The sequence below is a fragment of the Calypte anna genome, chromosome 8 (assembly GCF_003957555.1).
Source record: "Calypte anna isolate BGI_N300 chromosome 8, bCalAnn1_v1.p, whole genome shotgun sequence".
Classification (NCBI taxonomy): Eukaryota; Metazoa; Chordata; class Aves; order Apodiformes; family Trochilidae; genus Calypte; species Calypte anna.
Window position 1 is genome coordinate 29,220,792 of NC_044254.1, and position 235,766 is coordinate 29,456,557.

The 235,766-nt window shown below is 44.1% G+C and overlaps 4 protein-coding genes across 11 annotated transcripts; 3 read left to right on the plus strand and 1 right to left on the minus strand.

Moving 5' to 3' along the window:
* Nucleotides 1–52,586: 52,586 nt before the first annotated feature.
* CACHD1 (cache domain containing 1) lies at nucleotides 52,587–140,532 on the plus strand. 3 transcript variants are annotated; one of them, XM_030455555.1, is made up of 27 exons: nucleotides 52,587–52,796; nucleotides 80,035–80,097; nucleotides 87,966–88,114; nucleotides 99,448–99,554; nucleotides 108,069–108,195; nucleotides 110,828–110,972; nucleotides 112,479–112,695; nucleotides 114,927–115,076; nucleotides 116,132–116,365; nucleotides 117,570–117,719; nucleotides 118,230–118,353; nucleotides 119,116–119,233; nucleotides 120,860–121,028; nucleotides 122,917–123,059; nucleotides 123,884–124,065; nucleotides 125,682–125,792; nucleotides 128,738–128,860; nucleotides 130,821–130,920; nucleotides 131,032–131,148; nucleotides 132,439–132,599; nucleotides 133,288–133,374; nucleotides 133,622–133,738; nucleotides 134,408–134,559; nucleotides 134,842–135,003; nucleotides 135,774–135,851; nucleotides 136,815–136,916; nucleotides 138,825–140,532. In XM_030455555.1, the coding sequence occupies exons 1-27, from the start codon at nucleotides 52,587–52,589 to the stop codon at nucleotides 139,061–139,063; spliced, it is 3,837 nt and encodes a 1,278-aa protein (XP_030311415.1). In that variant the 3' UTR covers nucleotides 139,064–140,532. The 3 variants fall into 3 exon arrangements, with proteins under 3 accessions (XP_030311415.1, XP_030311416.1, XP_030311417.1); XM_030455556.1 differs by having other exon boundaries at nucleotides 52,679–52,796; nucleotides 108,153–108,195; XM_030455557.1 differs by lacking the exon at nucleotides 117,570–117,719 and having other exon boundaries at nucleotides 52,679–52,796.
* LOC115598639 (keratin-associated protein 4-3-like) lies at nucleotides 118,548–119,043 on the plus strand (the record flags this gene model as incomplete). The annotated part of the gene is made up of 2 exons (XM_030454819.1): nucleotides 118,548–118,902; nucleotides 118,970–119,043. Coding segments are annotated over 2 exons (429 nt in total), but the record flags the coding sequence as incomplete, so codon positions are not given.
* A 10,222-nt stretch (nucleotides 140,533–150,754) lies between the features above and the next one.
* RAVER2 (ribonucleoprotein, PTB binding 2) lies at nucleotides 150,755–181,581 on the plus strand. Its single transcript, XM_030455748.1, has 14 exons — nucleotides 150,755–150,928; nucleotides 161,765–161,831; nucleotides 163,182–163,651; nucleotides 167,170–167,361; nucleotides 168,224–168,350; nucleotides 169,208–169,293; nucleotides 172,563–172,667; nucleotides 173,288–173,399; nucleotides 174,730–174,983; nucleotides 176,647–176,758; nucleotides 177,051–177,196; nucleotides 178,874–178,963; nucleotides 179,594–179,722; nucleotides 181,329–181,581. The coding sequence occupies exons 1-14, from the start codon at nucleotides 150,755–150,757 to the stop codon at nucleotides 181,473–181,475; spliced, it is 2,211 nt and encodes a 736-aa protein (XP_030311608.1). The 3' UTR covers nucleotides 181,476–181,581.
* Nucleotides 181,582–183,367: 1,786 nt separating this feature from the next.
* Nucleotides 183,368–231,878, minus strand: JAK1 (Janus kinase 1). Of its 6 annotated transcripts, none has more exons than XM_030455575.1 (26): nucleotides 231,611–231,812; nucleotides 210,104–210,410; nucleotides 206,855–206,934; nucleotides 205,433–205,628; nucleotides 203,441–203,564; nucleotides 200,141–200,294; nucleotides 199,593–199,756; nucleotides 199,046–199,388; nucleotides 198,111–198,290; nucleotides 197,207–197,364; nucleotides 196,357–196,480; nucleotides 195,181–195,370; nucleotides 193,751–193,857; nucleotides 192,390–192,536; nucleotides 191,449–191,536; nucleotides 190,839–190,966; nucleotides 190,270–190,405; nucleotides 189,733–189,884; nucleotides 188,396–188,546; nucleotides 188,168–188,262; nucleotides 187,754–187,946; nucleotides 187,133–187,257; nucleotides 186,681–186,853; nucleotides 186,146–186,263; nucleotides 185,737–185,847; nucleotides 183,368–184,989 (listed from the first exon to the last, which is right to left on the minus strand). In XM_030455575.1, exons 3-26 carry the CDS (start codon nucleotides 206,858–206,860, stop codon nucleotides 184,888–184,890), a joined length of 3,465 nt encoding a protein of 1,154 aa, XP_030311435.1. In that variant the 5' UTR covers nucleotides 206,861–206,934; nucleotides 210,104–210,410; nucleotides 231,611–231,812; the 3' UTR covers nucleotides 183,368–184,887. The 6 variants fall into 6 exon arrangements, with proteins under 6 accessions (XP_030311435.1, XP_030311434.1, XP_030311436.1 ...); XM_030455574.1 differs by lacking the exon at nucleotides 210,104–210,410 and adding an exon at nucleotides 220,444–220,548; XM_030455576.1 differs by lacking the exon at nucleotides 210,104–210,410 and having other exon boundaries at nucleotides 195,181–195,367; nucleotides 231,611–231,878.
* Nucleotides 231,879–235,766: the final 3,888 nt, after the last annotated feature.

Sequence of the window (235,766 nt, forward strand, 5' to 3'; positions counted from 1 at the left end):
ACCAAAGTCATCTGCTACTGGCTGCTAAAGATGGCTGGAGTTCTAAGAAATTGCCTTAAAGGAAATGAAATTAAAGTGCTTTAATTTCAGAGCCTGAATCAACTTATTCCAAGATAGCATTTCATAATCTAGTAGTTAAAAAAGCAGGAATTTTATATCCTTTTGTTGCTATGCAACTGTTTAATGGAAAGGCTCCAAACCACCATTTTATATATGACAATCAGTTTTCCTAGGAATATTTATTGTGTCAGATCAGTGTGTCATTTCAGTGACCCTGATGACTCCAGTGACCCTGAAAAAAAAAGGGAACCTCACATTCCATCAGGCAGCAAACCCCTTGATAGCAATGTTGTCTATCAGTTCTAATAATGTGAATTAGTGCTAACTTTTGACTTAGGAATATGACATTTAGAGAATTATTAAAAAAATTCATTCAGGTGTAAGCAACCTAGATGATTCATTTTTGAAACCACTTTAATGAGTTACAAAAAGTGCTGTATACATGAAACAGTTTTCCACAGACTCTTTTTTTTGTACTAATAGTATTTTTATTGTACACGGAACAAAACCAATCTTTTGCTCAGTTGACAATGTTGTATAATATGACTTTATTTTTATCCTTTTTGCACAAAAGTGTGATAATGTTTTTGTACAGCAGAAGTGAAAATACATCTCTGCATTTTATATCTTGGTCTGTTTCTTTTTTATTTTTAACCTGATGTAGATGTTCTTGAAATATATTATGGTGATATTCAGCCACTACCTTATACAAATATTTTTCTTTTGTTTTCACTGCATGCGTTTAATCACTGTATTACTTGATGATTGATTTTATTAATTATGGGCATTTCAATTAGGCAAGCATGAAAATGTAATAACAAAGGCTATTTTATAATTAAGATATGTGCATTTTTGTATTTCACATGCCAGAGATGATATTAAACACTGATTATTTTATGCTGCTGTTTATTAAAACATTGTTTTAACATAAACATATCAGTATTTCCTCCCTCTTGGTGTAAGATATTTGGAAAGCTTTGTATTTGGCAGAGAGCCAGAATGTCCTCTCTGCTCTGGGAGTTGGCTGAAATTTCTTTTTAATGAGATAGGAGTTTTGCAAACGGATTGCTAAGGGGGGGAGGGTAAGATACAGGGGCTTAAATTAATAATTTGATTGTGCAAATAGTTGCAGAGCATGCAAGAGAAGCAGGAGGGCCTGAGTACCCTGTGAGAATGGTGCAGTCTTGGCTGTCATCTCCTCAGTGCTGTTCAGTTCCATCCCAAGGGTCAGCATCACTCTCAGCCCTCCCCTGAGTTCTGTGTCCTGTTGGATCATAGGAGCTTTCAGGGGCTGTTGTGTTGCTGCAGCATCCCAGAGCCACCAGGCTTCCTCCTCTGCACAGGTGTGTAACTCTTACTCGTTGGTTAAGAACAATTAGTAACCCTATAGTAAGGGACTTCTGTGACTTTTGAAGTCCTTTATGTCAGCATCCCTGTGGATTGAATTAACATCTGGCTGTGGCATGGAAATATGTTACCTGTTAGCTAAAATTTAGCTTTGACTGAAGCCTCAGCCCATGGTTACATCTTAGGAACTTTGCTGTCAATTTTTCATCCTTTGCTTTAATCACCCTGATAGGGAAGAGGTAGCCAAAGACTTCATGGAGCAGCAACAGGACTCCTAAAATAATCCCTCACGTGCTTTGTGGTTTTATGGTAAAAACCCAGGAGCCCCAGTGCAAGCCCCACTCACAGCTCCGTTTAGGGTAAGTAAGCTGGGTTCTGAAGGTTAAAATATTTTTAGGCTCACAGATGTAAACCAGCCCTGAACAACACACCTGAAAACTTTTGCAGAAACCTCTTCCTGCCTTTCCCTCCCTCTCTCAAGTGGGTGAAGTTTGTGAGCTGTGAGACTGAAATCACAAAGTCTGGCTCACAACTGATGCTTTGGGACCAAATGCAGAGAGGCAGGGATCCATCAGGGAGAGATTAGAGGGGAAAGATTAAAAAAAAAAAAAGAAAAAAGAAAAAAAAAATCTTCTAAAAACCAGTTAGATAGCGTGGAAAATAAAGGTTGCCAGAAATGAGGGAATTGCTCCTCAGGTGGGAATGCAGGCATCCAGATGAAAGGTATTTTTGTGGTATTTTTATAATGTTACATGCTAGAATCATCATCCCTTCTTCCTTCAAAGAGATGGGCCTGTTGGAAATGCACTAATGGATTGAGAAGCTCTAGGGGTTTGGAAATAAAACTCGGAATAAGCACTGGGTAGTAAGCTTTCAATCTGGAGAATCTCATTTGCTCCAGGTTAGCTCAGAGTTCTGTAAAAAGAGAGTAAATATTTGCTGGTTTAAAGACCAAAATGCAGGGTCTGCAACAGAGCTCTGTATCCTTTGTTCCCACAGAGGAGGGATTAGAGTGGGTTTCTGGATTGAAAGCAGAAGGTAGAGCTGAGAATTACTTGTGCAGAAATTTGGGCTGGAAAACTCTGAAATACCAGCACGTGTTGACCCAGAGCATAAGAAATTGTCAGAAAGGAATCTCTTGTTTGCTTTGTGTGAATAAGGCTTTCCAAGAGGGGCTGCAGGTTTGGAACTGCTGAGTTCCATGTGGTTGCTGTGCCAGGACTGGGCTGTAACCTGTGTTCACCAGGAGGACCTGGAAATGTCTCCCTAACTCAAAGCAAAGCAGGCAGCACAAAACCAGCTCAAGTACAAACAGATGCTGCTCTCTCTGCACCCAGGTCTGTTGGAATGAGCACCTTCAGCATCTCCTGGCCACAGTTACTGCATTTCTTTTTTTATTATTATTATTTTTATCTTCTTTGTTTTTACGATTATTTATTTTTATTTCTTGTAGTTCCTGCAGAAGGGAATTTGGCTTGGTGGCAGGATTCACTCTTCTCAGGATGAGCAGTTGTGGCCTCCTCAACCAAATCGAGTTGTTTGGCTGAAGGATCCCAGTTTTCCTCTCTTTCCCACCATTAGGCCTGCCTTGAGCTTGGGCAGGGAACAGCTCAGGTTAAGAGAGGAGCTGGGCAGCCAGGACTGGTTTTTAGGATGCTGGTGGGAAGAACGGGATAGATGAAGCCACCCTCCATCCTTGCACCCCCTGTCCCACTGGATTTGATTTGATTGGATTGCATCAAAGCACTCAGTGTGCTGTGACTTTATCATCCACCTTCCCCAGGCAAGCATGAGGTGCAATAAACTGGTTATAAATTGGATGAGTTGATTAGAAATTCATGATGCTGCAGGTAAGGAGAGGGCTGTTCCGTGAGGCAAAGGTGGCCTCCTGGTAGGATATCATGAAAAGAAATTTATCTGACTGCTCCTGGTGCCTTGGCATGAAGCCCACTGCATCCACAGGAGTCTTTGCCTTGATTTTAGGTGTGTCTGAGCCATGACTCTCTACCTTCTGGAGAGGCCTGAGGAGTTTTAATGAGCTTGATGGAACCCTGAACCTTCAGTCTATACCTGTGAGAAATCTGATCTTGCAGCATCAGCTCAGAAATGGTTCTGCTGCTTGCACAGGGTGTTAGAAAGGAGGTTTCCAAGCCAGCAAAAAGAGGTGTTCATGTGTTTGTTCAAAGGAAAAAGAAGAGTACAAAACCTGACTTTTATTCCAAAGCACTACAGTAAGCAAAGAAAAGGTCATTATTTTTTATTTGCAGAAAAAAACCCCAGCATCTTTACTGTCTGTCACAGTATTTTAACCAGGATTTCTTCAGTGTATGAATTCATCACCATTCTGTGGTCAGGAATTCAGCAACGTTGAGCTGAATTTCACCACCTTTGGCTCTGCTGGAGAACATCAGTGGCAAAATGAGGCAACTGGGCTTCTGCCTGGGTTAAACTACTGGAGATCAAATGCCTTTGGGGGATGGAAGCACTAAGTACACTCTGAAAGATCCCTTCCTTTTGTGCCCACCAGATTCCTCAATCCCTCTCCCCATATATCACAAGGTTTGTAACCTTGCACCTTTGTCCCAGCTGTTTCTTTTCCTTGAGACAGAGCCAGCACATTTATTCCAGTGGGAAGACAGCAGCCAAATGATTCTTGGCTGTTGGACTGGCTAAACCCAGGAGGTCTGAGGGTGCTGGGACCAATCTTAAAGCATGTAGTCACCCAAACTACACCTTTTGGGTTGCATTTTCAATAACAATGGGGTTTTTGTGGCCCCCAAGTCTTGCTCTCTCTATGGGCCTGAAGATGTGATGCTCAGGGAATCCAAGGAGCAATTTTGCTCTTGCTGTGGGCTATCTTTTATGGAGGGAGAGAATATTGCCCCCAAGTCAGTCAGTCTCTATCCCATCATATTTTGTCCTGTTTGATCTCTCAAAGATTAAAGTTCAGTATATTTCAGGACAGTTATATTGCTGAGGTAATATAAAATTATTAAAAACAGAGAGAGAGACAATATTGGGACTACACATCAAAAGCCCTTTAAGACAAAGGAGGGAAAATTGACTTGAAACCGGAATTATTAGAAGCATCTGTGGCATCCTTTATTTTCCACTTAGGAGTGCAACACATTTTGGAATGGTGTCTCACTGGTTTGAACTGGCAACCTGGTTCTGCCTTTATTTTCTGATTTGTCCCCTCCAGGCTGTGGTTTAGCTGCTCCTGCAGAAGGGAACAGCAGCAGTAAGTTGATGACTTTTGACTTCAAGACACAGAGGAACATTTGCCAGCATTGCAACCTGCATGGAGAAGAAGTAAGGCTATTTTTTTTTTTGCTCATCTGAGGAATTTAAATCAAAACAGAAGTATCTGTTTGATTTGTAAGAAGCAGGAGTTTATAAACCACAGCTGGTGCCTGGAGTACAACGTGTGCATGTTGCTTCATATATATTGTGGGGCTGTGTGTCCCGAGACACCCAAATGCTTTTCCATAGGTATTGCCATAGTTGAAAAAAGAAGATTTTTGAAGCAGTGAGGAGCAGGAACTCAGAGTTATTTCCAGTCACCCTCAGTGTAAACACAAGTGAGGTCATTTGGGTGGAGCTGTGGAAGGCACAAGTGCTGCCTTAATGGTGTGGTCTGTGGCTGATGGGTGCTGTGGCTGAAGGCTGCCCGTGTTGGGTGCCATGGCTGTGGCTGATGGGTACTGTGACTGTTGGGTGCCCATGGCTGTGGCTGATGGGTGCTGTGGCTGATGGGTGCCATGGATGTGGCTGATGGGTGCCCATGGTTGTTGGGTGCCATGGCTGTAACTCCTTGGTGTCCATGGCTGTTGGGTGCCATGGATGTGGCTGATGGGTGCCATGGCTGTGGCTTATGGGTGCCTTGCCTGATAGGTTCCATGGCTGTGGCTGGTGGGTCCCTGTGGAAGGAGCAGTGTCAGGTCCCTGGGATTTGGGTCCTCACTCTGCAGGACGATGAAGCCACCGAGCAGAGCAAATCATCTCCCCCTTGTTATAAATCCCCTGTCCTGTCAGCTCAGCTGCCTTCACCCTCCTCTTCCTCCATTTTAAGGCCAGCCAAGGCAGAAAAGGACAAGTGCCAACACTTGGACATGATTTAGCCCTCCTGACACAGGTGATCCCTGAGGTATCTTTTATCTGTCTCTGTGCCAAGGTAGGAGTGACCTCGCAGTGTCCCCTCAGTGTCCCCTTCCTCGCCATTAGGTGGGGATGGAGTGGCCACCATCACACTCCCTGGGGATATGGGTGTGTATGGGGATGGGTCCTGCAGGGAATGGATGGATGGAAGGAGGGAGGAAGGGAGGGAGGGAGGGAGGGAGAGAGGGAGGGAGGGAGGGAGGGAGGGATAAGTTGGGTGAAGTCTGGATGTGGGGAAACAAAATGGCCGCCTGAGGGAAGCAGAGCTGAAAGGGGCCAGGTGAGGTGGTGAGGGCTGAGGTGAGAGTGGGGAGGGAGGTGAGGAAGATGGGAGGGTGGAAGGTTGGACATAGCAGCATGAGGGGATGTGAGGGGATTGGAAAGGAAGGTGGGGAAGCTCCACAAGCTGGGAGGAGAGGGAGGAGTCCCCATTACAGAGGGAACCTGCTGGGCCGGGGGACAAGAAAATGGCCGCCATGTTACCTCAGCGTTACCTCAGGAAGGCCGCGGCACTGATCTGCCCCACGGAGCCCTTCCCCAGGACTCAAGAATGTGACATTTATAGAATTTTTTAAAAATTCATTCAGGTATAACAATATGACAGTAAGTTGAGGGGGAGTGTGGATCAGGTGGAAGGCAGGAGGGCTCTGCAGAGGGAGCTGGGCAGACTGGAGAGTTGGGCTGATCCCAAGGGGATGAGGTTCAACACAACAACCCCATGGGGAGCTCCAGGCTGGGCATGGAGTGGGAGAAAAGGACATGGGAGTCTGGATTGCCAGGAAGCTGAACATGAGCCCAGGTAGCCAAGAAGGGCAAGGACACCCTGGGCTGTGTCAGGAACTGTGTGGCCAGCAGGTCCAGGGAAGGGATTGACACAGCTTGAGTCCTGTGTCCAGTTCTGGGCTCCTCAGCTCAGGAAGGAGATGGAGGTGCTGGAGCAGGTCCAGAGAAAAGTAAAGAGGCTGTGAAGGGATTGGAATGGGCTGCCCAGGAAGGGGGTGGATTCTCCATCCCTGGAGGTTTTTAAGAAGAGACTAAATGTGGCACTGAGTGCCATGGGCTGGGAACCACGGGGGGAGCCCCCCCAGATAAACAGATGGTCTGGACAGTCTCTTATGGCATAGCAGGAAGCAGCATCAGAAATAGGATAATTATTCCAAACTTGATTCACAGAGGCTTTATTCATAGATAGGTGGCGTCAAAAGGATTGGAGGTTTGATTAGAAAGTTATAATGACTTTTTTTAGGTGGGCATAACTTAGTTTATACTGAAAAAAATCTCCATTCCTAAGGAAGTGAGCCTTCTGAAGTAGCCAAGCCATGAGGATTGCACAAGAAGCCATAAATCTGGCCTTTCCTCATTTCTGAGTGCTCAGCATTGCAGCATAAATAACAGGCCTTTCAAACATTGCTTTGCAGGCAATTCCTTTACAGTAAAATTTATGTATTTCTTTTCTTATCTGGTAGTTAGTCTCGGTCCTGAAAATATGCAGACCACTTAACAGAGCAGGACCAAGCCTTAACACTAATATTGGTTTGTATCCCAGAAAAGCTACTGCCCTGCATGGTCCAGGGTGGAAATGCTGGATTGTTCCCTGCTGGTGCAGAAAGAAGGGTTGTGTGGTGTTGATCCAATGTTCTCCACTGCAGCAGCTGATGGGAGATCCTGGGTGGGTTTTTTTTTTCCATCTTGCTGATGCAGTTGTGTTTATTCACTGCTATTCCCAGAGGAGGGTGGTAGGAACCCAGCACCCAGCTCCTGGCTTCATCCTGTACTGCTTCAAAACATCAACATGTGGATGGTTTCACCCAGAACCTCAGTGAGGAATGTGAAAAATCATAAGGAACAGAGGAGAAGGTTCCAGGTAGGACTTGCTGCATACCACTGTTCATTTTATCAGTGCAGGGCTGAAATAAAACAGGCTGGTAAGAACTATTGAGCTGTTGTTCTATCCTGGCTATTAAATATCCAGAAGTCCTGGGCAAATATATACATTATACATTTTAACAGTTTTGGCCAGCACAGATTTATTCCTCTCTCTCTCTTTTTTTTTTTTTTTTCCTGTGTAGAAAAATGGGAATACATCTGGGAAACCATGCACATAGTCCCATAGGCAGGAAGTGTGTGGATAGGATTTTGAGTAATTTTAAAAGACAAGATATGCAGGGCAAACAGCAATGATCTCTGGTTCCCTTAGTGCCTGGCAACAAGAGCTGCCCTGTCTTAAAGTTATGCAACATCTGAATGTTCTCCCTACAATCAGTGGATCCCTACTTCATGTATAGATTTCCTTGACAACTCTGAGGAGTGGAGAGGTAAGGTAACCATAAATAACATTTTATTTGCTATCTGGGTAAAGAAAAAGGTAGAGGTTTACATGTCTTCTCTGTCAGCAAACGTTAAACATGCTTTATTTAGTGGCTGTGAATTTAAAAATAGAAACTCCCAGATGACTCCTGAGCTGGGGTAAATGGGATCTGTTGCCTGTTCTTCTCTGCAAAGGGGAATAATTTCTGTTCACTTCTGCACTTCTTCACCAGTGGCTCTTTTGGCAGCTCCTAAACTCTGCTGAAAACAGATGATGAAACCAGTGACTATCACTGGAGTTGTTACCAGTGCTAATTTTTAGATAGCCCAGGCTAACTGGTTCCTTTGATCTTTAGGATTTACACACTTTTATCTTCTGTAAGTCAACTGCTCAAGAGGTCTGTGCCTTCCCAGCTCTCTGCACTTCAGAAAAATGCTATGAGGGGCTGATAATTTTACTTTTAAATTTTCTGGTGTTGTCCATCTTGATAGAAAGTGTTGGGAGGAGTCTTAAGATGAGTGTTAAAGTCCTGCTTCTTTTTGCCACGTGGGCCTCTATGTTTCAGGCTTACTGCCCCTTCTGGTTTTGTGGTTTGTTTTGGTTTGGTTTGGTTTTTAAGGACAAATCAATCCTGATTTTTTTTTCATGGAGCACTCTTTTCCCTTCTTTATATATTCCTTTCCAGCCTCACTCACTGCCTGCCATCCCTTTAAATAATACTGGGATCTCCTCTCCTAAGTCTCCCAGGTGTGTGCAGGATTTTTCCAGACAGCTTTATATTGATTATGAGTAAAAGAAATGACAAAGTCATGTGTCATTTACACGTCTGCTGGGATTTAGGAAAGAATGAAGGGGAAAACTGAAAAGAAGCAAGAATATGGTGTCCTTTTTTTTTTTTTTTTTCCCAAAATACCAAAATTAAAAGGTTACTGTGATTATTCTGCCCACTGAGCAAATAGTTTGGGCAGAGCTGTGTAATTTTACTAATTCAGTATGAAATCAGAGGAGAGAGGGGGGAGTATCTTATGGTTTAGAGACATGTGTGTGTTAGGTGATGCTTTCAAAGCCAGAAACAGAAAATGCAGAGAACATGGATGCAGCAAAAGTGGTGAAACTCAGTTATTATTTTTATATATGGCAAATGGTTTTGCAGTGTGTCAGAGCCTCCAGCCAGAAGGTAACACTCTCTTTTTTGTTGTTGTTGTTATTATTAACAAATGTTTTAAAAACTCTTTAAACAATTGTAAAACCTGCTTAACAAGGAAATTTGAATGCTGATTTCATTTGAATGCACCAGAAGAAGAGTTTTGAAAGCAAAGATGTGTTCCTGGTCTCACAAAGAGTGATGAAATAGTGGTGAATGAGACTCAGCACAATTCATGCTTTCTGGTGAGCACAGCTGAGATAAAACAGGGAGAGGGGAAATGCTGATGGTTTCTCTCTGACACACCAGCTGGTTTCTCTACCCTCTGGTCTAAGCACAGCCCAGCCTCTCATCAAATATTGGCTGTATTTCAAGGAAAGAAACAGAAAACAATACTCTGTCCATTCAAACCAGCCAGCAAAAGCAGCCAGAAACCCTCATTCAAGTCTCTGTCTCCTCCCCTACTCAAATATTTCTGGAATGGAGAGAAAAAAAAAAACCAACAACAAACCTTCTTTCCCAAAGGAAGGTCCCTACAAGTCCTCCACCTCCAGAGAAGCCCATTTCTACATTTCCTTCCTGGCTGCTCCTTAAGTAAGGCCCTTTAGCCAGGAATCCTCCTCCTCAGTGATTCCCAGCAAACTCTTCTCCAGGATTTTTCAAGGGTGGGTGTGGGTTATCAAGCCCAGTGCTCCTTTTTTCCAGGGATCAGCTGCCAGATCTGGAGGGTAAGACTTGGGACAGAGCTTCTCTCAGTTTGCTCAGCAAGTGCTCCCAGGCAGAGGGGAGGGAGCAGCCATGGATCCTCGAAGTTTTTTCTTTTTAATTTTATTTTTTTACAGTGTTACAAAGTGTCTCAAGTCTGGTGACCATAAGGAAGCTGCCATTAGTGTGAAGGCAGGGAAGCTGTGCTTGCAGAAAGCCAGCAGGATCACAAGTCAGCTGCCTCTCCATGTTCCTTCACCTTTAGGGACTAAAAGCTCCACTGCATGGAAAGGACACTTGAGGCCAGGCTCTCCCAAATGCCCATTCTTGCTGATGGAGCTGTTAAAGAGAGAGGTGGAAGTTAAGTTCCTCCTCTGTTACACACCTAGCAGAGAATCCACTGAACAGAATCAGTTCATAGCAGGAGGGTCCAGAGGAAAAATGGTTTAAAAGAAAATTTTTTATTGTAGAACGTGGTGGTAGTGAGAAGCTTTGTGTTTCCTCCCTGAAGCTTTCTCAGCCAGCTGAAGGCTCTTCAGGTAACAAACTGGGATGGACATCCTGCTTTCACTGCTACTCTTTCAGAAAAAGCAATTTAAGTCCAGGATATTTGGGCCTGTATGCTAAAGAGAGCAATTATTTTCTTTTTTTTTTTCCTGTTAGTGAATATTCTCAATTATTTAATTTCCTATGAAGGCTTTTGGCAAGCAGCTTCCTTCCCAGCTACTGCCAGCAACTCTTGTTCCTAAATGAAACAAGTTCTTGGCCTACAGGAGCAAAGCCAGGAAATTTGTCACTGTTAGACCAAGTGATAGTTTTATTTGAGCTAATCAATGGTATTTAATTCAAGTCATACATATTTTTAAGGTCATTTGTTATAGTGCTAAATAGAATAAGGAAACCAGTGAAGAAAAAAATGACCAAACAATAAAGCAAACCACAAATCAGGATCATTTTTAGGATGTATTTCTTTTTCTACTGCTGGGATGGTAAATGGCATCACTGCTAAATTATTCCTGAAGCTAACTTTTGGGCTAGCAAAAGGAGCCAGATTCTTTTTCTCTCTTCAGGTGCCTTTGCTTCCCTCCAGAATTTGGCACTACTTGGCCTGCTGAGAGTTTTCTTTAGGGCAAGAACTTCTCAGCCCCAGTGCAGGGGATTCCTCACTCATTCTGTTTCCAGACCCTAGCAGTGGGGATGTGTCTGGGACATGAAGGCTGAAATGTTGGCCCTGCTGAGGGTAAATTCTAGATCACAGTAGCACTGTAGAATTTTTGTAGGGTTTTTGTTCAGATCAGTTGCAAGCCCCAACCAAATAATCTTCAGTGTGTGGCTTCCAAGGTGATCTTTGTGTCTTTGAGACTCAGCTTCCATTGGTTTCCTTGCATGCTGCAAGTGTGGAATGGAAGGAAATCAGATCTGTAATGGAATTGGTTCCTTTTATGGTCACAGCTTTAAATATTGCTAAAAGCAAAAGGCCTCTGGCAAGCAGCTTTTGACATTTCCCAGGGCTGCAGTGCAAAGGAGGTTGGAAGGATATCAAAGAGACAAAAATAATGGTGATCACTCAGCTCCAGACTCTATGCTTGTTCAGAACTGGTGTTTTCCTCTCACTTCCACTGTGACTTCCTGGAAGATAATAAACTGTAGTGGGATCACAGGGGATTTCATTACTCAGACAGTGGGTGATTCAGTGCTTTGTTGTGTATAAAGCTGCATTGGCCCAACATGTTTTGTTTACCATTTCATCTGCCCTCCCCCATCACTTATTTTTATAGAGGCAGGAGGAATAATGCTGAGATAATGCAGAGCTTTAAGAGGGCACTGAGGCAGATGATGCTGGCAAGCCACAAGCTAGAGACAAGAGTCTCATGTGAGTTTGCCAGGTTTCTAGTGGAGCCCAGGAAAGGGGATGTAATTTTTAATTTTCTTCCTTCCCCTAAAAACATTTAACTGAAGAAATGTTCAGTATTCTGAGCAGCTTCAGAAGTGTCCTGAGATGGGATTTGGGAAAGTGTTCTTGACAGTTTTCTGGTGATGGAGCAAGAGCCTTCAGCCAGACCCACTGATGTGTAAGTTCTCCAAGCAGTGTAGGAGGAAAAGTGTTTCCTGTGCTCTCCTGGGCACCTTGGGCCTCAGGAACTTCTTTCTTGCCTTGCTCTGGAGGAGACACACACCTCATCAAAAACCTCAGCTCAGGAAGGCAGTGGTGAAACCACCATGAAACCCCAGAGGGCTGGGGAGGTGGCAAGGAAGGGTGGGATGAGATGAGCCAGTGTGACTTCTGCCAAAAAGGAGAAGGCTCCTTCCCATTCCTGGATACCAACCACAGCTGCTGCTTGGTCACCATCCCATCCCGAACCCCAGAGAAGGGAGTTCCCTGCTTTGCCTGTGGACAAATGAGCTGACAGGAAGATTCTATGGATGCCAGAACTGGTCCTGAGGGGAATGGGAATGTGCTGCTGGAGACTTTCTGATTAAAGATGACTTTCCATGGCAGTTTAAACCTCTTGGAAGTGGCTGTGGGCTGTGTCCCCTCCCTCAGCCCAGCACTGGTGCCTGCCTGACCCTGTGGTGTCACAGCTCAGGAAGCCAAACTAGGAGAAAATAATCTTTTTAAAAAAAATTTTATTGTATTGGTTTTTCTGATGGCTTCTCTCTCAAGTTCACAGCAGGATCAGATGAACCCTGGGGAGGGATTGGAATGTGTGGACAAAAGCCTGAGAGATGATGGGGTCATGGCAGCACCAGCTTGGGCTCTTTTCAGCTGTCATAGAATGCAAGTTGCTTTATCTGGAGGTTTCTCTCAGCTTAGTAAAAAGTAATGTAGGTACAGAGTAGAGTGTGAGTAGCCCAACATGAGGAACCATAAAGAAATCACATTTAAACAGGCACTTTGCTTCATTTATGTCCTAGGTTTGTGCACTTTGGAGCTAAGGCAGAGACTGAGTGCAAAAATTCAGACTGGATTTTACAAAAGGCTACCCAATAGCAATAGAATCTCTTCCCTGAGTGAGATTTACTTCACAAATGATTTTAAATTACTTTTTATTTTCCTTGGAGTAGAAAGGAAGGGTATCAAAAGAATCTTTGCTAGTGCTTTCAGCAGCAGTCCTGATTTCTTGGGGAAGTCATTCCTCTTGGGTGTTTTGCAGCCTTGTGCACCTATTCCTGGCTGCCATTTGTCAACCATGAACACAGTAAGGGCTTTAAATCCACACAATTCATTAAACTCTTTTGTGAAAGTTATACACGAGTGCTTGTGTGACCCAACAAATTCTGTGATTGCCAGCGACTCCTCCCTTGCTCTGTATTTATGTTTTCAGAGGGAATAGAAGCATTTGATTTGAAGATTATCCCAGGGCATGGTCTAGAAAACCTATCTTAAAAAGCAAGGGAGCATTTTTAAAGTCCATGTAAGATGTGCCTGGTTCTGCAACACTGATGCTGTGCCAGATGTATCCCAGTGTGGCTGGGGGAGTGCCTGGAGTCAGGCTGGTGAGGCCAGGGGGCCAAAACTTGTGGTGAAGATGATGTGAGGGCATGAGCTCATGTCTCTGGGGACAGCCAGGCCACCTTCTGGTGCCTTCAGAGTCTGGTTTAGAGTCAGGCAGTGTGCTTGGCATGGTACAAAGCAGCACAGGGGGTGATGTGGGTTTAGTGGGGACATGGTTTAGTGGTGGTGGTAACAGTTGGGCTTGATCTAAAAGGTCTTTTCCAACCCAAATGATTCTGTAATTTGGTGATCTGGTAGAGCTTGAGGGCCATGATTTCCTCTCCTGCTCTTTAGGAGCAGCAGAGAAGCCTTCACATGGAGCAGAGCCTGAGCTAAGGAGCACACACTGACTGCTCTGGCCAGCACCCAACAAGGACAGGGGTCTCTGAACATGTGGAATCATTTTTTGGCAACCCCAAGAATCAATTCCCAGGCAGAGGAGACTGAATGTGCTTCAACTGCATGTGTGCTGTTTTGTGCCCCCCTTCAGTGTAAGTGGCCAGATTCAATCCTAAATTATTCCAGAACATGTTGAGGTGATTCTAGGAAGCAACAGGGTGGTTTCAGTGGAGTTCCTTTGAATTTCCCACCCATGGCTGTGAGATCAGGGTCTGTAGTTACCAACAGTCCCCAGCTTCAGTTCTGAACCAGCCTCAGGAGAGGAAACTGAGAGGGACTCACAAGAAAATAAAACATGCACAAGAAGGTGTAATAAGGCCAGGATTTTATTATGAGCACCATGAATATGATATTGGGTAACATCCTATTTGCAGGTTATGGATATTTGTGTGTCCTTAGGCTATAGCAGTTCTCACCTTATCTTAAATTTCATTTTTTATCTTAAATTTCAACTCCTAAGACAAATGTTCCCTCAGAAGGTGCATCTGGGGAGGGGACAGGTTGAAGAGGGAACAGCACATGGCAGCTGGGAGAGTTCCAGACCAAACCAGCAGTTTCACTGCTCAGAAAGGAGAGTCTCCCTCCCCAGCACAGCTCTGACTTAATGGAACAAACTCCTTGTAGTAACTGGGAAGTTACACACACGTACAAGGTTCTTAAATTTTACTCTTGACTCCTCCTGTGGCTCAGGTAGTGGAGAAAATTCAGGGAAGCTGCAAAGCCAGGATGCTGCCTCGTGTCTCAGAGGTGACCAGAGCTTTTCTTCCTTCTTATTTCTTCTTTGGTAACTAAACCAGTTTTTAAAAATCCCTTTTCCCTTTGAATCCCATTTATTTTCAGCATCAGTTAGGAAGGAAAGGACTGTGCTTCAGTGACTTTGAAGGACAGCAAGCCCTGAATTCAGATGAAGTAATTTTATTTTTTTTTTACTTTCCCAAGAAGCCCTCAGAATATGGGGTTAATTCTCCTTTGACATGGCTTCCTTCTTTTTATGTCCTTAAACAGAACTCCTTTGTTTTATAGGTTAGATAATTGTTTCATTCTGCAGTGGCACACACCCTGCTACAAGACTGCCACCAACGCTGCCCTTGTCCCTTTTTGTGTCCCCACAGCTCAGCCAACCTGGCCTTGGTTTGGGGTTGGTGTCTTCAGTTCCCATGGCATTGATTTATTTCCCTCCCCCCTCCCCATTCAATTCTTGAGAACTAGAGAGGAAATTGCAAAGGTGAACTTTCTGATGGGGTTGGGGAGGCCCATTCCTGGGGATTGGGGAATTGGGGACATCTCGGTGCCACCTGGTGGCAGCAGGTAATGGGCTCGGGACGGATTTCTTCTTGCCTTTGAACTGCTGGGGCTGAGAGATCAAAGCCAGGTCCAAGTGTTCAACTGCAGGTTCAAACACAAGGTTGCCTCTCGTTTTGTATTGGTTTGGGTTTTTTTGTTTGTTTGTTTGTTTGTTTGTTTTTCTTTTTGAGGGTTTGGGGTTTTTTTGTGCTTTTTTTGGGTTGGTTTTTTTTTTACTTTCTCTTTCCTCCTCAATTGCAAACAGCTCCCAAAACATGCTTGTTTTTTAAAAGCTTGCAGCCTGTTCTTAACTCCTGGCATGGGATTAGAGAGGAAGGAGGCCCAAAATTTGCTGACATAAGTGCAGCAGCAGCAGCAATTGTAATATCAGTTAAATAATAATGCAGACATTCAGACCTAAATGTGTTTTCTTTGTAAAAAACTGCACCTCTACATTCAGTCACTTCTATAAAAGAGATTTGAAATGCAGCTTGGGTTTGGTCAGGTTACTGTGAGCAGTTTCCCCCACTGGGCTTTTCACATGGTCACTAATTACAGTGGCCCTGAGTCCTTTTTTACATCATTAAATCAGTGCAAGCCTTCAGGGAGCAGTGATTTGTGGAGCTGTAATGAGAAGTTTGGTGCACATCAACCTGAGGAAGAACTGAATGAATGTCCCTAAAGAAACCAGGGCAAAGCACAGGGAAAGGTGGAGCTGCAAGGTGTAAAAATGCAATTAAAATTTGGGGAGCTTTAGGAGTCCCAGGGCAAGCAGCAGAGTTTGCAGCAGCACTTAAGTAGAGGCTGATGGTAGAGGAGTGGTGTGTGGGATGAAAACAAACTCCACAAAATAAATAATGTGCACAGTACAAATTATACTGAGATTTATACTTAGATCTTTAAGGCTTTTTTTTTATTTCCCCCCTCTGATATCCCAGGCAGCCTCAGAACGCTCCTCAACCACCCCGTGCTCTCGACAAATCACTGCTGGGAAGAGAAGATGGCAAAGAAGAGAGGGACAGGGTTTGTAGGTGTGTTTTGTCCTGAAAACCCGAAGGTGCTGGGATTTCATTGCATGTTGCAAGCTAGTTTGCCATCTTGTGGCTGGCAAGCGAATGCCGTGAGCAGATGCTCTGGTTTGATGGTTCCTCGGTTTTGTTTCGTGAGAAATCAATCCAACATCTGATTAACAGCAGTTAATTAAGGACCGTTTTTCCCCCCACTACAAAAATAAATGTTCCAGAAAGTTATGAACATAACAAATATCCTCTAAAAGCCAAGATGAGAGTGTCACAGAGAGTGACAAGTTGGCTTATCATTTCAAGGATATTATTCTCTGATTCTTGTTTACTTCACAGCAGTTTTCTCTCCAGTTTTTGGCTTCATTTGGACAGAGCAGAGAAATCCTGAGAAGTCAAACTGCAGATCATTGCTTAACTCTGGGGGAATGAGAGTGGAGTGGTTTTTAAGAATTTTATTTAATCTCTCTCTTGTACTACTTCATCTCTAGTACCCCACTGCTTTTCAGAATTGTGGGGTTTTGGAGTTTTTTTCCTAAAAAATTTAAAATAGAAAGTGAGGTTTAATTTGCTGAAGCTGGAAGGGATGTAACAAGGCTGAGGACCATGTCATGATCAAATCAAGTTGTAGGTACAAATGTTATTGTATAATCTGTTAAAAAAAAAGCAAAAAAAAAGCAAAAGGTTAGGGTACAAATGAAATAGTACATTTTTGGTGGTTTTTCATTTTTCCCTTCCCCATTTCTTATCTTTTGGAGAACATAAGTTGTTTTGGGTCATTTCATATGCTTCTGAGACTCACTCTTGCAAGGTGTTCAGCAAGATGGTCATGAGCCAGCAAAGCTCTTCCCACATAATTATCTTTAAAACTGACAAGTTGGCAATTAACAGCAGGCTATTAACTTCCAAGGGCCTTAATAGTGCTTGGAGAGTTGGTTGTGTGATTAGTGCTTCCCTGAGCCTGGGTCAAAGCTCTCAGCATGTTACAGGATAAAACCTCTCCAGTCTGTGTGGGCTTCAGCTCTTTATATGCTGCAGCTGCTCAGCCAAGGGGTTTTGGCATCTTCCAGAGGTTTCTCATGGAAAAAAATCTTCTTGGGAAGAGAGCAGAGAAAGAGACCTGCACACAGCCCATGCTGCTGGCCTGGGAGAGAGGATCTGACAGGCTGGTTCTCTGCTTTAACTCAAACATAAGCTTTGGCTTTGAACTCCAAAGTGGGGAGAAAGCTGAGCTCAGATGGGGAAGGACATTTTTTGGTTAGACATCAACTGTTCAGATAGATCCAAGGTTGACATCCAAGGGATGTCAGCAGGAATGATACCCTGGTAAAAACCAGGGGGGATGTGTGTGTGTGTGTGTCAGCTGAAGTTTGGTTCATGAGTAAAGAGCAAAACCAAAAAAAAAACCATGTTTCTTTAGAAAATACCTGCCCCCCAAAGCTTCTTATGAGCAGTTGTTTGAAGCAGAGAGGAGCTGAAGTGGGCATTGTGCCTGTTCTGGAAAATTGTCATAACAAAGTGTGTGCCAACTTGATTTTCTTCTCCATCAAGTTGTATTTTTCCTTGCAGATGCAGTGGTAACATCTGTCTGCTCATCAGAAAGCAAAGGAAACAAAAAAGCTGGGTAGAAATGAGCAAAACAGAGACAGAAATTGCCCATCTCCAGGTAAAGAGTCAGTAGCAGATGAATTAATCTTTCCTTTGAATATGTATGACATGATTTTCCCCTCTTTCTTCCATCAGTGGAAGTCTGCCACAACTTCATTGCAATTTAATGCTGCTGGGAATCTTGAATCAAGTATTTGAGTGTTGTCATTTGTGGCTTTAAATGTGCTTCCACCCAGGGGGAAAAAATGTACTGGAAATTATGGACAGAGCCAGATGCTATGGAAGAAAAATCAGTGTCATACACGTGCAGATTTTCTTACTGAGAGTGAGGCCTAGAGGAGAACTTGAACACAGGAAGAGGAAAATCTTTGGGTTTTTCTACTGGAGCCAAGCAGACAGCAGAGCTGAGATAGAACTGGTGGGACTGGAGGGACTCCAGTGGCCACTGCAGAGCTGCTGACTCCACCCAAGGCTCCACTTTAGCTTCAGGGAGGGGCAGCCAGCTGTTGTCTGAGCTCCTGAAATACTTTAGTTTTTAACCAGGACCTTTTTTAACCAAAGGGACAACAAATCACTGCAGGCTTGAACCTTTCATGCTCAGCAGGAGAAGGAGCAGGACTGAAGGTTGGGCAGCCCAGCAGAGGGGTGAAGCTGCTGACTGAGAGCAGATGACTACCGAGTGGACTTTGCAGCTTGATTACACTGCTTTCCCACTCTTTTTTTTTTTCCTCTTAGCCTCTTTTTGTTACCAAGGACTTTTTGGAAAGAAAATAAGGTGACACATTGAAAATGATGGTTTTGTCTGTACCTTCCAGGGAAAACACCATACACTTTCTTCTTGAGTGGATGGGCTGTTGTTTCATGACCTGAAACATGTTTTGCATGTGAAAAATAGAAGTCTTCTAAGCTCTTCTTTATGTTTTGTCATTTTTGGAGGGGTTTTTGGTTGTTTTTTTTATACTAGTATACAAAGCAGAGCTCAGTGGTTTGGAGCATTGTGATTTTCTAACATTCAAAGTCCATGACATCACTAATTGGCTGCAAATTAGTCAGAAAAAAAAATGTTTATAAATAGCACCATTTTCTCAATAAATCTGTTCCTTGTTTGCATTAGAGGCATATGGGCTGACTTAACTGACAAAACCAAATTATAATATTGTTAACACAGCAGAGTCCTAAAGCTATAAAGGAGCAAATGGGAATCCTGCTGACAGAATTGTTAATTTTGATAATGCTGGGAGGGCTGGAAAGGATATTTCTCTCATCCAGAGCCTCAGGAAGAAACTTTGGCTTTGACAGGTTAAAAAGCAGTTGCCCAGAAGAGTTTCGAAGAATCCATAAAGCTGGAGTTTCAAGAGATTAGTGGCCAGATTTCAGGCAGAGCTGTCAGACAGATGAAGAATGGAGTTTGTTGTGTTATTCTGCAACTTGTTATCCAAATACTTCCCTATTTATAGTGCATGTGAACCCACACATCCCCAGCAGATGCAGTTTCATCTAGTAGGATAAATTTGGGCCTGACTTTAAAGTGAAAAATATGCTTTGCCTTGTTTGAGAAGCCTCCTTTCTACTCTTCCCTGCTGTGCTTTGTTTCCTTCAGTTATTACTGATCTTCCTTTTCTCAAACCATAGATTTGAGATCAGAGGAAGGCAAAGAGCTGATGAAGAGGGACATGGCAGCCAAGAGGAAGGAAAGGGAAGGAAATGGACAGTCTAGTGAGGCTAATTCTCTGACAGAAGATCACAGAATTAAATCAGGGAGACTTCATGTGCAGATAAATAAGTGCTTTATTACATTTTAGACAGTTTAAGGATTTTTGGACCATTCCTACCAGGTAACTCTTCAGGGCTTGCTTGGGGTTGGTTGGTTTTTCCAGCACTGTGTTGTCAGCCTCAGTTAGAGATGGAATAGGAATGGGATGAGGCTCTGGTTTGTGCATGCAGGCTTGGCTTTTTACCAGGATTTGGATCTTCCTCTTGGCCTTGGTGGTTTGTGGCTGTGTAATTTTTTTTGGATCTTACTGTCTAAATAGCTTGGTATTTATAGGCCTTCTGACCTCTGCTGGGTTTAGAGCAATGACAAGATGTAGGAAGTACCAGGAAGAAAAACATAGTTTAGCAAGTGAGAAGAGGCCATTGCTTATATCAAACTCAGACTATGGCTATATTCAGAATTTAAAACAAAACAACCCTAATTTGGGGCTCCAGATTTCCTGTGTTCTGGTCTTTACACTGGATATGAAATGTCTGAATGTGGCATATTGTACTTTTCCTGAAAGAGCTGTACATGGCTCTTTTCTCTTCCAGGCTTGTCAGTTGCAGCCATCCCTAAGTAATTTACAGTGAGACCTACAAAAAGGACAAATGAGACCCAGGCAGTGAGGAGAGTAAAGGTTCTTACAGCTTGGATCCAGGCTGGAGTTTCAAGAGCTGGAGTTTGAAGAGCCAGCCAGGTACTGTCATTAAATAAACAAGGGCTACACAGTTGCAAAGTCTGCAGAGTCACATTCAGAGAAGATCTCTGAGATTCCAAAAAAAACATGTTTTTTTCCATCTTCAAATCTCTAGCCCCTTAAGCATGTCTGTAGACTGCCCAAAAAGAGATGGAAGGGGCTTTTATACTGACACTTTCCTGCTACCTTACCCATAGGTGCAAGACAGAAGCACTTTGGTGTAGGGATCCTTCAGAAAAGGCAGTTGTGTCATAAAAGTTCAAAAAGATTTATTCTCTGAATACCTCGAGATAAAAGAGCTCTGAATGTTCCACCTCTGAAATCTGTTCCCTAAGTGATAGCAAACAGGAGCTGCCTTAAAGCAATCCTGCTCCATGGCTTTTTCTGTGGAAAAACTGGATGGAATTTCCTCTCAGTAAGAGGTATCTGGTGATTTCTGTGCCTCTTGGGATGGTCCTGCAAACACTGAACATCCATGCACAGCTGAGCTTGCAGTAATTGGGCTCTAAGACAAGAGGGCTGAAGGGTGGATAATCTGTCACCTCTTCATGGCTGGGCCACTGTGACATGACTGTGACCAGATGGGTATTTCATCTTTCTGAGCTTTCCTTCTCATTTGACCTGTGTCTTATCTGCAAGGGCTGTAAATTCAGGGACATCATTTGTTTGTGTGTTCATAGGCAGTCTGGTCAAGCTCTGAACCTCCTGTGATCACAGAAATAAATGATCTGAGTGTGAAAGGCCCTCTAGAGGTCATCTGGTTCCAACTCTTCACCTAAAGGGATAATGTTTCTGAACCAGGAGCCCTAGAACTTCCCAACAAACTCACTTTTCTAAGAAAATTCTCCCATTACCTTTGCAGTTTGTGGGACATTATAATCTGTTCTGTGTAGCACAATCTCTGAGTTCTGACATCTGCTGAAACTGGGTGAGGAACATAACTTTGGTCAACAAGGAATGATGCTGCATCCCATAGAAACCTATAAATGGCCATCTGGAAAAAACAATAAACATTCTGGGCCCAAAAGAGGGATTCATCATCTGCCAGCCCAGAACATGAGCAGGGGCTGAACAGGTCCTGGCTCTGTCCAGCAGGCAGCTGGAGGGCTGGGTGGGCACTGGACCGTGTCCTCCACGGTGCCTTTCTGGGAAGGGGTCAGAGCCAGAAATGCAAACAAGCTGGAGCTGAGGGAAACTGCAGTTTGTGCTTCAGCCTGGATGCTGCAGAACCATCTGGAAGGAGCTTGCAGCCTCCTGCCCACGGGTGGAAAATCAGCTCCCAGCTCCAAACGCCTCCTGCCTCTTCCGATGAAAATCCAGCTCCAGCTTTTCCTGTGGAACGGGGCAAGGGGACGCCCAGCTGCAGTCCTTTACATTTCACCTTACATTTCACACTTCTTGATGAGCCCTTAGCTGTCACCTTTGTTTGGTACAACGTGCTCCAGGCAGCAAGCAGCAGAGATTGCACGGGGGCTGCACCACGGGAGGGGTTTGTTCACTTTTTTTTTAACTGGGTACCTGTGGAAACACTGAACCCTCCCCAGATACCCTCCAGACCCCTTCCTGGTTTAGTCATAGGTGTGAGCTGGCTGAGGCTGCTGTAGAGGTTCACCAGGGCTGCTGCAGTGCACACCAAAGCAGCTGCAATACTCACCAGTGCTGCTGCAATGTTCACCAGTACTTGTGCAATGTGCACAACGCTGCTGTGTTGCACACCAAGGATGCTGCAGTGTCCACCAGTGCTGCTGCAATGGACTCCAGGATGCTGCAATACACTCAGGATGCAATGCACACCAGGATGCTGCAATACACTCTAGGATGCTGCAGTGCACACCAGGATGCTGCAATGCACACCAGGATGCTGCAATGCACACCAGGATGCTGCAGTGTACACCAGGATGCTGCAATGCACACCAGGATGCTGCAATGCACACCAGGATGGTGCAATACACTCCAGGATGCAATGCACACCAAGGCTGCCCAGAGCTGTTGCTGTCACTGAAGCTCCTTCTCCTCTAGATGGCCCCGTGTCCCCGCCTAGGACACGCCGGGAAGGAGCAGCTGCTGCTGCTGCTGCTGCTGCTGCTGCTGCTGCTGCTGCTGCCGCTGCCGCTGCCAGGAGCTGGTTGCTTGACTGTCAGCTGCCAGAAGGTGCAATCCTGCTTGGGATAGGCTGGGATGGGGAGAGGCTCACACGGAGCTGGAAGGGCTTTGGCTCCTGTCTGCTGTACTCTCTGTGGATTAGTTTGGGCTCTTCCCATTCTGAATAGTACTGCAAGTGGCAGGGTTAGGTGCAGAGGAAGGTGCAGCTTGCTCTGCCCTGCTGTATGGCAATGACATTTCAGAGTAAGGACAGGTGGAAAAATCAGTTTGGAGAGGATGAGTGTACCACAGAAAACCTTCCTCATGGGGAGACCCATGGAGTCAAAGAATAAATGGTTTGTTACCTCTGGTTCCACCCACCCCAGGCAGAGTATTTGTACATCACACTGCCTGTTTAGGTCTAGAAGATGTTTATAAGCAGCACATCCTCCTTTTTATAATTATGCTTCTCTTACCATGAAGAATGACCTCTCTCAGAGCCTTGGGTGACTTCAAAGTGGTGCCCCAGCTCAGCAGCAGCAAATCCTGATGGCAAGGGATTGCTGAAAGGCTCCCTCTGGATTCCCTCCTCACTCGGGGTGCCCTGGGGTTTCACATCCGACAAGCAGGTTGATCAAAGGTATCCAGTGAGCAACAACATGACTGGCTCAACCCAGGGGTGAGAGAATGGAAGTTGAAAGATCTCTTTTATCTCCAGCACGCTGTAAAATATGTTAATAATTTAGAGCATCCAAGGACAAAAAGATAGCACTTGAAAGGGAGGTGAGAGAATGGCAGGAGTTTATAAGGGTTGTTTGCAGAGCAGCTAAATCAAACAAATCTTTCCTTTGACTCCCAGAGTAAGAAAGAGGTGTGAACAAATTCTTAATGAGGTTGATGCCCAAGGCAAAGTGCTTTATGCTGAAGTTGGGCTGCTGCCCCTGCTGCTTCTGTGTGGTTTGGGTTTGTGCTTTTTTTTTTTTTTTAAAGAAAAAAAAAGAAAATTAGGAATGATCTTGAAATCTTGAGGCCAGGTCCTTGGGTTGGTGAATGGGTTGGTTGGTTGGTGGATTGGTTGGTTGGTTGGTGGGTTGATTGGTTGCTTGGTGGGTTGATTGGTTGGTTGGTTGGTTGGTGGATTGGTTGGTTGGTGGGTTGGTTGGTGTCTGAACAGCCCTCAAAGCTGCAAGCTTTGCCTTGAAGTAAAGCCCAGCTGTGGGGAAACTTCTGCTTTGCCCCTCACTCCCAGCTGCTCTTGGGGAGGGTTGGGTTGATTTGGGATGGAGTAACCACTCTCACCTGCTGCTTTTCAACACCATTGGGGCAGGGAGTTTGGAAACTCTTCATATATCTCTGAGGTAGCCAGCGAGTGTTTCTGGAAGCCTTGTGGGCTTTTTAGAGCTCAATGTCTGGGGATGTGACCAGTTAGGTAATAATAATAATGATAATAATAATAATAATGTTTCTCTTTGTTTTTTCTCCTGAGAATTGCATTCCATATTCTGATAGCAACACCTTACAAACAACCCCTGTGGCATTCTGAATTGTTTTTTTTAACCTTATCACCCCAAAATGCTTTCCCCAGGTCTGTCCCTTCTCCAGGAGATGTCTCCCCAGCTTTTAATCTGACCAGCTGAGCAGCTCCGAATAGGAAGCATGCTGAAGAGCTTTCCTTGGCAGTGCTTGCTAGCATGAAAAGCCCCTGTCTTTCTGCTTGATGAGTGAGTTGAGAACAACTTTACAACTTCTTTAACTTTTGTCTGTGTGGAATCATCCCCTGGTTACAGTTAGTGCTGCTGCTTCAGTGTGGTTGAGTCCAGGAGCTTGCACCCACCTGGATGCCTCCACTTCTCCTGCTTAATGAAAAAGTAGTTGGGCTCAGCAAATATCTGCTCAGCTTTTCTTGGGGTCAGGGCCTGAAAACAGCCCTGGTCCTGCATGGATTGAGGAGAGCAAAAAAGCAAACAGCTCCTAGCTGGGCAGATGAGCCTCCCAGAAGCCAAAGCTTTGAAAGCTTTCCAGCTCTTTATCCCCTCTCTGCTGGGTGTTGCTGATGGTTTCCTTGTGTCTGCAGAGCAAGGACAGCTGCAGCTGAAAATGATGGCACATTAATTGTGAAATTACAGCAGAGAGCCCAGGAAATGCATGTTAGTGCCACATTAAAGCCACATTAATTTATTGTGATTAATTGCACAAGGGCTATCAAATGAATTATTGATTGGTCTCTTCTTCCCCCAGCAGCTGTCTGTCATTACTCTGCTGGTGGGTTGTGATAACTATTACCCCTGTCATTTGCTGGCCTAAAACTCTGTGATGAATCACCAGCTACATTCCCACAACTGAGAGATGCCAATTTTCTGCCTTTCTGTGGTTGAGTAGGTATTAAAGTTTAGTGTAGACATAGACTAAATAATCTAGTAGTACTCAATGTGCTGCTAAGGACTGAATAATTAAATGGCCCTGGAAATACAACTGAGGAGGGGAGCAAACACCCCTAAATGTTGCTATAACAGCAGCTTTTGAAGAATAAAACTGCCAGGTTCTGCTCTTAGGGTCAGCTTTGCTTTTGACTGTGCTTGAGTTCACTGTTACTCAGCATGGATTGAGCCTGCAGGGTGAGGCATAGGTGAGGATATACTGATGAGATATTTGTTTGGGCTTACACCACTGCCTTCCCTCCAACTGGAATGAGGTGCAAGAGCTTCTCTCTCTCTCTGTGTACTTGCTGACAACCCATAGAATTATAGAGTGGGTAGGGCCAGGAGGGACCTTCAAGATCATCCAGTTCCAACTGGAGGGGTTGGAACATGGCAGGGACACCTCTCACCAGCTCAGGTTGCTCCAAGCCCCATCCAACTTGGCCTTCAACACTTCCAGGGAGGGAGAAGCCTCAGCTTCTCTGGGAAACCTGTTCCAGTGTCTTACCAACCCCACAGGAAAAAGTTTTTCCTCATGTCTAACCTAAATTTCCCCTTTTCAAGTCTGAAACCATTGCTCCTTTTCGTTACATGTCTTATAAGCCCCCTTCAGATATTGGAAAGAACACCCCTTGCCCAGCTCAGAGCAGGCAGGGGGTGGTTTTTTATCCTCCCTTGGAGACTTACAGCCCCCCCAAACCACACCACTACATTCTGAATTTTTTAACCCCAGGTTAATGTTAGACCCAGTTGTCTATTTCTGCTGCTCCCCAACCACTGCACCCGGGCAGTTGCTTCCTCAGGGTCCTTCTCTTCCTTGAGGTTCCTGAGCCAGCTTTGTTCCTGACACTATAGGAACGAGTTGGTGAGATGTGATATGTGAGGATTATAATGCACTGAGAGGGGGTGACTAATTGCAGTGACAGGGCAGAGCTGGTGGATTCATTGCAGAGAAATGAAATAGCACATTCCCCAGCACTGTCTGATCAGCTGTCAGTGAGGGAGGAAGGCACAGACAATGGGAAAGAGAGGGCCAGGCTCCAGAGGCAGCACCCTCATCCCCTCCTCAGCCCATCAGCCATTCAGCCTGGGAATTAGAGCAGTGCCTGGATGGCAGAGGAAGCCAAGCTGACATAATGGCCATTGGTGATTGATTAGTGAAATAAAAACATGGGAGCCAAGATGAGGAAAAGCATCTCCTCGGGGCAGGTATTTGTGCTGTGCTGAACTCAGCATGTCTTTGTCCTTGCCCACCATTCTAAATAGATTTTTTTTAAGTAAAACTCTCTTAATTCCTGCAAGTCTCAAGCCAAAGGGAAAGCTGCAATTCCTGATGGCAAGACACAGGAAAATGTTGTATGCTTTGCTAAGGAAAGCCTCATCCCCAAGGCTGAAGGTAGAAGAGGTGAATTCACTTACTTGTGGGCTCTGGAAGAAATAGAGACCATTACCTGGAGGGAAAGGCTGCAGCATCCACCAGCACTGCTGCTCCTCACACCCCAAACCCTATCACTGGAAAGCCTAAAGGAACCTTTCAGAGGCATAGAATTATTTCGAGCTTTTGCCTAGCAGAATTTGAGGGGTGACAGCTGTGACCCTAAACACAAAACAAATAAGATGCTGAGTAAATGAGACCAATTTGGCAGACATCTTCCCCTTTCTGCAAGGAGTACGTGTCTGGCAGTCAGAAGAGAGTTCTGTGTGGAGCTGCAGCAAGGGGATTACAGTTCGGGACTGAGCCCCACATACTTTGCAAACATTTAAAGTGTGCATGCTGTTACAGAAGATAGTTTTGCCTGCAGTGAGAGGCAAGGTGAAGGAAAACTCCAGTAGAACTAACTTGCTGAAAAGTGCAGTTTAAGATGAGCCCAAATTGTTAGTAAATCTGCATTGAATTCAGTGGCTGCAGTCACTGTTGTACTGCTGAGAGGTTACCCTATTCCAGTGAGTAGAAGGATGCAGATAAATGGAATAGGATCATCCTGCAGAAAAATATTCTATTTGTAAATCTAAAACTATTTGTAAATCTACCCCACCCTCACTGCCTTGTCTTTCTTCACCAAGCTCTGCTCACATAACATCCATGTTGAAGAGTAAGATAGGTGTAGAAAGTAGGGAAAACTTATTCCCTTCTATGTAAAGAACTGGCTTGGGGTTGGGAAGATGAAAACTCTTTTCTTGCCTCTGCTGGAGGCCAGGAGCATCATGCCAGGTGCCTTTCTCTGTTCTGAGTTTTCCCCAGACATAAGAAGGGGGACGATTGCTTTGACATCTCAGACACCTTTAGAAAAAAAAACACAACAAACTATGGCTGGAAATTTCAGCTCCAGGGTTCTGTATTGCTCTCCATGCCTCAGCATCTCTGGTTTGCCATGGGAATGCTCAGGAGATCCTCTGCAGCCTCCCTTTTCTTCTCCAGTAATTTAGCTGCAGAAATGAAGCTGAGCAGGGTTAAAGGTTGCAGGAAGGGAAGTGCTGGTACTGCAGGAGACCATGGGGAAGGGAGCCTGGGGTCATTCCCTGGGGCCACAGGCAGAAACCTGCCAGAAATACACTGTTGTACAAGTTGTTTGCTAGGCATTTAATTCAAAGAGTTTTGAATGAAGTCAATTTTAGATTTACTGTGCCAGCTTAAAGAGGAAAAATCTCAGTCTCCAAGTAACTTTTCCCTTCCTGTGTAAGACTAAAAATAGGAGGCAATTAAATATTTAAACCTCTCAGTCTCCTCTGCTGCTGTGCAATGATACTAACACATGCTTGACTCTACCTAATGGAATGAGAGTCTGCAAATGCATTGATGTCTAATGTTGCAGTAACCAGATCCTAATTGGTGTAAATGGATGGATTTGCATTAGCTGGATGGAGCAGTGCCAGCCCTGGCCCTCTGTTAGGAAAGCCACATCTCTGCCTCTTCAGGGAAGAACAAAGTCTCTTCCTGGGCTCAAACCTCAATGACAAAGCACAGACCTTTCCTTTTGGAAATCAGCAGCTGAATTCTGAGGGACTGAAGTGAGAGCCAGATTGTGCCCAGATGTGCACTGAGAGCTGGAAATGCAGAGGGTTTCTGTGGTCACCCTCCATGTGGTTACTGCCTGGCAGGGAGAAGTGTCCTGAAAATGTCACAGCAGAGCTTGCAGGGGCTCAGCTGATGGGGCCTCTTGGCCCCTTTATTTGAATCCTAGAATGTCAGCTTGGAAGGGACCTCCAGGATCATCTGGTCCCACCCTATTGTAGTTGGTGTGAGGTGTCTCCACCTCTTCCATGCATTGCTGAGGTTTGGGTTCAATATCTACAGATTTGGTGAAGTTTGCCACAGCCACCTTAGCCTCCTGATTAAATCCTGATGTTGCCAGCAGTCCTCTCCACCTCTCTCCTGAAACAGGGATTGGCAGAGCCAGCAAAGGAAGAATTTCCACTGGTTTCCACCTGTCTGGGACCCAGAGTCTTGAAAAGGAAACCCTTTGGCATGGTCTGCTGCTTCAGAGGCCTCCCAGATTTATCCAGCTACAGCTTCCAGGTCTGTAAGGATTTCAGGTTCTGAGCAGGGATTTATCATCTCCTGTGAAAACTGAGATGTGAGCTGTGTCTTTTCCTTATGTGAAACCCATGGAAATGCCAGGGAGCAGAGAAATTCCCATGCATCCTATCCTAGCTAACACTAATTAGAAATAGGTTTAATTAGCTATTCAGACTAATTATAAAGCAACATAGAGATAGGTGGAGTGGGGGGAACCACAAGCTTTCACCAAAAGTGGTAAGGGTCCAAGTTGGCGGCCGGTCACTAGTGGTGTCCCCCAAGGATCAGTGTTGGGCCCGGTTCTGTTTAATATCTTTATCGACGACTTAGACGAAGGGATTGAGTCCATCATCAGCAAATTCGCAGATGACACCAAGCTGGGAGGAAGGGTGGACCAACTCGAAGGCAGGAGGGCTCTGCAGAGGGACCTGGACAGACTGGAGAGCTGGGCCGATTCCAACGGGATGAGGTTCAACAAGGCCAAGTGCCGGGTCCTGCACTTTGGCCACAACAACCCCATGGGGAGCTCCAGGCTGGGGACAGAGTGGCTGGAGAGCAGCCAGGCAGAAAGGGACCTGGGAGTCTGCATTGACAAGAAACTGAACATGAGCCAGCAGTGTGCCCAGGTGGCCAAGAAGGCCAATGGCATCCTGGCCTGTATCAGAAACAGCATCACCAGCAGGTCCAGGGAGGTGATTCTGCCCCTGTACTCAGCCCTGGTGAGGCCACACCTCGAGTCCTGTGTCCAGTTCTGGGCCCCTCAGTTTAAGAAGGATGTAGAGGTCCTGGAACAGGTCCAAAGGAGGGCAACCAGGCTGGTGAAGGGACTCGAGCACAGGCCCTATGAGGAGAGGCTGAGAGAGCTGGGGCTGTTCAGCCTGAAGAAGAGGAGGCTCAGGGGAGACCTCATTGCTGTCTACAACTACCTGAAAGGAGGCTGTAGCGAGGTGGGAACTGGACTCTTTTCACAGACAACCATCAACAAGACAAGAGGACACAGTCTTAAGTTGTGCCAGGGGAGGTTTAGGTTAGATATTAGAAAGAATTTCTTCACGGAGAGGGTGATCAGGCTATGGAATGGACTGCCCGGTGAGGTGGTAGATTCTCCGTCCCTGGAGACATTTAAAAAAAGACTGGATGTGGCACTCAGTGCCATGGTCTAGCAACTGCTCCGGTGGTTCAAGGGTTGGACTAGATGATCTCTGAGGTCCCTTCCAACCCGGCTAATTCTATGATTCTATGATTCTATCCCTGTTGGCTGTGGCAAGTTTGCCTCAGTGTCCCAGCTGGCTGGTTTTCATGGAAACCAGGAGCTGGTTTTGGAGCTGGTCACCTCATGGGTGGCTTATCTGGCATCCTGTTCACTACTTCAGATGAACAGATATCATAGGTAGGTGCAGAGATATCAAAATATCCATCTGAGGGCAGTTTGCTGCTGCAGGAGCTGGAGCCTTGTGCAGGGCTTCCTGGTGGCATTGTCTCTTCCTGACAGCCCTGAGTGATATTAGGCACTAACAGGGAAAATAAAATGTGTGGAATGAAAAATGATGATTATGCTCTTGATCTGTAAAGTAGTTTAAATAGTATCATTCCAGGCTGAATATGTAATGTGGCATTAAAATCTCATAACAGGATTAGCCCATCACTCACAGACCCTGCAAGAATAATTTTTAAGGAAGTTATTTATATGGAGAAGCCAAGACACTTGGGCTTTTTACAGGCATATAATGGAGACTGGAGAATGATTTATGCCAAATGGAAACAATTCCTTATAATTGCATGAAGTACTTAATATTCCATCTCCACCCCCATTAACAGGAAACTGTCTGGCTTTCAATTTATGGTTAATTTGTAATAATCAGGTATTAAATCTATCATGTGTTCAGTTGCACTCTGGAGTACCATGAAGTCTTTTCCCCTGAGAGTTGTCTTCCAAAGCCTCATAACCTCTCAGTCAGTAGCACTGCTTCCTTCCCTTGCATCCTGTGCCTCTAATCAATCAGCCTCTGACTGCATTGCATCTTTAATTCCTCTAATATTTGGAAACAAACCCCATGCATTCCCATCTCTAGCAGAACAACAACTACAGAATATGCTACACACAGCCCAGGAGGGGAAAATACACTTCCTCTGTGTTGCAAGCTGGGATGTGGCAACAGGTATAGAGCAGGGCAGGGAGAGCTGTTCCCAGTATTCTCCACCAGCAGGATCAGAGGATGGTTGAGGTTGGAAGGGACATTAAAGATCATCTCTTCCAACTTCCTGCCATGGGCAGGGACACCTCTCATCCAGCCCAGGCTGCTCAAAGCCTCATCCAACCTGGGCTTGAACACCTCCAGGGAGGGTTCCAGAGTCTCACCGCCAACTTCTTCCTCAGATCCAGTCTAAACCTGGATCTCCTTCAGTTTAAATCCATTTCCCCTTGTCCTGTCACTGGACACTCTTCTGAAAAGTCCCTCTCCATCCTTCCTGGAGGTTCCCTTCAGGGATTGGGGGGCAGCTCTAAGGTCCCCCTGGAGTCTTCTCCAGACTGAACAATCCCAGCTCCTTCAGCCTCTCCTCATAGCAGGGATGCTCCAACCCCTGGATCATCTTTGTTTGGCTCCTCTGGACTCATTCCAACAGATCTGTGTCCTTCCTATGGTGGGGACACCAGACCTGGATGCAGGATTTGAGCTGGGGGTCTCCAAAGTGCAGAGCAGAGGGGGAAGAATCCCCTCTCTTGATCTGCTGCCTCCCTTCCTCTTGCTGCATCCTAGGACAGAGCTGGCTTTCTGAGCACACTGCTGGCTCATGTTGAGCTTCTCAGCCATCAATCCCACCCCCAAGTCCTCTTCAGAGCTACTCCCAACCCACCCAGTCCCCATCTTGTGACAGTTCTGGGGTTGGTCCTACCCAGGCCCTCATGCTTGGATCTCTTGAGGTGATTCTGTAATTGTGGCTGGATGGGGACAGAAAGTGCTGCACCCACCACCCAGCCCAGCCAGGGGCTCTTTCCAGGCACAGCTTCCCTGGAGATCAGTTGGGATATTTCATATCCAGCTTCAACATCAGAGGAATTTGCCTGGAAATGGGTTTCCATTACAGCAGAATGTTCATTTTCTGAAGCTTAAGGAGCTTGGCTTGAGCTCTGAATAAAAACCCACAAACTTTAATTTAGTGGGATGGCTTGAAATCAGTCCTCTGCCCTCCAGCAGACCTTGACATTAACCAGCTTCCCCACCAGCTCTTCTTACCAGTATAATTACAGCCTGAAATGCTGCCAGAAGCCCTGTGCCCAAGAGGGCAAGGAACTGATTTTGGAGGCTGCAGGAATGTAAATAGTGAGAAATATCAGAGCTGGAAATGCACGAGTGAGGTTGAGCAGCAGGAAACAAATGCCCAGGCTGGCAGTGGGGTCTGGGAGTTTCTCTGTGTCATTTCCAGAAGAAGTTTGGACAGAAAAAGAGTTCTGCATAAATAGGAATTTATAAAGGAATTTTATAGAACCCAGAGCATAATGACCAGAGTGTTTCGACCCACTGCAAAGAGCAAATATGCCAAGTCTCTCCTATATCTTGATTTTTTTTTTTTTCTGTGTCAAAGAAAGACAGCCTGAAATCTTAAAGGTCACTCCTGAACATTCCTAAGCAAAGCCAGATCCAGCAAATGTGCTCAGCCCCAGTCAGACAAGTGATTGGCTTTATCAATGAATTCTCTGAGCCCAAAGATACCCAAAATGTCTCTTTATAATGCCTCAGGGAATCTAACTAGGCTGAGAAATACTTTCATCTTTGGATTCTTCTCTAGAAAGACACTTTCCAGACACTGAGGCACTTTTTGAGGATGACAGCTCTGCAGTCCAGGAGGCTCTGCTAATTCTGAAGTGCTGTTTCTTTTTAGAAAATATCTGAAGGCACTGGCTCTCTAAAACCCAGAAAACCTTTTTCCTTTGTCTTGGAAGAATGGAATACCTGGAAAATAGCTTTGTGTTCCACCAGCCCAGCAGGCTGCTGCCTCTCAGCTTCCCCAGGCTTCCTCTGGGCTGTTTTCTCAGCACCAGGTGTCCTGCAGCCCAGCACTGGGATGGCACTTGGGGCAGGATGAGCATTTTCTGTTGGCATTGCAGAGGAATTAGCAGGAGCAAACATGTCATTAAGAGGCTTCTGCAAAGAGCCTGAGAGGTGCAGCTGAATTCAAGAGCTCCAGTTCCAAGTACATTCGTGTTGCCATTATATTCACCAGCAATCTGGGAGAAGGCTTCTCTCCAAGCCTGGGAAGAGAATGGCTTGAAAGAGAAGGCTGAGCATCAGGAATAAAGCACCTGTGTTTCCTGCAGACATCTCTCTTCTGTTCCTTCCAGCAACTCCTCTCCCCACCTCCCCAGAGACAGGCAAGTGCAATAGTGATGACATGGGACATGGGGCATCATTTGTAATGTCTGAACCCAGGAGGAATCCATCCCTATTGACACTAAAATGGCTCCTACTCCTGTTTTCATCTTTTCCTTCACTGTTGCCCTGGTGACTGCTCCTGCCAGGGCTGATCCAGGCTGCATCCATCTGCTAACACTGTTTCCAAAAGCAGCCTCTTGGCTACAGTTGTTCCTGGGGAGGGAACAGCTGACCAGGAGCCAGGAATACAGCTGTTATCAGCAGGCTCTGGGCAGGATGGATGAAAACTTAACTTTTCCCTATGCTCTCCCATCCTTTCCAGTCTCCCCATCCCCTCTCCTTTATGTTCATCCACCCTGCCAGCCTGTTGCTGGGATAAAGATGGTGCCTGTGGTCAGGAGAGCACCAATCTCCCTCAGCTTCCATAATGGATGGTGACAGGGAATTAAAGACAAAAGAAAGAGATTCAGCCCACAGCCAGGGCCTGAGCTGGAGGTTTAATGGTTCAAAGACATCAAGATGGGCTCTGCACAAGAGAAGCATCTGGAAGAAATAATAATTGGAGGTTGATGCAGCTGGTTGGCATGTTCTGAGCAGGTTGGACAGGACACGTGCAGAAGGGTAATGCTAAAATTGCTCTCTAGTTTTGAACTGCCCTTGTAGCTGCTAAAGAAGCTTGTTGGTCAGTGTGCCTCCTGAGCTGCTCAGACACCTGCTGGCAGGCTGTAGCTCCTTGGGAGGATGTAAGAGTGTAGCTTGGAACCAGAGGCAGTCCTACAATTTCTATTTTTTTCATGGTTTTTTCAAAACATGTGCAGATGCTAGAACAAAAGGCAGAATTTATAAATGATGAAAATTGAACTCCATAGGCACACATCTGTAGCTAATCATGCAATGCATTGCTTTTGTATTAGTGTCTTATGATATATGTTTTAGACTGGCACATCTCTACTTATGGAAAGCATGCATGTGCCTACACACACAGATTACATCTGGTTTAAAGATCCAAACCAGAACTGTAGAACCAAACCAGTTCCTCTAAGGCTGGGCCAGGCAGTGAGCAGACAACAAAGGATCCAGGAAGATGGGGCTCTTCAGCTCTGTGCCTCCCAGGCTCAGTCCCTGCAAAATAAAACCTCAGAATTGCCTGCACAGCCTCACCTTGCTCAGAAGGGCTGTTCTGAGACCTGGGAGCTTGCCCAGATCTCCAGGGCAGGAGGAACCTTTCCACCTTGCACCTTCAACAGGATGATGCTGGATGTGTGGATTACCATTAAATCCTCTGCTATTTTTTTTCCTCTTCAGAGTCCAGTTGTGCCCCAGTGCAGCTTTTGGCTCATATCCAGCAGGAACTAATATTTTTCTCCTTAATATTTTCCTCCTTAATATTTTTCTCCTTAGTATTTCTCTCCAGCAGAATTTGTGTGTCACTAAAACCAGTGGAAGTTGTTTGATTTGATCCCACAGGCACTGTCCTGCTGCTGATCATGGGCTGTTCTTCCCTTCTTAGGGGGAAAATCCTGTTTCCTCACTGATCCTTGCCCAGGATCCTGTCCCTCAGCCCCACTCTCTGGGCACAGGAAAACATCTGAGGGCTTTGTGCTGTGTTTCTTTTGCCCAGCTTCTCTGCAGATGCACCCAGCCCACAACATGGTCTCAATTCTTTTTGTCATCAGCCATGACAGCACTGATTCATCATCCAGTTTTATTTTCTTGCACATAATAACTTCTGTGGAGCAGAAATATACTTCAGCTGCACATCTGTCAGCAAACCAGGGCTCCTAATCCAAGTAAACAGAATAACTTCATTTATTCCTCCTAACAAAGACATTTTCTACAACGTGCTGTGAATATTCAGAGGGGGTTGTGTTGCTGTCTGATCTTTATGTGCCTCCCAAGCATTTCAACCCTTACAATCCATCCTGGATTGAGACACAAGCTCCATGTGCCATTAAAGGAGCAAATTACAGCATCAGAGCCCTTTGGGGATGTGCAGGGGGATTGCCTTCAGCACTCTTTACAAGTCAAACTGCTTTAGCTTGAGTAAAATTGCTATATCTGGACTCAGATGAATAACAACCATTTTAACACAGAAAGTTAACTAAGTCCAGTGTGTTACCTGGGCTGTTTCAGCTGAGCTGGTTGGCCAAGGCCATGGTTTTTCATCCCTTCCCTGCCTGCACTGAGGGCTCAGGACAGGCACAGCAACTCTGAGCAGCTTTTCTCTCCTCTGCCACATCTTAGAGGAAAAAACCCAACACCTTAAGAGTAACTGGAGTTAAACAGGATGATGTAGCAAGAAAGAATAAAGCATAAATATACAAAATACACTAAACCCTCTGCTTAGGCACTAACATAAATGTTATTTCTCTACATAACTGCCCTTGGCAGGTGGGTATTTCTATGTTCTGGGAACACCAGCCCCATGTTACAACAATGAGCAACATAACAAAGAGATTTTTTTCATTGCTTCTTTCTTTATTTTGCCACTTACACCCACCATGGCCCTCAGCAATCTGGTTATTTAACCATCAGTTGTCCACTGGTTTCATTCCAGGTTCCTAGAAAAGACATCCAGGGATCAGGCTGCAAGTTGTGTGCAATGTGAAGACTCCTTCACATGCTCAAGTGAGTGCTGGTGATGTCTGAGCTGAAATTTTATTCTTACTGAAATTAATTGTGGAGTTAAACAGCAGAGTGGGACTTCCAGAATGGTGTTTATCTCTTTCCTCCTACTGCACTTGGGAAAGGAAAATTGTCTAAAATATTTTCCAGTGGAAATTTGATGATTATTTGTGTACCTTTGCTTCAGCAGCAGCCCTTTGAAGGTGACTTGCTGCTGCTCTGGCCAGGCAGAGGACAAATGAAGCTTTGCAGATTGTAGCTGGGCATGGGGACAAGTGAGGAGCAGGTGGGGTTTTAACAGAGATGGAAGTGTTGGTTGGTGCAAGGCTGAAGGAAGAGGCAGAAGAGCCTGGTGTCACTTTGAAGCATGCAGAGGAGTTAATGACAAAGCCAGACAGGAAAATCCATGGGGAAAATCTTCCTTCTTATAGCAGAAAAGTGTTGATTTTGGAGATGCAAGTGTAGATTGGCAATAAGAATAAAGAAGAACAGAGTATTAAATGGCTTCTTGTTAAATGAGTGATAAAATAGGTAGTGGAGGAGTCACTGGTGTTTTGAGGAAAAAATAGAAATTATAGTGTCATGTAAGTGCCATCATCATGACCTCCAGCAGGGCTCAGCTGAGCTCACACCCAGCCTCAGTTTTAGCATTTCCTTCATTCTGAGTGTTTATTTTTACAATCTTAGTGTAATCCATGTCAAATGTATCTGGGATGTGCATCCATTCATATGTGCACAGGCATGGCTTATCTATGAATTCATATCCAGGTTAATTAGCTTTCTCATAGTGTCTGGCTTCTAGAAATTGGCCTAAAGCAGAGAGGGGAGTGAGTCAGTGTGTCTGGCCATTCTTTTTTCTTTAAAAAAAAGAAAAAAGTCATCTTTAATAGATGTCTGTCTCATCCACTCTCAAATACCCACAGTGGGATCCACAAGCTTCACATTAGCTGCTGCAGCACCTCACTTGTGTTGTGTTTGCTATGTTTTTTGTAAGTACCTTACAGGTTATCCCTCTTGCTGTGAAATGAGCTCATTTCTTCCAGTTTTATTCTTCCTAGTCATGGAAAAGAGCTGGTAATTGTCTTCTGTGAAATAACCAAGGAGGATTCTGACTTTTGCATAGGTTTTGGTTTGTTTGGTTTTTTCCCACAAAGCAAAATCAATAGTTGCCAACTTGCCTCATACATCTTATTTTAGAAATCTGTTCCCATTGCTCTGAACCTTTTTCCAGTTGATTGTGTGGGTGCAGAAGAACTGTCTCAATCCAGACATGACATTCCTCCTAATACTTGGCAGGCCAAGCTCTGCTGTAAATATTACAGCAATTCTCTGCTCGTGCCTGGCTCCAAAGCAGGACTGATGAGCAGCTGATGTCTCTTGCAAAGCTCCCTCCTCCTCTGCCAAGATCCTCAGAGTTCTGGTCTCTTCATCTGGCTTTTGCTTTTGGGGAAATATTTTGCATCTCAGAAGCAGCCCAGCAGAGGGGGTGCAGATCTCCTCTTGGAAATCAGGGGTAAGGGATGGGTTGCACTGAAAGTCAGTCAGGGCTTTTTGCTCTTGCACCACCCCAAGTTTCACTTGAGAAAAGAACACTGGTGGTTGCTGTCACCCCCTGTCACCCATGGGAATGCTGGCTGGAAGATTTGCTTTGCTGATACTTAGGGTCTGTGAGAGGAGCCAAGTCCCTCATCAATGTTTAATCAGTGCTTAATGGAGCAATATTCTCTGTGACCTCTGCTAGTGCTGCTTGAACAAGAGTTCCAAACCTCAGCCTTTGGAGAACAGGTTCTTATTTTGTTTCTTTGGGGCAGGTTCTTCCTCTGTGTCAGAGACATGCAGTTTCCAAAGCAGCTGAAAGCAGAGGTGAGCCTGAGGGACAGGAGGAGATGCTGAACCTTTCCCAAAAGACCAAGAAGTAATTTCAGGTTTTGGAGAAATTCCTCCCAGATAAATCCTTGCAGCAATAGAGTTCAGGCTCTCAAGTGAAACCCAAAACAACTGGAAAGAGTGCTCAGGGTTGCTGTTTTCCACTCACCAGCAGTGCTGGTGAGTCTGGCAGAAACTGATCTTGTATTAATAACAAGGCAAACACCCCCTGAATGGCAATAAAAAAAATGTTTGGTGGAGTTAAATTAGTTACTGTTGGAATATCATGAAACATCAACAGCCCTGGTTTGGCCTCTGAGTGTAGGATAAGAGGAAATGGGGTAAAGCTCCACCAGGGGAGGTTCAGGTGAGATATTAGGAAAAATTTCAGAGGAGTGGTGAGGCATGGAACAGGCTGCCCAGGGAGGTGGTGGGGGCACCATCCCTGGAGGGGTTCAGGAGATGAGGAAATGAAGAGCTACAGGGGATGGTTTAGTGGTTATGGGTTGTAGGGTGGGCAGTTGGATGGGATGATCTCAGAGGTCTTTTCCAACCTTGGTGATTCTCTGATTCTGTAGCCCAATATCTCAGGGAAGTTACCTACTGCAAATGAAACCAGACTTTGGATGATCAGATGAATCTGGAGTTGCCTACCCTGACAAAACCCTTTAAGTCCTTCAGATGCTTCCCAGTTTAGTGTGCAGGCTTTCTTTGAAGGTGTTGCCCCAGCTTACAAAACCCCAAATCACCACTTTGTAGCTCTCTGTAATAAGAAGGTCTGAAATACAGAGCACCAAACATAGCCAAAACAAACCAGAAATAAAATCCATGCTCCCCACCATAATCACAGGCTGCACCAAAACCCACCCAAGCCTCTGCTCTGCCCCTTTCCCTCCACACACATTTTATTTGACTTCCCCAAAGCACCCCACACCCCCCTGGGGCAGCACCCCCCACCTGTGCCCTCTGGTTGCCTTGTGGTGGGGGAAAACTTTTCATTTCTCCTTCCATTTGTTCCCAGGAGCATAGGAACAGAGGAGCAGGGGACAGGGAGGGACTCCTCAGCTCAGGGTGCCCCAGCTCCTGCTTTTGCAAGCCCCACATCATCCCAGCACCCCACGGAGTGAGGTTCTGTCCCACTATTTTTCCCTTTGTCTTGTCACCTGCTGGCTGGGGATGGGCTCATCTCCTCTCCAAATGTCTTTGGTGAGTTTTTGCCCTTTGTGCCTGCATTGTTCCCAAACACAAATAGCTCCTCTCTGTGGCTCCTGCTCCCTTCCTCGGGTGTCACCTTCCAGATGTTCTTCCTATTTTTATCTGTTGACCTTGTGCAAGTTGGAGCTGAGTATTTTCAGTGCACTTTTACAATACCTGCTCATGAGGTTCTGGAAACCTCTCTAGACTTTCCTGGAGAGGTCCTGCAACTTTGCTGTTTTGTGGCCAGAGCTCTGATGGTTACAGGCAACCTGGAGCAACACTTCTTCAAGCAGCATTCCATTTTTTTCCCTTTAGAATAAAAAGTTTGTGCTTCAGCCTGGTGTGAAAGCTCATCAGGGACAGCAACCCCCTGACTGCTGGGTTGTTGATGAGCACTGCAGAGCTCCCAGTGTCAGATTCTTGCTATGGAAGAAGCACAGAACCCCAGACTGGTTTGGGTTGGCAGGGACCTTAAAGCTCACCCAGTTCCAACCCCCTGCCATGGTCAGGGACACCTCCACCAGCCCAGGTTGCTCCAAGCCCCATCCAACCTTGGCTGAGACACTGCCAGGGATGTAGGTGTTCAGCTTCCTGCCTCTTTCCCAGCTCTCTGTGGAATTCCTTATGCTCCCCAGCCCTGCTCAGTGGCTCTTGGCAGTGACAGTGTGTGGCAGACAGGTAAGATGCCCATTGCCATCAGTGTGAGAGCCCCAAGTCCATCCCCATCCCTAATCCCTGCTCAGCTGCTGGCCCTTGCCTTGCTCATTCCCATGGCTCAGAATTATTCCCAACCAGTCTATTCTATCCCAGCCAGCCAGAAAGTTGAGGAAACTTCTGGAACCTGCAGCCACAGAGGCTCAGCTGCCCAGACTGGATGGTGGCTTCTGGGGGAGCTTTCCTGCCCAAGCTCAGAATGTACCTTTCAGTTTAATGACATTATTTTCTTTATAAAGCCTCTGTGCCACGTGCCTACAAATGCTCTGTCTTTACTCAGGTCTTCTAAATTAATTTCCTACCTTGTGCTGGAGCTTCCCCCAGCTCTTTGCTTCCAGATACCCAGGAGAGGGCAGGGTGAGGGATCCCCACGAGCTCCTCACCCCCAGCCCCTCTCCCTCCTGTCATATTTTCAGTCGCTTTAAATGAGCATCATCTGCAGCCCCCATCAGAAAAGTGGTCCTACCATCTCCATCTTTCCCTTCTCCATCTCCTTTGAACCACCTTGGGCAACCAATGAAGATTTCAATCATTTAAAACAAAACAAAACCCAACTGGGTCTCAGCTTAGCCCCAAAGCCTCGCTTTAAGTTGTCCCCAGCTGGCTGAGGTGACCTCTGTGGCCATGGCCAGGACCTCCAGCAAGGAGGAGGTTTGTGGGCCAATGTTTTCTGGGCTGGTGGCCTCTAGAGCTTCATAAAGCATAAAGCTTTTTAAAAAAGATTGAAAGAACCAAAACCCAGTAGGTGAGAGCCCAGCTGGGAAGTGTCCCTGCTCTCCTCATCCCGGGTAGCAGAAGTTTCCCAGCATGAGATTTCCCTGGGCTCTTTATCTGCATCAGTATTCCAGGCTGCTTTTTTTAATTTGCTCCAGATGGGCTACAACAGTTTCCTATCTTCCTTCTTTGGTCTTTTTTTTTTTATCTTTTATTTCAATCCAAACAATTTGTGTGCCTCTTGCCAAGCTGTATATTGTATCACATTCCTTCCTTCTTCAGACACAATATCCTCCTTGACCCAGGCTGGCAGGTTTCCACCTGCCCTGTTGTGTCTGTTCCTTCTGCAAGCTCTTAGGTCAACACCAAAAGCAAACCCAGAGGGATGCCAGAGCCTGTTGTCTATCAGCTCAGTTACATAAATTACCTCTTGGACATCAGGGGGACAAATTCCTGTCCCCAGAAACACTGCAGCCACCCAGGAAGGCAGGACCCAGACCATGGCTTTAGCACCAATTTTGGTACATTTGGTAAGAATTCACTTTTATGTGAATTATCTTGTTGTGTGTGTGCACCCAACCTCTCTGCCAGGCTGACTCCTGAACGTGCCAAAAAGTTAATTTTAAATTTTTAAAGTGTTTCCTCTTTGCAAGCCAGGACTGGGTTTGATTGTGTCTCTGCCTCCCAGCACCCTCTTTTTAGAGCAAGAATTATTTGGGGTTTTTTTTCCAGTTTTTCTTCAGTATCCATGGAAAAAAAAATAGTGAAAAATTTTGAATGTTTCTAGGGACATTTCCAATGCTGTCTCTGCATACTTCAGTCTTTTGAGGTAGAGCTCAGGGTAATCTGCATGTTGACACAAATCAAAGTTACTCTTGCTCATGATGAGTGTTTGAGGTGTGGATGGCACCATCATATTGGGATTTCTCAGCCCCTCCAAATACCAGGCTCTGGTCTCAAACAGAAAACCACTCACTTGGTTTAACAGATTACACTGGATTTGCTCTCTAGGCTTCAGTTTTCTGTTAGTTTTTAGAATTTCTTTTCCATGAACAATCCTAAAAAAAATTTAAAAATAAGCAAATTATTCTGATATCTCAAAAAAAAAAAAAAAAAAAAAAAAAGGCTGCTCTGCTGCTAAGTTCAAACTAATTTGACTAACAAGTAAAAACTAATTCAAGCAAATCGTAACACTGGGGTTATTTAGTCTAATTTCAAAGTGAGTGCAAAGGTATCTGTGAGTAGTTAATCTGGTTCACAGGCTTTTGGAGATTAATGATGTGCAAGGAGGAAGAACCTGATTAGACTCTTGATATCTATTAATATTGATGAGGTTGCACTGGCATAACTTGGGCAACTTAAAACAAATTTAATATTACTGTAGCAAATCCTTAATCCAAAGCCAGTTGCACCAGGTGAAGATGCAGCTGAACTGTCTTCTTTTGGGGGCATAATTGTTTAAAATACTTTGATTTTGCAGAAGATAAATTTTCTGCCCTAGGAGTGGGTTTTCAGGTGGGGTAATTTGGGTCTGTTTGTCATTAGGGGAAATATTTCAGTGTTGCTATCTGAGCAGCTGTGGCTCAGTGTTCTGATTTAACAGAGACTCTTCCTGTAAGAGAAGTGCAAGATGAACTTGGTTAATTGCTAAATAATACAGAAGTGACAGAAGTGATGTCTTTATTAGACTCAGACCCAAACAAGCTTGGGGTGAAGGATGGGCTCTTATCTGTGGCTTTGCTCTGATGCATCTGAGGCTGTTGGATCCACGGCCCCATCTTCATTTGTCATTCACAGTGCTAAAGGCTCTGCTGGGAGATCTTTTCATTGCTGCTGTTAAACAAAAAGGCCATTTTCTTGGCAAGCTGTTTGTCTCTGCCTTGTTTGTAACAGCAGGAGGGATGGCTGCACATGCCTATCATATTTTTAAAGGGCTGTTGGTGAGAAGATGATCAAAAGGATCCAACCAACCGTAGATCTCCAGTTTGACAAATGGATTCTGCTCCTTTGCTCTCATTTTCCATCTTCAGAGTCATTTCCAAGAAGGCTGTCAGGGATGAACACCTTCTGCAGAGTGTATCCAGTGGCTCTGCAGTGTTGTGGGGTGGAGAATTAATTGATAAGGCTATTTTGTAACTGATAAGGGTTCCTTTATCTTGGATCAATCAGCAGCAGCAAATTTCCAAGAGGCTTTGGGGAAAGTCCCCACCAATTTTCCCAGTGCAGCACCATTTGTTTCTGATTAATCTGTTAGTAGGTAGAGATGGCACCTGGAAAGGACTCACACTGAAGCAACTGGGAACCTTACACATTTCATTTTGCTTGGGGTAAAGCCCCATCTCCAGCAGTGCATGGAGAACCCTGGGTTATTTAACATCCATCAAACAGAAGGGCCAACCTGTCCATGCATGGCTGGAAGATCCCCTGTCATCTCATTATCCATAGCTGTCATTGCACCACATTCCCCTGAACTTCCTCCTGCTCCAGTGAAGACCTGGAAAAGCTTTGGATGAGTTTCAGTCACATCTCAACAAAGGTTTCATCACCAATGTTCAGGTTTCACCATAAGAGCATGGAAGGCTGTTGCATTTTACCAGGTTTTTGGTCTTTAATGGGGAACTCCCATCTTCTTCTTGAATAGGAGCTTGTTCAAGGCTTCCAAACACTTCCAGAGAGGGTAGGTTCTCTTGACCACACTCCCAAAACCTGCCAGCACAGGGGGAAACTATAAAACTGAGATAATTTGGGCTGTTTTGCCTTGAGAAAAGAAAGGTGAGGGGAGATCTTATGCATGATTATAAATATCTGAGGGGTGGGTGTGCAGAGGATGAGGCCAATCAATCTCTTCTCAGTGGTGCCCTGTGGTAGGAGAAGGAATAATGGGCTGAAGGTAGAACATAGGAAATTCCACCTCAACCTGAGGAGAAACTTCTGGAGTGTGAGGGTGAGGGAGCCCTGGCCCAGGCTGCCCAGAGAGGTTCTGGAGTCTCCTTCTCTGGAGCCTTTCCAACCCCCCTGGATGTGTTCTGTGTGCCCTGCCCTGGGGGATCCTGCTGGGGCAGAGGGGTTGGACTGGATCAGCACTAGAGGACCCTTCCAACCCTTAACATCCTAAATGAACCTTTTAAAATGTTTTTATCATTCTTGTCCACCCTCTGACCCTACTTTGGTCTCCACTCCAGAGAAGGACTGCAGATCATGTCCTGTAAGGTTTAAATGCAGTGCCCTAAGAAGAGCTGTTAGATATGTGTTAGATCCAACCATCCTGATGAAGGGCATGAGTAACTGGGAAAATAAAAGTCTGTTTCTGTACCACAGCTCAGCTGTTCATTGGGTGGTGGAGCTGAAATCCACGATAAGAATCATCAGGCAGAGCCAAACTGATAAGTTTGTAATCCTGTTGATGGAAGAAGAAAAAGAAAACCAGCTGGGATTTTTCACTTTTTGTTTCTTTAATTAAGTCTAGACCATACGTGTTGCAGAGCTTGGAAATACCTGGAAATGTTTCCCAAATCCTGAAGATGATGTCAGTAATCAACTGAAAAGAGTGAGAAAAGAAAAACCTGGGTTTCTTCAGCAAATCTCAGATCTATAGGCAAAAAAGCACCTGCAGAGCTTTATGATTTCTAGTCTGAGGTTCTAGTCTGTACACAATTTGAGTCAATCCTTACATATTTTCTTTGAAAATCCTGTCTTTAAGTAACTGCAGCTTCAAACCTCTAATGTCTTAAGTATTTGTCTACCTTTGGGTTAGAGCAGAATTTCAGATGAGTATCTGTGTACTCTAAACATAGGAAAATTGTGGCAGGATCTGAGCTTTCTGTTGGTACTTGCTAGCACAAAGAAGAAATAGCAACAGACAAAGAGGAAGCCAAATAAAAACCCAAAACAACCCTGTGGAGGCATGGAGGAATCTACACCATGCTCATCAGACAGGCAGAGATCATTCTTCCCTCTGCTTCTTTGTTAGCTGCAGAAATTAAAGCCTCAGCTGATCACAAGTGTTGAAGGAGCATGTCTGGAGGTACCATCTGTCATCAAAACTGACAGGGACATGGACAGCTTTTTCAAGAAAAAGCTTTTAAGAGCAGGTAAGGTATGAATCCTCAGGATTCATACCATGTTTTGATTGTTATTCCACCAGCCTGTGAATGAGCTGCTTAATTACCAGGTCAATTAATTAGTTTGTAATCTATAGTTTTATTCCAGATGCAGAATTAAAAACTGTTCTCTTCATAAATTATTTATTTATGTATTTATTTTCAGTTCAGGTGTACTTACTTAGTTTTGCCAGTCAAAAAAACATGTTAAGTCAAAAGTGAGCCTCTACCTGCTGTTTTCCATCAAACTGGAAAAATCTCTCCAAGAAGATGTCTTTTTCATCTGGTAACATTATAAAAATTATTGATTCCACCTTTTCTCTGGGCAGAGCTGTATTTCTCTCACTGTTACTGGTAGCAAAATTAATTACCAGGCTGAAGTGTGACCCCTGCTCTGAAGAGTTCACAGTCCTGTCTGCAGGATACTGGCAATGTGCAGTGACAACCCAGCTCTTAAGCTTTTGCAGGAATAAATTCTCCTAAGAAATGTAGATGTCAGATATAGCCACAGTGGTGCAGTAAATTATAGGGGGTAGTTCTTGGAAGGGTTGAAAGAAAAGAAATAGATGTTTTATTACAGATATTTTTATTATTCTCTATATTTTATCAAGAGGTAGCAATGCACTCTGAAAAAATAATGAAAAAAACCTGATTTGTTGATTTTCTTAATTTCTGTACTTGTTTACAGACTCACACTGATTCACGTTGCCCAGGAAGTGCAATTCCACCTTTTCATTCATATCTCACAAGATACTAACATTCCAATCACTATTTTTAGCTTTTAGAATATGGATTTCCTTTGCTTCTGTAGGTCCTGACGAGCTGCCAAATTCCAAACCATTGAGCTGGATCCACTGAAAACTTAACTACCTGCAGATGGTGACATTTAAACATTTATTTAGGTGCACATTAGGTATTCCTAAATATGTAATAAATGAAAATTCTACTTATTGACTGCCTAATTTCAGAGACCATAACCAGCTCAAGGTGTTCCCGGAGCACAGGCTGTGGTGAGGATCCTGTTGCAGCCCAGCTGCTAAAGGCTAAAAAATTCCAGATGTGCTGGGCCAGAAGAGGAGGACAAGGAATGAAGGACTCCAGGCACAGGGGAGAGTGTTCATTAGGCTGGAAAGAGCCCTGGATTTTGGCCTTTGCTCTTGGGATTGTATTTTAATTGATGGTTGTTGAATGTTAATGCAGAAGAGAGGAGCAGAGCTTGGAGACTTGGCTGCTGAGTGATGTGCCCAACAGACAAAGCTGTTGACTGAAGGGGACACCACTGAGCTGTCTCCTGAGAAGGTGATGAAACACCAGGGAGATGATTATCACCCACTGGGGAGCTCCACCCTGCTGGAACTTCAGGAAGGACTTCCCAGAAGAGCAGAAGATGGAGAAAGAGAGACCTGGGTCCTGCTGAACCTGCAATTCCAAATCGCTAGAATGCTCCTCAGAGGCCTCCCCCATGACTGGCTGCAGCCCTCATCCCCAAGGGCTGGTGAAACCTGTTAGACAGCACGTCCTCATCTGCTGCTCTCCTCCTCCTTGCTTCCATCTCTTTTCCAGCTTTGTTTACAAGCTGGAGTTGAGAGGTTTCCATTTGATGAGCATGGGGCTGCCACGTCAGCGGGCGGCTCGGGGTAAGGGGCCCAGGAGCACACCACATCCTTTGCCTCATCAGAGAGGGTATTGTTGGAGACAAAGATCTTGCCAGCCTCTTCACAAAGTGCCCCACAAACCTCTAGCAGGAGTTACTACTTCTTGATGTGCTCCACAAAGCCTGTCAGGAGGTCTAGCAGGAGTTACTACTTCTCCTCCCTAAGCCTTGCCTGGTGTGCGGCGGGGCCCTGGGTGACAGTGATATTAATAGCAGCCCAATACTGTGCTTAAAGTGTCTGCTCAGCCTTTGGAGGGAGGTGCAGACCTGAAGGAATCCCCATGCCAGGGACAGCTGAGATGTATACTGTTTCCCAAGAGGCAGGAGATGAGGTGGGTGGCTCTCAGGTTTTCCCTCTCACCACTGCAAATGCTTCCATCTGACTCGTCCTGCTGTGACAAAGTGACACTCTCTGGGTGCCGTGGGACATCATCCCTGTGCCCTTAAAAAAGTGCTCACTGCTGTGTTTAAGTTCAGAGGGCTGTGTTCAAGTCTGTGTTGTGACTTGTGTTCAAGTTCCCTGGCCATGGGAGAGGATGACTGCACCTCACCGTGAGACTGGAGTTCAGAAGGGTGTAGAAGATACACCACAGCTTTTGCTTTTTTTGGAAAATAATAAGAAGCTATTTTAATGTTGAGAATGAAGCTGAGGGGAACAGAAAAGGGAGAAAAAAAAAAAATCTGGTGCCATGAATTCCAGAGCATCAGCGTGGAGATAAAAGAAGAGATGCAGAAGGAAGATAAAGAGATTAGAGTATCAGAATGATTACAAATATTGCCCCTAGCAGTGCCTGTTCCCAAGGCTGCCTGCCATTTCTCAATGATAAGATCCAAGTTTTCAGGTTTGTTGGTTTTGTGTTGGTTCTGTTGTTTCTTTTTTTGTTGTTTTTCTATTTGTACTGGAAAGCTCCTAGCTATTTTTTGCTTCAGACTCCAAGATATTCATACTGAAGGGTTCAGCCATTTCTGTGATTGAGGTTATAGAAAACTACAAACAAAGTTGTTTTGCTGAGGAAAGAGAAAAGCTGGGGTTGTTTAAGTTCTGCCACCCTGGCCAAGGGTGTGCCCTTTGATACACCTATGAAAATCCAGCCAAATTTAGCCAAATTACAAGTTTCTGAAAAATTATGGCTTGGGTATAATCAGTGACTCTTCACAGCTCCAAGGGTGGAAGCACACTGTGAAAAGGCAGTGATTCTCCTAAGGCAGAAGCCTGCATTCCTCCTGTGATCAGGGTACTGTGATGATGATATTGAAATTAAAAACAAGTGTAAAAAAACCAGAGAGAAGGCATCTGGTGCTATTTTTAGAAAGTTTCCAGATTATCCTAAAGTTAGAGAAAAAGCAAAAGTGACACAATCTTTTGATTTTAGCAAAACTCTCACAAATAGGGTTTTTCTAACCATCTTTGCTCTTTCCATCAGCTAAAATATTCTAAACCCAGGAGGAGAACCATGGGAGAGTGAAGAGATGAAGAAGCATGACTTAGAAATGTGTATCCCTTGTTTCACAGCATGATGTCCTTTGAGCTGTAAGCATGAAAAATCCTTAATAATTCATACAGTCTTGATCCAGGAGAGAACCATGGATATGCAAAGAATTCCTTAAATGTGTTTTAAATGTAAATTTGCCTTTAATTCCCAAAGTGCAAGCTATAACACCCTGGGAATTGTTACTCCTTAGTGGAGCTCCCCTCTGAACTGGGTGCCATGCTGCTCATTGAGGTTATCCCACTACATCCAGAGGCAAAGGAGATGTGCCAAAGGGATGAGGTTGCTGGAGAAAGGAAAGCTCAGCAGCCTACAGGACCATAATTTCTGGAAGATGCTTCAGCACACATTCCTCCTGCCCAGAATTAGTGTGGGAAAGCACTGCAGAAACCTTGGTTAGAGCATGAAGAGGTTGAATGCTCTGACATCTGCTGTGGCTGGTGAGTTATTAGCACCCTGACAGGCTGGGGCTCTTAGAGGTAACTGTGTGATTTTGTAAAGGCCATGACAAAAAGCCATGGGCTGCTGGAAAACTGGTCAAAAAAAAAACTAAACCAAAACAACAAGCCATACCATCTTCTTTCATGGTTACATTAATCCCAAGCTGTTTGCCTGCAGCTTTCCTACACTGCCCTCACCCTCTTCTGCACTTGGATAATTCCTGCCTGTTGTTTTTCCTCTGTCATGAACTTCTGATGTACTGTGATGCTCCCACAGTGGTTTTGTTTCAGGAGAAACAAGAAGTGCTGAGATGTCCTTGTGCCCAGACCCACAGTAACTCTTTCTAGCAGAGGGTAAGAAAAGCCTGGAGTACCAGAAAGCTCTGCAGGGGATGTTCCTGGCTTTGTCTCCCATTTTCTGTCTCTGGGACCAGCAGGAGCACCAAACCAAGCCCCTTAGGCCATTCCACCAGTGTGCAGTACCCAACCCACCCCTTCCTCTGGCTGTCTCCCTCTCCCTCTGCCCAGCAGAGCTGCTCAGGTGGGCTCAGTTACCTCTACCTCCTGTTATTTACCCTCCATAGCCCTTCACCAGACTGATCTAGTTTCCTGCACTCCTGATGTGCCTTTTCAGGCATTTTTTACACTTGCCTAAAAATTCCAGCCTTGCAAAGATGACACTTTGAAGCCTACGAGTTGGTTTTCTTCCTGACCTCACCTGGTAGTTAGAATTTGGTATAAACTGAGATGAGAGCCCAGCAGTGATGCTGTGATCCAGCCCTGCTGCTAGCATCAGGCTTTTCCAGCCCTGAGCTGTGCAGCTGGGCACAATGCTCACTTTGAAATCCCACACCACACACGTGATGGCTTTCATTAAAAATATTATCTGGTGATGATGGTGCTATGGAAAGAACTCTCTCATAGGCAACACTTAGAGACCCAGGCTGGGGAGGGAGGAGACCAAGGCATTTTTTCCATTTTCATTACTGGTTGTAATCTCTAGGGGAATGACTGATTAGGTGGGCAGACAGTGCCCTGAGTAGGAGATAAAACTTGGAATCTAGAGCCTTAGAGGCACTGCCAGGTCAGACATGTGAAAAGGGGCATGTAAAAGGAGTTCAGATGTAAGAGCAGGGTTTCCCCACCAGGAATTCATGAATGATGTCCCAGAAAGAGGTACTGCTGAGGTAGAAGACTGTGTTTATTTCTCTGCACACAAGGAAACAGGGTCCAGAGAAGCATTAATCAATTGCTACTTTAAATATCCCATGTTAAAACAAAGAATAAGAGATGAGAATAAGACCCTTGGCTTAATCCTATCCTGTCAGTTTGTGCAACACAACTCCTGTGAGTGAAGAGAGAAAGGGAGAACTGTAGCCCAAGCTATCACAGGGATGTAACTTCCAGGGAAAACATTTAATCTATAATGAAAGGGATGGGAAACTCAACGTGAACACTGGCAGGGGGAAGTGAAGCCCTTCAGACACAGCCTGAGTGCAGCTTGCTGATGACCACAATCAAAATGAAGGCAAACAAAAAAAAAAGGAGTTAAAAACAAATCCCACAGATTGGGAGGTACCAGAGGAAGACTGCAGCAATGCAAACAGCAGGAGCCTCATGCAAATTTCTACCTTCTCTATTTTTAATCTGCATTTATACCAAAAGATTAAATTTAGTCTTTGCTTTGAGGGTAGGCATGAGAGCCACAAAGAGCTGCTCAGTTCCACTCTCAGTGAGGGGCTGAGGATCACTCTGCCTTCAAGGCTGTTACTGGGTGCCCAGTTTGCACACACCCAGTTAGCAAAAGGGCCACAGAGTGGGTGAGAGGATCAGGCAGCAATTAGGAGGCTGCCATATAAACATTCTCTCTGCCTTATTTTTTTTTTTTTGGAGCTCATATTGTGTTACTTGCAGGTGTGAAGATGAGGATAATAAAAGAAGTGGCATTTTCCAAAGGTCAGACCATGCTTTTTCAACCCCTGATGCTCCTGATTTGCTAGGAGAGGACAGGGACTGACTGCAAAGTGAAGAGGCACCACAGAAGAGACCTCTGAGTTCCTGGGATCTGCACATGTATGTACAGTTGGATTGCAGCTTTTAAAATATGAATTAAACATTTCTCTGGAAAGGAACGTTAGCAGGTGTATCAGTAATGCAATGATCTCAACAGAGGGGTATATGCAATGATAATATGCAATTAACAACCCTTGATTTAGCCCATGTTGACTCACAGGCTACAGAAATAGTGCTTTTCTTTGGTGCCATCCCATGTACAACTATTCTGGAGCCCCCTCACCCTCTCTGTTTCCCAGTGTTGCCATGTACTGACCTGTTTGGCATCTCTGTGTGCTGCTGTCATGTACTCCCACCATGCTGCTGGGATTCATATCACGTTCCTCTTCTTCCCATTCTCCAGATCCACTCCTTCTTTGCTCTTTTAAACAAAAAAAAGGGGTTTTATTTTTAGTGTGGCCTCATTTTTGCAAATCTTAATGGCTACATTATTTATTGCCTGGATGCTGTTGGCACAGCAGAAGCTTTGTATCCTCTGCATCTCCCTGGTTCTGGCCTGCAGCACAAATATACTCTGCTTCTGGGGTTGCAGAAACCCTAAAACCCCAAGGAAGGGCAAAGCCCCTCTTCTCCAAGGCTTATCCTAAAGCAAGAGGGGATGGATTTACTCCACAGCTGAATCTAAGTCAAAGACCTGCCTGTATAATTTTTGACTTATGTTTTGTGACTCCAGAGATCAAATAATCTGAATTTTTTTTTTTTTTTTAAGATTTCCTATAAGTTTTTCTCCCTGTGGCACTTTGGATGGGGGGATGTATTTTCCTTTACATATTTTGACTTGTGAAAGCAAGTGTGGGGCAACCAATTTAGAAACTGCAGCCCTGGTGGGTGCCTGGGTTGGAATTCTCCATCAGGAGAATCCACATCAGGAAGGAAGGGTGCTGGGAGAGGCAGCAGTGTGGGCACAGAGAACATGGGAACTCCAGGAGGAGTCCAGGTTTGCCTTGAGGGCTGTAGAATAAATGAATTTGGATTCTTCATGATAATGTTAAACCTGTTCAGTCAGTTCCCTCACCATAAGCAGGATCCTGGGGCTTTGGAACCAGGACAATTGCCTCATTTGTTTCCTGAGGTGAGTTTGTTAAAAAAAAAAAAAAAAAAAAAATTAAAAGGAAGAGTATTTGTAGCATTCACCTTGTGTAGCATTCATGAGTGTCTGAATTGTATCACTTGGATAGCTGGAAACTAAGAGGTGTTGCTAATGTATGACTTAGCTCCAGCCATGACCTTGGTTTGATAATTTTTTACAGATACAGAGTTTTCTTTTCAAACATGCAGCTAAGGTCAAAAATAAAATGTTTAAAATATGGGTAATTTAGCCAGGATATTTGAAAACCACTTGGCCTTTCAATATAATTTAAGACTTTTGCATCTTACACTAGTGAATCTAATAAAAAACCCATAAAATGTAATACAAAAATGGCCAGTGCTAAGAGTGCATTTGGCTCAGGTTTGCTTCTCTTTCTCTTGGGCCCAATGAAAATATTCCAACAGAAGACTAAAAGCTTCAACATGATGAAAAGAAAATTCCTTGTCTTTCAGGCAGCAAACGCTCCTTTAGCAATGGAAATACAAGATAATGATTATGGCAGCTTTGAGAGGTGTTGTTTTGGTTTAGATTGGGTTTGTTAAACCAGAAGTGTCCTCAGGAAAAAAAAAAACAAAACATTAAGTTGGACCCATAGCCACCTGAATGAGCTGATATGGCTTTTGCATAGTAAGAATTAAAATTAATTTACTAAAACCAAATGAAAGAGAGCTTTGCTGATGTCCCTGTCAGGTAAAAAGCTGACCCTGGGATAACCCTCCTGCATGGGTGAAGGTTTGGGTCTTACCCAGCTCCCACTCTCAGGATGGGGAATATCTCTGTTGGCACCCAGTGCCTGGGAGAAGTGAAAAAAAAAACACCTCTTAAAGCAGATAGAAACCACATTTCAGGAAAAGAGAATATGATGATAGTAAATAATACCTTGCTGTGTTAATTTTCAGATTGTTAACTTGTGGAATTCACTGCTGCAGGACATGAGTGACTCTGGAAGGACTGCTTAAATTATATAATTGAAATTAAGTAGTGAAGTGGGAATGGGAGCCATCTGTCCACTACAGGTCAGATTTATTTCAGTATTCTATACATTTGCAAGGGATTGATGTAAAGTCTTAATTAACAAAGAGTAAATGTAGAGGGGATGCATTTCATCCATGCCTATTTCTTGGCTTCTTGGGCTGCCTGATACTCCCTGCTTTCTTTTGGCAAATTTTACACATTTACCTCGTCTAACCTGCAAGGTTTGTTCCACAGAGGTGCAGATGAGGAGGGAAGGTGGAAGGTGTGAGTAAAGGCTTTCTCCTCATCCCCCCAGACTGGCTTTGTTCCCACTCCAGCTCTTCCTCACTCAAAGGGGATGTTTCGTGGCTTCTTCCTTCTTCTCCAGGCCGCTCTTCCCAGGAGGACAGCTGCCATCTGAGTGCCTCCAGGCTTTGGGTGCCTTCCTCTCCTTTATTTTCCAGCCCTGTCGCCCAATAACCATTTTCTGAAGCCTCCTGGATGGGCTGTGCTGCCCGGGGATGGCCGCCTCTGCCCTGCGAGAAGACAGGAACACTGCGCTCGAGTTTAAGAGAGATAAAAAGAGGTAAGAAGGAGGGAAACAGAGGATTTCAAAAGTTTAAGATGAAAAAAAAAAAAAAAAAAAAGGGACTTTTTAGTAAAAAAACCAACTTGCGGTGCTGGTTCTCCAGCCCCCCCATACCCCCTCCGCGGCCCCGCTCCCCCAGCCCGGCTCGGCGGGGGGCAGCTCGGCCTCCCCTCAGGCGGCGGGCGGGAGCGGGGCGGGATGGGACGGAATGGGATGGGATGGAAGGGGATGGGATGGGGCGGAAGGGGATGGGATGGGGCGGGATGGAAGGGGATGGGATGGGGCGGAATGGGATGGGATGGGGCGGAATGGGATGGAATGGGGCGGGATGGGATGGGCGGGAGAGGGGCGGGGGGCCCGGCCCGGCTCTGCCCCCGCCCGCAGCGCGGCGGCACCAGACGCCTCCTCCTCCCTTTCCCCGCCGCTCCCGCTCCTCCTCCGCTCCGCACTTTGCGTCTCTCCGCAGCCGCTCTCAGTCAGCGGCGGGGCCCGCGGCGCTCGGTGTCGCCGGAGCCGGGCGGGCAGCGCGGGGCGCAGCGGCCGCCCTCCCAGCTGCCGTCCCGCTGTATGGCGGCCGCCCCGCAGCCCTAGCCGGCCCCCGGGGCCCGGGGGAAGGCGGCTCGGGAGTCCGGGGCGGCGGCGGGGAGGGAGGGAGGGGGGGGTGGGAAGTTGGCCGGAGGCGGTGCCCGCGGCTCTCCCGCCGCGGCAGCATGGCGCGGGGCGGCGGGCAGCTGGAGGCCGCCGCCAGAGCCCGGGGCCGCCGCCCGAGGGGCCGGGGGCAGCTCGGCCTCCTCTGCCTGGCTCTGCTCTGCGGGCTGGGCGCCGCCGAGGCGGAGTTCTCCATCCTGGACGAGGCGCAAGTTCTGGCCACCCAGATGAGGAAACTCGCCACCGAGGAGCTGGGGGTCGTCACCATGCAGGTACGGCCCGGCCCGCGCCTCGCCTGGTTTTCCTTCCCTCCTTCCCTTCCTCCTCCACACGCTCTTCCCGATTCCTGTTTTGTCCTTTCTTTCTTCAGTCCTTTCTTTCTCTTCCCCCCCCCACCTCCCCTCCACGCCCTCCAGTTCTTTTCTTATTGGCAAACTTTTCCTCTCTATTGCGCGGGCCGCTTGGCTCCCCTCAGCCCCCGTCTCCCCTCAGCCCCCGTCTCCCCTCAGCCCCCGTCTCCCCTCAGCTCCTTTTCCCCTCAGCCCCGGCTGCTCCGAGGCGGGCTGAGGGGGGTAGGGAGAACGGAGAGAATTCCGTTTTCTTCCTAAATTACACAATGGAAGTGAGAAGAAAACGCTTCCCCCAAGTCTCCTGGGGCGGTTTTAGCAGCGGGGGCCGAGCTCGGCCTCGGGACTGAGCCCACCGCGCTCCGGGGCTGTTCTGGGGGCTTGTTCCTCCCGCCCGAGCATCCATCCGTCCATCCGTCCCTCCGCCCGCTGGCAGCGAGCTGCAAGGAGTCGAGTCCTGCCCGAATACGCTCACATCGGGGGGTAAATAAACCCTTCCCGGCCCGAGAGTGCGTTGGGACAAGTTTGGTCAGATTCTGTAATTCCTTTCGGGATTTTGGGGTGGTGAGGAGTTATTTGCATCGGGGCCATGGAGGCTGCGTCTGTGACGGGGGGGTTGTGTGGGGGCTGTTGGGGTGCGCTGGTACCTGCCCTGCGGCTATCGGCCACGGAGCCTCCTCCCTCAGGGGGGGAAAAGTGAAATCTGATCCCCAGCGGCTTCCAGGGGAAGGTGTGGTCAGTAGCAAACGCGGATTTAAAAGCCTCCCGAACTGAAAAGGAGACACTTTCATAGGATCAGCGGGGGTCTCTACCCAAATGGCCTTTTATCTTCTCTAAACTGGCTTCATTCTCTCACCTCTGAAACATCATTGTGTTGGTCGGCCTCCTAGGGCTGCGTTTTGTCTGGGGAAACACTGAGCTGTCTCTTGTCCTTGATGCTAAGACGACGTGGATTTAAAGGACTTCACTTAACAAGGTAGATTATTGATGTGTTGGATTTAAGGCAGCCACTTTTTCCGTATTCCTTGCATGCACATATATGTATTTCCCCTCAAAAGCTCCGAGCGTAATCCTCTAAATGGTGGAGTCTCTGGTTAATGCAAATGAAGTCAGTGTAATTGCATTGCTAAATCTGTTTCTGGTGTTAAAAAAAAAAAATCCAATACCATCATCTCAACCCATATTGTCTTTTAAAAAGCAGCTCATAAAAATATCCATGGTTACCTTGCTGCCGTGCTCTAGCTAAGTGTAGGATGAGCCAGGTTTTCTTTCCAAGAATTGTACAAACTCAGGAGCAATCTGGATGATGCAAATAGTGTTAAAAAACTGTGTTTACTACGAGTTGGATATTTAAGGCCCCCAAATAATTTAATGCAGTGAAACCAGTAGTTAAACTCTGAAAACCCTTTTCATACTGAGCTCTATTTTTACATGCCTAATATTTTGGCTGCCATAACTCCCATCAAGCTAACGTGCAGCCTGTCCTTTGCTCTCCCCTATAACATTATTACAGCTGTTTAAGATTAAAAGCCTGTGGGAGCAAACCTCCCCTGATTTTAGAAGCTTCTTAGCTGGCCTCCTGCAGTAGAACAAAAACATGTTATGACATCTGTCACTGCACCCCATGCTTCTTGCTTGAATTTTAGGGTAGAAATTTCCTAATTTCTGGGGCAGAATTATTCCTTTTTTTCCCCCCACTCATGCTGGGGTATTGGTGAGTGGTGGATGGCAGGGATGCTGAGGGTGATGCAGACAGGTGCTGAGTGTCTGGGCAGAGAGAAGGAGTGGAGGATCCTGGAAAAAAAGAAAGAAGAGTGAGAGCAGTTGAATTGGAGATAAATCTGGGGGTGTTGTGCTGGGTTTAGAGGAAGCAGGCCCCAAATTTGGACCTAGTGAGATGATGTTGTGGTAGCAAGAGGAAGGATGAATAACCCACAATTTTGGGAGCTGAGGTTTTACGTCGTTTCATAAATTGTAGAGGAGGAATTTGTAGAGGATTTAAAGCTTCCCTTGCACGTGTCCTTCAGGCTTTTGGTCCCTGCCAGTTGTGGCTCCTCCATCTGCAGCTCCTGGCAATAGGCAGGAGGTGGTCTCACCAGCCACGGGGTGGGACGTGGTTGTGGGAGAGGGATTTGGAGGAAGCATCCAATGAGTGATGGAGCAGGTGGAAATGTTTAGATAGAGGGAAGGTGAGAGGTTGGCTTGGGTGTGTTTGAGTCTGGAAAAGAGGAATCTGTAGACAGAGCCTCCATAAATACAGGAAAGGAGGGTGAGGTGGAGCCTCCAGATCGAGCATGAGAGGAGCAGTGAAGAGGTAAGAGGAGAACCATGAAATTTCTGAGCCTTAAATGCCTGTGTAATGAATCTGGAAGCTGTGAGATAGAAAATGAAGTTGGGATGGCTGGAGCAGCCATCGGTGCTGTGAAGGAGATCCATCTCCTCAGTGCAGTGCTGCCTTCCTGCAGTACATCTGGTTTCTACCAGGATTTCACATAATGAGGGCAACAGAAATAAGGACTTGGTGGGTTTTTTCTCAAATTGCATTACTTTGCAGTGCTGAGAGCAGTGAGGTGCATGTGTGTCTGCATTGTAACACACAAGAAGGGTGAGGATGGGAGAGATTTCTGAGGCCAGCATTCAGCTGACAATTATTTTTGACACACCACTGCTTTGCTATTTACAGATGCTTGCATGAGGGCAGTATCTGTCTGTTATCTTTGAGTAAAGTTTTGTTTTCTCACCTGTGTAACTGCTCTGATTTCATATATAAATTTATTCCTAGAATATCCAGCTGAGGATAATGCCCTGTAGGTGATAACTGGTGAGCTCCATCATTCACTGGCCATACTGGACAGCAGTTAGACAGTCTCTGAGTTAAGTTTCAAACCAGGAGGTGCACATTTGTACCATAGGAGGGATCTCACTTAGTGAGGACATGTTGTGTGCTGTGGTGCAGAAGGGTGCATGGGTTCCTGGGTGTCTGTGTTACCATGCTGGGTCCTGCTTCTCCAGGAGTGATTAAATACAGAAAATTCTTTGATTGTCTGACTTCCTCTGCCCCACTGATCAATTGTTTTGCTCAGTTTGACAGCTGTAGCAAACCCACACTTAATTGCTGGCTCTTTATATCACATACCTTTGCCAGGTTGGGGACTGTGGTGGTCTGTAAGTGCCCATGCTTGTGCCTTTTTTTTTTTTATGCCCTGAGTGATCAAGGTGAGCTGTTTATGGTTGTCCTCAAACTTTGTCAGTGCTTCTTCCAAATTCCCCTGCCAGCAGCAGGACACAGTTGCTGTCCCTACAGTCACCTGTGCCATTATCTTCTTTTTTTTTTTTTCTTTATTGACAGCATCCATATGATTCCAGGTTTTTTCCCTGCTTGGGAGCTGGCATGCAGTCACAGCTCTGCTTGTCAGGCCCAGCAGCCCTGTCACTTGTCATTTCTGGGCAGAGTCTGTATTAAATAGCCCTGTCTCTTAATTCCCAGAGGTCTGGAGCTTGGTGAATGAGCAGCTCGGGTGACAGTTCTGTAATACATTCATTCTCCTGGGAAGAGCTGACACTGGGTGGTAATTAAAAGCTAAGTGCTGTTTTATGCTAAAATTATAACTAAATTGGTGGTTGTGGCACGACCTGGTAGAGTTTCACCATCCCTGCTAACCTGGCTTCTCTGACCTGGTTGAAATTAGTTGAAACAACTTGGAATTCTTCTGTTGGGAGGCAGAGGCAGGAAAAGAATAAATCAGTATTTTTGTGGGCATTTTGTTTGATTTTTTGGCAAGGTTCAGTCCTCTGACTCTGCAAGGGGCATCCAAGGTGAGGACTATTTTTTGGTAGTGCAAGGTAACATCTCCACCTCCAAAATGGGGTTATAATACTTACAGTGAGAGTTGAAAGGATTAAGCAAAGCTTTGAAGATGAAAAGCACTGTTAAGTGTTTTTATAACTTTTAAAATGCGTGTTGATGTTTCTAGCCAGATAGTAACAAAAGTTACAGCCCCAGAGGGCCTTAAATATTTTTGAAGGCAGCTCTGCCATCTTAATCCTCCGTGAGGGAAGCACAGCCCTTTCTCATTGTCTGTTCCTGATCTTGGGGACTGGAAGAAAAAGAAAAAAAAGCATTTTGATTCTGAAAGCAGCAGTTTGCTGGTCATTTTCTTCCTGTATGTTCCCTCCCCCCCCCTCCCCTTTTATATTAATGCTTGCTCAGGTGATGTGGTGGTGTGTAAAATAATAGAAGAACATAGTACAACCTTCTCCAGATTGATTGGCAAGCCTACTGTTTGTTTATTTATTTTACTACTAATTTGTCTGGCCATATGTTTTTCAAGAAGAACAGATTGTGCAAGAGCAGGATGACACAGAGATGGAGAAGTGGCTGGGGGTTTATTTGGGGAGGATGCTCTGGCATTTGTGTTCTGAAAAATCCATGTTCTTTGAAGGTTGCTGAGTGATGGCAAAGAGTTACAGTCACCAGAACTGTCCCTTTATTTAATCTCTTTGAAAATGGACACTGATGGGATACAGGGTTATTTTTCTGATGGGATACAGGGTTGTTTTTCTAATGGGATGGTCTTGTGGATTTATGACTTAGAATCTGAGCTAAATCCCATTTTAAGCTGCACTGCAGACCAGCTGAAATGCCAGAACTGTGGTTCTCCTCTGAAATCAGGGGTTCCACACACTTCCCATCTCCTTTCTCTGGGTATTTACAGATGCATCTCTCACTGACTGAAGTACTTGTGCAGCAAGTGATGGGGAAAACATTGGGAATCCTCCAGGTTTGAAACCTGGATCTCTGTGCAAAATAAACCAAATGACAGCACAAAAATCCCTTCCCTTTTGTTTTTCCTTTTATTTTCGGGTTGTTTCCAGCTCTTAAAGCTGAAACACAATAGAAAAATGTAAGTAAAGGCTGATATGTAAGGAATTCTAATAATATTTTGACCATATATTAATTTTATTTTTTTTTTGCTATTACTTGGCAGTAACACTCAGTATTAATTACAGAGTAGAAACCAGTGGAGTAAAACCTCATCTGTTTTACATGATTATGTCTTGGTTTGAATCCAGCTACACAGCAGCCTTTTTCAAGGCTTTCTGAAAGACTGCAGCAGTTTTTCATCCTTTTCCACACGGATCCTTTTTATTTTTCTGCCATGAAAACATTTCAGACAGATAGCGAGAGGTCCTGGTGGCAGGGCAGGGAAGATGGCTCTGAGCAGGAAACCCCATCTGAATTTTTAATTAGGCTTTGAGTCCTTTCTTCAGAAGTGTGGGGAGGTGGTTGGGGATGTGAGTCCTTCCTGCATGAGCCAGGACTGCCATTCCACTTCAAACAGGGGGAATGCAGCTGTCCTGGGCAGATAAAAGTTGCAGCAAGGTGGGTTGGGAGATAATGAGCTGTCCCCAGCCCTGCTGCCACCAAGGATCCTGGCAGGGACTGGAGGGGTTATTAGCAAGAAATCCCAGAAGGTGAGGAAGTGATTGGGGATCTTCTCAGCTGTGGCAGTGCTGATAACACCTCTGTTAAGAAGGCAGAGGAGTAAATACAGCAGGTGTGAGCTGCCTGGTTTTCCTTGGCTTCATTCAGCAGAGGAGGAGGGAAGGTTAGGGACTGGAGATGCAAAGGGAGCAGAGGAGCTGCTCTGCTACAGGGAGCTTGGCCAGGCACTGCTGAGACAAAATGGAATGGTGGCTGCTAAATAAAATTGTGTGCTTCACCTTCTTCCAGGCAGAAAGGCAAAATATGTCTGAGAATGGGAGGAAGTGTGAAGTCCTAAGTGATACATGTACCACTGATCATTGTATGTGCATGGGTAAAAGGAAGGATTAACAGATTAGTTGTTGTTTGTTGGTTTTTTTACTGTTGCCTGTTAGTTTTGGTGAAAAACTGGCAAAAATGATTTATTTTTTTTTAAGTGCCCAGCTAAAAGGAATTACTCCAAATTTCTGTACAAGTGACATTTGTCAGGATGCTGCATGGTTTGAACAGACTTCAGTGAGGATTGGATAATATCCCCAGAGTGATTGATTTGTATGTATTTGAAGAGGAAAACACTAACTTTTGGTTGAGTTCTGTTTCTTTTTTTTCCACATACATCGATTATTTAGCTTAGAAATAGAAAATTAAGTAATTTGATATATCAAACATGGTTTTGGACATCAAGAATCCTGCTCAGCTCTTCCTCAACTCTTGCATTAAGTGTGTTCTTCCCTGGTACAGATTTCCATGGGATTCTGTCTGTCCAGTTTAGCAGAGAAAATCTGAGCTGACCTTTTTGAACCAACCCCAGTGCCACAAGTCAACAAGAAATCATTTCCAATTCCCTGAAAAAAGCTTCAATGGAGTCACTTTCACCCACTGAGGTCTCTTGTGGAGGCTCCCAAGTGATTTTGCAAAAGTATATTTGCACAATTAGAGTCATTAGTCAAAACAAACTGTTAGTTCTCCCTTTTCCAGGTCTCTGCCAGAAGCAGCTGATAAAAGCAGCTTTTTCACTGATGCTGCTTCCCTTCCCAGCACAGGGTTTTTGCTCAACTCTGAAGGTGTGCTCTGTGGTTTTGGCCATCCTCAGCAAGGACTCCTGCCCTGCAGTAGGAATTTTTGGCTTTACTTTTGGCTGGTCACAGGTGGGAATCAGGCCAGGGAAAAATTCTAGGTCTAAAATAGACACATCTGGAAAGGTTTCTAAAAGCTGAGTTGCCTGCAAGGGGAATTTCTCAGGTGTTTGCCCTGGTAGGGTTATATGAGTATAGTTCTACCATTTTTTGGTGGATTTTGGACAAAAAAAAAGCAGATTGCAGTGAAAAGGAGGCTTTCTGGTGTAGGCAGGAAGACAGGAATAAGCACTGAGGATGGCTCCTGTAGCCATCAGTGGGTCTGGTTTGAAACTGCAAATTTCCCACTCTTTGATCTGTTAGATTAAAATCAGAAAATGTTATTCCTGGATACACAGTCTCTTGTGCCTTGCTTGTAGGAGGTTATGGCTAAAAAAAAATTGGAAGAAAAAGTTAATATTCAAATACATTGCTGGAGGAGGATGAAAATTTCACACTTCTCAAACTTCTTTATCTTTAGATGAGCTGCAGCAATGCCCAGGTCCCAGATACAAAACTTGTGTCACTCAAGCAGCCAACCTTCTCTTGGGAGTTACTGCTCAGGAATGGGAGTGGGGGAAAACTGAAATCTTTTTTTTATTTTTTTTTAATGAAACCATCATTTTAAATCACAATATTCCAGCTCTTCCTTTTTAAAACCTGCTGCTGCTGCATTTTACACAGCCCTGGATGATTCTGGTAGCAGCTCTGAGGGACTGACTTGAAGGCCATGAGGTTATTGGACCCAGTGAGCTAAAGTTCTCCATGTTCTTGGTGAAGACACCTCTGCCATGTGGGATTTTCTTCTGAAAAAAGAAGTCTTTCTTCTTTTCTTCTGTGTTCAGTTTCTCACATTTTAGGGACTGACAGACTGATGATCCTGTATTGCCATGAAAACTCCTGGATGCAAAGCCAAAATTAAAATAGCTCCAGCATTACCATAAGAGCAGATAAGTAGCTCAGTAAGGAATGGCTGCTCATTTATTTCTCTCTGGTAAGAAATTGACTTTAGTGAATTTTTAAACTACTGATTCACCCTGAGATCACATAAATATAATTTTGCCTCCTCCTTCATCTTTATGTATTTATTCAGGAAGCTGTTGACTGTAAGTTGAGAAATACATTTAAAAATATATATATATATATTCTGGTAATTGCAACCTCAGCCTTTCACACACTGCTTTTTCATATGCCTCCAAGAACAGAAAGTCAGCCTCCAAAAGTAAATGAAACCCTCCATACATTGCCATGGTTTTCAGTGTTTGAAACAGAGGATTTCTCTTTGAGGAGCAGAGGTGCAGCAGCTATTTTGAGAAGGGGAGAAGAGCTGGAGTCAGGACAGAAGGAATGCAGACCTGCTTTGGGAAGGCTCCTTTGAAAAGTCAGACCTGCTGAGTGTGCTCTCTGCTTCAAGTGAGTCGCCTGGGTGATTTAGTGCAGCCTGAAAATCCAGGCTAGAGGAGAAGAGAAAAAAAATTAAGTAGCTAGAAAGGGATAATTCACTCATTAAAAATAGAGAAGTGCATTTTTTGGCTTTCTTTGGAATTGTAATGAAAGCTGTTGTCCCCTCTGAGCTGAGCTGAGAGCTGCTCTGCTGGATGTACATGTAGTATAGGTCAGGCTTAGTCTTTCCTGGTTTGTGTTAACCCACACCTGGGTGCAGCTTGGGTACAAAAAATGTTCTTGTGCATTCCAGGCCTTTGACCCCAAACCTTGACTCCTGGGGAAGCACAGGGAGTTCCCATCAAGTTGTACTTCAGCCCCTGAAGGTGCAGCAGTGTCTGCTGCCTTCCAGCATCCCTCTACCATATCCCAACCTCGTGTCTCTTTTTTTTTTTTTTTTTTTTTTTCTGTTCTCTGCCTCCTTAATCCCAGTCCCATCAGTGTGCTGGAAGCAATTCCCCTGCCTGTGGGCATGAGGTGGTCACTGAGCCCCTTCTCCAGGTGACCTGCATGGGGCTGGGGAGGTGGATTTGCAGCCCTGGTGATGCAGATGGACACAACCTCCCCCATCAGTCTGAGAAACAGCATAATTGCAACAGATCCCCTGAGGTTTTGGGCTTGGAGGATATTCCTAAAGGAGCTGGATGGAAGCCTGGGGCTGCAGACAGACCTGAAGATCTGCAGAGAACTCTGCATGACAAGACCCAGCAGTTTTGCAACCATCCCTTTGTCCTTTGTGTCAGCCAAGAAGAACTTGGCTTTTTTTTTTTTTAATTTTTTTTTGCCCCTGGTGCTAGGAGATGACATTTCCTTTGAACACTGCAGACAGATCCGTGGCCTTTTTGGAATTCTTGCTCTGAAATATGGTCAGAGCCAGTGTTAGCTTTGGGCCTGGTTCCTTGCCTGTCCAAAAATATATTTCAACTGTTAAAAACCTTGCTGTAGCAAGTCTGGGGGCTTTGCAGCTTCTGGAAAGGTTGGGATGTGAAGCTGGCACACAGCCATGCTGGGGAAGGTTGTCAACTTGTGGCCTTGTTTTGGTGCAGAAAGAGGAAAGATGGATTTATTTTTTTTTTGCCTTTTTGGTGGATAGAAAATAACTTTGCCTTTTCACAGGGCTGGGAGGGGTTTCTGTCTACCTGACTTAGTTACTCAGACTCCTGGGGGATGCTGAGTCCCTGCAGGCAAAGGAAAAGGAGGAGTAAGGTGTGGGAAGGAGTATAAGGGATAAAGTGGGTGTTTAGTGCTTTGGTTTTCAGGAGTGCAGGAGCAAATGATACCGTGGTGGAAGAGCAGGACCTGAGCCAGGTCTTATTTGTGACTTTTTTCCTTTTATTTTCTTTTTAACCCCCCTGTACCCAGCCCATCAGATGCTGCTGTCCTCTGGGCATCATGCCTGGGGCAGGTACCCTGTCAGGGCTGGAATAGCCCTTCTCGTTTCATCCCTCAGCTGTGCCAAGTACAGAGTGGTGATGGCCTGAGGTGCCTCTGTGTCACCAAATAAAGAAATTAAAAGCTGAACACAAAGCAGACCTTTGGCTGGCATTGCAGGTTCCAGACCCATTTGGAGTTACTACTGCAGAGGAGTTGGGAAGCATTCCCAGCTCCTGATTTTAAAATCTGCTTTTTTTTTTCCTCCTAGGAGCCTTAAATCTTTTAGTGGAGTTGAGCTGGTGCCTGAGTCTTCACTCGATAATCTCTGTAGAAAAACGTATGCAAATGGCAGGGCCGTGTTTACTAACCACAGTGCCTAGATGAAAGGAAGCTTTGTGGCAGGGGCCTTTTGTGCCTTCTTGGATCTCTCAGCAGTTCCTGCAGAGCTTCCCAAGTCTGCCTGACACCGAGTGGCAGAGGAAAAGCCCTTCTCCTCTTTCAGCTTCAGTGGAGAAGAATGGGGAAGGAGACTTGGGGAGGAGGAGGAGGAGTGGGCACTGACCAGCTGAGTGTTCAACACCTCCAGTTCCTCCTTACCCCCAGCTGGGGCTTTGCATCTGCAATCTGGGGCTGCCTCAACCAGAGCCCCCTGAAATGGAGACAAACTTCTCCCAGCCCAGGTTTCCTTCACAGGTTTCTCTTCTCACTCCCCAACATTTCTTTTCTGAGCTGAAGTTGAGATCTGATGTTATCAGTCATCTCTTTCTGTTCATCTTCTATTTAATTCCTTATTTTTTTTCTCCCTCTCTGTACTGCACCACAGGTTCTTGGTGACCAAAAGATTGGGTTTGGGTTTTTTTCCTCCAAAAAATAAGGCTGCGAGGTCACAGGTATGTGTGGTTTGACTGACATCCTCATCAGAACAGGAATCTAGTGGACATTAATTAAGTTTCCAGTAGCTAAAAGAACTGAACCAAACTTAAAATATCCTGAAGTTCTCTGATAAAGAGGAGTTGCTGCCAGTTCCCATGCTCTGTGGGGTTGGAAGCAGAGAGCTTCTCACTTTAATCCCACTCCAAAACCCCCTGAAAAATGCATTTCATTTGGAACCACCTGAATCACAGAGGACATTATCTAGGAGGAAAAAATAAAAATAAAGGAAAAAAAAGAAAAGAAAAAGAAAAAAAGAAAAAAAGGAAAAACCACCCCCCCAGCCCTAACAAACCAAAACCCAACAAACAAAAAAAAACCAACCAACCCCCCCCCCCTCCAAAGCAAACAAACAACAAAGTCACAAAATTAGGGCAAAAAGCTGGTTGAAATTTGTCATTTTTTGGGAATTTGGTGCCTTTGACAAGGTTCTTGTGGCTTTACCAGTCAAATGCAAATCTTGTAGCAGTGAAATTCAGCAAGCTTTGAACTGCTTTTTGCAGCAGTGAGAGGCAGAGCCTGTTTGTTTCCACAAGGAGGTGATTGGAATAGGTAAAGCACCTGAGCCCTCTGTGGTTGGACAGCCATTCTTTATATAATTATCTGATTTTTTAGATTTCTAGACTGCTTTCTTAATGAAATACTTAGGGAAACACACAGGGCATATGCTGCACAGTAGTGCTGTGAATCATAAAGTATGCAGGGTCTGAAAATGAGAGATGTGGGGTAATGATCTGGTTTTTTTGTTTATTTTTTCTTTGTTGTTGTGGCCTTTTTGTTTCGATTTGTTTGATTCATTTCCATGCATCTTTGACAGAGGTTTTGTGTTCTTGGCCCTTCAGTTTCATCAGGGGAGAGTTGGTTAAAAATTGAATTGAAAATCAGGATCTTAGTTTGTCAGATGGAAATGGCTCATGAAGAATAAATTAATTTTTTTTTTACATCCTTTGGAGGTTGGGAGAACAAGTATTCATTTTTTATCAGGGAAAAAAAAAAACCCCAAACAACCCATAGTATTATTGTTATTACTATTTTATTTTTGGTGACTAAAAACTGCAACAGGAAATGACCTGAGACACAGTTTCCATGACACCCTCTCACTTGAAGCCAGTTTTCAAGAAGATGAAAGGCCAGAGCAGTCTTTTGATAGTGAGCAGCTAATTGGGTGGCTGATAGAGGCAGGTTTTTCTATGCAGGAAAAATAAAGGAGAAAAGAAGTGGAACAGCTGTGTTTTGGTACATATGTATAATCCCAGATAAACCTCTCCAAGGACAAGGAAAAATAGCAGTGCCTTAGTGAAAAGGAAAATGAAGAATACTGGAATAAATGTGGATTTTGGGGGAGGAGGTCATCTTTGGAGTAAAAAATCAGCTGGGATGAATGTGTTAATAAATTTGTACAGTCAGAACAGAACCTCTGCCTCTGTCAGAATGTGGTGTTGGGTTTTGTATTCTCCTGTGTTTGGTTTTCCTTGGCTCTGGATGTTCTTCACCAGAAAGATGGGGATGTTAAAGCAGCCTGCAGTTCAGTCTGCTCAGCTGAGGGCAGCTCTTGGATTTTCTTAGCTCTGATCATTGTTTTTCCTCCTCTAAAAGCATGTGCTAAAAATGTCACCATGCCAAAGCAGAAGGTGGGAATGTGTCTTTCTGGAACAGGGGTTTAAATCTTCAGAAGTCACTCCTGGTGACAATGGGGATGCTGATCAGGGTGTCACATCCATGTAATCTCTGCAGTGGACATGGCAAGGATGATGATTAAATAATCAAAATAAAGTGAAATCTTTAGCACAATGCCTTTAAAAAATAGTTTTAATCTGGATAGTTGGATTCTCTGCAGTGGGCAGAACCTTCCAAGACATGGCAAAGATGATAAATAACCAAAATAAAGTGAAATCTTTAGCACAATGCCTTTAAAAAATAGTTTTAATCTGGATAGTTGGATGCTGTGCTTGGGGTACCTTTTTTTTTTTCCTTCCCTGTGAAGTTTTGAATAACTGGAAAGGAAAATTGTAGTGAGAACATTTTGAGGTTATTTGTCTTGAGACTTTGTGTTGTTTCCATGTGGTACCTGTTGGTCCTGGAAGTGTTTCCAGCTGGTTAGTGCTATTTCCATGCTTTCTCCTGAACTTCCAGTGCAGAATATGCCAGCTAGGTTGGCATGCTTCAAACTAGCTGCAGTGATCTGTTTTTTGTCTCCTGAGCATCAAAGGCAGCCTGGTTTCAATGCAGATGAGGATGTCCCCAGTGGAAGCTGTGCCAAGAGTTGCTCTTCTTCCACAAAGTGGTTCCTGAACATAAAAAATGTGCTGTGCACTGGTAAGCCACCAACAGGACTTGGAAATTCTGGTAGAATTTTACAGCAAGCAGCCAGAGCTGGGCCAGACCTTTTCTTACCCCTTTGTGTGCTCATAACTCCTGCAGTGGTTAAGGACTCACCTTGCTGAGTTGCTTCAACATAAATTAACAATTAAACTCATGTGCTAATTGTGCTCCTGGCAGGAGGAAGGCTGCTCTCTGCAATTTCAGGATGTGCTGGAATAATCAGGAATAATCCCAGACCTGCTCTCTCTGCTGACAGAGCCTTCGAGAGCGTGCTGAGAATTTTGGTGAGGGATTTTGTGGGGAATTTTGAGCAACAGGCATTCCCTGCCTTCAGAAATTGGAAATGTTGCTCCATTTCTAAACCCAGCCTGGCATTTGTGGCCCCTCCTGCCTGGCAGGGCAGTGCCAAGAGTGGCATTTCCCAGGAGCAGTGTCTGCTGCTGGCAGAAATTGCTTTGCACTTGGAAATTTTGCAGTCCAGTTTTGTGTGCCTGGAGCTTTCATGTGGCTTTATTTTTCTTCAAAGGCTGAAAATTTAAATAACTGATCCCAGAATATGTCCTCAGCTGTTTTCTTCAGAAAATTGACATTTTATGGGCATTGTGAGAGGCTGAGATAAGGTTGAGGTGCTGGTGGATGTAGGAGGCAGAGGGGAGGGTGTTCCCATGCAGCTGGGACAGTCCTCTGGGTCCTGCCACCCCAGGGATCATCCTGGATCCCTGTCTTGTATTAAATCTCTTTTATCTGTCAGGAAATGAAATCAGCCTGAAAATGGTAGCAAGATGTTCCAGAAGCAGCAGTTTAACCAGAATTTTGAACTTCAGTGCTTCAAGAAAACAAGTATTTCATAAGGATGCTGTTGCCAGAGCCCTGCTAAAATCTGCAATTATTACTAATAATTGATCTGGAAAATGCCCATTGGGAAATAGGGCATCTTTTTTGCACCTTGTTCTAACATTTATCTTCAGAACAGGCAGAACAAGTGCTTAATAAGGGTGTTTGTCTTCAATGCAGCTCTTCAGGAGCCTGTGGAACAAATAAATTGGAGACTAAGCAAACCAGGGAAGGTAAAGTTGAGAGGGGGGAAGGAAAAAAAAAAAGGGAAGCCAGATCTCAGTTCCACCAGTGCTGGTTTCTATCACTGGAATGGTGGAAGTGCCCCGAGGGGGTTGCAAATGTGATTTATTTACATTGGAAGGGTCTTGTGTGGCTTAGAGCAGAGTAAAGGAGGGGTAGGTTTTAAAACTGCCTGATGGGCTTTTTATTTCATCAGCTGCAGCAGTGTTTTTTAGCAGTCCTCTCCCTTGCAACGTGCCCTGTCATGATTGCCTGAATTTCTGCACGTCCAGCTGCATGATCCTGGTTCCTGGAAGTCAGATTGCACCATGCCACCCACCCCACCCCTGTGGCATGCCAGCTCCTTTCTCCAGCTAGTAAATTGGAGGTGGAACCTACTGAGTGGTTACTACTGAGTGTGCAGAAGTTGGGTCACTTGATGTCCCTTGGGCCAAGGTGGGTGTCTCTTGGGAGAGATTTGCTGCAGACATTTTGCTGGGCTGTTTGAGGGAGAAGAATTAATTGTGTTCTGTGTGCCAGACTCAAAGAATTTCTCCTGTCAGGCTGATTCTCATTTGCTGTGGTGTGAAAAGCAAGTTGCCAAGAGGTGTTTCCTTGCCCTGCCACTGCTGGGACAACTGGGATTTGGATTTATTTGGGCTGGTTGTACCAGAGTGAAGTGGCAAAACAGACCTAAAATTGCTGTTTAATGATTTGTGTTGACAAAATGTGCATCAGAGGGTTGGGTTATTAGCATCTAATACACAAAGAGAGATGTAAAAAGGCCCTTGAGCCTGATAACAGATTTCTTTGTGCTCAGAACCTGTGTTTCTAAAAAGTAGTCCTTAAATCTGATGGTGTGTTTTTATTAGCTCATGGAAACTTCACTTGGTGGATGGGAGTGGGAGCAGGCAGGGGGGGAGGGATGCTGCAAGGAGAGGGATGTCACCTGGAAGTGAAGGAAGCACAGATGTGAGTTGGTGGGGTTTACTTTGTACTTGGAAAGAGTGGTACAATTGCCACATGATAGTTTTTGTTTTTAAAAAATCAATATCTATTGAATGTGCAAGTGTGTGAATCCTCTACAGCTGCTGCTTATCACCTTTTGCTTCTCATTTGCAATGCAGGGAGAGCCAGGAGCACACCACATTCTTTTAGAACCCCTGATTTAATGTCCTGTGAGACACCAGGGAAGGGACTTTGCCTTCCCCAGGGATAGAGCTTTCAGAATTTTCAGAAGTTGTAATTTTTACTGAAGAAATTCAATATCCTGTGACTTGTTCCCAACCCATTGCTTGTCTGTGCTGTTCTTTACCATACCTGTTTTAGGATGGACATCACTTCTTGGTACCCTTTGAACCTGATTATTGCCTGATAATATTTTATATTGCTTTTGGTGTTGTCACCTTAGGCTCATGTTTGTATCCTTGTTATCTTTAAGAGTGAAAAGGCACAGAAAGAATTAAAGTCAAGCTGGGGAGGTGAGTCAGGGGTTTACAGTGTAGGTCTGATTGTCTAGAGAAAACATTTTATTTCTGCCATGGAAAGCTTTTGGAAATTATGTGCTGAAACATGGAGAAGTTAATTTGTACTTATCAGCAGTTTATTAATTTACTCAAGTTAAAATCTATTAATTAATTTCTTAGGTTAGATTATCAGTATCAGCATCTCCCTGTCCAAGAAATCTCTCTTTTCCCCTGTTTGCTGATTGCCAAATACCTCTGTAGTAATAACCATGTGTGACAACAGGAATATTTATTCCCTGAGTAACATTAATCTGCTTCAGTTCTGTGCTGTTAATGCCTTTATTTCTCCTTGGTGTCTGAACCTGCTAATCCTGATACCAAAGTGGATTACAGTGTCATTTCAGCATGTTCAGACAGATGTGCAACACAGAGATAATTACACAGCAAAGCAAAAGAAAGGGAAATTATTTTGGTTGCTGAGCAGGAGGTGGTCTCTACCCAGCCTTCTAAAGCTTTAATTCAATTTCAGGTTTGTCTGTCAGTCCTGTTGGGCTCCTGTGCTGGGTGAGGCTGAGTTTTTAGTGTTGGGAGCTCTGTTGCCAGCAGGGTGATATTTTGGTGCCACAATTCATCATGTATTCAGAAAAAGGATTTAATATCATGCTTTTAAAGACTTCCAGGTTTTAGTAAAATAGCTCTTGTTCTGGTACAGCAGCAGGAGCAAGTGCAGGCTTTTCATCAACATCTTGTATTTCTGAACTGGATAAAATTTCACAAGTGAAAGCTTGGGTGATCTACTGAAAATGAGAGAAAAACTATTTTTCAGAAAGGAGCTGATATTAAACATTTGGCTGATAAATATTTGATGTGCACTGAAGCATCCTCCCAAATTAAATATGAATGAAGGGCAGAAGCCCTCACAGTGCTGTGGAACACTGAGGTTTTTATAATTTCAAGTGCAAATGTCTGCCTAGGGAGTCTTGATTATTTTTAATTAAGATGACACTGCACACATGAGCAGCATGAGTGCTTCTTAAATAAGTGAGTTCATGTAAGTTGTGTCTTCTGAAGGAAATCACAGCAGAGATTTATCTGGAGTAAATGAACAGCCTTTTCTCCAGAGGCTCCAAAATATTTTATTTAGATCAAGTTAAACATGAAGTGAGATATGGAAAAAAAAAAGATTAAAAAAAAAATAATTCTCTTCTGTTTTGAAATGAAGTTGGTTTAATTGTGTTCATTTACCAGGAGCAGAGGAGCTGGCTTCAGATCTGGTAAATGTTTTGTGAAAAAGCAGCTTGTAATAATAATATTTACAGAAGGAATGAAAAATAGTAATTGGCTCTGTCATTGTTTTAATTTTAACAATGTGTCTGTGCCTGAGTCCTTTTGGATCTTTTTAATAGGTGCAGCCCATCTGGCAACGACTTGGTGTCTTAAAAGGAATTAACCTCTTAAAAACCCAACACAACAGCCTTTTTAAAGAACCAAAAAACCCCTGAAAACAAACAGCAGCCCACAAACCCTTTGCACCCTGCAGTATTCTTGGCCCTTTTCTCAACGTTTTCACAAAGAAATTGAGCTTGAGAAGCCCATAAGGGCATTTTCCAAGGGCCTGAAGGAGCACAGAGCCTGAATATTGCCAGACCTTGGAGATTAGAGGAGGAATTCAGAAAATGGAGACCAGGTAGTGCTGCTCAATCCACAATATATTCTGCACACTCAAAGATATAAATAAGATTTATACTTTTTTTTTTTTTTTTTTTCACAAGAAATACCTCACTTCTTAGTGAGTGAAAAGGAATCCCACTGAGAAATAGAATATTCCTGCTCAGTGTTACATGTGCTCAGCAAGTTCTAAACCTTCTTTATTGTGCAGGGAGAACATTTTGCAAAGGTTTCTTAAAAACAGCAGCTTGCAGAAGTTGGGTTTAGTGCAGCTGGAGCTGGAGTTGTGCATTTTTCTCTTGAAAACTCCAGGGTAAACAGTGGGAGACGTGGGACAAACCCCAGCAGCAAACTCCTCCTGCAATGGCTCTGAGGATCTCAGGCTTTAATGTGAAACCACAGGAATCTGCCCACATGGCAAGGAAATCCCATACATGAAATAGCTGCAAAAAGATCCCATGCCCGTGACTAAGGAAAAGGTACCTATGTGGAGACCAAAAAAAAATCCTTCATTGGAATCTCAGGGGTTGCTTTCAGCCAGGTGAAACACTTTAAATTTATTTTTTTTTAGGGGGAAGGATTCTTACCAGTTAGAGCAGCTGATTTGTAGCATGCATTTTCAAACAGAAACCATGTGAAGTTGTTCAGCTTGGCATTTTTAACCAGCAGCTCATCAGAAGACTCTGTACTCTGATTTTTAAATTGAGGTTGAGTCTAATGTTTTGCTCCCTGGTGTTTGGAAAAAAAAAATTCCAGTAAAACTACTTTTTAGAAGGCTGAAATAATTTTTAGTTAGGAAATACTGCTGGGTGGTCTGTACACTACGACTGACACTTGTTTTCATGGTGTGCATTTATTACATTTATTTAAGATAATAAGCACTGCTTTGCCACTATTAAAATAACCAGAACAACAGACTAGAAATTCTGTTTTGTGTTCTGAGCTTTTCCTAAACCTTTTATGCTCCAGAGTTTGCTTCTGCTGAGGTAGCAATAATGCTCAAGTTGCAGAGCCAAGGTTGTTTTGATGCTTTGAAGCCCTGGTTAAGTAATGACTCCTGGAATCATGACAGTGTTTTTCAGGTTGTCTTGAAGACCAGAATAGTATCTACAAACATTTTGACTTAAATCCTGGACTGTGTTTCACTGAAATAGTTGTGTGAAGAGTCCCTGCCTGAGTGCTTTTAGGTGCTCTGGAGCTGTCTGTGGGGTGTGGGATGTGGACACAGAGGTGATGGGTGGGATGGCCATGTGGGGACACCTGGTACAGAGGTGGGAAAAGGAGGTGGTGGTTATTATTATTATTATTATTATTATTATTATTATTATTATTATTACTATCTCTGTAAAAACAAGACCTCTAAAGAGCAAAACAATGAAATAAGGATATGTGCCCAGCACACCTCATCCTGGGGCAGGTCTCTCTGACCTGAAGCCTCTCCATCTCAGCAGCTGCCTTGGTGGAACCATCCCATCCCATCCCATCCCATCCCATCCCATCCCATCCCATCCCATCCCATCCCATCCCATCCCATCCCATCCCATCCCATCCCATCCCATCCCATCCCATCTTTTGAGCTCTGCAGTCCAGGACCCTGCAGCCTCCTCAGTTTGGGAGATGATGTGGGCAGAAGGGGAAGGACTCCTCTTTGCAATACATCTGATCATTTTTTATTTTTTTTTCTCCCCAAGGCTGTGTGTAGCAATTCTGGTGGGGTGGTTTGGCAGAGATGCTACAGAAAAGGCTGAGACAAGTTTTGCTGCTCTTCAGTGCCTTTCCTCATTAAATCTGGAGCTGTCTGTCCTGCTTCTGGGTTGGAATCTCCCCTGCCCTTGCTTACACTGGAGGTTTTGTTTGAGATTTTTGGTGTTGGTTGTTTTCTTTTGCCCTCCCCTCTTTCATTTAAGTGGTGTCTTGCCATTTTGCTTGGCTTTTTTTCTTTTTTAATTAGAAGAATAAATGCTGCCATTCATGTACACATTGCTTTGAAGTGCTGCAGGAATCTTAATCTTTAATTTTTATTTTTTATTTATTTTTCTGAACCCACTGATAAGATCTAATGGCTCTGCTCTTTCCAGCAGATTGCATTTGTTTTCTGGGGGTTGCTCTGCCTCCTTCTGTGTCCCAAGATAAGAAGTCAAACAGGAGGAAGAACAGTTAATTGTCTGGCTCCCCTGGAGCATTCCTGGCTTTTGTTTTGCAGAGGGGTGACTCAGGAAAAACAATCCTGGGGACTGAGTGACCTCTGCTGAGCAGGAACCAGCAGAAGTGGGGGTTCCTGGATGCATTTTTGTGTGCTCTGCTCCTCTGGTTCTTGTCCTGCAGAGCTTGGTCGAGCCTTAGAGATCCATCCAGAGGTCTTCTAGAGGTCATCCATCTTCTTGGCTTAGCTGGCCTGGCAATTATTGGCTGCTTTGCATCTGGATCTTACTTCTTGGAGTCCAGGCTGAAGCATTTCCTTCTGTTTTAGGTTTAATCCTGTTTGATAGTGGCTGGTGGCCTCTGAGTCACAAAACTCCCACTAATGGTTTAGTTCATGAGCATCCTTGTTCCTGGAGTTGGTTCCCACCCCTGTTTTAGAAGCAAGAGGAGAAATACCCTGTTTCCAGTGCTGCTTGGTGGGTGATTCTCTTTTCATTAACACCTAAGTATGGTAAAATGTTTCCTAAAGCTTGGGGGATTTCAAATTGCACAGTCAGAGTTGGAAGTCAGGAGTTGTTTTCCAGTAACTTCACATCCACGTTGGAGGCAGTGATAAAGCAAAGTGTTTGTCTTCTGGAGTTGCTTTTTTAACTTCTTTCAAAATGTAATGGAGAAATGAAACCTCTGAGGACACCAGGAGTGGGAAGAATTCCTGCAGCTCCCTTCTGCTTGGCAAAGGCAGGATGTGGGTTGTGTCACAGAGAACCAATGCACATGAGATGTGTCAACAGGTGACCTTAAAACTCTTTTATTCATCATTACAAATAATATCACTGTATGAGAGCACTCCTGGACTTTCTGCTGCAGCCACTGCCTCAGCCAGGCAGGTGCTTAGGGACAGACAGCATCTCTCAGGTTCTCACTCTTTATTTTTCTCTTGGAAAAATAAATAAATATGGGTGCCTTGGGTGGAAACAGCTGTGAACTGTGTTAGAATTTAAACCTTTGGTGTCTCTGAGTGCAGGCAGTGTTGTGTCAGCTAAGACACAGGGTTGCAGGGCAAGGCTCTTATCATGGTATTTATATCTGTCTGCTGATGGTTCTTGCTGAGAGATCCTGAAAAATGATGCTCTTGGACATGTAAAGAAAACAGTTTGGGACTTCCATTAACATCAGCCCATTTGTTTTCTGCACAGAAGTTCAGTGTTGTGATTTATGACCTGCAGATTTCTGTATTTAAGCTTCTTGGTCTTGGTTTGGTTTTTTTTTTTTAATAGATCTCTTTATTGCCTTGGTTGTTTCTGTGCTGCAGTGTTTCTCCAAACAAAACCCAGTCTCTGCCTTGATGGTGTTGAACAGCCCAGGAAACAAAATCAGTGGGTAGTGTGTGTCTGGCTGTCCCTTTGGGGTTTGGGTTTTTTGAGGTTTTTTCTGTTTTTTGGGGTTTTTTGGGGACTTTGCTGTAAAATGACCCAGTCTTAGCTGGAATGTTGCATGAGTTGATCTCTGTTTATTCTGTGTGATTGCTGGATATTGAATTTAGGTTTAATTTGGAGAAGGGCAGTAATTATACTAAAATGATACCCAGCTCTTTTGGCTCTCGAGTTGCATCATTTACATGGATTTAAGCATTTCCCCATTTTTAGGCAGGCATTCTGACATGAGCTTGAAAACAAACCAGGAAAATGAAACCCAGAGTTCTCCCAGTGGAATTAAATTTCAGGTCAATTTTGCTCCTGATAAACACTTCAATTTCTGCTCTCTTTAAAGAGGAGAAAACCAACAAAATGCAGTGAGTAGAAAAGTGCCCAGAAATCACAAAATTCTCAACCTGAAAAAACCACATCTACATATTTTAAAGTTTTGTATCCTAGAGGCTGGAATGAGGAATAAGTGGAGGGAGAAAAAAAAATCCAATTGTATAGAGAAGAGCCATCTGCTTTGTGTTTTGAGCTTGGGTAGCATGACTTTCCTCTTTCTGAAATCCTGCCATATACATTGTCACGAGCAGAATCTTAGTCAAGTTACACTGGCTAAATGAATAATCTTTTTTTAACATGTGGAACTAATTTTCTTAGAGTATTTTCACTCTTCTTTGCCTCCTCCTTCTCTGGGCCCTTGAAAAAGATGAAAAAAAAAAATAAATTAACCTGCTGGTTGTTGATTGCATTTTTGGCAGCTACTCAGTGTTCCTTGCAAGTTTCTCAAGACACCTTTAGAGGAATTGTGTTCTACTTTGATTCTTTTCAAGCAGTGTTTTAGTGACTTAGCATCTCCCCTTCTGGAAATGGTCCTGAAGGCTTCTACCTCCCCCAGGCTGGTGATGAGAGGTTAATGAGAAATGGTGACTGTGATGCTTTCTATGAAAAAGCTCAGTGAATATCTTTTAGGAAGATCAAACCTGTTCTTCTCTTAGTTTTTTGGGTTGCATAAAATGTTTTGTTCCAGTCTGGGGAGCAAAGATCATAGAATCACAGAGTTGGGTTGGAAGGAACCTTAAAGCTCCTCCATTCCCAGCTCCCTGCCATGACAGGGACACTTCCACCAGCCCAGGGTGCTCCAAGTCCCATTCCTTGGCCTTGGACTCTTCCAGGGATGGGGCATTGATCCATCCCTCCCATCCCAGATGCCATGGGCTGACTCAGCACAGGGCAGAAAATAATGGGAGCTTGATTCTCTGGTAAGCAACCTTCATTAAGGCAAACATCAGGCAGAGAAATGATGTTTTCTGGTTTAAAACCTTCTCAAAATAAATCCACCCACAAAGGTAGGGTATATATCCCAGATATATCTGCAGATATATCCCAGATAGGTGTCTGCAAACATGCACTTTATTTGTCTTGAATGCTGGGAGGTTCTGTGCTTATAGAAAAACTATGATAGTCCCAGCATTTACTTTTTTTTCCCCCAAATACCTCCTCATTCCAAATAATCCTGTGTAAATTCTAGACCTAAAATAACTAAAAGCATTTCAGTGAAGCTGCCAAAGGATGAGTCAAATGATGCTGTGGTTTCCCAACACTCCAGTGACAAATTGGGCACAGGCCAACATTTCCTATCAGTGACATAAATCACTCCTCCTACCAGATGTTGGTGGCAGGGGAATCACACAAGCTGGCTGAATCCTTGCATCTCCCCAGTTTTAATTCAAGGTGCTGCTTCTGGTGGTGTTTTCTCAGGAGGTGCTGCCCTGACCCCCCAAAAAACACCAACCTGAGCTCAGCTTCTGAGTCTGCACCACATTTCACTGCCTGGTAAAGGTACCAGCTGCTGCTTGACAAATAAAATAATGAAGAGAACCCAACCCAAACCATGAATTAGTTAAATACTTGTGGAAAATCTCTTATTCTGAAAGCCACAGAAAAACACTCCCAGTGTGATGTTGGGATTTTCCTTTTAGTCCCTGAATTTCCCTCTGAGCTGAGCAGAGTCTGGAGTTCTGAGCTGCTGCCCTCATTGCTCTGACCCAACTGGGTTTGCATTTTGCTGCCTTTTCCTCCAATTTACTTCTAACTTCTTCTATGTATACTGTAAATTCTTAGAGGAAAACACAGAGATGTCCTTGCTCTCCTGGGAACCCACTGTTTAATGTTTCTGGTGTGGAGGGAATGGTAATAAAACAGAATATGATAGGGCTTCAGACACTGCAAAAATAAACTTCAGGCAGAAGCCATAGGTTGCCCTCAAAGCTGCAAGTTCCATCAGAATAAAAGGATTTGCTATATATTTGTTTGCTCACCACTTTTTAAAACATTAACCTTTAAAATAAGAAACAGAGCCTGGTTAGTAGCTGCTCAAGGTTTTAAAAATATCCCAGCCCTGCTGGGTTAATGCTGCTTAGTTGTGACCCATGGATGTTTTGCTGCTGCTTCTTTCTGTGCTTTTTAAATATTGTTGAGGTTTTTTCATCCTTTCATTGCCCAGAAGTGACAGGGAACAGCAGCCTGCATCCTAAATTAGCTGAAAGTTATGGGGTTTTTTTCTTTTGCATGAAAAAAATTCTTTTTTTTTCTTTTTCTTTTTCCTTCCCTAAACCAACTTCAGTGTATTTTTCAGTGCACTCACAGCTCAGTGGCTATATTCCTAATTCTGTATGTGCTTTTCCTAGTTCTCTGTGTCTCTAAAAGTGTTGGTTTTGTCAGGAAGGAGATGGATTCCTGTCTCATCTGGCAAATCAAGTGATGTGCAAATGGTTGACTGCTCTCCAGAGCACTTGGCACTTGTTGGGTCCCCTTGGTTGGGGACCTTAGGGGCTTGGGGGGGGCTGGTGGTCTTTTTTTTGTTTTTTGTTTATTTTAATGAAGTGCTGACAATCAAACTGGAGGCTTTTGAAGTATTTTCTCACCAAGCTGCATTGCTGCTGACTTGATTTTAATTTCAAGCAACCGAGTGACCCAGCCCATGAATATTTGAGTCTCTAGGCTGAGCTTGGGTTTGGGATCATCTCCCACTTTTAAAACTTGAGTTGCTTTTGGCTTCAGATGTCAAAGCCTCCTAAACCTTGTTTTGCCAGACCATGAAGCTCACTCTGAGCTTACTCCTTATCTCTGTTCCTGGGAAACCTGACTCCATCCCAGCTGGAAGTGCTGGGCCCATTCATCACTGTCAGGAGGAGGCTTTAGAGATGGTGGTGGCCCAGATCTTCCCTATCCCAGCCCCCAGGACCCCTGCCCTTGGGTCCTCTCCCTGCTTCCATCTCACCAAATATTTCTCCTGGTGTTCAAAGCTCAAAGTGAGGCAGCCTGGGGGCACCCAGAAGCACTGGGCTGCAGTTTAAGACCTTGAAGTGGGAATCTGCAAGCCACAGGAGAAGGTTTTCTAGGAAGCTGCAAGTGTCTTCACCCAGATGAGGAGTTAAAGAGTTTCTGATGTGTTGAAAATGTGAATTTGTGGAACAAACCCCAGGTTTCTCAGGATTCCCTCCAGGCTGTGGTCATCCTCTGCATCTCTGTTGTGCTGCCTGGCTCAGAGCTGTCACAGACCTCCAGAAATCCCCCGTGGGCCCTGCAGATCCCAGGATTTTCTCTTCTCAGGCTTTGTTTGGGTAGCTAAACGTGATGCCTGTGTTTGGGAAGGGGAGGATAAGGAACAGGAGTGATGTGCCAGGGGTTGTGCTGCAGGATCCAGGTGTTGCCTGAGGCTTGGGGACCCTGGGGATGGTTCAGGGCTTTGTGCTCAGCTTCAGCTGCCCCACGGTGATGAAAAGTGAGTCTGAAGCAGGAGGTGATTGATCCAGCCAGGCAGCCAAGGGAGATTTCCCTCTGAGCAGCTCAAATATTGAAGTAATATGAAAAGAAATGGCACTTGGGCTGATACAGAGCTGGCTGAATCTGGAATTCCCGTCAGTTCCCAAGTTTGCTTTTGGAATAAAGTATGGGAAAGGCAGACACACTTCTGAGTTTTGGAGAAGTTGGGAGGTTTTTTTGTTCCTTAACACTCTTTTGGAAAACTGATGCTTTGTGGTGGAAATAGCTGGAGGGAGGGAGGGAATGAAGCAAGGTTTGCTTGCTGGGCTGGGTGAAATGGGAGTTGGGACAAAATGCTGATTTCTAAACCAAATCTTGAAATTCAATTCAGAGTTTGGTTTGGGGGGAGGGAAGGGAAGTTCCTTTAGTTTCCATTTATTTTTTTTTCAGGTGAAAAACTCCAACTTTGAGGCAGGGTGCTTGATGAACCCAAGCTGTTGAAGTGGTGTGCAGGTGTATGATGGCACATGTGGGGTTGGAGGGCAGTGAAGGGTTCTCAGCCCTTCAGGTGAGCAGTGGCCAGCACAGGGGGGGTAGTTTTGCCCTCTGCCCCAAAAGCTAAGCTCTTGTCTTTATTCAAGATGTCAGGTTTAAAAAAAAAATGGAGAATTTCCTGCAAAAACCCAAAATCTTCCTCACCTGGAGGTTCAGCAAGAACCTGGGGATTTATGGAAATGACAAGAAGCTGATGATAGTGAAAAAAGAGGGGGAGATGGAGAAAAATCCACCAAACTGCTGTTCCTGGGGTTGGGGAGGAGTTGGTGAGGAGGGGATGGGGGCAGCTGAACCACTGGGTGAGGACAAATACTCCTGGCTGAGCATCTCCTCAACCAGGGACATCAGAAGAGGGGAATTGTTCCTCCTGGGGCAAGGCAGCCTGCTGCCATCTGCCAGGCAGATTCAGTGAAAGGAGGAGGAATAAAGTACAGATGCTAATGTGCTGTGTAAACAACAAGGGGCTGAGTTCTCCTAAATATTTAGGCTGGGTTGCTCTTGGGGTCTGTGAAGTCCCATTAAGTTGCTGAGGATGGTTGCCAGTTTGCTCTGGTTTTCAGCTGAAAAGTTAGATGGGTTTTTGAAATTAGGGAATGAGCTGAAATACATCTGGGAGAGGTTTTTGGCTCTGGGTGAGCTTTGGTGTAGGAGTTGATGGAAAAAAGAGGAGGGATCTCCAGTGGTGGGATAGGACCCAGGTAGGGACTGAGCAGTTTCCATAGCCTGGGGTGTGCCTTGGGGGGGGGTTTCAGTCTTTATTTATTTTCAATCCTTATTTAGCTTTTCCTGACAGAGCTTTCCAGGCTCTCTGCTGTGCACAGAGTTTTTAATTTAAAAAAAAAAAAAAAAGAAAATAAAAGAAGGAAGCTTAAGAGAATAATATAAATCAAGGAAAAGTAGGTTAAAAACCTAATCCAGTGGGCAGCTAAATTCCTGCTGGCACTGTGACTTTTGTGTAACCATGTATAATGCTCTCTGGCATTATTTTGGAAGTTCATAAACGTGGCAGAGTGTAAAAGGGGTGGAGGGAGAGGTCAGCTTTGTGTTGAGGACAGAAAGCTCCATTCTCAGTAGCTGACAGGCTGTTTCCTTCTCCTCCCTTTTGATGCCTGGGGACGAAAAATTCAATCCATTTAAACCATTCTGCATCAAAATGACATGCTTTAATGTACTTCCTTCTGATGTTTAAATTATCTTTTCATCTTGGGGGGGGGAAGCCAACATGTTTGTAGTTAAAGTACCCAAGCAGAGCTTTAAACAAAGGTCTGGAAGCAAAGGAAGTCTGAATGGATTGGCTGCTTTTACGAGTAGATGCCTTTTTATTTTATTTTTTTCCCTCCCCCTCTTTGGCTCTCTGGGAGTTGTAAACCAAGGAGATTTATTGCTGCCCTGCCAAATGCTGCTTTCCAATTAAGAGTTCAAATTTCTGAGATTCCTGAAGTCCTCAGGAGGGAGAGGGGTAAGGGAAAGTGAGGATCCTAAGTGGAGCAGGACACACCAAAGGGTTTTCCAGGCTGGTTTGGCCAGTTGGAGCTGTAAACAGCTTTTCTGGAAGGAAATCAGGCTAAACATGCATCAGGAAAACTCTTGGAGTCTTCAGCCAAAGATTACATTGGATTTGGGTGAAATGCAGATTTCTTTAGTAATTGCAGGTCTTGCAAGCAATCTGGAGAGCTCTCTGGTTTCTTATGTTGCTCTGCACAGGACCCTTGGGAATTTCACAACTCTCATGTCATGGGAGGGTCCCTGTCCTTCACCAGATGTGCCTGTGTCTGCAGATGTTCATCCACTCCAGCAGTAAAATCCCAGCTCCTCTTGAGGCTGGGGGAGAAAAATCACCTTGGCTTGCTCATGTCCCCTCCTGGAGAGGGGAAGCTTTCCCAGGGAAGGACACAGCTCTCCCTCTCCTTTATTCTTTGATTTTTTTTTTCCTCCTTTATTCTTTTATTTTTTTATTTATTTATTTTGCCATTAGTGAGCTCAATCAGATTGTTTTAAAAAGTGGGTCTCATTTTGTCTTTTCCAGATAGGAAATAGGCCTAGATTCAGCTCACAGCTTCTTGTTAGTTGGAAGCAACAAATACTTTTAGGAGCATTTACACTGGATTAAATGCTTAGCACTAAAGAGCAGTCAGAGTTTGTGTGGGCAGCAGCTTTCAAATGTGAAATGGATGTTTTAGCATCTTAAGTCAGTTTGGTAAATTAGATAGTTTGAAAAAAAAACACACTTGTTTGCCCTAAAACCCAAACCCACAGAGATCCCAGAGCAGGGATATGGGCTTCCCCTTGGATATGCCTGGCAGGAAACTCCCCAGCTCCTTGCTTGACACGGATGTCCCCACCTGTGTGCCTTCTGGAGCTGCTTTACTGTCACCTGTGTGTCACAAGGTCTCTTACACACCCTTCTGCTTTTTCTTGCAGAGGATTTTCAACTCCTTTGTGTACACGGAGAAAACCTCGAATGGAGAAAGCGAAGTTCAGCAGGTGAGTCCCAGAGCCCCTTCCCACCTCCTCCTGCCCTTTGGAAGCACTCAGAGGCAGCTGAGTGGCTTTATCACACATCACACAACCCATACCCATTTCTGTTTGCCATCTACAGGGGGCTGATCCAAGAGTTTTGCATTGCCATGGGAAAGTTTTGCATCTGCTTTGTGTGGGTCCTTCCCTTAGAACCCAAAGAGCCAAGGCAGAGCTGGGGTCTTCATGTCATCTCCCCCATGAGTTGCCTGCTCTTCATGTTGGGAAGTGTCTCTTTTCAAATAGTTTTAATTGAAAGCAAACCCACTGTTTATCAATGTGGAAATGGGATCAGTTGCTTGGTGTGATGTTACAGCCTCCTGCATGCCTGTTGTGGCTAAGGTTTTGGGCAATACTGTGTGGGTTGTTTTGTTCTGTTTTATGGGAACACATTGGAACATGGAACTTTGCAATTAGCAGTGAGATAAAAGGGCTCAGCACGTGGGCTGGTTGCATTTCAATATGTGCACACGATTTGGAGAATGGATTTTTGATCAACTCTTTAAAAAAACAGGTCAAATAAGTCTTATTTGCACCTTGAAGTAATTAAGGCACCAATTCCCTCTGCCCAGAACTGCACCTTAGTGGTAAATGTGATGAATTTTGGTAGGCACCTGGGCATCCAAACAAAGAACTGGCTTTTCCTTGCAGTTTAAGCACAACCTTCAGTGAGTAACCTGACCTTCCTGGACCCCTAGCAAGCCAGTTTTTATGGTCAGTAAAAACAAAAGTGCCTCAGAGCAGAGCTCTCCCCAGGGAAAAGAGAATTTTTCTTCAGCCTTGCAGGTAGCCTCTGCTGTTCCCAGATGCATATCAGTGCTTTGTGTGCTGCTGTGCATTAAAGCTGCTCATGTAAGATAAAACATTTAACACTCTTTAAGTTGTCTTTCTGTAAATACTAACATTTCCAGATTTATTGAATTTATTTTTTCCCCAAGGAAACCATCAAAGCAGAGTTGGCTCAAATGGGGTTGTGAATCCCTGCACACTGTATTTAAACTTTTGGAGAGTTTGGATTGGAGAGCAGGGCTCAGCTCCCTTCCTATTTCAGAAGAAATATGGTGGCTTTGGATGGGATCATGGTCAATGGAGGAGCTAAAGTAGTTTCCAGAAAGTGGATTAGTTCAGGAAGATTTCCACTCATGCTGTGGTTCTGTTAAACCAAACCCAAGTCTTGGTTTAGGAGCCTTGCCCCATGCTGGCAGTAAACTGAAGTGGGTAAAAATGTTAACAGAAAACCTGGATAAACGTAAGAGCATGTGATTAATGATCTAGGGTATAAATATGACTCTTGGTTGACATCATGCATGTTTTAAGGTGAATTTCTTGTGCATGTTATCATAAAAGTGACAAGGTTTGTGTTCACACATAAAAAAAGCTCAGCTTTGGAACTGCTTGTGTCAGTGTTAGGTGTTGTTTGGTGAGACAGAGATGCATGGAAACCAAAGCAAGGCATTAATCCTAGAAAATTACCCTAATTCTGGTGTTAATGACTGCAGGAGCTGGAGGATGAGAGTGTCTCAGCCACGGTGTTGTGCTTCACAGGAAGGTTTCTCCTAGCTCTGGTTAGTGAGAAGTCATTCAGTGCAAGTGTTTTTCTGAAGCTTGATCATTTTACAGGGTTTTCAGTCATCACAGTTGAGATCATCACCTGTAAAGCAAGAGTGAAAAAATATGTGGAGGGGTAAATAACCAGGAGGACATTCCCTCTTCTGGTTTTGATCCCTCTGCCTGCCTTTGTTACACCAACTTTCCCCTTTGCTTCTCAAGAAAATTGTGCAAAACTTTCCATGCTTTTAATAATTATCTTTCCTCTCTGCTGGCTTGCTTTGACTTCTGCTTTATGGCTTTTTTTTCATTTTTTTTCTTCTATTTTTACTAAGCAGTCAAAGGTATGAATGTCATGACACAGGGGCAGCAGGTGTGCCATTGATCTTGTATTAGAAGCCTTCAATTTATTTTTTTTTAAACCTTCCAAGAAAGCTCCCAATTTTTTTTTCTTGGTCATAACCTCTAATTGAAGAACACTTAATTAAGAAGGGGTTATATGGAACAGAGTGCAGTGACACCCTGTGCTCTTCAGATAAGTAGTCTGGTTTTCCCCTGGAGGTCCAGATGTGTCCAGATTATTTTTGAGTATTTATTTGGTGTCATTCTTATGAATCTCCACACTTCTGTTGCGTGTCCCTCTCACTAATGTGGGCATAATTTTTTTTGCTGTTTGTTGAGGACTCAGCAAAATACTGGAAGTTCAAATTAAATCCAAAAAACCTGTCCAACTTGCAGTCCCATTGAAGAAATGGTTCAGTTGGTGGTGGTGGCTGGTTGGGGGTGCAGAAAGGGTGATGCTCAGGGATGCAGCCAGGGGCCACATTTCTGTGGCTTTGCCTTCCCTCTGAGCACACCCAGGTGGGTGCTTGGGTGCAGAGGGACCACGGAGGGGTAATTCTCACCCAAGTTTAAAAGCTGAAGCCCAAAACCATCCCTGCATCTTAAAACAAGGGTTCTCTGGCTTTGACATCACACTAGGGAAACGTGTTGGTTTTTTTTTTTTTTTCTCTTGGAGTATTTCTGGGTGGTCTGCTCACCACAGAAGGGCCATGTGGGCTGGATTATACGTATCAGATGGCTTTTGAAAGCCAGAAGTTTTTTTTTGGAAACCAAAAAGCTGGATTAAAACTTCTTTGAAGTCTTGACTATTGGTTCTCCACTTAGGAAAAGCTGCTGTGCTTGTTTCCCAGCCCCAGATGGATGTGTTCACCCTAAGCAGATAGAAAGAACTAAATACTGTAGGTAGAGTGATGAATTTGAAGCTGGAAAAAAAAAAAACACAAAAGGAAAAAAAAGGGAAAAAAGGGAAAAAAAAAAAAGAGGAAAAAAAACAAGAGGAAAAAAACCCCAAAAACCTGAGGCCTGGGTGAAGCATAATTACTGTGGTTAAAAGCTCACCAGTGAAGTGGATGGGAGAATCATTGAGCACTTGTGTTTCATTAACAAGCAGGTCTCTCAGCCCCAGTGAATCACAAGCAAGCTCCCTGAGCTTCATGAGGAAGAGCAAGCCCAAATGTAAAGCAAATAAATCCCTGTCACTCATTCTGCCTTTGTCATTCATTAGCATTTTCTTAGCAACTGATAGCCAAAGGCAACTCATTAGGGTTTGATGGCAGCTGGGATTTTTTTTTATATAGTTTTTTTTTCCCTGGCAGGCCACTGGCTTGTTGTGGGGGGTGTTTTTCTTATCCCAAACTGTGTAAATAATGACTTTGTGTTTGTTGAGAAAGTGACAAACTGCAGCTGTTGGCCTTCAGCCCTTCACTGTTTAATACCCTTGGCTTTCTGCATGCCACACAAGGAGGGCTTCACCTTGTTACACTTTTCAAGGTCTGCAGCCACAGAATTACTATTGTAGCTAACAGAGAAAACCCTTTTTTTTTTTTGTTTTGTTTTTTTTTGCTTTGAATAGGTTATTAAAAATAGGCTGGAGATTGCCAAAAATAACTCGGGTGCCTTTCCTGTGAGTTATTTCAATATCAGAGAACCCACGTGTGATATGAAACTTTAGTGGTGTGAACTAGTGCTATAAAGTGGCAAATGGTTGCTTTTATTAGGGGAAAAACTAGATTAGGCCTTTTGGAGGAAGCCAGCATGTGTTCAGGGTCCTGCAAGACATCTGTTTCTCTAGCAGAGAAGAAAATGAATCTGGGCTGCAAGGAGGAGAAGGGACCAGGACTCAGGTTTGAGCCAGGAGGGTATTTCCCAGCTCCACACAGGAAAATCTTGATGCTTTCAGCTGGGGCAGAGAAGGTGGAACACAGCAGCAGAGAGAAAATTCCTAATAATTTCTTTTGTTTCTGTCTGTCCATGGATCCTGGGGAAAGAAGCAGCAGCAAATATAAAGTCATGTAGTTAGTTGAGAGGGTAAATATCCACATGTCAGCTGAAAATCACCTTGGGTTTTGGGCTGGGCAAAGAGCTTTTAATCTTTTTTCAGAGATAATCCATCAACATGCTCAAAAATCTCCATTTTGCTGTTGAACCATGACATCTGCCTGGCTACAAAAAGTGATGCTTGCACAAAGTTAAATTTTATGTCAGTTTATTGTGAGCCTGGTGGTAAAAGGTGAGAGATATGGCATTAAATTTTTGTCCATTTGTAAATTTTTGACTTTCTGGAGTTGTGGCCCTCACTGGAGTTTTTGCTGTGCACTGTGTTCAACATCTTCATTGGCTTAAGCCTTGGGCAGCTTTGCCAGTGGAAAACCTCAAATGAGTGCTGGTCTCTTGGAAGAAATGCATGTTGGAAAGCAGTTTCCCCACTGAGTCTCTTTTCCATGTCCTCCAGAGCCAAAGGAATGATTCCAATCTGTTAAAGTGTGGCAAGAAGCTGGGGGTGATTCTGTTGTGCTTTCTCCAGCCATGTCCCTCCTATCCTCTGTGCTCATCTGGCTTTGTAGACAAGCAGTGGTTTCTACAAGACCCGAGCAGGTTAGGAATAAATATGTTAAAAATCATCTAAAACAGGAATCTGGCTGCACAGGGGAGTTGTGATAGAGCAGGAGGAGTGGCTGGTAGGGTGCTGGGGAGAGGGGCTTTAATTCCATGGTTCTGGATTACAGGGGGGATTTCAAACTAAAAATCCTAACCAGACTTCTGAAAGTCTGAACCATACTTTTTGAGAAGCCCAGCAGTGTTCAGCCCCCATTACAGCATCCCTGCCTCTCAACCTCCTTGCTACATATTTTATATCCAGTCTTGAAAAGATGAAAAGTACCTCAGCTTTCCAGATACAGAAATAAAACCTCACCTCAGAGCTCTGCTTTCCCTCTGAAAAGGGAAGAAACTTCAGAGCTGTGTAAGGAAGCTTTCCAAAAAAAAAAAGAATTAAAAAAGCTGGAGGGAAGGATGCAGATGAAGGAAATGTCTCAGGGAAAATGAGGGGAACTCAGTGGTGTTGTGATGAAAGGTTGTCAGTGGAGCTGGTGACAATTGAAGTGCATTCCCCATGGGTGCTGGGCTAATAGAAACAGGTGTTACCATCCAACCTGTCTGCAAACTGAAATGCTTTGGCTGCAAGCCAGCTGTCAAAAGAAACACATTAAAAAGAAATAAAATTAAAAAAAAAAAATAGAGCTGATGACTGCATTGTTTGGAGTGAGTGCTCATTTCTTACTGCTCAGCTCTTTAAAAAGAGAAAAATCTAGAAATCTGGGAAAAAACCCCAGAAGGTGTATGCCAAGGAAGGCTTCACCCCAATCCCTCCCAAAGGGTGTTTTTTAAAATGAGTTGAAGAGCACTTTGAGACTTGACCCAGGGATAATGGTGTTTTATGTCAGTCTCAAGGTATCCAGATTTCTTTTAGTCCCCATTAAAATGGGTGAATTGGAGCATTTCTGAGGGAGCAAGAGCTCTGTCGTGTTTGGTACCAAGGGTAGAGCTGAGTGTGGGGTATCAGCTACCTGCCCCTTTTGTCTGCTTGATTTGGGACAGAGTTTTCCATTTGCTTTACAATGTTTTAAACAATAATGTCAGGCTGGTTTCCTAGATCAGTGCTCTGCCAGTATCTGTTACCTCTCCTTTCATTTTTTGTCACCTTTTTCTTTCTGTACCTTCCAGGTTTTGTCACTAGCATGGTGTGGGTACACAGTGGGTATAAAATAATCATTTTTGGGTAAAGATGTTAGGTTTTTATTTAGAAAAAAAATGAGCAGCTGATCTAAGAAGGCCACAGCTTTTATTCTGACAGGCTTTTGCAGTGGGAGCATCACTTTGCAAACTGAATAATGTTTTCTGAGCTAATGATGTGAGGGTGCAGGCATGGGTGGTCAGGCAAGCAGAGATGAAGAGCTAGGGAGCATGTTTGGGTTCTTGCTGTTGTTTTAATCACTGGGAGCTGGAATTCCTGGTCACTGCCTCGGATTTTTGTGCTCCAGTGGAGCCCAACTATGAAAAAAAAAAGAAGTTAGTTTTGCTAGGCTGTATCTGGATTAGAATTTTCTATTTGATGATTTGGAACTGTTTGGTTTTAGTAGTTTTGCATCTGGTGGGTGTGTTACTCTGAGGTTCTCAACTTGGTTGATTTGTTGTAACCAGTTTTCTATGGGACATTGCTTAGGATCATCTCAGCATTGGTGACTTTTTGGAGTTGTTTTGGAAGTGTTTTTTCCTGCTGCAGGTATTCTCTTGGCACTGTTTTGAAGGTTCTTCAGATGAGACAAACTCAGTTCTTCCAACATGGGCAGGGAGTAGATATCCACATAGCTCTGGGAGGCTTCATGTCCCTTGTTGTTGACATGCACTTGACTCTGCCCTGCCAGCAGTGTTGGATCCCATTTAATAAAAGGAATGTAATGACTCTGAGCTGTTCAGAGGGGTTTTTTTTTAGATGGGAGCTGCAGTTTGGGTACTACACATTTGCTTTGTTATCAGCATCTGAGGTCTGGGCTCTTCTGCTTTGTCAGATCTTCAGGCTCCTCACAGCAGGGTAAAACTCAAAGGCTGTGGGGTGCTTTTATTGTTCAACCTGGAAGGTGAAAACTCATCAGCACTGAAACCTCATCTTGTGCAGCATTCATTTATCAAGCAGTGGTTGCAAAGGAGATTGCTTTGCTCTGATGCTTTGTGTTTTGTTCCTGCTAATGATGGTCGTGTGCTCCTTTCTTCAGCAAACTTCAGCTCTTTCCCCTTTTTGTGATTTGAGGCAGGGAAACCAGGAAAGAATTGGATAGGTTCAAGTGTCTGGGTATTTCATTTACCCAGGCTGAGAAAGGAACTTTGTGACTGTGGGATTTAAATGATTTGGCTTAGGAAATTTGGCTTGTGCTTATTTGGGACCCTCCAGAAGAACACGCTGCTCCCAGGCACAAATTGGAGTCATAAAGCTGGACAAAAAGAAAGTTTACTGGCAAAGAGAAAAGGAACCAGGCAGCAGCTTATTATCTAACAACTGGGAGCAATTTAATAGTGTTGGAAGCCTAACATGGAGGAGACCATTAGTAGTCCTCTGGTGCCTTGGCAATAAATCATTCTGCAAAACTAATTAGGTATCATTCTGCCAGCCCTTTAAGCAAGGTCCTGTTAAAACCTGTGCTCCTAGGAGACCTGTTGTTGGGCTGCAGCATTTGCTGGGAACAATGGAGGCAAAGGCATTGCTTGTGATCAGTGTTGGCCTTGTTATTTCTATAATGAAGTAAATCAGGATGAAATGGCTTGTAAATAATAGTGAGGAAAAATATTTGTCAGTCCAGGGAATCCGGAGCAGCCGACTGGGTCTCTCAGCACTCCCAGGCAGTGGTTCTGTTCAGTCATCCCAAGGAGTTGGGAGTGTGCAGGCAGCAGGAGAGATGAGTGCTGTAAATGAAGAAGGCAACCTCAGCTCTGAAAAAAGTGCAGAAATGCAGGATGTGATATTGTTGAGTGTATGACACTGTTGCTTAGAGGTGATTCCCTCTCCCTTAGGATCTGTCTGGCAGATGATGAAGGGTTGTAGATCCATTGGGATGAAAAGGATACTGAATTTTACCTGTACCTGATCCATTTAATGGATTTTTCATTTAGGATGAAAGTTCAGGAGCAAAACTTGATGTTCAAGTACCCATTGCTGAGTGGTGAATGTTTTTTATCTGACTCTATAGACTGCTTCCCATGGCCAATGTTATCAGTGACTTCACAGGGCTTAAACAACCAAGACAGAGGTACAATGGGTAAAGCAGCCCACTGCCATCCTAAACATGGAGTTTTTACTTTCCCCTTCCACTTGGATAGTGAGGAACATGGTCATACAGAGAAACTGCCTTCATTTTCATCTTTCTTGCTTGGTTTCTTGTTTGGTTTTCCAGTTGGCAAAAAAAATCCGTGAGAAATTCAACCGTTACTTGGACGTCGTGAACCGTAACAAGCAAGTAGTGGAAGCATCTTACACTGCTCACCTCACCTCCCCCTTGACTGCCATCCAGGACTGCTGTACCATTCCACCATCTATGATGGAGTAAGTGATAAATTTTGCTCTCCTATATGAAGAAAGAAAAGATGTTTTCTTTGCAAAGTAGCCTGCATTCATTTGCTGCTGCTTGTCTGGTAACTGAAATGAGGGGGGAAACTCTACTCTAGGGGTGCTCCTTACCTTGTCCTATTTTCTTTACATTTCTACTATGTGCAAGTTTAATAAAAGAAAGAAGTTGGTTCAACACTTAACTGCATGGAATAATCTTCTATAAAAAATTAGTCCATCCATATCCAATGATTTTTTGCACTGAGACTCTGGTTATCCTGAACAACTCTTCTGAAGCTGATCATGGGACTTAGGGATTTTTTTTTTTTCATTTGAAGAGCAGTAACCAAAGTCACGAGTTGGTCAGCACATCATGTGCTATAAAATATTGCTTTACAGTTTAATCAAGTTGACGTGGTGCTGTTTGAGGCACAGAGGGTTCCCAGCATTGAGTACATTGCTCAGAAATGGAATTGGTTCCTTTTCAGTTTGTTTTGTTTTTAAAGACAGGAGTTTTGAATAGTCTAAGCCCAGCCAGTTGGTTGTCTTTGGTCATGTTGTATTATGCTGTGTATCTGCATAAACTTCTTTGGGTTTCCTACTTGTAGGAAGGTGTGATAGGTCTGATTTTTCAAAAAAAAAGTGTAATAGTTTCTTTGAAATGCTCCAACATTTCAAACATTTACTTCCTTATACACTGGGAAAGAACAAGAGTAACTTTGATTTTATGCAAACCTTGATTCCAGAGTGTATTTTCATTATTTATATCTCAGTCTGATTTTAAAGCATTTTGGAGAGAGGAAGGAAATTTGTGTAAATAAATATTAGGAGCATCTTCTGTCATCTTCTCTGAAGCATGGCATTCACCTTGGTTTATATGAGGATTTAATATACTCATTGCCTTCAAGAAGGGGTGCCTTGCTGTTGGGGTGTGCATTGATTTGGTGGCCTGAGTGCAGTTCCTACTGGTGAAGGTGCCCCCATAAAATGCTGACACATCTGGGGCTCAGTGGCCAGGCTGTTGGCAGTGTAAGTAAAAAGCTCAAGAATTAGTTAAAGTTGAAAAACTTTCTGATCTTTCCTTGGAGGAATGACCAGCCAGCAATAACACCTTCCAAGCAAGGGGTGAAGAGAAGAAAGACTGAAAATTATAAGTGGTTTTTCATTAAAAAACAAATAATCTCTTAGACTGGAAACTTTCATTAATTTCTTTTTACTTTGTCCTCCAAAATTGCTCAGTTTCCAGGTGTGTTGGAAATTACCAGAAGCTCATGGGTTTTGTCCAAAGAGATGTGGAAACTGAGATTTTTTTTTGGACAGAAAATACTAGAAGATACCTTAATGAGAAGCACAAGTATCTGAGTGCTTGAACCTGGATTTTGGAATTAGTTGTGTCTGTGCTCTAAAAATACCTCCCACCTGGAGGCTGTGCTGCTGATTGACTCAAACTCATTTGGAGTCACTTGGTCCAGCTGTGAAGAGTGAAGTTAGGTTGGCTTCTCCTGGCAGAGACTTCTCCTTGATGTTTAAAAGCTGTGTTGGTGCTGGAGTCAGAGCAACAATAATGAGAATACTTTGCTTTAAAGCACTGATGAGCTGCTGCTGCTGTGGAAGAGGTCACATGGAAGCAGTCAGAGATGTGTCTGTGCTGTTTGGGGTTTCCAGGAGGTGCTTTGCTTTAGACTCCTACCTTTGGAATGCCACATGGCCTTGGGGCTATGTTGTTTTGAGGGTTTTTTTTTCAGGAGGGTTATGAAACTTTTGTCTTACAACTGCTTAACTCTGTTCTTTTTCTCAGGGCAGGGAGTTGTTCCTTCATGTGGCCTCTTGAGTAAACATCTGCTGCAAGAACACTGTCAGCAGCATCAGCTGGTCCTGCTCTGGCAGGGGGCTTGGACTTGATGATCTGCAGAGGTCCCTCCCAACCCCTGACATTCTGTCATTCTCTAGATTTTTAAGGTAGATTTCAAGGCTTCTCCTGCAAGGCTGGGAGACCACAAGGGCTTCACCACCAGGTTGCCCCCAGAAGCTGTGGCTGCCTCATCCCTGTCTCAGCTCAGGTTGGATGGGGCTTGGAGCACCCTGGGCTGGTGGGAGGTGTCCCTGACCATGCAGGGGGTTGGATCTTGATGATCTTTAAGGTCTCTTCCAACCCATCTGTGGTCCTCTGAAGATCTCAGGTTGTTACTCACATGGTGTTCAGCCTCTGAGTGCTCAGTGCCACTTGTAACTCTGGGGACACTTGGTGTGGTCAGGCAGTTGGTTCTTTTACATCACTCTCCAGTTTTGTGATGTTGCTTTAGGAGAACCAACTTTGGGTTGGTTTTTGAAGAATGACGTGGGAAGATGTTTGTACTTCCATGTAAAGTGGAGTTTATGAACTGCTTTGGAGGGAGAGGATTTATTTTGAGGGAGTTTTTAATGCCTTGGTGTCTTTATTCCTATTTATTGTTAGCAGTCACCAAATTATCAGTGTGTGGCCTTGTCCTTGCTCCTATCCTGAAAATCTGAGCATTGGCTTAGAGGACAGATAAACTGTGAGAATACCACACCTGGTGATTAGAAAGAAATGATAGAAAACAGGACAACCAAGAGACAAACTGAGATATAAAATGAACCTTTACATTGAAACTGCTCTTTTAGCTGAGCAGGGAGATAGGTCCACGAAAACAATATTTGTTTTATTTGGTTGCCCTTATGTGGCACTTCTACAGTGAGAGGCCCCAGTGAGTAAGTTTCTGTCTGAGTGATCCCAGTCTATAGTGACTACTTTTTAATTAAAATAAAGAGTCTGACTGTGCTTTCAGTGGCTGTGTGGTGCCCCACAGAGAGCAGCCAAACTCATTTGAAGCACAAGCAGTCAGGGATTTGTTCTCCCTACCAAGGTTTGTGCAATGGAACTGCTTTGTGTTGGGAAGTGGTGAAAAAAAGAAAGGAGAATCTGCAAGATGAAGTTGATGAGGCAGCATGAGGTGGTTATTGAGCAGCTTTGGCAAGGGATTTTTCCATGGGCTTTAATTCAGACATTTAATCAGATGCTTACACTCACCCTGTTTACCAGAGAGTTTAAGTGTGGGCTGGTACACATGGAAATTAATCATACAGTACTGTATATATACAAATATATACGTGCTGGACTACTGAATTTGAGCAGCAGAGTGGGGGCTAGCAGCTTTCCTTTACTTCTTGCTGTTCCTTGCTTCAGATTCAGCTGTTTCCTTTTTCAGCCCTGATTTATGGAGGCTGGGGAATGGAAAAATCAAGATGGCAATGGAGGGGGAGGCAGCAGCTGAGCAGAGCTTTAAGAGAAGCTTTTAGAGGTGGATGGTACAAAGTTTCTGCCCCTTTTTGTGTCCCTGAAGTCAGAGCCTGGAGCCTTGCTCCTTTTCCCAGGGCTTGTCACAGGGAGGAAGTGCCTGGAGCAGTGGAGAAGAGGCATTGCTCCAACCAGACAGACTTCATGTGGATCAAGTGCTCCAGGCTCTTAGCAGAGCAGATGGGTAGCCTGATGGCAGATAAGGAGGCTGGATGTCAAGTGACATGCACCTTCTAATCCCTGAAGAAATCCTTGCTGGAAAAATGAGGCTTTGTGTTTCCTCACTAACACAGGCTGCCAGAGAAGTCATGAGGAGGAGATGTCTGTGCTGTCTCCAGACATTCTCAATCAGATTAAAGCGGGTGGTTATTTACAAGACAATGCTTTAATTAAAGTATCTTCCTTCTTAAGAGGATAAATGCCTTTCTGTACAGGATGATGTCTCCTGTTTGTCATGCCTGAGGTGCTTTGCTCCTGAGAAAGCCCTCTGTAGGTTGTTAGGAAGTCATGAAGCTGAAATGGCCTCATGGTTGTGGGGTGCAGATGGGGCTATAGCAGAGTGACAGGCAAAGAATCAACAATATTTATTTATTAGAAGTTACCTGAAGCACCTGCAGCATCCCTGCACCTTCAGGGGGAACTTAAAGGATACGTGTTGGTTGGGAAGAGTCTATATAGGGACTGAGTTTTGGGAAACAGGTTTGGAAGCATGAGGTTTGCATGAAGTTGTAACTCTGGAAGTCTGTGGGTCAGGCCTGGGAATGACAAAGAGCTTTCTTCATGAAGATGGCAACATGGAGATCAAACAGGTGTTTTATATGGAATCTTTGCAGATTAAACTAAGTTGAAGTCTTTCCACACAAAAAGAAAGAGTAAGTCTGATGATGTTTGAGTATTCATCACATACCTAGTAGGCAGAATTTCAGGAGAAGCAGTGATGGATGCCAAGTGGCTCCTGTAGGAGCTTTTCAGCAGCAGCTTTACAGTTCTGCCAGGGAAGTCAAAGTTACTGCTGCCAGGGGTGGTCCCTGAGCCCCCCATAACCCTGCACCCACAAATGGGACAGGAGCACCCAAGTGTCCTGGTGGAAACACCCACACTTCTTCTTTGCTCCTCCCCTGGAGGACAGAAGTGAATTTCACTGCTGGTTTTTATGGGAAGTTGTTGTAGGGCTCCAAAATCATCTCTTTGGGGACAATCTGATACTCTGCTTGTGCTGCTGATATCAGTGCTTTGAGGTGACTGGCAATGTCTTTTTATTCTTTATTTAATGATGCTGATAAGAGCTTAGGGAATGCATATATGAAAATCTGTGAAAGGGGACTGAATGGAGAAATATTTGTTGGCAGAACACACTACTTGGCAGCTTTGGGTTGCCACATTCATAGAGCTGTTTGAATAAGCCAGTTTACAAACCTATTTTTGAAAATCATTTACTCCCTGACTGATAGTGCCTTCAGAAGTGGTCTGTTGGTTTTCCTTTTTTTTTTTTTTTTTTAAAAAAAAAAACCAACCCAGATGGTTAAATATTTGCTAATGCAGTTCAGTTTTATCACAGCTCTTTCTGTGTTTATCTTCCCTCTCCGGGAGAGGTTAAGTGGGAGATAACAGGAATCCCATTCACTTCCCACCATATCTGGAGAGCTGCACTTCCAAAGGAGAAGTGGGTGGGCCCCAGCACATGAAATTTAAGATATATTTGCTATTCTTGCAGAGTGGCAGACTCCAGTAATGCATCTGGGTCTCTAGAAATTGTAAGGAGCTTGCAGAGTGCTAGTCTTGGCTTGACCTTGCTTTGCCCATAAACTCTAGCCAGGGTTTAGGAAATTGCTCTCTTGGATTGGTGCTTTGTCTTCATAAATGGGGCTGAGTTTCTCATTAAAAAATAGGTTTTGGAAGAGTTTATGTTACTGGCTTGCAGTCTTTCTGCCAATAATACACTTTTTTTACATCTGAGAGCAAGGGTACTTTTGACTTCTTTCAATCAGGAGTTGAGCTGACTGGAACAACTTGGGTGCCTTGCCAGAAGGAACTGGTTTATGGAATTATCAGTATTTTTTTTTAATTATTTTTAATTGAACTTATTAATTAAAACATTGTTTTGGGACCCTGTATTTAGGCATTTATTTAAGTATGTAAAGCCCAGGTGGAAACCTTGCCTTACAATCAAGAAAACACCCCTGGCTGGGAATTTCAAAGGACCCACTGACTTTTCAGTGGACTTTGCATAGTAAAATCACACTTAAATTTGTATGAATGGCAAAGCAGGGAGAGAAATGATCTTAAACCAACACAACCCCCATGGTAGCTGCTCAAATGTCATTTTAATCCTCAGCTCCCTCGTTTTCCCCTAAACTGAAACTGTACAAAGGGTTGATTTATGCTGTAAATTCAGGCCGACCCGGCTCCAACTGGAGCTCACTTGAGCCCTGGTTTGATGCAAGATTCAAAGCTTCTGCACATTTAATTTATCTTCTCCACTTGCTGATCTCCTGCTTGTAAATCCCGCAGAAGGAGAATAAAAATGAGCAGAGCCTGATGGGAATTTCATCTCTGAAGTTCAAAGTGGTTTCGCACATCAGAGCAAACGTCAGTCAAGTGAAACATCTTGCAAAGCAAGCAGGGAGTGGGTTCCTCCGTGGGGAGGAGATCAAAGTGGGAGCCAGGGCTCTGTTTGCTCCCTCGGGATGCGGCGTCGATCGGTTGTGCATGAAAGGGAATCCAGAAGGAAGGGCTGGAAGAGAGGAAAGGGGGCTGGGGGTCAGGGGGGTTGTTTTGGAACTGAAATTTCAGCCAATGTCTTGTGGTCAGGTAAGGATGAAACCTAAACCAGCTGAGTTTTGGGGTGTTTCTCTGCTAAGGGTTTGGAAGGACCCTCAGATTGTCTGGGTCAAACCTCAGGTCTTGCTGTTCCTGACCACCTTGTACCAAGACAGTGGTAAAACTGAAATCTCCTTCATCCAGAGAAAGGGGGAGTGATTTTCTCTGCAGACTCTAAAATATTCAAGATTTGGGGGTTTTAACCTGTAAAGCAAGAGATGGGAAGCTTTATATGGTTTGATGGACCCTCAGATGGTCTGGGTCAAACCTCAGCTCCTGCTGTTCCTGACCACCTTGTACCAAGACAGTGGTAAAACTGAAATCTCCTTCATCCAGAGAAAGAGGGAGTGATCAGTGCTTCTCTGCAGACCCTAAATATTCAAGGTTTGGGGGTTTTAACTTCTAAAGCAAGAGATGGGAAGGTTTATATGGTTTGAAAAGGTGGGAGGTGTAAATAAATGCATGGTAGGAAAGGGAAAAGCAGTGGTTACAGCCAGGAGTAGAAGTGCTCACAGTGCCACATGGCAGCCTTGAGGTTTTGGTTTTAAATCTTGCTTTACTGGTAAAGATTGCCAAATAGTTGAATAGCACCTTCTTAACTGAAACAACACAAAGGCATCCCAAAGAAGCACATGGAAAATTCATCAGTTTAATGAAAATTAGGGCAAATACTGCAATTTTAGTGGGCTTGGGTTTTCTGAGGAGCTAGAGTTGTGATGGGAGCTGGGCTCTCCTCAGGGTCCTTGTGTCATGGAGCCAGGCAAGATTGAAAAATACACTCCAGTGCAAGGCACAAAAAAAAAATAATCATTTTTTAAGCCAACTGCACCTGGAAAAAGGTTGGAGGTGGACATCCCACATAGCTGAGTCTGCAGCATTCTGTGCTCCAGGGTGACAGGGCTGTCTGAGGGCTGCTCTTTAATTTATGGGCTTTAAACCAATTCTTGTACTGCATGTTTTCTTTATATCATTTTCCTATTAACTGTGTTCTCTTTTTGCTCCTTGGCTGGTCCAGCAAGAGAAAGGAGGGGTGAGCTGGCCTGGCCTGCAGAAATTTATTGCTTTCCTTTTCCAGCTCTGGTGGAAATTATTTAAGCATGTAAACCCTGATTTTCCTTATGGGGAACAAAACTTCCTTGCTGTGGAAGCTGAGGGACATTAATGTGCATGAATGTGCATTGCCATGCCCCAGTAACAATGGTAGTGAGGTGTTGTAGCTGGAAAACAGCTCCCTTTGGCCTGTGGTGATGGGTTTGGGGCTGCAGGAGCCCTCGTGGTGAGGGTGTTGACTTCATATTTGCCTTCCTGGAAGGCACCTGCTGTTCATCTGCCTGAAAAACCCCCATGTTGGTGTCTGTCATAACCAAGAGACCCAAAATTCAGCGTGGTGCCCATGGAGAAGTGGTGCAGCAAGGTGCTCAACACGTTGGATCAGGAGATGGACAACTTCTGGGTGATTCAGATCAAGTGGTTTGGGTGCACTTGGGGTGGTGGCTTCTGGCATCAGATCAAATCAAGAGGAAGATTTCAGGTGATTTGGAATGAAACTGCAGCATTTACTGCTGTGTTCTGAGGCTTGGGTAATGGGAGGTGCTCCCAAAGTATCCTGTTGCCATCACTAATTGATTTTGATGGGAGCAGAGGGACAATTTGCTCACATCCTGAAAAGTCATTATCTTTCCCTAGGACTTTGTTCTTCAGTATTCCTCGGAAATACTTCTTTAGGATGGAGATGTTTAATTTGCAGGCTCTAGCTTTTCTCCATCTGGTTTTGCCCAAAGATAAATGTGCTTTTTGTGAAACCCATCCTATATCAATCCACCTGAGTCTTGAAATTCTTTGGCCAACAAATTCAACAGGGGTTTTGCTTGCTGGGTAAGAAGCTGTAATTTTTGAAGTGGTTACATTTTAATCAGGGCAGGAAAAGCCCCATCCTTGATCTGAGAAGCCCTCAAGTCTTTCCCTTCATGGAGAGGACCTGGGGGAGTTTTCAGGGAGCAAGGTGCCAAAATTTCAACAAGCAACTCCCAGCAGAGTGGATGAACCCGTGCAGAGCTCCATGCTGACACAGTTGTGGTGCCTGCCATTCCATCCCATCTGGATCTTACAGCATGATGGTTCTGGTGAAGAAGATAAAGAAGAGAGGTTGTCCTTCTGTCTGTCTGTTTGTCTGTCCACTCCTCTCTCTTTTCCTTGCCATGAAGAGTGAGGATAATGCAGAACATCTTCAAAACCTTTGCCCTTGTGTGACTCTTGAAGCAGAACACCAGTGCCAGTGAAGTGTTGTTGATGATGCTTGTTTGGTGCTTTTTGGTATTTTACCCAAATATCTGCATCCACCAGGGAACCCAGGGTCCTTTTTGTAGAGCAAGGAGTTGCTGCCTGCTCTTGTTCCTGCTGCATCATTCTCATGGCTCATTGCTGAGTGGTTCTGATGTGTTCAGCAGCTGCCACATATAAAGATGTTTCTTCAGTGATGAGCAAGTTCATCATTATGTGTGTTAGGTGGGTAAAGGTTTGTGTTTGTGGATGGTCCCCAGCTGTGTCAGAGACTGAGGGATCTCAAATATTTGGGAAGAGGTGAGGGGAAGACTGTGCTGGGACTCCCTCGGGCACAACTTGCACTCCTGTGTATATTCACAGCTGAGTGGTAGAAGGTTTGCAACTTAATTCTTTTCCCCCTCTAGTATTTGTGTATGGACATGAAAAATACTGACCCAAAGTGACAGAGCTGTGTTCAAGCTGCATTTATTCTATGTCATTTTTCAAGTGGATGGAGGGCAGTTAATTATTCTGAAAGAAACATGATTCATTTTTTGGTTTTCTTTTTCCTTAAGGCTAGGTTTGAGAAGGGATCACAAAGTGTAGGTGCCTCAGTAACACTGAACTTCCCCAGGAGACACATTCATCTTTAGGAATAATGCAGATATTTGTAGAATGATTTGTGTAGATGATGTACAAGATGCATGGATATATATTAAGGTAGTATTAAAACATTGTTTTTATTGATATTTCTACATGGCAGTGAGAATATTAAGTGAAGCAGTTGGTAATCAATACCATTCAACTGTTCAGTTTGATTAAAGCCTCTACAAATACAGCCTCTGGTCTGATGAGCTTCTGGCTGTGTAAAATGAGGCTGCTTGTGACACTACAAGAATCCTGAGATCTGGTGTGATGTTAAGACCAAAGAAATCAGTGTCTGAGGTTTTTAATGCAGCTGCATAAAAGACTTATTCCTAATGCAGAAAATCAGCAAGGAGTTTAATGGTAAGTTCTGGGGAAATGACTTCTACACTCAAAGGGACAATTCCTGCACTTGTGGGAAGGCTCTGTTCTGCTCTTGACTCCTAGCAGAAGTTAAACTCTGCTTTTAGGGGAAAAAAAAAAAAAGTCAGCCCAAACTTAAGTGTAATTATACTGGAATGGATCAGGGATAAAAGAGAAACTCAGAGGCTGTGCATGCAACAGCAGAGCTGCTCCCATGAGCTCCAGCTGCTCCTCAGGGAAGCATTGGGCTGGTTTGGGAATGCTGAAATTTCTGGAAGTGGACCTGGTTACCTGCAGAAGTATTTTTCCTTTCCTTAGTGAGTTTTCACTGATCTCTTCCAAGTCAGAACAAGTTCTGTTTCAGGGTGTCCTAGATCCTCCATGCAGTGACCCCACAGGAGGTGGGAGCTCTCAGCACATCCTGCATCTGCCTGACCTGAGGCTGCTCCAGCTTCCTCCCCATGGAATCAAATTATTTTGAATGGGGCTGAAAGATAATATATTAGATTAAGAGAGGTTTGGCTTTAAAAAAAACCCTTTCTTCCTGTGGTCAGAACTTGAAATTTCCTTATGGTAACCAGTTCCCTCTGCCTGTGGGTTTTGTTGCTGCTAATTGTTGTTTTAAGGGCAGTGATTTGGAAGCACATTGTTTCATTCTTTGTGTCTGCCACCCCCAGCCCTTCCCACAAGCATTTTGTAAGGACACAACCAGAAAATCAGTCTCTCCCATTCCTACCAGGCACCAAATTCATTGAAGTAGTTGCAACCTACTGAGTTTTAGTTTCCTAATTAAAATCTTCAACCAGAACAGTGGTGCTGCTTGTCTGTAGCATTTTGCTTGTAGTGTTTTGGGCCTCCCCTGTGTGATAGCATTTACAGGTGAGTGTGTTTATGTGTGAATGTATACTGGTGTGTATGGAAAAAAAAATAATCCCTGTCCTGCCCAGTTTCTCTCCCAAGTCTTGTTTCTTACCTGCTTTTATGCCAGCAAGGCTCCTGAAGCTGTTTTTCCATGCTCGCCCAGCTTGCAGTTCATTGTAATTTCTCAGGAGTAGTGGAATGCTTTGCTAGGAATTAAATAACATTTGGAAGTCCTGGAGTAATCAGACCATAAGTCTAATGCCAGCAGTATGTTCAAGTTCACAAAAATGCTAACAAATCAAACTGGTCTGTTGAAAGGAATCAAAACTGCATTTAAGTCCTCAAAAGCTTCAGAAGAGTTTCCAGTTGTTTATAAACATTTTAAATCCTTTTTATTTAAATTTTGTTAAGGCATTGGTTTAATTATGTTTTATCATCATAGGAACTCTGCTCTGAAATACTTTTTGCATCAAAGTAAGGAATGCATTGGAATTATTTAACCAAAATGGAACAGAACTTCAGACTGCCAAGTTCCTTCCTCTGTTTGCAATGTCAATCCTGAAGTTTTGGTACAAAAAACAGATTTACAGTTGCTCTGTTAGTCCATAAAGAGGACATCCTCTTCATGCAAGACACTCAGGATAATTTTTTTCAAAGTGAAAACATTTCTAGCATGAAGAATTTGGGGTTCAGCAACAGGAGGAGAGACCTTCTGATGGCAGGCCTGGACTCTACACACGTTTCCCAGGCTGGAAGCTCTGCTGGTTAAAGCCAGATGAAAGAGCCCTCTCTCCTGTGATCTTCTCTTTCAAGGAAAATTGTGGGAGGGAAAATGCAGTGCATCATTCCAGGGAGCAGATGGAATCCAGCCAGGATGAGCTCATCCATCCCCCAACCCTACTTTGGGGTTTCAGAATTTTTCCTGGACCCTTAAAAACCTGTAGAATGTTGGAGTTTCCAAAACAATTCTTTTTCACTGAAGCTTCAGCAAGATGTGCTGCTGTTGGGGATGCTGAGGAGGTTTAACAGTGTCAGGGTGCTGATCCTGGTGTTGTCATTTCAGGTTTGATGGGAATTTTAACACCAATGTCTCTCGGACTATCAGCTGTGACAGACTGTCCACCACTGTCAACAGCAGAGCCTTCAATCCTGGACGGGACTTAAACTCTGGTAAGTACTCCACTTTTCTTCTGGTTGAGGTTGATTTTTTAATTTTTTTCCCCATTAGACTTGAACATTTCTTTGGCAGAGAGAATTAGCACTGACTGCCATAGCAACAGGGTTTTCTTTCCCCTTGAATCTGTGGTGCTGCTCTTAGTTTGGGATTTCATGATTGAAAGATGATATGCCCTTCTTGTACTTTATCACAATGTCATGAAGGTTTTATTCCAGCCTACCAAAGATCATTTTTGTAATGATCTTTGTAATGCCCTTCTAAGTACTTTATCACAATGTCATGAAGGTTTCATTCCATCCTACCAAAGATCATTTTGTTGTGGTTTATGTACTTTTTCTGTCTCTCTGAATTTTTTTCCCCAGGCCACTTTGCTGCCCTTGGCTTTCTGCTTTGGCTGGAGTGGTGTCAGCTGCAGAAGGGGCCATGCAAAGAACTTCCTCTCATCTTCTCAGCTGAGTTCAGCTGATCTGAGGCTGTGTTTGCAGTGATATGCAAAAAGCACAAAATATAAAAGATACACTAAAATACTTCCTTTCTTTGTCAGGGCAGTTCCATCTTGACAATCCATGCATTTGCCTGACACACTTCAAAGAGCTCTCAGAAGTATGCTCAGGACCAAAATACATCTGACTTATCCCTGAAAAAATTCCACTTTTGGACCTCCAGCACAGCACAAGTTTTCTTCTTCAGCATCCTGCTCTGCTTGATGGTTTTCAGGATTGGTTATTTTTTAATCTTAATTCTGTGTAGCTGTTCCCTCTACCTTCTCAACTTTCTAAAGATTCCCTAGTGATGTGAATTAGAGAATGCTCTAGATTGCAGTTCAGGATTTGGTGTAATAGAATTTTGAGGCTTTTTAGGAGGGGATTTTTTTGGATTGTGGATATTTATTTTGTTCTGACCAGTGCTGCAGACGTGAGAATGAAAAGAAAAAGTTCTCAAGTCTTTTGGAGCAAAGTCCTGATGTATTTAACTTGATGGATGAAGTGGCAGACCCACCATTCCATCCTCAGCATCCACAGAGCATTTGCATATCTTGCAATAAACAGGATGAATAAACCCCAGTCTCTGCTAGGCTCCCTTGCTGTCTCCTTTCGTCCAGCTTTGCATTGTTTCTGGCTGATTACTGCTTTAAAGAAGAAGTGAAAGAAGCCAAAGGAACAGTCCCCATAGGTTCCTTTCCATCCCATCCACACATCTTGAGTCCAGGTGCTGGCCAGACAAGCTCATTTCCTGACATGTGTCTCATCAGCAGCATTTGTATAGAGTTTCCCATCCCAAAGCCAGGCAGTGTTTGCTCACTCACTGTGGTTCACTGGGCTTTGTCTCACTCATCAGCTATCTCTTTATTTAAAAACTCAAGCAACTCATTGAAATCATGTTCAGAGTCACATGCAGTTATTGAGGAACCAAAATAATTCTTGAAGGAAGTTTTCAGCTTCTGTTAGAAATGGAAGTCATTGATTCAGTGCTTTTTATTTAAACAAAAAAACCTATTCTTTACTTTTTCTGCTGCAGAAGATGCATGTAAAAAATATTAAAGAAATATTCCTCCTTCCTGAGTGGTGGAAAACAAATAAGCTGTAGCTTCCCTTAAGCATTTTTTAAATTTCTGGTTTGAATTCTCACAGAAAGAATAAATGCATGCTCAAGCTTCTTGCTGTCCTGGCTCGACAGCCAGCCTTGAGTGCCTCCTCTTCCCTTGCCTCCAGCTTGAAAGCTTCCTGATAAAAGGAATATCTTCAAAAAGTGGCACTGGCAGGAAAGGGCAGCAGAAGAGAAGAGAGGATTGGAATGATATTAAGAGCAGGGAAGTGCTTCAGGATTTATTGACAGCTGATCCTCCTTCAGCTTTTCAGTTAGCAGCTCCTAGACACCCAGCCTTGGGGAGGGAGTGTTTTTATTAGTGAACAAAGGCCTGTAAGAGAGAACTGATAGGGAAAAACTGGATTGATGCAGAAAAATGAGGTGGAAAGAGGTTTGTGTGAGAAACAGGAGTTGATGCTGGGTACACACCTAGAGTAGTAAGAAGTTTCCTGTCTGCAAGCCACAAGGAATCCCTGAGTGCTCACCTCCTGCTGCCAAGGTGTTGGGAAGTTACTCCCATGTCTGTTCCCACCTTCTCCCAGTTGAGAACATCCAAACCATATGATCACCACCACCCTGGCCACATTGCAGGGGGCTGATGTGGCTTCAGGGAAGGGCTGAGCAGAATAATGCTGGTGTGGAGCTGGGCATCCCCCACATCCGCTGCAGCACCCCCTGTTTCACCACTAAAGTGTCTGGGGTTTGGACTAAATGTGGGATAAATGGATGTGGGAAGTCCTGGGGACAGGAGGCTGGGGGTTTGTTTTGTATTGGTGGTATCTGGAGCTCTCACTTCTGTAGTCATGGGCTGTGACAGTGCCAGAAAAGCTGTTTCTGCCCAAAGGAAATCATTTTCTAAGACAATAGTTGGTTTGGGACAGTCCAGGGATATAAGCAGACCAGGAAGCAGTTTTGGTCAGAAAGACAGAATGCATCTGTACAGCTGTGAAGTGTTGATAAAATGGTTCATAAAAGTACTTCTTGGTGTCATCTGTCCCTTGAAACTCAGTTTTTCTTTCTGCAGTGAGCTAGTTCAGTAAAACTGCTTACTGTAGAGAACATGTTTAGGAAGAGCACTCTGCATGGGAGCTGTTTCTGAATGAATCTCTGTGTATTTATCTCTCTAAACTAAAACCACCTTTGAAAGAGCACAAAGATCAAACAAGAAAAAAAAAGGTTTTCTAATCTCATATTTATTTCTAACTTCTAAGTGTCCTCACCCAGAGCTAACGAGCCCTACCTGTTGCACTTTGGAATCAGACTCAACCTCAGCCTGAATTACTGTCCTGCTCTGTAAAGTCAATACATTTGGGTGTTTTGATTGGTTTCCCTCTCCCCCCATTTAGACTTTAAGGTAAGATGGGATCCCACAACTTCCCATAAACCATCTTATATCAGCTTTTCCTCTGGGGCAGCGTGCTGGGGAGTGGACCCCGAGTGCATTGGCCTCATAGAGAAGGGTTTGAAATTCCTCTGCTCCTCCAGCCCAGATCCTCCTCTGCCCAGTTCCCAAAACCAGCCCAGCCTGCTCACCAACAAGCTGTCTTCCCAAATGGCTTGATCATTTCATCCTTTATGTAAAGAAAAAAAAAGAATTCCCATGAGGATCTCTTTTCCCACGTGGGTTGTGCACTTGAAGTAATCCAGCCTATAAAAAGCTCTCAGCAAAACATAAATTTAAACTCTGCTCTCTTTGGCCTCCATCTCAGTTCTTTAAATGTTAATCTTGGCCCACTCCGGGCAGAGGAGGAAAGTGGGATCAGAGTGGTGAAGTTGTAGGTGTTGGAAGGGAATGGAATTTGCACCACAGGCTCTGGGCAAGCCACAGGAGCAGAGTCTGGGAGAGCCCTCAGTGCAAACCCAACCTCAGAATAATGTGTTATGAAGGATAAGTGTGGCTCAGGAAACTTGCAGGAATGAAGAGAGTTGTTTTGGTTTGGCTTTTTTGCAGCCCATTACATTTTTTATAGCATAAAAAAAAAAAAAGCTTTAATCTTGGGGAAAGAAGAAAGAAATAAATGGATATCTCTCTTTGCTCAACTCTTCCATAATCATTTTGCCCCCTTTTTTTCTTGATTTCAGGTGTCTTTTTTTAGTGTCTTGATTGTGTGACTTTATTGTTGCATCTTGGCTTGAGTTTTCCACTTGGAATGCTGTCAGCCATTCTTACAAACTAGATAAGGAGAGTTTGTTCTTCAGATGGAATCACAGCCTTCAGTATGTTAGTTAGCTGTGGGAATTTGTGCTTATTGGTGTAATAGAACTTTATTTATTAGACAATAACTCTCACTCAGTGCTAGTGCACCATGCTATCAGATTCCTTTTTTCCTTTTTTTTTTTCTTTTCCACTAAACCAGGACCCAGTAAACTTCTTTCCTTCTCATCCTTCAGATGTCTCTTTGAAATCAGGCAGCTTTAGCAGAGTGCCCTTCTGCAGCCATGTGCAGAGATGGTACCAGGTTGGTCAATAATTAATGGCTGTGGCTAAACTGATGGCTCAGTTAAAATAATTGGGAAGTAATTGAGCAGATGAACTAAATCCTCCAAATCCTCTTTATCAAAGAAGCTGGGCTTGTTCCTTGAAATGAAAGGTGTTTCACTTCTTTGCCTTTCAGAGTCAAAATAGCTCCCAAGAAATGAGCTGGGCTCTGTTCTGGCTCACACCATCAGCAGAATTTTAATTGGGTTTGAGCTGCAGAGCCTTTTATTGCTGCTGAGCCCACGTGAGGCAGAGCACAATTTGCCTCAGAAAGTCCAGGATCAGATGGGGGGGTCTGGGAGGGAGAGGATTTCTGTCCCTGTGAAGTGAAGCCCTTTGCTTTCTGCTGCTGTGTCTGGGGAGCACTGAGCTCTCTTCTCACTGCTTATTTATTTTTCAGGGAGGTCCTTGTCAGAGAGGAACTGCAGTCTTGTCAGACACAAAGTCAGCTCTCTCCTGGCCCAAACCAGGACAAGTGTGCACAGTAAAATGAAACTTCTTTTATTTTTTTGCTGGGTGAGAACCGTGTGGTCTGCAGCTCCAGAAATGTAATGCTGAAGAAGGAGACTGGAAGAAACTCCTTCATAATGAGCAATTATGTACAGTAGTTCCTTTTTTTTTTTTTTTTTTTCTCCCACTGACTGTTTGTGCTGTCCTTTGAAGATGAATTAGTTAATGATTTGGCTGTGCTTTGAAGATGTAAAGTGGTATCTAGAAGTGCTAAGTGTTATCATATCCCATTCCCTTTGAAGCTGCATAAACTCTCACATAGGGCTTCCTTTCTGAGAGTCCTTTTTGCCTTGTGAAATAGTTCTAATTAGAGAGAACAATCATTCCAAATGCTCTCATGTTGATGCTTCCCAACTTTTCCCTGTCTGCAGCAGCTCATGGGGTCGGATGGGGCCACACTGGAAGTGAAGGGGCAATTCCAGCTGATGGGCAGCTCCCAGTTGGCTGTTTATATCCCCAATCTGCCTGGAATTTAGGGATATCACTAAGATTTCTGCAAGACTTGGACTCCTGGCTTCCTCCAGGTAGCTTGATATCAAGGCTGGGTCTTTATTTAGTGGCAATGTTCATTTTAGAGAAGAACAGGCTTTTCAGGTGCTCAGTAATGCCATGGACTTCCCTGGTAGAACAGGGAAACTTTTTCCCTTACAAAAATGACTTGAACCTGACCAGAAAATAAAAATTAAATTGCTTTTCACTTAAAATGGGAACTGTGAGTCCTCCTTGAGCATACAGGTCCCCAGAAAGAGAGTACTGGGGAGATGCCCTGAACACATCCCTGCTCGTGCTTCCAAGGGTGGAATTTTTAACCAAATTCACCCTTTAGCAATAAACTAGTCAGGTAGCTCATCTGACAGCATGGGGAGGGTTTTTTGGGGGGTTTTTTTTTGGAATCTTCTGATGGTGTAGCTTGTCCAGAACCTGACTTTTCCTGGAAGGAGGAGGTGAGAAGAAAGTACAGAGCAAGCAGCTGAGGAAGTGGAAAGTCTGGGGTAAGTGAGGTTAGGCTGAAAAAAAGCATAAAAAAGGGTGCCCTGGCAGGGACTGAGAAATGAGGAAATATCTGCAGGGCATTCTCACTGCTGTAGTGGATGGAAAAGAAAAGTACACTTCAGAAATAGGGCTTTTTCAGTCGTGGTTTATCTGCAGGGAGATTGTCTGCTGTGGTCACAGGGAAAAAAAGGGAAAAAAGCAAAGCAAAGAGTTAGGATAAAACTGGTAGTCTCAGGGGAAGGCATTATTGAACTGAAGTACTGGCTGAAGGAAAACATGAGCAGAACTTTGTGGAAAAGGAGGAACAGAAGTGACAGGCATTGAGGCTGGAAGGAGTTTGAGTTTCACAACCAATTGTTTTATAGGGAAAATGAGCACCTCAATCAGGATACTCTCCTGGGGAAATAAATACAAACCATGGCTTTGTGTGAGTTTATCTTTCAAATAGCAGTGATTAAAAAGAAAAGCCTTTCAGTTACCAGCTCCTTTGTTTTAATGCTGCTTGTGAAATTAAACTGGATAAGTTACTTCATCCAGGCTTTAACTGGGTGTTCATGTGTCTGATTTGAAAAGACATTTTTCAGGTTCTTTAACACAGAATATAAACTGAAATATCAGCAATTCTCTGTATGAAACAATTGCCACACTTCAGCCCAGGCCTATGAAATCCTGGTGGCTAGACAAAAAAGAATTTAAATTGCCAATACTCTCTTCTCTCTCCCTGCCTGCAACTTTTGATCACAAGAAACTTCCTTTGAATGTGCAAAAACTCCCAAGGAAGAGATTTTTTTCTCCCAAGAGATCACAAACCAGGTTGGTTTTACACAGGGGAGAGGGAAGGAGCAAATTTGGGATCTTTGTTGGGCTTGAATTGGTATTTTTTAGAGAAGGATGAGAAGGTGCTCAGTATGAGTGTAGTTCTGATCCTCTACTTGCTCATTAACACACAGAGAAAACCCTCGTCAGCCATTTCATCTCTTGGGTTTGTTTCTTTCTTGGTTCTCCTCCTCATCTCATCCATTCAGGCACCAAATATTTCAAAGCCACAGTTGTGCAAAGCTGCAGCTTTGTGCAGAGCAACCAGGATTTCCACTGGGACTTTGAGAAGCTGTGGAAATACAAACAACTGTGGCAAAAGGGAGGAAGGAGGGGGGAGGTTGTGCAAAAAAACCCCAAGATAGTGGCTTTTACAGGGTAATTATGCTGAGCTGAATGTGGAGTGAACATGGTGGCTGCAGCCAGGCTGGGAAACTTGAGAAAGTGCTAAACTGTTGAGGATGTTGAACTCAGACTGTGCTCTGCCTGGGTATTTTGTCCCTAATGTCTGGGTAAGGTCTGAGAGGTGCCTTGCAGTGATTTCCAACCCAAACACTGGGATTTGATAATGAGATGGGGATGAAACCCTCTGGGCCTCTCCTCAGTGTCAGCCCTAAGGGGGATGCCAGAAGTCAGTGCTCAGCCAAGGTGAAGCACTATAAACCAGAGCTCTGGCAAGTTTTAGAATCAAAGAATGTGAAGTGAGAAATGGCAACAAAATACTTAGGTTTGGGGTTTTTTTTCTTTACTTTTGAAAAGGCATTTGAAGCTGATGATGATCTGTTTTAGCTGTTAGGTCAAGGCAAAAGAGTTCAAATATTAGGTTGTCTTCTGCAAGCAGAGATGATGATTTGCCCCACTGGAGTATAATCCTGTTACTGATGAGCTCCCATGCCAACCTCTTGCCATTCCCTCTCTCCTGGGAGTGCTTTTCCTTAAAGATCATTTCAGTAGGGAAGCACCTGTGTTTGAAGAGTGGTTTTAAATGTGCTCTACAAAGTCCAGGAGGGTTTGAGATCCATAACCAGGGGTTGTATTCTGACCTTGGTTCCTGCTTGACTGCATAACTCAGGAACGTGGCATTTACCTTCTTTTTCTCTTCCCTTTTTTTGTCTATGTGATGATCTCCTGCTACAGAGGAGTTTGAGAGACTTAGAGGAAAAACGTGATAAAGCTGTTGGATCATTCTGTCTCAATTTTATTATCTTAAAAGCAGGAATCTGGTGGGTGATGCTCATGGGGAGGGGGTGGAACCAGCACAGAGCCACCACCCACTGGGAATAGCTTGGGTAGTGAGACCACTCTCAGCTTAACCCTTTGAGGGGCAGACATTGTATTTTCCCTGAAAAGTGTCTATTTCTCCTTAAAATCAACACATAACCAGCCCCCAGCCTTGCTCATTATGGCTCAGAGGTAAGGAGAAACTGGGATAAATTCCTGATTCCCAGGAATGGGAGCTGTACCTCCTTATCTTTACACAAACAGGAGAGCACTAAGGAAAGATTCTCCCTTTTTTCACCTTTTCAGCTCTCTCCATACATTGAGTTTCTCCTCGACTCACATTTGTGTGCAAAACTACTTTTCCTAGGTGTTCATGTTCACATTTTTAAATGTCAGCATAGGCAATGTTAACAGAGTGGGTTATGGAGCTATAAGCAGCAAATCTCTTTAATGTTCTGATGTTATTTCCATGTAAAGAACACAATTCTTTTAAAACTAAGATGGTTTTTTTTCAAATGAAAACTCCACGTGTCCAGTATGATGATCATTACAGCTATATATATATATATATATATATCCAAATTAGTTCTAATTGTCTTAACCTCTTCTTCCTTGCTACTGCCTTGGCTTCTTGGCCTCAGTCACACTTCAGAGATTCTGGAATTGTCATCACATGTTAAAAAACCAACTCTGTCAAGTCCAGTGTTAATTTTCCAAAAGCCTTTAACTGGTTGCAGGTCAGACATGAAGCTCTCTCTCTCCAGCTTGGAGTTGGTGTTGGCACCCAGGTTTTCCTTCTCCCAGCACACGTGAGAGGGGCCTTGAATAAAGCTGCCTCCAGGTTTGACCTCCCTATGTAACTCTACTTCATTTCTCATTTTTTCCCCTCTCCAACCTTCAGTTCTTGCTGATAATCTGAAGTCTAACACAGGAATTAAATGGCAGTATTTCAGCTCAGAAGAAGGAATTTTCACTGTTTTCCCAGCCCACAAGTTCCGGTGCAAAGGCAGCTACGAACATCGCAGCAGGTAGGGTTTGTCCTGTTTCATTTACCTCCTTATGGTTGATTTATCTCCTGGTATTTATCTCCTTGCAATTCTTTAGGCAAAACACTCAAATAGGATTCCTCAAGCATGGGTTTCATTCCACTATTCTACTTAGCCAAGACAACAACCATGAGTAGTTCTTAAGGGGGTCCCTTGGCTTTTCTTAGGTTTGGTTTTTACAGCACCAGTTTTCACTTTTAAGAAACTTTCAAAATAAATAAAATTACGTACAGGTTCCTCCCCTCTCCCAAATCAAATTAGCTGTAAACATCAGTAATTGTAGGCAAAATTAGTCTTGTGTTTATCCCACACTCGAGCCTCATTAATAAGGTACTGAAGATGTATCCTGATGGTGTGGGAGGTGCATTGCTCTGGGGAGAGGGGCAGAGGGATGGGAGACTGGAAGAGGTGAGATAGGTGGGAGCATTTTTCTGATCTCCACCCCAGCCTCAAGTGGCACGTTCAAGGGAAGTGGCAACAGTGCAAACTTTCTATTTCTACTGAGAAAAGTGTAGAAAAATGGCTCAAATAGTGAGGTGGTTATCCCACCCAGGGAAGTATTTCTTTTCAGTAGGCTGAAGCAGTTGCAGTGCAGGATTTTTTTTTTTTTTCCCTAAACTTCCCTGGCAATATTTTGTGACTGACCAAGAGTCAAGGGTAGAATCTGCTGAGGAAGTGCAGTGGCTTCAGTGTCTCTGGTCACCCCTGAGCTGATTGTAGCAGTTAATCCAGGTCCATTTCAACACAGCTGAGTGTACAGAGATGAAAAAGTGTTTTGGTTACCAATCTCTGTTGAGCAACCAGATGTTTAGAGATGTCATCTGGGTGTCATTGGAGCTGAAAGTGTCTGAGCTTGATGAAGTTTTCTGTGGTTTGAAGGTGTGAGAGCCAGGGGTGATCACACCCACTCCTGATCAGAAGTTTGTCCCTAAAACCATTGGTGATCTCATCCAGATCATTTTAGTCTTGGTCACAGTTTCTCTGTGACTAAATAGGGGATATCTTTTTGTTATTATTTACTTCAGAGGGTAGTTGGATGGATTAATTAGTTAATCCTTAAGTGCTTTGAAGATCAAAGGCCCCATTTAAGTTCTAGATAAAGCCAGTGTAGAGCTGTAGGCTGTTCTACAGTTCCGAACTGATTTGTGCCAGTTGTTTCTTGCAGTGCCATGTCTAAAATCTTCTGCATTTCCTTTACTCTTAGTAGGATTTCTGTGGCTGCCTTGAAAATCATAAAAGTTAGATTGAAAAATCACACTTGGCTCTAACTTCTTTGGGGTCTGGACTGAAGAGGGAAGAATCCTGGTTTCTTAAATTCATGTGGATGTGGCACTTGAGGACAAGGATTAGTTGGCATGGAGGTTTTTAGTTGGGTTGGAGGTTTTTTCCAGCCTTAATGATTCTTTGGTACTGGAGTGGAGCTGAGCACTGCTTCACTGCAAACAGGGGGGTCCAAAAAGCCAAAACCCAAAAGCCTTGCCCAGAGTTACCTGGGATTGAGCAACAGGTTTAAAATTGTGCAGACCCAAGGGATTGTGGAGCACAACCCACATGAAATCCATTCCAGGGCATCAAGAGAAAACCTTTTCTTGGCCAGGAGCCTTCCCTTATTGCACTCCACCAAACACCCTATGCTAATGTGACTCTGCACAGGTTCTCACTTGTCCTCTAACCACAGATCCCCACTGTTGCACTGAGTTTTAGGTGTGAGTAAGGTCCTCAGCACCCAAGGTTTCTTGTGAGGCATTCCTTGCTTGTCAACACTTAATCCAAAGCTTGGTGTGAGCTGCTGCTAGGAGGAAACCCAAACACTGCTGCTGCCTCAGCAGGATTCTTTATTTCTGGCTCAAAGTGGTTGTTGTGACAGGGGGAGAAAAGAAGATTTTGGTTTAAAAAATTCAGAAAGGGAATGAAGACAAGAGCCTTTCTGTTCAGACTTTCAGCTCACCTTATCTATTGCAATCATAAAATCATAAAACCACGGAATCATTGAGGTTGGAAAAGACCTCTGAGATCATAGAGTCCAACTGCCAGCCTAACAGCACCAACTAACCCATGTCCTGCAGTGCTATGTCCACATGTTTATCAACATTTCAGGGATGGTGACTCCACCCATTCCCTGGGCTGCCTCTTCCACTCTTTCCAGAAAGAAATTTTTCCTGATATCCAATCTGAACCTCCCCTGGTGCAACCTGAGTCCATTTCCTCTCCTCCTGTCACCAGTTACATAGGAGAAGAGACCACTCCCCACCTCACTACAACCTCCTCTCTACCCTCAGCCTCTTCTTCTCCAGACTGAAAAAACCACATTTGCCTCAGCCACTCCTCTTAAGAGTGCTCCAGACCCCTCACCAGCTTCATTGCTCTTCTCTGGACATGTTGCAGCATCTCAGTGTCCTCCTTGTAGTGATGCACCCAATATTGAACACAGGATTCAAGTAGAAGCTTTTCCTCAAGGCAAAAATTCACCATTTCTTCAAACAATTCACTGTTTCTTCCTGGGGTGTTTGGGTTTTTATTTATCTTGCTTTTACTTGCCAACTCTTTCCACTTGTAAACATTTCAGTGCCCGTTTCCAGATGGCTCACAGAGCAGGGGTTTTGTCCTCTTTCAGGCCTGTCTATGTCTCCACTGTTCGCCCTCAGTCCAAGCACATCGTGGTCATCGTGGACCACGGCGCTTCGGTCACCGAGACGCAGCTGCAGATTGCCAAGGATGCTGCTCAGGTCATCCTCAGCTCCATAGATGAGCACGATAAGGTGAGCTTCCCTCCAGCCCAACCAGCAGCTTTGCACGGGGTTTCATCACTCTTGGTGTTGGCAGTTTCTAACTTAGGGTCCAGGGATTCGTGGGGATCTGTGGTGCTGAAGGCTTGGACTCGTTTTTGGAAGCTCGTGGTGCTGCAGGGGGAATGTTTGGGGGGAAAAAAAAGAAGTGAAAACGAGTGATCTGAGGCAAAGTTTTGCTGAGTAATTCTGAAAGGTGATGGTGTGAAGTGTGAGTGCAGTTAGGAGAGCCATGCTCTGAGCCTCCGTACTCCTGAAGTACTCCATCACTTTGAGCTGCTCCTTCTGCCTCTGAGCCTCTCTTTGTTGCTTATGAAAATGAGAATGATTTCTGCCAGCAAGGGAAGGATGAGGCAGAGGGCTGAGGAAGGTGGATTGTGTTTCTTCCTCTGTCAGAGATACTCTGCTTGATCATGAAGAAGTTGCTTAACCTGTAATTTTTGAAGTAATGGATTACAAGCAGGGCCCATAAAGTGCTTCTGTAGGATGACAAGCAGCCCCATTTTGGTCTTTAGTTTCAATAATTCTGTGTTAGTAGTACCCTGCTTGCTTTTTTTTGGTTGGTTGGGTTTTTTTGTTTGTTTTAATAGGGAGTTCCAGTCAAACGAAGTTGAAGAACACTGATTATCATCTTTGCCTTAAAGTCTGCTCATTAATAGTGTGGGAAAAACACTTCAAACCTTTATTTCACAGTCCTAGTACTGTGTAATAATGCTTATAATTTAGCAGAATTAATAGCTCTTCAACTGAAGTGTCAAAGGTATTTGTTTTCATACAGACCTATAAAGATGAAAATACATTTAAGATGGGTATTACTTGGTCAGGAGCTGGGTGGTTACAAAACCTGTTCTAGGGGTGTGTAATTACTGCTTAATTCTGGGACTCTCTTGCATCAGTGTAATTTCTAATGAAGTGTGCCACTCATTTAATAAGACTGGCATGGTATGTGTGGGCTCATGCAAGTGTTACCACTAAATGCCTCAACCTATTTACAGGATAAAAACTGATGGGAGATTTGCCTTGCTTTGACTGAGATATTAAAGCAACCTAAAGCTTTGCCTGTGAAAAGCTCTTAAAAGGGTTGGGTTTATTGTTGGGTTTGGTTTTTTTCAGTTTCTTTGTGCATTCCACTTTTCCATAGGCACTCAGGGCTGTCCTGAAAATACTCCTTGCTGATTTTATTTTCATTTTTTTGTAGTTCACTTTACTTGACCAGCAGTCTATTAACCATTATGTACAAGCAGGGGGAAGCTGACTTCATCTGAGAAACAAAGCCTGCAGTCTCTTTTTCTGAAAACCACCAGAAGTCTAATCCTTTTCAAATTTGATGCATTTATGCCTCCAGCATTTATTTTTTGCAACAATTGCCTTTTAAACCCAGGGAATCTCTTCAGCTGGGCTTATCACTCTGCCTTCCATCTCGCTGCCTAAAGAACTCTCAGTGCTGAGGTAATCCAATCCACTTTCTTCTCTTTCAAGATCTCGGTGCTGACCGTGGCAGACACAGTCAGAACCTGCTCCTTGGATCAGTGCTACAAGACTTTCCTGTCCCCTGCCACCAGTGAGACCAAAAGGAAGATGTCCACCTTCGTCAGCAGCATCAAGTCCTCTGACAGCCCCACGCAGCACTCCCTGGGCTTCCAGAAGGCTTTCCAGCTGATCCGAAACACCAACAACGGGACAAAACTCCAAGGAAGTAAGTCCCTTGTTGGGCAATCCTGATTATTTCTGAGGCTTCCAAGGGTCTTCATCTTTTGAGAAGTGTTTCCTTCTTCTCAGTTTCTCACTTGGGCAAAGGCCGAAGGAGTGAAGTGTCCTGAATGATTTTTGTTAAGTTGTGTTTGCTTGATCTGGTATCTCCATGGCTGATTCCCATGTGGCCATTCCCTTTTAACTTCTCTCACTTTATTTTGAACTGTGGTATAAAATTGCAGGGTTGAATTGCCTGAATTATTTCCCAAATGTGTGCCAGGCCAGAGGTTTGTCCTTTTAATAAAAATTGCTGTTGCTGCTGCAGGTTCATGGACACGTTGCTAAAACACACATGGTATGGGTAATCCCCCAAACTGGAATTGTGTGGAAGTGGCTCTTGCTTCTCAGCGAAAAGGGGATTTTTTTTGAGAATACCAATTATAAGTTCTATTCTATGGAACTTGAGGTTGGCCTGACTAAAGTTTCTCTCATCCAAGAACATCCTCCTGAATTTTGGTGTATGAATGATGGGCTTTCTCCTTCCCATTCCAAAGACTTTGGGGGATTTGTGTGTGTTGTTTTGGGTTTTTTTGCCATGAGGATGTGGTAAAAGATGTGGAAAAGGTGGATGGCAACTGGAGTGGCAGATTTGCTTGCCAGGAAGGACTGGAAAGCAAATTCTTGAAGCTGTAACTCTGGGTGCTTGTTGGAATCAGGAAAGGTTGGGTGGAGAAGCAGAGTGATCTCTGTCACTGTCATTCATTTCTGCCCCTCAGATCCTGTAGCTGGGTCTTGTGCTGATTCACTGAGTGTAAATTTCCTCCTTGTCTTCAAACTCAGAACTGAAGAAAATGAAAAAGACAAGCTCAGGAATTAAGATGCTTCAGAAAGACTAAGGAAATGTGCTCCCACTTTATGTGCTTCCTTTGTGTGTTAGGATTAGAAGGTGTTGGCATATTCATGAATGGGAAAACACATAATTTTACAGAGTTTTATACCACACCATTATTTTGGGGCAAGTGCTCTGGATTTAGTGTAAAAGATTCTAAAAACTGAATGTATTTATAGCAAATTTCAGCACTGATAGGGTGAGCCGTAAGAGGTTTGAGAAGAGGATGTTTATAAAACACGTCTTATTTTCTTGGAAATAATCTTTTCATCTTTTTAAAAAAGAAAAATAAACCTAGAAAAGAAATAATAAGAAAAAAATCATTCATTTCACTGCTAATACTCTTAACATCCTGTTCCTGGAGAACAATGTGTGGGTGTGTCAGGGAAGCTGTCAAGACACAGCTCCCAAATTCACACTGGGAAAGTTAGAAGGGAGCTGTTGGTGTGAGATGGAAGAACTGGAACACATCTGGATTCCCTGCCTGTTGCAGTCCTGCTCAGCAGACCCTCATCCCAGAAGGGAAGAAACCACTCTGAGTCCTGGTGCTCCCTGAGACCAGTCCAGTTAAATAGGCAGGGTGTGTGTGTGTGTATTTAAAAATAGCAGTGTGTGTATATAAATATATATGTATATATTATACAGTATCAAAAAGAGTGAGATCATCAGGTATTAAACAAGCAGGATGCTTGTTTAGCTCCCTAAACCCTGACACAGACTTAGGAATATCATTTTGTTCCTGGTAACAAAGGTTTTGGGCTGAAGCATCATGCCTGGCTGCAGTTCAGAGTAGTTATTACAGGAAACACAGACATTATCAGTTTTCTTTAAGCTGCATTAACACTTGGCTTTGCTTTTTTTCCTAGCTTTAGCTTCTAACAAAAAAAAAACCAAGGTGAAAATTCCCCTTAAATTATCAGTTCCTCTTAACTTGTAGCCAGTTCTGGCCAAAATTCTTTCCAAGTCATGATGGCAAAGTGTGCAGGTCAGAAGCATTCGTGCTTGGTTTTTTTTAAAAAACACAAAAGAAACACAAACTCTGCTGAGACAGCAAAGTTGGTGCAGTACCAACTGACCTCTTGTGATTCCAGTTACGTGGTGGTGTGATCCCTCTGAGTTCTTCATGATATACATAAAATACTTCTAATAGAGATGAAACAGGGTGGTGTGGAAGCAACCACTTGAATTTACAGGTTGAAGGGGTAAATGCAGGGGCAGAGAAGGAAAAGTGGATGAAAAAGGTGTTGTGCAGGGATGGTAGGTGGTTTTCAGGCACTGAAACAAGCAGGTGTTTGTTCCAGGCTGTGCATGGAGGGCTAATCATGAATATCTGTAATTCTTTTTAGATACTGACATGGTCATCATCTATCTCTCAGCTGGGATTACATCAAAAGATTCCTCAGAAGATGACAAAAAAGCTACACTACGGGTCATCAATGAAGAAAACAGTTTCCTCAATAACTCAGTCATGATCCTCACCTATGCACTGATGAATGGTGAGAAATCCCTTTGTGTTCCCAGCCCCTGAAAATTCCCTTTTCATTGTACAGCCACTTCATTAAGCTCAGCCAAATTAATTCCACACCTTCCTGGGAGCAGTTTGGTAATGGGTTTGGCTGGTGGAACCCAGAGGCTGCCTCCAGATGTTACCACTTTGGCAGATTAAGCTCTGTGCCAGGATATAGGTGGTGCTGCAGGACAGAAATATTCTGATCCAAATTGTCTTGAGGCAACCAGATTGCATTCAGTTTGATCACTGTTGCAGGTAGAAACCTCCCTGGCACTGCCCGTGTTTCCTGCTGCAGCAAAACGAGAGCACAGGGGCTCCTATCTTGGTCATTAAGGAGCATGAACATAAATCCAGTGTAATCTGAAGTGCTCTGATTAGAGGGAAGTTAAATACAAAGAGGCACACACAGAAGTTGGGCATTCTGGGCTTTTTTCAAGCAAGTATTCTCAATAAGAAGGCTGCTGCATGTTGTGTTACTAAAAATTGCACACCAACTCCAGCCCAGGAAACCAGTGCTTAAGCTGCTGTATCATTTGACTAGAAATGTCAATCCTCATTTGAGACCTTACATCTACAAAACTCTTTGATTTGTCTGCAGGAACTGAGCCTGGGACTTAAAGTAGAATGTGAAACTACCATGTTTAAGCTAAAAACAAAGCCTGTTATCTCCAAGGGTGTATAATACACTCCTGGTCCTTTATGTGGAGAAACCACCAGTGGAGAACAAAGGGAAGTCCTGTGGGCTTATGGGTCACATCAGTCTTTGTTAAAAGATCTTTGTTTTCAGTGGTGATGTGAACAGCATGGGGAATTTTTGCACCATCAGAGCACAGTCTCACCAAGTTTTGTCCTAGCTGATTCCTTTCCCCAAAGCCATCCTAATCTTTCATCATTTTGCCTTATCACTTGAATAAACCTACCGTACATTCAGTCTGCAGTCTGTATCATTTTGCTTTTATTTCCAGTACTTTGGAGTAAGATACAGAGCTGCTGAATGCTGCTAAGCTGCTTCTTTCTCCTTCCTTCCCTTCTCACCTGCAGAGGGAGTGACAGGTTTGAAGGAATTGGCCTTCCTGAGGGACCTGGCAGAGCAGAACTCAGTCAAGTATGGGGTGCCAGACCGAACAGCCCTTCCTGTGGTCAAGGGGAGCATGATGGTCCTGAACCAGCTGAGCAACCTGGAAACCACTGTGGGCAGATTCTACACAAACCTGCCCAACAGAATGATCGATGAGGCAGTCTTCAGTCTGCCCTTCTCAGATGAAATGGGGGATGGTAAGTGCTTACACTCAGTTTAGTGTTTAAAACCTAACAGGTTAGGTTCCCTTTGCTTATATATTCCTAAATATACTGGAGTTTTATGGTATTTTTAGGTGTGTTCCAAAGGGAAATGTCAAATCAGCCTTGCAAGCCACTAGGTTTTGGTTTTTTTTTATCTGCAGAAGGTAATCCCTGGAAGTGTTCAAATCCAGGCTGGATGAACCTTGTGCAGCCTGGTGTAAAGTGTCCCTGCCCATGGAGGGGGGTTGGGTCTTGATGATCATTAAGGTCCCTTCCAACCCAACCCATTCTAGGAAGGTCTAGGTATGGAAAAAGTGGTGAGAAGATGTGGTGTAGATACAGGTTGAATTCAGAATGCTTCCTGCTTGTTGTGTTTTCTCACCCTGGTAGTTCAGCTCTATTCTTAAACTCTGACAAAACCCAACTCCTGGCATAATGGCAAATCTTGAGCAGCAGAAGGATGAGAAATGATGCAACAGGGAAGGTTGGTCTTCCATAATTACAAAGGGTACTTAAAAGCTTATCCATGCAAATGAATTTCATATTGGTTTGAAGGAGAAGAATCACTGAGTTTCCACACTCAGACTGAGAAGTGGAAGATGAGAAGTGAGGCATTACCACAAGTTCTGTCCTCAGGCACAGGCTGCCCCCCAAAGCTGTGTGTAGTTATGGGTATGGTTCCCTGTTCAGTGGCCATATTAGGATTTAATAAGGAGAAGAGGTTTAATATTCTGAATATGCAATGAGATGAGCAATAATTCATTGCCTTTGTTGCTTTACAAGTACAGATTCTTTTCCTGCTCCCCCTATTTTTTATGTTGCCTTAAATAATGTTAAAAGAACAAAATATTGTCTTTCCTTTTCATACCAGTGTGCTTCTCACCTGTAAGGCATCCACCTGTGGATGGACAAAACTCCCAAAACAGTGACTGTGATGGGAATTTTCAGCAATTTAGTACATGTCCTGTAGGTCACTAATAGAAAGATAAAAATTAATTAGGGAGAGTGGGTAACAGCAGCCAGGCCTGACAGCCACCCTGGAGCTGTGCCAGTGTCTGTCTGTATTCCTGCAGGAAGCACACTACAGAATCTCCAGGGCTTCTCATCTTCAAATGGTAAAATGCTTGCCTTCCTTCCTCTCAAAATAATTGAGTAGCTATTACTGCTGATGGTTTTCTGGTCTTTCTCTCATTCTAAGGTCTGATCATGACTGTAAGTAAACCCTGTTACTTTGGGAACCTGCTGCTAGGCATTGTTGGAGTGGATGTGAATCTTGCCTATATCCTGGAAGATGTCACCTATTACCAAGACTCTCTGGGTTCCTACACTTTCCTGATTGATAACAAAGGTAACTTTGGGGCTCAGTTACTCTCCTGTAGTCCCACTGAGGTCATTAACCATCAAAAGGAAGCTCTTAGTTCTCATCTTTCCAAATAGTCTGTTAGTAATGAATTACAATGCTTCCTAATTGCATGTTGTTTGGTGAGTGTTGCTTGAGAGTTGCTGCAGACTGTAGGTGGGTTCATGGTGTGAAATTCCTTTGGTGTTTTGATGTAGCTGTTGAGATTTTTCTGGATATGCAACATCCAGGTTTTCTTTATGTGTAGGAAAAAAGGCAAAACTTGTGTGTGTGTGTTCATCTCCTTTTGTCTGATCCTGATCTCTTGTTGCTTGGTTTTTATTTCATTTACAACTCACCAAGTTCTTAGTTTTTCAGCTCCTTTGGTAATATTGCTTGTGTACCTAAACTTGTGTAGCCTTTGTAAAGGCTGTGTGTAGTTACTGTGTCCTTGGGGTTTTTTTTCCCTGTAAGTGCTCATCCTGGGCATTCATTGTGCTGTGTGTCTGTGTTTTTCAGGCTACACACTGATGCACCCATCCCTTACCAGGCCCTACCTGCTGTCTGAGCCCCCCCTGCACACTGACATCATCCACTATGAGAACATTCCTAAGTTTGAGCTGGTGCGCCAGAACATCCTCAGGTAAGGAATCCAAGTTCAGACATCAGCAATCCCCAGGGTATTTCTGGAGAAGTTTTCAGTTCCTTTTCCTTTCTGGATACTCAGATTATTTTTTCCCCCAAATTCAGCACAACTCTGGTTTGGTTTTTCCTCCAGCTTTCTTAATTTTATATTTTGGTGTGCTCAGCAGCAGTGCCCACAGCTGAGCTGGGGGATGCTCTTCCTGTTGTCTCTCTTCCTGTTGTCTCTCTTCCTGTTGTCTCTCTTCCTGTTGTCTCTCTTCCTGTTGTCTCTCTTCCTGTTGTCTCTCTTGCTATTGTCACTCCTCCTGTTGTCTCTCCTCCTATTGTCTCTCCTCCTATTGTCTCTCCTCCTATTGTCTCTCCTCCTATTGTCTCTCTTCCTATTGTCACTCTGCCTATTGTCACTCTTGTCACTCTTCCTGTTGTCTCTCTTCCTGTTGTCTCTCTTCCTGTTGTCACTCCTCCTGTTGTCACTCCTCCTGTTGTCTCTCCTCCTGTTGTCTCTCCTCCTGTTGTCTCTCCTCCTGTTGTCTCTCTTCCATGTCAAGTAGGTTTTCCACTATTTGGACTGGGTTTTTCTTTAGCCTCTCTCTTGTCTAAGTGTTCTATCTCAGAATATGGCATTTCCAGCACACACGTGCTTTTTCTTCACCTAAGGCAGATAACAATTAATGTCTTCAAAGCTTAGAGTATTTTGGCTTTTGCCTAAGAGCTTTCTCAGTGTTTAATAAAATGCTGTATGTTACATTGGCCACCACAGCATTCCCCTGGGCAGCCAGATCATCACAGTTCCTGTGAACTCCTCTCTGTCTTGGCATGTAAATAAACTGAGAGAAACTGGAAAAGAAGCCTACAACGTCAGCTATGCCTGGAAAATGGTAAGGAGAGAAGTGACACTGTTGCAGGGGGGAAGAGAGTTAAGTTCCTATGTTGAAGAGCATGTTAATATGTTGAATATATTGAAGCTCCAGATTGATACAGAGGTTTCTGTCACAAGGAGGAAGGAATGAAATGGCCATTTCAGGTTTGTTCCTATGTCATCTTCAGGGCTGTGTCTGTCTGGATCTGTGTCTGCTCTCTTCATTTCATGAGGCAAGTGTCATGCACAGTCCCACAGAGATCATACTCATGCTTTCCCTCTGGAAACAAGTGTATCCTGGTCTGGATGTACATGCTGGCATGTACATACCTCCCAGAGACCACATCTGCATAGGGTGCTGAGGCAGTGTTTAGTATGAAGTCATTCTTTTGCTTAATCCTCTTGGTGTGTTTGGGGCAAAGCAGTAAAATCCATTAATTGGGAAAATATCAACTTCTCCTTCTGCTGCTACCTTGTTTCAGAGCTGTATCAGCAGCCAGTAATGATGTTTGCTGTCATTTAACACTTCTCTTACGTACATAAGTTACATTGAAACTGAGTCCTAATGTATCCAACACCTATTTTACCAGTTGGAAGAGCTTTAAGAGAGCTCCTAGCAGCTGTCTTGCTTCACTTGAATTTTTGAACGTATCTGAACTCTAATCTTGACCCTGGGATTAAAATGGAATGTAAAGTTCAATAGACTCCAGGTGAATTTTGCTGATGCCAGAAATAATTGGCTACTTTTTCTTGTGCCAGCAAACTCAAGAGGGTACTGGTGGATGGTTTCAGTGTATTGAGTTAAATCCAACCTAAAAAGATTAAGCTGAGCAGTTTTAAGAGATTAAATCTGTCATTATGTAACAGAAATTCACATAGGAGGGTGTCTGGAGCTCATTTGCTGATGTTGTAATGCTACATTAAATATCAAACACCCTTGCAGAGCAGCTGGGCAGCTCCGTGTTTGCCAGTTGGAGGTACTGTAGGTTATTTAATGCAAACCACTCTCACAACACACAATGAAGAGTGGTAATGAGAAAAGCTTATTCTTGAGAGTTAAATTGTCTAAATTCTTCATAAAGAGAATACCAGTGGGTTTTCATCAACTGTAAATGCAAAGCCTCTCCTCTGTTAATGACACTGCAAAACAGTGCTAGAAATGATTGCTAATTGAGCAACAATTCCTGAAATTCCCTGAAAGCTATTTTATTTTATTTTATTTTGGGCATAGACTATGGAAAAATGTTGTTGGTTTTGGGTTTTTTTTGAGGGGTACAGCTTAGTGGCTCTGATAGATACCAGATGGTTGCAGAGTGGAGAATGGCTGCTTGAGGGACTGACTTGCAGTAATCAGATCTCTGAAAAAAAGTGTCTCTGTCCTGCATGGAAACTGATACAGCTTGAAAACTTGGTCTGCACCATGCTTCCCTCTGGTTTTTGTGGGATCAAGTCCTTATTAGCTTCTTGACAGAGGGAGTGGGAACTGGGATTCTTGAGAGATGGGGATATGTGGTGCTGCCTTCCAGAACTGGATGAGCTGAGCAATTACAGCAAAGGGAATGAATGCTAAATAGGAAATAAATAAATAAGAAATCCCTTCTGTAACACCTCCCTTTTTGTTTCATGACTTGCCCATTTTTTTCAGGTCCAGGACACATCCTTTATCCTGTGTGTGGTGGTGATACAGCCAGAAATACCAGTTAAGCAGCTGAAGAACCTCAACACTGTCCCCAGCAGCAAACTCCTCTACCACCGCCTGGATCTGCTGGGCCAGCCCAGTGCCTGCCTGCACTTCAAGCAGCTGGCAACCTTAGGTACAGCTTCCTCATGCTTCTTCCTCACCAGCTCAGGCATGTTTGTGAGGACTGTGGCAGCAGAAAAGTCAAACTCTTCTCACAAAATGCTGGAAATAATCTCCTCTTGAAAGGCTTTTATTCCCAGAGGCTGATTTTCTAATTGGCTGTTACCTTCTTGGAGCTCTTTGTTGATTCTCACCAAGCTGGAAACTTAAGATCTCGTGGCTGTATTGACAAATAACATAAGTAGGATGGAAGTCCCAGCCAGACAAGCAGGACTACTTTTTGACTTGGGATTTATGCCAGATTTTCAGTGCCATAATCATTTAAGACCATTGATCCCTGTGAAGTCAGAAGTTAAGTCTTTTAGGGGAAACTGAGAACTCCTGGGGTTGTGATGGTTTCCAGTCCCTCCTGACCTGCTTAAAAAAATTCTCAGGTCACTGATGCATTCCTGGTTTTGATAAGCTAAACTGATCCTGTTCTGCCTGATTAATTTCAGGCTCAAACATACTGGAAAGAGGGAATCTCTGGCAGAGTGTCTAGAAAGGATTGAGAACTTGAAAAACATAATATATCCTAAGAACAGAGAGTTTTCTTTATATCATAAAAGTTGCAAGCTTTCATGTTTAAGTATTAATCTCGGGGTGGGGGGGATGTTTGTTAAAACCTGTGCTGAATTATAAGAAGTTCTGAATGAAGTGCTTTTGTTTGTAGCAAGGTTTGAAGGTCTCTTGGTGGATTAGCAGCTCAGTTGTGATATTTGCACAGTTATATTGCGGTGTCACAAATAGCTAAGTGAGATTAGACCTGGAGGAGTTACGGAGGCACTTGACAAACCCAGGGAAATTGCTTTCCCAGTTGTTTAAAATACAGAGGTTTTTTTTTTTCTTTCTTTAATGTGTTTCCTAGTCTTGATTCTCCTTTGTCCAGAAAGACAAGATATACATGGGAAATATCCAGATAATGCAGTACTGAGCTGACAAGTGGAAAAACTTAATGCAAAGCAAAATGCAGTCACATCACAGTATCAGGTGTGGGAAGCAGATGAAGCACTGCAGTAGAAGTTCCTAAGTGATGGCTGCAGCACACGTGGTTGTTAGATGTATGGTGATGTATTTTAGAGGAATGTGAATGAAAGCAGAAGACATATTCCAGTGATTTTTTTCCTCTGCAGGCCATTACACACGGGGAAATCAGGTTCCCTGGGTCAGGTATTCAGAAAAGGTGTTACTCTCAACATTCAGCCCTTGCACCATTAGAATAGCTTTTCTTTTTAAAAGAACAAGCTGTTTGGTGTTGCAGTTTCTGCACAAGGAAGGTTTACTTCTCTTGTGAGAGATCACCTCAGACAGCAGCACATTTATTGGTAGCTCCCCCTCTGCACTTGTAATTCTCCATTTTTTCATTACCTGTAACTGAAAGTGCTCCTTTCTGTTTCCCTCTGCTTTATCCAACCTAAACATGGATAATCAATTTCTTCTTCATTAGCAGAGTCTCTTTTCTTACAGGAAAAGAGCCTCTGTAATCTTTCCCAAAAGTATAATAATTCAGAAGCTGTTTGGTCTGTGAGGGGAAGGGCACTGAACAGATGACCCGTGCAGATCAGTTAGGTGGTAACTTTGTGACTTCCATCTTCTGAAGCAAGAGAGGTAGAGACAGAGGTTCTGCCAGTGCTTGGGGAGGTGAGCTGAGCTGTGCTGGTAAGCTGCTCAGGTTTGGGTGGAAAACTTCATGTTCTGGGCCCTCTCAGAGTCCACCCATGGCCTGAAGGAGCTGTGCAGAGTCAGAGAGGGGAGGGGACCTGTTTGTGGGACAAACGTTTTTAGTGGGAAATACATGCAATTCGTTGCCTTCAGCTTTCTCCTGTTTTGCTGTTAATTTTCTCCTGTTTTGCTGTTTTCAGAAAGCCCTACAGTCATGCTGTCTGCAGGCAGCTTCTCCTCTCCCTATGAACACCTCAGCCAGCCCGAGACAAAGAGGGTGGTGGAGCACTACACCGCCTACCTCAGCGACAACACCCGCCTGATCGCCAATCCTGGCCTCAAGGTATGGATTGGCCTCCTCAGCCCCCTTCCTACTGTCCCATACCTTCATCCAGGAGGGAAGTACCTAAAACATGGATCTCCTGGTCCTCAGGGGGTTCTGAAGTGGTGGTTTGGAGGGGTGGCCCTAGGCTTCAAGGCCCGGAAGAGTGGAGATAGGAGGGTGAGGGCTTCCTCACCAAGAAGAGCAAAAAAAGGTGATAATCAGCTGTTGAAATAAGCTCTAGAAAATTTAAACTAGCAATAGGATGAGAGGAAATGGGTTTAAGCTGTGCCAGGGGAGGTTTAGGTTGGATACTAGGAAAAATTTCTTTCCTAGAAGAATGGTGAGGCATTTGAACGGGCTGCCCAGGGAGGTGGTGGAGTCACCATCCCTGGAGGTGTTGAGGAAGAGTTCAGATGTGGCACTTCAGGAGATGGTTCTGGGGTTGTGGGAGTTGGGTTACGGTTGGACTCAATCATCCTGAAGGTCTTTTCCAACCTGAATAATTCCATGAGAAATCCTTAGCAGAAATACCTTCATGTTCTTAGGCCTCTAAATGAGACATTTCTGTTGGGTGTGCAAGCAGAGCAGTATTTATATTTATGTGAAGTAAAAAAAAAAGCCAAAACTCTTGAAAGCCACAGAGATAACGACGACAATATTTCATTATAATCAGCTTTCCCTTTGCTCAGAATGTGCCAGATCCCTCTGATGTGAGGAGACTTTCAACGAGTAATTGAGTTTAGATGATCTCGGATCGCTCTTTAGGAAACCCCGCCAAGCAGCTTATTATCTTTTCATGCAAGTCTTAGAGGAACCCTGCCAGGCCTGCCTTTGTTTTGCAGTTCTCTGTCAGGAATGAAGTAATGGCTACCAGTCACGTCACAGATGAATGGATGACACAGATGGAAATGAGCAGCCTCAACAGTTACATTGTGCGCCGTTACATAGCAACCCCCAATGGGGTGCTCCGAATTTACCCCGGCTCCCTCATGGACAAAGCATTTGATCCCACCAGGAGACAATGGTGAGGGGTTTGGGTTTTGGTTTTTTTTAGGGTTCCGTTATCAAAGCTTTCTGGAGGGTGAGAAGGAAAATATTTGGTGTGGATTACGTAGCCTGGGGTGTTCTGTTTGGGGTTGTTTTTTCTCGCTGTTTGTTTCGTTTTGGGTTTTTTCGTCACAAACTGGGGAAATGTTTTCATCGTGGGTCACAGGCTCAGTGCCTGAATGCAGCCAGGTAACACCTTGATTCCCTCTGATTTCAGCCCTATTTATTTTAAGTGATGGTTTCTGTTTCATATCCCTGCTCTGGCAGATGGGAATATAAATATTCAGCAAACGAGCATCCCCTTTAGGGATTAACTAATTCGGGAGGGTTTGGTTTTTTTTTTCCAACTCCCTCTGCTGGTTTTGGTTGTTAATCTTTAAGTCTTTTTGTTTGTTTGTTTACAGCAGATTTCCTCTCCCTAATTTAGAGGAGGGATTTGCTGGCTCGACTGCACACTATTAATTATGCACTAGCAGCTGATTTGGGAAAATATTTGTATACTTTACAAATGAGAGCCTGAGACACCAGAGAGCTCTGGAGGGGGTTTGGATGTGAGTGAGGAGCCAGCCAGGTGCTGCCACACATCCACACTGGGAAAGGCAGGAGCAGGCACTGTGTCCCAACCCTCTGGCTGTGTGGAAAAGGCTCTGATTTGCTCCTGGGTTTGGCCATGCTGTAGCTCTACCCATTTCCCCTGAAAAAAATCATTACTGTAGCTACCAATTAGCTTTTCTTCTTCCTTTTTGTTGGTATTTATGTGTTTGCTGAGAGGTAAGACAGTTAAGTGGAATTTTGCTCTTTTTTTTTTTTGTAGTGAGTTATAATTATTTGGTTATTGTTTTGGGGAGGTTTTCTCTCTTTTTTTTTTTTTTTTCTTTCACATTATATTAAAAAAAAAAGCCTCCACATACACCATGCCCCACAGTGTCTTGGTGGTGACAGAAAGCTCAAAAGTGTTTTGGAAAGAAGATGGAAGCAGAGCAGTGGTAATAAAGCAGAATTCAGTCCCTTCCACAGTGCCTCCCAGGCTGGTGGGTCAGGATGCTGGAAAGCACAGTAATAGCTTTTCCATGCACAACAGTGTTTCCAACAGTTGGAATGTTTTTCTAAACTTTCTGACAACAGTAAGAAGGTATTTGACTTAATTGTGGCTCCGTTTATGTTGACAGTAAGTTTTAGAAGAGTAATTTGTAATCACTTTCTGACACCTTCCCAGCTGTGAATTCTGTGTGAATTCTGCCTATGGGGTGTCCTTGCAACATCATCATTTTGTGGTAGTGATTGCTTGGAGTTTGAGACTCTGCTGGCACAAAGTCTTACATTGTTCTGGGGAGAATTGTCTGCACTGACATAAGATGTGTTCTGTACAGACATAAATTCAGCTTTTGTAAAATGCAGTACTGAGGAACCATTAATGGAGTAAGTCTGGTTTAGGTCTAGGTCTGCTCATATTTAGGGACTTACTTGATATAAATAAGGACTGATTTATTCAGCAGCACATTGTTCACAGCATGCAGAAATCAGTGTTTGTGTTTCTGCCAAGTCCAAGCTCCTGAAGTTCACAGTACCCATTTTCCATGTTTCTGCCCTTAGGTACCTGCATGCAGTGGCCAACCCAGGGCTGATCACCTTCACTGGTCCCTACCTGGATGTTGGAGGGGCAGGCTATGTCGTGACAATCAGTCACACAGTCCATTCTTCCAGGTAAAGGGTGTTTTGAAGTTGGTGTCAAGCAGGAATACTCTTAATGAACAACTCCTACATGCTGCAAAACTGGAGACCAAAACTGTTCTAAAATGCTTTTGATAGAAATGTCATGGAACCTTCTGGAGGTTTGGTCCAATCATATATTGAAACCCTGTGTAAGCCCCATGTTGTGTGAATAGGTTTGTGTTCTGTAGCTTTGTTGATAAATGAACCACAAAACCCTACATGGAGCTGCAGGATCATCACAACCTGGTGTAAACATCTCCACCAGGAGAAATGGAGTCATTTTCCCTGTGAACCTCTTGGCAGTGCTGGGATGAGCCTTTCCTCAAGGACCTATTTGCTTCAGCTCCTTGGGCAGGCTGAGGTTTGGTGTGAGATCTGGGCTCTTTCAGGAAGGTTACAGAATATTCACAAAACCTTTCAAGCAGAAGCTCTCCCAAGATTCAGAGATGGCAAAGTCTTTTCCAAGACTTTCCCTGAGCATGTGGCTTCTGCACACTCTCCATCCGAGACCCCACAGAGCTTGGGACACTCTTTTTTCTCCTCCTCTTAGAGACATCTCAGCTTTGTTTGGGATTTCCCACCACAGGACATCTGCCTCTCCTTTTTGGCAGGAGTATTATCAGGGCCTAATGCCTGCGTGGTGCTTCTCACAAAGGAATTTACTGAAGGGAAATGAGCACTTCTGTAAGAAGAGAAGTGCAATTAATCAAAATTCTGATTTTTATCTAGCAAGCAATTGTTCAGTTAGCTTTAAGAACTTACAGCTCATGTGGGTTTTTAGAACATGATTAAAGAAGGGTTAAACAAAGTTTGGCAGATGGGAGTGTGATTCCTGGGTAAACATGACCTCTAAAGCTTGCAGTCATGTGCAGTTATAATCCCCAAAGAGGTCTTGGTTTAAAAAAAAACAGAGGAGTGGGGAAGGAGTCAGTAGAGTTAAACAGACATCCTTGCATTAGGAGCTGCTGTGTGGGTTCAGATAACAACCCTGGTTTATCTGGAACTGATGCTTAGCTCTCATTTCCATTCCATTTGTATTTGCTTTGTTTTTTGGCTGGGAATAAAATAGAGCTTGTGTCAGGGAACCAGGATTTAATGCTTAAAAATGAAGCTAAAATATTTACAGGATTCCTAATGGCTTTTTGTTTGTTAGGACAGAGCAGTAACTTCATAGCTTGGTGCCTAGTCACACCAAGTGAAATGTATCTGTGCTGCTTCACTGTCATCCTTTTTCCCATTCCTTCTTCATGAAATGGAGTAATGTTACAAATAAATGAACTGCAGGTTTTTAGAATCTACCTCTATAAATCCACAAATCAGGTCTGACTACAGCCTCACCTCTTTTAAAGTAAACAAACTTCAGTTAACAGAATTGGTTTTATATGGCTGGGGGCTGCCAGCAGCCTCCTGGATAGTCCAGCTGTGGCCTTCAGTTACCTTCTTTTTTCTAAACATTTTTATTCCTGTCTTCAGAGGTAAAATGATACAGAAATTTTACAAAGTGGCAAGTCAAAGGTGTCTCCTTTGTCATCAACAAGAGGCCCACAGAGGTGCAAAATAGCTCTCCCTGCAGTTTGGGGGGTGAGCTGCTCATCCTCTGGCCTTCAGGGAGAGGATGGCCATGCCAGCTCAGTGCTGCAGGACACAAAGGTTGAGAATTTGGGTGCTAGAAATGTAAGAGTGACAGGGATTGCTCAGTACCCTTAGGCTGCTGCAGACCACCACATGATACAATCATTTTAATGACCTGCTGTAATTAAGATTTTATTTTCCTCTTACTATTGTTTCCTCTTAGTGTTTCAGAAGGCTTCTGTTGTAGAACCTCACTGCTCTGATGCCCAGTGGGGACCTGGACCTTAGTTCAGGTGTATTGATTCAAGAGGTCTTGACTATCTGGATGTTCCTTTTGAGGGGAAGTTGGGAATTTGCTAGGAAAAGAAGTTTTGGAAAAATAACATGATAAATAGAACTTACTTTTTGTTGGGAGCTGTCAGCATCCAGATGGTCTCAGCCAAATGTCAAGACTTGGTTCTTGCTTCTTGCTTCTTGCAGTTGCTTCACTGGTGGATAGGAAAGTTGAAATATTACAACTGAGCAAAAGTATTTGCACTTTTTAATATTTTATTATAGAGCTGTAAGAAAATACACTGCTGTAGATCATCCTGAGACTGTTTTGTTGGTCTTTGGTGGAGCAGATGCCAAGGCAACTGGGTATATTCCCAAACTGGTGTGTGAAAATAGGAAAACACAAGAGGATTTTCAGTGTGGGCAAAATACTGCACTTCCCAGCAGGTCCTGCTGCCAGTGCTGGTGACCAGGTTGCAGGTTCTGCCCTTTCCCTGAGTGTTTATTTTATTAAACTGGGGGCAAATACCAAATGGGAGTGTTTGCTAAGTGACATGGGTTTGAATCACCAGGCAGGGAGAGGCAGGGCCAGGTTAACATGAATTAATTACTCCTGTCTAATTCCAGGATTGGTAGTAGGATGGGATTGGAGGCATTCAACCCATTGCTCATTAACCAGATCCTACATACCCACCCAGTTACCTGGGAATTTTGAATCCTAAATTTATGTGGCTAAACATGAAACATCTGAAGGTGGTCGAGGTGTAGGAGCTAAGGCAGACCACTCTGCAGGAAGACTGGGTCAGTTCTTGGTTCTGATCCAGTCCTTCCTTGCCTGTCTCCTCCTTGTTTGGGGGGTATGAGGTGCAGTTTCACTGCAGGGATTTGGGATTTGCAGGAATGCTTCTCTCTGCCAGAACTGGTTGTTCAAACAGGAACAGGTGAACCAAGCTGGAGGTGTGGATTGGAGCTGGTCCTTTTTCTGCCAGGGAAACCAAGTCCCCTTTTCAAGTAGGGAACTGAGGAGTTAAAATATTAATTATTAATACAGCTATCAAAGACTTCTCCTTCTTCCCCTCCCCTCTTTGCAGCACACAGATGTCTTCAGGACATTCAGTGGCAGTCATGGGCATTGACTTCACCCTGAGGTACTTCTACAAAGTTCTCATGGACCTGCTGCCAGTTTGTAACCAGGATGGAGGAAACAAAATCAGGTAAATTGTTCCTTCCAGGCAAGAAATAGCTGAAGCCTTCTGCTTTTCCTTGACCCAGATGTCCCAGAGGTACTTTCCAGCTTAGGATTCTGTTACTTTCAGTTCACACTGATTTTCACTGAAATTGGTGTTTATTCTTCTCACACAGATTGTGTGGACTTCTGTGTTATTCAAGATCAAACTGTCATCAGCTAAGTAAACAGCCAGCAGGAGTACAAAAACAGAAGTTAGCTGATTATTTTTTTGTTATATTTAGACTTCACTGAAATCCTGGATGAAAAACCCCCAGAAACATTCCTTATTAAATGAACACACTTCTCCTCTTCTGTTTGTTTTCATTCTAATGATTTAGTTACTGTGAGCATGTAATAATGATGTTTTATCTCTAGTTATCTTAACTGTGATTATTAAAATATACTTTTGCTATGTTTTTCTCAGCAATACATAGCAGAGCACTAGTCAGAAGCCTGATTTCATCTGGAGTATCTAATTCATTTAGACCTATGTGGATCTTAATTGTTCCTCCTTACCCTTATTGTAGAAAAGTCACATGAGGTTGCAGGAGTAGATTCTAGTTTGGATCTGGAGTAACTTGATAACGTGGTTTGGGCATTGTTGTTGTTTCTTTATTTGTTTTTTAAACCTTAAATTTAGAAAGGGAAGTGGTTTTCTGCCATCCTCACAATTTTCTGGTTGGTTTGGGGTTTTTTTAATATATATTTTACAGTGTAGAAAATAAAATACCAGGATTTCTGGTTTGGCTTTCCTTCTCCCCTGGTTAAAAACTATTAATAATCAACAAGATCAGATGCTTCATTCTTTTTCTCCAGTCCCTAGATGAGGAATTTCAGTCTTTGCTTGCCCATAGAGGCTGGTTGTAACACTTCCAGCCCCTCTGGAATGGAGATGACTGTTCTTAACAACCTGGCAGGAATCTGGGATTTTTTAATGTATATCTACTAAGCTTTTTCTCTCTGTAGTCATTCTGGGGCAGTCACTCCTCATTCTCTTGTTTCCTGTAAACATCTTTCAGGAAAAAGAAAAACCAAAACAGAAAATCCCAATGTGTGTTCCTAAAACAAACAAAAAGAATCCAACGAAAAGTTTTCATGACTCTTGAGTCTACCTAAAGTCCCATCTGTTCTGGGACTGCTTAAATTATCAACCTATCTATCTGTACATCTGCTCTCTCCCTCTGTGAGCTGCTGTAGGTTGCAGCCTGCCATGGGAATCATGGACTTTAAAGCCCCCGATGGCTGCTGCCCCGCTGAGCTCTGGGGGGGTATGGAGTGGCTGCCTTGACCTCCTCCCATCTCCCTTCTGTGGTCACCCATTCTCTGGATGGAGGCTGATGGTGGCTATGGAAACGGGAGCTGCCCAAAAGAGTGGGGCTGAAAACCTCCCAGCACTCAGGGGGTTTCTAAAGAGGGGCACAGGTCCTGCAGCGTTGCCCTGGGATCGCAGCTGAAAAGGGAGAGGGAAGGTTGGGAAGGCTGCAGATGAGACAGGAGTGATTTATCTCCCTGGTAAAATTGGATTCGAAGGCAGGAGGTCATTAAAGGAGAGAGGGAAGTCTCTTGTTTAATTAGTAACATGGAAGATTAATAAACTGTTAAAGCTTTCCCAGTTCATTATGTTTCATTTATTTCTGGATCTTCCCCGATCAGACAAGGCAATGATAACTTTCCCTGACTGTCTCTAATCAGTTCCATTTTCAAGTTTTTGATGGTCCAGGCTTGCTGGAACAGCAACAGATTTAAAAGCTTCAGGGAAATACCCAATATAAATTTTAAAGACGTTTTGCAGTGAATTTGTTTAACAGCCCTGTTATTTTAATAAACAGAAGCCTTTTAAAATGCTTCCCCTAGCTGTAAATTTAAGATGGTGTTTTATTTCACTGTATTTCTCTCAAGCCCCAGGCTGTCTCACGGGCAGCTCTGTGCTCTGTGTGTTATGGCAGGTGCTTCATCATGGAGGACAGAGGGTACCTCGTGGCACACCCCACTCTCATCGATCCCAAAGGACACGCACCAGTGGAGCAGCAGCACATCACGCACAAGGTCTGGCCCCTTCTGCCTTTGTTTATTCCTGCTTTTTTCTAATTCCTCAGCTGGAGAAGCTGCTGTTTGTGTATGCTTTCCAAGGCATAAACCCCTCTGTTTCTCACTTAGGAGCCTTTGGTAGCAAATGACATTCTGAACCACCCAAACTTCGTCAAGAAAAACCTCTGCAACAGCTTCAGCGACAGAACGGTTCAGCGGTTTTATAAATTTAATACCAGCTTAGTGGTAAGTGTGTTTTTCTATTTTATCTTGCTTTTGGATGTACTTGGGTCAGGTTGGGTTTCTTTTGGTGGAAAAGGATCAGCAGAGGAGGCTGGAAGCCAGCCTTCTGTGGGGACTGGTCTCCCTTCACCCTCTCCAAACACAAAATCAGCGAGCTGGGTTGCACTAACTGGACTCCCCCAAGGAGTCAGTTGAGATACAAAGGATTGTGGATGTGGTCGCTGCCCAGCTGTGGTTGATGTCTGCAAAGTCTCTTCTGGCATCATGAAAATAAGTTTTGGGTTTCTGGGTGAGGAGTTCCCAGTAGTAGTTAGGATTTTTTCTGTCTTTGGATCCTGACCTCTGGCTTCCAACTGTGACCAATGTCACATCCGCCTGCGACATGAGTTGGAAATGTCTCTGAAAACTTATCTTGTAGCTAGGTGACCAAATAAATGCATTTTTAGATGCAGATTCCATGAGCATTTGCAGAGTATCATTTGTCAGAACACATCTTCCTCTGGAGCTGAGGGGTCTAAGCTGGAGGCTGTTGTCTCTTGCTGCACCGTGAATGCCGATAGCGGTGCCGTGGAGCCGCCCTCGCAAGATCAGTGCTGAATTATTCACAAGGTGTTAAGCTCTGTGGGAGAAGCTGCTCTTTCAATGCTTTTCAGTTATAACTGGGAGGAGAAGGTTGGAAATGAATGTCAGAAATACTGTTTTGACTTAAAAGGCATTTTTCCCTACACTTGAAATGCAGAAGAGAAAGTGCATCAGTGTAAAGGAAATCGGGTAGGACAGAGCAAAAACTTTGGATTGTGCCATGCAAAGAGGAACCAGGAATGAGCCTGCCAAAGAGATCACAGCTCAGCAGTTCTCTGGTGTATTTTTCTTAGAGTAGAAGTGCCAAGAAGTTTTCAGCAAGTGGTGATGGTGCCTCCTTGTCAGAGCAGAGCCCCTGTGCAGAGGTCAGCAGTGGCTGGCACAGCAGGGATGGGGTGGTGAGCGATGCAGTGGAGCCAAATGTCACCTGCTGTCAGCTTGATATCCAGCTCAATGCTGCTGCCATGCTTATTAATGTTTACAAGCAAAGTGTATTTGTTTCTGTCTTCAGAAAAAGTCTTTCCACCCAGCAGCAGCTTGGAAGCAAAACTCAACAAGCTGATGAATTTTTTAAATCTCTTCCCTTGTGAAGGCGGCGCTCCCGTGCAGTCATGTTCCCTCAGCTCTGTAGGTTGCCTTGGCAGGAGAAAAGTCTCCCAAAAAAGCAGGTTTCTTGCTACACCATTAACACTGTTTGTTGTTTCTGCCTAGGGTGATCTGACAAACCTGGTGCATGGCAGCCACTGCTCCAAGTACAGGCTGACAAGAATTCCAGGCACCAATGCCTTCGTGGGGATCGTCAACGAGACCTGTGATTCCCTTGCCTTCTGTGCCTGCAGCATGGTGGACAGGCTCTGCCTCAACTGCCACAGGTGAGCAGGAGATGGAATGTGCTCCTCCAGGCATTTACTTCTTCCCTCTGTGATCCTGATTCCTTCTTGATTCAAGGTTTGGAGTGAAAACAAAATCATTGCTTTCCCTGTGCTGTTGGGAAGGTGTGTGGTGACTTAGCACGCCCTCAGTTTTGCCCAGAGAAGCTGTGGCTGCCCCATCCCTGGAAGTGTTGAAGATCAGGTTGGATGGAGCTTGGAGCCACCTGGTCTGATGGGAGGTGTCCCTGCCCATGGCAGCTTTCAGATCCTTTCCAACCCAAACCATTCTAATCCTTTGCCATAATGTCAGCATATTACAACACGGGGTAGTTTGTTTAATTTGGATAGATAATGTTAAATAAAGACCATTTTCTCAGGGCAGTTAGATCAAGCCTGCATATTAATACTTACAATTTTATGTGGATTGGTATAGTTTTTCACCAAGGGGCTCCTCTTTCTTGTTTTGCCTGCACCAGCATCACTTGGGTCTGGGACTGGTCCAGGGGTTGTTTCAAGAAGTGGGTAAGAGATGAGAGAGACTCCATGAATACGTTGTCCAGAAGAGAAGGAATCTTGCTGTTCCTGGGGGAAAGAGAAAGGTTATTGAGCAGCCTCCTCCCTGGACTGCTGTGACACCAGAGTGGAAATCTCTGATGAGGTTTTTTTTGTGTGTTTTGTGTCCCTGAAGGATGGAACAGAACGAGTGCGAGTGCCCTTGTGAGTGCCCTCTGGAGGTAAACGAATGTACAGGCAACCTCACCAACGCCGAGAGCAGGTGAGAACCACCCTCCTCTAACACACAGCATGTGGCAGAAGTTAGTTAACCAAATTGTTTGTTAATTGCTTGTTTGTTAATTGCTAACTTACAGCATAAAATAGTATTTTTCGTATATCTAAACATACACTATGTAATAAGAACAAATGATGGTGTTTGATTATATGATTATATATAAGATATATATAAGATTATATGCCTTGACTGCATCTTACAACATAAGGCTTTACTCTCTGCCTCAATGTAGGAATCCAAGTTGTGAAGTTCACCAGGAGCCCATGACTTTCACAGCCATTGATCCAAGCCTCCAGGATGGTCTCCCACAGTGCATCAACACACAGTGCAACCAGAGAACAGAGAGCGGGTAAAGTGCCCTTCACCCTCCCTCAAAACAGACTCTGTTCTTGAAAGAATTCAGTGAAAATAGGTCTTCACACACAGCATCCACAGTGCTTTCACAGAGGTGACTGTAGAGCATGTTTGAGGTGGTGGCTGCCTCTCAGCTCCTAGTTTCCTGCTTCTCTGTTCTGTTCCAGGCATTCCATGGGGAAGCGTTGAGGGCTTATTTATTTTTCACTCCTTGTGTGTGGTTTCCAGGGAACTGAGGCTGCTAGAACATACCATGCTCTGAGCAGACTTTACAAATCCTTACTTCTGTCTTCCAAAGGATTGCACAAAAAGGGTGGAACCGTAGTCAAGACTTCATCATGCTGAGAAATGTCATTTTTTTTCTCCAGTACTGGAGCAGTTACATGTTGGAAGTTCTTCCTGTGCTCAGGCTGAGCGCTGGAGGAGAAAACCAAAGCAAACAGACTTGGAAGGTGCATGCTGAGGGTGCAGCTTTCCTGCATACCTTTCCTTGTGCTACGTGAGCTTTTTAATGAGAAGGTTTGGGGGGCCAAACCCTCTGTGTGTGAAGATTTACAGATGATTTTGGCCTCCTCTCTGTCTCACAGTTCTAAACCAGACACAGCTATTCCAAATGAGAAGCACTGAACTTGAAAGTAAATATAATCTCATTTTTAATTTTCAGGGATTGCTTTGGTGTGTTGGACTGTGAGTGGTGTATGGTAGACAGTGATGGGAAGACCCATCTGGATAAATCCTACTGTGCCCCTCAGAAGGAATGCTTTGGTGGCATTGTGGGAGCAAAGAGCCCCTACGTGGATGACTTGGGAGCAATAGGTAAGTCGTTGTAAATTGGTGTAAATACTGTTGTGGCCATTTTATTTTAGAAAATATTAATGTGTAGCTGAGTGTAGCTGAGTGTAGCTACACATTCCTCTCCTTAAGAAGTACCCTCTCTGGAATTCTTCTCCTATTTACAGGGTGCTGTCCTGCCTGTGCACAGTAAAGCACCCGGAAAGCCTTCATGATCTTCTCTAACCTTCAGAGACGTTGATTTAAAAATTCCTGCAGAGTATTAATGTTGGGTATTTTGCCCTCTGTGTTGTCCTTTTTGTTTAGGAGACGAGGTGATCACTCTGAACATGATCAAAAGTGCACCAGTTGGCCCAGTGGCTGGAGGCATCATGGGGTGCATTATGGTGCTTGTCCTGGCCGTGTACGCCTATCGCCACCAGATCCACCGGAGGAGTCACCAGCACATGTCCCCTCTGGCTGCCCAGGGTGAGCTGAGACCTCTTGAGAAAAACAAAGGGGTGGGGGATTAAGAACAAACCAAAACAAACCTACAAAACCAACCGAAAAACAAGATCCAAACCCTCTTTTCCTTGGCTTTGTTTCATTTGGTTTTCTTTTTGCCAACCCTACTGAAAGTCGGGTCTTGGGCCAGGGTGCTTGTGTACTGCTGCCCTCTCCTGGGTGCAGCCAGCCCTGCTGCTGCCCAGGGAGAGAGTGCCCAAAATCCTTGACATGTAAAGGATGAGCCCAACTTCCAGCCTTCTGGATCATGTCAGACCACACGTTTGCTTCTGCAGTGCTGCAGTTTTCACACCCTTTCTGCTCGGGCTGTTTGGGCCGTGTCTTTTTTTACTCGTGTTCCCTGCTTCTGCTCCACTTGATGTTCACAGGGTATTTACACACAGTCAAAGCAACTCAACTCTTGAGAGACAAAACTGGCTTTTTTTTGAGAAAGGCAGAAAGACACAGAGGTGAGAAGTGTGATCAGGGCTCATTACCTCTATATTTTATTATATCCCAGCTCTACTTGGAATCAGTTTCTTCACAACTTTAAGTCCTGTTCCAGTCAGGGATGTGGGGTTTGTTTCCCTGCTATCCTGAGCCCCATTTCTCTTGGAAAAGGAGCCCACTGAGCTCAGACTCCTTTTCTTGACACAAAGTGCTTCCGCTGTGTTGCCGGGGTGACAGCCCTTAGTAAGATGATCCAAAATTTTTCTCTTTAACAGTTGCATTTTTCTGTTTGTAATGGTGTGTAGAAATGTCAGTGCGTATGTCGAACCTGGAAAATGATAGGGACGAGAGAGACGATGACAGCCATGAAGACAGAGGGATCAGTAAGTACCAAACCACTTCATAAAAAAAAAAAAAAAATCGACTTTGTAAGAAAATCTTAAGAGTAACTGAGCTGTCTGTTTCCTTAATATGCTAGAATTAAAAATATCTGAGGGAGCCCTGTGCTGATGAGCCTTAAAAAAGCAGAACGTTGTTTTAACTTCAGCAGCAAGTTCTGGTGTGCCATTAATCTCATGCTGAAAAGTTACATTTTCTACTTCCAAAAGACAAATCTTGATTATGTGTGGAGGAGGTTTGCCCCTTACGTCCCCACATCATGACCACTTCCAGAAATAGCTCTGATGAGCTTCAAAATTGTAATTCTGACAGTACAGGGTATGGAAAACTTCCTTTGTTGAGACTTGGGAAGGAGAGGCTAAGTCTGGCAGTTGTATCTGCCAAATGTGGCAGCAAATCCTGCTTGCATTGATGTGGGATGCTTGTACTTCTTCAGTTGAGGAAAAATGGGCCTTTGCACCTGATCCTGCTCTGCTGTAAGATGAGCAGCTAAACTCTGGGAGAGCTCTGGACTCAGACCAGATCCCTGTCTCTGGGCCCTCACTAAAACAATACTTGAGATTTGAAACTGTGTCAACACTTGAAGATGAAAAATAAGTGTATCTGAATTTCATGGCTTGCATCTACTGCTTCTCCCAAGTCCTTTTCAGTTTCGGTTTGAGCTGGCTTTCAGTGTTGCCACAGGTTCTTTAGCATTGACACAGTAGTTCTCTAATTTCTGTTAATCCAAGCAGATTAAGTGAGTGAGTTTGAGTGGATCTTGATCCGTTTTACATTTCAACACCACCTCTTTACTCTGTCACTTGACAGTCATCCTAAAAGAAGTAGTACTTGAGAAGAATTACTTTGCAGAAAACCCATTCCCCTCTGCCTGACCTGTACCACTGATTTAGTTGAGTCAAAGCCCTTTCTTTAAAACCTGTTGTGTCTCTTTTTCCCCCTGGCAGTCAGCAACACCCGGTTCATCGCGGCGGTGATCGAGCGGCACGCGCACAGCCCCGAGCGCAGACGTCGGTACTGGGGACGGTCGGGCACGGAGAGTGACCACGGTGAGACCTTGAATCACTGCCCTCCCCCCAGGTTAATGGTTGTGTTTAATGGGTTTCCTTCAGATGCCTGGAACCTCGCAGATTAGGCTGCCAAAACCAAACCAAACAAAAAAAACCTGCTCCTTGTTGCTTCACGGTTAAACGGTTTGACACCCTTGAGGAGATGACAGTGTCTGGTGAGGTGTTGTCAGAGCAGCAGATAAGTGCCATGCTCTGCATGGCTGGCTCTGGGTCTGCCAGCTTCCCTGTTTTTCCACCACCATCCTTAACAATCTAGACGTTCAGTTGAGATCATGGAATTCTCCTTCTGGAAGACAGGAAGTCCCATGCAATGAGGTCAGCATCTCTACTGCTCTTCACCGTGACGTGCACATCTTCCATGGGAGTTGTAGCAACATGTGCTGCACACTTGCATTTGGTGGGGTGAAGTAAGCTTGGATTTAGAGACCAGTGAGTCAGGGGCATCCTTAGCCTTGCTCTTGCAGGTTTGAGTCCATACCATCACCACAGAGGACATTTTAGGTCACCCTGAGGCAAATAACCATCGATAACTGCACAAACGTGGAGCAGCAAAGGGGATTCAGCCACGTGAGTTTGCCCACACACACACACTTGAACCCTGTTTAGATTCAGGGAGTTCTGAAACGTCTCTCATGCCCTGAGACTAAAGTCTTCTTAAATCTTGAAAGCTGTGTGAAGGGTGTCAGGCTGTTGACTCATGAAGAAGCTTAATATAAACTAAGAGGAGGGTTAGACAGAGCAGCCTGCCACAGATGTCAGCTCTGGAGCTGCCTGTTGCAGAGCCTGGGTATGTTACAGACCTGTTCAATTATTCAGACAGTGGTTGCACTAATGGAATTGCTGAGGGACAAGACATCTAAAGGCCAAAGCCCTCCTTGGAACAGATGTCCAAGGGACAATCTTGCTCTAGGAGGAATTACCCTGGATTTGGGGTCGGATTACCTGTGCCAAGGCAGATTTTCTTGCCTAATGCTCCTTTTGCTCCATTTCTTGCACTCCTGGCAAATCCTTCCTGTCTTTCAATTCAACACACCAGGGTGAGCAAGGGAGCTGTCTCCTTGTTTCTGAAAAGTAGGTGTCTATTTTTAGTTTCTGTAATTCCATCTTCTTCAAAGGGCTGCCCAGTCGTCTTCCCCAATTCCTCCCTGCCAGTTAGAAACTGTGACTCAGAGCATGGGAAATGAGAAGGAGCTTTGGGTGATATTTTTAACACACTTGTTTTAGGTGTCTCAGGCTGCAAACCTGACCGTGATGCTCAGAAGCATTAGTGGGTTTTCAGCTCTTAGCCAAAGGTTTCAGATAAGGATTATTTTTCTAATTAAAACAAGATATTTTTTTTTTCTTTTTCAATTTTGTGGTTTTTGCATTTAGAAATCCTGAGGTGGCTTCGTTTGTTCTGCTGCTTTTAGATTATACAAGATGATCTGAAGAAGTATTGCTGCTTAAAGAGACAATAGTTGGCCACTCTTACTAGGAAGGATGGAGTAGAGAAGTGGTGTAGAGGATTCCATTTGTTTCTTGGTTTGCAAAAATCCAAGTAAGAGCTGAAAAGATGCCATTCCCCCCAAAAAATCCTGCCATGTTTTGTTTTAAAATCAGCAGTTCTGCTGTACCAGACTACTCAGTGTGTGATTGTGACTGGGGTGGTACAGACCAGAGGTCCCCAAAGTTTATAAACAAGGACAGGGATAGGGAAAGTGATCCATTATGAACTGACAGGAGAGGATGGTTTTGTTTGTTGGGTTTTTTTTGCCTTTTCTGTTGGTTAAAGAAAAGAAATTGATTTATTTGCTCTAAAGCACTACCTGAGTCTGAATCCATGATGGGTACAGCAGTCAGTGCTGGGGAACTTTAACTTCTCATCTTGCTTTTCTGATTGATTTTTAGGCTACAGCACTATGAGTCCTCAGGAAGACAGTGAGAACCCTCCCTGCAACAACGACCCCTTGTCTGCTGGCGTTGATGTTGGGAACCACGATGAAGACTTAGACCTGGACACACCACCTCAGACAGCTGCCCTCTTGAGTCACAAGTTTCACCACTACCGGTTGCACCACCCAACCCTTCACCACAGCCACCATTTACAGGCTGCAGTCACAGTACACACTGTGGATGCAGAATGTTAATGAACAACAACACAATTAACGTCACTTGTGAACAACGATCCACGTGGCGAGGAGCAGTTTGGTTTCCATGCTTTTCCCCAAGAATTATTTCAAGTGTTAAGCCTAAAAGCTTTACATTTTTCTAAATGTAAGGTTGGCTCTGGAGTGGAAGGGAAACGTGCTTGATGAATGGACCTGCCATAACATTTAATAAAATGGAGCAGGAGGCACGTTAGTCCTCCAGGAGCAGGGACGCAAGTTTATACAGCAGCTGAAGCTTTGGAAGCTCCGTGAGGCTGAGCCAAGAGGAGAAAGAGATCTTAAAAGAGCCAGAGATGATTTGGTTTCCTTAACTGGAAGAGCAGAAATGTGCAGCTGAAGACTGAAAAAGTGCCAGGCAGGAGCCAGGAGGGGAGGGAAAGCTGTTGGGTTCTCAGTGGTTTGTTTCGCACGTAGAGAGTTCACTGCTCCGAGCGATTGCTGTGTGGAGGCTGGGACAATGCATCTCAAGATTTTTAAGTAAAGGATTATTTTTCTACTATTTATTGAACTTTGACACTCTGGGGGGAGGGAAGGGAGAAAATATGTTAGCAATTCTCAACGACTACCACGTATATTCTGTGATGCTGAAGTGGTTCTTCTGAGGAAGACATCTGTTTTTTATTAGCTGATACTCATCCACTGCCCTGCTCTGCAAAAGGGAAAATGAAGAAGTCTTTTCTGATGTGTTTACATTCTGAATACTTTCTTTTCCACAATTGTTTTCTGTAAATATCATAAACCTGATTTAGATCACAGTATTTTTCTTCCTATTTGCAGAGGAGAAATTCTGTACTCGGCTACTAAAAAGATGAGAATTCTGCCCATAAACATCTCCAGCTTTACCTCTTTGATCACCCTTAAAGGTTTCCTGTGTGGAAGTAATAAATACAGAATTTATTTAGCATTAGTTACCAGGTAATTCCAAATGGGATCTGTGCCATTCTCCTGTTTCCAAAGGACAGAAGTAGGGATAAACCAGTGTTTTGTAAAACTTGGGTTACTGTGGAAGGTGATCTTCCTGAAGTCATGATTTTAAGCTGCTGCTGTTTGTCTGGCATTTAACATTACTTGGTAATTCAAACCAAGATTAATCAATCTGTCTACAACCCAGGGGATCAGAATGATAAAATAGTTTGAAATCACAGTGTTGTATTTTAGATTCACATCTTGTGATTATTACAATGATACGAAACCATTCTTGCACTGTGCGTATGATAAACATCCATTTATATGTAGGCTTTTAAAAAAAATAATTTGTTTTAATTAATATGGTACTTAATACTGTATTATGTAAAAAATTGGTTTTAAACAGTACAGTAAAATAACTATATGTGTGATACCAGGATACCCCTTTATACTATGTATAAAATTGAAAGCTCTAGTGAAATAAACTGTATATAAAGTATAGTTCTGTGGATAACTGGCTAGGTTGGAATTAGTCTGTCTCAGTTCCCTTTAATTTTCTGGCTGAATGAGTGCTGTAATGGGAATGAAACCTTGGATCAGGTTCTTGTTTGTACCAACAATTCTGAAAGATCTAAACTTTACACATTAATGACAGGATGGACAAATGTTTTTAAAGCTGCCTTTTTTGGTTTGTTTTGTTTTTTAAATTAACATTTCTGGAAGTGGTCAGCCACTGTGTAGACTCCCCGGAGTCAATAATTATGTTTTTTTTCCTTATGTGTTACACTGGGTTTGCTGTTCTGCTGTGTTTGTGTAGGGATTGGGTTGTGGCTTTTTGCTGACCAGATGTCAGTAGAGATGTATTAAGTGCTGCTTCATGCTCTCAGAGGCACGAATCTGATGCCCTGCAACAGTTAGTGTGTCAATCTGTAGAACTAACTTGCTAAAACTTCTAATTTGATACCTAAACTCATGCTGGTTGTTGAGTAATGGACAAACTGGCTCTTTCAGATTTGCTGCATTATATTCCTGCTCGACCACAGAACAACGTACCCAGCCCAAAGCAGGATGTTTAAAGCCTGAAGGGAAGATATTTCTCAGTGTGGAAACTGTTCAGCTGTATGTAAGTTTCAGTCACAGTTTGTGGGAGACATCAGACAAGATGCTGAGTTGATATCCAAGTCCTGTAGAACTCACACAGGTGGTGTCACTAAAATTCAGAGGTAAATGAGATTGGCAGTTCCAGCCAGGACTTTATTTGTGCAAACCTGGGCATGTAACATAACAGCTTGTGGCTGAACTCCAGCTTCTACCACTTGACAGAAGTCTCTGGAAGTCACTGACTTGTAAAGCAGAATTTAAATTGGATTTTACATTTTACTGTCTACATAGAGATGAAGGAATCTGGCTCAGCAGCAGAAGGTCTTGAACTTGAGTAGTTAACTCCCCAGTTGTAGTTTGTTATGTCAAGCAACATTAGAATAGTTGCCTTGGATATCAAATAAGTAGAATAAAGCAGAGCACACCTTTGGCTTGATCTGCACTTGCCTGCCTGCTCTGGCCCTGATGTTAATTTACACCAGATAAGGTTGTGGAGCACATCTGTAGTGAGAAACACCTCATGCAGTCCAGCTCAAATTAAATTGCAGTGTTAACCACAGGTTGTATGTATATGCTTATTAACCCAATGGGGTTAATAACTATACTAATAAGTTAATGCATATTCTGGACACATTTTTCTATACTAGGAGAAACAACTTCTGTTCAAAATACATCAGAAAGCAATGCACATAAACACACTGTGAAATTCATAATACTATTTTCTTAACTATAATAACATTTCAGGAGAGAGATTTTTTTTTTTTGGTTGTTCATCATATTAAGTGCCAGGCAGAAACTGCTCCCAGTGTTCTGTGTTGCAGCCCTGCCAGAAAGATATCTGAGTGTTGCAGAACACTTTCCTTTGGACAGCTATCAAAAAGTGGCAGCAATCAACTCCCCTTGCTTTTACCTTTAAAAGCTTTTGTAGAGCTGCACCTCACTGCAACTTCATCACTGTTGTTCTGGGACACACAAACTGCTCCTGATTCCTGGGGTCTGGACAAGCTTGCTTCTGCTGGAAGAGAGAAAACCCAAAGTTGTTACTATTAAGGAATAATTAAGGGGAAAATACAGATCCAGAGTTGACCCAAATCACAGCTTCAGATGCTGACAGCTAACCTTGTCCCAGCAGGAGTCAGTGCCCTGCTGGTAAAGATACTATAGTTTGTTTCAAACAAAACCTGATACCTAGAGGAGGGAACATGGATGTAATCAAGATTTCTAAGAAGCTGTGTGATAGCTCTTCCATTTTTATTGCCCTTGTTGCAGCCATGACCTTCCCTTCCCATTACTATTCTACTGTTGACTGAGGAGCAGGATCATAAAATGAGCAGTTAGCTGCTTGACTTAGACTCACACCCTGTATCCTTTTTACTTATACCTGGTAGGTTTTATGGCCATTTGTTTTCCACTTGTTTCATTTTTGAAACTTGTTTGTATTCATTTCCTGTAGGTTTTCTTTCATTCTTCCAGAATAAGCTCTTCTGAAATGAAATTGAGCATAGCCTCTGGTTTGTGTTCACTCAGACTGACTTCATGCCTTCAGTATCTGAGAACTGTGAGGAGTATTGAGTTTTCCTAGATGTGACAAGCAAGTTCTTCATCCAAGTAACCCAGCTGGCCTGCCCAGAGATAAAAGCTGTTCACATGTACAGAATATATTGCTTGAAAATTAACTGAGATGATTTTTTTTTATTTGTTTACATTATTGCCTTGATAAAAGATGTGATTTGGAAAGAAGAGTATGTTACCATTTGTCCATGAACATTTTATAAGGCCACTTAAGCCATGAAATATTATCTTTAACCTTGCCCTTGGCAATGAGAGAGAAGACAGATGAGGATTCATGAGATGTTCACATGTGCAGCAGTAGTTGTGACTATAACTGGTCAAAATGAGGTCTCTGGCTTTCAAAGGCTTTATTCTGTTAAGTGACCCAGAAATGGTGATGAGGATAGAAAGTAGATTTGTCAGAATACAAATGTAATCTGGCAGCAAATATGGAAAAGGGAAGGGAAAAAAATAGGATGCATAAGCCCTGGATCACATTATGAAAGTACAGGTAATCCAAAAGGCTGCATGCAAGTGCAAAGATTAATTGGCAGTGTTCATAGCTCTTAGCTACCCATTTCATTTGTTCTTAAAAGAGAATCCCAGCTATGCCTGGGATTTTCAAAGGAGCCTGCACTAAGCTTTCAGTGATGGTTGGAATATTAATTCCTCTAGCAGCTAATTGGGTAACTGTTGAATTGTTTTGCTGTACAATCCTCCCCCCCTTTGCCACAGACCCTAACTATTTAAAAGTAATATTAAATGCCACAGAATATCTGGTGTTACTTCATTTGCAGCGCTTCTGCGTGACGAGAGGTAATTATTTTACTCTGCTTTTATGTGCTCTGAACTGAGGCACGGAAGGACCTTGGCCCAGAAGGGTTTGCATTTCCAAAGCCAAGGCTGCAGTGGAATTTAGACACTCAAGTCCAGGAGTGAAGTCCTCCCAGCCCTGCCTGGTTAGTGAAGTGCCAAACATCGCTGGTACGTTTGCCAGAGCTGCTCCTGGTTTTATCTGATGCTTCCCAGCCCTTGGATTGGGATTTTTTTTGAGGTTGGGGTAGACAGTTGTTCTGCCTGGGAACCCAAAGGAGCCTGATCTGGCAGAAATTCAGAAGAAATCTGATGGGGTGTGTGAAGAGGAGTTTCCAAAGTGGCTTTATGACTCTGCGTGGCAGCCTGCAGATCAGGCACTCAGTGGTTGACTGCAGCACTCCAGGCAAAGGCTGAATCGTGTCCCTCTCTTCTGCAAACTTCCAGTGGGATTTTCAGGAAGCAGCTGATGTGCCCCATATAGAATCCTGAAATGTTAGCAACAGCAATGCCTGAAAAGGAGCTCGGATTTGATGGTAGAAGTGGAACATTTTATAATATCTTGCAGTCTCACCTTCAGCTCACAGATGAACCAGAGTAGCCTCATCTAAATTCTGTGGAATTAAAAATTCCCTGTTGTTATCCCTGGAATGGTTTCGTTAGGGGTAGCAGTGGATGGAACTCCTCTCAGAAGCTGGGAGCCAGCAGGAACAATTATGTTTTGTTCTGGTTTATTCTATGTTTTTATAGCTGACAGTGGCAAAACCACCAGCTTGTTGGAGCACTGCCTGGACAAGTGTTCTCTGCTGTTATTGCCACTAATGGAACAGAAAAAGGGTGACAGCAAGGAAGGGAAAACATTGGCCAAAAAGCACAGTGCAGGAACATTTTTACCCCACCCTCCACCTGGCAACAAAAGGCAAGGGTGTGAGTACAGCAGCTACTCCATGGATAAAGGGAACAACCTCAGCCTCTGAGGATTGTCCAGCCAGCACTTTTTATGAGCAGAAAAAGTGAAAAAAATGCATGAAAAAATGTGCAGAAAGAGGTGGTGCCATGCCACGGCCTCATTCTTCTAAAACTGAGAGTCTCTCCTCTTTAAACCCAGGCTCTCTGACACCTGTTGAATGATGGGCCAGCTTTAGATTAGATTGCCAAATACTGGCAGTCTGGTCAACACTGATGGGGTTTTCTAATTTTAAAACTCTTCTCCTGTACCTAGGGGTAAGGAAATTAGAGCAATGCTGGGAAACATTGGCACTGAGAACTGCAGGAAACTGGGAATGTGGTCAAATACTTTTGGTACACTTATTTTCAGTTTTCCATCTTTTCTCTCACTTCAGCAACAGTTTGCTCCCAGTTATCAGTTCTCTTGGAGTAACGTATGCAAATCACATGCAAGTGGGAGAAAGAGATCAAAAGCTGATTAGTTAAACTATGTAATCTAATTCCTGCAAAATAACCTCATGAAGTGTGTTTATTTCCAGTGCTGCTTAGCCAAGGAAATCTCTATAAACAAACCAAAATGTGTTACTGCTGGAACCTCAGCCAGAGAGCGTGGATGACAGGAAGGGGATGGGCTTTTTCTGCTCCCCCTGAAAAACCAGCATCACCAGGGAGCAGTTTGACACTTCAGTAAGTGTGTTTGTAGCAAAAAGGCAGGTTGCACACCAGTTACTATGGCAACACTTTTATGACTGAATGGCAGAATGTCTGAATGTCTCATAAATTTTGTTTTAAGAATGCACTGGCAAAGTTCAGTTTGTGTTACATCCTTTGTGCTGCTTTCCTGTATTTAAGGAGTTGGGAGTGGTTTTGAGGATAAAAGTATTGTGGGGGTGTTTCAAATTCCAACCTTTGCTGGCAGGGATAAATCACTGACGAGTTTATCATATCAAAACAAATTGCTGGTAAGATGCCTGCTCACTCCCAGTATGTATTAGCTAGTCAGTTAATCAAAGATTTTCTTCAGGTTTATAATTAGCCAGCTCTGTAAGGGCTGTAAATCAGACAGTCATGGAGATGGAGCCATCTGGCCTTGTGGGTGCTTTAACTCAGCAGTGTGAGTTCCCATTTTTCCTCTGAACTATCAATACCACCTCCCAATTCCCAAAAAAAGAGGCCCTCACAGAGAATCTGAGACAGAAAGATTGGAAACTACAATTGCCAGCATGTGAACAGGTCAGCCAGTAAAAATACTCCTTGTAGGAATGTGGGGTTGTACCTCCTTTGGCTGGAAAACCAAGGAATGTTTTGGTGAGGTTTTTTGGGGATTTTTTTAGTACTAAAGTTGCCAAAATGTACTTGCTACCAAGAAGTTATGACTGAATTTGAAGATGACTGAAAATGAGGAAAAATAAAGGCCATGGGGGGAAGAGCAGGGATTGAAAGCAGGGAGGGCATTGTTGTAGGAGCAGGTATTGCTCAAGTTCCCCTGTGAATAATTTTGGCCTTTAGGGCCATTACTTGCAGAGGACTGTACTTGTCAACTGTTGTTTCATTTTATTTTCTTTTGTTCCCAGTTATTATTCAAGAAGCTGTTACTTGTTTTGTGGTGGTTTGTTTTGAGATTTTTTTTTTTTTCCCTGTCTTTGAATATAACCTTCACATGGATTTGCTAATTATATGCAATTAGGCAACAAAGGTTCTAAATTCTACTGCAAGGACCACGATTCCCAAAATAGACCATTACATTATGTTTCACTGTAATGATTTCCTCAGAATAATTACTTGCTTTATAAGCTACAGCTCTTAGCTCTTGTATCTTTTTACTGTTTATTTGCAGATCACTGTGTTACAGAATGGGAACTGAGGAAAAATTGCTACCCAGTTACTGAGGTAATCCATCATTCCCAACACTCTTAGGAGCAGCCTTAACACCAAGTTTAATAGCTATCAGGTTTCACTCAAAAAGAAAATGTTTGGCTGTGGGTAAAGTGTGTTTGTGCCTCTGTGGGGGAATGTTTCAGGAGTGAAGGAACATCCCTTTTTTGGTCACTCAGAGCAGTACCTGACACATCCCAGTGAGTGTGAGCCATGCAGAGGACTTATAAGGCTCCCACAAAGTGAATATAACTCTCTGCTTGTTGGCAGTGCAGCTCTGAATGAAGTGTGTGGCTGCTGGGGGCTCTGAGGAAATCTGGTGCCCATCTGGCAGCTGAAGTCTGATCCTATAGAACTGCAGTCCCTAAGTGCTTGGGGAATGAAACAGTAATCAAAAGATCTGGGGTGTTAAAACGAGCTTAGCACTTAGTTGGGAGGACTTAGACATCACAATACCTTTCTCAACAAAAGTGCAGTCTAGACAGGCTGAATTATTCTTGTGGTTAATTAGGGAATTGTAACCCTGCAGAATGAGCCAAGCCCAAGACTGTGCTGTAGTTCCAGGGAGGGGTTACCAAGTTTTTGCTCTGTGAGAACACTGAGGGGATCAGTTGCTCACTGTGCTCTTCCAGGCTGGTAATTTGATATGAAATTCATTTTCCCACTGTTCCTGCACTACAAAATGTTACCCTGAGCATGCCAAAGGGATTTAAATTTGTCAGGGAAATGGTGAAAGGAACTTCTTTTTGGCACCACCTCTGGAATGTTTTTGTAGATCTGTGGTATGTGAGCTGACTATTGACTGAGCACCTAGATGATCATCACTGAACTAATTAATACTGCTGATAATTGAAACTACATCTTTGGGATTCAGATTTTGTTTCTTAACAAAACCATGGGGAGCAGTTGTAGCTTGAAACAGTGGATAGAATAATAGATTGAAGAGAATGGTATTGTCTGTACCCTGCTCACATTAAGTGGAACCAGCAATCCAGGATTTTAAGAAAGATTTGAACTTGGAGCAACTGTTGGGATTCCCCACCCTCACTGCAGGAAAAATACTCATGCCACTGGTTCAGGTTCTAGTAAATTGTTAAGATTTCTTTTTAACTTAACAAGTCCCTTACCAGAAGAGCTCACAGATAACACTCCTGGTATCTTGGATACCTGGTGTTTACTGGTCTTTGAGATGCAGCAAACATTCTGAATGTTGGCTTTTATTTTATTGGCACAGATCTGAATTTGTTTGTACTTTTGAACATGGGCATCCTTAATCTAAATGTTTGTGACACAATTAGCTTTGAACACTCTTATCCCATGAAAATGAAGAAACAGATAGGGCTTGTATTTCTTCCAAGCTGTGGAAGCGTGGCTAAATTAATCTTCAGCTTAGAAGCAAAAGCAACTGCTGTAGATGGGTACATTACTCTTAATTAACAAGGAATTTAGTGCACTAAATTAAATTACAGCCAAGTGGCTTATCTGTATAATAACATCAAGTCAGCAATGTGACCAGAGTTACACTTGCAGATCATTATACTTTTCTGCTATTTTTAAAAAGGGCTTTTTGCAGCAAATTAGGAGTGCATTAGAAAACTGAGGAATGTTTAGGGGCAGAGCTTTGTTTTGAAAGCAACAAAGTGACTTAGCAGTGTACCCCTAAGTCATGTGCATACAGTGTCTGTGTAGAGAAGAATGGTCTGTAATCAACAAGATGAAATTAATTAAGGAAAATACATACCTGCTTGGAGCACTGTCCTCCTCTTCCTCCTCCCCTGGGTACAGCTGGCTGGACACTGTTACCACTTAGGTTTCATCCTGAGTGGCACCATCCCAGCTTCTTCCTGAAGATGTTTCCCACTCCTGCAGATGCAACAGGGTTTTGTGAGAGAGTTCCCAACCCTGTGTCAGCTCTCACAGCATGGGTTAGCAAAGACTTGAGGCTAAAAGGGTTTATTTTTACTGTTACAAAGCAGCTGAGGGGGAATGGCTGAGCTGAAGGAGCCTTGGCCAGAACCAGGACAGAGGACAGTGACCTGTGCTACCAGCTTTGGGTTTTGGTACTTCTGGCTGAAACTCTGTGGTAAAATAGGCAAAATATTCACTTGTCAAATGAGAGGACTGTGCAGCTGATGCCCTGATGCCCCTGTGGAGGCTCAGAGGAGGTTGGATTGTTGGGTTGTGCCGTTTCCGTGCTTTATTGGTGCCTCATTTTGGTTGCTCTCTTCTTTCAAACTATTCTCATTCTCCAGGTGGGTGCAACGGAGTTCAAAACAGGAATGACATTGGGCTGATATTGGTTATTGCTGCTGGTGCTGATTTGGCTGATTTTGGTTGTCAAATGAGGGAATGTGAGGTGCTTACCTCCTTGTTCATCTCCATGGGCTGTGGCAGTCATTCTGATCTCTCCTGCTCTTCTCTCAGCACTTTGTAGTTGCCTTTTAGCTGACTTTTCCTTAGTCTCCCAGTGCCCTGCCAGTTACCTGTTCACAGAATAAAATCTGAGGAGGAGAGGAATACTTTTAGCTATAAAATACAATTTTCCCTCTATATAAAAACCTCCACACCATAAAAATACTTAGATTTCTCCACAACTATTTAGAACTAATACTGGAAGTTGGGTTTTTTTGTTTGGTTGGGTTTTTTTGCCATCAACTACAGTCTACTGTGAAGCTTGTGCTGGAAGAGTTATTTAAATGGCTTTAAAATGCAAATCTTCATCTGAAATTTGAAAAACATCCTTATTTTTCAGTCACATTTCTCTAAGAATGGTGCCCTGTCGAAATCTTGATTTTCTAACAATATGAGATTTGCCTTAGATCAGATCTCACACTAATAGTTTGTTCTAATAATTGTTCCTCTTTCTTAAATAATTTAAGTATGAAGGCTAAGCTAATATTGTTCATGACAAGCTGAATCTGGCAGTTATCAAATTCTCCTGTCACAAATACATGAATGATTTACAAATGCCCTTCATACCTCTTAATTCCAAAAATTCATTAGTACTAAAGGAGGAAGAATACTATTAAAAAAAAATAGGGAAAAGGCAGCCCTTGAACAGAAGCTTGCCAATCCTTACAATTTTTAATAAGTACACCAAAAAGAACTTGGATTATCCCTTGCTCAGCAGTTTCAAAATTAATTTTAGAAGTAGTGAAGGTCCCAAGGTTCCTTGTAGTCTTGCTTGCTTTGGATTGGACCAAAGCAATTTATAAAAACACTGTCATGTGGTGGGTTTTTTTGCTGTTAACTGGTAATCCTGTCTCTAGAATGGCACTTTAAAGCTAGTTAAGATTTATCATCCAAAATTAGATTTTCTTCAGAAGAACTTAACTCATATCAACCAGATATAACTCAAAGTGTGCTTCCAATTTCCTTTTTAAGCCTACTATTTTTTAAGATTTGGGTTCTTTTCTCTTTGTGGTCAGCTTCATATCTAAAAATGGATACAAATATTTAAGTTATTCTTCACTCATTTATAGCAAAGATGACTACTGAGCTAAACTCACTGCGCTGCAAATGGCATTGCGAGTAACTGTGCTGAGGCAAAGTGAATTTTAGAAGAGGAAAAACAGGGTTTTTTTTAAAAAAGGATTGACTGACACAGCGAAACATTTTAAAGTAGAGGAGTTTAAAAGGTTTTATAGTGACTTTTTGAAATATTTCTCTTCTACTGGGGCCTTTCTCTCCGTTCCTCCCCATGGCGGTCACCTGCCTGTCCGCCATGACGTGGTCTTTGCCACCAGAGCGTGACTTCTGCTGCAAGTGCAGCCCTCAAGGGTCGTTTCACTCATTTGGAAGCTTTGTAATTTGCTTGGTATGTTTCTGAGGAAGAATAAAAGGCGAAATGAGATCATCTTGGGCCCCCGTGGCTGCTGACCTCTGAGGCAGCACTTGGGTTCACTCGAACTGCAGCCTTGGGGCGAGTGGCGATGGATTCCCTCAGAACACAGCCCCGGACTCTCAGGAGTGTTCAAGCTTGCCCTGAAATCTTGACTCGAAATCCGTTATTGCGGAGGTGAATTTCACTCTCTCATCCCTCTTTATCCCCACACACCCAAAAAAACCCACCAAAAACAGAGTTCGCAGCCCGAGGCCGTTCCGTTCTCCTCTCGAGTTCTCTCCGCTCCCCTTTCTCTTCTCAGAGGATTCGCGCTCTTTCCCAACGCCTCGTGAGGCACCGGCCCGGGCTCGCGGCGCCTCTTTCGGGGCTGGCAGCGAGACCGAGCCCCCTCACCAAGCCCAGCGGCTTTCAGCCTCCCCCGAAAGGGAACTGGGAGAGGGCGGCGGGCGCGGCCACTCCGCGGGGCGGGCCGGGGGCGGGGAGTGCAGCGGGGCCTTGGCGGTGCTGCCGGTGGCCCGAGCCGTACCGTGCCCCGCGGCTTCTCCGCCGCCCGCCTCCCCCCTTCCTCCCTCTCTCCCGCCCACCGCCGCGGCTCCCCCCGCACCGTCCCGCTCGCTCGGGTGCTCTGCAAGATGGCGGCAGCAGCCGAGCGCGGCGCGGAGCTGCCCGCGGAGCCGTCGCGGGGGGTTCGGCTGCCGCCGCTGGACCCCGAGGAGGTGACCAGGCGCCTGGCGAGCACTCGCCGGGAGCTAAGCAACAGGCGCAAGATCCTGCTGAGGAACCTACCCTCCGAGAGCAGCAGCCAGGTACGGCCGCCGCCTCCTCCTCCCCTCAGCCGTCCGGCGGCGTGGCCGTGCTCCCGCTTCGGGCGGGCCGTGCCCGGGGGTGCGGGACCCGTCCCGGGCTGAGGGAGCGGCTGAAACGGGGCTGGCTCCCCAGGGCGGTGCGGGGTTTGCCCTTGTTCCCGGAGGAGCTGGGAGGCTGCAGTTTCCCTTTCTCCTCCACCCCTTCTTGGGCTTCTCTCTGCGCTCGCTTTGGCCGCCGGCTTTGTTACCGCCGGGAGCCGCGGTGCCTGCCCGGAGCCGCTCCAGTTTGTCCTCCCCGAGGCGGGAACCGCCGCCCTCATCCTCGGGGGGTGACTCCGCGCTGAGAGGAACGGGGCTCACCGGTAGCTTTGCGGTCACCTGCCCGCCCTCCTATGGGGACCGGGCCCGGAGCGGACCCGGGTGCGGGATGGGGCTGTCTGCAGCCAGGTGTGCTAATGAGCAAGGTTAATGAGCGCGTTAATTGCGCCGCGTCCTGAGGAGAAGGAGCGGCCCTGAGCGCAGCTCCAGAGGCGGCGCCTCAGGCAGGTGCGGGGCGGCTCCGCTTCGCCGTCGCTTTCTCTGGAAAAGGAATGCTTAAAAAAAAAAACAAAAAAAGGTTCAAACACGCGGTTGCTTCGGGGTTTTGATTCCTGAGGTGAGCGGTGGGTAGTCGGGGGAAGTGGTTTTTTCCGCAATCTCTTGGCGGTTTCGGAAAATTCCTCTCAAATTACTGCAGTCCCTAGGAGAAGATGGGTGAACTCTTAAACCTAATGCACGTGAGTCAGATTTTGGAGTGATTTAGCTGCACAGTCACTCACCAGATCTGTACCAACTCCAGATATTCAGCTTGATGAGTGAGTGTTAAAAAAAATGCAATTACAGCTTTTGTTGTAAAACACTTCTGGTGCCTCCTGAAACACAAGCAGTTCACTGCCTGCGGGTAAGAGCAGCATGTGAGGGTTCATCATTTTCTCCATAATTTCAACAGAAAGGGACCATTCATTGCAGAGAGAATCCTTCAGCAATCGCTGTAATTTGATCAGAATGCCAAGCTTGCCTTCTGGTGCCTTTCCTTGTGTTTTACTCTCAGCTACATGGTGCCCTTCCTTCTGTTTGGCCTTGCCCTGGTGTGATGGGAGGGAATCCCAGTCTGAGAAGTGACAGTTTTGCTATGATCCTGCCTGATGATTTACACACCGAGCCTCACCTCTATTTATAGCAGCCTAATGACCTAATCAATAGCCAACTTGCAGCTTGGAAAACCCTGCTAATCTTCATCATCTCTTCAAGAAGCCATCACGCATGACTGTTGACAGAAAGGGCTTTCTGATCTATCACAAGATGCTTGCTGAGGATAGCTGGGACGGGATCACTTTGTCCAACACTTGTCTTACCCTCTCCTGTTGCTCACAATGGGTACTTCATGATTTTCACAGGTGGGCTGGTTAAAAAGCACAGCTCACCTCTGTGGAAACCATCAAGTTGGGCATTGCTTAGTCAAAAAATTCTGTAGGGAAATACTAGCACAAAGGTTGACTTTGGCAGCCACACAGGTATTTGGGAAGTTTGCCATTTTGTTTTGATGACTTGAAAGTAGCACTTAGATTCCTTTTTCTCCATCTGTAAGGGTCTGGTTTGCACCTGTTACTAGGCCTTAACAGTACCATTATGTACAGATCCTGAAATACAGTTTCAAAAGATGTAATTTTGATTGTTAACTTAGTTGAGCTACTGGTGTTGGCATGTAAAGGCAGAGTAGTTCTGTATAGAGAAAGTTTCTGTCCTGGAGCAGTTTTGGAAGGGGGAAATATGTCTGTGGGCAAGCATGTTCAGTATACCTGTGTATTTGGCTGTGATGCATTTCCAAAAATTACCACCAAAATTAACATATCTAATTTCAAATGAACACCCTTGGTAAACACTGTGCAGAGGTGTTTTGCCTGCTGTTTTCTTTTTGAAATGATTGGTTAGCCCAGTGAAATCAGATAACAGTATTGCTAACCTGGCCAATTTATGTACCATCAAGAAAGAGATGAATGTGGTTAAAATGCAACAAAGTCTTCCAGAATAGGTATTCATACATGTAATTATTTATCTCTGATCAGGGAGAGCTGGGTTTGCTGTCATTCATTGTTGCTATGTAGAGAGTGAGGCTAAGATTTACCAAAATAGTTTTCAAACAAGAAATGGCTCTTCTGCTGACACAGATTGGTGGGGATGTTCAGTTTTGTCACAATGTTCATCGTGGTCAAAATTAGAACAAAACTCCATTTTTTCTTCAGGTGAAATTAGGTCCCTGTTATAGCTACATATTAACTTTTAAAATTTATTGCTGCGCTTGTAACCTTGGAAGCTCCACCTGGGTTAAACTGAATTTTTAAAAAAAGTAATAATAATGATTACTCTTGAGGCAATGAATTGAAAGAATGTACCTTAACCATGACATTTCTGACCCAGAAACCAAAGTACCACAGGTTTGTAGTCTTAGAAACCAACCAAACAAATACTGAAGCCTTCAGCACGTTGGGTGCTGGGTGGCTGTTGTTAAGGGGCAAAGGTTGCCCAAGTCTGAATCTTGGCAAGTGGGATTTCTTTCTGAATGCTTTTGGCAACATCTGTGTTCCTACAGAAATCCAGAGCCTGTTTTCAGGAGGAAGGACAGCTTGAAGGAAGCACTTTGCAGTCTGTCACACCAAATGAGTCTGCATTCCCTTACCAGCTTTTTTTCATTGAGGGTCGGTAGGAAACAAATCCAAAGGGGAACAAATGAAGTCAAAATTATGTCAAGAAGGTTCATTTTTGCATTGGAGTTTGTAGCTCAAGCTGTAGAGAGAGTAAGTGCAGTAGACTAATGTGTCTTGGAGCAGTTCTGTCATTACAGCCAGGGAGAAGAGGATCTTTGTGACAGATCTGCAGTGAACATTTTTATTAGTGCTCTCTCTGCTCCTGAAGGCAAAGTCTCCATTTACTGTTTAGTTGGCAGGTCGACCTATTTACTACTGATCTGTTGTGGTGAAATTTTTCAGAGTTTCCAGTCAGCTCCCCATATTCCTTCTTGTCTGATGCCTCCAGCATGGTACCTGCACTCTGCATATTATTAAATGTGTGATTTGATGACCTAAGAATGGACATAGGCTCTTGCTGTGACCTCTCTAAACGTGGAGATGAAATCTGTGGATTTTTTTTTTACTTTTCAGATGCTGAACCTATAAAATTAGATAGAAATGCACTTGTTACTGCTCTGCTTCTTCTTAGTTGGGTCACTCTTGTGAGTAAAACAGCTTACCAGATCAGCTCCTGTTTTAACTAATGTGCTTTCCCTCCCTCAGTCCCATGTTTTTCTATCGTTGTAGCTATATGTGAACTCTGTTAAAAGTATTTTGTTCTACTTCAGGGGTGTTCCTTATCCTCTCAGGCTGATCTTCTTGCTGCACCCAAGCTGTGGGAGAGGTGTGGTCTGGTTGCACAGAGATTATGGTGTCCCTGGGTATTATTCTCATTGTACTTTAGATTTTGACATAATGCTGCTGCTCTCTTGAAAAGATAATTGAGTACCCAGTGTGGACCAGGCTTCTGCTTCTTCCTGGAGCTTCCCTGCTTGCATCTGTCTCATCATACAGGTTTCCCATGCAGGATGTGCTCTCCAGAGCAGCTATCCTCTCTCCTCCCTGCAGCCTTCACACAACAAACAGCTCAAACTTGCAAATCTTGTGAGAGTGAGGCAGTACTTTTACCAGAGAAATCATTTTATGGCTTCATTAGGAGCCAAGAAATCCTGGTGGTATGTGATGCCCTCCAGTAAGACAGGCAGGATCATCCCATTGGTTGTGGTCTTTTTGAAAAATGTCAGGTAGTGGGTTTGTTCTTGTCAGGATCAGTATCTGGTGCGGTGTTGAGGCTGCTGTTTGTATCAAGAATGGTTACAAAGAGACTTAAGGAAAAGCTTGGTTGTAGTCTCTCATTCTGGTCAGCACTTGGCAAGGAATTAGCAGTGTCTTGGTTGCATTTCTCTTGTGATTGCCTTGTTGTGTGTGCATGTCCAAGAGTCCTTATCTCTGCTGAGTCAGCTAATCCATTTCAGTAGCAAGAAACAGTTGAATTTGATGTTGTAAGTGCGATGTTAAAGGGATGTCTTGCAAATTGAAGGCCCTTGAGCTATCATTAAATGGCTCTGAGGATCCTGGGAGGCAGGAGGACTGCTCTGGGCAGAGGAAGGGAAGGAAACAATAACTCCTCTCCTTTATTGGTAAGGAGATGCCAAGAACATAAAGATAATCAGAGTGTAAGTGAAATTGTACTTCACTAAATGAGAAGTTTTATTTGCTGGAGTACTGTATGGCAAGTCAGTCTCTATTTGGTTTGGTTTTTGTAATGACCCCAGTGGATTGGAATTATTTTTGTTTTCCCCCAAGTCATTGCTTTTTCACTGTTAGTGATTCCTTATTTATGTCTGATAAGTGCCAGAAGCTCATAACTGTGACATAACCATCAGTCTTGTACCCCTGGCATACCAGTTTGGATCCCATGGAACTGCTGTTAGCAAGAACAGACCTTGATCTGTCTGTCTTGCAAATCATTACTGAGATTTGTAGCAAAATCTCCAGTCTTCACCACTAAAATTAGCAGTCCAAGGAGGGCTCTTCCCTTTTTGATGACCCTTTGCAGTGCTGTGGGAGATGCTCTTGCTTTCAACCATTTTTTAAAGTGTGCTTAATTCTCTTTAAATGCCACCATATTACATTTCTGCTCTTCTCCTTTAACATCTGAGGCCAGAAGATAAATGTTATAGAGGGGTTGTTCTACTTTAATATAGGACATGAAGTAAAGTAGGGCTGAATAATTATTTCAGTACCCTGTGGTTCTTCTTTGGCATGAGAGAATCTAAAGCAAGGTGAAACATTTAGGTGTGGGTAAGAAAGTGGTGCAGTCCATCTGGGATGAGGGTTTATTTTGTGCTTTGGGACATGATGTTCCCATCCAGATTTTTTTTCACTAGTGTCTGTTCCTGATCAAAAGACAGATCACAGCTTAGCACAATTCTACTTCTAGTGGGCTGGTTTGGTTTGGGTTTTGTGTTTTTTTTTTTTTCTTTCTCCTGGAATTAGCCACAATTTTTATTCATTCTTTTTTTGATTGAAAGCCTTTAATGAGCTGTGATCATTTGAGGAAGTGCTTTCTCCCAGCCTGCTGTATGCCAACATTTAAGTAGAAGAGGCTTTTGTGTTTTAGTTAGTCCTCTGTCACACTGACTGGACATGAAAGGCATACTTGCTGGGCACTGAGGAGCCCTCATGCCTTAGGATGTACATGCTTTTTGATTTTCTTTATAACTTTTCATTTAATTTCTGCTCTTGTTCTCTCAAGTTAGCTCTTCTATGGCTTTTTCACCTTTCATGGAGCTTGCATACCACCCCATGTACCCAAAATGCTGACATTAAGTTCCATTCCCATTGTGTTCCTCTTACCAACTCACTGATGTGTCTCTGGAAGATGAGAGAAAAACATTTTTTATTCCATGTCCATGAGAAGTTTATTGAGAAACTGTTGTTCTTCAGTCTTAACATTTTCTCATACTACTTTACTGCAGATCTTTGGAGAGCATGATCTTACAAAAGAGAGAGTCAAGTCTCAAACAAAAAGGTTCATCCCAAGGGCAGTTTATAGCCTTGAACTCCAGCTTGGTTTTATTTCAGATTTCATAGTTTGTGGATGTGAAGAAGGGAATGTGCTGAGCACAAGCTTCAGGGCATGCCTCAGTGCTCGTGATTCTTGGATGCCTGGGCAGGTAGACATTTGCTAAACATCTTGGAGTTGATCCTCATCCAAGAAATTCCTTTAATGCAACATTGGAAAAAAAAAACCCCAACAACTTGAAAATTTGTCACAGAATAGAACATCCTCTATGGTGTGGGGAGCCTAATCTATGTCTGAAATTTTGTCAGGAGCAAGGGAGAGTTTATCTGGCAGTGGATGTCCAGTTGGTGAAAATTTGAGGCTCTCCTACTTCTGTGGCCATTAATGTGCAGGAGAGGTTTTAAATGGAATTTTGCCTCCCTCCTTGTGCTTTGTTCTCTAACCTTCTTGTTGGTGCCATGGACTCTGCTTCTTACTCTTCAACAGAGTCTCTGGGATTTTCTCTCTGTAAGAGATTATTATTTTAAACTGTGTTGATGTTCCCTTGTCATATTTTTTTTTTCACAGCAGACTTTTTTTTTAATATCTGCAACAAAATCCATGTGTCATGCCAGGGACCAGAAGACTTAGAAGACTAAAATTCAAATTAAATGAACATCTGTTATATCATTTGTAAAGTTTTTTTTCCTGGGAAGTCCTTTTTTTTTTTTTTTTTCCTGCACAAATGAAAACAAAGCCATTTTTAGTTTTGAGAGGATTGAAAATGTCTTTGGTTAGCCAAACATGTTATTTAGCTCAACTACTTAAAACATAATTGATTCCCATTCCAAGAATATTGGTTTGAAGTTCAGGCCTTCAGCTACTCACTGAGAGCCAAGTTATAGACCAGACTTGTACAGTGTTTATATTGGAAACACCACTGAAACTTACTGTGGAAATCTGGCCCAGCACCTTTATAATTGTGAAATATTTTTGTCTCTGGAATAACACAATTCAGTATGACACCTAGGGAGAAAAATACTTGGATTTAGGGTGCTGGAGGTATTATATACTTGGTATATATTGATCCAGGTGATAACTGAATATTTCTTGCCTATTCCTTTGCTTGCACTGGGTATGAAAAGCTGGTTTTATTTGAAATAATCAATTGAGCTTTACAGATTTGATGAGCAGGGCAAATGTGGCTGTTAATGACTGCCTGCCTTGTTTGCACTGAAAACCAAGCAGCTAATCCAGCAGCAAGGCAGATCCTCTCCAAGGATGTCCCACTGGAGAGATGCACATTTCAAATTGATGAAATGTAAAAACACATCTTCAGTTTTTCTACCCAAGACAAGACAAGGTAGGACAGACCAAGGGCTGAAGTATTTCAATACCACATTTCTTACAGTAGTAAAGAATACATTGTTTAAAATAGCTTCATCCTTCAACTGCCTTTTATATATTTGGGTTTGCTTTTTCTGTTGATTGAGTAGGGACTGAATATTTTCTAGTTGGGATTTTAATTTTTACTGATGATAAGTTTAACTACCTCTTCAAGTTTGCTTTTAAGAGCTTCCAAGGTTTAAGGGGCTGTGTGTAGCTAAGCACTATTGATCACATTTCTGCTCCAAGCTGTTCAGTGAGAGCTGCTGGCATGGCCCACGAGGTTGTGCAACTGCTGGGACTCTGAGCAAGCTCCTTCCTCTGTTTTCTCTCCTCCTCTCAGTTTCTGCTCCACGTACCATCCTTGCTTTGGCTTTTAGCTTACAGTATTACTTGTCAAAATACTCCACCCTGATGCTCCTGGCAGCAGGACCTTCTGCATCTTAAAGGATGTTCCCATTTTGTTTAGACTTAACATGGTGGTTACTGTGTAGCTGTAGTCCTCTGTCACACTGACTGGACATGAAAGGCATACTTGCCTTTTTAAAAACCAGTAGATTAATCTTTTAAGAGGAATGTTTGGTTGTTTTTTTTTTAACCATAAGTGGACCAAACACTAGGGGTGGCCAGGCCTGGTCAACAGTTTGTGTGTGGATATTGTGAATGTGGGCAGAGTGGTGGCACCTGGGGGTGACAGCCACAGCTTGCCTGTAGTACCACCTCTGGGTATCTTACTACTGCATTGCTAAACCTGGTGTGATAAATCATAGAATGGTTTGGGTTGGAAGGGACCTAAAAGCTCCCCCAGTGCCACCCCTGCCATGGTCAGGGACACCTCCCCCAGACCAGGGTGCTCCAAGCCCCATCCAACCTTCAACACTGCCAGGGATGGGGCAGCCACAGCTTCTGGGGGAAACCAGGGTCCCACCCCCCTCACAGCAATTAATTTCTTCCTAAGATCTCCTCTCAGCCTCCTCTCTTTCCTTGTCCTGCCCAAGTCTGCCTCCTCGGGCAGCTTCTCACCCTCCCTTTTTGGGGTGTTGGTTGGATCCCAGTTTGGGTTGTTGGTTTGGATCCACAGTGTGACTGCTCTCACCTTCCAGAGCAGTGTAACATTCTTCTGCCTCCTTGCCCCATCTTCAGGAATAATTCTCCAAAATTCAGGGCCCTGCAAGGGAGCTGCAAAATCACAGAGGTTGGAAAGAACAGTGTCACACCCCAGTCTGGAACGGGGCAGCCCATGCATGTGCTCAGCAAGCCACAGCTTCTGGGTGCAACCTGGGCATCCAGGGGCTCAGCAGTCAGGGCTCTCTGCCTGGTGAGCTCCCAGCATGGCCAGGCTGACCCAGGGAGGGTGAAAGGTTTTCCTGACATGTCCTTGATGGGGGCAGCAGGTCCTGGTGGGACTGGGCTGGGGAAGAGGGGACTGAGCTCCCTGGATTCATCCAGCAGAAGGGGGAAGGAACTGCAAGCTGTTTGTTTCTGCTGTGCCCAGGGGAACAGCCCTCTGCTTACATTCCATGGAAGTTAATAGGGTCACACCAGAGAATGAATATACCTGACTTGGATGACACTTCTCTCCTCCTGGAGAGAGTAAACTCTCTCTCCTGGCCCAAATTCTGCTTCCACCAAAGGGCCCAGCTCTGTGGTGCTGGTGGTGCCCAGCTAAACCCAGTTATGTGCAGAACCCAGAAGTGTTCTTGTTGCTTTCCCTCTGAGCTCTCAGGGATAGAAGCTGTTGACATTAAAATGGTAGCAGTGTTTTGTTCTTTTCTGGCAGACCCAAGTTCTGGGAGGTGTTGAAGGTAAAGTTTAGAGAAGTGCCCAGAGTTCCAAAGCTGGCTCTGTAATTTTAAAAACATTATGAAGAGTCTTATTCTACTGTACACATCTACATACCTGTTGGATTTGATGGAGTACACGTTTGCTTAAGATTTGACATAGTGTTTTATTTTTGTATCTTGTCACTGTCTTGATGTGAAAAATGATTTCTCTGAGGTTCAACACAAACACCATTCCTCAGCCCTGCCACGGGGCCATGAAAGCACAAGAACAAGCAGCACCCTTGCACAAACTATTGAAAAAACTGTGGGAATTGGTGTTAAAATCTTTACAACAATGACTTTGCTTAAATTATGTTTTCATTTTCAACCTTCTTGATGGTCTCACCAGTTTTTACATGATGATTTTTTATCCCATGTTCACTGCAGGCTGTTTTTCTTCCTGATCAAAGTTTCAGTGACTGGGAAATCATGTGGAATCATCTGATCCACAGACAACATTCAAAAGAGCATTCAGAGCTGCTTGAGATAATATCTCCTGCTACTCAATCCTGTAAACATTTTTGGTATTACTTTTGTAAAATAGCATAGGAAATAGAAAAGGTAAATATGTTCCTCTTTTTCTGAGAGGGGACAGGAGTCACTTTGGTGCCACAGTACAGCTGAGCAAAACTGTGCAGAAAGTCTCTCCTGACTGAGAATGAATTATTGTCCCAGTCCCATCCCCTGCCTGACTTGAATCTTTGTGGTGTCCCTTGCTGCACGTTGCTTTTCAGAAACCACATCCTATCACAGCTGATGAGAGGGCTGCTGGTAGCTGGAGAAAAGCTGCCATATTTTATTAATGTAGTATTTGACAGCTGTTAGCTGGTGAAACTAGAGATTGCTCTTTGCTGGGCTAAAAGGTATGCACCTGATACCACTCAGGGAGAACCCAATTAACCCCTAACTCTCTATATATTGAATTAGAAAACTGGCAAGTAGGCTGGACTGCTGCAAATTGCCTGCAGCTGGACTTCCAGACCAAGCTGATTGATTATTTTCTTCACTCAGGTGGAATTCTTGCTATTTTTTGTGGAATTTCTGCAACTATATATGGACATATATGAGATATATGCATATATCCACATTGCTACTCATAGTTTCTTCTTGGGGGTGATTAATGTTCATCAGTGCATTCATGCCACTGAACTGAGCGTAGTTTGTGGGGTTTGTAATTCCTCTTGTTGGGAAATACCTATGGAAAACTGGCACACACCTCTTAGGCTTGCTCCTTGATCCCATCCCTGCTCTCTCCCCATTAATTATTGGGAGCAAATAATGCTCTTGGGATGGATTCTTCATTGAGCATCTGTGCAGTAATTGATAGAGGATACTTTCCAGGGGGTAACCTGGGCACAGTTATCTGCTGATTGAAAGAATATTCATTATTAAAAGAGCAAAAAAATTCTGTTAAAGTGAACTGGAGCACTTAGAGGAAACTGAAGCAACTGATGAATTTTAGGAGAGCATTGCCAGCTCTCAGTACATGGTGTGATGTGATGCTGCCAGTATTTCTTGTCTGGGTGGTATTTTAACTATGCTGGCTGCACTTGGGGGAAATGGAGGGGGGTTTGCTGGTAGAGGAACTGGGATGTTATTTGTCTTTATCAAAAGATTAAGTCCAATAAAGAGAGCCAAACAGAACACCCTGTTGTGCTTATGTGACTTTATATTGTGAAAAATAAGTGAACCCCATTCAGCAAGCTGGTGTTTATATGAGATAAAAACATTGCTGCAGTAGTAGAACCAGCTTCTTTAAAAACAAATATTTGATGCTGTTTCTATGGTGAGATTTTTTGTTTATTGGGAAAGCTTTTCATTTTGGTTTGTGGTTTTTTGTTGTTTTTTTTTTAATGAAGATGAATTCATACACTTATTTGGCCTAGTGAATTATTTATCTGATGTCAGAAGAAAACTTTCACTTCACCTTCTTTTGGCTACTGGCTTGGAGTTCCTTTGTTTACCTTTTCAGTGTCCCTCCTTCCCTGATGTCACTTGTACTTCTCTCTTTCAGGAAATCCATGACTTATTTAAAGATTTTGAAATCAAGTATTGCTATGTGGACAGGAATAAAAGAACAGGTAAGGATTCAGAGTCTTCAGTGTCATAAGTTTCCATTCTGTGAGGAAAGCAGTGAGGAACTTCATCTGTCATGTATGAAGCCATCAGTTTCTGTGCCATCACATAGCTTCATTGTCCCTCAGTCCCTTTTTTGGCTGTGGAGTTTGTCCCTTTCTACAGAAGTCACTGGAGAGCTGGAAACTTCACTGGTGCCACCCAGAAGTAGAGTGACCCACTGCAGTAACTCTTAGGTGTGTCCTTAGTGAGTGTCTCTTTGGGACATAGGTGACCTCAGCTGTCTGATTTCCTTTGAAAAATCAGTCCTGGGCCCTCTCTGAGGACAAACCACATGTGACATGTTCAGAGGAAAACACACCCAGCTCCAGGTGCATTTGTGTTAGGTAATACAAGCCAGGAGCAATATATTAAAGGAATACTGAAGTCTTTGAGGAAAATGTTGTCCTGAGTAAAATCCTGAATTATTTAAGTCTGTTCTTTGTTTTACAAATTACATTTCTGTAGTGAAATGAGGCAACCAGGTGCCACTAGTTGCCAGGGAGTGAGCATGAGCTTGTGTCAAGCCCACCTGTGCCTAATTGGGGCCTTTTATTGGCCCCCTGGTCCTGCTCATGCACAGTGGGGGCCTGCCCTAATCAGGCACAGGTGGGCTTGACACAAGCTCATGCTCACTCCCTGGCAATTAGTGGCACCTGGTTGCCTCATTTCACTACACATTTCTGAGTAGAGGATTCATGGATTTTTAGTGCTTGTGAGGTGCAGAGATGGACAAATATTTCTCTACAGATTCCTGTCCTTCCAAACCACCACAGGTCCCCCAGCCTGGGCAAGGTGACCTCCAGAGGTCCCTCATCCAGTCTGGGATTCTGTGAAACACTTTACAAAGAAAATACCCCAGCAAGATCCAGTAACCCCAAAGTTCTGTGAAACACTTTACAAAGAGAAAACCCCCACAAGATCCAGTAACCCCAAAGTGAGGATTTATGGATGCTGTCTTCAAAGACACTCAGTAAAATAAGCAGTGTGTTGACTTTGGTATGAAATGTAATTGCTTTTTGTTGCCTATATGTAAAGTTTTGTTGCTTTGCACATAATGAGGTTGTGTGTTTGTTTCTTTAGTCACTCTTTGAGTTAATTACTCCTGATTCCAGCTGATGATGTCCAACTTTCAAATATGTCATACAGCCTATCTGTGCCTATTGCATCTCCAGAGTAACTCCCAAACTCTTTTTCTGCCTTGTATTTTTTTGAGGATGGGTGTAGTAATCTATCTCTGGAGGTGGAGTAATTCCCTCTCTAGCTGAGGAGTAGCTGTGGTAGGAGGTGTAAATTTTTTGGGGGATCTCTTTCAGCCTTTGTGACTCTGTTAAATGGAGAGCAAGCTCAGAATGCCATTCAGAAGTTCCACCATTCCTCTCTTCGGGGAAAAGAGATATCTGTGCAGCTCCAGCCCACAGATGCTTTGCTCTGCATTACTAATTTGCCCATTTCATTCACCTTGGAAGAGTTTGAAGAACTGGTGCGTGCCTATGGCAATGTGGAGAGGTGTTTTTTGGTCTACAGTGAACTTACTGGGCACTCCAAGGGCTATGGCTTTGTGGAATATATGAAGAAAGACTCTGCTGCAAAAGCCAGGCTGGAACTGCTGGGGAAACAGCTGGAGGAGAGCACTCTCTTTGCACAGTGGATGGATGTGAACCAGCTGACCACAAATCTTATTCACTCCAAGTGCCTTTGTGTAGATAAATTGCAAAAAGACTACACTGATCCAAAAGAACTGCTCCAGACTTTCTCCCTGAAGTACAAACCAGTTTTCTGCCAGGTATGTTGCATTTGTGTCTTTGGGAAGAGCATGGTCACCATCTAAGGAGCTCAGGATTTGCATCTTCACTGCTTGCTGTCTTACCCTTGGATTTTGCACTTCAGTAGTGAAAGTGCCAAGAAAATGTTCATAGGACAGCTCCTCATCATCTGTTTTACTGAAAATAATTTTAGAAAGATTTTAGAGTGCTTTTCAAGTAAACACTGAGAAAGGTTTTCTTGGTCTGTGAAGCAAGTTTGAGTATCACAAGTGCAACAGTTTAAATGATGGAGAATCTATATTTATATGTCTGTAATTAATCAATTTAAGAAACCTCTGCAAATACCTAATGTATTTTTTCTCTCCTAACTGAGGAGGATGCAGGCTTGGGATTTCATAGTTGCTCTGTTAGAAAGGATTCACCTTTTGGAAAGCTTGCAGGTGCAGAAGAGGTAGATCCTTCCCACATTTTGGAAATATAAAAGTTTCCTTCTCATCTTCCTGGCTGGTGAGATTCTAGACCACAAATGTTGCTTGTAGAAGTTCGCAGATCACAGAGCCATAAATAAGCAGTAGACTACAAGCTTGCTTTGTAGTCCCAGGGCTGGGTTGGACTTCAGTTGTTTTGTTGTTTTCTGCCTTTTTCCTGAAGTAGCTTGGAAGGCTGCCCAGGGATTAGCTGCAGGGGTGATCAGAGTGATCAGAGGTCTCAGCATCTCCAGTCTGGAAGGTCCAGCAAGCTGCTGAGTCTGACCACCTGCAGGCCATCCCATTTTCCCTGGTGCTCTTTCCAAGCCCCTGTAATTTGGAGCTGGCTAAAGCCCATCCTTATTCTTGTTTGATCCAAATACACCAGGAGCTGCCTCTGTTGGAAGTAACTCTTTCCAGACACTGCCCATCCCTTGTTATTTTGTTGTTGTTTCCTCATTAAATGTCCAGCTTCTCCTCACTGGTGACTGGACTGAGGAGTCTCTGCTCTCCACTGTTTTCTTCCTGTAAGAAGGTATTAAGCACTGTAATCAAGTCAACTTGCTCAGTCCTTAATTAGCTAAACAGATTAATCTTTTAAAGTCTTTTACTTCAGGGCACTTTTCCAGCTGTCAGGTAATCTGGAGGCTGTTATCAGCTCCCCCAACCATTTTTCAACATTCTTTTCAAATTCTGAAGCTCAAATAGCAACAGGCTGCTTCAGTAAAGGGGTTTCTCATATCCAGTATTCTGCTCTGGGCTTAAAATTTGACTTTTATCTTTCTTGTGCAGTCAGAATGATACCTGGGTCTCACCTGGGGTAGGAATGGATGCATTCTATCAGTAAGTGGCACTAAATAAATATTTCTGTAAAAGACAGGATTCAAACACTCTGCTGTTGAATTAGGAAATAGGCACCCAAAAATATATCCAAGAAAATATCCTTGACACTTTTTCATTAACACCTCTCACTTGAATAAGAAGATATCAGGGCAGAGGTAGGTAAAACAGGTAGTTCAAATTTGATAAATAAAGGTTGGACCAGATGATCCTTGAGGTCCCTTCTAACCTGACATTCTATCAAAGACAGTAAATGAATTCTCCTCCCAGTCGTGCTAATTAATTATGGGGTTATGAGTGAGATGGCCTAAAAATGAAGCACAGAAAAAAGGAGAGGGAGAAAGACAAGGAACTCTGGAAAAGTGGGCTTGATCTGATGGGTAGAGACAAAAGAGGAGAACTAGGAGAGGGCATGGTAAGGAATTTCAGTAGGGAATGACTGGGAAGAGTCCTTTGTCTAGAAAACTCCTGGAAAAATGAATAGATTTAAAAAAAAAAAACCCAGTTAAAATGTTCACACACTTTCTTTGTGTTTTACATCTTTGTGACTGCAGTTTCTCCCTTCCATTTTCTGGTCTTGGCCAATCCAGCTGTCACCCCACTCCTACACTCAGATTTTCCCCCTGCTTTCATCACCTTGATGATTTTCCCAACTTCTGGGAATGGTTTATTTAACACTGCTGCCCTCATGGCTTAGTTAGTCCTGCTGGTAACTGATGCTGTGTTTCATCATAAAAATACCATCTTTTACCTAAAATTCTTGGGTGAACTCATGAAATAAATAAACTCTGATGCATTTAGTTCTATTCCAAGTCACCATTTTTTGGAAACAACTTTGACTTCTCCTTTATTGACAGCAGAAGTGTTGTGTCAGGAAGAGCAGAAGGCTTCTATGTGGATCTTAGAAAAATGGCATTTTCAGGGCTAACAGGAGCATGGTTTGTCCTTTACTCCACAAAGTTGACCAGAAAACCTCATTCCTTTCTTACATCAACTTTAAATTACCATTAGATCTCCACAATTACCTGTATAAGGACAGAGGGCTTTTCTTCACTACCTGTGTACTTGGGAAGCTTGAAAATTCCTGGTCTGTTTGCAAGGATCCTGGGAGCTGCACTTTGAGGTGGTCAGGGAGCTTTGAACTGTGCATGAAGCTACAGCATGTTCCAGAGCTGCAAACCATTCTCTTTAGAAATACTTCAGCTTCAGTGCAGCTAAACTGATGTCAAAATAAACTCTATTATTTCACATAGACACACACACATCTGTAACTATATACATGGCATATATAGATCTCTGTGTGTATTTATAAATCAAAATATGTGTGCTCTCCAGAGCTCTTCCCAGGGAGACCACTCTTGAGCTGTGGCACTGAAGGTCTGACCACCTTCTTTTCCTTCTAAATCTTTGCCATTTTTATTTCAGCTGTCAGTGTAAGTTTATGGGACCTAATAGTTAGGAATAGGTTGTGTTTATCCAGTGAAATCTAGAGGAGATTTCTTCCACATCAGAGCTGGTCTCAGGACATCATTTCTGCTCATTTTGGGGCTGGAGATTTTGGCTAAGTTTTATTCCCTCCTGTCTCACTCCCTTTTTTTTTTCTTTTTTCTTTTTTTTTTTTTTTCCCTGTTTGATTTAAATCTGCTCATCCTGCTGTAAAACTCTGCAAACATAGGACAGAGCATTGTTTGACACATAAGCCTCTTTCCAGTCTGCTTGATTGATCAGTCTGGCATCTTCTCTTGGCATTAAATACAACCACACTTCATATTCTCCTGAAAGGGGGTAAATATCAGTGGAATTTGCATTGTTAAATGTTTCAGCAGCTACCACGTAGTCCCCTGAATGACATTTTTATTATTGTAGGCTTTAAAACTGAACAATAATGAGTTTATCATTCTTAGCCTGCAAAAATAAAAATAAAAGATTGCTGTAGCACATGGCTGTGTTTGCAACTGCATTCTCATTCTCTTCTTTCTTCTGAAAATGTGTGTTAAATACATCTCATAGCTCAGGTTCTCAATCAGATCAGGGTGAAGTGAAGGTGATAAATCAAAGAGACAGAGCCAAGCACAAAATGAAGCTGTGATACATCACAGAAAGGAACATGGTGATTTGGGTAGAATGCCAGATGCCAGCTGTTTGCAAAGCATCTTGCAAGGGGCAGGTGGAAAAATACTGCAGTTCCTGCCAATTCTGCCTTTTGCTGAGTGTCCTGTGAAATGTTTCAGTTTGCTCAGGATGAAGACAGTTGCATTGGTGACTTTGCAGTGGTTGAGTATGAAACTGCAGAGCAGGCTGAGGAGGTGCAAGAAGTCACTGATGGGATGACTGTCAAAGGGAAGAGACTCCAGGTGTCCTACTGTGCTCCAGGAGCTCCAGGCAGAAGCACCTTAGCAGCACTGATAGCAGCCCAAAGGATGGTAAAATATTTACAGATCTGTTTGTAGAATGTGTTTGCTACACCTTGAGCAGCTCAGAGGGATTTGGGCTTCAGGAAAACTGAGCCAAGCTTTTGGAAGCATTTTTAATTTTTTTTTTTTTTTAATCTAATCAGCACAGCTCTGTCTCCTTCCTAGGAAAAGCATTGCCTTGTTCTGCCAGGAGGAAGGGTAAAATGTGGCCATCAGAGATGACAAAGCTACATTTAACATAGCTCTGGGATTTTAGTAAATCTAATTTTCTGTATGAGCAATTGTTCCAGTTCAAAACAAAAGTAACTGGAAGGGGAGTCATTTGACAAGATAAAACCTAGTTTAAAACGTAGAGGCAAGAATTTATCAATTTTTAAGTTAATTTTCAAGGTGGGAGAAATAGTTGAATTTCATGCTTGATATATAGAAGAAAGCTTTTTACACCCACGTGTCTTATCAAATTATCTCCTGGAAAATTGGATGTGATAAGTGTTTCATGATGCTGCCTTAAAAGTAGAAGCAGAACATGCTCATTACTTCAGCCAGCTTTATCCCACATCTTTATAAAAGAGATGAGTAAGAAAGTGTGTGGTGTTCATGTTAACAGGGCCTTTCATGTTCTCTTTTATTGATAACACTGCCTTGGTTTAAGGGGGGAAAATAAAAAAAAAAAGAAATGTGCCTCAGGAAGAAGAAGAATCCACTTGAAGTTTTGAGGGGATGGTTTGTTAGGTGTTTAACTTGGGGGAGAAGGAGTGGGAAGCAGGGAAGGACACAGTAGGCTTGTTTTCTGTGTAAAATGAAATGTGTACTTCACCATCACACAAGTGTGAAGGGTTGAAATGTCTTCTTTGTTTTCTCTTAATTGGAGATGAGGAACAACAGGAAAGGTTTGCTTCCAGAGCCCAATCCAGTGCAGATCATGAAAAGTTTCAATAATCCAGCAATGTTGCAAATGCTCCTGCAGCCCCAGCTGCGTGGACATGCTGTTAAACCTGGTAAGTTGTTTTAAAACCATTGTTTTAAACCTGTTCTTGGTGATAAAAGGCTTTCTGCAAAGGAGGAAAGGAGCTATTTTAAAATCCACGCACTCTTGCAGAGTGTTTGTGTTTCCTGAAAGCAAAAGCCCCAGGTGGATTGCCACACTGTTGTGTTTGGGTAAAACTTAGTGTTACCTAAAAGAACCTTCATACTAACTCTGTGATCTCTGAATATTTGTATTAGAAATGGGTTTACAGTTAAATGCCTTTTTGCAGACATGATAAAAAATGCCAGTTTGAAATCTGATTCTGCTTCTGAGTGCTGCAGGTTGAGTCTTCCTCCTGTTGATTCCAATGTAAATTCACTTGGATGCTGCCATAGCTGTGCACAGCGTTTTGTGACAGCAGGAGCCAGCAATATTTTTCTGTCTTCTCATTTGGGTGGATGTAAATAAACACATAAACCCCAATCTTACCACATTTCAAATGCTGAAAGTATTAGGAGCAGAAATGAGATAATTTGAAGAGCCAAGTGGGAGGCAGCTATGGGTGTGGGATGTGATCAACTGGCAGAAACACAGAAATTATGTATGAAGTGACCACTTCAGTGGAGAAACACTTCAACTAATGCTGAAGGTGGTTCTGCACTTCTGTGTGAAGCTCTCAGCTCTAGAGGAGCCACCTTCAGAGTTCATTTGAACTCTTCTCTTTTGTTAATTGCAGCTCAGAGCTGGCTGTATTGAAGAGTTTCTCTGTAGTGAGTTTTAGGACACTGGAAAACTTCATGGAAACCAAATCTGAAAAATAAAGCTTTGGTAAAGATCTTTGCTTGCCTGATTTATAAAACACTGCCACTTTTTCTTGTGTTTCTAAAGCAGTTCTTGGAGCATCTGCAGGTTTACCTCACCTCATAAATTCAGCAGTTGGCCCACCCTTTTTGCAGCTGAACAAAGTTCATCAGGTATGTGCTGAAATGTCTTTGGGCAAAATAGATGTTTGTGGAGAACTGGGCCTGAAAAAGATTCTCAGAGTTTACAAGAATTACAACTAAAAGCTGTCTTTAAGAAAAGCAGTCTATTATGGGATGCCTGTGGGGGTGTAAGAGGTTGTGCTTGCTGTATTTTCTCTTAATGGAGCTGCTTCTGATTTGCCAACGCTTGCTGACACAGAGACAACTTCTCATTACAGGCAAAAAAATCCTCTTTAAATGAGAGACTGAGGAGTATGGCACATCCATTTCTCTTGGAGCTGCTCAGACACACTTCCTGTAGAGACTTGATACTTTTATCTTATTTATTTATATCTTATTCAAGCCAAGAAGCTTTAGCAGCATTATCTTCATTTTAATCCTTGCAGGGAGGAAAATGTGCTATATGTGCCATCCAAAATAGTGATTTGGAGATGTTACTCCTTAGTCCAAAAATTCCTGAGGTTCTAAGCTGGATAAAGTGGTCTCAGGGTATCTGTAATTCCAGATGAACACCAGAATTTCTGAAAGATACTCTAAAGGGTATTTGGGATGATGAGAATATGCTGGAGTAGCACCCACAAGCAGAACTCCTCCTCACAGCAGTGTCCCTGGCCAGCAGCCTGCCTGGCCTCTGCCTTGTGTTGTGGCTCTGTCAGGAGCCAAAATTTGCCTTTAATATTCATGGTGAGGATTTTCTTAAGTACCTAGGAGGGGCTGGAGTCAATCAGTATGACTTATTATTTCTAATAGTCTCAGAAATTCCCATATAAGAAATAAAATCCCCTTAGGTGTTGTTATTTCTGCTGTTCTTTTGGCTAATGCAGACTTAAAGACCTTAAAGAAAGACCAAATTAAAATGCAAGATACTCCTTAATTACATTCATCTTTTATTTTGTTTTCTGCTGAACACTGGAAGGTGAAGATCTTAATTTTGAATAAATACTGGTTAGTTTTACCCCATCTAACCAGTTGGTTTTGCCCTGTACAATTAAAAGAAAGCCCATCCATCATTCTTTGCTTGTAGTTCTTTTATTGAAATGACATTTTCAATTGGTATATTTAGTCACTGCTGCTCTCTCTTCAGCCTTGGAGAGTCTCTGCTTCCTTGGAAGGCAATGTGAATGTTTTCTAATCACAGCTGGAGTCAGGGATGTTTTACATAGTTAACAATGTGATTGATGATGATCCAATGTTTTTTTGGCTTATGAATTGTGAAAACAATTCAGTGTTTTCTCTTTAGAGAGCCTTACAAGTCTCATTCTCTTCCAGGGAGCTTCCTCTCATTTAATTAGCTCCAAACCTGGTCAAACAGCCTGAGTTTTATTGGCAGTGAGTTGATTTCCCCAATTCTTCCCATTAGGCACATTTTCCTGCTGCTCAGTGACTTATTTCAGGGTATTCTCTAAAGCCAGAGAACCAGGTCACTGGTTTTACTGTCTTGAAATTCTGTATTGTCACAAGACAGGAGGGACAGACAGGGTCTGGGCTTGACTCTCCCCACCTCCCCAGTCACACACCAACCCAGCTTCCTGCCAGTCTTGGATTTGCTATTGATATTCAAATTTTTAAAGTCATCTAATGAGAAGAAACAGTATTTTTAGGATGATTATGCCACAACATTATACAATAATTTATACTAAGAGATAGGAGAGAGAGGAGTTTGAATAAATGACTTATTCATCCAGTAACCTCTCAACTCTGGGGGTCACATCACTTTCAACTCCTTCCTTTTAATTCCTCTTAGTTACAGTGATCACATGCCAAAGTAATGCACTTTAAACTTGCTCAGTGATGTGTTTTCCTGAGGCACTTTGTTACATCTTTATTAACCTAGAGCCTTTCTTTGAGGATTCCAACCAACCTAATGTTCCACTCCTGTATTTCTGAAAGTTTTGAACTAACACATTTGCTTTTATGGCTTCACCAGGTTTAGGAGGACCAGCTGGTGATGCTGGTGACAGGTTACATCCCTGGATAATTTCTACTGGAAAGCATTAAGACAAAGCAGCAGAAGCAAAATTAACCTTGATGGCCCTTTTTTTGTTTTTTATTGCATGTTTCTGACTCCAAAACCACCATTTTATAGGCACAGAGAGTGTTCCCTGGGGAATGTCACCCTGTCACACCACAGGTACAGCCAAAGCTTGGAAATACTTGTGACATTTCTTTTTGTAGGGTGTTGTGAATTCTCCAAAGCCATCCATTGGGAAAACTCCCTTCTTTTTGGGTTCCATCTTCATTCCCTGGCTTTGGTGATCTCTCTTATGTAGGAGATCTCAGAAAAATGAGGAAGGCTGTACTTGTGGTTTGGCACAGAAAAGGCCCCATATGCCTTTTCTTGCACTCCTGTCAAGGTTTGTAGGGCACTCTATCTTTGGTCTAGCTCCACTGGGGACCTCCCTGGGCTGCAGTGGGACAACCTGGTCTTCACCATGGGCTGTTCCTCCTCCTCCTTCCTCACTGGCTGCAGATACACAGGTTTTTTTCTGTCCCTTCTTAGATAAATTCTCACAGAGGTGCTCCCCCCATCACTGAGAGACTCAGTGGTGGGTCTGTCTTGGAACCAGCTGGCACTGGCTCTCTTGGACATGAGGGAAGCTTCTGGCAGCTTCTGACAAAACCTTGCTCCCCAAAACCTTGCCACAAAAAATATGTTGGCTTTGGGGATAGAATTTCCACAGAGATATTTGTCTCTAAAAAGGAGGTGGGGGGAACATATCTAGCTAAGTCCTCTTTGAAGGTAAAGATACTGTTTTGATGACTTCATAGACATTTGGCAGAGGTTATGTTAGAAGTGACATGCAAATGCTAGCAAACAATGAAGTCCTTGTTCATGCAGCTCAGAATCCCATGGAGTCCTTGTGTCTCAGCTTTCATCTTGGCACTGTAGGTAACTCCTCAATCTAGGCTGTCTGCAGAGGCTTCAAACACATTTCACTTTCCCTGTTGGCTACGGAGGGGTGTAATGGGATCTGGATTGTGCTTGGAGTATACTCTTGATCCCTTGAAAGCCATCAGAAGATATTCTTGTGGTTGTGAGGTGAAAAGAAAGTGCTGGGAGGAAGAGAAGGTGAAAGAGCTTGAAATAACTTTCTATGGATGAAGCAAAAATGTAGTTCTGAGGAGGAAGTAATTATTTTTCTTTGCTGTACTAACCAGAAACTAATTCAGTTTTCTTTCAGCAGTATAAGCTGCAAATGTTTTGAGTCTGCACTGTTTTCCATGACTGTCAACTAACACTTCTTTTATTAATTTCACAGAGCTCAATTCTGGGGAACACATCTAACTTACTGCTGCAGAGCCCTGCCCACCTCCCACTGCCACAGCAGCCACTGGTGAAGATTGAAAACATTCAAGCTAATAGTGTAAGGTCATCACTTCACTTTGACTGTCTTTGGGTGGTCTTAAAACTGATCAATAATTTTCTTCATCTAGTGTAATGTACCAGTTTAATATCTTTATGTGTCCAGTTCTGGAACCTCAAGCATAAGGAGGGCAGAGAGCTCTTGGAGCCAGTCCAGAGGAGGCCACAGAGCTGATCAGAGGGCTGAGGACAGGTTGAGAGGGATGGGGTTGTTCAGCCTGGAAAACAGGAGCCTCCAGGGAGATCCTGGAGCACCTCCCAGTCCCTGAAAGGGGCCTACAAGAAAGCTGGAGAGAAACTTCTTATAAGAGCATGGAGTGACAGGAGGAGGGCAATGGTTTAGAAGTAGAAGAGGGGAGATTGAGGTTAAATTCTAGGAAGAAATTCTTTGCTGTGACTGGTGAGACACTGGCACAGGTTGCCCAGGAAGGCTGTGGATGCCCTCATCCTGGAAGAGTTCCAGGCCAGGTTGGTGCAGCCTGGGTCTAGTGGGAGGAAGATCTTTAAGGTCCCTCCCAACAGATTTAAGGTCCCTTCTAAACAGATTACCTGAATGTGAGAGTTGTAAGAAGCACCTACAGGCATTATTTTAATCACTGACAGAGTTTTCTCTTCTTACAGAAACCAGGTTTGCTGGGGGAACCTCCAACAATGCTGCTCCAGACAGTGCTGGGAATAGGGGTGATGCCACCCGTGAGTTCAGGCGTGGGAGCCCGTGGAGAAGCTCTGAAGTGTAAATGACATTTCATTTCATACCAGCTCAGTAGAAACTCTCAGCTTGAAATTCTGCACCTTGCTCTCTCCCACTGCAGCAAAAGCAATAATGCATTTGTACCTTAGCACTCCTAAGGTAGGCAGAGAGAGCACATCATATAGCTAGCTAGTTAAGCAAGGTTACCAGTTATATATCTATATAACCAACTGTAACCTGCTGGTTTGAGCAAGAAACAAACTTGAAATGTCTTGCCTTGTTACTCAGCTTCTCTTATTTATCAGGGCAGAAAGAGTGCACTGTGTCACGGGTTGAATATTTGTGAAACTTGGGAGATTTAGGTTAGACAGTAGGAAAAAATTCTTCCCTGTGAGGGTGCTGAGCCCCTGGGTGCCCAGGTTTCCCCCAGAAGCTGTGGCTGCCCCATCCCTGGCAGTGTTGAAGGTTGGATGGGGCTTGGAGCACCCTGGGCTGGTGGGAGGTGTCCCTGACCATGGCAGAGGTTTGGAACTGGATGAGCTTTAAGGTCTCTTCCAACCCAAACCATTCCATGATTTTATTTGCAGGATGTTGAATATTCTGCTTGCTCAGTTGCTGCCTTGTACAGCTGCTGCAGTTGTAGACATGGTCTGAATAATCAGGGGCAAGGAAGAGCTTGTAGGGTTGGAGAGTTGGGAAGAAACCTCATCCCCATGTCCAGATTTTAATTTTGGGGAATTCTTTCCAGCTCTTGTGTTTGTAAAAGGAATTGAGGGTGGGGTTGTTCCCCTCTCCTCCAACACAGCATCCTCTAGGGTGTTGTTCACAGGTTTCTGAAGGTAACAGCAAGACAAGAGGGCAGGGTCTCAAGTTGTGCCAGGGGAGGTTTAGGTTGGAGATTAGAAAGAATTTCTTTCTGGAGAGGGTGATCAGGCATTGGAATGGGCTGCCCAGGGAAGTAGTGGATTCTCCGTGTCTGGAGCTATTTCCAAAGAGCCTGGATGTGGCACTGAGTGCCATGGGCTGGGAACCACGGGGGGAGTGGATCAAGGGTTGGACTTGATGAGCTCTGAGGTCCCTTCCAACCCACCTGATTCTATGATTCTATGAACAGCAAACACCAAGTATCTTCTTATCACCATGAGTGTTTAGAAAAGTCAGAGTCTCCTTCTGCTGTCTTAGCTTTAAATTGAATTGTTTGCTCCCGGGATGGGAAAAGAACAAAAACTACCATCAGGATCCAGTGTCCTGGGACAGCTGTAAAACAGAGCTCAAAGCGTTTTTTTTCTCATCGCTTCCTAAAAACCGCAAACAAAATGTCCTGCTAAGTGGTGTCTAACAGCAAAGTTTCTCCATTTATGGTTGACTGCAGCATCTAATCTGACTCCAATTCAAACAGCAGCAGCAGCAGGGATGGGCATGCTGCCATTCTTTCCGAATCAGCACATTGTTGGACAAACTCTGCCAGGGCAAAACAACGCTCCAGAGAAACAACCAACTCCCGAAGCCGTTGTCTCGGGATCACAGCCTTATCAGCAGACCTTAACAAATCTTTCCCTGGGAGCTCTGAGGGCTGGACATGCCAAACAGCAAAGTCAACTAAAGAGCACTGATGCAAATCTGGGGGTAAGGAGCATTGAAAGCCAATATTTTTTTTCTTGTGGGTGGGTTTGTCTTGTTTGAAACCTGCTTCAGTAGTGCAACTACTCCCAAGTTCTTCCCTACAGAATCTGCTTGATCACAGGATCATCCATGAGACATTTTAAGGTCATTTCAGTTATGAATAATAGGGAGAGAACAATAATGCTCTTTGGTGGTCCAAGTGAATTAACAAAGGAATCTTTTTACAATGCTGGAGGGTTTCTTTTCCATGTGTCTTTGATGATGAAATTATCTCAAGGGCTTTTAAAGACTGGAAATTGAACTTGTGGTTGAATTTCATGACTAATCAGGAGCAGTGCTGGTGGCATGCAGGGCCTTTAACTTTCCAGGTGGTGTGTATATATAATATATATATATATGTTTGTGTGGGTGAATTTTCCTTTCCACTTTTAATCCATACCCTCTTAGCCAGACCTGACATATTCTTAGTGTGTATTATTTTAATATTTATTCCTCTTGAAGGGATTGGGGGAGGGATGGGAGGATGATGCTACAGGATATAGGTTGAAGCAGAGTCTCAATTTTTTCAGACTTTTTTCCTGTCATTTGCAGAATTTATTTTTTTTAATATAATATACATAACTTTTAAAGTGTATAGGGAAATGTTCTTAGATCATATTCTTTACATATTTTTTGAAGTATCTGAAGCTTTTAGATTACAGTATTGGTGTCTTTACTAGACAGCTTTATCAACTTTGGTTTTACTTCAGAAAGTGCACTTTTTGGTATTTAAATATTCTTTTTCTGTAATGAAGTGGGATTTTTCCTATTTACAGATACACATGGATACAATAGAAAGGGTATATGCATATACATATATAAACTTAATATTTTATTTCAGCATTTAGCTACTCCCACTGTTTCTGAAAAGTTGCTGAGCAATATGATGTTGCTGAAAATAGTATTAATCCATTAAAATAATTGATTTTTTTTTTCCTTCATGGGATTTGAAAAAACAGAGCAGAGCAGATGTAGAGGAGAATTCTGTGTGAGTGCCTCTGAGCTGTGTGTTTCAGACACGTTGTGTCCCTTGCAGGAAACATTTCTGGTAGCTTGGAGGAGTGAGTCAGTCCTGACTCTTCATTTCCACTCATAAACCTTTTCCCCTTTTAACTCTGGGCTTATAAATAGAGTGCTCAGTGAGATGGGTTGGAGTGGCAGGTTGCAGGCAGGGTCATCTCTCCAGCCCAGGGCTGGTTTGTCCTTTATTTTCTTGTGACTCTGGGTGGGAAGAGTTGATTTTTGTCTTGGCCATGTGCTTCATGCTGACTCCCTGCATCTGGAGTCATTGTGGTGATTGTTCTTCCTTTACTTGACTGTGAAATGCTTTCTTTTTGTTTGGTTGGGTTTTTTAACATCCTTTAACTTCCTTTTAACATCCTTTAGGAACTTGCAGGCTAAAGAGAAACATTCCTACAAAATTATTGGACCAAAAAAAAATAAATAAATAGAAAAAGCACAGGCAGTGTGTCCAGATAATTGTCCCCAGTGTTTATTTTTAAGGTTTTCCTATTACATTTCCTAAGCCTTTTTCAAGATGCTGCTTGGGACACTTATTTCTGACAAATGCTTTATAGTAACATTTATAATTTCATAATGCACACTGATTTCTCTAATGGTTTTGCAGACTCCCTTGAAAAAACAAACTTCTCTGCTAGGAGAACCACCAAAAGAGATACGCCTGAGTACCAACCCCTACTTGAACTTGGCAAGTGTGTTGCCTGGTATATGTCTTCCAGGTAAGCAAGTGTTTCATGGTATCAGTTGCAAGTTTTCTTGACCAAAAGTGTGACAAATTGTTATTCTCTCACTTGTAATTCTGCAACCTGCCCTCACAGTTAATATTTAATTTGGGAGTGGGAAATTTTCATCATTAATGGGCTTCCTGATGTAAACAAACTTCTGGGAAGTTATTAGTAGCACGGATTAATTTTGAGTACAGGCTAATCTGAAGTAGCTAATTCCTATTTTAAGCCCCAAATATTTCCAAACAAGAGTGCAACCTAATTTGGGTCTCTGTCTCACAAGCAGCAGTTGCCAGCAAAGCCTTCAGTCCACCCCAGCAGACAGGACTTTCCAACAACATCGGGGATGCTGCTGTGTCTCAGGGAACTGCATCACAGCATGCAATGGAAAATTACTTTAATTACTCTCAACAGCATGGGGAGTACACACAGGTATGTAGCTTTGCAGCCCTTTTCTTCTGGAAGCTGTTTTGTCTCTCTGGGGGCAGGATTTTTGGCAGAGATCCCTTCCTGAGTCCCTCACTGTTTCTCTCTGTGTGCTCTTAATGCCCTCCTTGATCCCCATGTGGTCTGAGAGCCCTGCATGAAGCTGAACATCATTGCCCAACACCATAAACCACTCCTCAGCAGTTCCCAGGCTTTCCTACAACCAGAGCTCAGCTCCTTCTCCAGACTGAGCCCTCTGTACTGCCCTCATTCAGTGCACAGAATAGATTTAGCACAAAGTACACCAGTCAAAAAAAGCTTCAGTCCATCCCTGCTGCAGTATCACAGCCACTGAAAGATTCCTTCTTGAGAGCCTGAATTCAGTGCTAAAACATGACTTCTTCTAACTTCTGGCTTGGCTTTTGTCTGTCTTCAAACCTGTGAAATTTTTCTCCTTCCCTTCTCTAGAAATATTGAAGTTTTCTTGAGATTTTTCTATATCCCTGGACCAGAATGTTCTGTCCACCAGGAGTTCCCATATAGCTTGGGGAGTTTTTGCAGTCTCTGCCAGGTGGTTTCACTGCCATGGGTTTTGTCCAACATTTGGGGTTCAGAGCAGGGCCATTAAAAGGTGGAGAGCTGCTCCTCACCTGGAAAATGTGGCAATACTGAGAACCAAGTACTGGGTTGCACAGACATCAGGACCCACTGTGAAATGCCATTCCCATATTTTCAGCAGCCAGCAGTGGTCTGTGTAGAAATAGAAATGTTCATAAATGAAACAGGAGAACTGGATTGCAGCTCATCAGGTAATCTGGACAAAAATCTTGGGTCTGCTCTGAGGCACCCACCCTGCAGGTCTTCTCCTGCCCTGTCCCATCATCTTCCCAGGGGGAGAGAAACAAGCTGTGTTCTCTTCTCCTGGGCTTCTGGCAAGGAAATCTGGGTTGTTTCATGACTCCTGGGGAATCTGGAAGGAATCTGGAGGACAGAGGGCAGGGACATGGGTGGGCACAGGGTTTGTTCTGCATGGGAAGGGTCTCAGCCTGGCCAGAAGAGGGTTGCTGCAATGCATGGTGTTTGCTGCCCCAGCTCTGCCAGGGCCCCGGCTCATCTCCCACTCAGATCAGATCAGATCTGGTGGTGGGTTTGGGTTAGAGAAGCAAGGGAGATGGCCTGTGGGCTGTGTGTCATGTGAGCACTAAAATAGTCTGGGATATTCTGTTTGAATCTGATTTTCCTGGCTTTAAAGTCATTTCCATGTCTCCTGGAGGTAGTTCCTAACCCTAAGTCCTTCAAATACTGTCCAAAAAAAAAAATAAATTCAGTTGTATTGTAGGATTGGTGTTGTTAGCATTAACTGCAGTAACGTGAAGGACTCAGCTGCTGTCACTGGGGTGCAGAGATGCCACATGTCATCACTCAGCTCTATTTGTAGTGTCCCTTCCATGTAACAGAAACCACACTGTACTTGGCCTTGTGTCTCTTAAGCACTGGATGTAGTTTTAATTGTTTGGTTTGAGCTTTTATCACTGGTGTTAAACATGGTTTGATGCCTCTTTGGGAAAGCTGTGCTTTCTGATTTCATTCTCATCTCCTGCAAGGCCTTAAGAATGGTTTTAATTTCAAGTCACCTCAGTAGACAGCTGATGGGAAGAGGTTTTTTTTCCTCCTCCTTTATAGGAGGCTGTTCAGCAGTGGTATCAGCACTATGCTCAGGCATATAACTCTACCCAGGCAAGAGTTGATGAGTTTGAAAATGAAGCCTCAGAGGTGAGAAATCATTTTCTTTTCTTCCTCTCTCCATGGGCTCTTTTTCCCAGCAGCTGTGAGGCTGCTTCTGGAGCCTGGACACCTGCTTTGTCTGCCAAGAAGTGGCTGCTGCCCTCAGCACTGCAGGAGTGGAGGGGCTGGAGAGCTGGGGATGAATGGCACTGCATGGTCACCTGCAGCAGGGCAGCTCTGCACAGCTCTCTCCAGGGTTCCTCCTCACACTTTCGATTACATCTGGCCCAAATGTTCCTCTCCCTAAAATCCCACCATCCAAAGTTTTGCCTGTAAAGTTCAGGAGTGGATTAAAATCCTTCTGCTAGGAAACACCACCCAGTGATTGCCCAGTGAGGCTACTGAAGGTTGTTTTATAACCTGGGCTTTCTGTGGCCAATAAGAAGCATACTTAATTTTTTTAAGGAATTGTATAAAGTGAACCATCCCCCCAAATCCTACATTTTGCTCAAGGAATTGCTGCATGCCTGAGCTGCTGTGCCTTGTACTCTCCTTCTGGCAACTGAGCATGACTCAGGTGTTTTCACATTTGCTGAGAGCTCACAATTATAACAAGTAAAAATCAATTACTAAACCTCTTTTCTTTCAACTTCATCATGGATCCCATTCTGCATTTAGGAACCTCCAGGTGGATTATTCCCAGACTCCAGGACCTGCTTGCAGGTCATGCCTACACTTTACAGAGGAGCCCAGGGATCATACCACCCAGGCAGCTTGCAGCTTCCTCCACAAAACCCATTAAATGAGGTGAGAGGAGAGACCCAGCAGAGTGCTTGCAGATGCTGCCCGAGCCTGCTGCTGGTGGGAGTGCTTCTTATTTGGCTTACACTGCCACCGAGTGGACTTTTGGACCCACGACAAGCCAAGGCAGAGCTTCTCCACTGCATCCTTGCTCCTCAGGATCCCTGTTGCTCAGGATCACACAGAATTCTTGGTGTCTGAGAAATAAACCAGCAGCTGGGCAGTGTGTACCAGCTCCAGAGCCCTCAGAGCACCCTGGAGATCAGTGCTGCTCACTGCCCACAGCCCCCAGGCAAAGAAAGGCTGAAGGTTTGTCAGCAGATTTCTTGGGAAGATGATTTATCAGTGAGGGTAAATGTGCAAAAAATGGCTTGAAGGAGGCAAAGAAAGTAGGAAGTGGACAAAGGAAGAGGAGGAGGGAGCTCACACTGGGTTTAGGTGTTTGGGTTGGGTTTTTTTGCCTGGCTTGCAGATGTTTTGCAGTGCCTGCTACTGGGCTACTTTGGAAGCAGAATTAGCAAGTGAGGGCAGAGTCCAGGTTGCCTACAGCCACCCCTTGGTAATTCTGTGAACTGAATCCTGGGAGGAAAAGCATTTTAAAATGGCTTTTGTTTGAGCTATATATGGGCTGGATCAGCTCTAGAGGACCCTTCCAACCCTTAATCTATGATTCTAAGTGTTGGCTCAGGGACATTTGGTTAAGATAAGGAATTGGTGTCATGGTTGGTGAAACGTGTGAAGATTTCTAAAATATTCACTCCAAGAGGAACCAGACCTCCAAATCTTCTGCTCTGGGAGGCAGACTGGACCCAGGCCACACGGTGTGGGGAGCTCAGGTAGAGGTGGCTGTCACAGGGCAGATGCTGCAGTCTGTCAGAACAAGGTGACTGGTTAAGCTGTTTGGTTATGAAATTAATGACATGTGAGGAGCAGTGATCAAGGGTCATTGATGAGGGTTTGGGGCTGGAGGTGTGTGGGGAGTGCGATGTCCAGATCCCAAAGAGGAACAGAGCTGAGCCTGCTGTACTACCCCAAGGAACCCTTGGCACTGGGACAGTGTTGGTTTCACCAGAACCCCTACTCAAAGCCCCTCAGGACTTCCCATGGATCAGAACGAGGCAATTTTTCTGAAGTTTTGCTTCAAGAACCATCACTGCTCTCTGCTTCACTGTGTAAACTCATGCTTACCCCCAGCACAACCCCACTTTGGCATGGCTGGGGAAAAAAAAAGCAGTCCTTCAGCACCTGGCTTGTCACTTGAACCCCTTCAGCTCTCCCCAGGAGGATGGTCAGGTGACCCCATTGGGGATTTAAAGGCTGGAGGTGCTGGAGCTGCTGTGACACTGCTGGGTACCAGCTTGGCCATGGCACCACTGCTTCCCCTTGCCCTCACCCCATGCAGTCACAATCCTTCTGGTTGGGTTTTTTGGGGTGTGTGGTGTTGGTTTGGGTTTGTTTGTTTTTTTTTTTAAGGGAAAGGGTTGGTCCTTTGGAGATGGTTCCTGGCTCCTGGGTAATTCCCAGCCCGGAGCTTTATTTATGGCCACTGGGTGCTCCAGATCCTGTGTCACTCCTTGGCTTTGTTTGTGTTTTTGTCCTTTCTTGTCCGTAGGTGGCTCCAGCGAGAAGTGAGAAGCGAGGCTCTTCATACCTCATGTCCTCCCCAGACCCTGGTCCCGGGGAGCTGCTGGGCCAGCAGACTCAGGGCTCTGCAGTACCTTACACTGAATCCTCTCTTAAAAAAAAACGAGTTTATTGAGCCCTTAAATCATCCCCTCCCCCTGCCTCAGGGGGTGAGGGCAGGCTTGTACCTCTGCTATTTATTGCTGCCTTAACTCCCTACAACTCCTTCTTCATTAGAAGTATTCCAGGAGGAACCAACCCTCTGGTAACAGGGAGATGTCCCCAGGACCTGGTAGGTGCTGCTGTCACATCAGCCATTCCACAGGAGGCTGACTTGGCATGGGAAAGGATGGGAAGGGGTTTCCTTTGTCAACTGCCTGTGAGAGCTGGCAAAGCAAAGTAAAAACCTGGTGAGTTGTGGGAGCTCACCAGCTGAGAGCAATAAAGTGAACTGAGGAGGGAAAGCTGAGTTTTTCCCTAGTCCTCAGCCTGAGGAAGTTAAAAGATGAAGTCTTGATAGTGATTTGTTTCTTATTTTTTTTTTAAACTCAGAACGTGGGTTTGGTTTGTTGCCTCTTTTTTTTTTTTTTTTTTTTTAATTTTTTTTTTCTACTTATACTTTTTCCAGGATTGAGAGTTCTGCATTTACAGCCTTTATATTTTTAATATTTCTCTTAATCCTGGAATGCAGGTATACCAAATGTATTACCAGAGCCTCGGTGATGTTTTCAATAAATATTTGTTAAAAGTGAGAAGCTATTACTGTGTGCTGCCTTGCAACAGCAGACTCCACTTGCCTAGCTGATACTTGGCACAGTGCAGTGTAATTTATCTGCTTTTTTAGGCCAAGAATCCACAGCTTTTTCCTTGGAATTACTCATTTACAGTTTGTGACTGTATACAAAGGTGGCAAAGCACAGAGTGGCATGGGGGCCAGCAGGGCTGCTGGCAGCATGTTCAGGTGGTAAAATGTTAAAAGTAACTGAAAGGTGAAGAAATCCACTGCTTGCTCCACTTTTTCTGTCTTCTTCTGGACCTGGATGAGCCAGAGCAGCAGCAACACTGTCATGCCCCTCAGGTGAGGTCTTTAATCTTACTGCTCTGTAGCTTTATTTTTTTTCTTTTCCAATCACCTTCTGAAATACGATGCACTCCAAAGCCTGCTAAAGCAGAGCAGCCTGGCTCCAGTTTTCTTTTATAGATTTTTTTTCATATATTACCTTTTTTCCATGAAGTGGTCCAGCTGTACTGCATGGGCTCAGCCCCTCTGACCCAGCAGCAGGGGCTTGGCCTTGAGTCTGTTTCCATTTATTAATTTTTTAATTTTTTTTAGCTCACTCACTGAGCACCTCTGGCAAGAGGCTTCCTTGTCTGCTGCTAATCCTTTGCAGCTGCAGAGTTGCAAATGCTGAACTGATTTTGAAATCAATGGTTGTGACAGCTAAAGCCAGGCCAGCTGGGTTTGCTGCAAATTCACTGTGCAGAACCCAGTTTTTTGTTTGTTTTTTTTAACTTAATCTTGCTGGGTAATACTGAAGCCATTTTTTTCAATACTGATATTTACTTTTCTTTTTTTCTAAGTCTTAAATTCTGCCTTTCAAGCTTTGTGATGTGGCCAGGAAATTTTTTTTTTTTTTTTTCAAAACTTAAATAGAGCCATCCCAGTCCCCCCTCCTCCCTCAGCACTGGAGGGGGGACACAGTGCATTCAGGTGGCCAAACAGCACCAGAGTTATCAGAGCTTTGCTGGGGTTCCACATCTATGTATCAATACATCCACTTGTAATATTTTGTTGAAACTGTTTGTATATGCAACTTTCTCAACCTGTTAAATGCTTTTCAATGAAAAAAATAAAGGGTTGGTACAGATGGAAAGTGGATTTCTGTGGGAGGAAAAAAAAAATCTCTGCATTACCTTTGAAGTAATCATTTAATGTAAGGAAAGGTTGGATTGAAGACCCTGTGTTCAGAAGTTAAATTTAAAAATCTTCCTCAGTTTAACCTAAAATTAAAATGACCAATATGCATGTGGAGGAAAAAAAAAAAATATTTTTATTAGATTTGTTTGTATAAAGAGTAACAAAGTGCTTACAGACTCAAATCAAGTTCCTAAGTGACATACAGGGGACAAAACAAAAAAGTAATACTGTAAAAATAAATCTGACCTCGTTGCAACTCATAATTACAATTTTATATATATTTATAGATATATATTTCACGACACCTTTCTGTTATTTCCAGGATGCACCTCAAAAGCATTTCCAAATAAAAAATTCAGATGTGGTGGGAAAACATTTGCAGCTAAAGTTCTAGGCCCTGGGTCAGCAAAAGGTTTCCAGTTAAACCACTGTCTCCTCAGTGCCTGCTGGAGTGGCAGAAGGAAGAGTGCAGTGTCCTCAACGTGCCCAGGAAATGCTGAATCTGGTCCCAACAATAAAATGTAAGTGGTCCCAGTTGGGCACCCCCCCTCCCCAGCTCTCCCTTGGGGTGACTCCTGCAGCTGTGCACAGGTTGAGTCCAAGGAAAAAAGAAAAAAAAAGGCCAAAATGGGCCTTGAAAAATTCCTCATCTTAAGCCCAATGAGGAGCATTCCACAAGTGCTAACAGCAATGAACACTGCTCAGGCCCCTCATTATCCTTAGGAACATTTCTCCCCCACACTCCATGCACAGATGAATTTTCTTTTCCCTCTCCAAGGTGTGGGATTCATTTCCAGACACATTTCCCCTCCTGCAGGAGGAGCTGCAAAGCTCACAGCTGCACCAGAGGGTGGCAGTGGGGCATGGGGGGAGCCTGAGTGAGGAAAAGCCAAACCTTTACCCAGGAACTGGGATTCTCCATGAAATGCTGATCCAGGCTTTGTTTTGTTTTGTTTTTAAAACAACAGTCAGGTCTTTTTATATAAAATCTCAGCCCTGCAGACCAGTTAGGACAAACCAATTATTTTTGGCTTTTCTGGATTTTTTTTTTTTTTATGCCAGACTTGGTTTTTCCTCCTTCCTAAAACTTAAGTGCACACCACTGCCATTTCTTGGTGACCTTTTCTTTTTAAACCTCCCTCAAAACCCCATAAAAAATGATGACATTACCATCTCACACCCTCTTCTGTCCACTGGTTGAGTCACTGAAGGAATAAGCCTGCACAGCAGATTTGTTTTAAATGCTGCAGCCTCCACTGAGACCTGCAGCAGTTTGGGGTTTGGTTTTTTTTTTTTTTGACACTGCTGTCTCAGTTCACATTCATCAGGGTAGTTCAGATTGTGGCAAGACCAAAATCAGGTGAAGATAAGACTGCCCTGCAGTAAGGCAGCAAAAAAAAGAGTTAAAGCTCTTGTTTCTGCCATACCTTTTAATTAATTTGATCCAACTGTTGACTAAAATTTAAAATTAAAAAAAAAAAAAAAGGAAAACTGTTGGAGAGAGAATCCTTTTGAAGGCATTAGCACAGTCAGAGTACAAATTACAGTAGTTTAAAAAAAAATATATAAGAGGCCTTGGGCATTTCTGTTTTGCCACACATTTAAAGTACTGGCAGTATAAAAAAAATAATTACATTTTACTCATAATTGTTTCAAATCCTTGAATCAGGTTGTGGAAGGTTGTCCTCTCATCGTGCTTGAGTATCCAGCACTTCCTCATCAGCTGATCCACCTAACAGCAGAGAGAGAGAGATTTAAGGCTGTGAGGAACATTTCACTTGGTTTTCCAGTACAAGTAAGGAAGCTGTCTCAGTGCTAGGAAACTGCCTCAGGTTTTGCTCACAGTGAGGCCGGGGTGCTGCCTGTTCAGCTTTCCAAGATCAGAAAGAGTCTGAGGGGATGTTGTGACCTTGGGAATGGCAACATCCCAAAGGATTTCAATATCATGCTGAAAAGACTTAGAAATTCCTTTATAATAGCAGTGCCTGAAGGTTTCCCTACAAATAGGGCCCGGCCTATTCAATCCCAAAGGTGTGGGGTTGGTAATGTACAGAATCCCAGATTTGGGGTGGAAGGGACCTTAAAGCTCATCCAGATCCAACCCCCAGCATGGGCAGGGACACCTCCCACAGCCCAGGGTGCAGAAGGCTTCATCCAACCTGGATTTAAACATTTCCAGGGAAAGGGCATCAACAGCCTCCCTGGGCAACCTATTCCAACCTATACCCTCATGGTGAAGAATTTTTTCCTAATATCTAACCTAAATCTCCCCTCTTTCAGTTTAAACCCATCACCCCTTGTCCTGTCACTGTCTCTGGTGAGAAGCCCCTCCCCAGCTTTCCTGTAGCCCCCTTCATCTACTGAACACCTCTGTAAGGGGTTTTTTGGGAAGGAGGGGGGGTTTTTTGGGTTTTGGGGTGGTTTTTTTGATGCAGAATTGGATTCTTTTGGTGCAGGGCATTGCCACCCCCTCCCTTACCTCCTCTGGGCAGTTGGGGGGCCGTGGCAGACGTTTGCCCTCCTGCAGGACACGCACCAACCGCGCCACCGTCATCTGGCCCTGCGTGGGGCCGATCATTTTCAGGAATTCCTGTGGAAAGAGCAGAGTCAGGGCTGCACCCTCTGACCCTGTACAAAGCCAGAGCCTTTGGCTGTGAACATTTGGAGCTCAACATGAAAAATAAGCAGGGTGTGCAGACACCACACGCTGTGTACTTGTGGTAGTAAACTGCTTGTAGTGTTTATACCCTCCCCAGGACACAGAGTCACCACAGCTGAGCTATAACACAACACCAAGGTTGGTTTGGGAAGATGCAGAGATCAATTTCACTTCCAAAAAGAATAGAATTATTTTTAAAAAAAGAAATAAAAAATCCCCCATCACTTACTGCCATGGGACTGGACTCTGAATCACAGTAGGTGAGCAGTTCATACAGTGTCACCCCAAATGACCACACATCTGAGGCAATGTAGAATTTACTCTGCACCAAGCACTCTGGAGCATACCTGGAGACACAAGGGGAGAGCATTAAACTCAAGAGTCACACAGATCTACTGACACAACCTGGATCTGTGTAAAGGGAGCAAAGAAAAGAGGCACCTCCTGCATTTCTTGAGTCCCTGTATATAAATTACCACAAAAACAGTAAATAAAGCACAAGTGTTCTACAGCAAATCTAAGAAACTAAAGGAGAAACTTCCTGAAGTGCAGGAAGAAAGAGCCCAGGAGTGGACACGTAGAGTCTGCCAGGTGCCTCCTCCTGGCTCCTGTCTTTATTTAGGCCTCTGATGTTGTGTCTTTATTTAGGACTCTTGCCCAAACAGGGAAAAATCTTTCAGAAGCATAAATGCCTAAGTCTGTGGGGACAGAGCAGTTACTCTGCTGCGCAGTTTGTTGAAAGAAAAGGAGATCTCAGTTCCTACCAAAACACAGGGCTGTCGAGGTCATCCTTGACAGTGTAGTACTCCTTATCTGTCTCGATGGCTTTGGTGAGCCCAAAGTCCCCAATCTTCACCCTGTTCTCACTTTCAACCAGGACATTTCTTGCTGCCAAGTCACGGTGCACGTACTGACAGGAGCCCAAATAGTCCATTCCCTAGGAGAGAAGAAAGCTTTGACACCACTTTCTCCAATACTTCCTCCCTCCTAGGACTTCAAATTCCTTTCCAAGAGGAACAACTTCTCCTGGTGACCTTTCCACAACTTGGTCACCACCCCCTTTGTGCTGGTAGCACCTGAAGCATGGGAGAGACTGCTCTAGGAGTCAGGTCCCTGAGGACAGAGCAAGGAGAAGGGATTTGCTCCTTGGTTTGTTCCTCCCCTCTCCCCCTATTAAATTAAATATTAAACTGCAGGGTGGCTCTGGTGCACTCACCCTGCAGATCTGAACTGCATATCTGAGAAGCTGTTTGAGATTAATTTTGTTCTTGTTCCGGGGCAGATACTCCTTCAGGCTCCCAGAAGGAAGAAATTCCATGATGAGTTTAATCCCACTTCCTCCTAAAAGCAGAGCAGGGGTTTCATTTGCAGACACATCACTCTTCCCACCTCATCCACACCAATAACTTCTGTCTGAGCCCACAGGACAGGCAGCATCTGTAAGGACATCCCATGGCCATGGCCAGACTGTGGCAAGCTCCCACCATCAGTCACTGATGTCTTAAAAAGTCTTAAAATATTGGCTTAAAGGTTGTTTTTTTTTTTGCTTCTATAATGACCCCTGGGGCTCTGGGGTTCTGCCCTGGCTGCAGTGGTCACAGCCACCCCAGGTGATTGTTGCTGTAGATGGATTTGGTAAGAACAACCACCATGCTGCTGCCATCCAGGTCAGCCAAGCACAAAAATGGGCTTCAGGGATAAATTGCTGCTTTTTCCATGAAGAAAGAGATCTAAGCCCATGAGACTGAACTGCTTTGCTTTTTAAAATACTTCATTTTGGAAGGAAAACCCTTTATGCTTCTGGTGTACACTTTCCATCTCCTACATGAAGACTTACCATCTTCTGTGCAAATCCCCTTGTACTTCACAATGTTCTCATGATAAAGATTCCTCAGGATTTCTATTTCCTTCTTGAGATCAGCAATGTGATTCCCTCCACTCTCTGGCTTTAGAGATTTCACTGCCACTTGCTCCCCAGTATTGTCACCCTCTGGGTCATACCGGCAGAGTTCAACCTTGCCAAAGTGGCCCTAAAAAAAAAAAAAAAAAACAACAAAAAAACAAAGAACAAAACAGAGAACAACATTTAACAGAGCACTGACTGAGCACAGCATCACTGACACCCTGGTGTGGGTATTTAGGATTTTAGGATTTACATCTTCCTGTTGGCACCCAGAGAGCCCCCAGAGGGAGCTGTGTACTCACACCCACCACACACTTGGCTGCTGCCAGGGTCTGAAGTTCCTCTTACCTCTCCCAGATCACGGATCCTCTTCAAGAATCGTTTTTCAAAGAGTGTGGGATCAACCTCTGTGCAGGGCTTCTTCTCAGAGACAATATCAGGATCTGGGAGTGGGGAAAGAAGCCGTGGGTCAGGCAGATCCCTGCCAGGACGCCTCGGGCTTGACCCTTCAGGGCATCCTTGCTCCTTCCAGCCTGCCCCTGGGTGTTTCTGTCCGTGTTGCCACACGGGCCTTACTTTGTTCCTCCAGTTTGTTGATGTCCCTCATGATGGCTCTGAAGAAGGGTCTCTGGTGGGGGTCATAGTTCATGCACTGTTTCATCAGGTCCGCCAGCTCCTTGCACGACGGCGTCGCCAGCACAAAGTGCCCCTCGTAGAACCTCTCCTTCTGCAAGGTGCAAATGGAAACTCCTTGAGTGAGCTCCAGCTTTTTTTAACTTCTCAGAAGATGGGGCTGTCAGATCCTTAGCTCACTGGGAATTTTCTCATAACTCTGCCAAGGGACTCGCCCTTCCCAGCAGTGACTCCAAACCATCGCCCACCAGCAGAGAATTAGGATTGTGCTGAATCTGGTGGAATTTGGAGGAACCACTTAAAACACAAGAAGTTCTTACAGTGTGTTGGAGATTTCACCTTTCAGAAGTTATTTCCCTACCATAGCACTTCACACACTGGGACAAAAGGCTGAGAGGAAACCCTTGCCAAGGACCCAACGCTGCCTGCTCTACACACCCCCCCAGAAGGCACCAGTCTGGGGGCAGATGGGATGAGGGGGGGCTTGGGCACTTTTTGAAGCTCTGCAGAACTACCCCAGCCTGCCTGCCACATGCAGGAAGCAGATGTAGCCAGGGCAGTGAGTTCCTCTCAATCTCCTGTTCAAAACAACTCAGGCAGTGACTCAAGAACTCAGTCATTTCCTTCAGAGGAGCAGCAGCTGCCTTGCTCCATCCCCTTTCCCAACACAGCCAAACTTCAAGAGAGCAGAAGCACATCTGGAACATGTGCTGAGGGGCAGCAGCAAGAGTTATTTAAATTTTTAGATTTCAGAGGGAACACTAATGGTGTCCCACAAGTGAGCAGTTCTGAACCAATGTCCAAAAGAAGAACAGAACTCAGCTGCTTTTAAAGAAATCTTTTACCACGAGGGTGGTGAAACATTGTCCCCAGTTGCCCAGAGAGATGGGAGATTGCTTTAAGCTGCAAAAGGGTAGATTTAGGTTAGATCTTAGGAAGAGATTTTTTAGAATGAGGGTGCTGAGCCCCTGGGTGCCCAGGTTGCCCCCAGAAGCTGTGGCTGCCCCATCCCTGGCAGTGTTGAAGGTTGGATGGGGCTTGGAGCACCCTGGGCTGGGGGAGGTGTCCCTGACCATGGCAGGGGGGTGGGACTGGCTGAACCTTGGGGTCCCTTCCAACCCAAACCATTCTGGGTTCCATGAGCAGTGCCAGCTGAGATGGGTCAGTTCCTGATCCACATCTACTTACTGAAAGCAGCTCAGATTGGGTACAAGAAACTGAGGTGCTGAGGAGGCTGTGTCAGAGATGCCAAGGTTAAGTTTAGGTCATGGTGTCCATACCTCTGCTAAGGTCTTGTCCTTCAGGGGGGTTTCCCCATTGTAGCAGATTTCCCACAGGGTGGTCCCAAAACTCCACTTGTCTGCTGCAATGCTTAAATTCTTGGAGTCCTCAACACACTCAGGTGCAATCCAGGGGATCCTCTCAACACATTCTGAGGTGAAACACAGGATCAAAGCAGTTGGGAGTTTATATCAAAGGACTAAAATAATCCAGCCTTCTACATAAACTAAAGCTGCAGCATTTGTCCAGTTTCAAGGAAATCTTGATTCTCAAAGAAGTTCCTGTGGCTTTTGCTCCTGCCTTGAGCTCTCCAGATACTGAGATTCCTTCTATCCTGTCTCACTAAACCTAACATGAGTTTAAGGGAAATTCATACAAGCACTGCCAGCAACTCTCCCTTACCTCCATGTAGTTTTCAGATGGATGGAAGCTGATTATTTCTATTCTGGAGCCAGTTCTAGCTGGTCTAAATGGTATTTCTTCCTTTCCCCCTTCCCCACCACCCCGAGGAGAGGACTCTGCCTCCTGTACCATACCTTGTCTGGACAGCAGAGTTATTGGTATCCCCGGGTCACTCAGCTTTATGAAAGGCCCATACTCTGTATCAATTCCCTCTCTGGCCAGGAGGATGTTTTTAGTACACACATTTCCATGTACCAAATCCTTATCCTCCTGCAGAAAAGAGAGGAAAAGAATGGTGAGTGCAGGCAGGCAACAACACCCTGCCAGGGCTCTGATACAGCTGGAAAAGGCTCCAAGCTGACATCCCAATCCTAGAGGAAAACAGGGTAAGGGAGAGTAAGGAAACGTCCTGTTCATGCTTAAATATTTGGAAAAAAGATCAACATTATGTTCCTTTTCCAGAGGCACATAGAGAAACTGGTGGGAAATGCAAGCACAAAGCTTGTTATTAAAAAAAAGAATTCATCACCTTCTCTGAGAGTCTTTCTCCTTATTTAAACCAAAATAACAAACAGAAAAAGAATATCCCCTACACTGCACACTCCCACTGAGAAAGGAAACGTGTTGGTTACTGAGACAAGTGAAACCTCTGCAGCTTTGGGCTGCAGGAGCTGCAGAGGGAAGATTTTTGTCAAGCTCTTACCAAGTAGCTGAGAGCACTTGCAAGTTGCTTGGCGACTTTGAATTTCCAAGGAGTTGTCAGGAGTTCACTCTTCCGATGCATGAACAGATCCAGAGGCCCAAATTCAACAAACTCTTCAACCATGATATCTGCAAAGTCAGGGCCAGCAAGTCAAGTACTGCAAAAACTGCTGCCTGGAGCAACCTGCCAGGCTGCTTACTCCTTCCCTGCTCCCCAGGCAAGGTGCTTGGAGTGATGTCTTTGTTTCACCTTCCTCAAAAGTTTATTTTGGCTAAATGAAAAGGCTGAGAGGAGCAGCTCTATGCAGTAAATGAAGAGTAAACCCTGAGCAAAGTGTTCCCAACACCAGGAGGCAGAGTGGAACTCCCTTCTGAGAGAAGTTTAGTTTGTACTGACATGAGCAGGAGCCACCACTCCACTCACAGACAGCGCTGGGAGGGAAATCTTGTTGGCAGAAAGAACTTTGCAGCTGCTTTGCTGCTCCAATCCCACTTCTGGTTGCAGTGACAAAGCAAGAGGCAGCAGAAGCCAAGCCCATGCCCACCCCTGCCACCACAGAATGTCCCCACTGAGCCCCCAGCACCAGCCTGGAGGTGGTGGCTCTACTCACTTTCCACGTCCCGGACACAAACTCCATGGAGGGGGACGATGTGCTTGTGGGACACCTGACTCATCAGGCTTGCTGTTTCAAAGAAGGCCTGTGAGGAAGGGAGAAACAGCAACCATTGAACTGCCAGGCATTGCTACAGTCATTTAGCAACTACAAAGCAGCAAGGATCACCATCATTTGATGATCAGAGGACTGGAGCACCTGAGGAGAAGCTGAGAAACCTGGGACTGTTCAGCCTTGAGAGGGGGAGGCTCAAGGGAGACCTTATGGCCATGTTCCTGTGCTTAAAGAGGGCTAAAAAGCAGCTGTAGAGTCCCTGTTGACAAGGAGTCCCATGGACAAGACAAGGGGCAATGGGCACAAGTTGATCCTGGGGAGATTCCAGTTGGACACAGGAGGAAGATTTTTCCCCATGAGGACAGTCAGACACTGGAATGGTCTCCAGGGGAAGTGGTGGATTCCCCCACTTTGGAAAGTTTAAATCTCAGCTCAATGTGTGCTGAGAGACCTCACAACTATAATATGAGAAGGGTTGAACCAGATGATCCTTGAGGTCCCTTCCACCTTGACATTCCATGATTCCATGAGTTGTAAAAGATCCCTATGTTTTCCAGCAGGATAAAGGGCCACCAGTGCCAAGGATGTGTCAACCACTGTAGGAACAAGGCAGTGGAGGGTCAGGTCTTGGCATCACCTCCTGTGCAGCATTACTCTCTTCCTAGGTGATGATTATGCAAAATGCAGAACAAGAAACCAAATATCTCCAAAGTCCTGATCAACCAGGGCTTTGTCTGCCTCAAACAGTGAGAAACACCTTCAGCACCATCCCATTCCCCTTCTATAACCACATCCCCCTTTTTAAAGGCTTTTCAGAATTAGCCATGCCCAGAATTGGGATCCCCTGTGCTCGTACTACAACAGAGAAAAAGGAAAGAACTTGCCAAAGAAATGTCCCTGTGGCTGGGGTCCAAGACTTTGAGGAGGACTTTAATCTCTTTTTCATGCTGATTCCCTTCATTCTCATCATCTTTGTAGTTGAGAATCCCAGCATAGATCTGTGTCCTCGTCCCTCTTCCAAGATGTTCTCCCTGAGACAGAACACACCAGGTGTTTTTCAAAGCAGAACATGAGGCAAACAAGCAGAGATTTACTGAAATATTTCTCTCTACCCCTCATTCTGCAGCTCTGAGTTGGGCTTAGCTCTCCACTTCATCTGCACAGAGATTTAAAGTTATTCCAGTGAGAAACCCACGACAGGCTCCCCATCTGGAGTGGTTTCTCTGAGCACACTCACCACTGGGAATTTATCTGGCATTAAAGGGCTTCTGCATCCAACAGATCTGAGTGTGATTTAACTTTTTCAGACTAAACACCAAATGAGTAAATAATGACAGGCCTCTTGTTTACAATAAGCTGCTATTGAGGACAAACTTTAATGTGCTTCCAAAAGCTGGAGGAAGTAATACTTCAAGGGAACACTTTGTTTGGGGAAGCAATTTCCTCCTAAATAACAGAGGGGATATTTTTCCAGGAAGGCTGCACACTAACTGCAAATATACCAATCAAATAACAACTAAATCATCTATAGCTGTTCTCCCTGGTCAGTGATGCAATTAAAAAAAAAACAAACCAAAACTTTTTATTTCACTGAAGCAGCTTAGCTGCATGATTTAAGAGCTCAGGTCTTTTAGAAACATTCAGTGTGATTTGTGCATTTAAGCCACTGTGGATTCTTTTTAAACTTTATTAAACTAAAAACAACTGCCAGAAAATTTGGGTGCTAATCAGTTTGGAACACAACATTTTGAATGCAAAGACTCTTCAGAGCTTGGATACTTCACCCTTTTTTTTTAATTATAGCATCTTAAACCTCAGGTTGCCTGTTTCACTGCTATGTCAGGTTTTAAAAGACAATTTAGCAAAAAAATAAACAACAAACCAAAACAGCTTGGAAAAGCAGCTCTTAAGACTTCCACAGCTTTTAGGAATGACCTCAGCAGCACCTCTGCCCATAGAGGGGGAATATCAGTTGGATTTCTGTCTTTAGTGCAAGACATTCCTGCCAAGCTGCTTTATCCACACGACACATAAAGGTTTGGATTCTGAAATAATCCAAGAAATAGCCAATAAATCCAATAAATCTTTAATATAAATAAAGACTCAAATGAAGTTTTGCTGAGGAGAACTGGAAGAACCCACTCAAATGGGGTGAGGTGATTTTACCTGCCCTGTGCTGGTGGGCTGTCCCATTTCATAGAGAAAGTTCTCTGGTTCTAAGCAAGCCCTTCCAGCAGCAACCCACCTGTGTGATTCCATCCTTGAGGATCAGATGGAAACTCAGCTGCCCCAGGTGATCCACAGGCTGCCACTCCTGGGCCTTCTTGGTTGCAACGAGCAAGTTGGAGATTTCTGGAAGGGAAGTGAGAGAAATTGTTCTTGAAGATCTTCCCAAAAGATCTGCTGCTGATCTACTGCTTCTCAGTCAGTAACACTGCTGGGTGTGCTCACTGCAAGGTCAATCCCCAACATGAATGAGGAAGACACTTTGACTTAACTTCTGCTCAAGTAACTTCTACTCTGTCATTCAGCAGATTAGAGGTACATATTTTATATTTTATGATACATACAGTGTTCATATTACCCATACTGGGGCTGCTGTTAAAAACCAACAGTGTTTGCTGCACAAGTACCCAGGTGATCATTCACTTATTCTTTGTGAACAACCAAGTAAATAAACAGATGCAAAAAAAGAAGAAAAATGGTAACAGAGGCACTGGATCTCATGGTAATGCCAGTGAAAAGCCAAAGTGGGTGGGCAGCTCTGTCACCTGCACATTCTGTTCCAACTCCAGCTGTCAAACTGCAACCAGTTCTCAATGTTATCCAAAAGCAGGGACAAGCTCAGTGTCCATGCAGAGCACCCTCTAAATGTCTCAGGAGGAGCAGGTAATGACTGTTGCTCAGTTATTCCCCTGCTTCTTCCAGGAAACCATTATCTGACTGACACAACCACACTGCTGTTTCCTCTTGCACACACAACTCCAAACACTCCCACTTCCCAGCCAACCATTTCATTAGGTGTTGGCACCAACAGTGTAACAAACACCCAGCTGTCCCAGCCCTCAACAGTCTGACCTCACAAATGGACCTTCTGACTGTCCTTCCTGCCTACAGCTGGGGGCCAAACCTTCCCTGCTGCTTGGTGGAGATGAAGAGAGTCACCAAAGCTCAGAAAGCAAACAAGCTTCAAAGCAGAGGTTGCCAAGGCCCCACTGCAGGTTGCAGCCCCCCCTTTCTTGGAGGAACTCAGTGGGATGCATGGTGGCACCACGAGGCAGATGTGACTTGGTGGAGAAGAGGAAGGGACCTTCTATGGTCCCTGCTCTGTTGCAGATGTGCAGCCCGTGGCACATTTTCTTTTTAAACAAATCTGGAGTTTGAGGCTGCAGGGTCTCCAGAAAGGGAAACCAGAACTTTTCTCAGTGCTGTTTGAGAAGTTCACACAAACAGGGCTCAGGAGAAGGCACCCTGAGCATCCTGTGCTGAGCTTGTGACATTAAGAGGAAACCCTAAAACTTTGCTGGTTGACAAGATTCCCCCTCCATGAAGAAGGAAAAAGAGCTTCACTCAAGAATACAGAACAAACCAAAGACTCTGTGAATCCCTCCTCTTGCTGGAGTTTGTTTCCTTTCAACAAAAAATTTTGCTGCTTCTCTTAAAGGGTAAAATTACCTCTGGGTTTGGGCTGGCAGCACCTCTTCAGTGTAAAGCTGATGTTGTCTGTCCGAAGTATCTGTCCTTTCAGGTGATCCATCAGCTCTTTTAAGGATGAGAAAGGCTTGTTTGAACCATGCAGGAAGTACCCACCTTTCTTCACATCAATCTGGAAGTTCTTGTACTGGACTGAATTATTTATCATCTGCTATTACCAGGGAGAAGGGGGAAAAAAAAAGAAAGAAAAGAAAATACCTATTGGTAAAGTTGAAAAAATGTTTGTAAAGCCATAAAAGCTCCCCCAAATCCTTTGAAATGAGATGTGGGACCAGTTCATCACTTGGTCCTGAGCTGAGGTCCCCTAATCAAACAGTGTTGGTCATGAAGAAGATGAACCAAATGTCAGTGCTAAGAGACAGCTACAATTTGAGTTGCTTTTTTTATGCATCATTTTGTTGTTTCCTGTTTAAAATGTCCCTCCCTGACCTCATCACTGTTTCTATCCACTTTTTATTTTCCTGAGACAAGGAAAAGAGTTCCTATGTTTTTTCTGCTAGTATTGGGTTTGTGTGAACTCCTTAAATATCCTCCCAAAACGAGCAGGTCAGCTGATGTCCTGTCACTGGACATCACTGAGCAGAGCCAGGCTCCATCCTCCTGGCATTCACCCCTTTCCTTATTTATAAACACTACTGAGGTCACCCCTCAGGCTTTCCTCCACCAGGAGATGTTCCACACCCTTCATCCTCTTTGTGGTTCTGTTGGACTCTCCCAGAAGTTCCCTGTCCTTCTGGAACACACATACTGCACACAATATTCCAGATGTGGCCTCACCAGGGCAGAGCAGAGAGGGAGAAAAACCTCTCAACCTCCTGACCACCCCTTCCTGATGCACCCCAGGTGCCACTGGCCACAAGGCCACACACTGCTGCCTCCTGCCCATCCTCCTGTCCCCCAGAACTTTCCCCCCAGGTCCCTTTCCCCTGTGCTGCTCCCCAACCTCTACTGGCACTCTGGGTTGTTCTTTCCCAGATACTCTCCACTTGGCCTTGTTGAATTTCATTCAATTTACCCTCTGCTGCATCAGCTTCCAAAGCAAGCTGAGGGTGATGGCCCTAGGGAGCAGCAAGGCAGCAGTGTGGGTGCCAGGGAGCTGTCTGTAGGTGCCTGCTGGGCATGTCACAGCTGATGTACCTCAGAGTCTTCACAACAAGTCACTGTCATGAGAATGTGGTTGAAGTTGGTGCAGCTCCACCTCAACACATACATCCCTGCTTCATTCCCCTCCTGTCGCAGCTTGTTGATGGCATATTCTGTGCTGCAAGAGTCAAAGAGCCACAGAGGAAAAGCAAGGAATGAGCAGCTGCATCCAGAATCTATCAGTAGGAACTACACAGGAGAGTAAGCTGACATTTGGAACACAAATGTGTAACAGCAAGTTAGAATTATTATTATTATTATTATTATTATTATTATTATTATTATCAACATTATCATCATCATTATTACTATTATTATCATCATGATCAAAACATTCTCTGTGGGCATTACCCAGGCTCACATTTAGCTGCAAAAAAAGCAGAAGAAAATTATATTAAGCTCTGAGGATGCTTGGTGAGGAAATTCTGCATCCAACACAGCACACACCATAAATTCTCCCTTTTCTACATGTCACAAAAAAGGAAGAGCCAAAAAAGGAAAATAATTCCTGCAGCTACTTAAAAAAACCCAAAGGCTCCCAGGGTCAGTGTAGATACAGTTCAAGTTTGTTTGCCCACAATATTCCCATCTGTGCAGCTGAATCTTTACAGCTGTTACTGAACTAAGCCTCAGAATCCTCCTGTTGTGAGGGAACCCTGGCTTTACAGATCAGCAACTTCATGAGGAGTGAAAGTGACATTTTTTCCACACAACCATCAGAAAAAATAAGTTGTTCTACAACCATTTGTTCACCACCAACACTCCCAGTGTCAGATTTCCTCAATGCAGCCCTACTGGAGACTGATTTTCAAGGGGAAAACATAAAAACCAATATTTTACTGACCAAATGGGCCCATGGCACCCATTTTTTATGTTGTGCTCAATCAGGGGAGGAGCCACATCTGTGCAGAGGTAATGGTGGGCATCTGCTGTCAGCCTGAAGTAGCCATCTATCAGTGATGCAAAGGACAGGGCCTCATCGTGGGAGGAGAGCTTCAATTCCTACAACAAAAGGAGATTTCAGTCAAGAAGGCTTCCAGTTTTGTTAAAATATTTAAAGAGTGCTTTAATATCCAACCACTTCTGCATGGACTGGCTAAAATACAACCTGAGAGCTGTGACAGGAAAGAATACATTTTTAGGAAGCCAACACTGCCCATTCTCTACTCTATTCACTCACTACTGGCTAGAAACTTCCCTTCTCCAGCTGCTTGGTGTTTTGCTGTAATCCCACAGGAGATCTGTAAGGAAAACTCTTCCCCCAGGCTCTCTGAACCTCCAGAAATTCAGGACTGGGGCAGTCACACTGGGCTTGAAACCAAGAGCACCCTGGCAACTCCTTCCAAATTGTAACAGCTGGCAGCCCACAGCAAGAAGAACCAGAGGACACAAAAAACTGGGTATTTATAAACCAACCCTGCCCTTCCCTCCAGCTCCTCTCTGAATTGTCTCCTCTCTGCCACCCTTCCTGAGCTCCTCTGTGTTGATGCAGCTTTTGGATGTCCCAGGCTGAACAGATGAAGGCTGAGAATTGTAGCAAGGAGCCCACCAGACACAAGCAACTCTGCTCACCTACTTGCTGCTCTCCAAACCAACCCTCTGGCACCTGAGGACACTCTGGGGACAGCACATTTCACTCTTCTTCAGAGTCCTGTCAGAAAATGTCCCTCAAGGAGGCTGCCAACCCCTTGCCCAACACCTCTGTGGCTTCCCAGCAGAGGGAACCCTATCCCAGGTTTGGTTCTTACCATTCGTTTGTTGTCCTGCTTGTTAATGCTGACTGTTGTGAACTCCTTGATGACAATGTGGGTGATTTCAGGAAAATAGGAGAAATTGTTCCAGGAATTTTCTCGAATTTTCTGTTTCTCTTCATCCTTTCTGGGTTTGCCATCTGTTTTTTTCTTCTTCTCCTTCTCTGTCTGTACAGACTGCAAATATATTTTGGATTTAAAATATCCTAATAAAACCCAGGTTTTTTAAGCACTTTTTTTTTTTTACTCTAAGCCAAAAAATCAAGACAAATTCACCTTCCATGGCTACTTAAATCTGGAGTATTTTTTGCACTGAATTACTGAAAAATACTATCTAGAAAAACAGGAATGTGTCAGAACCCCTTTGAACCCTGAGCTTGTTTGATATTTGTGTACACAAACACAGAAGAGGCTGAGCAAAGCAACCTCAGTTAGCAGCACTGCAACATGGAACAACACCTAAAATATCCCTGATGTGAGAAAGCTCAGCTTTACTGTCACTGTGGTTTAATTTCTCCAGAAAAAAACCTGTGAGTGTGAGCAAACAGGGCACTGGGGTGCCAGAGGCAGAAAAGGCATTAACTCTGTGATATCAGGACAGAGAACCAAGGCCTAAGGGTTCCCACAGACATTCATCTCCCAGGACTTGTGCCTGGCCTGGCAGATGAAGCACCAGACTTGCAATTTCCTGATGAAGTTGCCCACAGAAGTTGTGCAGGGGTCACCCCTGGAAGTGTTTAAGACCAGCCTGGATAAAACCCCTTGAACGCAGGGTTGGACAAGACACCTCCTGAGGTCCCTTCCAACCTCCCTAATCCTAGGCAGGAAGTCTGCAGTGCTCTGCAGTGTTTGAAGAGCTGTAAAGCACCCCATTTTTTGGTGATGCTCCTAGAAGCAATCCTCTAATTCCCATTTATCCCAGGGATACTCACAGTTGGCTTCAGCCTCCACTGGATCCCGTTGTTCCCCGTCACGAGGACCTCGTACACCGGGGGCACCTCGCTGTCCCCACCATTGCATCTGCTGATTTCATTCTCAGATGAAATCAGCAAAAAGGAAGTCTCAAAGATTTCTGCTCCACAGTTTTTAGTCAAGGTCTCCATGGTTGATAAGTATTTCACTTTCAGGTCCCGGGAAGACACGGTGTTGTTGCAAATGGTTTTGTTGTTGAACTCTTTTAGGAAATGCCTGAAAACATTGTTGATCCGAATCCTCGTTAAGAAATTCCTCTGTCTGATGATCTTGTTCAAAGTTTCAGGGATGTAATGCTTGTAACTGGAAGGAAAAACAGTGCTAGGAGTTAACAGTCTCATCTCCTGAACTTTTAACTCTTGGAAATGTGCAGCTGCCCTACTTTGAAAGGAAACAAGGTGTAGAGCCTGTAGATGTAGACCCTGTAGAATTCTAAATGCTTAAAATTCTTTCTGGAAGAGAAGCACAGCTGACCCAACAGTGACAAAAAGTGTTAATCCAGCTCACCTGATATCCTTGGGAAGCTCTGGAAGCTTCACATTTTTCTTGATGGCATCATGGCAGATTGCAAGGACAGCCATCCCCAGACATTCATTCTCAATTTCATGACCCTCTTGCTCGTTCTGAGCGTCACGGACTGGTGCCAGGCCTTTCACAAAGTCATACTGACCCTGATGAGGAAGCAAAAAACAAAAGAAAGCTACCAGGTTTAGTGTTTGTCACAGTTTATTCATCAGCAAGGAACATGTCACAAGATAGGTGGCTCTTCTCGAGCAGCAAGAGTCTCCCAAAACTGAAACCCAGGACAGGAAGGGACAGGAGAAGAAGGGAGGAGCTGTGCAGCAGATGGAGAGCACTGAGACAGAAACCTGGGCAAGCCCTGGTCTGTCTGAGAAGAAACCACCACCACCTATGCCTGAGAGAAGAAAGGACTTAGGAATACTAACAGGTAAGGTTACATGTGCTGAAAAATAAGTCTTGAAATCATCTTCTGATGGATCAAAGAGGTTTTGTGTGACCACAATGGCAGCAATACCTTGCAAGCAACCTCTCACCTGTGCAAAGATGTATTCTAGTGAGTTTGCATCTAGTATAGGGGTTCCCTCTGGTGCCAGCTTCTTCTCACAAGAGGTCTTTGCCTTCTTGGATGAATGCCTCCACACTGAGGGCTCGTTTTCACTAGTGCCATGCCAGTTGGTGAAGTAGAATCTTGCAAGGAGAGGAAGAAAATTTAAAAATTGGGGGGGGAAATCTCCCTCTTACATTAGAGACATCATTTAAACTTTGAAAAGAAAACCAGTTTCAAGTCAAAATGCACCAATCTTCTGCCTAGAGGTTGCAACTTCAAGTGGTTTACTCCTGAAACTGCATGCCTGCCTTGAGGAACTGAAGGAAAACAATTTATTAGTCAAAGGTCTTCAGCATTTCCACCCCATAGTATCTCACTCCTAGCTCATGATACTGTGACTGACCATGTATCTACAGCAGGAGTAGCAGTAGGAACCCACACAGCTGTGCCAAAAACTCCTGACAGGCACTGGAAGATGCTGCAGGACCCTTTGGTTGAAGAATAAAAAGCAAAGTAAATCATTCTGCCTCCAGGAAATGCCTTTGTTTCCCTATGCTCCTTTATAAGATGAGTGATAATTAATAACTCAAATTTTTCTTTGGTATTTCCTGAAAATAATTATGGGCAAGGTATTGTGTATTGTTTGTGACTGAGAGGAGAATTTGCTCCTCTTCCTATTGAACTGCCCTGATTACCACAACACTTTATAAGTTACAATAAAAACTGGAGCCCCATTGTTTGAGGCACTTCATCAACAAAGGGCTCTGCAGTGATGATGGACTTGGGGTGAGGAGGAGACAGACTGCAAGATACTTATTGCTTTCTTATGTTGGAGACTTTCTGTTGTGTTGTGTTGAGGGTTGTGGTTTTTTTTTAACTTGAAAGAAATACAGGGTCAGTGACAAAGTTCCTAGTGAAAAGCAAATCCTTTTAAACTATTACCAAAAAGAAAGTGGTTTGCACAGGTTTGATGGGGAGAGGAGGAGAAGTCCACCCAGTCAGAAAGCAAATTTAAAGCTTTCAGCACTGGGAGAAAAATCAAATATATCAAGTGTTTGAAACCACTCACTCACATACCTTAGTTTGCCATACAGAATTTTAATAGGACATGATTCAATCAAACCTATCAATGCAATGGATTTCAGAAATGAGGCTGTCCACATTAAAGTTATTCAGTCTCTAAATGATTCCATGCTGCACTATTACATGAGCCAAGATAATCTTCCTTTTTCAAGAGGAATTCTGCCTCTTGCAGAACTCAAAAGAAACAATATTCATTTAGACAACAGTTTCACAACCCTGTATTGCTCACAACTTCTCAGTCCCCAAACCTGCTCTCAGTTCAGATGCCCAAGCCAAGACACACAACAGATCAGAAAGGAAATAAGGGAAGTATCTCTTCACCACCGCACTACAGTATTCCTAAGGAGACAGGAACCTTTAGGTTTTAGTACTTAACTCAGTCTCTTCTTGAATGTATATAAAATTATTTTAAATACACATTATTAGCCCAAAGTCTGCCAACTTTCCTGCATGAAGTAGAGCTGACAAAAGAGATGCCCCTGCCAGGCTTCAAATCCCAACTCCAAAGCTTAAAAAACCAAACCACCAGAACTTTTCAACCTAGGAAGCAGGATATCTTGCAGCTTTCTTCTACAAAATGGTAGAAAAATCTCAAGAACATAAAGTTCAACATCAAGTCATTTTGCCTACACACCCAAAACTGGGTATTTATAAGCAGTCACGAGGGGAAGCTGCTCAAGCAGAAGATGTTGCAGGGAAGATGCAGTGGGAATGAAGGAGAACCTGGGAAGAGCTCTCATCATTCAGCCACAGCAGGCACAGAACACCACCAAGCACAGCAGGAATCATTATTTTAAGGATTGTGTTAAAAGCAGCATCATACCTCTCATCAGAGGATTAAATTCCCACAACCAGGTTTTCAAAATGCCACTTTCTCCTAGTGACAAAAGCAGCCCACATCAAAGAACTGCAGATTCCCATTATACCAAGAAATTTTATTATCCAGTATATGGTTAATCTGACTGATCTCTTAAAGCAAGAAAAGGGCACTTAATGCTCTGTAAGAGGCCATTAGAGTCCTCAGAGCTTCTTTTAGAGAGTCACTCAATTGCATTACAGTATGGTGGTTATCTGCCAAACTTAATTACAGCTGTTTAAATCTGAGCTTAGTCAAGGTTAAGTCATTAATGCTGTTAACAGACTGTTACAGAGAAAAGACAAGACTATAATATCCTCTTCCTCTTCTAAAAATAGGCATGGGTATCAGAATTATTTAAATGGAAAAGACCTTTTTGTTGAACCTTTATTTTTTTGGCTTGTAACAGTTCATCCAACAACAAGAACCATTCCAGCCTGGCACAAATGTACTGAGAATTAAAACATCTTCAAAGCTTTTTCTATCTGCATAAGAAAAGTGGTTGCTAATCTCTGACAAGCCCAGAAAATGGTCTGGATGCACAACCTGAGGTTTACACAGCCAGTTCTCTCATTCACAAGCACAAGTCAGAGCCCCATTTTGTCTCTAAGAAGAGATTATCAGGAAATAAAGTGCAAAATGCATACTGCTACATTACCATTTTAAGTTTTTTCCTCCAAACTGACTGTGGATGTGAGTGTTACATTTTAAGGCAAAGAGGGAATAATATGGAGAAGTCTGGTTTCTGTCAGCTGCACCCTGAAGAACTGACAAAAACAATCTGTGGACTTGGTTTGGGAAGACTGGTGAAGTCTCCAGACTAATTTTTCCTGAAAGCAAAGCTTATTCCAGATATTCTTCTCCCATATCATACACTTGAAGCTCAGATTGATGCAGGAAGTGGGAATAAAAATGTAAAAAATAAATCTCCTCTGTCCAGAGAATTTCCCAAGCAGCACCATGTTGCTTCTTCCTTTCAAGCTAAATGTGAAATTCCCATTGATTCCAGTTCACTCTGAATACTTCAAATGGAAACTGAAACATGCAAAAACACTGACATAAATAAACAACATTTTTGAGCTGCTTTTTCTTTCTTTTCCTTTTTTTCAATTTAGCTTTTAGCTCCTGCAGTCACCTACAGCTTCGTGGATAAAAGTTCTTGGGGGTTTTTTGACTCCTGGGGCTTTTTTTTTATTTTTGAGGTTAGACAGCAAGATGAAAAAAAAAATCAGGAAACATTTTAAAGCTTAATCTCTTCCCTATGCTGTGAGCTGTGGGGTTCAGCAGGAAGAGTTAAGAGGATCTACACATGGACAAGAAATCATTTTTCAGATGTTCTGCACTTACCTCATTCGATAATGGAGCCTCTGTGATGTTTTCTCATCTATCTTAAAGATATGGTTTGGTGCATACCAAAGTTTTCTGGTTTCATCATAGAGGGCAAAGAGATTATGGCACAGAGGAGAGATAGCTGGAAGAGAGAAGTAAACACGTGGATGAATCACAGGGCTACAAGACACACACCTCAAAAATACCAACTCGTAAAGCATCTGATCTTGCAAAACAGACCATAAAAAGAAAGTGATACTGGGATTTGTTTAACACAAGCTCTTAAGAGAATTATGGTTAAAGTGGAACTGTAAACTGTGTGCTGGTTCACTTCTAGGGAGTATAAAACAGCTTCATTTCAGCTACTTCTGACATTAAACCTATACTGAAATCCTGATTTTGCCAAAGGTCTGAACTTTAAAGAGGAAATGACTCAATAATCCTCACTTTTCCCAGATCCCAGACATGGGTATTTTAACAAAACCACTCAGCAGTTCCATAACTTTGGTCTCAGTTTTATTTTATTAATACTTTTGACTCCCATAGTTGAAAATTTAACTAAATGATTAAATCCCTCCCCTCCTCATTAGCACAGAGGCCAAGCTATGGTTATGGGTCCACCCTTGGGTTGAATTCCTTGCTCAGTTCCTTGAGTTTCCTGCTCAGGAAGAGGCCTTTTTGCAAGAGCTCTGCTCAGGCAAGCAGCTTGGTTGTAGAGAGCACTGTCACCATGGGGCTTAAGTGTCCTTCTGAAACTGGGCCAACTGCAGAGCACTTTGCCAGGGTCCTGCAGACCCATTTCTGGTGTCAGCTGGGGAGCAAGAGGAGGGAAGAAGAAAAGCCACAGAAATAAGAAACTGAACCCATTCAATGCAAAGCCCAGGGAAGGTGAGGTCAGGCAGCAGCAAGGAGGTGCCACCACTGGTTTAACTCTTCAAGCTGGGATTTACAGCAGAGCCCAGCACCACAGGCTTGCTGAAATGGGTAAAGCTTTTGTCCTTCACTGGGGACTTAGGGAAAAGTGAAAAAAGGCATCAAGAAGTTGCCTTCAGGAACATTCCTTCAAAGGTCTTAAAGCTGCAGCAGAAATTACTGGGAGCAGATGCACTGTGTGTGGGTTCACACCCAGAGCAGTTCAGAGCTCTTACACACTGACATAAACTGCTGGGGTTTAAGTACTCCTCATTTTCATTAAAACCATCCAAAAGCAACACCAGCAGTTTTTTTTGATGTGGTTTGTCCTTCAGCTTTCCACCATTCCTGCCTCTCCAGTGGAAGAGAAGCAATTAGGCAAATGAACTGAAGGGTACTCAGTGTTCCAAGAACCAAGCTGACATGGGAAAAGTAAACATTGCCAAGCTGCAGGAAAAGCCACTAATTCCAATCAAATTACATAGGTTTTTAAACTATTTTGCTGAGTCAAGGACCCCAGTGGCAAAGCAAGACACCTTCATTAGATGTTTATATATTCCTAAAATTAACTGTTCACATTCTCTCAGTGGGTGTATTATGAGGAGCACAGACTTCCTAACTCTCTGCAAACAAGAGTCTGGTAACAGAAAACTAAAGCTGGAAAAGCAGCAAATAGGTTCTGTTTGGGTTTGCTTTTCATCAGCCTTCTCCTCCAAAACGTTTTATAACACGGGACAGATCCAGACAGGCTTACCAAGCAGAACACAAGATAAAGTCAGCTTTGTCTTCACTTATTTGCATATGGTGTCTCCTCCTCTCTTAAAAGAATCCTGATCATCCCACCCAATTAAAAAAAATCACTGTTGTATCTGCCAGAGAGCAGGGTGGGAGATCATCACTTTACCTGCATCTCAAGACAATCTCTCCCACCTCAAGCAGTTTCAGAAGTGCCCAAACAGACCCTTGGCAAAACATCCCACCCTAGGCTAGGAAACATGCACATTTCTCCTACAAGCAGTGACATGCAGCAAAGGACACATCACTTTTGAGACTCCCAAGCCTTGTCACTGAGACAATCTGCACAATCCTCATACTCACAGCATTTCTGGGCAGCCTCAATGCACAGCTCCTCCGAGGTGAACTCCCCACTGGTGTAAAGAATGGGGTTTTTATCTTGCAGGTAGAAGAGGACTTCTAAACCCTGATGCTGAGCTTCCAGCAGCTCGTTCTTCTTTGTGCTCCTCATTTTTGCACAGAAAGCCATGGCTTTGCAGTCCTCTTTCACGTTTAGATACTGAAAGTGGAGGAAGAGTCGTTGAGCACAGTGTGAAGGAGAGTTTGAGTATTTGTTGGGACAGAAAGTTGTTGCTTTCCTGAGGCTACTGCATGGGTCAGGCATTTCTCTCAAGTCCTCACACTGGGAACCTGATTATTCCACATCAGAACTCTCCACAAAAGTGAAATAAGAAGTGTCAGTGCTTATTCTGTTCCTGCTAGCTCTGTTCCAAACAGTTCCTTTCTGGTGTGGTGACTCCAAAACTATTCTACATTGTTTCTCTACTTACTGTAAAGCAGGAATAACTTTCACATCCTTAAGCACCTAACAGGCTGTAAAACAATACTTGAGGCTGGGTAATATAAACAGATCAAATTATATTTCCTTCAAGAAAAAAAAAAAAAGAGTGCTTCTATTTTTACAATCTCCTTAACAGCTCAGTATTTCTCATAGTCTTTTAGAAAGTATTTCTCACAGTCTTCTAGAAATAGCATTGGGTTACTACAGAAGGTTTTCATCAAAAGTTGGTCACAAACATCTGCAGCACTAATTTAATTTTACAAATCAGACAACTCATTATCTTCTTGAGGACTTACAGCTTAAGATACTACAAAGTGCAGATATAAAACCTGCTGGAGATTGCTGGCAAATTCCAACCACATAAATTTCCTGGGTTTACTAAAAGAAATTTTAAAGTGTCATGCCAGGGTAGTAAGTGACTCAGAACTAAGGTAAAAAACATGGATTTCAAGCTGCTGAGAGTCTGTAAGTTGTGTCACCATTCATTTTGGAAGTATAGTTAAGGAATAAGAAAAAAGATGAGTCAGATACAGGAAAGAATGTAAAAGCACTTATTGCCCTTTCACCCTCTGTTTTTTAAACTCCTGGTACTTAATGTGTCGTGGTGAAAGGAGCTTTACTGCAGAGCTATTTATTTTTTAGCAGTGCTTCATCTCCAGAAGGAAAGAGTAGCACTAAGTAGGTTTAATGCAATAGCTTTTAGGCAGCCAAGAATACATACAAGGCAGCTCTGATCTGAAAGAAAAGGTGTGTTATGTTTTAAACCAGGTGCTTAAAGAGGGGAAAGGAAATAAATGACCACACAGTGGGATATGAGGGGGTTTGTGTTCTATGGCTTTTTACCAAGCTTTAGCTCAATTAGTGACAAAATCACCAATTCTAACTTCCAAACTTAATCCTCCCCCCAAAAACCAAAGCAACCCAAATCTCAGAAGCCAACAGACCTGCATTTATGTGACTGAGTGATCCTCTAGGCTACCAAAATGGATTCTCTTCACACTCTCCACAAGCAACTTGACCCTGGCTGAGGAAAAACACAAAAGAGAGAATTGTCAGAAATGCTTTGGTACAGCCTGAGGCACAAAGTACATGGGCAGGGTGAGAAAACTCCCCCTTGCAAGTCAAGGGAATCTTTCCAGTTCCACAACTGAGATTCAGATCCAGTCTCAACCAAAGACCCAGGAGCCCACTTAAGCCTCCTGGTATTTTTTGACTCCTTGGGTGTAGTAGTTGAGAGGCAAACAAAAACCAGGAGAAAATCCTGGTTATTTATTGGGGTTTTTTCACATTTTCAGGGCATCATCCACCAGTTTGGTGTCATACTCATTGCAGATGTGACACCCAAGCAGCACTCTGCTTTGCTTTACCTGTCCCTGCTTTTGAAGTTCCTTTATTTATTCTTCACCACATATTGCTAACCCCAATTCTCTCCTAGGCTCTGTTGTTCCTTTCCCTTCCTTGCTCCCCAAGACCTCAGCCCTTGACTTCAGTGATTTAAGCAGCTCTGTCACCTTCCAAGTCTAGTTGTGGTTTTTTTTAAGCTTTACCTAACACCACAAACCACCTCAATATTCTGGGGTTGCTTTGCAAAACTGCTCTCACCCCGAGTTACAGGAAGCAAACCAGGGAAATATCAACACAATTTTTTTTTTGGAATGTGAGGTGTGACAGTGCCTCTGTTTAAAAGTCCTCATCAGTGAAGATGCTCCAGGAATACTCAGGAAGCAGAGAAGGGGAGAATGGTAAGAAGCCTCCTTGGAGAGATTCCTGTGCTCTGGCAGTGGTCCCACATCCCAGGCTGTGAGCCCCAGCTCCATGTTCTCAAGGGGAAACCAATCCCCTGGAAGCTCCTGGTTTAATCACCACCTCCCCAGGACAGTAAACTCCATGGGACAAAACCAAATGTACTTGAACTAAATCTGTAAAAACTTGTTTTTGCTGCACAAGCATTAAGCTTTCATCTGAGAGGGTGGATTGCAGTGAGAATTGCCTTAGGCTTAGCCTGGGGAAGGTCTGACCCTGATGCACAAGCTTGGGAAGTGCCCCACAAACGTGGTAACATCAGAGAAAAAAGAACATTTAACAGTACTGCATGGATGTACAATTCAGTTGCACGTTCCTCCCATCTGTGCCACTTTAAAGCTAAATTTGAGCTTCCAGACACATTCCCTCAGCAATAACATGGGGGAAAAGAAATGGAGAGAATGATTACTGGAACACACAGAGAAGTCAGTAATTATTTCTGCACAGCACCAGAAAATCCAAATGCAAAAGGTTAAAGGTATGAGCTTTAATCTAACTGAAAACACTCCCGTATAAATGACATACCTTACCACTACATTTCAATAAATATATTTTAACCCAATATATTTTCATAAATATATTGTAACTCGATATATTTTAATGTCTGTGTGGGCATAACATTAAAAAGGTTGTCCAGATGTTGTAAAAGGTGAAGGGAAATATAAAACCATTGCCTTCTTGCAGACTCATAAATCAAAATTGCTGCTTTTCAACAGAACATTCTTTGGTTTTGCTTAATAGCTCTTGTTTCTAATCAGGGCAGCAATTCCCAGAACACAAAAGAACCTGAAGTGCTGCTGCTTCATTTACAATATGCTTCTGGGAATGAACCAATCAACCAAACATCTCATTTACAACTCACTATTTACTAACAATTTTTTCAGATATTTGCAGGTTCAGGACAGAACCAATTTTTTGTTTCCATAGATCTTCTGCAGATTACTTCCCTCCCCCATGAGTGTTTTCCTTGACAAACTTGAAAGATCCATCTGTATCCTTTTGCAGGCTGCATTTTGCTTGGCTTCTGCCATGTTCCACTCGTCTCTTCCTCCAAGATAAATTCCATTTTTCCCTGCTCATCCTTTTGTGCAATTTCCCAACACTTGACCCACCCTCCTGGAGCAGGGGACACAACACAGGGTGACAGGGATGGGCTCAGCCTCGGGTGGTTGGACTGACAGGACAGCATTTGCTTTTGTTTTCAGAACTTATTTAATCTTCACCTGATTCCTGGTTCTCAAGGGAGAAACAGCTTCCTGTGATTCAGGCTGAAAAATATTTAGGGGATAATATAACAATTTAGGCAGGATGGCTCTTCTGGAGATCCTATTTAGGAAGTCCTTGAAACCTGATGGCTTTGGAGCACTCCTCAAAGCAAAGGGTTTCTCTGGAAATCCTGACACACACACACACATACCTGTCACCTCCTCAAATCTGTATTTCAGTCCCAGAGGAACACAACTGGATGGCAGGGGGAGCAAACCCCAGCCCGGTGCATCACCAGCAGAGGGGGACAATGATTCATCCATCAGCCAAGGGCTACAACCACAACATCAGTGATTTTGGGTGCACACAAGGCACAAAAATCAAAACCATGCACCCACAATTGCCAAAACAACTTGAGGTTGGGCTTCCTACAAGAGGAAGAGCAACCAACATTTTTTTAGAACTTGCTGCAAAACCAGCAGGGGGTACTTAATCCTTTCTCACTCACAGATTCTGAGATAACAACTTTATATGTACTCTTTCTGTTATAACCACTTTGCAGCTGAAGTGGGAACAGTTTCCTTGGAGGCAAATTTATTCACCCATCAAGCTCCAAGTCACCATGGAAACCTACCAAATGATGATGGGTTTTTAGGTACTTGTGCTGTAGCCAACCCTCCAAGACCTATTATATAAAAAACTACAGGAAAAGTGCATTTACTGTTTTTTTGTTCTCCACAAGGTAACCATCTCAAAAAGACCTTTATCACCACCCAACGGGACTGAAGGGAGATTCCAGGCTTCAAGAGAATTCCACACACAATGTGTTTTTATTCCTGCCTGGGACACAGCATTAATGAACCTCTTCCTTCCTTGATGCTCTCCTTCACGTTGCTCACCTCCGTGTCCCTCCCCGTGCCTGGGCTGGCACCCAGCACTCACTTTGCACCTTTCAAACACCATGGAAGTTTACTGGCCAAGAGCCACCTCATCTTCCCAGCAATGAAGCAGATCTTCAGGAAACAAGGCCTCTTCCTGGTGGCACTGCACTGGCTGAAGGGGTTTCCTGAAGCTCAGCTCGGATGCGTAGGAAAACTTCCAGGAAAATCAGTGAGGCAAAAACCTCCAAATCTGTGTTTTCTTGGAGGAGAAAGGTGTGGAGTGCTTGTGCCTTCTGGGCTTACCTGGCAAGTGAGCCTCATCAGGTCACTAGAAATGGAGGTGTCAGAACTACACAAGTGGGTTTTGTGCCCCAGGAAAAGCTCAAGCTTTGGTGAAAGGCAACAGGTGTCTGGGGCAGGCAGAGCAAACATCTACAGCTTGGCCAGCTCATGGCAACTCCTTCAGCTCAGTGGTCCTTGGCCAGACACCCAGGCCACAGCCAGCAGTTAAGGTCTGTCAGGAGATGCTGAAGCCCAGGGCAGAGATCTGCCCTTTCCAACAGAGGAATCCAGGCTGGAGTCATTGCATGGATCCATCAGAGAGGCAGGGCTGGAAGTGAACACAGGAAGAATGGGAAAAAAAACCCAAACTACAACATGTGTGACATTCTCTCTCTAGAAGGCTACCAAGGGTTAACATTGTCTTACTGGGCTGGGCTGTATGCACAAGAGCAGCCACCTGGCCAGGATGGTGCTGGGATTCAGGAGAAGAGAGGATTAAGTGTTTAAAAAATGTGCCAGGACTTCTACAAAGCTTCAACACCTTCTCTCCTCCACAGAACAACCCAGTAATTCAAGCTCCTCTTGCTTTCTGAATGTTTAGGATATTTAATATTTGAATTGATATTTAATATTTGAATATTTAATACTTAGCTGCCAGTGGTTTTCCTAAGCAGGAAAAGCCAGCAGGAAGGAGGTGAAACATTTTCATTGTCCATCCAGGTGACAGCACAGCTCCTCTCCAGCTGGACCAGAGCATGAGAGGTGACTCCATCCTGCTCCTCCAAGGTCACAGTCTCAGAGATGTCCCCATGCAGAAATGTGTGACTGTCCCACACTGTTCTGCTGGAGAATTACTGAAGACTGAGAAGCACCTGGGAGGGGGCTGTTTGTGCCCCCCTGTTGCACACCCTTACCTCTGCTATAGTACTGAGATGTTACAACACTGCAGGGCCAGTGACCATCTGCATGCCCCAGGGGTGCTCCTCAGCAAGGGAATCCTTCATTTTACTTGCTTAGAAGGAAAAACAAAACTTAAGATTTCTTCTGATGGTACCCAGACCATGTCTTAGACCTTCAGCAAGCACCCAAACAAACCAAGCAGCAGGTGATGTCTAGCAAAGTCAAGGCAGCCTAAGAAATGGTAGCATGAACCTTCTGCAAATGAGTGGAGGAGCAACTCAAGGACTTGCCCAGGAAACTGGATCCCTGGGTCTCCCATGTCCCACTCCCCAGCCTCTAACCCGAGAGGCAGAATCAGAAGCAACAGTTCCTCCAAAACAGCCATGGCCCAAGTGGGTGGACTTCACACAAAGCTTTTCTACTTTGAGAGGATGTAAAAGATACAAAAGAGTTGGGACTTCTTGGTGACCACAGAGCTATTGCCAAGTTCTCCTTCTCCCAGGCTCAGCAGCTGTTTGCAGACAGCTCCAGCACAGTAACCACACACATGGGCATTGCCCTGGAGCTCAGCCCCAGAGCCACTTCCTTCAGAGCAGCTACAGATGTGTTATTTTTCCCCATTTTCAAATTGTAGCACAGAATGGAGCCTCTTGCCCCAGTTCTCTCCCCACCCTGCTCCCCAGGGGAGGAAAGCACTGCACACGAGGGCAGTGGCATCCAAGAGGGACTTGACACAAGCCCCACTCTCCCTCCTCATCCTTGGCACCATCCTCCAGCTCCAGCCACTACGTGCCTGGAGGTCCCCAAGCTTCAGAGAAGGCAGGGGTGAGGAATATTTCTATACCCAAGAGGAAGAACTTGTCCTGCACCACCGTGCTCAGCTGCCCAGAAGTCATCCTGGCACTCCAGCACTTCCCAAGGAGCAGGAATTACCAAGAGCAAGAAGCAAGCTCAAGCTGACCCTGGAAGAACAAACTGAAATGCTGGCATCTCATTCTACCTGATTTAAAAAGAAGTGCCACTAACTTGTTGCCATAAGCCCTTTCATCACTTCAAGAGGCCTTAAAGAGTTTTATCAAAAATGTGGCCAACTTCTGCTCTGCATATGGCAAGACACTTGAATCCCCTGGTTTGCTTTGTGATGAAGACTTCTGGCAGTGGTGTGCTTCCTCTGGTGGCTTTGCACTCTGGTATTTTTTGATGGTTTGCCTTTTTCTTTGTTTTTTTTCTTTTCTTAATGTTGGTGAGAAGATACTGTCGAAGCTCCCTTTTCAGGGCTTACCATTTAAAACAAGTCACAAACAAAAGCAAACAAAACTTCACCAGTTCAGAGCAAACCACCAACAAAGACATCCCCTAACCAGCAAGCATTCTCCCTATAACACAGTTGCAGAACCATACAATTTTGTAGCAAACTCTGGCTTTGCCACCAACAGCAACAGGGATTTGATTTTCAAAGCCACTTTATCCCTTTCTGAGCTCTCTGCTCAGCTTTTATGAAGTTAAACTCACCCTGCTGTGGCTGGTGGCCCCAATACTGCAATACGGAATGTACCAAAGGGTACCAAAGCAATCCCAGGGTTAAAGACAGCATCTCAACTGAAGCCCTTTCTGTCAGGATGTGTAATATATTGATTTAGTTTCACCATAATGAAGTGAAAAGCTGAGATCTGAAGTGCAGAAATCTCTGTAGAGCACCAGGTCCTCCTGTCATGAAGAAGATGCTAAATGAAGCTGCATGGTCCCCAAAGCCATGGTACAAACCCACCTGTAAAGGCCATCACCCCCAGTACAGCAGAACAGGAGGGGAACAACAGCAGTGGGACTGAAGATTCGGACACAGATCACCTCTGCTCTTAACCAAAAAGACTCCAAGTTAATGTAGTTTGGCAAGAAGTTTTGCAGGCACAGCTTACATACAGCTACCAACCAAAAATCCCCAACCTCTTCCTCCTCCTGACCCCACCAGCTGTGTGTGTGTAACCTGCACAGACACCCAAACCAGAAACAACAACAGGCATCAGCAGCAGTGCAGAACTTGTAGCTGGCACCTCTGTCCTCCAGGCAAAACCTAACTCCTGGAAAAGCTGCCAGGGCAGCTGCATGAAACTCAGCAAGAGCAAGAAAAAGAGCTTAGCTTCAGTTTTCCTCACTCCTCCCTTTCTCCCAGAATCTTCATAAAAATATAGCAGCACTCACAGTGTTGGGTGGGGGACTTCAGCTGGTTTGTCAGCAGAGTGGAAGCCTTCTATCCTCAGAAATTACTCCTGGCTCTGCTTCCAGGTCCAGAAAGTCACAGAAGCTCTGGGCTGAGAAGCAGCAGCATCTCCTCTGCCAGACCCAAGCTGCAGCCTGGTTTCTGCTCCAGCCCCCTGGGGTTAAAAAGAAATTGGTCCTCCCCTTCATTCCCTCCCTGCTATCAGAGCAGCCCCAGCTTGCTCACCCAGCACCCACCCTGTGCCCCCAGAGCACCCTGGAGATCAGGGAGAGAGGATTTAGATGCAGATGTTCTTTTGCAAAAGAGGCAGCAAGTGTTGCCATGGAAGCCACAACCATCTGACACCCATTTGCAGAAAGAAATGAGATCTGCAGGAGCTCTGCCAATGCCACCCAGAGGTTTGAAAATCAAATATATGGATCTCCAATTAAAACCTACGTGCTGGGATATTAATGAAGGAGAGAGTCAGTCAAGCTAATAGACCTGGTCTTACTAACTACTGGATTTTTAGGAAGCTTTTGCTTTTCCTGACACTGGGCTTCAAGCTTCTCACTGTAAGGAATAGCAGTCCCCACATCTGGAAGTGCTGTACTGTACTCATGAGTGATCCTGCAGCTGACAAATTAAATGTTCTAATGGTGGTAAATGTAGGAAGCATTAGCTATTAATTAAAAACTGAAAGCACTGAGGTTGATTAATAAACAGTATGACCAACAAAAGGGTTCATCTACATTTAGCCACAAGAGGTGTGTGTCCCATGGAAGGTGAACAATATGGAGTTTTCCAAGCCCAAATAAAAGTTCCCAAGGGAAGCTGTTGGACTCTACTGTTTCACTGTATATTGAAAAAATGTTCTGAGTTTAGAAAAGCTGGAGGAGAGTGACCAGCTCAGCACTTCAGGTTAGGAAGCAGCTAACCAAGGGCCAAGCCTCCAACAGCTTCTGTCTCCCCATGGGGACAGGACCTTGGGACAAGAGGACCTGCTTCCCAGTGGAGCATGGAGTGGCCCAAATGTTGTGTTTGCCTTTAGTCCCCTTCTGAAAGGCAAAAGCTAAATGCAGAGGTCAGCATCAGTAGGAGGGGAGGGGGCTGCAGAAGAGGAAGGGGCTCTGGAGGCAGCTGTCAGTTCAGTTCAGAAGTCTTCATCTCCTTTTTTCCAGATACTCTGTTTTACTCTGTTTGAGAGAGCTGGGGTTGTTCAGCCTAAAGAAGAGGTGGCTCAGGGGAGACCTCATCACTCTCTACAACTCCCTGAAAGGAGGTTGGAGCCAGGGGGGGGTTGGGCTCTTTTCCCAGGCAACTCTCAGCAAGACAAGAGGGCAGGGTCTCAAGTTGTGCCAGGGGAGGTTTAGGTTGGAGATGAGAAAGAATTTCTTTCTGGAGAGGGTGATCAGGCATTGGAATGGGCTGCCCAGGGAAGTAGTGGATTCTCCGTGTCTGGAGATCTTTCCAAAGAGCCTGGATGTGGCACTGAGTGCCATGGGCTGGGAACTGCAACGGCGGTTCAAGGGTTGGACTTGATGATCTCTGAGATCCCTTCCAACCCAGCCAATTCTATGATTCTATGATCATCTATGTGCAGAAACAAACTCAAGAAGCATCTTTGGCTCAGTCACCCACCCTTTGGTGGGTTTTTCTTGAGTGAAATCCCACTGAACCACTTGGGATGGGTGTTCAGGAGGAGGAGGAACAGGGGTCAAGGCAGCACTGAGCTGAAGTCCTGACACTGGCAGCTGCCTCCCCCCCTCCCCAGAGCCATTCAATAAATTTAAATGGAATTTGATGCTGCTTCTCACCAGCCTGATGGGGACCAGAAGGGAGATAAACCCCCTGAAAGGAAAACCAAGGCTGGCTTCTGACATTGCTATTAGAAGCTAATGCTGTTTTTTTTAATTTTTTTTTTAAATTTTAATTGGATCAGCAACTTCTCCCCAGCACAGTCTGTATCCACTGGCATGCTGGCTGCAGCCTTCCAAGTGTGTGTGTATGGCTGGGGATGAGAAAGGTTTACTGCTCTTGAGACATCATTTTATTATGAATGGAAAATACACTTCTTTATTGCCCATCTGTTGTCAGACACACACAGCAATTGCTTTTATTATTCAATCACCAGAGCACACCTGTGTTAATGGGCAGCTCTAAACACATCTGCCCCTATTATTCAGAGGAAGGAACTGCAGTTTGTCTGGAACAAAATGAGACACTACTCAAGTCCCTCTTTTAAGTCCATTCAGCCCAATTTATGGACATATTTTGTGTTCTCACTGCTTCACCAAGGCCAGAGCTTCGTGGGGCAGGCAGCAGCTCAGCTCACCTGCAAGGACTTCTCCAGCCTTACCAACAAGGACACCTCCTGCTTCATCCCATGCATCCCAAGGGTGGCTGCAAGCTTGGAGAAGAGAAGAGCATGGAGAATAACCTAGAAATCAACCCTTAGAGAAAGAGCCTCCCAGTGACAGAACTTGAAACTGGTTTATTTTCAGGCTGCAAAGCAAAGGGGTAGGCACTCATCTTCAAAGGGCAGAGTGTGGTTGTATCTCTGCTGGGGAAGAGCTGAAAGAGGAGTTTTTGCTGACCTTCCCTTATACTGCCTACCTTTAAAAGAAGGAAGCCCTAAACATCACCTCTAAGGGAGGAAGAAAAGGAATTAGAAGCTTCACATCTGACCCTAAATCCTTTTTTTTCTTTGACCCAAACTGAGACAAAGAGTAGGAAAAAAACCATCACCATTTTGCACAGCTGCAGGCTCTTTTCTTCCTGAGAATAATTCAATCCAAGTAACCAGGCAGAAGCCACTTGAAGCAAAGGAAGGCAATCAGTGAAAGCCAAATGAAGCCATTCAGAGAGTTCTCTGAGGGGACAGCTCCAGCTCTGCCAAATGAGGATTCTCTGCTTCCCTCTGGCAGAGCCTGAGCTGGGCTGGATATCCAAGGGCTGGATGCTCCTCCTTTCAACACAACCATGGTGTGTGCCACATCTCAGGGGGATGCTGAGCTCCCATCCCCCAGGGTTTCACACCAATTCTCCTCCAGGCCTCCAGCTGGGGTGTTCTGAAGGGCCAGGCCAGCAGCTGCTGCAGTTAAGAGGTAAGAGTTTTTTTCCACCTGAAACAGAGGAACACCCAGATATTCTTCTAGTATCAGTTTTATCTCCTGAGACAAGTAAAGGAACTGACAATTTAGTGTTTAAGCACAGGCAGAATTTGCCACAAGCAGCTTGCTCTGCAGGGACAGGAGGCTGAGAAGGAACCCAAAAATCCAGCCCACTCTCCCACCACTGCCTATTAACAGATACCAGGATTTCCCCAGCAGTACTGGGTTTCAGGACACCATAGCATTCATTAGGTTGGGTTTTTGTTTTTATAACCAACTGAAGGTCTAACAATCATTTTCAGCAATGAAATTCCCACCATGTGACTGAATTGTGAATGTTGATGGGGTACTTAGAACAATCAAGACAACTGCCAACTAGGAGTTACAGCCCAGTTTCACCCTGTCAAGCAAACTAAATATTTACACTCAATTCATTCAGTCTCTTGGACAAATATCTATAGGTTATTTTTAACTACCCAGCTACTTAGGAATAAACTTTGCATGTTTAGCCCCCAGAGCTCTGTCAGGAGCAGATCCAAGGTGGGGAGAAAGTGGCTTTGGTGTACAATGGTGAACACTGGGACTTTGTTTTCCTTTTCCTTGGGTGTCCTGCTTGGGTTACAGGCTCAAGAGTTTGCACTGCAGGTTGCAAATGATCCTGTTGCTAATGGCTTGGCCTCTGGGCTGACTTTTACTACACTTAGCATTTGACATAAATGTGCTGGCAATGCAGAGAATCTCATCCCATAGGACAATTTCAATCCAGAGAGCTCTGCTGGCTTCCAACCCAACTTAATTCTGCTACAGAATTGTGGGGAGGCTGAATCACCTCGTGTTTATTTACAGTTCACCAACCTCTCTTTTTAGAAAACATTGGCTTGTCCTATTTCTGCTGCCTGGTAACTTGGTGGTCTCCCCTTGAGCAATAAAATCATCCTAACAATCAATTGCAGTGCATGAAAGCAGGAAAATAAAAAACCTCTGAGTAAAATATATTCTATGTTTCAGAATACTGAGTGCCACTCTTCAAAGCACAACTCTCAGGTCTGTTCAAAACCCAAAATTACAAGATGAACAGAAGCTTCTGCCCTCTCACTGCTTCTCAATTTCCAGTTTTGACCATGAGCACTTCCACTTTGACCATGGCCAACTCACTTTTGGATCCAGGTATAATTTAATTTCAGACCTCTAGAAACACACCCCAGCAGACATCACTTTGCTTTTCTGATGCCTGGCTCCTGAGAGCAGCTCTGGATGCAGGACCATGTGCCTGTGACTCAAGGCTGACAAATCACTCTCTTGCTTTGCTCCTCCACTGATGAGCCCCAAGATGAGCTGTACATGGGAGCCTTTCTTCCCCAGAGCCTGATAACAAAAGTATTTTGGCTTTAACACCTTGATCAGGTCCAGCTTATCCACACTTAACCAAAGAGCTTCTGGTCTGAAGAGCTCTTTCAGCAAAGAAGATCCCTTCTCTTTCCAAGAAGACCTCAACCTCCCACCCCAGCAGGAAGCTGGAGGAACCTGGCTGTGCACTGGGAAATTTGGGGAGCAGCAAGCAAACCCAGTGACTTCCAGCACACAGCAGAGCTGGGGAGAGGCAGGGGCAGACCTGTGGAACAGTGAATCCTCTTGCACCTTCTCTGGCCCCAGCCCAAATCCTCAGTCAGCAGCAGTAAACAGGAAACCACCACTGAACTCACCCACAACCCCAAGCAACCTCCTGAACTTCTTCCTCCTGCAAAGAGAGCTGCCAGGGGCTCTGAAGAAGAGAACATCCACAAGATGTGAAGGAGGGAGTCAGGATGCTGCTCAGATCTCCCCAAGCTCAACATGGGGAAGGGCAGCACCTTAGGAATGCTACAAATTCCAGGTGGGATTCCACAACTGGAAAGCCTTGACTTGTATATTCCATTGTGGGTTAAAACCCAGGCAAGTATTTTTGATTGTATTAAACCATGTTCCTTACTAAAGCCTTCCAGCTGGTGAGGCAGAAAAGCACCTCCAGGGACCCCCCAGCTATTCCTCCCTCCTTCCCACTTCAGCTGTGCCACTGCTGAGCTGCTTGGAAGGCCCAAAGGTTGGGAGGTTCAGTGCCAGTTTATCCCTGTAGGTCTGAGATGCAATGCTGGAAGCATCAAGCACAACAAGAACTATGCTAAGACCTTAAAAAACAAAACCCAAAAATCTCAAAAAAGGCACGACTGAAGACATCACTTTAAATCAATATGCTTTTGCCATAAAAAATGGCTTTAAGACCTTCCAAGAGCTTTTAACTACCTTTCCTGTAAAGGGTTTTGTACAGTAAATGTGAGTAAGCAAATATTAAAAATAGCTGAGCAGGGACACTCTGGTTCTATCACTTTTAGCACTCACTCAAACATATCTGACTCACCCCCAGTACCTCCTACCCTCCCAGTTTGACCAGTGCTCGCTGGGACATCTCTTCCTTCACAAACTGGACACCCCAAGAGCTCCAGGGGTTCTTTGTGTCAACACCCACCACCAAAGTAGCATCAGAATTTCCCACACATTATTTTTTTCAGCCTTCAATGATCATTCCCATGTAAAAACATCCAGGGAATTATACAACAAAAGGACTAAAAAGCCAACAGGAAAAAAGGTTAGAAAATGAAGGAGTTGCTGTGCTTAAGTCACTCTTAAGAAGTTCAATTACCAAGGAAATAACTTCCTGACCCTCTGTCCCTCCTAGCTCAGCCTCTATCCAACAAAATCATCCTCCTGGAAACCCTGGAGCTGTGTGGAGCTTTCTCAGTGCAGCATCTCTGCCATTCTTTGTTGAAATCACCCCAAAAAATCAGAAGAAAACCCTTCTAAATCAAGTCAGAGTCTCATTGACTGGAGTTTACAGGAACCAGGAGTCACATATAGGGAATTTCCACACAGTTAACTTCCTAACATTTATACTTTTACTGAACATTTGCAACCAAAACATCAGAGAATGGAAAAGCCATTACAAAACCTCCATGCCAGATGTTCAGTTTAACCAAAACCAATCAAGGTAATCAGGTATCAGTGATAATTGTTTAATACTATATGGAGTATAATTTATATACCTAAGTATATAAAACCCTGTGTATTTTATATACCTAAGTAGTCCTCCAGAAACGTGCTTAAAAAACAAATATACCCAAGTCTCCACCAGATTTGCAGTAATATGTCCTGACCCAAAAAACTGAATTTTGAGACTGATGTCCTGCAGGAGATCAAAGTGACACAGAGGAGATGGTGGCAAAGCAAGAAGATGGAATTCATCAGCACACACTGTCAGCTTTTTATTACATCTTCACTTCTCACTGACAAAGTAATATTATGGCTCTTAAGGGACTGAGTGGCTTTTTTTAGATATCAGGGGAAAAGAAAAAACAAGAACCCAAAATCCGGAAGAAAAATATTTGCTGTTTTGGGGAAGTCCCATGTTTTTGAGTGCTCTATTTGCACTGCTTTATTAGGGACCTTACACATGAAACAGAGAAAACAATTCTCTATATTATGTTGTGCCAGCCTTAAAAACGTCTTTATGTTCTGTTTTTGCCAGGAAAAGCATAACATGGCTACTTTGGGGGATGTTTTCAGCATAATTTAAAAGAAAGAGAAGACAGACAAACGTTAAGCCCAGCCTGAGCCATCTGCTTCCCTCTCAAGCAGCATTTCCCTGCTTCCAGAGCTAAAAACCCAGCACTGAGAGTGCTCAAACTGACAACTCAGAAAAACAGGAACTGTGCCCTAAAACTGGGGTTTTGTATTTCCCCTTCTGAACCTGATACCAGAACTACCAATGTTTTACATCTAAGAGACCACGAGACACAAGACCTTCTGATTATTTTTTTTTTTCTGAGGTGAGGGCAAACAAAATCAATTATTTGCTGCAAGACTTGGCTCTGATTTAAACAGAAAGCAGCTTCACACGTTGTGTACTCTTTTCCATGAAGGAGAAAAAACAGAGGAGGGAACAGGGATGAAGAGGAAGGGCTAGAAAGGTCCCCTGATGAAATCCCACCACCAGGAAATCAGAAAAGCCAGAGGGGAAAAAAAAAAAAAGAAGAGAAGGAGAGAGGGGAGTCTGAGGAACTTTATATCACACTTCTCCCTTGGTTGTTTGGGTTTTTTTAATATATATATACACATACTGTGGTGAAACTGGATGCTTTACAAGTCTGAAGTCTGGATTTCAAAATCTATGGGGAAAAGGAACTTTCCAAAAGCAGCTGGGCAGTTCATGCTTCATCCCAGGTCTGCAGGCAGAGAACTTGCAAATAGCACAGTGCAGCTATTCCAGGCAACAAATATTTAACTGCAGAAGGCAATACTTCCTACTAATACTACAGGGAGGTGAAATAAAGCTCTGGGGAGCAAACCTGCCTGGTAAAGCACACAAACTGGTGTAGAAAATAAAGAAATTAAAAGCAGAAGGTGGATGGTTCCTACACTGAGTGCTGAGCTCACAGCCTGGTAGCTCAGCACTCTAAGATGGCTCCTTAAGGCTTAGCTCTAAATACTCTTAACCATAAAAGTACTTCCTTTTTTTTTTTTTTTTTTTCTGTCCTTAAAAGCAACGTGGAAATTTCACTGCAAGCTCAGATGCAGGAATCTTAGCAACAAATCCCCTTTCAAATCCACGTCCTTGCTTTAGCCCCAGACACACACATCCCCAAGCCTTACAAAAACCAGAATTCAACACCAGGTATTTATTTACAGAAGGCTCCTGGATTTCTAGGAGATAAGCAGCTTCACCTTAAACCACTCTCCTTAAGACACTGAGGCTGTCAGCCCATGGAAAACCAACTCAGAATGCATCAAGACATCAAAAGAATCATCCAATGCTTGGCTAGCTTCAGAATCTTCAGATCAGTCAAAAATCCCAATTTATTTGTAACCCACCACACTGCAAGAGGACTTCACTAAACAGCACTCGAAGGAGTTACACCAGACACATCTGTGCTGAAAGTTACCAAGAAACTGCAGAGAAAACTCACAGGAATGAGTTGTTGCTTTAGAAAAAAAAAATTATCTGTATTTCCTGTAGTAACTTGGATGTCTCACCCCCCCTACCCCACCCTCAGCAGTTTTCTTAAGCAATCTGATAATGATGGTATGAACCTCACAGAGAGGAAAAACCCCATTTTTAAACAACTAACCAAAAGCTTTCCCTATGTTTTACCACCCAGAAATCTGGCTGGAACCCAGCTGCATTTCTGCCTTCTGTATAATGAAGTAAAATCAGTTCATTTTCTTAAATGGCTAAATGCACAGAAATTGGACTTAACCAGGAATTACAAAGCAAACTTTTTTTTTCTTTTCATTTTTTTAATGCACATATCATTAATTTGCCAGGTTGTCTGCAGCTAAAACAGCCTCCTGCATTTCTCAATACCATTGTAAACACAGCCTGCCTATGCCAACAGAATTAAAATAAAATATTTCCTTTGTTTTTAAGGGGAAATAAACTCCCCAAAACCCCAATGTGCTGCCAGGCTACAGACATGCAGCAAACCAGCAGTGCAGACCTTGGCACTCCATGTCTGTGCACTCCAAAATGTGCCTCATGCCAGCACTCAGGGTGGGAGATGATCTCTGGAGATGTTCCATAGTTTTTTTCTCCACTCACATGGACCAAGGATGCTCATGCCCATTCCTCCCAACCCTCTGGATCTTGAGCAGAAGTTCTTGATAATGCTTGGCAATTTATTTTTAGGTTTTTTTTTAATGCATGGCACCTAGAATTACAGGAATCTCAAATTTCTCATTTTCTGTTTTCTTACCAAGCCACTGGAAAGCTGACTCTCCATATCCATTGGCTTCCAACAGGTTTTCAGGTTTTCCCCCACCAGTTTTCTGTGCACAATTAATCTCTGCTGAAAACCTGACAGTCTGGTGGGACAAGAAATCACTCTCCTGAGCAAATTCACCTGAATTGAAGCAAAAAGGCCACAAGTGGTTTCTAGAAAATCACAGTTCCCAGCATCCCCAAAGAGAGGAATCTGGATGCCACTGCTTCCTTACCACTCACAACAAAGCCAAAATACACATTGAGACTCCAGAGATTCAGAAAAAAAATGCTCTATATTTTTGCTTCTTTGATGATAATATAGAACTTGTTTGAAACACATCAGTAATACCAGAACACTTTTTTTTTCCCTCCTCAAGAAATACTGAGAGCTAAAGGACTGTGACCAGAAGCCACTGAAATGGGGGCAAAGGACTGCATTTGGCCTGCTTGAAACTTCTGGTTTTAAGTTATCATCACATGCTTATCCTAGACTCCTGGAAAATGCTTTGGACAAAAACTCTGAAAGAGCCACCCTGCCATTTTAGCTAGGAATGATGAAAGCTTCACTGAGAATTCCAGAAGCCAAAACCACCATCTTTAAATCTTTCAGATTCTTTGGCTGTTTACTGTAACAAGAGAACAAACAGATGTAGCAAGGGAAAGGGAATAAGCATACCAGATATTCCAATAAGAAGACATTCCTTACAGTTATTAAAATTACTTATTTTTAGAGGACTGAAACACACAAATTTAATCTGGCCATAAATTCAACAAGAGAATTAAACTTAAAATGCATATATTGGGGTGTTAATTTTATTAAACCACAACTTAGTAACCACCCTCAGAGTCCTAAAGTGTTACATGAAAGATTCTCCAGCCCCTTAATCATGAAAGAACTGTCTGGGGTACAAATTAAAAGTGCTATTAAAGATAACATTTTGCCCTAGAAAAAAAAAAATCAGGATTGAATTGTGACTTTTCTTGGCCTAAATCCAGTGCCTCTGATTTAGAACAAGAACACAACTATAAAATCAAAACATGGGAAAAGAAAAGAGCACAGAATTACTGCTAAATTAATTGGACTGAGACCCTCCTCCCCCCCTCCCCTTACATTACTCACACGTGAAAAATAAAATAGTTCATGTTTTAAGGTCACAGCTTCTGGAAAGGGACCAAATGCAAATCAAAGCTGGTAAATGGTCAGCTGTAAACTAAGAAAACTCGATGTGAGGACACAAAAATCAAAATACAACTCAACCAACAGCATCTCTAAAACATTCTGCAGTTTATTGCTACCATAGAACACACCAGGCTTCTCCATAGGACTGCACTTCTCAGGTCAAATTCCCAATAAGGTTCCTCCTCCTGCACTTTTAAAGGACATTTTATAGCTCCTATCTAATTATGGAGGAGGCTGAGAGATGGGGGAAAAGGAATTACCCCAATTCAGCACATTTTCTAAAGGGATATCCATGGGGTAGATGGCTTCAGGCTCTACAGAATGGTGCCACTTCACCTATCCTTAAGGACAGTTTGATTCTAGAATAAGTCCTGAAAAATTCAGCTCTATTAACACAGAGATAAAACAAAATCTCTTCTTAAGCCTTAGGTTGGGGCTAAGCAGGTATGTCAGGCTGTGCCCTTTCTGAGTACACACCACGAGATGCCTCACTAAGACCAGCAGAACAGCTTTGGAAGACCATCTGGAGGACTTATTTGTTCGTAAGATAAGGATCATATTGTCAGTCTTACCTGCTAACTAAACTAACTAAACACTCCCTCTCTCTGAAGCTGAGCAACAGAAGGTTTTGAAAAACAAACACCTTGGAAGGGGCTGGGAGAGCTGATCTCCAGTGCTCTGAAAAACCTCTAAATTACATCCAAGGGAGAGGATTTTCTTTTAAAGCATAATTCAGCCCTTAGGACATACCGCAAAACATTGCTAAAATGACTCTGGCAGTGAACAGCTGTACCTGATTTGTACAGGCAGCAAAGCCTGGTGAAGATGTCACTGTTTCACTGGTGGTTATCAGTCTTTGCTGGCCAAAAAAAAGGCAGCACATGTGGGTCAGGTGTGGGGAGGGGGACAGTACCTTCCCACAGAAAGGGAGCAGCAAACATTTTGGGGATGGTAACATCCCAAGTGGTAACGTGCCTGTGTGCAAGCTGCCTTGGCCTTGAACACAGAGCTAACACTGCTTAAATTGCTTATAAAAGGTGAACTGTAATATCTGCTCTATCTTCTTCCATAAAGCTCAAAAAAAGCCTTTGCCAGCTTCAGCAAACTTATCAAGAGACAGTGGTTTGCATCTCAGCTGTATTTAAAAGGCTGAACTTCCCACAGAGCTTGGGACAAGTCAAGTTCTTGTGTGATGGCCCAGCTCCAGTGCCCCACACTGATTTATCTGCATGGAATGCTATGGACCAAGGGTGTCAGCAGTGGCTGTGTGCACAGACAAGCACAGCAGTTTACATTAACTGCCTGATGAAATTTAATTAGTGGTTAAATCACCTCGATATCATGGCTTGAAAAAAAGTCCTGAGGAATTTGTTCATCAGAGAAAGCACACAACAGGCTCCAGGCATGCAACAGTCTCTAGGCATGCAACAAGGTTGTGCCAGCAACACAGAGGGGAAAGTCATCCATGATCTGGAATCTCTCCCTAAAGAGGGAGAGAACTCCCATGGATTTATAGGTTGGGAAGTCCTGCCCTCATAAAATTAATTCTCCAGGTAGACAGAGGAGGGTGGTTCTGTATAAATGCTCCTCTGCACCCAAAGTGAGGCACAGAGCACATCAGTGGGGAGATGCTGTGGTGCAAGACATGTCTAGAGAAAAAGACTCTGTGAAAGCTGGGATGTGTGAAGTTGTTAAAACTGAAAAGCATCCTGGGTTCTTAGTGGATGGAAGCCTTCTGAGCTGGGATGGATATCCACTGGAGAAGCCACGGAATGCCTGGAGACGGCGCTGCTGTCACCTGCCACATGAAATCAGGGCTGTGGTAACACCTCCACAGCACTGCTCACCTCCTCCCTCCACATGGACCAAGAAAAATGAGGGCTCATTTTTCACTTAATTTACCAGCAAACTTTTAATCCCACCGTGTTCTTAGACCTGGAGCTACCAGACACTCTTACTGCAAGGGAAACTTTCAGTCAAGCACTAAAGGGCGAAGGGTTGATCTGCACCCAGCCCAGATGATCACCTCTTGGGTTTTAGTTACTTAAAAGGCTCTCCTGGCATCTACTGAGCACTCAGGATTTAAAAGGTGACTTTTTAGAAGCAAAGTGAGCCCTCAGTTTCCTGATGCACCTTGCTTATATAGACGTAACTTAGCCATGTCGTAAGTCACATGCACAGGAAGCTGAAAGGACTGTAAAACCCACAAGGTTTGGGGTTTTTTTTTGTTAATTTGGCATAAGATATGCTGTTTGGGTGGGGTTTTTTTGTCATGATGAAGCTTCAAGTCAGCTGTCCCCACAGTTCACTTACCCCCCTGTGGCTTTGACAGGGAAATCAAACCCAATCTCTCTTGCACTGATCAATTCCACACTTCAAAGGAAGGTGCTGGGGGCCATGAGTTGCTACTAAAATAAGTGCTGGTAAAAAAATAACACAGGCTGAATTTTGAGAGGTGATGTAGGGGGGAAGACAAAGGCTTCCAGATGAGAATCCCAGTTGGAAATGCTCATGCTGGCAACACAGACCTACATAAAACAGGTTTACTGGGCTGGGGGGGCTTGCTCTACATCACCTACAAACACAACCCCGTTGTGCCCTTCATGAGGGCAAGGACACAACAGCATGGACACAAGGAAAAGTTTTCTTGGAAACAGTTATGATCCTCCCAAAAAATGGGGGCCAAGTGAACAAGAAAATCACACAAAGTGAACTGCAAATGCCAGCTTAGAGTTGTTCTTGTTTAAAAACCTCAGCACTGAGGGAGACCACATTGTTTTTCCATGCAGGAGGTCACCAGCTTGAGTTAAGATGTGACAGCTTGACATCCTAGGGCTAAAGAAACCAAAAAATGCAAAATAACAGATTAAAGTATAAAAAAACAGAGCCTAAAGCAATGTTTAACTTAGGATGGTACCTTTTATGCTGCTTTTTTTTTTTCCCCACTCCTTAAACACCTAGTGGCCTACAAGCTAATATAGCTTTCTAAAAAATTAAAAACAAACAAAAAAACTGCTCTGAATTTGCTCTGAATCCAGAGGAGCACAGACAGGTATTTATGGATGGCAAGCAACAGGAAGTTATTCAGACTGTACAAGTGCCAAGGCTTTTAAGGTTTGTTTTGTTTAATGTATCTCTCCGTGCTGCTGGTGTCTCAAAATGAGTATAAAAGTTAGTTCTGCCAAATTAATTTCCTGAAAAACTCGAGTCCATGTACAAACAAACTTCCTGCAAGTGTTCTCTCTCCTCCCTCCCTCTCTCCCCTGTCCGAGTCACAGATCTAACACTAACACATCATTTTCTTTACCTAAAAAAGTAGAAGGCTTAGCCCTGTCCTGCTTCCCAAGGAGAGAGGTGTAAGGATTTTTTCCAGAACTGCTGCCTGCAAGGTACTGCAGGCACAGGAACTTTCACAGCAGATACAACCTCCTAGCTTGAAAAGGATTTGGTTTTTTTCTGTACAAAACAGCATGAGTCAGTATTACCTCAATCCCATCTTCCAGCCAGTAAAATTAAGTCATTCAAAAGCTCTGAAGTGGAAGTTATTTTGACCGATGTGCCCCAGATGGAAAGGTAAGTATTAAGAGGAGTGCTAATTAAGTATTTCTATTTAACTGGGCTATCTGAAGGGTAATCCAGGCTCTGCTTAGCCTTCAGGTAGCTGGAAATGAGAGGAAACACAACACAGGAGGGAACACAACATAAATAAGAGGGAACACAACACAAATAAGATTTTACACAGCACCTGGTGCCCAAAGCTGCTAAGAACTCATCCTGTACTCACATCTTGTTGCCTCCACAGCCAGGCCCCCCTCAGACTCACTCTGCAAACAAGGAAGACTCCAGACCACACACATTTTCCTTTAGGATTTTTTTTTTTGCCTGGAAGTATGACTGGCAGATGTCACTTAGGTTTTGAGACCGAAGAGAACCCAGCCTTTGAGGGCTGGGGAAGGAACTTCCAGGAGAGAGTAGAGGAGAACCATGTTGGAGGAACGAAAAAGGTTGTTTAGCTCAAGTCAAGCACTGGCAAGTGGCACAGTCAAGATTAAAACACTCCAAGGGTTCTAAATCCATGGAATCCAGCATTATCTGCTTATCCACCTGCAGGCTGGCTCCTCAGCTCCCTGAACCTTCCTGTCCCCTCCTCCAGCACATACACAGGTAACCACAGCCTTGATTCATGGTAAATCCTGCCTGCTTCCAAAGCCAGAGAATACAGCATTAAATACCCAACTGACTCCACTTCTTAGCGGGCCCTGCTTTATGGGGCAGCCCAGCTTCAAAGTCTGAAACACCTGAGGGAGCAAAGCTACCAGAGATGTGCACTTAGGATGCATGAGCTTCTTGAAAAATGCCTTGTAAAAGCTTGTTCTTTACCAGCAAACCCTTGCTGCTGCTTTGGGAGCTCCATAGCTACAGCAGAACAGAGCCTTGGTATGTCTGGAAGATGGTTTGTTTACTATCAGAACCGCTGACAAAGCAGAACCAGTGGCAACACCACTTACTCCAGTCCAAAAGATTTTCCTATTCTTTGGTGCCTTGTTCAGAATCTTAACTCCCTGGGTAGGTTCCTCCTCAAACAGAAACTCTGATTTGATTTTTCCCAGGTTTCCTCCACTACTTTGCTTCACAGTTTGGGATGATCTACACACCCTCTGCTTTTCCACTGCCTTCCAGCTCTTGGCCTTTATTTCTTATCTTACCTCTTGCATCCCACAGAGGAAAAAAAATCCAACAGATCATTTTTATGCTATTTTAAGGTACAACCATAATCACACAACATGCAGAGGAACCATCTTTATGTCACTTTTATCAATGCCTACGGAGTCAGAGTATGGCAGAGGTAATGATATGCAGTAAGAGAGGTACAGACTATGCTTGTCCAAGTGGAAGCTGCTCTTCCAGTTTCCTGTAGCTGAGTTTTTTCCCCTGTTATGCAACCTACTTGACATTTATATAACAAGTTCAGGGGGGGAAAAAAGAGAATTATTCTAGCCACCAAAACTGAAGTTTTATAAGGCCTTCAGCACAGAGAAAATGTCAGGAACCTGTTCCTTAAAAATCCACCTGTGCTCAACAAGCCAGGAAATTAAAACCACTCAATTGCACTTCCTTACTTCACCCCTTCCAATCTGAACCAAGAGAAACTGCAACCAATTGGCCCATGAGAACCAGCATTATCTTCTTTTCCCAGTAACCTATTACTTTTTAGCATTGCTTCATTTTTTTTTAATAATCTGGAAAATGGGGAAAACAAATATTGGGCAGGGTACCTGACATGCTGCTCAGGTTATTAAGTGACCCTGCAGAACCCCCAGTCTGCCACATCCCATATTGTACAGAAACTGCAACAACAGATGGAAGCAACACTTTAGCTGCCAAACACCCCAAAATGCCTGTCTTAGAGAATCCACTTTCCTTCTTGATGAGGTTCAAGCACATCTGTCTCACCCTCCCAGCAAACTGAGCAGCACCAGTCCATGAAAAAGCTTTCTTTGCAAAAGGCAGGCCCTGAGTATTAACTGACTGAACCATGTGCTGAGCTGGAAAAGCCATTTTCTATCAATCTGGCAAGTGTTTGCTGTTACCAATACCTGCAGCCTAATTGCATTTTAAGTGCTTTAGAGATCTTGAGCAGCTCCGAGTGTGCTGACGGGAATAATGCCCAATCTTGAAGGAACTGCAACTGCTGGACAGGCTACAAAAGAACACCTGGAATGCTGCCAGTTTGTCAACCAGAAAAACACATTTTGTCATTTTTAATTGCTGTGGGACATGAGACGAGGCAGGAACCAAGTCCTGGCCCAGTCTTCTCTCTGTAATCTGGCTTCTCAGCATGCTTTCTCCTTCCTAGGATCTCAAAATGATCCTCTGCACATCTAAATAGGACCAGTTGTAAGGGTTTGGGTTTACTTCTAAAAGCTTTAACCTCTCAGAACAATTCAAACACCTTCCTCTTTATATAAACAGACCAGGTTCTTAATGTGTAATTCGTGCCCAATGCTGCATACAGATTCAAGGGTTCTCCATTTGGGTTCATGCTGTGTTTTTGAACCTCTCTCCCTCACACCAGGCTCGGGCAGCAGCATGATGTCAAGAAACCTGAGGTCAGCTCTGCAGCTGGAAAAGGTGTTTTACCTCCAAATGGAGGGAGGATGGGGAAGTACATGGTAGGAAAGAGGCAAAATCTTCCCACCCACAAGAACAGGCATCACTGTCAGGATGCAGCCTGCCAAAACAGAAAGACTTTTCCCCTCCACACAGAAAAGGGAAGTTGGTTTCTGTAGATTCAGTCTTGAATTTGCAAGACTGAACCACTACAGAAATGCCCACCTAAAGTTACTGAATTCATTTTATTTATTCTTCCAACTAAGAACCTCAGTTGACTTCCAGCAGCCCTCATAGGTAAGGTAAAAGAATTCAAGTTGGTTTAAATTGCAGGCTCTGTTTGACCAAGAAATTAGTTTAAAATGTCAATTTTACTCACTAATTCTGTTCAGGTAGACCTCAGCTTTTTGCTCTTCAGTTGATACAGGTTTGCTTTTGAATTAGATATTCTCTCCAGACCTTGCTTCCCACTTGTTTTTCCAACAAACTCATTGTACAGACAACTCAATTCAGACACACAGACACAGCACATTCTAGAACAGATAAAGATTTACAGAATCTACCTCTCAAAAAAGGACAATTTAGAATTAATTCTGAAAGATTTTTGCAGTGCAGAGACTTCCAGTAGTTCCCCAACTTACAAGCTGCTCCAGTTCTTTGTTTGAATTCTTCTGCAAATTTCAACCCACTCGCCCTGGCTTTTGACAAGTCTTTCACCTAACCTTTCCCAAAGGTCAAGTGTTTGCAGTTTTTCCCTTGCTGGAGCATAGTATATTCTCTGTTCCACTGGGCTTTGGGGCAAACTGGTTGCAGATACTTAGACAAGTAAGATATTTAAGGAGAACTGAATCACTGGAAACGTATTGACAAAAACACTCAGAAAATCTACCAACTTTCAACACCTCAAATGACAGCAGGAGCCTGCTGCAAGCTGTTGTTTGCTCAGACACCACCAGCATGTCCTTAACTGGCTCTGTACTTCAAAGCACCTGCCCTGCTGTCACCCAGCACAAACCCAGATCAAGGTGCAATTTCCTCCGTGTTTTAAAAACAAGGGCCAGGAGGAAATGTCTTCCACTCCCCATAAATGGTCAAAACTGAACTTAACACTGAGCTTCAGCAGCTGTGAATAAAAATGGTACCAAGGTATCCTGCTCAAGAACAAAACTGCAGATAATCCCTGAGAAACGACCACCAAAAAGTGCAAGAAAGTTCAGGGGGTTATCTGTGCCTCAAAACACAGCCCCCCACCCCTCACCCCATGAGCCACCCTTGAATCCAGGAGCATCCAGCAGAGATTTGGTGGCCGGGTCCAACCTCTCCTGTCACACCAAGTGACTGCCACGTTGTCTCTTTGCCATCAACCTACATGGTTAACAGTGGGGTTGACAAGCTTCAGACTGTGCTGTCCTGGTGCTCCTCAGATTTGAGCTTTCTTTATGTATTTTGAAAATCCAAACTCATCGGGATTATCCAAATATACACATTTCACACAGACACACAGCTCTGGAGGAATTATTTTAGGGTGTCTGACTACCTGTTCCACATCCCTGCTCGTCCTCTCCAGTGACAGATGTCCAACCAAGAGGTGGCCTCTCCAGGGCATGGCTGCCACCACCCTTGGGGGAAGGAGCACCCACAAGGAGAGGGCTGAAAGCTGTCCAAAAGTGTCTTTCTACCCCTTACACAACACGAGCAGACGCCAGACTGACAGCTGGACCCAATCAACTTTCCCAAGCCCTCCATTCCCACACAAGTGTGAGGCAGGAGCACCTCCAAGCAGCTCCACTTCCACAGACACCCGAGGACTGCCTGGGAGGCCGAGTTCACTCATCAGCACCGGGGAAGTTTGTTTTTTTGGTTTTTTTTTTCTCCGAACTTCACCCGTTTCCACCAGAACCGAAATTATTTCGTTCCGGTTCCTCCTACCGCCATCCCTCGTCCCGCTCGCTGGAACGTGACCCCCGAAACCCCATTTCCAGCCCGCCATGGTCCCTCTCCGCCGCGGGGAACCCACCGGTACCGACACCCCGGCCCAAACACCGGCTCTGGGCCCGCCCGCCGCGCTCAGCCCGGGAAGAGCCCGGGACAGCCCCGCACCGCCCCCGCACCCGTCGGCCATCTCGGGAGCCTCCCTGAGGGACAGCGCCCGGCCGGGTCCCCACCGCCCTCCCCGGCTGCCCCGCGGCCCAGGCCCCGGTCCGGAGCTGCGGGAATCCCCTCCGGCCCCACTCACCGCTTCCGTCGCGTCTCACCGGGCGGCCGTGAGGCGAAGGGGGGACGGGGGGAGCGGGGCGGGCCGTGCCCGCTCAGCCGCGGCCCCCGAGGGGCGACCCGGCCCACTTACGGTTCGGTTCGGCCCGCTGCGTCCGAGATGGAAGCCGGCGGGCGCTCGGCGGCAGGGCGGCGGTCCCGGCACGGCAGCGGCGGCCGCCCCGCGGAGCATGCGCCGGTCCCGTCCCGCCCGGGGGTGGCGACTGACTGACTGACTGACTTGACTGTCTGACTGCCCGCCCAGGGGTGGTGACTGACTGACTGAGTGACTGGGACCGCCTCCCGCGCTGAGGGGAGGGCGGCAGAGAGGGGGCCCGCGCAGGGCGGGAGCGGCTCTGTGGCTGAGGGGACGAGGAGGCGGCCCGGGGCAGGGGGGCGAGGAAGAGGGAGAAGGAAAAGGAGAGGGAGAGGGAAAAGGAGAGGGAGAGGGAAAAGGAGAGGGAGAGGGAAAAGGAGAGGGAGAGGGAAAAGGAGAGGGAGAAGGAAAAGGAGAGGGAGAAGGAGAGGGAGAGGGAGAAGGAGAGGGAGAGGGAAAAGGAGAGGGAGAAGGAAAAGGAGAGGGAGAAGGAAAAGGAGAGGGAGAAGGAAAAGGAGAGGGAGAAGGAAAAGGAGAGGGAGAAGGAAAAGGAGAGGGAGAAGGAAAAGGAGAGGGAGAAGGAAAAGGAGAGGGAGAAGGAAAAGGAGAGGGAGAAGGAGAGGGAGAGGGAAAAGGAGAGGGAGAGGGAAAAGGAGAGGGAGAGGGAGAGGGAGAGGGAGAGGGAAAAGGAGAGGGAGAAGGAAAAGGAGAGGGAGAAGGAAAAGGAGAGGGAGAAGGAAAAGGAGAGGGAGAAGGAAAAGGAGAGGGAGAGGGAAAAGGAGAGGAGAGGGAGAAGGAGAGGGAGAAGGAGAAGGAGAGGGAGAAGGAGAAGGAGAGGGAGAAGGAGAAGGAGAAGGAGAAGGAGAAGGAGAAGGAGAAGGAGAAGGAGAAGGAGAAGGAGAAGGAGAAGGAGAAGGAGAAGGAGAAGGAGAAGGAGAAGGAGAAGGAGAAGGAGAAGGAGAAGGAGAAGGAGAGGGAGAAGGAGAGGGAGAAGGAGAGGGAGAAGGAGAAGGAGAAGGAGAAGGAGAGGGAGAAGGAGGAGAGGGAGACGGAGGAGAGGGAGAAGGAGGAGAGGGAGAAGGAGGAGAGGGAGAAGGCCCTGCTGGTGCCTTGTGGAGGAAGGGAGGAGGTTTCACAGGGAGTTGGTGTGAAGTGAGGTAAAAGTTTCAGCAGGTGAGGTGGGACCCAGCCCAGTGCCTGGGGTTTAGTTGTAGGCACTCCAAAAACGCTGGAGTGCTGGTGTTAGAGGGTGGTCTTCTCCCAGCCGTGATCTCCAGAGAGGTGCAGGCAGAGCTAAGAGTGTGTTTGGGTCATCTTAAAAAAATCCCCCAGCCCCATTTCTTGCCTTGCTCAGAGGTAAAAAGTTCGGTGTTTACACCAAAATGAGAAGAAACACCCGTGATCCTCCCGGCTGCACAGGAAAGAGGTTCTACATTGGGGGTGCCGAGCTCTTCTCTAAAAGTCACAGGAAACAGCACAAGTGGAAGTAAGATCAGTAACAAAATGATTCAGTTCAATGAAATGAACTTCCCACAAACACAGATGTATTTGACATTTTCATCTGTAGGAAGAACCCATCTGCTCTTGCCCTAATTCATTAAGTTTAGGTGGATATTTCTGGAGCACTTCAGTCTTGCAGACAAAAGACTGAATTGTCCCGAAAGCTGAATAGGTCATGAAAAAAAAACAAAAAGCCCTGCGAAGCGTGCCCCTCTTCAACACAGCGGTATTTCCGTGTCATTCAGACTTACCAGAGGCCCCTGATAACATCTTTGTGTCAAGGTCTTCTCCTGCACAGCAGCACATGGCTGTAAAAATCCCTTTGCCCTCACAAAGACAGAGTTAATCTGCCCCAGGTTCAGTGCTTCAGTGAGCCTCAGCTTTGGAGTTTTCAACCTATTCTGCAGGAAAACAACCCAAAGGTTTTCACCTCCCAGAGGGGAGCTGGGAGAGAGGAGCTGATTGCCAACGAGTCCCAGGTGTGTGCATCTCCAGGTGGTTGTAGTTTACAAAATACAGATGAAGTAATTGCTTCTTATCCTCCTCTACCAAGGAGGAGCCAGCCAGCCAGCCAGCCAGCCGTTCCCCACCTATTTCCACAGCTGTCAGGGAACCAGTGGAGTGGAATCTGGATGGCTTTGCACCATCTTAACCTTTTTACAGCAGGCACGTGGCACTGTTGGGTCTGGATTAACCACAGCACACAGCAAAGTGCTGGAGTCTCCTTCTGTTTCCATCACCCCAGTAATCTTCACTGGTTAGAAAACAGACTGAGGCTGGAAGGAGAGAGGTCAAACCCTGCAGATAGAGGCTGTGACACTGCTCTCAAGCCTGACCCTTTTTTGCTTTCGTGTTCCCTGTAATCTGCCTGCAGTCTCCTTCCACTGATGAACGTTTTTTTCCCTTTCCATGGCTTTGCCTTTAAGATGACAGAATTGTTTTCTTCTGGTTGGGTTTTTATGCCCAGTAACATACAAGGTATTTCACATTTCTGCTTTTCAGGCAGAGCTTGCTTCCCAGCACAGCAACTGAGGCTGCAAATGTCCTGAAATCCTGAAGCTCAGACCTGCAAACCAAAGCAAAGCCAAGGAGGTGGCAGTCAGAAAAGGATTGCATAAGGGCTTAGCTTGAGGCTGCTGCAGCTCCCAGACCAGCTTTACCTCTGCCTCCATCTGAACTGCTGCCCAGAGACCAAGGCCACATCCAGCAATGACCCAGGCCATGTCCTTCAGTGATAGTTCTCTTCTCACGTGCTCACACACCTCAAAAAACAGTATTTAGAGTCTTGCAGAAATTGGGTGTTCACTCTCCTAGCCCTGCCTGCTACATCAGCCTTCTGCTTTTCCTCCTTGATTTCAGGACCACTGGTGTCTGCTGACTTCTACCAGTTGTTCTGTGACATGGGACTGGGATGAAATCAATGTGCTTCTAAAAATTACTCCAAGAACTATGTTAATAACAGAGGAGGACTTCCAGCATATCCCCAAAATGGTCTGCTTTATACCACAACATACCATCCTATGGGAAATATGTAATTTTGCATTAAAAACCTTAAAGTTGTTTTCTCTAAGGAATTAATCCCACATATTTGTAGCTATATGTCTTCTTTATATGCAGAAAAGGCCTGTGGTGCAAAATACATTTTTCTTTCCCCTGTAAATACTGTGCTGAGTTGCAGTGACAGGTCAGGAGAATGTTTGTATCCTAGATACTTCCATTTTCCAATTTCCAGGATGCACTGATACCCTCCACACGAAAAAAAAAAATGGCAAAATGCAGATGACTAGATTTGACAGGTTTGGTATTTGTGACTTAAAAATAAAACCAAATTAAACCACATTCTCCCTTGTTGTCTTCTTTAAGAAAGGGGTAAGGATGGATGCACAAATTATCCCTTGCTTGCTTGCTCTGCAGTTTGGTTTCAAGCTTCCAGATGTCAAACTTGCCTTCAGCCTCTGAAATAGTGATGTTTTCACACTGAAAAGCAGAAATGTTTTTAGAAAGCTTTTTTTTTTCCCCATGGCATTTCAAGGACAAGTGAGGGTCCCTGCCAAGGGTAAAGTGCTTTAAATCAGTGATGCCATCAGCTTGGGATTGCCTGGGCCCTTACAGAAATGTGACTTAACACTATCTAAGTGGGCTTGGTTTGTCACTGACTTGTTCCTGGCAGTACTTCTGGAGCCTGGTTCTTCTCAGATGTCCCAACAAAAATCAGGAGGTGGTGATGAAGTCACGGGCACTGTGCTGTGTACGAGGGGCTGCTGATTTCCAGTGTCAGCAATTCCTAACTTTGTTGTAGTATTCTAAACTATTCTGAGACCAATTCTAACGTGTGAATGCTTCTGCAGTGGCTGCTCAAATGAGAATTCATTTTCTCAATGATTTTTTCCCCCGGAAAGAAAAACACTCTTCCAGTTTTATCTCCAGCCAAAAAAAATTGGAAGTCACAAACGAGAGCAACTCGAGCATTTGTTCTTTGTGGTTGATGCAGCTCCTCTTTTCACTTAAGAGTTATTTCTCCTAACACAGAAAGCAGCAGCTC

Excerpts from the sequence above, each read along its gene's own strand:
- RAVER2 (XM_030455748.1), top strand. The coding sequence starts at position 150,755 with ATGGCGGCAGCAGCCGAGCGCGGCGCGGAGCTGCCCGCGGAGCCGTCG. Across the intron at positions 163,652-167,169 it reads ACAAACCAGTTTTCTGCCAG|TTTGCTCAGGATGAAGACAG; the intron begins GTATGTTGCATT and ends GAAATGTTTCAG. Across the intron at positions 169,294-172,562 it reads AGCTGAACAAAGTTCATCAG|AGCTCAATTCTGGGGAACAC; the intron begins GTATGTGCTGAA and ends TTAATTTCACAG.
- CACHD1 (XM_030455555.1), top strand. The coding sequence starts at position 52,587 with ATGGCGCGGGGCGGCGGGCAGCTGGAGGCCGCCGCCAGAGCCCGGGGC. Across the intron at positions 119,234-120,859 it reads TCAGCTATGCCTGGAAAATG|GTCCAGGACACATCCTTTAT; the intron begins GTAAGGAGAGAA and ends CATTTTTTTCAG. Across the intron at positions 121,029-122,916 it reads CAAGCAGCTGGCAACCTTAG|AAAGCCCTACAGTCATGCTG; the intron begins GTACAGCTTCCT and ends TGCTGTTTTCAG.
- JAK1 (XM_030455572.1), bottom strand. Across the intron at positions 188,547-189,732 it reads AGGACAAGACCTTAGCAGAG|AAGGAGAGGTTCTACGAGGG; the intron begins GTATGGACACCA and ends TGCACCTTGCAG. Across the intron at positions 186,854-187,132 it reads ATGCAGTTCAGATCTGCAGG|GGAATGGACTATTTGGGCTC; the intron begins GTGAGTGCACCA and ends CTTCTCTCCTAG.